Consider the following 288,358-nt stretch of genomic DNA (forward strand, 5'->3'; position numbering starts at 1 on the left):
TTCCAGCTGTCAGGATTGCCATGGTATGACACTAAATCTCCTTTTATGGGTACTTAGGTGGTAGTTTATCGTCCAGAATTCCACAGGTGTCTTCCTAAAGTGGTCTGGATCAGATAAGACTAGTTTCATGTTCCTCCACCCTGGCTTTAGGCCTGTACAGCACATGCAAACCCTACAAGAAAAAAAAAATCAGAAATAAAGGATGCGATGTATTTTTTACCCAGGGCTATTTGAGCAACCTAAGCACTGCTTAATAAAATGAAAATAAAAAAAATCTAAACACATTTATTTAAAAATTGTATGATGGTTTTGGTTTTCTTAAAGCAGCTTAACCTGCAATCTTAAAAATGGTTCTTCAAGGGTTCTTTAGTAAAGACAATGGGTCTATGCATAACCATGAACACTTTTGCATTTGCATGCTTAATTGGTTATTTGCATGGGCAAAGTGTTCTTCAGGTTGATAGAGAACGTGATGTGATGGTGCTGTAAGTGTTCTTTTGTTGTTACAAGCTTGACATCGTAATAATAGCAGAACCATTTTTGGTGATATATAGAACCATTTTCAAATAGGTTCTATATGGAATCATGAACAACACATTCTTTGTGAATCTGAAGAACCCGTTCACCATGCAAAGGTCCCTTTAACCATGCAAATTGCTCTCTGAGTGTTGAAGGTTGAACATGGAACTATTATCTTTACTAAAGAACTTTTGAAGAGCCATGGTTTTAGGTGTGTACTCCTCCTCTCTTAAAACACTGCTTAAGCCATTTGGCTGTTCGATCGAAATAACGATTGGCATGACTCTCAAACAACCACTGCTTAGCAACCATCTTGAGAATGCTACTTCCCCCATCACATCAAGGAAAAACTCTGACAAAACTGAGTACAAATGTGCAGTGAGAACAGTGGTGGCAGTAAATTAAATTAGTCAGATGTACATTAGTCAGATGTATCAGAGTTGTGAAAAGGTGTTACTGCGGAACATATAGTTCAGACACACATGGTCATGGAGGATTGCGCTGTTTTTTTATATTTCTGAATTTGAAAAGGTTTCGGATCGGACTCTCACATGTCAAAATTTAGGGTTAGCTGAAGGTCGTCTGGGATTCTCTGCTCTCCCAAGTGTTACCAAAGGCATATCTGGACTAAGCAATTAAAGATGATAATAACAATGAAGTTTGATTAAACAGTAAGCAATTAAAAAAACATGATGTGCAAACATAAATACTAATGTACTAGTATGCATGTCATTCTTTGAAATCATTGAGATTTGATAAAAGACCTTATGTGTAAAATGTGTCCTCCTCAGCATAATGCTATACCAAATAGCTCTAGTGTTCGCTTTATCATTAGCTCATCTGAAGGAGCAGCCTCTATCACTCAAAGCCTCCTCATCTGACAAGAAAATGTGCTGCTTTGATGCCCAATTGCTAAAAGATTTTCCTGATTTCAGTCTTGTTGAAATTCCCTTTGCTTTAAATAGGCTTACATTCATGCTTTCTCAATTCCCAGACATCAGCATGGAAAATGTTGTAAATCCAGTTTATTTTTTTATTTTAAAGTCTCTGGACTTTAGCCGGTTAGCTGTTGGATGCTTTAAACTAAGCACTTCACATATTTTGTCCCTACTGTATCGCTTGGCACCTAATTTGACCACAAGCCCTCACTGATTTATACATTATTGTGCACCAATCTGAGACATCTGAGAACATAATATCTAAAGCATACTACTAAAACAATCCATTAAAATGATTTTTACTGTTTAAACCAGAATTGCCATGAGCAACTACATTTTCTGTGTTTTATGCAATCAGTGCCAGAAAATTGCTTGGCATGTACATCTCTTTGAAACTGAGCAGCAGGTCCTCACTGCTCATCCACTGTGATGACAAGGCTCTTGAAGCTAGAAGGCCAGTACGCTGACAAATATGACAAAAAAAGTGCTCAAGCGGAAATAACTACAGATATGGACTAAAACTGTCCTATTAGTCACACATTTGAGTTTGTTTAGCACATAACTAAAATACCAGTGGAAATTGCCCCATCATGATCACTGACATGTAGATAATGACTTCAAACGCTGTAATTGGGCAAACAGTCTGTGAGGTTCTAGTTTGAAACAGGTGTTTGGACTACTGATGTTGCAACATTCATAACCGTGTGTGTCACTGTTACTGGCGTCTAGGTTGATAGGTTGTTCCGCACATGAGCCAGCTTACATGTCTGCACTTGGATGCCTTTAACATCATTGCTGTGTTTGGAGAAGCGCAAAGTGTTGATGGTAACATGCTGCTTGTCAGTGCGTTATCTGAACTTAAAGAACAAAAACACACCAAGTGACAAAAGCTGAAATAGCTCAGTAATTGATTATTTGTGGTGTGGAGTCTGTTCCAAGGTAAAGAGAGGGTGTTACAGAAACCCTGACATGGAGTAAAACACAGAATGCTATAAATTTCTTCCACTTCTTTTAAACAACTCCCCAAAAGGGACACAGTGTTGTCTATATTAGTTATTGCACTCAGAGGCTGATGAAGTGATGGAAGAATAATTTGGCAATTTGGAACAATATTTCAAGGTGACTCAGTGATATTGTCTTAGACAGATTGTCAGTCTCATCAAGGCACTTGCACCATCATTTTGCACTGAATCAGAAAATCCCTCAACCATGTTTTCACAGCAAGGACCTGTCCTTGTGTTGAACATTTTGAAGGCTGCCATTTCTGCAAATTGTGCTAGATCAAGTGTCTGTTAACGTGTTTAAATCACGAAATCTCAGAGCCAGATGACTGTTACAGAAATGCTGCCATGGATTTCGGTAAACGAGAAGTGTCTGTGTGCCAGGAGGCGCTGAGTCAACTGCAAGAGCGGTGTAAATACAGTTGTACTGCGAATGCCTCAGGTGCCACGTCGAAATGATCAGACTACCAGTCCAGACTTGCATTATTTACTTTTGCATCAGCAGACAGCAGACTATTTACCGAGTAGTGTTTAAATTAAAAACTCTTCAATGTCAGGTGGTTTAGCATCTGTCAGATTAGTGTCACCTGAAACACAGCTGTCTCCGCTGTTTTGCTGATGGCCTAATCGGTTTCGCCCCAGACTTCTCGGTTTACTTGTCGGCTTAGTTTAAGTAATAATGGGACATGGGGGAACTCTGTGATGTCACTATTTCAAGTTAAAAACTAAATTCAAACCTAATTTCAGAAACTTTAAGCCTTTATTTTTTGCCTGTTGCTATATGTGATGCAGGTTAAAGAGCTGAAGTATTAGATGTAACTTGAAGTGTAAGTTCAGTCATACTGTGCCTTGAGGGACAGCTAGTTTTATGAGGCATCAATGCAAGGAAGAGGGCTGGGCTGCTGTCTTTGAATGGTGTTACTCTGTGTTGGCTGTGTCCCTAATGTTAGGATGTGTCACAATACTTACATATTGCCAATTAAATGCTAAAACAAAGAAATGTGTCTCAGCTCTGATTAGAGAACCTGATCATCCCAACCATATGCAAGTACACAGTGTAACAAAAGTGCTGCAGCAGTGCCACATTTAGGAAAGGGCAAGGGTTAGATCTCACCTTGTGAGTAATCAAGAAACTAACTATATATAGTACAATTACACAAGATGCAGTACAAGGTACAGTACAATACTAAAGTATAACACTATGTACACAGAGTGTTATACTTAAAAAACTAAGCTATATCCAAAACTAGCTCACTGCCCAACAATAACGTGCAATAGATAATCAATAAATGTGCTCATTTCTGCTTTTTTTTCTTTTTAAGCCAACTGAAAGTACCATAACTAATCCCTCTTTACAAAACTGAGACAGTATACACCTAGTTATCTGCCATTGCTGCTGTAAGCCTCACTCGACCTTGGTAACAGACAGCAAAGCCTGGTGGGACATGATGCCTGATAAAGTGTTAATTTGTGGCCAGGCTACAAACAGCAGGCTCATTGAGCGTGGCAGAAGGAGCTCATCCCAAGCAGTCGTGGGCAAACACAGGATGGATTAAGGCATCAAGCATGTGAAAACTGACACTGACATAAATGAAAGCAGCTCTGTCATCTCCCTCTACAAACATGAGCAAAGCTCAGGGAAACCATGTTAATCCCATGGTGACCAATAAGGAGGGAATGTACACAGCCAAGAGCGGCAGGAGTGGAAGAAATGGGATTTTTTCTGTTTTTTTTTTCCTCTTCTTTTTTGTGGAGAACAAAAAAGAGAGAGAGAGCGAAAGAGAGAATGGAGCATATGAATATTGTCAAGTTCCCCACAGGGGAGCGGCGGTGAGCTGAGGCGAAGCTTTCGGCCGTTGGAGGTGAGAAATGTTAATCCCGAATTAAACGATCTGGCACTTTACAAAATACGAGACAATTACACGGATAATTATACCAAGCCTTCACACAGTGCCCGTGGGTCACAATTAGCATACTACACGCTTCACACAAGGAGCACTCGAGCGTCTCCAGGTGTGCCTGTTACAGTGCACAGACCTACTAGGGAGGTGCAGGGTGTATGTGTGCGAGTACGCGTCAATCTGTTGGTGTCAAAGTGAAGTTTGTGTGCAATCTATCAGTCCCATCCACAATCACTTCTGATTTACAGTTCATTTTAATGTGGCAGCAATGTTTTAACACCACAATGAGCATAATTCACTGAATGGAAATAAAAGTAATGAGCATTTATTCACTTCAGTAAAAATGTTCTGGGTCAGTACCTGTTTAACCTGATTCAATTAGAGGCCCTCATCCGCTGGGTTTTCCAAGAAGCTAACAGCGCCTTTGGGACATGTCAGAATGAGTAAACATGTTTAATGATGCAAATATGTTCTGCATTTTATCAAAACATGTCCAGTTTAGCAAACAGCAATTACCCCTGCAGCCTATACACAGCCCACCAGTTTCTATAGTCTACTGATTAGGTTATTACACATTATGGTACTTTATTAGCTGGTGTACAAATGCCACAGTGCTCCACAACATGTAACGGTGGGCCCTTCAAAGGTACTTAATTGTCTGATTAGACTAATGGAGACTGTAAAGGCAGATCTTTTGACATGTCATCTGTCCAACTCTGTGTTACTACTACCTCATGACTACCATCTGCACAGACAGCTTGGCTTTCCTCATTAGGCTGCTATTATCTGATAGAAGAGAATGCCCATAGCCAAAACATCTGTCTTTATGTTGTAGTTTGAAGTGGCACTATATCAAAGGAAAGTTTGCTCCTTATTTATGGAGATTCCAGTTACATGAAGCTCAATAGAATTATAGCAGAATTACATCCTTGCAGAATTTATATGGACTACATCTCAGCTCAGATGGGCTCTTTGTTAAGTATGTTTTTTGAAGCATTTACTTTTTTATGATATAAATTTTTGAGAGAGGGCTTTATGCATGCAAGGCATTTAAATGCTTTCAATCAATTATGTTTAATGCTACCTTTTTTAGAGATTTTTAGCTTGTTATACGTCAGCTGTTGTTTTCAAATCTCTTCTAGTTACAAACAGATAAACAGCATTTTAGAATGAAATTCTTCTTGCATTGAATGAAGTGCTGTGTCTTTGAATTCTATCCACACACTTCAAAATAAAAGTGTCAAAATGATACTTGTGCCAAGAAACAAGCACTTTTGGTACTCTAAAGAACCTTTTACTGATTTATTTAAAAAAAATACTTCTGTACCTGTGATATATGAGCATGAAGAACCTTTTAAAAATAAGGTAAAGGTTCTACGCACTCTGTGGTTCACCTGCAGTGTTTCTTCTATGACGTAACTCAAAGCGCCCTTTTATTATTAAAACTACATGTACATATAAAACAACGTCCCAGCCAGAGACCACTTCAGTACTGTTTGGTCCAACAACAACAAAGCCTTCTAAACAACCCCCCTTAGGACCACACCTACCTTAAGAATCCATAGCGTATATGGGCTGTTGCACTTTGATGTCATTCACCTAACGGCTTCGTTCCAGCTCCCAAAGGTTGCCGTTAGAAGCCTGACTAGCTCTTCCTTTGCTTGAGGCCCTGGCAGCAGGACCCCTGCCATCACCTGAGCCTGGACAGTGGGGAGGGGTAACACCAACGAACGACTCTCAAAAGAAGTCAAATTTGAGCTAATAGGCCCAGGACTGTGCCTGAAGTCATGCAACAAGCCTTGGCCATCACTTTCAAACAAATGAACCTGCCTGCTAGGCAGCATCAACAATCAGTGATTCATGCTCATAAATTGGCCCTACTGTCTGTGCTCAAAAACATAATTTAGACTCTACATCCGTCATATTTCTGATTTATTAGTCCTAATTGCAGCCCAACAACCGGTTTAAGTGCACACTTAAGAAATGGAAAAGAAAATGCCAGAAAGAGAAAACATTGTCCCAAGCACCCTATCACTGATAAACATTTTTTTACGGGGTGGAATAGTAACCAATAGCAGCTAACGTTTGTCTTACCAAACTGCTGGATGCATGGCGAGTCTCCATGCTGGAATTTATGCAGGGCGGCGTGGACTCAGGCCTTATGCTGCCTGCTCTCGTCCTGTTGCCCAGTCTTCCTCTCTTGTTCTCCCAAACAACTGTGACTGTTTTAATTTGTCTCACTGATTAGCCTGAATCAATTAAAACCACCACGCTGGGCTCGACAGCAGCACAGCATGGGGCACTTAGAAACACATTCATCAGGCCTTGCCTCTTAATCACGCTTTAATTACAGCACGGCTCCAGAGGGATGGAGAAGTGCTTTAGTGCCCGGCTCCTGCTCCCTGCTACGGGGAGAACAGGAGAAGTTGGATGAAGAGAGTGGGAGCAGAGGGAGCTTTTTAACTTAAAGCCCACTTTACCTCACTTAAGCAACAAAAAATAAGCCTAATTTTACGGTCTTAATTTGAGGGCCTTAATTTTGGGGCTGGCAATATATTTCTAATTATGTGCAATTAGGCACTAGAACCTGTGATTTCCAGGGGAAAAAAAGACTTGTGCTTAAAATTCTAAAACTACTTTGGTCTGGTCATTGAGACATTGCTATTGCTGCACACACTTGGTCAGTTGAGAGATTTGCTATTGATTTGAGCAGTGAAAACATTGAAAATTGGAGGACAAAATACTTTTTTCCTCTCCTTAACGCCTCATGTTTAATGATATAGAAGTGCCATCCGAGGACATGAGGTATCACTAATCTAGCACAATCCAATTTCAAAGCAGGGGAGGATAACATTATGTTGAGGGGAAATCAATAATGATGCAGTCCGTCAATTAAAGCTGCTTTTACCCCCTAATCCTACACTCGCTGTGGAGCATCTCTGGAATAATGGGGGGAAAAGCGAATCGCTTTAATGCCATCTAATGACGTTACCCCCAGAATAGCCCCATACTGCTGGGAACAAGCTAATCCAGGCCGGGTCTTTTTGGAGCAGCCGTTTTCAAACTAACCGCCACTCCTCCCACTCCTAAAGCCCTCATGGAGAGAGAGCACAATGGACACCTGCAGGCATCCTCGTCAGCCTGGGCTCGCAAAACAACTGCCTCATTATGAGCCACAGCGCTGGGGCTCACTGTATTAGCTGCACTAATTAGTCCAGCACATGCTGATGACTTCCTCTTCACTCTCTGTATGCATTCCTGTGTCAATACAGCTTTTTTTGTAGCCTGACCATCACTGTTAGGGAATACAGTAGCCTGCAATGTCAAAACAGCTCATAGACTGTAACACAGTTACGCTTAGACTAGCTTGATTGAAAGCAGAACAGGCCTGAGCCAATGTAAAATAACCTTTATATCAAAATTAAAAATTCACGTGAAATAGATTATATGCAACAAAATTGACCTTGTCTGCATTAGTGCAGTCATAAATATTAGCTTTTAGAAAATTACGGAACATTTAGAGAGTCAGCAGCCCAAGTCATTTTTTTCATGCCCTGTTGTAAATGGGAACATCAACATCACTGGACCTGAAGCGGCACCTGATGGAAACTTTCATTAACTTGTCATCTCTAGCCAACTACACGTGTCTTTCTCCAATCTTTAGATTTAACTCTGTAGCAGGTGGAGGAGTGGAAACATATCAAAAGAGGTTGTATTAGAACTTTTGCTGCAAAGTTGAAACAGATTGGAAGTTAATTGGTCACAGGAATTATGCCTAAGAAAATATTTACTTTATGTCATATGTTGGCAGTTCACGTTGTGTGACATTTAGCGCGAGATGCGCTCTTCTCCAAGCACTTGTAACAGATTCACACACAAAGAACGTCCAACGATTACACAGCCCATATCTCTCTTCTTTTGGGAGTTGGATGAATGCTTGCCACTGACTTGTCTGGGGAGACACACTTATTTGCGAGTGTCGGCGGAAGAGGTAAGGCATCTCAGCATGCCAAGAAAAGCCCTCGCAAGGGAAAGAGTGGAAGACAGATGGCCCTTCCTTTTAAAAACAGTGTTTGGTGCGCTTGGAGAGACTCTGGAGATAGTTTTCAGTAAGCTAAGAGTCAGGAGAAGCAGATGCCTGTGCATATGGTTTTCTTCAAATGATCCTTCTTCATCAGTGGGTTGAAAGCCTTAAAAGTTTTCACTCTCTCTCTCTCTCTCTCTTTCTCTCTCTCGCTCTCTCTCTCTCGCTCTCTCTCTTTTCTTGCCTTCTTCCCAGCCTCCTACGAGGCTCCCAGCTTGTGATATGGGGGGCTGAGGGGTCAGGTATCTTTGATTTCGAGAGCCAGATAATGTGGAGGACAAAATAGTGCTTAAGCGGATGGGCGATATCAAAAACAGGCAGGCCATTAATAAAGCAATTAGTGAGGGGGAAGTGGGCGTCTCTCATCCCTGCCGAACACTCATTAGGGGCCAGTCTGTGACAGATTTCACAAAGCAACCTTTTGTAGGCTTGGCTTACCGAGACCCAGTCTCCTGCTATTCAGCCTCTCCAGCTCTGCGCCTCTTGAGAAAGGCCGAAAAACTCCTTTTTTCTATTGCGTAACAGACTTCTAAAACACAGAATCCATAAATGAAGGCTGTGCTGGAAAGTCCATTTGCACAGATCCTTCTCAAGCAGATACTTTAGCCCTTAAATCACTTACTATTCAGTTATTTAACCTAAGATTTATTATTGAGTAACTACTATGACTTCTTTGGTAATTACTATAAAATTAATATGTAATATCTACCTGTATTCCTTGATGTTAAAGCAAGTAATTCTGTGTTTTTGAGGAGAGTGTGTACACCATTCTTGGACAAGGTTCAGTTCACAAAGAAGTTTTGCAAGAAGAGCAGGTGAAACTTAATTGGTTTGTTGTTGTTATGTCTTTTGTACTGTTTATGATTAGAAGGGGGGGGACAGGCACATGTTTAATTTTACCTATGTATTTATATTTTTGCACTACATAACAGACTTCAAAAACTGGGAATGTATAAATAAAGTATTCAAAAAGTGCTTGGACAGGGTTCAGCTGAGCATACAGGTGCTGAATGTACAGATGAGCAGGTGCAAGTTAATTGGTTTGTTGTGTGATGCACTCACTGTTTATGATTAGAAAAGGCAACACATTAAAACAAGGAACAAAAACATGTACACATTTTGTCTTTCACTCAGTAGCTGAGTAACAGACTTCTGAACTTAAAGTGTATAGTCTATCATTGTATGTACATGGATATAGATGTATGGTTTTTTGGTGATTTTTCTGCATCATTTGAATAGAGCAGATCCTTTACACTGAGATATGTGTTCTGAAAAGTGGACCAACAGAAATGCCCCAAAATGACTTAGAAAGGCACCTCTTTACATTAACTTACACTAAAACAAGAACAGTTTTGCCTTCTCTTGTAAACTTATCTGGTTGGAGATACATGTTTCTTTGTTCAGCAGTGCTGATCTAAAAGTTGTTGAGTGGTGTTCAGCTTACAAACGGAATGTTTTCTTTTCATAAGTTGCAGGTCAGTGCTGAATGTACTGAAGAACAGGTGAAGTTAATTGGTTTGTTGTCTTATGTGTCTTGTTTACTGTTTATAATTTGAGAAAAGGGAGGAGAGGGAAAAAATGCACACGCACGCATACAAAATAGAGTCAGTCATCAGGCAAAATATTATCATTTGCACTCAACACAGTGCTCAGGGCTGCAGCGTTGATGTATGTGTGCAGGGTAAAAATACCTTCCTCTCCCTGGCAGAGGTGCCAAGCCCTGCGGCAGAAAGCAGAAAGGGGGCGTGGAGCTGCGCGGAGCTCGCCGGCACCTCGGAAAGGCCCAGAGCAAACAATCTGTCGTGACAACAAGATGGTACCTTCATTATCGGCTCTCTCGCCCCACACCTTGGCGTCATCAGCAGGACGGGCTGACAGCTGAGGTGCCAAAGCCGGGCAGGCGCTGCCGCTCAGCACTCTGGGAACGGGCGCTCCTCCCGCAGTCCCTGCTGTCCCAGGTGCTGCTGATCGCACACGCGCGTACACACACAAAGAGTCACACTGCACACATGCTTAATGCCTTTATCCAAACAAAGCCACACACTTCATTATAGTGTAGGCAGCAGCTTCTTGCCATTAAAGACAATAAGCATGTGTTTGTGGCATTAGGCCTCAAACTAAACCAAAAACTTTACTACGTTTGATTAAAGTTTCAAATAATCGTATCAAAGTTTTATTACATGCTTCTATAACCTAAGAGTAGCTCAACCAGTTTGCACAGAAGTCCGTGTAGTTACTGAACAATCAGATTTAGTATGTAATAAGTCTGAGATTTTAACCCCTAAAACCCATGTGTGGGCCAGTTGTTCACTCACATAAGTAGCCTTCTACAGTAGCTGTCTATAGTTTTACATTCATTTTAGAGTGTATTACCTTCTGTAATAAGCTGAACACAGTAATAGCAGTCCAATCCACAGCAATGTAATATGTACACACCATCATGTGCGGTGTTGTTACTGTCACTGATTGTGGCAAATACATTACATATTCTCCTCTAGTAAAATGAATTCAGTTCAAATAGTTGTTTAGTAATAACCAATTCATACTAATTACTGAATAAAAAAATACTTATTACTAGCTATTACTGTTAAAAAGGTTGGTTTGGATGGTCCACTGTAGATACTTTGTAAATGCTCTGTATTTATTTAAGTTACATTCAAATAAATATGCATTAAATGCAACTGAACTTCAAGTTCAGTGTGAAAAAGTTTATTAAATCTGTCCCTAACCCTAAAACTAACTGTAACCTCAAGGCAAAGCATACAGCTACTCCTAACCCTAACCCTAATTATAATGTTGATAATCAACCAAACAACACTAGAAGGCTTGTTAATGATTTCAGTGTCTGCAGAGCATCTATAGGGGACCATCCAAAAAAAGTGTGAATTGAGAATTTTTAATCATTATTATTAATAAGTTGCATGAAACATTATTCCTCCAGGGCCTTGTTGAAACATACACACATGCTTACAGGGCCACAAAAAGAAATCAAAAAGAAAAAAGTAAAAAAAAAGAAGTCAAAAAGAAATGGACTTCATGAGGCCCAGTTACACAGTTTAAGACAGTAATAAGATACCAAATAGAATACACTACAGTGGTCAACTTGGCTCAATTCTCAGAAATAAATATAATGCATTACAATAAATATACAAAAAAGAAGTCAAAAAGAAATGGACTTCATGAGGCCCAGTTACACAGTTTAAGACAGTAATAAGATACCAAATAGAATACACTACAGTGGTCAACTTGGCTCAATTCTCAGAAATAAATATAATGCATTACAATAAATATGCAGAAAAAGACAGTGTGAGGCAGACAGTATGTTGTATAAGTGAATTGTATAAAGAGTGCAGTTCTGTGTAAGTAAACCGTGCATACTGTGTGTGTAACAGCAGCAAGTATTGTGAAATATAGAATTGTGCAAGTTGTATGTTTAATGTAGCATCATAATTATACATAATTGGCCAAGAATTCCTTGAAATTAAAAACAGTAAAATAATTAGATAGAAATTAAGCACATTTTTCTTTCTTCTGTAAGGTTACTATCTCAAAGGTATGAGGTTTTGTTATGACAGCAATACATCTTCTGTGGGAACCACGCAGACAGAGTTTTGTTATTTGGCTAATAGCTTGGCAGTTTGTGACCTTCACTTTAAGCTCTTCAGGTGTAAATGCTGCTCATTTCCTCCTCGTATAGAGAAGAGGGGTGTAGGGGTGTGGGGTCTAGGCCGAGGACTTCTCCCTGGGGCACTGCAGGTGTGTGTGTGAGAGAGAGAGAGAGAGACAGGCCACCAGCACAAAGGAAGAAAAATAAACAAAATGCTAGAGAAGAATGTCACATTAAAACGCTGAGGAAACAGAGGCTGTCTGAGCCTCTCTTGGACATGGGCCCTTTAAGCACTCACTATGCTGATTCAGGAGATTTAGTTGGAGAGAGCGAAGAGGAGTGTTGTGAGTGTGTGAGGTTGTGGATGATATGTGAGACCCTCAGAGAATCCCCTAAAGCATGGCATCCGGTGTGTGTGAGTGTGCGTGTGTGCCTGGGCCTCTCTCACTAATGCTCCCAGTTTTGCAGAGCCCATGCAACACCTTTTCATCCAGCAGCTGAACTGACAGCTGTACCCGAGAGAGAGAGAGAGAGAGAGAGAGAGAGAGAGAGAGAGAGAGAGAGAAAGAGAGAAGAGAGGGAGAGAATTTGAGAGAAGAGAGGGGAAAGAACAAGAGGAACTAGAAGGAAAAATAGAGGAAGAGAGAAAGGAAAGAACGAGAGGTAGAAAAGTAGAGGAAGAGAGAGAGAAGAAAGTACGAGAGAAAAGGAGAGAGGGAAGGATAGAACAAGAGAGAGAGTGTGAGAAAAAGAGAATGAGAGAGACACATATGAATAGATAAATGAATAGACATATGAATAGAAACAGAGAGAGAGAGAGAGGGAGAGAGAGATCTGGTGTATTGAGGACATAAGTGGAGGTTGATGTGGTCGTTTTCAATCATGATACTCTAAATCCTCTCAGCTTTTGCATTTTAATATCTTTACAAGTTCGTGGGTGTGAGAGTGTGTGTATGTGTGTATTCAATGTAATTAAGGTGTGTGTGTGCTCTCATGTTCATAATCCTTAAACACACACACAGGGCCATCACTGAGTGTTTGTCATATGAGGCTCATTTACACACTGCAACTTAGCCTGAAACCACAGCGAGATGTTGATGGGGCTGTCATCAACTTCCCACAATTTTCCTCACGACTCTGTACAGCCTAATTAGAGACTCAAATGTGCCATTGACAAATGCAGAACACATTGCAATATTTGACTACATGAACAATAAATTACCATAAACAATACACTAATAAAACACATTACATTATGACATAGTCCCAAGCTAATTATGTACAGTCAAAACTTGACTATCACATCTCGCACGAATACAGAGGCATGAATTATTTTTCATATATCAGGAAATGTCTCTCCAAATTTGCAAATTAGGATTGCTAGCTCTGTTTGGTATCATCACAGAGGCTACGTTTCATGAAGTGTTAGTGAAAGTATTCACATCATTGACTATTACAGGCCCAAATTTAGCCTAATCCATGATGTGTCACTGAAGATGGTCCACTTAAACTGTACTTTTGTATTTAACTTTGCTCTCTTAGTTTTGTCTGGCCTCCCTCAGCCTCAGAGAAAAAGCATTTCTATGATGCATTAACAATGTTATCAATATCAGATCCTTTGTATTTAAGGCAATAATTCAATCCCATTTAGCCCCCCAAAGTAAACTGTTTTGTAATTAGTGTATCAAAAGTATGATGAGCCGGAATAAAAGCTGTATGTCTTGACATCCATTGAAGGAGTGGGACAATAAGTCTGAAGGCAAAGACTTGTCTTTGCATGCCATCTGTCCTCCTCTCTGACGCTTGGTCTAATTACTGCTTCTCCCTTGGCTAATGCTCCCTCATTAGGCATCGGGAGCATGTGCAATCTACACAAGCGCTGAGAAATTTGCACTAAAAACGCTAGCTGGAGCCATAATGGGATCAGAAAATCTGTCTGGTGCGAAAGGCAATTCACACTCGCAGCTAAACGCTCATTTTGCTTTTCTTTCTGTCTGAAATTTGTGCATCATCCACCACAACAACGTTGTTCTGGTGTCAGGACTTTTCTCCAAGATGGAAGAGTCAAACAAACGTCCAACCAGGCCAACACAGCGCACTGTGAGAAAAGAAAAGCAGATTTAGACCATTTCTTTCGATAGCATTTAGCATTGTGTCATGAGCAATAAATGCAGAAAAATAATCACCTTCCCATCTCCATTTAAGGAAACGTTGCTGCCGCTGCTACTAATAATGTATACCTGCTAAAAATGTACAGTAAGTGCCACGACTCCACAAAGACACACTAAGCATTTCTTTTGTAATCAAATTTGTTTTTATCTGGTAATAATATTCCTTTTGCTTGTGGCAATCTTCAAACTACTTTCTGATCTTCTATCACCCCAACAAGAACATGAAACTGAAAGAATTTTTTTTAAGAACACATACAAGTACTCACCAGTCAAATCTATAATTCACTCAACAGCAGCGTTGAGGGGTTTTGTTTTGGTAAGCTTAAGCTTGTAATTGCTAATTAACTAGAATTTGATAGCACTCTCAGATGCTATCTTGACCACAATCAAACTCAAGTTGAAATGAGTGTTGAGAGATTATTACTGCTGTCTGTAGAACTGAAGAATCAGGTGGGAGTCTGAGTTGGACTGGCTGGGTTTCTTCTTTGGATTTTCGGTAATCAGTAGACAGATCATGTAGACAGGGTCAGGTAAAAGAATTTAAATACAATACTAAAACTATAATATTAGCAGTAGCAGTTGGGAAAAAATGCCTATCCTCAACTTTTTCTGGCACTTTAGTATAAAAATTGCTCCTCAGATCAACCTAAACAAACATTTCATGTATTAACAAGCAATTGAACTAGTTTTATTCAACTCAATAAAAACTCAAAACATTGATTAAAAGAGTCATTAATTCAAAGTGTTTATCAATGATGAATAAAGCTAATTAATTTACTTGTTTCCACATGAAGTAATTTTTCGGTTGATCTAACAAGCCATTTCTTACAATGTAAATGGCTGATTAAAGAAGGAAAACAGCATTCTTAAAGGGGCACTCTGGTCAAAATGAAAATGTCAGCCATGCTTCATCTGTCAAAAACATTCCTGGTCTTCTTCTAAGGTGGTGCTATTGTATTTGCTGGAGTGAGATGTTCCAATTTAAAGAATATTTAGTAAAAAGTGCAATAAGACAAAAGATTCAAAGAGCGATTTAAGTTGATGTGAAATGGTGCTTTTGTTCATTTGAACAAAAATTATTAGTTTTGTTTGTTTGCTTGCTTGTTTGTTTGTTTGTTTGTTTCAAATCAAATGGGACCACAATTCACAACGCAACTGCAGTTTCTTTGAGGTGGATACTTAAGGGGAGGCTGGTTATTTTTTATGGTAGCAGTCAGGATTCCTTTATCAAGATAAGGGTGTTTACAGTAACTCTATGATCCATTTGTGTAATGCATGCTAGGAGATGTAGTGAGAGAACACTGATGAAAACACAAAGGTTGCAAAATGAATTGTATCAAATGGTTGAGGCTTACAACAGAGGGATGCGGTACTACAGAACATTTCAAATAACATATTAAACACTAATTTTATGACTTTTTAACTTAAGATGTGTTGATGACTTATGATGTTTTACTCCAAAAAATGTTTTACTGTTGCAACTTTTCTTTCGGCCTACTCATCATGAAATCCCCACATAAAGCAAAGATCTCAAATAATGTTAAAAGTACGCACATGAGATTCTCTTATGACAGAAAATATGGTACAGATATAATGGTATGTGCATGTTTTAAAGTCATCACTGACATTATTGGTTGACAACAGTGTAGAATGAATAGTGTATTTATACCATGGTAATGCCCATCTCTCTTTCAATTGATTATCACCATCATCTTCAGGGCCACTGACCTGCAGCCTAAAAACATCAACAGGGAATGTAAACCATATATCACCCTGTAGCTGGGCTCACTAACTTATTTCACCCTAGCTAAGTACAATACCCCGTGACTGTCCCTTGCCCACTCCTCTGGACACTGCTACAGTCATGTCCCTGAATATATGCACACAAGCACAGGCTGGCCTCTGCCTGACATGTGTCTAGGCCTTGTGGAGCTCCAGCCTGAGGACATTTACCACAGCACCATCAACAACATGATCAGAGCATTAAAGAAAACAAATGTGAGTGTGGAACTGAACACTCAAGTGAGTTTCAGGGAAAAAAAAACAAATATGGGTTATGGAATTTTTATGGGTCTTATACATTAGGAAGAAGAGTTAATATGATGCATATTGTGCATCTGTGCTCCCTCTACTGGTATGAAATCTTTACATTGTAGCTTAAGTGGGATGTATTGTAGCTTGATTCAAATTCTAGTCCTTTATATGATAAATCCCACTAAGATCCTGCCTTGTTATTATGCACTTTTCTATTAACAATTACCTCTATCATGTCGCTCCTTCAACCTTTTAATGCATGGGTGTTCCCCCAACCATTTAAACATATACGGTATTGCCAAAAGTATTCACTCACCCATCCAAATCATTGAATTGAGGTGTTCCAATCACTTCTATGGCCACAGGTGTATAAAAGCAAGCACCTAGGCATGCCGACTGCTTCTACAAACATTTGTGAAAGAATGGGTCGCTCTCAGGAGCTCTGTGAATTCCAGCATGGTACTGTGATAGGATGCCACCTGTGCAACAAGTTCAGTTGTGAAATTTCCTCGCTACTAAATATTCCACACTCAAATGTCATTGGTATTATAACAAGTGGAATTGGGAACAACAGCAACTCAGCCATGAAGTGGTAGGCCACGTTAAATGACAGATGGTCAGCAGATGCTGAGGCACATAGTCCGCAAAGTTCGCCAACTTTCTGTGTCAATTGCTACAGACCTCCAAACTTCATGTGGCCTTCAGATTACCTCAAGAACAGCATAGAGAGCTTCATGGAATGGGTTTCCATGGCTGAGCTGCTGCATCCAAGCCTTACATCACCAAGTTCAATGCAAAGTTGAATGCAGTGGTGTAAAGTGCTGCCACTGGACTCTAGAGCAGTGAAGATGTGTTCTCTGGAGTGACGAATCATACTTCTTTGTCTGGCAATGCGATGGTTTGGTGGAGTTTGGTGGAGGTGGTATTATGGTGTGGGGCTGTTTTTCAGGAGTTTGGCTCAGCCCCTTAATTCCAATGAAAGGAACTCTTAATGCTTCAGCACCAAGAGATTTTGAACAATTTCATGCTGCCAGCTTTGTGGGAACAAATTGGGGATGGCCCCTTCCTGTTCCAACATGACTGCACACCAGTCCACAAAGACATGGATGAGCGAGCTTAGTGTGGAGGAACTTGATTGGCCTGCACAGAGTCCTGACTTCAACCCAAGAGAACACCTTTGGGATAAATTAGTGTGGAGACTGTGAACCAGACCTTCTTGTCCAACATCAGTGTCTGACCTCACAAATGCACTTTTGAAAGAATGGTCAAAAATTCCTATAAACACACTCCTAAACCTTGTGGAAAGCCTTCACATAAGAGTTGAAGCTGATATAGCTGCAAAGGTTGGGCCAACATCATATTGAACTTTATGGATTAAGAATGGGATGTCACTTAAGTTCATATGTGTGTGAAGGCAGAATAGTTTTGGCAATATAGTGTCTCACGTTGTTGGTGACCCAGCATTTATGTCTAAAACTGGTGTTATAGTACTTGGTTCCAGTGTAAATTAATTAGTTTTGTCTCAGTACTGACACCATTTAGTCTGGGGATTAAAGGACTTATAAATTATTCTTGTGAGCAGCCTAGTGCAGCCCTCATTTCCTTGCTTAGTAACTGACTTGTTGCAACAAATCACTGTCATAACTACAATTAAAGCATAGTGACTGTGTTGTTGTAAGGACTGATATCATAGTTTGCTATGGACCTCAGCCAGCAACCCTTAAATGTAGACCTTTTATACAGTTATTGATCTTATGACTTATTGTTAATAAGAATATTATCTATTCAATGACTAATATGAAACCAATATTTATGTTGTTATGAGTGTCAGAATCTAAATTGTAGATTCTAGTTCTTAAAGCTTTTTGGCTTGGCTGTACAGTCATAGATGAAAACCTTTTACTTTATATAGGTCCTTTAATGCTGGCAAAACTTAACTCTTGCTTACAAAACTGAACTCTTTAGGAAATCAAAGAACCTTTTTTGGTGTGTTTATTTTCTAAGACTGTATGGGTCTGTTGGGATTGAGGAGTTAAATCCCAGCTTTATATTTTTGTTTCATGTTGCACCATTTTTAGAATTGCAGGTGGTTTGTGCTCCATTCTAAGCCTCAGAAGAAAGGAAGACGTGAGGGAGGATTGAAGTGGCCCTCGAGCTCGGTGCGGATCCCAGCTCCTCTCTCTCCCACACGGAGCCCCAGTCCCAGCCCTGGTCCATCTGCACTGGCAGGCACCTCAGCTGGGAGAGCTGTGAGCCCCAGCCTCCTTCTGTTCAGGTCAGAGTCTCTCTCCCACACTGACATCAGCTCTGCCTGTCACTCACAGAATCTGGGCCTCCAATGCTAACATAGGGTTCAACCATGGCTGAGAAAAGAGATGCACCTTCATTTGCTGAAGATGGACGATTCAGCTTCACTGTTAAATTTGAGTTCTGTTTTCAAGTCAGGGAAGGTCTCAGAATGGCTTTGTTAATACAGATCAGGCCTAGTACAGGACTAAAGAAATGATTTTCAATGGAGAATCCTCATCAACAGTGTAATTTAGCACAAAACTAGGCTTAATCTGTACTGGCAAATCTGTTTGCTTGGTAATCTAGTGCCTTTATATTGGTTCCATTTGTTTTTGTGCACATTGTGATGTGCTGAGTGGCTGGCTGTCTTTAATGTGTGCAGACGGTGGTGAGGAGATGTGAGCCAATCCAGCCATCTTGTACTGCGGATCCAGGGCTGAGCGAGTGCCTGCCATCTGTAGCGGCGGCCGCGGACAAGCCCGCAGCCAGCCCACACTGCGTCAGCAGCAGCCCTGGTAGTCAGCCTTGCTGCTTCAGAAAGCTGTGTAGACATTTTTGTGGGTGGTAGTTGGGGGAAGTGAGGTCAGTTCTTGATAACATTTCAATCAGAAGCATATACCTGCAAAATATATATTTTTTATTGCAATAGCCAGACTGGAAATTATATTATTAATTAACGGTCACTAAGATAATCATATAGTTAATATAGTTTATTGCTTTAAAAACAAACACACAGAATCCACCCCCACCCCCTTATCCTTAATGTAGTCACTCTACCTAAATATTTACTAACATTTGCTTCCTCAGTTTTGCACTATAGCTATAGCTTCTTAAATCACATATCTTGCCTCAAACTATACTGAGCTGCTACATGATCTCAAATAGACTTGCTAACACTGTGTGATTTCCTGTTATCTATATAAATGAACAAAAGTACATAGCATGGCTAAAAACAGTTAAAAACTTTTTTTTCTATAGTTTTATTTGTTACAACATTGTTAGCTAGGAACCACAAAAACAATGATGAAATTGACAGTCATGTGCAAATATTTTGGCATCCTTGGTCAAATTACATGGTTTACCAATTTTCAAAAACATGTTGATGTTTTTTTACAATATGTGACACTCACCAAGTAAATAGAAATCATGCACAAAAATCAGCATAACAATGCTTTATGTTTGTTCTCTGAGGAGGATGTGTTCATTCATTTTCACTTAGAAAACAAAGCCGTGTAATTAAACCAGGTGTTTTCACACTTTTGAATATAACTGTATGGTGATAAAACTCATCTTTGTTCTTAGCTCATGGAGGCTCAAGGACATCATCAAGTGAGCCAAAGTGGGATAGCCTGAATGACTCCCTTGACCACTTTCACCTTACCCTGTCTGCTGATGTTACCATAGGAACTCTTTATTTTTCCAGGGGGTGGGGGCAGGAGCGATTTCAAATATTGGCACCTGCAATATAGGTGGGCAGGTGGCTCCTAAGATTGGTAAGAGAAGAAAAACAGACGTTAAAACAGTCTCTCAGTTCCTCTGCCTTTTTCCAGGCTCCTTCTTTCACTCTCACAATCGTACAGTTTGTTCCTGGAGTTCAATAAACCAGCCTAACTGGCCTGTTGAGACAACCCCAGAAGTTCCGAGGCTTGGCTTGGCTCTTGCTTAGGTGGGGAATGATGCTGCGTCTCCATCAAGGCTTAACATTTTTGAAGAAAAACATCAAGCACTTGGATGGTTTCTTTGTCTTTTCAAGTTTTCTTTCAGAGTCTGGTGTAAAACACTTGAATTAAGTCAAAAGGAAAAGTAAAGTGACACAAACAGCACACGCACCCTCACACACGCATACACATGCAAAAGAACGGCAACATCCTCTCCACACCTGAGGTGATAAAGCTCTCACCTCCAGAACACAAGCAGGTGTGAAAGCAAAAACAATAGGCCTTTATTCTGAAAGAATCTTCCAGGTCTGCATCATGTGAAGCCTTGTCAATCCTGCACCCCTCCACAGGTGCTCAGGTTCAGCAAACATCTGTCTGCACATCGGACGCTCCAATAATTCCTTCTATTTATGCCTAAACACTCCTTCAAATGGCGGCAAGAATAACATAACTGTTCAGTTTCAGAAAGAGCCAACGAGGGTACGCATCTGTGATTTGTGTTGTGAACACTTACGATTCCACCAGGGAAATCTGTGCTGTATTTAACCCCATTTTGCCTGTTGGGAGGGCAGCAACACCAGCCTCATGATCAGACAACTCTCCTCTCACTTACCAGGCCTGCGTCTCATTTTATGCAGTGCTCCATCATGGGAGGGAAGCAGGAGAGGGTGATGTTTACCTATTCACACCTCTGATGAGAGCAGGAGAATTGAATTCGTGCTGAGAGTGGAATAATTGATTTGGATGGCTGCCATGTCGGGAACATCTGTGCTCACTGCTTAGACCAGCTCACCTTCTCATGACATAATAAGTGAATGAGGAAGTGAAAGGCCATCGTTTACACCAGTATCCCATGAATACATGCACTTCCAGGACAAATTGGAAAACACTGCCATGTGATAAGATTGTTGCTTTTTGTTCCTCATTTATCAAATCTCATCTTCAGCACAAACTACGTAGCATTTCTAGCCTCTGTTTGTAATAATTTTTATGTTTTCTTTGTTTTAAACCCAGTTTTGTTCACTTTAACTCTTATATTCTTCCCATCTTAAAATCAAACCTCAGCTGTCTCATAAAGGTCTTTCTCATGCACCTCTAAATGACTAAACCAGATTTTTCTGAAGAGATTAGATATAAGATAATGAATGTGCATAAGGAAGGAGAAAGTTAAAGGAATGTAATTAAAAAAACAACAGGGGTTTTCAAAACTGGGGGTTAAAAATGATTAAAAGATACAGAGAAGATGTGACACTTAACAACCATGCAATACCTGACACTATCAGATAAACAGTGCTTAACGCTTTCATCTTTGAGAGAAAATCAAGCTTCACTTTTGCTTCAGATCAGAAAAAAACCCACAGGTATTTCTGTCCATCCATCCACTGTGAGAGTGCAATGGGTCTAAAGGGTGTGTAGCTGTCAGGAAGGAAATAGGATAGAAAAGGACATTTGCACTAGGACATGAAAACGGGACATCTGGGATTTGGAGTTAATAATTAGTGTTAGATGCAATGAGTCTCCTGAAAAGAATGGAAGCTGTAATAAAGGCAAAGTGCAGACACACTGTATACTGAAAAACAATTATATTCATTTGTTGAATTTCTTCATCATTTTCTGCTAAATATAGTTATATCCAAAAGTTTGAACACCGCTGGTCAAACACCATAGGAGTTTGAAAGTTTACACATTCTCCACAGTCAACACATTTAAATATGGCATTTTTTCTGAAACTTCTATTTATTTGCTGAGGTTACCATACTGAGAAAAAATAACACATAAAATATAAAATGTGCCTTAACGTTTTACATTTTATTTTTTCCCAATATGTAAAATTCAACAAATGAACAGTAATTGTGCATTAAACTGTGCGCAGTTGTGTGTTGTCTGTAGAGGGTGTGCTAACTTATTTTTACTTAGTAAATCAGCAAAATATTTGGCCAAGCATGCCCAAACATTTGGCTGTATATATTCTCTGCTTTATTTCTTCTTCTTCTTTCAGCTGCTCCCTTTAGGGGTCGCCACAGCGGATCATCTGCCTATATCTTGCCCTATATGCTTTATTTCCTGATGCTAAAAACATAATAGCTTGTGCTTAAAGGCCATTTTCACTGGAAATGAAATAAATAAAAGTGTGGTCTCTGACTTTTGCACAGTATTGTATATAATATGTTGTATATCTGTTTTGAGGCATGTTTGAAGCATTTTTCGCAGTTCAGTTTTCTCTCACATCTCTCTCTCTTCCCTTTTTGCATGGCTGTTCTACCTTTCTGTAAGACAATTCTTTATTAATTCTTTTATTCGGGCTGTAGGGCGCAAATCTAAATGCATGAACTGTTTTTCTTCCCTTGATTAAAGTTAAATTATCTGATCATGAAACACGATTTAACCTGTACGCCTCCATGAGTCAACATTTGAATTGGATCCATTATCACTAAGTGAAATACACAGATTTTGGAGGTTGATGATGGTGGAGGAGGAGGAGGAGGATTGGGGGGGTACACTCAAGCTTTGCCGCTTTTAACACTGCTCTCTCCTGCAGCCCCCGACTCCTGTTTGTAGAATCTGGTTCACTCAGTAAATTGGCTGCACAGACACCCTTCCTCTCTCTGCACAGCTCTGTGGCGCTCCCATTTAAAAAGTGAGAAATTATAATTATCAGAATTATGCTTTTAATGATGCGTTAATTAGACTCCTACAGTGAGATTAGCAAGTGCTTATGAATTATTAACTGTGAAGTCTTTCCAGAATTTTAACAGGCAGGACAACTAAGTTTGCTTTTCTTGGTGATTAGCTTGCTTCAAAATAACACAACAGACTGTGGTGCATATGCTTATGATTACAACTTTAAATGCATTTATTTAACTCTATCACACTGGCGCTTTTGTGCCAAGGTTCTACGCAAAGCAGCCTATTGGGCAAAGAGCCTCATAGAGTTATTTTTTTCTCATTAGCGAAAAACGTTTAATGAGTCATTCTTTTTTTAACCCCATAAATACTTTGAACTCCACTGTACTGTGTCTAAGTCGATGCCTGTTTGTTTTCTCTTTCTTGATGCAACAACATCAGAATGATGCTGCAGATTTAATTACTTTTTTGTAGTGAAATTCTTCTGCTCCAGTTTCCAGGGTCTGGTAGGTAACACTGCCTAAACCCGTGCATAATGTAGGCATTAAATAAACAAGCCCATCCCCAGTTGAGGTCTCATGAGCCAAACTTAACAGAGCATAGTAAAAAGATTTGGGTAATCCCTGGCTGTAATAACTCAGTCAGCTGTTTTGAATTGGGAGAGGAGCTCTTGGTTTGGCCACAGCCGGCATGGCCGTCCTCTTTAGGCCTCGGTGTTCCGCTCAGCCTGCTGCAGTATAAACTTTTGGATGGAAATTGGCCTGCTAATTTGCAGGATGTGGGCTCCACCTCCTACTTAACATGCATGAGCGCAGATGAGGCCCAGGGGACTTTGCACAAGAGACAATTTAGGGGAAGGAAGAAGCCTGGTCCTTGCCCACAGTCAATTTTAAACAAATAGCCCCTAAATAGCCCATGTCCAAATGGTTAATTTAGACAGTGCTTACCACAAACCAATTGTTTCTGGTTTCAAATTTAAGGGGACAGGGTCCATGAATTAGCAATAACCACTGAACAAGCACCATTACATCATATCACATAATCACAGTCACTAGAGCTGGGGTGGGGGTCGTAGGATCTGTGCTTTCTTGTAGGATCTGTGTATCATGACAATGGCATAATCATCACCATATCTAATACTACTACTACTACTACTAGTAGTAGTAATAATAATAATAATAATAAATAAACCGAAACAGGCTGAATGTGTATTTTATGTCTATCGTTAACAGGGGGTAAGGGAAAACAACTCTAATAAGCCCACATAAATCCATCTATATCTTTTTTTTTCTTTTTTAGTATTGTCCAGTGAAATAAAAGATTCATTTCTCTTTTACAACAAATGCAAGCTTTATGTGATTTATTTAAAAAAAACACACAAAAAAAAATCAGGAAAGGGGTATAAATGAGACCCTTGTAACTTAGGCCAGAAATGTTGTCATTTTAAGTTGACAAGCTTAAATACAACACTTAACTCTTGTAAACTGGATTGATAGCAAATATTTAAATGGGAAAGCATTAATAACACATTCTTTTAAAACATTTCAGACATTTAAGATGTGATCATTTCCTCTGCCAGCAGACTAATTGACTTAATGCAGCATTTCTGTCAGTCTACTAATGGCATTCATTTTGTTATTGTGTTCACTGATTTGTTTATTTTAAGCAAAGCAGTGGATTGCCTGCAAATGGAAGTCTGGATCATGGAGCTGGTGAGTTCATGTAAGTTTAATAATAGTTCTATATACCTACAGTTCAAGCTATCCAGACTGCTATTAGACATCTGACTTTAGCTGCTAGCTCAGAGAAGCTATTTTTTGGAAATGGAAAGAAACATTTCCAAATCTGCTGCAACACCGTCATGAGGGTAATTCGTTCAATGTGCAACTTAACAGGAAGCCAGTAATACAGAGCAAGTAATGTGCTCAGATTTTCCTTTCCTGGTTAACTGTTGCATTCTGAACTAGTTAGAGCTGATTCAGAGAGGCAAGCTAGAAGTTATGAAAGCATGAAGTAATTTCTCAGCATCTTGTTGGATCAATATGCATGTATTTTGAACGTGTTTCTCAGCCTTTTTTGGGTTCTCAGTTTAATTTAGGAGGACTACCCCAAAGAGACCAAGAACAGCTTTACAGTTTCCTCTCAATATAACTTATCTCCACCAATAAGATAGTAGCATGATGATATAATGATCACTCCCATCAAAGATGCGCTGACTGGCTGCTGTTGACTGTAAGTGTTGAAAAGGTATATTCTGTGGTGCTGCCATGATTTATATGTTTCAACATGCCTTCCATCAGGTCTGGCTTACCGGTAGCCTGCTTGATTGCATGAATCACATCATCAGAGAGCTCCCATTAATGAAAGCCTGTAGTTTGTGGTGAGTATATCTCACTCAATAGCATGCAAACTGATTGAAAAGAGAAAAAACACAAGAGTGCTCAAGCTTATCAACTTTATTCTTCAAGCAATTTTAAACTTCTTGCATTGTATGTCATTTATATTGCATTTTAATTAGCTATTGCTTCCTTGATATCTTCTTCTGTAAGCTCCTCGATGGGGTGCCAGTATTGGTGTTAGAGGCCCAGAGGGGAGAAAACAACACAACACAGCCTTCACCACTGAGAGACCTTTCTCAAGCAAGAGACAATGAATACTCATTGGCGTTTAGTGTTTTTGCACAGGTTATGCAAATCAGTCCTCGTTGACTCACCGACTCGTTATAACATTAATTAACACAGCGCTACCTTGCTCAATATTTGGTTACAGAGCCACTGTCTGCGGATGTAAAAATTTACAGGATTCCAATTTTAATGAGACAGCAGAGCACAGGTGTGCTAATGAAGAAAGTGGCTCATTTGAATAAAACAGGCCTGTTTAGGGGGAAAATTAATTAACGACACTGGAATAAATGATGACACCTCTGTACAGGAAAGGCCTGAAATTATGCCATAATGTAAATTTCTCTTCCATTGCAGTTGTTACAAGCTTATGGATACCCCAATTTGAGTCTGTTATTTACGTTTGTTAATCTTCTAATCATTGCGCTATTAAAATATTACACAAATTTTGCCCCTCTTGGGAACAGTAACTGTAGCACTGAAATGGCACAATGCCTAAGTAGGTAGTGCCATTCTGCTTAGGCTAGCACACATCATTTATACTCACTAACACTGGATCATCTTCTTTGGTCGGATGAATTTAGCCTCTATTTGAGGCTAAATTGACTTCAGCCGCACCTCGACTCTGGAATTACCGTGTTTAAGCTTTATTTCCAGCAGACAGGAATTCACTAACAGCAGCTTATTAAAGAACACAATATAAAATTATACAGCAACAATCAAGCTGCGGATAAGAAAAAGGGGAAAACCCAGAATCTGTTCTGCTGAAAGTGGAATGCGCCCTTCACCTGAGGCCTTGTATTATACTGTTCACATGTGCTGCTTTAGAGCAGCAATTAAGGAGCGTTGTGAAACAAGTGTTATCTACTAAAACGTGTCTCATACCATAGCAGAGTTTAAACACTTTGAATATCCACTGCTTCTTATCTTCAAAAATGCTTTTCATATCAAGCGTCATGTCCTTTCCGTCTGGAATGGACCACACATTCACAAGTTCTTCTCACTATTCAGAAGATTACTAGACTGGATCGTCATGCTAAAGCTCTTGCCTAGAGCCAAAAGGCACGGTAGCATCCTGTGTGGTGTGTCTTTGACACAGATTGATGGAGAACCGCCCTTTTTCGCACTGAGACAGTCCAGCAGTCAGTCATCCTCGGGCAAATTAGTGCTTTTTTTTCTCTGAAACAGCTGGGTATAACATCAAATTGAAAGTTTAATTTGACTCTTTGTCAAGCTCTTAAGTGCACCACGCACCACAGTTGGCTGTTACTGCCATTAACTACATGGTATATCTTCAACTTTGGGCATCATTCAAGCATTGCAATGTAAACAAAGACCTTCTGAGTATTTTGATGTAAATGTGCCATTTTATTTGCCAAGTCAGAATTGTTTATATTGGTGGTGATAGGAATCAGATGTCTGAAGTTTATTATGCCTCTAAAAGCTGTATTACATAAAATGGATATGAATATGCTCTCTGATATATCTCTGATAGTTTATGATACTATTGTTGGCCTAAAATGAAATCCACATTAAATATTTCCCAAATTGTGAAACATGAGCTTCTCTCTGGATGTGGTAAAACTTCGCCGCCGTCATAACTAAACTAGTAGAAAGGCAATAAAGTCAATCACGAAAGTATGATCTGGGTTCATAGAAAATACAAACCACTACAAGCTCACTCTCCCTGCTGTAATTGTACTGCCGTCTGGATGTGAGTGTACTGGAGAGAATTTTTTTATTGCAGACACACCCTAGTACACAGATTGCAAGTCTTATTTGTGATGCGGGATCATTTTAAAGAAGTTTATTTTATTTTTATTGTAATTGCTCTTGTATGGAAAACCAGCAACCAATTTGTGGAAGCTAATGGGGATCCAAATAAAGAATAATGAAGAACAGAAATACAGTAACTCAAACTGAAGAGGGCCTTTTTAATTTTATCAGCACTACATAAGCTTTTTAAAAAGTGGGTACTATAAGAGTTCTTAAATAAAAACAATGGTTCTATAGAAAGCAGAAATTCTCAAAGAACCCTATGCAAGATTGAAGGGTTCTTTGCATCATGAAAGGTTCTTCAGACTGCAGATTGAGAATTGCTGTAGATTGCTGTAGCTATGTAGAACCCTATCTAAAGGGTTCTATATTGCACCAAAAGGGTTGTGCTACTGTGACAATATCAAGTCAGTAACAATAACAGAACCCTTTTTGGTGCTGTATAGAATCCTTTTCAAAAGGTTTTTCCAAAAGGTTCTATAGAGAACCAGCTACAGCATATTCTCCTTCAATCTGGAGAACCCTTCCACCCTGCAAAGAACCCTTTAATTATGCAAAGGGTTCTTTAAATGTGGTTCCATATGAACCATTTTTTCCCTAAAAAACCCTTGAAGTACCATCTTTTTTAAAAGTGTAAAACTCGTGTAGGTTCATTGGTCTACACTCTTAAAACAATGGTTCTTCAAGCATTCATTAGTAAAGTCAATGGTTTTATATAGAACCATTAGAGACAATTGCATGCTTAAAGAGTTCTTTGTATGATGAAAGAGTTCTTCAGATTGAGGCAGAACGTGTTGTATATGGTTCTATACAGAACCTTTTTGAAAAGATGTTCTATCTAGCACCAAAAAGAGACAGTGTTGAGCTTATAATAATAAAAGAATGTTTTTTGGTGCTATATAGAACCCTTTTAATAAAATGGCTATATTCACATATTGGTGATCCCTGGTTTCTATCACTGCCACTATAATGAAAATTAGGTATGTTCTCACATCAAACCAGAATGACTTCATATCTCACTGACTGAACTATGCAGAATGGAATTCCACTCATTAGCATTCATTTGAACCATATAGCCTAATGGCTCAGGCCTTTAGCCCAGGACCAAACTAGGCCCCTTTAAATAGTAATGCTCTGGAACACACACAGCGGATGTGTGATCGCATCAGAGAAAAGCTGCTGTCGAGTGTTGATTTGTCTGGCAACTGCCAATGGCGACGCGCGTCAGTTTTGCAGGCGAGCCTGGAGGAGAAGCGTTGGCAGGGAAAAGAAAGCCTCTCATCAGTGTTTATTCATCATCACCGCGATATGATACTGTAATAGCTGTGGTATTTTTACACTCTCCGAACAGGCACGGAGTGGCTTTGGCTACAAGAGGAATTGACTTAATTAGTCACAGGTCTGATTAAAAGCCATGCAGAAGTGTTTCTGGTATAAACAGAAAGGCACAATTATCACTCGATCACTCTGTCAGACTTAGTCATATCTGATGGAGGTCTGCTTTATTTCTCTCTTATTACAGTCCTATCACTGAAAAAATCAGTACATCAAATTTACATGACATAAATGTATATTTCCACAGACATTAAATATATTAACACAATTCTTTGTCTGCTTACTTTTAGCAGCATTTGCATTGATATATACAATATTGCACAAAAAAGGTCAGAGACCACCATTTGTGTTTTTCATAACCAGTCAAATCAGTCAATATGTAGATATAGATAGCATGTAGATACATCGGTCAAGATGTAGATATTTTCTACAATATATAGAAATAAAGTTATTTGTTTTTCAGGGAGATTTCCAAATAGATAAGATAGAAGATAATACACTTGCATAAGGAGTTAGGAGTCAAAGCAAAGTTTCTTAATCTGACTATTAAAAGATACAGAGAAAATGGACTCAACAGCTGAAGAGGACCTGTAGACCACCAAAACCGTCACCTTCAGATAAACAGCACCTAAAGCTTTTATCTTTGAGAGAGCCTTCCACTATGAGAAGACAACTCAGTGCTCTGGGTCTGAAAGGGTATGTAGCTGTCAAGAAACAGTTGAGAAAAAAGAAATCGGCAAAAAAAGAGCACTTCCTAATTAAAGAAGTTGCTGGTGTCAATGGACTGACCACCTCAGAGTCCAGATCTCAACATCATTGTATGTATGGAGAAGATGAAAATTCAACCAACTTCATCTATGAAAAAGAATACTGGCTGCAATAAAGGCAAAGGACACAAAAACAGAAGATGTTTATATTATGTTTAGTTGAGACTTCTGTGTAAAGGCTTTACTTTACTTTATTGTTTTCAAATTTTCACCTTTTTTTTCCTGCCACTGAGAAAATGAGTGATCATTTTTACTGGAAATGAAAAAATGAAGGATGGTCTCTAACTTTTGCACATCAAAATATATGGATTGTTTTGTATTTGTATTGTAGGGTATTCTGAATTTAATGCATCTGCATGAAAAAAATAGGAAAAAACAGAGCAGAGCTACAGCTACACACACGCACACACGCACGCACACAAAGGTTCTTCAGGAACACTTCATTCAAGAGGAAGAGGGTGTGGAAAGCAATGAGCAATGAAAGCCACTCATGTCAGTTATCGGTGATATAAGTTACCACTCATATCAGTCTTACAACATCTGACATTTTAAATGTTGACAAATAGTTTTAGACAGCAAAGTAAAGTGCCTTTATTGCCATAATTTGATTAGCAAACTTCTTTGTGTTTTTCTTTGTTGGGGCAGCAGATACATGTTGGTGTTAACCTGTATGCAAGCACCATGAAAAGGCAGATGTTTTTTCAGGTAAGTGTCATGACGCAGTTGCAAATGACCATTCACTTTGAAATCTCCCTCCATGCCGTATTTTTAGCCACCATACGCTGCTAATTGGTTGTCTTACAGCGGCGTTTATAATCACAGTGTCTGTGTGTTTTACAAACACATCTTCGACTATCGGGAAGCAGATCACGATATTTGAATATTTGTACGCTAAACACAAAAGCGCTCACTGATTATTATGAGTACACAAGTGGTTTTAGCCAGCATCTGATGAGTGACAAGTGATGAGTGCAACAAATGAGAAGCTACTTTGAAGAGGCTGGAATCAAGGAATGTGCTTTTCTTTTCTTTTCTTTTGTTGGGTTTTTTTTTTTTTTTTGGATCTCACAGACATTTCTCTAATTGGTAACTTTCATAGCGCATTAATTAGAACCTCTATGCTGATTCACCAAAACCAATCAATTACACTTCTAGACTTGACTGGCAGCACCCTATAATTGGGCGGCTGCTTTCCTTTTCTCAAGTAGCCCACAGCCAATCCGTACAGACCAAACAGGTGGCAGCAGAGGAAACAAGCTCTTCCAGTCCATAAAACTGGCTAACTAGCTCCTGAAACTTGCCAGGCTGTAATTATCATATCATTTGTGTTGTAAATCACACTGCCTCTTGTCATGGTATCATCAGACGTACGGCAATTTCATGCTGCAAATCCACATAGACAATTCTTCAGAAAAGAAAAAGAAAAAGGAGAGGGAGAGAGAGAGAGAGAGAGAGAGAGAGAGAGAGAGAGAGAGAGAGAGACAGAGTATTTTGTGAGGTCCTCATGCATAAAAAAAAAGGTCCTAATACATGTTGGGATCAGTCACTTTATGCATTTTTCATTATACCTTAACATCGATTACAGCCACACTGTTGTGAATAACATCCATTAAAAAAATGCTATTAAATTTTATACGATAAGATTAAAGCAGCCCGTAAATCAGTGCTGTATGTGAGTTACAAAGAAGCATGCCTTGTCTATGAATGTTACACAAGCAGGTGAAATATAACTAGTCTGGACTTTCCCTTCCTCAAGCCCTGACACCCCCCAATTCCTGTGCACCCACCCACAGCCCTGAGACAGAGAGAGCCACATTCTCCCCTCAGCTATTGCATTCATGTCAGCAACAGCATGCTCAGCTTTTATGATGGAAACTGTCAGTCATAGCCAGACTGGCCTATTTCCAGCTAAAATGCAGCACTTTTTGAAAGAATATTTGATTATTTTTTCTCCATTTATAGTATCAGAAAATAGTCACGTTTTATATGCAAGACAGGTATTTGACTTATGCTCATCATGCATCAGCTAACATGTTACGGCAATTAACTCACATGTACCTGATAAATTATAAATACCAGTGTTCTATTGACTTTTTGTGGGCGCGGGTTACAGGAGTTCATAAAGGATCTGCTGGTAGCGTCTTGTTGCCCCATGACTGGAACAATTATTCGGGTAATTATATCAATTACTCTGTCTCATTAAAACATTTCTTTTCCAGTAAGTATATTTATGGCCTTCCATCGGGATATGCTGGGGTTTTTTTTGAAGTTTTTTACAGAATCAGTTGAGTGCAGTCAACCCAAACATGAAAACTTTCTTGTGTAGCTTGGTTCTTTCTTCTTTGTGGTGCTTATGTATGTAGTCAAAACAGATGTTGTCATTCATTTTTCAGCATCAGCAAAAAAGCAGAAGAAAATGACACAGAACCCTCAGCAGCCACTATAGTGTCAACATTTTCCGTATTTAATGTGCCCGTCCTTTATCTTTATTAAAGATTACAACAGAAACCTGCTGGGAAACCTCCAAAATTCAGTCATAGAAGCTGGTTGCATTTTCTGTTTCTTAACATCTAATAAATCTCATTCAGTGCTGTTCACTGTTCTGAGCTGCTTCTTTGTTTGATTTGCAAATTTTACAGTGGAAGGATGGACAGAAACGTCTGGATTTTCTTCAAATCTGAAGCAAGAGTGGAGCTTGATTTTCTCCTCTCTCTCAAGGATAAAAGCCTCAAGTATTGTTTATCTGATGGGGACAGTTTTGGTGGGCTACCTGGTCTTGCACATTTGTTAGGAGTTCGATTTTCTCTGCGTTTTTTAGTATTTTTTGAGCTCCACTTTTGGAGACTTCTATTTTTTCCACTGATTTTCCTTTGACCTTTCCCTTCCCTATGCAAGTGGATTAAGTCATATTTAATATCCTCAGAAAGATCTACTGAAAAAAATGAGTATGTTGTGTCTAATGGTGCTCTCTGAGCTTTGCGCAGTACTGGAAATACACACCTCAACATTTTTTTTTTTAATTGGAATAAATGCAGACAAATATTTATGCAGTAGTTGATATGTTTGGTTCTAGACTTCTCCATGATGCCTCTAGCCTTCACATGTTTTTTGTTAATTACATCACCAGCACACCTGATTTGACTGGATGATGCACAGGTTATCCAAAGCAGGTATTGAATTAGGCTACAATTAATGCCTGGAGGTTTGAAAATGGTTACATGAACACATTTATGTACATAACATTGTTATTTATTGTATTGATTTTATTTGCATTTATTCCAATATTTTGTTTTCTGTGGAAATAAATGCTTACTGCCCAGAAAATAGCTTTTCAAATCTAATTTTCTCAGGAGCCTAAAACTTTTATACAGTACTACATGTATACCTTAAAAACAAAAAAACCACACCGCACTGTATAAACCCTTGAAGTAAAGTCATTGAAAATATTGACTGACTCTATTGAAATAAATGAAGTTAATGTTTTTGACTCTGCTGTACTGTTTCATGTTTTCATACTTTGGTACGCTTGATAGGAACATAGATTTTATGTTATGCATGACATAAAAATTAACACATTCATGACTGATGTTTTAATGTGCATACCACACAATAAAAACCTGACAGTGGCATATATTGTTTGCCAGTTAAAGTGAGAGGATGAATCCATCCTCCAGCAGCAGATCAAATTAGTGTGATTTAACGGAACTACTTCACTTATCGTAGCCGGGGAAAGAAGACAGGCTGCTCTGTACACCTCCAAGATTTCCTACCATCTGTTCCTTTGTTTACACCTCGACGTTTCCATGGCGACCAAAGGAGGCAGGTAGGAGTGGGAAATTGTTGGCCTACAGTGCTATGGCAAAATGACTGAAACACTGATTTATAATTAATAACTTACTGCAAAATGATTACTCTGGAATAAATTACTATGTAGGCACTGAAAACAGAGACTCTTATCAGGTGAGTGTTCCAGTGTCTGTTATTGCAACAACTGTGAAACTATTTCATTCAGGAATTGTTGTATCCAAAAAGAAGTGTCTCTTTTATCCACATGCCATTTATACATTTATTTATACATTATACATCCCTTTTTTTATGCCATTACCAGGAATTAGCCTTAGATAACATGTTCTTTGCTCACAGATGAGCACCGACTTCATGCAACAGATCGGAAGTGCTATATTAACTCCAATTATGGAGAATATGAATAATTTGTTCTTTCATTTTCCTTCACAGTTTATATGCATATCTGAGGATAATGAGGCTCTCTATTGTGTAAAGGTGATGAAAAAGATGCCGATCTCACACATCTCCATTGCTCCGGGCATGACGAATTATCAGGTGTAAATCACAATGCATAAAGGTGACATGGATTAATCTTTCAGCTGGTTAAATTTGAAGCCTTGAGCCTTTTAACTCCTTAGAGCTGGATCTCATCTGTTTCGAACCTAACAAACACGCCCTGACGTGGAAAAAGATGGACTGGAGGTGAGAATCACAACAGCAAATGAAAAATAATTACTAGGAGAGCTTTAATGAGGACAGCACTAATGACTAGGTGGGGGAATCGCTGTGGTGTCAATATGGATGAATGGTTAGAAGGAAATATGGAGAAAATAAATAAAGGAACATATCCTCATCAGTGAATGGTCAATAGTTTCAAATATAAACTTGAGGGTTTGTTTTGTGAGAATGTACCTCTAGCTTTCATAATGAAGGGCTGCATTTGAACCCATTTAGAAACGAATAAGCTTCTCTTTCAAATGAACGTGAAAGGTTCTCAGAAAATTCACTGGTCTGCATCAGAATTTGAGAATTAATGAAGCAAATAATCAACAGTAGTCATTCTAATGCTGATGCATTGTGATAAAGTTTATAAATCATATACATTCCCAAGTTTGCTCAATGATTTTATTATCTAATGATCTGCAGGAAACAAGAAACAAATAACAAAGAATTTCAAGACAACAGATAAAAAAATGAAGTGTTGGCTACAGTGCAATCTTTTCATCCTCTCCTCTTCATTCAAATTCCCCCCAAAAAAACCTGGTATGAAGTGCTACAAACTGTTTCTGGACCTTAAAGGTTATACTACAAATGCTTTCCCTTTGAGTGTGAAGTGTGTGGGTCTTTTCGGCATTAGTTCTGGAGTCTGCATTGGCCTTTCATTTTTTCCCCCCTTTTTTCAAATTTAGTTAATTTAAATTCAACTCAATGAAAGGCAAAAATATCCCAAAATCATTTCACACATTAAGACATTTAACAACAGGTTTCATTTTTCGAACTTGGCACTCAAATGCATAGAAAGGTTTGCTCATTCTCAACAGATAAAACATTTTAAATGTGGCCTCAATAATGTACTATGAAACTGACCAAAATTCCATGATTTTCTCTTTTTCTGTCTTTTTTCTGAGATCTGGCTGAATCCTGAATGCTGCCGGATATTTATTCAATCCTGCCATTGACTGTACTGAGTATAAATCAATGAAACAATCCAAAACACAAAAAATCCACAAAGTACAGATATTTCAACTTCAGCTGTAGTGAATTGGACTGTGCGGCTGAACGGTGTGACAAATTCAATGGTACAAAACAAACAACCTATCCATTAATGTGTTTTCTTAACCAGAGTGAATGTAATACATTTTGAGAGAAATGTTCAGGTAGATGGCAGAGGAACGAGTGGACACTGAAAAAGACGGTCCTCGGAACTCTGTGATAGGAGTCCCACATTGTAGAGGTCTATGTGTATTGCATACAGAAGTCTTGGCAAGTCTTTCTGGAGCAGATAAGCCTGAGTCGTCCTTGCCGTGCACAACTGCACGTCATTTTCAGACGACTGCACAGATTCTATTCTTTAGTTTTCACAGCCGTTCATGGCCTAGAACAAGAATCAACTTGAACTTCGAATAACTCGAATGTCATTTCTTTTGTTTTTTTCTTTATTATTGTTGTTGTTTATTTAGTTTTCTCTGTGTTTGTTTCTTTATCTGCCATGGCAGAGTTCCCGCATCTGTGCATGGTATCGTGTAGAGTTATTGCTCAAGTTGCTGTCGGCATGTAACGTCAGTCCTCAGAGATGACGTCTATGTCCTCTGAGCTGCCTTGCTGAGTGGCTGCTCTCCAGCGGTTCACATGCTGGCTTCCTTTTCTCTTCTGCTGCGACTCAGGTGACTCTTCTTCCAGCTTCTGCCGCTTATGCTTGGTCCTCCGGTTCTGGAACCATACCTTTACCTTCAAGAGAGGAAGAGAAAGAAAAAAGACTTTAAAACCAAGCCATCAATAAACGAAAGAAAACAACTATAATAGCTGTTTAAATAATCAAGGTAAGCCAGCATGTAATTCTATGTCATGTAATTACCGAATAATAAGCCTTAGGTTGTAATGAGAATTTAAGGGGTTAAAGACATTCTCTAAAATTCACAAAAGACATGTCCCTAAAAATGTATGTTTTTTGTAGGCTTTATTTTTTGTTCTAAATAAGCTCAGATATCTGTGAATCACAGATAATCAAGAAAAATTATCTAAAATAAAGCATCTAAAGGGCCCATATGCTATACTTTTATCTTATATTTTATCTTGCATTTTACACTTTCCACCAACAAAAAAAACCAAAACAAAACAAAAAACAATTATAATACATATTTACAATTATCAATTTAAAGCCTAGAATTAAACAGGCTGTTTTTGTTACTGCACCTTTAAGGCTGATATATATAAGAGTTCTGTTCTGACTGGCTACCCTGAATTGTGCCTTGTTCAAAAAGCAGTCCAAGACTAAAACACACTTTATAACTTTAGCAATGGTTAACGAGGCTACACTGCTGAATAGGTGGACATATTTAAAAGCATTGATTTTTGTTACATCACAAAACAATTAACTTAAAAGAGGCTTATTTCAGCTTTCAATATTCATATAAGGACTGTATGGACTGGGGAGTGAGCAATGTTTTTTGAAACTTTACTGATGTTTACGTAGTACATCAAACTCTTTTTTTAAGTAAGAAACAGTTCTGAGCCCTTTATTAGAACATACTAATACCATGAGTTTGAACTATGCTCCATTCACATTTATCAAATCAAATGGACTGCTTTAGGAAAATATTCATAGAGGCTATTACACTAAAGTAGCTCTAAAACTAAGATGACTCAACTGAATGCTAAACAGCAACCATAGCACATGCGTCAACAAGCATGTGTGTCTTTTACTGATTGTGAAATCCAGCTATAAATGCATGTTGAATACATGTCTTGGCATTTTTCTGGCCCGTCCCAAGGTGGTGAAGGACGACTGACTTCCTTCCTGTGATGAAACTGTGTAGACCTAGAGCGAGCGCAGGGATGAGAAAGTGTGTGTTCACATCCCGCTGGCTCAGCACGCTGGAATGTGGCAGTTTTTATGCTGTGAGTATGTAGCCCTGCTCTCTCACCTGGGTCTCAGTCAGACACAGGCCATTGGCCAGCTGCTTGCGCTCGGCGCCCACCACGTAGTGGTTCTTCTCGAAGGCGCGCTCCAGCCGCAGCAGCTGAGACGGAGAGAAGGCTGTGCGTATGCGCTTGGGCTTGCGGGAGAATGGCCCGTGCAGCAGCAGGTTTTCCGGGCTGCTGTCCTCACCTGTGGGAGAGCAGAGATACATGAGATAAGAGGAGGCGCAAATGTGTCAAATGTGCTCATCTTGCATGTATAAACTCTTTAAATAGCCAGGGCCCACCGGCAGACCCAAAGAAGTTTTATTACACACTTCTATAATCTAAGAATAGCTCAGCCAGTTTGCACTGGTCGCCAGTCCATCACAGGGTAATTTCACAATATTTATTCAATAATTCAAAGTATTTATTTCAAATAATAATTGAAATTATTTACTAAATAATGAAAGCTGGGAGGATCTAGTCGTTCATTATTTACAGCTTCAGCTTAAGATTTATTAACTTTGGATTGTTTTGCATGTAATGACTGAACAATACACCATAGGATGTAATAATCATGGAAATTTAAGTTGGTTAATAACTGTATTATAAGTTAATAATACTTTATGTAATCGACAATATCAAATTACTTCTTGACTTTTTTCAATATTAAAGCTCTTATTTCCTGTAATAAAGCTTATAAAAATCTGTAAAACTAAGATATCTCTGTATGACAATGCAGAATTGTAATAAAACTATTATTATCATGTTATAGTACATTTTATCTGTGTAGCATGAAAGCAGAGTTGCAAAGGTTTTATGGTGGCATTTGCATAATTCCAGCTTGGTACCACAGTAAGTACTAGATGCATTCATCCGGGTGAAGTTCTACTTCACTTCCATGCTCAAGTGATTCAAGTGATGACTGAAAGCAATGTCATTCGCCTTTATTTTTCACCATGCATCATAACCCTGATTTTCATACAAATGCAAGGCCTTTGAACAGTAATGCCTCGATGTGGAATCCTGTGTAAATATCTTAGGCCAAGAAGATGCAAAAACAATTGTGATAAATATATTGAGATAGGCAGTTAAACAAATGTGAAACCCCAGCATTTTGTCTGATTTCATTCAACGTATGTCAGTAGTAAAATGCAGTCATTATCACATCCACAGGGCGCGTGACCTTCGTTCCACCGCAGGCAGCATCTGGTAGGCTGCATCCATGTGCCGTTCAGCAAAAAACACACAGAAGAGGCAAAGCATTTTTCATAAACAAATGGATCTGTAATTCAGAGATGGGATGTGCTGCTCTTGAAAAGATTATTCAGCAAGAACATGACCGCAGTCACGCGCAAACAAAGTTTGTCCCACTTAGGCGGTTAAGGCCTGGACTGGCCATGGAGGTTGGAGGCCAAGATCTATTGTTAAGAGGAAACAGAATATATGAGAGAGCAGGTGTGCAGCAACGAATATCTATCATTAACATACACGCCATCTGACTGCATGTTTTTCAAGAGGACTCCAACCATACCACTGAAAAATTCAATAATACATATACATTTACATTATACAATTTATATATGTATACATATACATTTAATGCATATGCAAAACTTCACCTATTCACTTTCAAAGTTACCATTTACTCATTACACTCATTTGTTCATTTCTGGGAAAGAGTGATAATTTTGAAAAACATAATTCTAGTACAACCCCAGATTCACTCAAGTCTGAAAGCCAGTATTGAATGAGCTCAAAGTAAGTTGAATCTAACTGAATAGGTCATTCCACTGTGTGCATGGCCAGCGTACAGCAGCTCAGTTTAAAGAAGTCTCTTGACCTTTAATCATCAAAGGAAGTCCAAAGATGTACCAATTCTCCACACAAAAGATCACTAATGGCATCAGCAGTGGATGCAAAGAGGATTAACATGAGGCTGTTCAGACCAGGATTTATTTTAAGTCGCAGAAGCCGACCCTTTTTGTGAAGACAATAGAATCGAATGGAGTCTTTTCAGGCACGCATTAAAGCCATCAGAGAGCAACATCTTCATTTCAAAGAGTTTTAAAACTGGCACCTTGGTCACTTCCCTCAACTAACCTCATGCTACATTCTCGGCCCTTGTCGAAAACAGGTTTAAGGGCTGGTTTAAGGATGAACAGTTTTACTAGATCATATAAGGAGTGCCCTTGTAAATGCCTCATAGCAGCTTCTAGAATGCCTGCAAAAACAAACTCTTGCAGTCAGAACTCCTAATGAGGTATGCACTTTACCCACATTTACCGAAGGGGTGCATATTTTCTGTCATAGGACTGTCATTGACGGCTGTTTTCAGCTGGCGTGCTGAAAATCCTTTGAACATCAGAGGCCAAAACAATAGAGGCAGCTCCGAGCTAAAATACAAGTAGCCAAGGCCTGGAAGAGAGGAAGAATGTAAACAGAGGTCTGAAAGTGTTGAAAAGTCATCCTTAAACCTTCCTCAAGGTGCACTGAACACCAAAGAGATGTGACTTATATGTCAAGGTATGAAGCAGAAATAAATGCAAGCTACCGAATTCATAGACTGTCCCCAAACGCAGCTATTAGTTACAAATTGGCTATGGTTGTCCTGTGCAGTACTCTGACTGGCATCGTCATCATGTGTGGCATCACCTCGAGGTCTCCCTTGAGGGTGCTGATGGAACATACTAGCGAGCAGCGACGGAGACTCAGGCCTCCTGAAGAGCCGGCAGCCCCTCCGGGGTTTGGGCTCAAACACTCACTGGCCTATCCATGGAGAGGATGCCCCCGCCATGAGGAAAAGCGAACCAGATGGCATGCAGATCAGCTTTACTAGCATTCCCTTGGCACAAACAAGCTTGGTCTTGTCAGTACTGCTCTCATTAAAAGCTGGGAGAAGGGTGGCATACAGTGGGAAATAAAGAGACACTGGATCATTTGGTCTCCAACCACAGAACGAAAGCTGCCAATTTGGCCGACCCAAATATCTGAACATGATTTTTGATTTCTTAAATTTAAATAAGTCCACGTAACAATGACTAATCTTAAATAGAAAATGTATGTAAAAATGTAGTAAATGTACAAACAATATATATATAATATATGTATAATATATATTTTATATATATATATATATATATATATATATATATATAATTTTCCAAATGTTTTTAGAAAAAGTGTACTTACCATAATTAAATGTTGTAAAGGTTTAAAGCCTTTAATTATTTATTCAGCATAAGGAATTTTGTTTTGAATTAAAAAACATATCTAGAAGAAGAATTGCACAGATTTTTAAATATCTGCATCATTTAATCGTTCAAATGTAAAGAAATTCATTCAGAGTGGTCTGACATGATTAATTGTAAAGAAACTCACAAACTATGATGTCTTCATAGTTGTGGTGATAGGAACCAGGCATCAAAATGTCTACAATGAAAATATTGCCATTTTACTTACTATCCAAATTGACTACAAGTATCCTTTTAGCTTTGATATGCAGTGCTGACAATGGTAAAATAGAGCTATGACAAAACATGTTTTTTTGGATACTATTATGCCTTAGAAGTCACCTTCCACTATGAATACATTGTAAAAATACATTTTAGGCTAAAATCTATCATACATGTCTCAGACATCCGGCTGCATATTTGTAACCATTTTATGTAATAACTTTCTGGATGGGAGCTTTTAGAGGCATTAAACTCTTCAGACGTCCGGTTCCTATCACCACTGCTCGGAACAATTTTGACTCTGCAAATTTCTCTAGAACAAAGCAATGCACCCCAAAGACTCTTAACAACTTTGTTTACATCTACATATATAAATTCTGCAGAAATGTAAAAATAAAAATTATACCCTTTAATCCTCAGCTATACAGGCAATGTATTTCAGTCGAGTGATGCTACTGCAAACTGGACAAATGCTGATTGTGGCTGTGCTGGGATCTTAAGGCGAAATGACACCACAAGAAGTCTCAGTCTCAGAATTGAGAGTTGCTATAATAACAGAGCTGCAATTAGAGAGCACTGTCTGACCTCTCTGCTACCGATAAAAGTGCAACAATCTGCTAAACGCGGCCATAACACAAAATCCCGCACTTGCACTACAGCAAGACAGTCTGGGATCCTGTTTACATCGTCCTGCATGACAGATCTGAACACAGACACATCCTTTTGCTTGTTCAGGAAGAGTTAAAAACCTGTATGCACATTAGCGCAGACAAAAAAAGTGACACTTTGATAGGTAATCCTTTCCCACTCAGTCCCCTTGGCTGTATTTAGTCTTGTCCAAACAGTGGTTTTCTAGGTTATTGGACACCATCAGTGAGTGGATCAGGTCTGTCCGTAAACAAAGGGACTCTATCTGAGCCCCCCGGATCTGAGTAAGAGCGACAACAACCTCTGACTTCCACCAATTACCTGAGTTAGATGCCCCTGAGGGCAGTGGCTAAGCCCAGTGCGTCTGCCAGCACACCTGAGGTGGCTGAGCTTCCTTCCACCAAGTCAACAAGGACAGCCATGTTCACAGTTAGAGAGCCTGTTGCTTTAACAAACTGTCTGATAAACAAGACCACCCACAACTACTTAAGACTTTGGAGATGCTACAGCACAGAAAAATGTATATATGTTATTTCTAGACATATATATATCTCATATATATCATATGTATATATATATATATACAAATTGAAAGGTTATATTAATGTGTTTTGGAATAATATTTGCCTTTAAGGCTTAAACACATGCAAACAATTCAAACTGCTTGTATTCAGCTTGGTTACGAAACTCAACCAGTGAATTAAAATACATATATGTTTATATACATTTTATATCCATAGAATGGGAATCTTGAGAGTGGTCAAAATATATGAAGTTAATAAAGTCGCTGATTGGACTAATAATCATGTTTTAATTACTAAACAATTCTAATGATTGACACTATTATCCTTGAATAGATATTTTTCTGTCTATGGCTTTTTCAGAGTCATTTTTTTTGTAATCTAGATATTTTCTTTGCGTATTTAATTAACTCCATTTATTAATTAATTTATTATTTTATTTTATTTTTTTATAATTGTATTTTTATTGTATTGCTGCGCATATTGAATTTAATGCAAAAATAAAATTTTACCAAATATGGAAATCACACACACACACACACACACACACACACACACACACACACACATATATATATATATATATATATATATATATATATATATATATATATCCGCGTGCGTGAATTTATTGTGTGTTTTATTGTATGTTTCGGAAATGTAAATAATGTAAAAAATGTAAAATAAATCTAAATGCATTCAAAGACCTTCAAATATTCATGTGAAATTTGTGCCTATTATCTATATGTGTGTTTTTATCGTTTTAATAAAAGAAACCGAATTATTCTCATATTCTTTTTCTAAACACGTGCAGGTGAATGTGAACGCTGCTGAATCCTGATCAGATAAATACATATTTATGACTCTTTAGCAGAAAAAGGAATTCATGAAACAGTGACTTTTCACACAGATATTTAGCACTCTGCGATCCTTCACACTCACACACAGTGAACAGCCTCCTTCTTCGCGCGTGTGCGTCTCTGTGTGTGTGTGTGTGTGTGTATGTGTGTGTGTGTGTGTATGTGTGTGTGTGTGTATGCGTGTGTGTCTGCACGTGGTCGAAGCCCCACAAACTTTTACTGCTATTAATTCACGTGTTTTATACAAACGACGCCAAAGAAAAAAGCGCGTTTAAAAATAAGAATCAGGCAAAATGAATTGATAAGGCTGTTGGCGCGAACGGGCTAATGTGTTTCTCAGTCATAAAACACTGAAGGAGGACTGATTCAGAAACAGCGCTTGTTTTCACAGTACACACAGTGCGTGTCTGCAATATGGGTTCTGTTTCAGTCTAAAATAGAAAATAACAGACTGAATTAATTTTCACATTTTGCAGAAAAAAGGCAAAAGTGTTTATAGTACAGAGATGTCAGAGTTACATCATGAGGTCCTCCATATACCTGTTCACAATCATACAGTACCATATTTATTATACATAAGCCTGCTTACATAGAACATAAACAGGCCTACATAGTGGAGTATATACACTGTAAAAAGCGATGTGTTAAACAACAACACACTAGATACACTAAACAGACACAAACTTGTGTCACTCATTTTGACACTTAACACATCTGTCATATTATTTTCTGATTTAACCCAAAATGTGTCGCCTCTAACTGAATAGTCTGACATTATATATATATATATATATATATATATATATATATATATATATATATATATATATATATATAAACTCTTAAAATTATAAAATATATATTCAAAGAAAATATCGAACGGGGCAAACATCTGAGGAGTTTGCGCGATTTGCTGAGAGAAAATAAAAATTGTTTTATTCAAAGTGTGTGTTGTTTGGTTTGAATGAATCCTCTTGTTGCAAAACTGAGCGCACATGACTTGTTTGCTTGGAGGATGGAGGGAAGATTGGTGGTCAGTGCAGTTACTCACCCTGAAATCTGTGTCCCAGATAGCGGTTGCGTAGCACCCAGGGGTAAAAGCTGAAGCTGTCCCTCTGCTGCGGGCTGAAGAAGGGCTGAGAGGGCATGTGGAGGTGGCGCAGTGCCAACGCGGGGTTGGCCGGGTGCGCGCTGTGCTCGGCGAACACCAGCTCGGCTCCGCCGTACAGCGCGCGCCCGGAGCCCTGCGCGCAGCTGAACGGAGAGGCCACCGGCTCCGAGTAGCGCAGCGCCGTGGGCCGGATGGGCTCGTCTCCGGCAGCCGTGGGGCCCGAGTCTTTCCCAACGAGCGATTCGATAGTAAAGCACTTCTTGTGCTGAAACATGGCTGTCAGCCGAGTCTCACACACACACAGTTTCAAAAAACAAGCGAGTTCCCTCCCGGCAGCCCAGCCTGCATGTGCCAGGAAAAAAAATCCGCCTCTCTCTCTTCAAAAATCCACGCGGCGCTTCTTCAAAGTGACCGAACTCTGACGGCAATCCATAACGCGCCGCGCGCCGCTCTGCTTCTTCTCCAAGCGTCCGCTGTACACGAGCGCGTCTCGAGTCGCGTGAACCGAGCGCGCGAGCGCAGGTGCACTTGGTCTTCTCTGAGGGCAGAGGCAGGCTGGGATACAGACGGCCAATATCAGTGGGATGCTAACAGTAAGCAACTAGGATTAAACCGGGTCCAAACTCGGTTTAAGACAGTGAGACCGCCATCACAGCCAGCGGACTTAGCTCTTCTCAGACCTGCTCTCCACCTCTCCTTTCACTCTGAGTATCGGTCATCAATCAGTACTCTCAGCGCGAGCCTCCCTCTCTCTCTCCCTCTCTCCCTCTCTCTCTCTCTCTATCACTACCTGCGCTGACTGAGGTGTGGTGTCAGGCGCATGCGCAGATGCCGCGACGACGCTCCGGCTTCTCACAGCCATTTTGAATCACGTCTCAGCGGCAACACAACAAGTGCGCTCGTTTTCATCTGTTTCCTCTCTGCTCAAAATAAAAGTAGTTAACGCGAGTAAAAGCGCAGGAACGCAGGCGGAGAGTTGAGGGCTGAACTAACTCCGCGCAGCACAGCTCTTCTGGGGCTGCTTCTGACTGGAGGACAGAAACTGAATTCTCACAAATTCATCTGACCGGTCTAATAGGTGGTTAAAGAGTCGTACTCAGGGAAAAAGAAGCTCTTCGTTATTAGTTTTTCATCACAAGCAGTTGAAGCTGCAGAATTCATGTTGGGATCACATTCCACATCTTTTATTTCTGTTGCATAAAAAAGAGAAAATCGTAATAGAAACGATTTACAAAACAGCCCAGCAGTAGTTTGAGTTGAGTCATGGTTGTTCTCTGCTCGGCGGCCGTTCTGTTGTGAGACCGTCTCATCTCAGTTAAATAAATGATCATTAAAACGGACTCAGGGCGTTTATCAATTAACGTGAACGACAAATGTGAAGAAAACTGGATGCGACGCTGCTGCTCTTAAACGGGTCTTTGAGGGTTCTTTATTAGGTGGTGGTAGAACCCTGCCTCGAATGCTTAAGTAGTACTCTGCATTGTCAAATGGTTCGTGATATGGTTCTTAAAAAACATCAGAAAGGGTTCCACCAATATTATTATTATTATTATTATTAGTAGTAGTAGTAGTAGTAGTATTAATAATAATATAAAAACAAATGTCTCTGATATTAGTTCATGTTCTACGAATCTAGATTTAGTGATTATTTTAATGAATTTCGTTTTAACATGGCTGAATCTGATCTGCGAACCTCCTGTTCCTGAACACATTTTGGACCACCCCGGACCCCTAACAGCAGAGGTGGACAAAATATACCTCACAAAATACACTGTGCGTGAGTGGCAGGAGAAACCCTCCAGAAAAAAGTCCTCTATTCTTACTTTATCCTTTCAGAAATGTACGAAAGTATCAAAAGCCACACTGTGAGATATTACAGTTACTCTATTACTGTGACCAGTGATTTGTACTAAGGAGAGCTGTGAGGCTGCATAGCTCTGCATTAAGGTCTTCTTAATAGGACCTTTAATAGAAGACCTTTTACATCAACTATACTAGAAACTAGTTAATTTTTAAAAGCAGAAATGCAGACAAATGACTCTTACTATGAAAAAAAAACTTTCTAGAAAAAGAAAAAGATATTTCTCCTTTTTAAGTGCTAGAATATTGTACTTGGTTGGTTCCTACACTCTCAGAAAAAAAGGCACCAACAGTGACTGCGGTGGTCTTCAGTGCCTTAATTAAAGAACATAATTGGACTGCAATTATATTTTCTATTGGAAAATATATTTATTTTTATTTGATTTTTTTTTTCTTTTTTTAAACCTATGAAAAGGTACCTGCTCTCTTTTTCACCGGGAAGGTGAACGCGCAGCACCTTTAAAGCTCATTTAAAGCGCAGTTGTTGAACCTTAAAGGGGAACATTTGCACAGTTTATGCTCCATGAACTGAATACCTGCACAGCGCGCGTTTCCTCAGACCGGCGGTCCGAGTACAGTCAGCAGTCAGAGGTCAGGTGTGGGAGGGGTTTGTGAAGGTGTTCAGGGTGAGGGAGTCCGAGCTCCTCCTCTGCTCTCATTTCTCACCTACAGCCGTCAGAGCCTCTGAGGGAGATCGCGGGCTAATGGGGAAGATCAGAGTCTCGGAAACCCCGGACAGATGTCACTCCTTTCAGCGCGAACAATCGTGTCTTAGGAAGCACACAAAAGCCTCTCTCTTCAGGCCCTAGTAGCCCCTCTAAAGCCCCCCTCCTCGAGCCTAGGAGTCCCTCTAAAGCCCCCCTCCTCGGGCCACAGACCCCTCAGAGCCCCGACAGCAGCACTGGCTCCAGCCCTCTTGTCCCTGCTCTGCTCACTCCCTCCGCATATAATTAATAGCTTTCTCTGGCCAATTTTGGGCCCTTTGCCTCGGATTCAAATGGTCATTAACATCTATTAATTTTGCCTCTGGCAGTTGATTCCAGATTGGGCTCGGCTGAAAGGCCAGAGCAGTTGGAGTTTTTGTAAGCTCTCTGGGTGTGAAGGCGAGTTAAAATGTGATTATTGTTCCCCGCCTGGAACTAAGTGAAGTTAAGCCTTCTTTGATAAATGTGAAGCTGGGTTGGCTATTTTAGCGCTATAGTCGACCCAAGAGTGAATGAAGCTTCATTTATCCATTAAAACGGGAAAAAAGAGACGCATTTAAAACTCGCAGAAATAGAAGACTTGGATACATCAGCAAGACTCAATTACTCAATCAGAAACGGACCGGACCTTCAAATGAAACAATGAAAACAGTGTTTTGCGCTGAAATACAAAACCAACATCCTGTAATCGCACAGACCCCAATGCCGCTCGTAGCGTTTAATATGTTGTTTTTTTTTTACAATTTAATTTATACTCAATATCAAAATCCAGCGAGTACATTTCACCACAGATATTTGATTTCTTCTAATCCGCACAACAGAAATAAAACATTAATTAAAGGCCTCGTTTCGGAAACCGATTAGAATTACTGTAAGCTAAAAGCCAACGGAGTTAAAACTTTGTGAATATGCCAGATCAGCGCGGGACAAAAGAAGATGCGTGTTACTCTGCAGTCTTAACACGACAGCAGTTCTGCAATGGAGAAGAAAACAGAAACAGATTTGTAAAGTAATTATTAGTCTTCCTGGCATTTTGTTTGTTAATGATATTTCGCCTTGCTTTGAAAATCGCCCACAAAGTGAATAAATAAAACAACAGGCACAATAATACCAACACTAATAACAACAGTAAGACCACAACTAATCCGAGTAATACTAAGCGCATGTCAGAGGTGCGAGCTAATCTGATTTGAACGCGCTGTTTCATGCGCTGTCCCGTGGCTGGTGATTTTACAGAGTGTGGATCTGTCTAAAGACGCCCTGTGATGAGCTCTTAGCGTGTTTTGAGCTCTGAGCTGATTTGGAAAAGCGGCTTTTGGCTGAAAGTTTTCGCTCTCACGACTCGACTTGTCTCTGCCTTAATTACCAGCGCCATCTAGCGTTTCACCGGCAGAAGAGCTACAGGAGCCTCTGCTCCTTCTCCGGTCTGCTCAGTGTTAGGCCTGCGGTCATCACTATCGTATATATGATCTAAATAACACGACAAACCTCGAATAACAGAAATTAGATCTACTCTTTATTATATAATGAAGCCTAACTGGATTTATTAGCTAAACCTCCGCAACGGTTTATGACTATAAGCTACACGTCTTTTAAATAGACGAGCTAGTTACGTATTTCTTTAAAAATGACCCCCTACGGCAGAGACCTGCACTGAATAAAGAAGCAGTTCAACTAGAGTTGAATTATGAGAAGCTTATTCATCGAAACTGCATAAAATCGTTATTTAGCCGATACCTATTAGCTGGTTAGCATTTGGGTAATGTTCTGGCTTTAGCTACCTGTATTCCTGCGCCTGAAGGCGGGAAATGGAGAGTGCTGACGTATAGAAACACATCACTAACCACAACATTCAAACGACTGCGCAGCAGTTAAATAGTCCCCTGTTGATTTATAACGCTAGACTACACGCTCTCTGATCGTTATCAGGTTTTACTGTATGGGGGGAATAATAGAACACCTGTTAGAAAACATGTCACTGCACGAGTATATCATAGCTTCTAAAAGTAATTTGGCTGTCTCATTCTGTGCCCTGGAGATCACATTGTGCATCATACTTGACTTTAGAAGGAAGTAGTTCGCAATATTTTATTTATTTGTAATAAAACGTAAGGCTGTTCAGGTAACTAACCTTCCAGCCCTGCAGTCCTCTCATATCCATATTCGAGTAACATTGAGCTCATTATTCTGTAGTCTACTCACCTAAAAAAGACAGTACTACTACTACTGATAATAATAATAATAATAATAATAATAATAATAATAATAATAATAATAGCTAAACTATAGATTTTAAATGGTCTTTATTTGAAACATTTCATCAGACAGTCCATAAAGGCCTAAACCTCACTCTTGACCTCAGCTGAAACGCATCATTGAGGTCATTACATCATTAGAATGAACTCAAAGTGGCTCATATTTAAAAGCTTATTTGGCTGACATGCCTCAAAACAGATCTGGGCCACTTCTGACAAAGACTGTCAGTGCTGTCTTGAGTTATGTGACAAGCATTTAAGTTTTAAACAGAGATCAACAGGACTGTAGGGGCACATAGTTTAAGTGAAATTCAGAGCTCAGCCATATGTGACACTGTTCACTGCAAAAAAATTAATTTGTTTGTCATTTGAACAAAGAATAATGTTGGGTTAAATCGTTAACTTTAGTTAGTCTAACAGGATCTGGCATGGCTACACTACCACATATCCTAGTTTGCAGTTAAATTCAGATTTAGTTTCAAATGATTTGTGGCTGGTTAAAATGTGTTTATTGAACATTGAATGGTAAGTAAATTGAGCAATAAAACTTAGCTGATATTTAATGAACCTAAACTTTAAGTGAGTCACGTGACTAAATTAAAACAAATATTTACATACATATTAATATACAGTTTGGACATGTAGCCTTCAGGGAAGTCAGGCTCACATACAGAATCTGAGTGGTGCAATAGGCTAAGCATTTGCCCCACCATGAGGAGATCACGAGTTCACATCAGTGCCGCAGTCATCTGCACTGGTGATTTTGAGTGGTGGATCAGTTCTGGGAGTGCTGGTGGCTCAAACACGGCCCTCTAATAGCAGGGTTCTGGCTACAGGCTTGATTCTGGCAACCGTATCTGGCCCTCTCCTGCACCATAATTCCATGCGGAATGTGGGCCACAAGTAAATGCCGGAAGTGGCCCGGGTGTCAGATTTGCTATTTGGATTGTTAACCAACAGACAATAGAGATCACTAATAGGTGGACAGTTGTCCGAGTCCGGACCCAGACGCTGTCCTATGTGGACATGTATCTATTACCTATGGAGAACTACTTAATTTCAACGGGGTGGTCCTATTTTAACAGGCGTAACTTTTCTAGCCTTACTGATAGGACTTCAGTGGCCGGAGACTCAAAGACCAATTGCATGCGTTGTAAAAATGACAGTGATAATGACATGATACTACTCAGCCATCAGACCCGGGCATTACCATGAGCTGTTCACTGTTGTTCTGACCCGCACTCATCCATTTGTCATTTTTTTTCCATCCCTTGTTTCTCCCATAGACTCCTATTCATTTTTGCCACCCCACAAAATCTATTACTTCTTTGCCCGACTGCCACCAAACTACATATCCTCACTCAGGACAGGTCTTAAAACTCTAATACACAGCCATACTGACCCGCATTCCTCTATGTGTCGTTTTTTCATCCCTCATTTTTTCAGCCCAGTTCCATTTATTTTCAGCCAAACAGTAGACCTGTTTGTTCCTTTGCCCAATGGCCACCAAAATGCATATACTCACTCAAGGCAGATCCCCAAGCTCTAACCACACTGGCTCACACTCCTCTATCTGTTATTTTTTCATCCCTCGTTCCTCCCACTGAGTCCCATTCATTTTCACCGAAACAACAGTACTTTAACAGTAACTAACAGTAACTATAAACTGGACAACACTGCTGCATTTTACAGGAAAGGACAGAGCAGACTCTACCTGCTCAGGAGACTGAGGTCATTTGGAGTGCAGGGGCCACTCCTGAGGACCTTTTTTGACACAGTGGTGGCATCAGCCATTCTCTATGGAGCGGTCTGCTGGGGCGGCAGCATCTCCACTGCAGACAGGAAGAAACTAGACAAACTCATCAGGAGGGCTGTCTCGGTCCTAGGGACTCCTCTAGACCCAGTGCAGGCGGTGGGAGAAAGGAGGATGCTGAACAAGCTAGCATCCATGCTGGAGAACTACTCCCACCCCATGCATGAGACTCTGGCAGCACTGGGAAGTTCCTTCAGTGACCGGCTCCTTCACCCCAAGTGTGTGAAGGAGCGCTATCGCAGGTCCTTCCTTCCTGCTGCTGTGAGACTGTACAACCAGCACTGCTCCCAGTAGACCACACACACATACAATATACACACATACAGAATGCGAATATTCTTCATTGTGCAATATGCTAAGTGCAACACAGATTCCTATGCAACTCTTATTTTATTTTATTTTATTATTATCCTTATTTTCCTGTAAATAGTCTAGAGATTTAGCTTTAATTTTTATTATTTATAATGTTGATAAGGTTTATACTGTTTCCCATTTCTATTACTGAGTGCCTTACTCCTGTTACTCTGCTACTGCTGTAATACTGTGAATTTCCCTGCTGTGGGACTAATAAAGGATTATCTTATCTTATCTAATTAATTTTGCCCAATAGCTACAAAAATTCAAATTCTCATATAGGGCACATTCCCAAGCTCCAATCCACAGATGCACTGACCAGCACTCCTTTATGTGTAGTTTTTTTTCATCCCTCATTCCTTGCATAGTGTCCCATTCATTTTCAACAAAACCCCAGCCCTCTTATTTCCTTTGTCCAACAGATTACAAAACGCATGTATTAACTCAGGGCCGATCCCCAAGCTCTAATCCACAACATTGCTGACCCGCACTCCTCTTTTTGTCATTTTTTCATCCCTCTTTCCTCCCATAGAGTCATATTCAATTTCTAACCCAACAAAGCCTCAATCTGTCCTTTTCACGACAGCCACCAAAGTACATGTGCTTACTCAGGGCAAGACCCCATTGCTCTAATGCACAGCCATATTGACCCACACTCCTCTATTTGTTGTTTTTTCACCCCTCATTCCTCCTATAGAGACCCATTAATTTTCTCCCTCAACCAAGCCATAACATTTCCTTTGCCCAGGAGCACCCAAAAGTCCATACTAACCATCACTCCTCCATGTGTCGTTTTTTCATCCCTCATTCCTTGTATAGAGTCCAATACTTTTTTTGCCCAAACCTCAGCCCTGTTTGTCACTTTGACCAACAGGCACCAAAATGACTGTACTCACTCAGGGCAGATCCCTAAACTGTAATCCACAGCCACACTGACTGGCTCTCCTCTATCTGTTGTTTTTTCATCCCTTGTTCCTCCCATAGTGTCCCATTCTTTTTTTGCCAAAACCCCAGCCCTGTTTTTTCCTTTGATCGTCAGACACCAAAATGCATGTACTCACTCAGGGTAGGGCCCCAAGCTCCAATACACAGTCACACTGACCTGCACTCCTCTATGTGTCGTTTTTTCCAATTCATTTTTGCCAAAATTCTGTCGTTCTTCCTGTGATTGACAGACACCAAAACGCATGTACTTACTCCGGGCAGATCCCTAAACCATAATCCGCAGCCACACTGACCTGCACTCATCTGTGTGTCATTTTTTCATCTCTCATTCCTCCCATAGATTCCTATTCATTTTCAACAACACAGCTAAAATTTGGCAACTCTCAATGGACAACCACAAACACATCGCATATACCATTGTAATTGCCAGGAATTTAGTAATCAGGATTTTAGCAATGGCATGAGATACCATAGCAACTGCCTAGAAAATCTTTAGGTCACCTGGGAAATCATAATAACCGCTGCACAACCATTTCCTTCAGGAAATGCACTTTTCTAGTTTTACATGTCCTGCTCTGAAAATAGAACACTGACAATAAATATTGTTGAAATATAACTAAATTGTACTTTATTTGGTGTTTAGTTGTTAACAACTAGTAGTTGTTACATAAGATGTTAATATACCTACTACGTTTCTTAAGTAAAATGTATGTGGCACTGATGCAAGGTGATGAGGCAAGTTAGATGATGCAAGTTAGGCATTATGATGTTACGGGCCTTTGCCTAAGGAAATTTTCTCTGTACTGGGCAAAAGTCAGAGACCAGCCAATTTATTGCATTTCTGGTCAAAATGGCCATTCAGTACGATTATTATTTTTCAGCAGACAGTTTTGAGGAGATTAAATACAAGATCAGCCCTAGCGCAAATAAAGTGAACATCAAAGGATTCATCAAATTCATGGGGGGGAAAAGGTGAAATTTAAAAGATGTATATAAAATGTGACTACTAACAAGCTTGCAAGTCCTGGTAGACCATCCAAACTGTCCCCATCAGTTAAATATCACCTAGCTTTCATCTTTGAGAGAAAGGAGAAAATCAAGCTCCACTGTTACTTCAGATCTGAAAAAAATCCACAGGTATTTCTGTCCATCCTTCCACTGAGAGAAGACAGCTAAAACCTCAGCATGAAGCTGTCAAGAAGCAATTACTGAGAAAAGACAAAAAAAGTTTTTTAAAAAAATTTGAAAATTAAATATAGAGGTTGCTGGTGTCCTCAACATCAGAGAACATCAGAGGAAACAGAGAAGCACATTCAGTGGCTGTTACACCTGCGCCGTGGTAAAGAGCGCTGTGTTCTTACCCACTGCTATAAGGATATACAATGAGTCTCCTTACTGCTTCCTGCTGTCTGAATTGTGCTGAACCACATCACTATATCACCTCTCCTGTTAATACACACTGTACAATACATCATGCTTCTGTAATGACACTTTCACTGTGCACTTTCCACTGTAATAACTCCTAGTTATGTCTATACTCATTTGTGCAAAATAAAAAATACATACTACTGTGTTTTTGCTAGTATCATGTAGGTTCTCTAATGTTTTGACATACTTTCCTAAAGTTAAAAAAAAGCTGCTGCTTCCCACGTTTTTCGCTGCTGTCCAAATATCACCCAAAGTTACCGGACTTTTCTTCTTCACATCTGTTTTTAATGAGTGGAGAAAAGCATATTAATCGAGAGCGATGTTAAATAGACATTTGTATATTACACTTTTGTAAGAGTTGCAAAAGATGTTGAAGAAATATATTCTTTACTTTGTATGGTGCAGTTTTAGCCACTGTAAACCCTTGTGCCCAACTCTTTATACTGGTGGAGCCTGTTAGAAATCTGGTCCACTTAGTTAGTGTCCGTGTGTAAACTTCAGCTTTCATAAGCACGACCAAACCTTGTGTGGGAACACTGTGTACTTAGCTAGTTTGGTGCCAGCATATACTTGCTGTTGTAGCACAAGCTAGCAACACACTATCGTCATCCAGTTTAGATGGTACAGATAAAGTGACATTTTATCTTAGATGAACAGATACTTTCTGATCCAAAAGGTTGACAAGTATAATCACATTGATTTTGCATGCATCAGTCTCTATTTCAACTCAGAGGATGGAGTTTATGCACCAGGTACTCAAGTATTCCAGCCTGTAATGCTCACTCGTAGACGTTAATGCTGCGTACAGATAAACACACCTCTCTCTTTGTTTCTGTGTTTAGTTTTACTTTTTTGTTTACCTATTAAAATTAGACATAGCTTCATTTAGTTCCTTTACGTATTTAGGCTCATTGTAGTGACTTGTATAGAAACCAGCCATTAGGGGTGTATTTTGTGTACTTCTGGTGCCGGTCCCAAGCCCGGATAAATGGTGAGGGTTGCGTCAGGAAGGGCATCCGGCGTAAAACCTGGGGCAAAAACTATCATGCGGATCACAAATATGATTGCCATACCGGATCGGTCGAGGCCCGGGTTAACAACGACCGCCTCCGGTGCTGTTGACCAGCAGGGTGCCGGTGAAAATTGGACTACTATAGGTCGAAGACCATCAAAGAGGAGAGGAGGAAGGCAGGTTAGAAGGCAGCAAGAGAGAAGGAAAGGCAGGAGTGTGGAGGTTAGAGTAGGGTCTCTGAACATAGGGACAATGACTGGTAAAGTCAGAGAGCTTGCAGACATGATGGAGAGAAGGAAGGTAGATATTCTGTGTGTCCAGGAGACCAGATAGAAAGGAAGGAGGAGGATGGTTGCAGGCAGTTCAGGGAAAAATTGCAACAGGCCCTTGGGGGCAGTGAGGAGCTACCTGAGGACTGGGAAACTACAGCTAAGGTGGTGAGAGAAACTGGCAAGAATGTGTTGGGTGTTTCGTCTGGTCAGAGGAAAGAAGACAAGGAAAGTTGGAATGAGGAAGTCCAGGAGAGTATTCAGAAGAAGAAGGCAGCTAAGAAAAAGTGGGATAACCAGATGAAGGAAGTAGGCAGGACTACTGTGAGGCTAGTCGCATACCGAAAAGAATGGTGGCAAAGGCAAAGGCTCAGGCCTATGATGAGCTGTATGAGAGGCTGGACAGTAAAGAAGGAGTAAAGGACTTGTATCGCTTGGCTAAACAGAGAGATAGAGCTGGAAAGGATGTACAGCAGGTTAGGCTGATAAAAGGATAGAGAGGGAAATGTACTAGTGAGTGAACAGAGAGTGTTGAGTAGATGGAAGGAGTACTTTGAAGAACTAATGAATGAGGAAAACGAGAGAGAGAGGAGGGGGGAGAGATAGTGGATCAGGAAGTGCAGAGAATTGGTAAGGTGGAAGTGAGGGCAGCTTTAAAAAGGATGAAGAATGGAAAGGCATTTGGTCCAGATGACATACCTGTTGAGGTATGGAGATGTTTAGGAGAGAAGGCAGTGGACTTTTTAACCAGGTTGTTTAACAAAATCCTGGAGAGTGAGAGGATGCCTGATGAGTGGAGAAGCAGTGTACTGGTCCCCATTTTTAAGAACAAGGGTGATGTGCAGAGCTGCAATAACTACAGAGGTATAAAGTTGATGAGCCACACCATGAAGGTATGGGAAAGAGTTGTTGAAGCAAGGCTAAGGCAAGAGGTTCAGATCAGTGAGCAGCAGTTTGGTTTCATGCCCAGAAAGAGTACCACAGATGCAATTTTTGCGTTGAGAGTGTTGGTAGAGAAGTACAGAGAATGTCAGAAGGAGCTACATTGTGTCTTTGTGGATCTAGAGAAGGCATATGATAGGGTGCCAAGAGAGGAACTGTGGTACTGTATGAGGGAGTCAGGTGTAGCTGAAAAGTATGTTAGGGTGGTGCAGGACATGTATGAGGATAGTGAGACAGTGGTGAGGTGTGCAGTTGGAGTGACAAATGGTTTCAAGGTGAAGGTAGGGTTACATCAGGATCAGCTTTGAGCCCCTTCTTGTTTGCAATGGTGATGGACAGGTTGACAGATGAGGTCAGGCAGGAGGCTCCATGGACCATGATGTTTGCAGATGACATTGTAATCTGTGATGAGAGTAGAGAGCAGGTGGAAGAGAATCTGGAGGTGGAGGTTTGCACTGGAGAGGAGAGGAATGAAGGTCAGTAGAGATAAGACGGAATACATGTGTGTGAATGAGAGGGTGGCAGGTGGAAAGGTGAAGATGCAAGGAGTAGAGGTTGTAAAGGTGGATGACTTCAAATATCTTGGGTCAACCATCCAGAGCAATGGACAGTGTAGAAAAGAGGTGAAGAAGAGGGTGCAGGCAGGATGGAGTGGGTGGACATGGCTGTCAGGGCTGATGTGTAACAGAAGGATAGCAGCAAGTGAAAGGGAAGGTTTACAACACAGTAGTGCGTCCTGCTATGATGTATGGTTTGGAGACTCTGGCTCTGTCTAAAAGACAGGAGGCTGAGCTGGAGGTGGCGGAGATGAAGATGCTGAGATTTTCGTTGGGAGTGACAAGGATGGACAAGATTAGAAATGAGCAGATCAGAGGGACAGTGAAGGTGGAGCAGTTTGGAGATAAAGCCAGAGAGGCCAGGTTGAGATGGTTTGGACATGTGTTGAGGAGGAAAAGTGGATATATTGGTCAAAGAATGTTGGAGATGGAGCTGCCGGGTAGAAGGAGAAGAGGTAGATCTCAGAGAAGGTTTATGGATGTAGTGAAGGTGGACATGGAGATGGTGTAAAAGTAGAGGAGGCAGTGGATAGGGCAAGATGGAGGCAGATGATCCGCTGTAGCGACCCCTAAAGGGAGCAGCCAGAAGAAGAAGTAGGAGTATAGAAATAAGCCCTCCTATTATTGTGAGAGGGTGGTTGTTTTCATGATATCAACATACTCTAAAAAAAGTAAGCTTGCAGAACAGCAGATCACAGCAGAGAGAGCTTTGGTGTTGTGTGTATCGCCAAAAATGCAAGGCCCTTAACCAACTTGCTAAACGTGGCATGCCGATCTCTAGCAACACTATAAAATGCCATGCTACAAGAAATGGTTTAGATGTCAGTAATGACATACACCAAGCCCAAAAAACAAGCAGTGAATAAAAGTAGTATGAAAAAAAAACAAGCAGAGTGGTCTTGAGCATTTTATATAAATATGAATAGTGTGCAAATGTACTCAAAGTACCTTAAACCATCTTACATACAAGACAATGTCCTCACTGACACATTCATTTTGAATTCAGCATAAAGAAACATAAATCAGTCAAGAGTTAGGATAACAAAATGTTCATTACTGCACCACAAGAGACACAGTCCAAAACAAAGGCCATTCTACACCTACACCATTTTGAAACTCACCTTTAAAAAATGTCAATTTAAAACCTCATATTAGTAACATCACTGAAACAATCTCAGTGCAGTACCTGAAACAGGTCAGACAGTTCAGCTCTGTCTTAACAAAGTAATACTGTCCAGTATAAATAAAACCTCAGAGAGGGAGTCAGTTTAGGTCATGCTCAGTTCCTTCTTTATACAGTACTCCCGCCCTTTCTGGTTAGATTCAAGCAAACTGGCTCCAGCAATGTCCCAGAACAGCAAGAGAATTGGCATCACCCAGGCATTACATGCAAAGCTCAGGCATGTTAGCTAAACTGGCACCAGGGAGTCTGGCTGAGGTCACATTCCAGGGAGGTGCTGATGACAGTACAAGGGGCACCACTGATGGTCAGCTCCTGCCTAGACTCCACTTTGTAACGTAGGTTGGTCAGACCACCATCAGGGTCGATCTTGAACTGTTCCTGTCAAAATGACATTAACCATTCATCATTAGAAGGTGCAGTTACAACGCAATAACAAAAGTTATGATAGTAGAGTCAGCCTGAAATCAAAAGAGACCTTTTTTTATTGTTAGCTCAAATCCTTGGTCATTCCTTGCTTCTCTGTAATCATTGTTTGAAGTGTAATGACTTTTGCCCACCTCTACATGCCTTCTGACGTTGGGGTCACCATGTTTCAGCAGCAAGGAAAAGGTTAGACTAGCCAATAATATTTCTACATGTTTTCCCTCCCCCTCCCACCACCCATCACCAAGTGAGACCACACGTTATCACCTCAACTCCCAGCTGCACATACATGCAACTCCAATTGGTTAGTTTGCACACGATCTCGTCTTCTCATCACTTTATTTACTTGCTCATTTTCATTTGGACCAGATGTAAAAACAATCACTTAGTCAATTCAGCTTATGTTCATGTTAACATGAGTAAGGTATGATTTGCACTATGTTCTAAAGTTTTCTGCTGGTCAGGGGTTGATGACCAGCTGATGATTGACATGCACATACATGTACAGTAAAACTGTAAGAAAAGCAAAAGTGTAGTTTCAAATCATGATTCAGAAACTGCAGAAAACACACATAAAAATGCCACCGTGGTAAATGTTTTACATGAGCCCATGAAGGGATGTGGCGTTTTTTTTTTTTATAGATTAAAATCTAGTATGCACCAGATACTATGAGCACAAAATGCTACCAGGTGTGCACCAAATAATACAAGGTGCATCAGGTGCTCACCACATAGGATCTAGTGCACAGATTTATACCTAAAAAAATATATATATAATACACGACAAAAAAAAAATGATTACTGTATCATTTTTACATGTATTTTTTTTAGACAAGGCAAAACAACGATTAGCTGTCTAGTCTTTTAGTGTCTATGTTACTTTTGCTTTTCTTATGTTTTCACCGTATGATGTAACCACGACATGTGTGAGCAGGAGCTGGTCTGTGTTTGTGCATGTCGCTCCATCCTCAGATGACAGAACTTTGACGAAATAAATAAATAAACAAACAAACAAAAAAAGTCAGACTATGAGTCAGACCAACTTTCACTTTTTCATCTTGAAGAAAAAAATCATGTCTCACCCACAATTATGTTCTGCCTGAGTGTTCTGGTTCACTCTGAAGTGTGCCACGTTAAGGAGGCAAAATATGCTCCGATTTCTGATACATGTTGACTTTAATTCATTCATAATTGTAGCTCACAAACAGAAATACTCAGTCAAGAGTGCAAATTCTAAACCTTCAAGAACGTTTGTATCCATAAGTGGAGGAGGACACATTTTATTAGAAGCTGAACTTGATAAAAACGTATTCCATAAAAACATCCTTTACATTGTTGCTGTGTTTTGACGTTTCTTGAAACAGAAACAAGCGGGAAAGGCTGGAAGATCCAAAATCAATGTAAATCATATTAGAACATTTAAACTTTGTACTGTCATCGCAAAATGACAACCATGACTTGACTTCTAAAGCCAGGAGTAAATTAAACTATTTAAAAAATCCTAACAGATCATTAAAAAAATTTTGTAAATAAATTAAGAAATTGAGAACATGTCACACTTCAGTTGTTGACTAATTTTGTTTCTTCTTCCTATAAGGGCACACACACTAGACAATCAGGCAAAGACCGAGTACTGGATAAGCATTTTACTAAAAACTGACGAGCTATTTTGAAATTGTAAAATGAAGGCTCTGAATTTCTCTTACTAAAGCAATGAAGTTATAAAAACAGTTTTCCCAGTACCTAAGCAGCTTGAATCACTCGTTTATTTACATCACTGACTAACTCATACTGAACATTTTGAATCATATAAATTGCGTTTGAAAATATCTCAAGGTCTCTGTACAAAACCTGACTTGTTCACTCATTCACACAACCAGACTATCCACTCCATCAGCTGCTTCTGATCAATATCCTGACCAGAAAAACTGCTTCAGGTTGAAAAACTTTGACAGACAGGCTAAATCAGGGGTAAAATCAGGCTAAAAATCACATCATGTTGCCTAACTTAATATTTAAAATACAAGGCCACCTATCCACCGACATCTACTGGGGTACAGTAATAGTATTAGAAACATGTAACTCATGTAAGTCAGAGGAAATGGAAAGTTACTGAATATTCTTCAATGTTTAAAAAAATGCTGTGCAACATTGTTACTGAAGAAGTCAAATCTAAGTTGAACTTGTTCTGTTGAACAAAACAGCCTACAAGTAAGTTTTTCCCCCAGATTTATAGTTCATTGTTATTGTGTACCTGCTTTTGTGCAGCTATCCTCTTCTGGTCTCTTTTCCTCCAGGCAGGGTCGTGAATGTGCCTGAACGTTTTGTACCCTGTGTTTATTCCCTTTGGCCTAAAAAGCTGCAAAGAGTTCAGAGTACTTTAACACCAAATCACCACCGGCACTATGGAAGTCCATGACAACTTCATCTCTGCCTTTATGTGAAGGTGAGGGCCTGCACTATTTAGCTCTCATGTACCTGCAGTTCAGCTGTTCTCAGTCTTCTGAAGAACTCATCATCTTCTCGTCCCCAACCCCAGAACCGATTGGACATTCCATTGCACTGTAGAGTAGAATTACAACCAAACTAAATTAGAGATGCTGTTCTGTAATGTAAATAATTAGCCAGATATATCGATTTTTCCTACCATTTGATAGTGTTTCTTCGTAAGTAGCAGAATCCCTCCCACATAAGTCTTATAGTGATACAGGGGATGAAGCTCTGGTGAGGCTACATGAAAAGGTCCTTCCTCAGGGAATCCATAGTCCAGAGCTTCATTCTGAGGCAGCAAGTCCACATCATGCATTGCTATGTAGTCTGTATCATTACCGCTCTCCATGTAGCCGACATTAATAAGAGAAGCTCTGTTAAACCTGCAAGGCAGAGAAAATGTGAAATTACAGTTCAACTATATTTAGCAGCAATTTGACACTTTTATGTACCAGGGGTGTGATGATGCATATTTCCAGGTGGAATTAAATTTTATATATTGTTTGTTAAAAACAGCTGAGATAAAAGTTCCCAAATAAAACCTCATCTACAGCACTGAGCTTTAAATAAATCAGCTCCCAAAATTACAATCCCTAGAATTTCTAAGCAACTAAAGAAAAAAAAATCATCAATGTAGGCATATGTATATGATAAGCTTCTCCTTTTCTCCACCCACTTTAGTCTGATAGGATGCATCTACTTGCTTAGTTTTAATAACTGTCAGCGGTTTCCATAAAAGGCAGCAAATGAGAGACCTCCAAAAAGACCAATGAATGTACTGGCAATACTGTCCAAAACTTTTTAAACTGTGGATGTTCATATTTTCAACTTTATTATATTGTATTGAAACTGTTAAAATCTTATTATGTATAGTAATTTCTTAGAGAATTTCCTTCAGTTTTTCATAGCAGCAACAAAGTAATAACAATAGCCTATTTGCTTAAGATATCATGTCACTGTGTTGCTGTGGCGGAAACTGCAGATGGAGGGAACAACGGGACTTTTTACACAGGAAGCACCTCAAAAAAAATACCTACGGTGTGCGTTGTTTGCAGTTGCTCCAATCAATCTAACCAAGAAACCATGAAGAGATTTTGTCAGATACCAAAGGTTGTTGCTCATAAGGGAGAAAAATGCAAGAAATGGCAAGAACCTTCACGTGCGGTCAGGAGAAGTAGAGTCAGTGGTGAACAAAGTGCACAAACCATGTACTTGAGTTAAAGCAGATACCCAAGGTAAAATATTACTCCAGCAAAAGTAGAAGTTCCTCCCTTTAGACCTCCACTTGAGTAAAAGTACAAAAGTATTTGCCTTCAAATGTACTTAAGTATCAAAAATGAATGTACTTAAAGATTAATTATGGCTGTATGTATAGATGTACCAAGACTCTTGCTTTATCAAGTAATTTTAGGTGAAAGTACTGTAGTGTCACTCTTGTAACACCAATATTTTAATAGAATGTAAGCAAAGTTTTGGTTGAAGATTTATTTGCAAATTATTACTGAGTTTAAATTTAAACAAGTTTAAATATAATAAAAACTTTCTTTAAACACAGGTTCACAAATGACTTTTCCTTTACTAAATTGCATCTGTAGGTCTCTGTTCTTAAACATAAACTAGCCAAAATGAATTTACTATATAAAGGAAATGTTTGTAGAAATTCCAAAAAAAGAAACTTGCCAGTCACAACTGCATATGTGCACATATTTCTATATATTTGCAGCCTATTTACACAAAGTTTGGTTAGAGTCAGGAGTTTCTTCCATCATTTATGTAGGAATAGGCTCTCCCAAACTTATATGCTGTTACACTGACATTGAACCGTATGCTTGTAAAGGATAGCTATGTCAAAGAGGTCAAAACAAACATGATGTACCCTGATTGGTGTACTTGCTTCATTCTTTTGTTTTGACATGTTATGTTTTTATGCACACATAAGCCAAAAAGAACAACAGATTTTGCATAATGTAGTGGAGTAAAAAAAGAATGATATTTGACTTTGGAATGTAGTGGTGTCACCAAAAATGGAAATACTTCTGTAAAGTACAGTTACACACACCAAAAAAATAAATAAATTTAAGTAATGAATTACATGTACTTTGTTACTGTCCACCACTGAACACAGTATTTTGCATAGTTAATCTGAGAGTGTGCACTGATGACAGATGTAAAACAATAGTAACACCACTACCACTTGAATTGGGATTAACAGTTACAGCCAAAGACAGCCAAACATTAATAACTTACCCTACCAAGCAGGCTTTTTGTTCAAATTTTCCCGTTCCACCTTAAATGGTGCAGCAGTACCATAACTGCTGCACCTTTTAAGGTGGAATGGGAATATTCTAATAGGAAACTGGCGAATATGAAGCCAACTTCCACCTCATGAAGTTGTATGCCTTCATACTTTTGTATACTTTCATTTGTTTTCATAAGTAGAAGGATGACTGAGGAGCCTCGACAGCAGGCAAGTCTTTCAGTTTGGTTGAAGAATCTCTCCTCTTCATGACATAAGGATCACGTCCAACAGTATATTGTGATTTTTTTGTTTATACCTTTCGTAATATTGTCTTAACTAGCACAGTACGGGCTTGTCTCCGCTTTTCACTTCCTCACTCCATCTGGATTTTGCACAACCAGAATCACGTGATGTGATATAACTGCAACAAAATGTTTTGTGATGATGATCTGCATCGCTAAAAAGGTCTATGGCAAAGTGTATTCAGTGAAGTAAATTGTATTTTCTTCAACCATATGAAAGTTCTTTAATCCATCTGATTCTGAAGAACCAAAGGGGACACTTACCGAAAATGATCCACCTGGTTAATGACAAGGATCTTGTGTCGAATTTTCTTTTTGTTGAGGAAAGCGTGCATGTATGGCACAAAAACGAGAAGTTCTTCAAAACGCTCTCTGAAAGGAATGATGACAGCCATTTTATGTGGTCCCCAAGAGGGGTCGTCGACAGTAAGGGTCTGTCTCTCCCCAGGACAGGGCTGGTGAGGAGGGAGTCCATCATGTACGGTTTGGCTCAAGTCTCCAGGACAGCTCAGCTGCAGCCAAAGAAGTGACCCCAGGACAAGCACCATGCAGAGGCCAAAAAGCTTCAGGACTGTGCATTTCCTTGAGAAAAATCTGAAGCAGAAGACAAAGTCAGTGCGTGAAACAGCGAGTAAGAAACAGCAAAGCAGAAACACAGCTGGCTGGTAATTTCCTGAACAGCTTGCCATGATGCATTTCATTAGGCTTAAATTATCATATACTGCTGTATTTTAAGGGTTCATACCATGGAAAAACACATTTTTGTGCACTTTTTACATGAACATTTCATACAGAAAGACAATATTAAAAGTTTCAAAAGATATCATTTAATTCTCAGTCCATATATGGAAACTGTTGCAAAAACAACCTGTTTTGAATTTGTTGGTTTTGTGAGGTCACAAAAATCTGTACATTTACATATATGCACTTTTTCAGCCTTAAAGTTATAAGGAGTGTTTCAGCCCGGACTGCTTATTTTTCATGAGCCAATCAGGACAGAGTCAATGAGTATATAATTTTTAAAAGGCACAGACACAAAAACACAGTTTAATTACAAGGGATAAAGAGAGGAAGGAAACAGTAAAGTAAAAAATAATTAATTATGACGTTTTGGTTTATAAAATAACAAATGCCACACAAAAAATGTTTGAGTTAAAAAGAATTATCATGTGGGCTCTTCAAACGAATTACTTCTATATCAGCTCTGAAAATACCACAAACGGTTCGTGTGCACGTTAAACGACAGGCCAAAGCTGGTAGAATAACTTTGCATGAACAAAACAGCTTACAGTCTAACTGAATAAATGCCACCACTCCACACAAGGCTGTGCACTGAAAACAGGCGAAACGTCCCATGCAACAAAACAACTCGCTCAACCCACAAGCAAGCAACCACGCAATCTACCAGCAGCTACTCACAGTACATCTCCATGATGGTGAACCTTTCGGTTTTCGCTTCTTGAAGGGGGTTACCCAAAAGTATACAACACACAGAACAGCTGCTTCTTAGCTCACTGTAAGTGAGAGCGTCTCAGGTTTTGTTACGGGGCTGAAGTCAGCTTCCTACTCGCCAGCTTCTTGCTCGAAAGTCCCCGTTCCACCTTAAATGAAGCAGCAGTCACATTTTGATATCTCAGGCTCCAGAATGTCACTGCTGCACCATTTAAGGCGGAACGGGAAAATTCAAGAAGCCGGGGAACAAGAAGCTGACTTTAGCTCGGTGTTTTTTCGACTACGTCAGATCATTTTAAGAGAATAGAGACAAAAAACAAAAGTAAATGAAACAGTAAAGACCGTTGCTAATACAGCACTTACCTTCTGTCCTCTTTGAAATAAAGCACCGGTTTTCTCCGTGAAGAGTACATCATCTTTGTGTTCTGGTGCGTCTATAAAAGTTACCTAACAGACCAACTTAAGGTGAACTAAAACACACAGATACATACACCGGCCTGCTGGGTTAAATAACGTTAATAATCACGGTCTGTCTTCAGCTAACTGGCTCCATTACTAACTGAACGCTAACCTCTCCGTGTTTCTTTCCCTCTGGTGTCCCTGAAGAGGTCTGACGACTCTGCTCTTAGTTACATGATCCGGCTGAGAGAGCGCTGATCGGTTTCGGTGTAAATTCAGTGTAACGTGGTTTATCTAACCTGAAACAGGAGGGTCTGTTTAGTCCTGGCTGCCCGTGAGCGGATGGCGTTACGACACGTAGCGAGCTAAGCTAGCTAATCATAACGGTGCTGCGACCCTGCTGGAGCAGCGCTCCGCGCACGGTCGGCTATCAGAGACAGTGACGCTAACAGTACGGGTTACCTAAGCCAGGACGTTAAAACGATAACAGCGCTGTCAGTTTCATACGTCATTCCTTTACAGTAAAATATTCAAACAGTGCGGCATAAAAAAAATCACACGCTGGCTATTTTCATTCCGTCCGCCCACTGAATCATCCCAACGGAAACAACGCGAGCTGCAACAACGTTCCTAGGTTTTTCCATGGGCTCACAGGCGTTTGTTTTACAGTAATCCGTATTCCAGGTTAAGGAAAAGGTTAAAGAAAAATCAAACACACAGCTTTCTCCTTAAAAAAATATTCAGGCAGCTTAATGTTTTGTGCATGATACCTGATTGTATCCCGTCCATCTGGTAGCTGGCCTCTTTTCCAGCTGTTCCAAACTTAATTGTAAATGAATTCCCATAATTCAAATAAACCTTGTAATCTAGGCTTCAAATGAGAGGCTTGAATTGGTCAACAATCCAATCGTTTTCTCTACTCTCTACTCTACTCTCAAAAGTCTATTAGAGAAGCAAACCTTGGACATAAAACATGTCTTGGGTGCTGGACTATATTTGTGGTAAAGGGATAACTGTCAGATTGATTTTTTAATGCACATTTCCACCTCATCCAGGGGAACTGTATGTAATGTATTTGTATACATTATACAAATATCTGTCACTGCTGTAAATAGAACTGACTACTTGCAGTGGTCTACAGCTACAGCCCTGGGGACATACATGTTCAGTGCTCTAACACACCTGATCAGGTAATGATAGACCTTCAGGCAGGTATATCTGCACAGAGTGAACATAAAACGGCACAGTGCAGTACATAACATGATCATAACATGAACACTGCTGAAAATAAGACTCAGACAAAATAACAAGGATGTGACCAGTCAACTGGAGGGAAGCCAAAACTTTATTTCTGAGTGCAATCAGGAATATATCAGACACAATCTTTCCCTCCTATGTCCTTATTTAAAAAGCTTTAACCCTCAGCCAGCAATATCTGTGTACCCAGATGTCTTCCAATTACCCCTAAAATTATATATTCACATTCTAAAACTCAAAAATGGAGGGGGGGGGGGGGGGCAAAAAGATGGAGAAACCAGAGGAAACAGAGGAAAAAAATAATGTGTGACAATGAAATATACTTTACTCTTTCTTTCAAGTATTAAAAATGGCCATCACCGAAGGAAAACCTAACTCGAATATCAACATTTTAGGCCTCTCAGGATAAGGGTGCACATTTTCAGTGTTAACAGGGCAGATCTTCATGACCCAAAAGTGTATGAATGAAAGTAACAATTTCAAGAAATACCTGAGTATCTAAGCACACAGGAAACAATGGCCATAAAATACAGCTAAATGTAGCATGGAACATTTAGTCCTTTAAGAGTGTAGACTTGCTCCTTACCTAAAATGAACAGAAAATACCCCCAAAAACTAAGCAGTTAATAACACTAAGGGAACGTGTTTAAATTCTTTCCTTAAAAACTAAACAGATTGAATGTCCAAACAATACCAAACTGCGTACTGTTATTGAAGGACGTTTTTCCTTAAAGCAGTCTGTAAATACCTAATGCAGAAAAAAAAAAAATCAGTACAGATCAAGTCTCTGCACTCCTGTCTGTAGAAAGAGTACAAGAGCTGTAAACGACACTGTGACACAAATTTGGCTAGGCATTTATGCTGGAAAATGGTTCATGCGGATTTTAACAAATGGACATTAAATAAACATATGGACATACATTCACTCTGGGAACAAAAACTTTAAATAGTTCACTAATTGCTAAGTTACAAAGAGTGTTTTACACAATAGAATCAATGAGTTGATTTTTTTTGTCTAGGATAAACTTGTGCATACAGTGTAGGAACATTCCACACAAAAGCTCCAGATACAAAGAACTAAATTTTAATAAAACTGAAAATCTGTTATCCTAAATAAAGTTGAGGGGGTCAAATTCTCCTTATAACACACACTTTTATATTTATAGTTATTTTATTTATATATATATATATATATATATATATATATATATATATATATATATATATATATATATAGTGTGTCTGTATTTTCACCTGTGGTGGGAAAAAAGCCATATTAAAAGGAAAGTGGTTTTGCACCTTAATATGAGCAAATTTAAATGCCGAAAACATATATTATCACCAAAAAACATACATTACTGATAGTATGGAGAAAGAACATTCTCCGTTCAGAGCAAACTGTAACACACGTCATGGGGATGTGGCACAGAAATATGAATTGTGAAATAAATCTCAAGACAGGACTGAGAAAATTGAGAGACGGGCTTGAACTGAGAGATTCATTTCAGCAGTCTAGACTTGAAACTTTCGGAGCACATTAGTCTCAAACTCCTGTGTACTGCATAAACTGAAAGAAGAGAACATTGCAACACACACCCTACACTAATTTCTTGGCCTCAAAGAAGCTCTTGAGATGTCTCATCTGCCAGAAACCAATCGCCACGAGAATCAGTGTCTGGACAATGGACCACCAGAGCACTCTTTGATTAGTGCTCTCACTGGTCTGTCTGAAGCGCTCTTCACGGTACTGAAAGAAGAAAAAAAAAAGGAGAGAGAGAGAACAGAACTGTAAAAGCAGTGATGTGATATATATATATATATATATAGAAATGTAAAAAAATTGAACAACCAAGAACAAGTGTCCTTTGCTTTTATATATGGATTATTATCTATATCCTGGTAATAACTAGCATGTAAAGAAAGGGACCCTTACTCTCTGATAGTTTTGCTCCTTCTGAATCTGATCGACCTGCTCCACCAGCTGGCGAACCCTGAGCTGCAGCTCCGTCAGTTTGTCTTTGGCAGCAATCTCTGCATAGTTATTTGTGTGCTCTCCCACTTGGATGTCCAGATGAACTCGCTATGGAGACATTAGGAATGATTTAAAAAAACTGCTTGTAGCAAAATTATGCATACAATGGATCTGAATTCAACTGTCAGGTTTCAAAATGTAGATCATATGCATATGGTTTAACTCACAAGCATTCCACCAGCAAACAGAGAGAACTTGGAGGAGTTGGAGTGCAAACAGATCTGGTGTTCTCCAGGTGTGTGGGAGGTGAAGGTGAACCTGCCTTCTGATCCATACTGACGAGACAGGATCACCTAAAACACATCAAAAAGTTGAGTTTGCTGAACTTGACCATTAACACAGTTTTACATTATTGACAAACAGCCTATTCTTAGACAACTGACCTTCTCATCGGGATCTTTAACTTCCACAAACATTCCAAGTCCTTGTGTGGCAGGCAAGTACTCTTCTTTTTGTTTGTCATAGAGCTGTGTCCGATAGTTTCCTGGTGAAAATACATGTATACATGATGAGTTTTAACACACATTAAAATTCACCATGACTCACCAGCTTCTTTAAAATAGAGAAAGTTTTTATTTAAACATATCAAGCTATGATAGCATTTTGTCTTAATCATTGCAGAGCACATTGTATCGGATCAGCTTCCACTGTTCTGTAATTTGCTCTAGGTAAGAGCATCTGCAAAAGAGAAGATGTAAAGCAACTGAAGGAATGTGGATTACAACTTTATGCTTATAAGACCTGTGATGCACCTTCAAGTTACATAAAGAAATTTGCAACAACAGGATGTGGTTTAACAGTGTGAAGATACAGTAGAGAAACTGTGCAGAGCCAAACAAAGAAAAAGGACAATCACCTGTGACTCATCTCATACCGACATAGGTCAGATATTCAGAAGAAATGCATTTTGCTTTTTTTTTATTATTAATTTTTCTTTTCATCCAAAAAACTATGAAAAGGGATGTAAAATGAAGTTGCATCAATACAGACATAATCATATCAGAGTTATACACTGGGCACAACACAAAAAGACAACACCACCACACAGTACAAGAACATGAGTGATAAGGCTGGCCTGGTTTTCAGAAGAGCTTCAGTCTGATGTATAATGTAATGCACATTCGAAACAATATCTAATGGAAAAACATCATCATATGGGAACAGTCATAAGTTTCTTTGGGTTTCTCCAAGTATAAACTATCTAAATGGAAAAAAAAAAAAACTGAAGTCTAACTAATCTCTAGTTACTGCTAGCCTGACACCTTGTTAAGCTTACTAGCTTTGGTTACAAGCTGCTTTCAAGAGGCAGACCTGCAATAAATTCCAGCATCTAAGAAAAAACAGACAACTTTGGTCAAAACAGGCCCCATCTAGCCCCCCCCCCCCACCACCACCACATTGTGTCAGACTGCTTTTATAGGTGGTTTTAATGTGTTTGTCTGTAGTTGGTGGTGCTAAAAGAACAAAAGTGTGAACAATATCTGCATTTATTTATAAATTTGATATCAGTAATCGGCCCAACTATACCTCATTTATTCCTGAAATAAAAGCAGCGCTAGAACATATTTGATTGTACTCTCTACATCCGGGCTGCCCTTGATCTTGGTGATATATACCACCCTGAGAGTTTGTGCCCAGTCCTCAAAGACACTCCTGCTCAGCTCCACTTTCTGGTCGTTTTCCTTTTCCTAACACACCTGAAACAGGTAGTTAAGCATGTTCCACCCTTTCATTACCTGCTTCAGGTGCGTGAGGCGCCAGCACACAACAGAAAAAGAACATAGTCGTAGGTCCCCGAGGACTGAAACAAAAAAGCCATTTATTATGGTAGCAAAAAGACGAACATCTCGCCAAGGTGCGCTTCTCTCTTAATATCTACTAACTAACTAACTAACTACGCCCAATGAGAAGGTGACTATCGCCTCATAAGGCTAGCCGGCTGTGAGCGGAGTTAGCTAACGCTTGTCACCCATCAGTGTTCTCTCGTTTTAAACGGCTACACTGCACACACGCTGTAGGTAGGAAAACGTACTGATACGTCTTAACGCATGCAAGCCAGTTAGGCTAACTAAATGTCCTAAGCTGACAGACGCAGCTATGCTAGCTAGTTGCTAACTACTTAGCACGTAGCTCTATGGAGGACGGGCTGCTAACAGATCTCAACTTTGGGAAAACTTGCACTTGACCTACTGACCAATTATCATAGTTTCATCCGGGATTTCTTCTATGAAGCATTTCTTTTCCGTCTCGCCGATGTGAAAGTACAGTGCCGAAACGAGACTGTAGCAAAGATTCAAAAACAAAACCGTGAACAACGCAAACTGCATTCTGAGCACCACCATCTTGCCACTGCCGGTGAGCACTGAGTCTGCGTGAGGACAAGGTGCCACGTAACCTATCGCCTCGCGCCATCCAATCAGAGGCGAGCCACTGAAGCTTATCTGGTCCAATCGAGTTTATTTCCTGCACAACGAGCCGCCTGCTCCCACGGTTATTGTAGTTTTTGAATAAAGTGAGTTTAAACGAAATGGCCAACGTTTTTTCCACGTTTCCGACTAACAACCATTATTATTTTATTTTCCCTCGAGGTCCACTTTTATTGTTTATGTGGTTTAATGTACCAACACGGTCACAGGTAATGTTTACTTGGCCTGTGTTGTCATTCAAAAGCCATTGAGGCGAAACGCTCTTTATAACTTCAGTGGGAGTGGGCGGGGCCAAATATGATTATGATAATTAAGCTTATGGTTTGGGTGACTCCTCAAAAATAAGGAATTCAAAACAGCCTGCTTTTGCAGCTTGGTTTTGATAAGTTTGATAAGTGTGGTCTGAGTACATAACAGTATGTTTTCAAACTTTAACAATGTTTCCATGCTACATCAAACTCTTTTATTTCAAAAAGTGAAGAAAATTTGCCAGAGAGTTGAGCGTCCTGACAGCCTGGTGGATGAAGCTGTCCCCCAGTCTGCTGGTCCTGGCCAAGAGACTCCACAGTCTTCTCGGTGATGGCAGCAGGCTATGGCGAGCTATTTTAGCTCCTAATTCAACATCTTTTTGGACTCAAAATTTGGCCAAGTAAATGTTCCTAATTTTAATAGTAAAAATGACATTTTATTTAAAAATAACATGTAAGATCTCCTGATACTGAATTCGTGCTTTGAATTATGTTCGTCAGTATAAAAAATACTATGCAAATGATTTTAAATGTCACAATTCTATTTTTGCTTTTACAATTAATACTTTAATGACTTCATGCTAGAAAAAGCCATGGGAAAAGCCACCAGTTCTTACTCTGAACTGAAATCTTATATGGTAAAATACACCTCCTACTAGTATATTTTAACATATAGACATTTCCCATGTCAAATTTCAAGGTTTTACTAGTATTACAGTTTTTTTACCTGTTAAATGTGAATTTGATAACAAAAAATGCTTATTAAAAACTTCTTTGTATTTTGGATAACTCAGGGCAAAAGAAATGTCCAATATTTCAAAAGAAATGTCTCTCTTTCCTATTGGACAGGGTTGACTTTGGGTTTCTGGTAAAATGGAGAAACCTTGCCACCTCCCCTTCTCTCCAAAAGGTAAAGTAGTAGGACGATTAAGCTCAGTGCTGCTGTGCTTCATTATGTTTGCCAGCTAATGGCAATAAATATTACTTGTTTCTGTATCAACTATGAAGAAATGTTTCTGGTTGATGTGACTTTTTTTTTTTTTTTTTTTTGATGCACCCAATAAAAGTGGGACAGGTCAGTGTGATTGGATAAGAATTCCTGTTATAAAATGACAAGGCTGCAGTTTTGCCAAACATTTTGTAATCATTTGTTCTTTGTATTTAATGAGTTGTTAAATATTCCAAGCATTCCTGAATTAGCTCTACTGTTTACAGAAAAGTACTTTCACACTAAATTTGCAAACATGCATCAGCCTGAACGCTGACTGTAGAGCTGTGGAAAGACAATGTATCTAATTTCAACCATTACTGGAGGAACTGCTTTATTTACAATCCACTCACTGCAGTTTTCCTGTACAACCTTTGCCCATTCTGTGTCACAGAGAGTAAGACTTGGTATGGAACGCCAGCAAAAACATACATCAGTGCATTTTAATCAGTCCGTCATCTACAAAGATCCATTTCAAAGACTGTAGGTGAATGTTTCATTACAGTTGATAGACAACTTTGAAATAAAAAGAATAATTTGTTTGTAAAATGTTTGATCAAAAATAATATATGGTCATCCCAAAGTTTGGGCACCACTGGTCGAGATGTTTTATTGATTTTTTTTTATATGAAAATAAGTCACCAGATTCTCCACAGAACTCACTTCTGCACTATTACTATTTACTAAATTTAACATAATAAACTAAAGTGTGTGCAAAAGTTATGGCACACTTAATATTTTACAATATGTTAAACTCAGTAAATAAATAGAAACTGTGCACCAAAATGAGCAAAAAAGTGTTATACTCAGGTTTTTAAATTTATTTTCAGTTAGAAAACCAACAAAACGTGTAATTTAATAGGGGTGCGCAAGCCTTTGCATTTTTCTGCTGCTTTCTCCAAATGATGTGGGCTCATTACAAGACCCTCATATGCAGCCAATAAAGTTCAAGCAAATACAGACCATCATTTAATAAACAACTGAAAGGATGTGCATTCACCAGAAAATTCTCCATTAACACTGTAAAGCTGGAAAACTGGATCAAAATCTGTAGCGAGAGACTGGATTTAATTTTTAAGATAACAATTTGATCTTATTTCACACTCCTTTAGCTAACACTTATGCTAAAAACAATCTGCAATAACCAGCTGAACCATCATCCTGGAGAAACATGCTGTAAATGTTATGTAAACATGCTGTTTACTCAAAGTCAAAACGGCAGTAGCTTTTAACCGGAATCAATCCTTTATCCACTTGAATTCTCTTTCTCAGACCTCTTTCTCGATCACCATTTTCCTTTCGGAAGAAAAGTTTAATACAGTCCCCCTCACAACCAACAGACATTAATGAAACATAACCTGGAAGAAAAAACAAACAAACAAACAAACAAAAATGTTTTTGCTTTAAATCAAAAATAAAATCAAAATCAACTCATACTACTTAAAACACTTCAGAGTATTCATGGACAGACAGAGCTAATCAGAGAATTCACTTGTCATACAGCAGTTGGGCCTGACTGAACCAAAAAGATCTCCAATATTTTTTTTTTTTTGTATTTTTCTTTTTACTTCAGCTGTTCAAAATGTGTGATCATATGCATTTTGCTGTATACACTGGTGCAACCGGCCAAATAACTTGTACTGAAACCACAAACAAAAAAGAAAAAAAAGAATCCATGTTGAAGTCATTGCAGTCCAGCCCTTCACACACACACCATTTTCCAAGCATACAAAACACACCTTATATGATTCTCTTTCAATTGTTCACTTCAGTAATATGCATTTTTACCACTGCTAAAATTTCACATTTGTCTCCAACCCATATCTCTTAAGAGTCCTTTGAAATTGTCCTGTTCAGGTTTATGTCTAGTAAAATCTCTTGTTCCGCTCTTGTCGTTTCTGAAAGACCACAGCTCCTACAACAGCACAAACAACGATCCCAAGAAGTGCACAGAGCAGGAGCAGGAAGACCTTCCAGCCAGTAAGAGGCGTGCTCCGGAAATTACCGGTAGGATCATCAATGTTGTCTGTATTGTGAGAAAACAAAGCAAAAAAAAAAATGCAGCCGTAAAAAAAAGGCAGAAAAGTGCATGTAGAAATAACCATTACTATATGACTTAATGGTCAACTAATGTTGATACTAAAGTGTTAATAATGTATAGAATGTATATAACTATACCAAGACACAAAACAAAAAACTTTTACAATATCGAACAGTTTTGACTGTAGGCCAAACAGTTTCAGGAATTAAAAACAGATTTTTCAAAATTTCTGCCTAATTTAATTGGTGACTCGGAGTGGTTTGTGTGAAATGCTTTTCCACAAAAATTTGTGGAAAAATCTTCCAGAGAAACTGAATTATTCACAGTGGTGGTGATAGGAACCAGATGTCTGAAGAGTTTAATTCCTCCAAAAGCTCCCTCACTGAGTGATTACAAAGATGTTCCCTGATGTCTGAGAGTTTAGTTTAGATTTATGATAATTTTTGGATGAGGTTTTGCCCTACGGTATTTTTTTGATACACTGGCAAAGTGGTACATGCGGGGTGCTGTACATCGAAACAGTCCGCAAAGAAAACCTTTTTGTATTTACCACTACCATTATAAACATTATATTACACTCAAAACATGTAGATTCACTGGTCATTTTAGATACTAAATAAAATGGCTATATATAAGCTGTAGACAACTGATTCCTTTTACCATTAGTGTTAAAAAAAATCTATGTAAGTTTCTCTACATGCACTCTTTCACATCATACCACTTTTAGAAATCTGTGAAATTTCCCTTTAAATTCATTAATATCAAATGTGCTACCTTTTGGAGACTTGAGCAGGCTGACACTGGGCTCAATCTTAGTCCAGTCCTGGCTGTCCTCCTCAGGAGTGTGTTCTACCATCAGCTGGTACATTTTCATCGAGATGATGTCATGGTTGTCTGCACAAAAAACACCAAAACCAGGCTTTAGTCATCAGGCGCATAAAGAATAATTAAAAGAGGTATCTCAGTATACATAAACAAGGCATACCAGAGAGATCTCCAGTTGCGGCAGAGGCTCCAAAATAGTAGCCTGTAGGAAGACGGACTCCTCCAATATCAATACATTCTTTCCACTCATTTCTGTCATCAACGTCGACCATAATCTACAAACATAAGGAATCCATAAAGCAACAATTATCTAAAGCCTAAAGCATTCCACTGTGTTCAATAACTATCTGAGCATAAACTACACACAGACTAAATCAGGCACTGGTCTAATCTGATGAGGGGAATCTTTCCCAAACAATCATATATCCTTAAACAGGGTTTTTTTCAAGGGTTCTTTTGTAAAGGCAATAGTTATACATGGAGCCTTGACAGCTAAGACCCACTTGAATGCTTAAATGGCTCTTTGCATGGTTAAAGTAAATGGTTCTTTAAAGAACCTTTAAAAAATGCTCTACATAGCACCAAAACCTGAATTTGAAACTTTTTGGTAATGTACAGAAACCTTTTTTTGTATGTTTAATTCAGTATTTAATTTAATTCTGTTCACATTTTTACATTCCTAGGTCACTTTTCACATCTCCGTTTCCTGCACACTAACAGCCTGGTCCTCGTCCAGAACTTCTTCAGAAAATGCAGTTGTTTATCTGTAATTTGGAATATCATATAGAGAATAAAATAATTTTCAATGGCAGTATGTAGCCATGTTCTAGCACTAGGAATGGGGTTTTTAGCTATTTTTGCTCTTTGAATGTCCAAATATTTAGAAAAATGCTATGTGATAACATATTCCCAACAAGGAAAAACGTTAATATTGTTATGAATAAACAGAGATGCATGAGAGCTCTAAATGTGCTCTGATAACACACTAACATAAAATATAGCATGAGATACTCATTGTCTTTTCATTAATGGTTTTACTTTATAGAATTAAAATCATTTCATTCTAAACATGAGACAGCCCATTTAAATTCACTGTTTAGTTCACAAACATTCCCTTTTAAGTCTCTCTTTCACCCATTTTCACACACTAGGTTTAGCATAAAGACATTTGGAGCTTACAATACAGTCAAACAATGTATTCTTTACTTTTTATGCTGCAGTTAACAGTTTTAAACTATGGTCAACTCTTGCTATAGAAAGTTGGTCCTTTTCGTGCAGGAATGTTACGTATGTATGTGTCGCCGTTGGGTGTAGTCACTGAGGTGTGTTTGAGTGCAAATTGTCACAGGAGATGAGAGCTGATGGCGAGCAGATGGAAGGCGATCATCAGTTGGATGCATCTACCACTAGTTCTTAAATGTTGGTTTAGTGTGTGGTGTGTAAAATTTCACTGAAATGAAGTATTAGTCATGTAACTTTGATGAAAGTATGATGAGGTATTTGATGAAATTTGAAACCAACTTTGTAATCTAGCATTCAAACTACTTTCATGAACTTAAAAGTAGCCCTGTCATATAAGCTTCTTCAGTATAACGTAAAGTTGTACTTTGTAGCACTTTGTAATTAAGTATAATGTGTAGCTCAGCATAAAAAACATAAAAAATAATTCTATTGAAAGAAAGAAAGAAAGAAAGAAAGAATTCTTTGTTATACATTCTATATTAGGAATGTATGCCTCTTTCTATACTAGTGTGTTTTTATACTTGTCTTTATTAATTCTAAAAAGAATTGATGAGTGAATAATGTGGTTCTTACTGTGAGTCTGCCTTTGGAGTACCGAATGGCAAGATATGTGTCGTGGTCTTTGTTTCTGATTTCAGCAGAGCATCCCCCCAGCTCTGTAGATCGGCCATCTTTTCCATGATCATATGCAAAAGAACCATTACTCACCATTGCAGAAATGTAGGGAAATGAACGCTAGGAGACCGAAATACAAGGAAAGTGATTAGCACAATCAATCCATGTTATACACATTATGAATGCAAAGCCAGTGTGTGATGCCGCCAAATCCGATGGTACTGCGTGCATATTCAGAAACAGTTCATAATAAAGAATCTGCAGCGTGATTCAGAGCTCATTCACCTCAAACAAAAAGGATCAGCTTTCACAGACTGCTGACTGAGAAGGAAAAGAAGTTGTAAAACATGAAATAGTGGATGTAGAAATTTGACAAAAGACACAATCAAATGAAAATCAGTGAAAGTACCACTGGTGATACATTCAATCTTAAACATTTGTAACATTTGTACAAATGTGTGTTGGCATATTATCACCATACAGCCTACAGAAAAAAAACATGCAAAACATGCTGCCAAAAAATTACATTGCAACTAATCACTGAGACGTGTTTTCATAAACATACACATATAAAGCACATTCAGCGCTTATAGTTATTCAAAAGCACAACTCATAACAAAGCAAGATTAAAGGGACAGTTCAGGATTTAAAGCATGTAAGTATTTCAACAATACAGCTACAAATGGACTTTCTCAGAGTTACTCAAGCTGCTGCATACATGAAATTTTTTTCATATTTCTCACAGCAAATAAAACAACTGTAATGCACAATCTAGTCACGGTTATGTAAAGTGTGATTTGTAAACACCATGTAGCTATAGTATAAGATTGTGTTTCAGCCTATGCAGGGATGTAGTCCAGTTGATATTTAAAAACTGCATGAAATTAAAACTGCTAAATAATACAAGTAATGCAAGTTGTACAAATAAGTAATGCTGCTTGACCTAAATAGAAAAACTATAGACACCCAAACTATCCATTTAATAACTAAACATTCTGCGAGAATGCATACGATTGTTTTTTTTTTTAATGAAATGGAGGTATGTTTTCACTAACAATGAACGTGCAAATGGTCTGGCGAAAAAAAAGAAAACCATTAAGTATTAAGCAACACATATACTGTAGTACTCTTAACTCACATCAGAGGCTTCATCGTTTGGGTATGTGTCTACAAATATGGCCAAGCCATGGAAGTTGCCATTGCTGCCAGGGCCTGCTGGGAAAAAATCACCTGTAAGTAAAGCACACTTACATCCATGCCGTGGAGGTCATTGCGGAAAGTATCCACAAAAATAGCCAGGCCTACAAAATGGTCTTGGTTTCCAAAGACTGGCCCTAAATGAAGGTAGAAGTAGGACAAGAAACAATCAACTGGAGCAAAAATCTTCAAATAAAAAATCATCCGCAGATAATATGTTGCCCTGCATGCTAATCTTACTGTATAATATCAAATAAATACTACAAAATATACATTATTTAACATAAACAAAAAAGAAAAAAAGGATTTATTTGTTTCCTGGCCTGAACTGTACATGGACTTTTTTTTTTTTACTCCCATTAAGTTTTGGAATACAGGTTTTCTTTCACCATCATCACACTATAGTCATGTGCTTTAGTAAATCTCACAGCTGGAATGTGTGCAGACTGACCAGGATGTAATCTTTCTTTTGTGTACCAAATTGCAATTCCATCCCCATGCAGATTCTTCTTTCCTGATCCATGAACTTTAAACTGCACATGCATCTCCCAGTCTTTCAAATAACAGGGCTGCACAGAAAAGAGTAAGCTGTGATATTTAAGACACTGAATGGCAACGAGAAACAGAAACAAGCAATGCATTTCTGGTGACAATATGAAAAATGTCTATATACTTCCTTGGACACTGTAATTACTCACCACTGTATTCCAAATGGAACCCTGCTTGCTACGTTCATCAGGGGTCAAGCGTACATATTGGCTGGTCACCAGAGTACTCCCCCAAAAATCCCATTGACTTGAAGAGCTCGTTCCAACACCTAAATACAAAAATACAGAAAACACAATGTACATAATGAAACTAACATAATCAAACTGAAACTCAACTTAATGATATCACATAGCATAACTATGTCATTAAAGCAGTTGTCTTAAAAAGCCAGCATAACAACTGGCATGGCATGAATGTGGTATTAAAGGAAATGAGACTTTGATAAATATACCACACTGCAACAATGGAGCCTCTGACAGGGCAACAGCCATGCTTACTGGCTCATAGTAAGTGTTTGTTACACACAGAGAATAAACTCATGCCTGGGTTTTGCTTTCTTGGCTTTGTTGTTTCTGTAGTGGTTATGACAATCATTTTCACTACAACCAAGGGTGTAACATTACAATGTATTTTATCATGGCTAGCTTTTATTTAGTGTTGACATATCACCACTGGCACAACCAGAAGGAAAACATATTGCTAATAAGCACTTTGATTTAATGTAACAACTTTATTAACAGTCATTTTAGATATTTCTATTGGCCTATTTTTCATGACATTTTGACACAACATGAATGGCATTTTTAAATTACGGGTTTTTCTTTTTTTTTTCCATAACAGAAATGGACATAGAAGGTTTTGTTCTGACGGTGACAACATGCTGCTAAGAAACCTGTCTGATCAGGAAGAACTCAACATTCACGTCCCAGTAATAGCTTTTAAAAATGCGTTTTAGATCACATCCTTGCCTCAAAACTTTAGAAACTAGCAAAGCAATATCTCAGACATCAGCCAGCATATTCATAACCATATAACCTAAGGCGGTAACCTCCTGTGAAGGAAGTTAGCTATCACTTAGAGGCATTAAACGCTTCAGACATCTGGTTCCAATCACCACCACTGTTAGCAATTCTGACTTGGCAAATTTCCTTAAAACGGAGCATTTCAGATCTAAATCACTCTAAATTACTTTATTTACAGCTTACCCTGTTAAATATGCGCTAATTTTGAAAAAGCAGTCGACCTCCCCTTTAATCTACTCACCAGAATGACAGGCTCAGTTTATAGCTCAGTGCACCAAGAACAGCATAGTGACCTGAAGCACTTTAAATACGATACCAAAACAAACATCTTGCACAACAACACACTTGTATCGTCTTAAAGAAACTGTATATTTGATCAACTGACCAGTGGCTTAACTCGTGGATGAGTTGGATAACGTTAGCTGGCTGGCTCGTAACACTCACAGGAACCTGCCTGCTCGAACAACGAAGTCAGCTAGTTATCTAGCTACCTTTGCTGGTTAACGTGAAACGGCTGACAGCTACAACTCCTTTTTTTCTGCGTATTCATCCATTTCTTAATCTAAACGAGCTTCCCGGTGCAGCGGTGATGAGCTGTGTACAGTAGGAGCTACAGGAGATAGCTCAGCTAGCTAACACACAGAAGTTTGACTAGCCAGCTACTTGCCTTGATATGGTTTAATGAGTGAATGCTCCCGCTTTAAGTGCTCAGCGTTGCCGTCTGTTATATCTGAGTAAACTGAGGAGAAGTGAAGTAACCATAAGAGCAGGAATATGTGACACATTTTGCAAACACCTCCTTGAGAATAACTGAGAAACGCTGAGCGCTTTCTCTCTGGAGCCATTTTCTTCAGTTACTCTCTTGCCGTTTGAAGGAACTTCCTGTTCCGGACGAGAAACACACCCTTGCTCGTTTAGGGACCGCCTCGTCGAGCCAAAGACTGAATGCCAAACAGCCACCTGCTCAATATATATTGCACTATTTAAATATGAAACTACACCCATCAGTCAAAAATTAAAGCCACCGCCATGTATCTACACCCACTGTCTATTTTATCAGCTCCACTTACCATATAGGAGCACTTTATAGGTCTACAATTACAGACTTTAATCCACCTGTTTCACTGCATACTTTATTGGCCCAGTTTGACCCTGTTCTTCAATGATCAGGACCCTCCCAGAACCACCACAGGGCAGGTATTATGTGGGTGGTGGATCATTCTCAGCACTACACTGATGGGGTGGTGCCGTGTTAGTGTGTGTTGCGCTGGTACGAGTGCAGCAGACACAGCAGAGCTGCTAGTCTTTATAGACATTGTTCTCAAGTCTCACGCTTTGAGCATGTGACACACGCACCTCAGCGAGTTCACACGCTCACACGCCACACATGCTATTTCTCACTCTTGATTTTTTTTTCTAAAAAAAATCCAATCAAAAATTAATTCGCCCTGTCTACAAACGAGTCGCAGCCACTGGTCACAGCGCTTCTGTGCTCAGAGAAGTTACCCAGTTACCACACCCTATTCAGCCAATCCATCGGTTGCATATTATAAAGTACTCTCGTTGAGCCAATCAGAATATAGATCGCTCTGTCGTTTGGCAGATCTAGTCAAAGAGGGCGGAGTTTCAGCCAGAGCGTCAGACGCGAAGACCTGTCCGATTCGATTCTGACTAACACCCGTCGGTGAACAACTGAAGGAGAACGGCACCACTGGAGCCTGACGATGTTTAAATGTTCGTTTAGTCAGAGACTTTTTGGGGTATTTATAGGGTCTTTCTGGGTATTATAGGGTAGAATAACTTTGGTTTAGTCACCTTAGAGCTGTCATGAACATGGATACGTTTTTAACCGTTTGTTGTTTATTTAGAATGTCAGGGAAGAAACAGAAGAGCCTTATTTCCTTCTGGGAAAAGGCTCAGAAACCAAAGGCAAGGAAGGCAGATCATGTGACGATGGAAGAGACTGAAATGGCTACTACATCAGGGGAGATAGCAGAGAAGACTTTGCATATAGTGAAAGTGTTTGTACTTTTAATTATATATCATAGAATAAACCGTGAAATTTGATCAAATCAAACTTGTTCTCTTTTAAGTTGAACACACTTGGAGGGTCAATGGGCCGTTGAGCCGATGGGTGACCCCCCCCCCCCAAAAAAAATCTCACTCCCACCAAACTTAAAAACTTGAGAGCCCTGTTTATAGAGCTCAGTGTCACTGCTGGCCTGAGAATAGTGCACCAACCAAAAATATCTAGCCAAGCGTCCTGTGACCACTGAGGGAGGACCAGAGGATGACTAACACAAACTGCAGCAACAGATGATTTAGTGTCTCTGACTTTACATCTACAAGGTGGACCAACAAGATAGAAGTGTCTAATAGAGTGGACAGGGAGTCTGATCTACTCAGACCAGCACAACACACACCAACACGCCACCACACCATGTCACTACAGTGCTGAGAATGACCCACCCAAATACTAACTGCTCTGTGGTAGTCCTGACCACTTAAGAACCAGGTAAAAGGGGGCTAATTAGGCACTGTTCTCTTCTTTTAGGGATTCTTTTTGGCTAAAATAGGAAGACATCTCAGAAGTCAGACCTGCCACCAAGGTAATGAGAATTAAATACAAAAAGGAATTATAAAATCAAGTGGTAATAACTAAAATGTAACAAGAACACCAAGTAGATTCCATCCATCATACATCTACCTGAGTAGAAGTCAAATTTTACTCGACATTTAGATGATGTAACAAATCTGTCCTTCAGTAATTATCTCTGACAATAAAACTTTCCTCCATTAATATCATGTAATATAAAGTTTACCTACTCAAAGAGCAGAAATTTCAAAAATACAAACAGTATTGTGAACAGAGCTGTTCCATCTGAAATGACGACACAGTTCAAAAGTAAGTGAAAACGTTTCATTTATTTAACACCCAGATGCTGTTTTACAGTATTTTAAGGAAAGCCATTTATCCCAACAATTTAGGAAGCCATTCAAAATATTCTGATAATATACATGCTCCAGTCAGCCCATTTTTAGATTAAAGTACAGATGGTTTATTATGCATCCTTCAAGAATTGGTTTGTAAAAAAAAAAAAAAAAAAAAAAAAAAACACACCATAAATACACAAATGAAACATGAAGTCATAAAATGTACAGCAGGCTAAAAATTATATACAATATAGATGCATTACTATTATAGCTGAATGTTGCCCAGAGTAAAGGCCTGTTTGAATATGTTTCGAGGCAATGGCAAGTCAACAAGTCACATGTAAACAATGTATTTAAAAGTCTTCTACACCATGCACATATTGTAAAAGAGTTACAATAAATCATAGCTTTTTCTTCTTACGGCAATATTCTGCATGTTCATCAGTGAGAGCTTGGGAATAGTCTGAATTCCAGTCCCTCTGGAAAATCTTCTGCAGTTGATTCTGTGCAGTTTGCTGCCCCTTTTCCACCACAGAGCCTGTCTGATTCACCACAAGCCCGACTCCAGCAGTCTGGCTGAAATAATTTTCAGACCAATTGGAAGTTCCTATCAACACAATACAATCGTTATCCAAATCTCAGTTCAGGCAAATTAAAGTAGACACATACTTTGCAATGACTGTCAAAAGAACTCCAAGTTTTAAGACAGTCACAACTGCTACAGCAAAATAAGACAACGTACCAATGTAAACAACTCTATCAGTCACCATGTACTTTGCATGGTTGACACGGGCAAAAGGGATAGAAAGCTGCTCAGGTGTAGAAGGTACCTCAAACACTTTCTGTGAAATACACAAAAAAAGGATTAAGTCAGTGAAAGACTACAAGATTATGGTGACTAGTCTGCTAGGAAATCATTAACACAACTAGAAAAATCTTTAACATACAACATGAATGTTGCATTTGAGGGGAGTCTTGTTGAGCACTGATAAAGATTGCAGGAAGACAAACATGGCTCCAGGAGAGTGGCTCCAACAACTGACCAGCAGCTTCACCTCCACTCCTCTGGCACATGCAGCCTCCCTAAGGGCTGAGTCAATGGCAGGCCAGAACCTAGTATATACAATGTAATGAACAGAGTTCACAGAAGATCTTGTTAGGTCAAAAGCAGACCATAACCTTACACTCTTAAACTATCCAGTGTAATAATCCTATTTTTTTTATTTGCTGAAATTAAAGGTACTCAGGGTGAATCACTGAACTCTGGGAGGATTAATGTTACCTTATTGGTTGAGTGAACTGAGACATAGGAAGATAGTCCATGACCGACACATGGACAAACTCCTGGGCATCATCAATGACGGACAGGATAGCCGAGAGATCATCTGAACGTCCGAATGCGGACAGCTGAGGTGGGGCACTCTTTTTATATATTAAAAAAAAAGCGGATCATCAATGCAATTGATCATTTTTAGATAAACATAAAACAATCAGAATATCTTTCTGCAAAGACAATGAAGACACTTCTCTGAAACCAGAGGAAAGATTTACAAGAGTCACATGTTCATGCACTACACTTGCTTCAAAGGTAATTCTTTGAAGCAGCTGGATGCCTTTTTAGGACAAACAACCAACCAGAAAGTTTCTTAAAACACCACATATTGTGAAATTCATATAAAAGCAGTCAGTGCAGACTGGAGGATGGGGAATGAATTTGAGAACAGATGGTGTGGTAATGGTATTCTGAAACAAAGAAGTTGCTCAAGACCTACAACCATGCATGCTAGGACTGCACAATTTATCATTTGTTAATTATTTTATCAATACTAGCCATGGCAAAACAGATACCATAAAAGGATGTATTATGTAAAGAAGCCCCTTATCAAATTAAGCTTTTTTTATTGTCCCAACCAATTTCAGATGGTCTAGATAAGTGTTTCTGTGGGTGTTTTGATAAATCAAGGCACTCACATGATCCATGTCTAACCAAATCTGATCAAATACTACATAATGCAGACCAATCTTTAATCATGACACATCAAGAGTCCTGTTTTTAAAATAGGGCAGGACATACTACAACCGCAAAAACTGTGCAGATCTAGCATACACATCTTCAACCAAAAGACACAAAGACATGTACGTTACTTTGTGTAGAGTGCCTGGCATCCATTTGATGCACTTGTGAAAGCAAGGCAATGGAACTCACAGACAGATAGACACGTGCAGGGACACCGTTGAATTTAACAGCTAATGGGTACTTAGAGCTGGAGAGAGCAGAGAATCTGCCGGGCCAGTAGGGTGGGAGGGAACCATTTTTTTGACCACCAATTTCCCAGTAGACTCCAAATATCCTTGACGCATCCTGTGCCAAACAGCTGCAGTCCTCCACGGAAACCCCAACCTCTTTTACCTGCCAGAGAAATGCATAATGGCTTAACAAGTATATTCATTAATCACCAGCCTGATTTCAGCATTTTGAGCTCTAAACAGAGAAACCACCTGAGAATGCCAGATGCTGATACCTGGGTTAGAGAGCGCCAGTCCATGTTTGCACTTCCTACATACATATGCTTGTTGTCCACAACCCACAGCTTAGTGTGAACAATACCCCCAGTGACATTCTGAAGGTCAACTTCTCTGATCTCTGCACCTAAACAGAGACAACAAATAGGGCAAGGCCTAAACAACTCTGCTGCAGAAATAGCAATGCTCAAGACACAAGAACATGCATCCAAATCTACCTGTTCCTGCCAACTCATCCGTGTCTGCAGTGGAAGTCTGTGGGGCATTAACTGCAATTTTCAGGTTCACTCCTCTAGACTCAAGCTGCTTCAATGTGTCGAACAGTTCTTTGCCCTGGAATACATCACAATTTAAAAAGAATTATGTCAAAATACACAGCTATGAAGAAATAAATATTTATTTATTAATTAATTAGGGCTGCCACAAATCTGCTATAAAATGTGCTGTTAGGGTGACATAAGATCCAGCAACAATGGATGTCCGTGAAGCACATGTTACAGCCTCCCTACACCCGTTTAATTCAGTGATTCAACTCAAAACTTAATTCAGTTTTACAACTTCAGTTTTGGTCTCGTTGTAGAGAGTCAGGGGTCACTGTGTCAGTAAAATATTTTCGAGACTGGATGCTGAATCTCAGGAAAGCCCTGGTTCTCAACGACTGAGATTTAAGACAAACATTTGGAGACAAACAGACATATTCGCATTTATGAGCGGCGCAGTTGGTTTCCTGGTACGTTAAATCTGCAACGATAGACTGTCAAACACTAAAAAGTTGAGAAGATGAAGACGCTCCGAATTTCTGCCTGCAGCATCGAATGTAGCTGCTGCACCATATAAGGTGGAACGGGAAAATTCAAACAAGAAGCTGGAGAATGAGAAGCAATTTCAGGCTCGTAAAACAGCTGAATGTTGAGAGACATTTTACAATAAGCTGCTCTACTTCTGAGGAAAAGTTTCCTGATGGAAAGGGGAGGAAAGCGGCTATAGCTGCTCTGCTTTAAACTCTAGCCCAAAGTAAGTCTCCGTTTTCGTTTATATTTTTTAGCCTATACTAGGACATCAGCACATACTGAGACATACTAGACACTAAATGTTGTGGCTTCCAAGGTGGTTTGATTTTTGTCGAAAATACAAAATGGCTCTTCTTAACATTTGGGGTTGTGACTCCCAACCGAACCTACCTTTGATGCACAGTGTGCCAGTTGGATTTCTCACTCATCTATTTGTGCTTCTGTTATGAATCAAGTTTGTCCTGCACCCCTTTTAAATTAATAATTATTACATCTGCTATTGTTACAAGCAGCTATACAGCTATTAAGAGTGCAACTGCCTTTCTGGGCCCTGAGAAGGTTTTATGTAGCACTGGAGATAAATCTTTATTATCTTTGTATTAACTGTACCTGTATAGCACTGGGCTCAGTGAGGCCCATATCTGAGCCTCTGAGTGTGAAGTAGAAAGCAGCAATCTTGACAGAGCTGTTAGCTTGGTTGAGCAGGTTGGTCCAGGTATGTGAAATGCTCTGCAGGTGTACAGACATATGGGGGAAGTACAGATCCTCGGGGAGACTCTCAACAAGGGTGAGCCTGATGGGTGAGTTTCAAACGATGTTTAATTATCTCAGATTATCTGTTCTTACACAATAAAAAATATTGAGGTGTGACAAAACGGCTTTCTCACCTACAATCAGTGCTGCATTGTTCTTGAGGCAACCAGAAACCTTCAAGCCAATGTAGTTCCAGTTGCACCATTAGATGAGAGACAGACTTAGGGACCCCATAGTGCCAAATGTGTTGACCAAATCCACCCAGAAGCAGCAGAACAGTTGGGAGGAGACAGAAGAGAGCAAAGCTCTTTCTTTTAGACTGCCAAAAGCAAAATAAAGAACACAAGGAAGCCTTTTATTTTCAAGTTTTTCTCCTGATGAAAAGCTCACACATTAAAACAGTCACACATGCAAAACACTGCATACTTCACTTTTGATTTCTTGCTGTTTTGTGTACACCCAGTGAGAGCTCTTGTACTGTTCAGTGTAATGTTATACTATAAAGGGGGATAAAATATAATAATACATAGTAAATGAAGTACAACTTACCCCTGAGGATGTGATTTTACTGCGTTCCACGAGTGAGGGATCTACTTTTTTACTCTTAGCACTGACACCTGGAGCCTTCTGTTTTAGCCGTGTTTCAGAGGACACTGCTGGTGGACATTTCTCAATCTTCTTCAACTTTACTGTGTCTCCTTCAAGACACTCCTTGCCAGCATCATCTGTGACTGATTCTTTACCACAATGTGGTAAGCATGGTGTTTCTTTTACACATGCCTTATCAGAGTCTTCTCCAAGACTCTGCATGTCTTCACAAATGTTTTGTACATCTGATGGGTCAGAGGTATCAGGCAGATGCTCCTCAGGAGAAGTGCTGGAGCTGAGACCTTCTGTAACATTATCCAGAAGATCTGAAACTGATTCATCATCATCACCTTTAGGGGAGTTCTCTATAATAAAAGACTGAGGCTCTGAGAATGAACCTGTCACATGCAACTCCGTCTCAGTCCTGAGACTGGGTCGCTGAAGTAATCCTTCAAGCCCTTCAGAGCCTGCGTATGTATTCGGTTCAGGCGTGTGTTTCTGTTTGAATGCAAGTGGTGTGGCCTCTGAAGCATCAGAGATGGGATCTAAGAAGTCACCAAGAGAGAGATCATCAGTGCTGCATGAGTGTGTGGACAAAATAGGCAAGGTTATTTCTTTGTCCCCTAATACCGGCAGTTTTGTTCTCAAAGGCTCTCCTCTCTCTTTCATTTGGCCTTCTCGACAGGAGCCCTCACCCTTTGCTGGCAGTGATGACTCTGCAGTTGGGGTGGTGGTTCGCTTGCGAGCCAATGAGCTCTGGAAAGTGGGGATGCGAGAGGTAGGTCTCCCAGATTTACGTGATTCATCCCCCTCCATCCTCTTTTCAGTTGCTCCCTTATCTTCATCTTCCCCCATAATCTGATGCACATCATCATTTTCAGTTGCCTAAAAAAAGATCATGTAAAGACTTTATTTATAGCAGATGATGGGACTATTTAGTTGGTGCCAGCAAATGGAAGGGTGGCACAGACAGACTGTAAACCTTAGCTAAGTGATAAAGTGTATCTTAACGTTAACTACTGCTCGTCTGCTCAGTGCCGACACCAACGAGCAAGGTATACAACAGACCACATTTCAACCTGTAATGCTTTACAGCTCACGACTCAAACGTTAAACCAAAGCCCGAGACAATAAAATACGTAGTTGATGTTCAAATAAAGATAACAGATATCTAGTTAGGTAGTTTAGTTAAGTTACCGTTTTTTTCAACCAGAACCACATATCTGGGAAGTGAACGCCCCGTAAGCTAAAACAGCTAATTAGGTTAGCAATCTACATAACTATATTGCAAAACACAAAAATAACGCCAACTTACCATGCCTGTTACTGCTACGGGTACAATCAAAGATGCTGTCTAGCTAACTAAGTAAAATGTTTTCTGTTTCTAACAATATTAACTATTTTTGGTTCGAACTCCTGTTCTATTTCCACTGCAGAACCCTTAGCGAACAGGCTAGCAGACGTCTGGTGATTAGCTGTTGCCGTGTATCTAGCTATGCCCCTCAAAGCTAACGCTGTTAGCTGACTAGCTATATTAGGAGACAAGGTTTGCTCCGAGCGCAAGTTACTCTCGTCTTGCTACGTGGCTGTGGGTCTGTGCAGAGTCAGAAGGAAAACCTCGCCTACTTCACCAGCTCCAGCTAAATACCCACCTCTGCATAACGGCCAATATGTCTTAGTCGTGCTGACCGTCTCAGTGGCGTGTCTGAGCGAGCTGACCGCCTCCGTCCCATCACGAAACTCCGACAAAGAACTAAATTCTGAATTAAAATGAACTGAACTGAAGACCATCGAGAGTGAGACGGTTTAAATTAACTATTACACCGACTCGTAGAATTATTTGCTGTCTAAGGTGATGTGTTTTGATTTGTACGCGTGTTATGAAACACAACATCGGATGACCAAACAAATGTCAACAGTTTATGATTCAAATTGAACTAGCCGCGGTTTCCGGTCCTCAATCACAATTGGCGGTTTGGCAGCACAGCTGCATCTGCAGAGAAAACACGGGGAACAGGGGAAACGGAGAGGCTGATTTTAACACACGCTTTAAAACACGAGCGAACAAATCTCTGACGCGGGCTGGAAAAGAGTAGTGCTCAGAAAATTCAATTTTATTAATTTCGTTTGTTAATTTATTCGCTTCTCCAAGTTATGTATTTTCTCTTTGTTTTACTTTTTAAACGTTTTAAGATCAGATTCACTGCATTAATTATTTAATTATTTTGTTTTAGTCTCCCTTAAAAGGAGAACCTGTGTTAAAAGGTGGCATATTAATACAAGTTATATTACTACTACTACTACTATTATTATTATTATTGTTATTATTATTATTATGTTGTTGTTGTTGTTGTTGTTGTTGTTGTTGTTGCTCTTACAAAAACAAAGATATAAATATTTATATAGTCATGACGTTGCATTCCTACCTATACAATATTTGAATTAGTCTAGAATTCAAAATCCCATTATGCTAAATTATATTTGATCATATAAAAACTACACATAATACTAAAAAAAACATAAACCCGATTGTGCCGCTAGATGGCGTCGTATCATAACTGCTAAGAAACGCGTTAATATTCCGCTTTCGCTCTCAGTTCGCCGCAGACTCATAAAGGAACTGGACAGAGTGACAGCTGGACGTTGTTAAATGTACAGCCTCAAGGAGGTACGATGTCTCTTTTCGTATCACACTTACAGAACCTGCCTAATACTGCAGAAATGTTGAAATGTTATTTTGATTGTATAAGTACAGTTTTACGTTAGCATGTCACTTTGTTAGCCACCAGTTTAGTAGTTTTAGCAAGTTAGCGTTAGCTAGCTTGCTAGGTTAGCTATGTTTACTCTTGTTGTTGTTGTTGTTGTAGCCTCAGTAAGTTACACCACAAATATAACCTAAACCTGAGGTGTTCGTAATATAAAAGCAGTCCCAACGTTGCTTCCTTGTTCCACTAGTGACCGTGACTGAAGTAGTGCACATTTCGCACATATACGCAACTGCAAGAGCCGTTAGCTGAGATTATTTTAATCCGTCTTAATGCTGTTGAATAGTAACGGAAGTCTTCGTGTTTTCATTTTCGTTCCAGGTTTGGGCTGTGAGGGCAAATTGGCGTCGTTCTTGACACTGACAGCTCGACTCTTTATGTTAGCTGTTTGTCGTGGCAGTTTTATATTATGATAATGTGTGTCTGGCTCTGTTTTTACACTCATTAAATCCTAGACCGTAGACGATGACTTATTCGCTGTCAGAAACAGATGAATGGCCAGAAGTTTTGGGGGAACACCAGCGATTTAGTGTTTCATATTTACTAGGGATTCTCCAATCTAGAAATCCTCACCCGATTAGTTCGTATCTTCAGCATTCCCTGATTGTCTAAGGCAAACTTGCATAACTGCACGTCTCTCTCTCTCTCTCTCTCTCTCTCTCTCTCTCTCTCTCTCTCTCTGTCTCTCTCTCTCGGGTTTGCCAAAAGTAGAGATAAGACATTGACAGACAGATGAGCACAATCAGCTAACCCACATATTTAATGTGCTTTGCTGAGCATAGTTTTATGCACTTTTGCTCTCTTCCATTATTCCAGCTTATCTTTGTTATTGTATTTTAACTACCTAACATACAGCACAATATTCTAAAACAATTAGATATAATCTTCTCTGACATATCACAATCATGGAGGTTACATCTTCTCACCCCAACTCTTCCTTGCCACCACCACCTTTCCCAATAAGTCCAGCTATGGCTCCATCTGTACAACTCGGCATCACCATAGTTTATACATGTCTCTATGGAAGTTTGTTCTTGATAGTGTATGTTCAGCTTTGGCTGTTGTTACTGTACCGCCATAAAAGGTGGTCCTACCAGAGTGCTTTTCTGTTCCTGTGCCTGTTCTGGGCGGCCCTTCGTACTACGCTTTTTTCCTTTTACTTTGGTAACGCTCTTGCGGCCAACCATCTTCCCACTCCAATCTACTGGCTCCTCTACTGTTGTCCTGTGTGCCTACAGTTCTTCACTTTAAGTCTCATCAATCTGTACTTTACTCAGGTAAGGTGTTTAAGAGCTATTTTTCATCCAGTACATGGTAAGTTTTCAGTTCTTTCACCTTATGGTCTTTGTTTTGCCTCATTCCAACAGGTTTTGCTCAAAGTTAGGGGGTTATTCAAGATTGAACGCAGTAAAGGACTGTAAGTGGCTTCATTTTGTGCTTATTTTGATAGTGAGTTATGAATGTCGAGACCAAACATTACAGATGTTTAAGGGATTTGTTGAAAATGTTTGTCTTTCTCTCAGGTGGGTGGCTCGTTGTGTCTATGCAGCCATGAGTGCTGTCTTCTTATGCGTCAATGTGGTTTGTGCCAGCCTTGGGGAGCGAGGGGGCACAGGTGGAGTTGGAAACAAAACGTGGAGGTTGGTTCTGATCCGAGTCCTGGTGAATGACTTGCTTTTCATTGCAGAAGCTGTGTGTCTGGCCACTTCTCTCCTTCTTCTGACCCGATTCTCTCCTTCCACCAGCCCTTATTTACACAGCAAGGTATTTTGGAGCTTTGAATTAGTCATTTTCATCATATCATGCATGTAAAATGTTATATATATTTGTATGTATGTATATGTATGTATATCTTAACAGTATAATGCAGCTATTCACTGTGTTATAACTCAATCTAAACCTCAATTATCAGAGAAAGTTGTTAACTGCTGCTGTAAGATGAGTTAACTGGTCGCATTTGATAGGTTTTGTGAGCTAAGTTTCTAATGAATTTAGGAGCCTAGAATGAACTAATGAAAGTGCATGGTGAGAAATGCCCCAGTATTAATTGTGAGTTTAGTAATGTACTGTACGTTTTCTTTTGAAGAACTTTTGTTATTAATTTTCAAAATACCTACTGGAGTACTAAAGTATGAAGTAGTTAAAGATTATCATGAATCTGGAGCATGGTGTTGTTGAAATAGTCAACCCCTTTTGTTCAGTTTCTTCACTGACTGTAAAACAAAATCGTCTATGGTTTGTTTTGCCACATCATTTGCTGTGCCACTAGCTCCCATGCAGTCTCAAAGTGTAATAGATCCACCACCAAGTTTAACAGTCAGTAGATGTTATTTATCCCCTTTTTATCCCCAAATATTGGTGATTGTAGCCAAATAAATCATTTTTTGTTACCACATCAGACCACATAACTTCTAGGGGTTGTTTTGCTTTGATGACCCTCCCATACAGATGATATTTGTCCAACAACACTGCACAGTGCATGGTGTATCGCTATTCTTGTGTGAACCGCATCTTCTTGTAGGCCCTTGGCAGTGATTTGGGAGTTTTGCTTTACATACATGACTAGTTTGTCAGCACTTCAGTTAGAGATTTTTCTTGGCCTTTTAGATTTTGTCTTGAAGAGTTCTCTTTAACTTTCATTTCTCAGTGAAAACTGTAAGCAGGAAATTAGCCATCTTTTTATAGTCTTCTCTTGCTTTGTAAGAGTCAATTATCTTTAGTTTCAGATCCTCAGTGAACTGTTTGACGAGCATGTGAATGATGAGTATAAGCACAATACCTTCAGAACTTTACAACTGTCACATACTTTGATAAACTGTGGGACTGTCTGCACCTTACTTGGATTAATTCCTAATAAGCAAAAAAGCTCTCAAAAATTATGTTAAATAAGACCTTAAAAATCATAGTAGTAGAACAACTGAAAGGATATTCAGACTTATGCAACATTTGATGTTTTCCAGTGTGTTCAATTTAGCAATTGAATAGGAATTGTCCTTTAAAATGTTCAGAAATATGTCATGTTAGTTTAAAATCATCTAATGCAGATGGGGTGTTAACTTATTTTCATTTAGAAAATTAACAGCATGTGTAATTTGACTAAAGATGTCCACATTTTCTCTTCACTATACAATTGTATATACATTATATGTAGACATCTGATTTCTCTTTTGTTACAGGGGACCACTGTATGCCGGACTGCAGTGTTGGGAGCTGGTGTAATTCTGCTCTTCTTCAGTAGAGCATGCTATAACCTTACTGTGCTCATCCTGTCCCAGAATCACAAGGTCGCATCCTTTGGCTTTGACTGGTACAACATTTCAGATCAGGTATGAAACTTGACAGATATCCAAGATATCAGAGATGATGGAGATGTACTCTAATTTCTATATCAGTTTTTAACGTTAATGTGAAATCCTGTTTTTCTGAAGGCTGATCTTCGTAGCGAACTTGGAGACACAGGCTACATCGTGTTTGGGGCGATACTTTTCATATGGGAGCTTCTACCTACCAGCCTCCTCATTCTAATATTCAGAGTACCACGTCCTCCCCAAGACACGGTTAGCTTTTTATCCGTTAAAAGAAACTGGTCTTGGCACATTGCTTTTTGTTTGATGTTTAGTGATGGGGTGTTTTTTCCCCTTATGTTGTTTCAGAGCTGTAGTCCAGCTATTAACACAAGGGGCTCATGTTCTTATTTCTTTGATGACCCACGGGGGATGGATGGCGACACTGGTGCTACATGGTCACACAGCCTGCGTCCTAATAACAGGTATCTCAACAGGTCTTATACTTATTTTCATTAAAAACGCTCAGGCAAAAAACAGCTTCAATGGCTTTTTTTTTGAGTACTTCCTCAAATAGAAGTACTTTGAAGTTTTGTCATGATTATGGCTGAAATGTTTCCACTTGTAAGGACACATGGCAACTTCAAAGGTTTTTTTTTTCTGTTCTCAAAACATTTTGGTTATACTTCAGTGAAGGCAAACATGATTAGAACCACCTCTTTGTTTCTAACAGCTGGTTTGGCTCCACTGAGACAACTCCACTCCTCTTCAATAGGACAGAGCAGATCAACCAGCATCACTCCCTCTACTCGACTCCACAGAACTGACTTCTCCACAAGGGATTTTAGGGATTTGACTCTGATTATTCTCAGGTACTGCGTTAGTACCTCATCCTGTGGAGACCAATAGGTATTATTTGCACTGACGCTATGTACTCAGGCTTGCACATTGTATTTACTTTTTTTCCCTTAACTGTTAACAGAACTAATAGAAATCCTTGTAACTTAATACATATACCATTTAAGGGGATTTGCAGGCTCTACCCTGTGTACATAAGGACCAATAAATTGCTATTTTTTTCCACTTAGACTTATAAAAACTTTTGATATTGGTTAAAATAATGGACCATTAGTGGAATGGACTCCTCCTGTATCAACTAATATATCTTCTCTTGGTTTCAGATAACTGACAAATGTGAATCAATTAATGAATATTTATTCATTTTAAATGTTTTTAAAGGGAAGTATAAGGGACTATGATCCACTTTTTTTCTTTTATTTTTAAAAATATTTTATTAATAATTTAACTGCATTGTTTGCATTTTAATGGATTCCACAAAAGACTTTGGATTGTATTTTTTCCTACAGTGTAGAAAAGTAAACAGCAAAGGGAAAAACACTGACTTGAACAGTTTATTCTGCAGTATGTACAGATTCTCCTATTAAAACACTTTATACAGTATGTACATGTACGTTAATTTACTTTGCCATGTTATGTATGATTTCCCCTCTCTTAGCAAAATTCAGATCTCAAGAAAATTCAAATAGCTAGAAATGATCAAAGCACAAAGAATGAAAAAAAATTCCACCTGTAAGGACACATGGTAAATCCAAAAATCATCCTCCCGTTTCAATACTCATTCTCTGTGATGGGTTTCAAGGGAAAAAAAGACCATATTGAGAGTCTGAAGTGAGGAAAAACAAATGGACTATGTAGTTTAATGAATGAAATGACCTCTGGTATGTCTTATATTACTAATTCTGCTCTGTACTCTGTACTGGAACTGGTCTTCTATCTGTGAATCTCCCATACACTGTATTCAAATTATCCTTGAAACTTCTCAACATGCTGACTCAATATCTTAAATAACACATAAGAGCCCCCTGGGAAACAATCTGATCTCATGCACCCAAAGTGCCAAAAGAAGGGTGTATGAGATGTGTTTCTAGTATAAGAAGTCCTTTCTGACACACCATGCTTGGTTCATTGGATGAATAATCAGTGGTCAAGAGGCGGCGTAGTCTCCAGCTTGCGCAGGCGTCTTCGTCTTAGCTCTGCAGCGTTGGGCTCTCCGTCATCCTCTCCGCCCTCTTCCTCCTTCTTGTCTTCCTTCTCTGCAGCTGGGGTTGAGTTTGGCTGAGAAAAACCTGTTGCTCCATTCACAGGGCCAACTGCAGAGAGAAAAAAAAGACAATTTGATCTTGCCTCCAAAGATTTATACAAATATATATCTCACACACTGATCTTCCCAGGTCACTGGAACCTATCCCAGCTCGGGGGAAGGCAATTCACCCAAATGCATGTCGTTGGACTATGGGAGGAACTACCCACTCTGCCACTGTACCACCCTTATAGATCAGCACTACTGAAATATAAGATCCAACCATTCTGTTGTCACTCACTAGTTTGTGCACCACTCTCCTGGCTAGAGGCCTCAGTGCTGCCTGCTGAGGCAGATGACTCAGTTCTCCCTGGTCCGCTGACCTCGCCAGGACTGCTTTCTGACCGAGGAGGGCTAGGGAGTAAAAGGAGAAATGAAAGAACATGAGGAAATACTTTACTAGTGAGTGAGTTAGTGTGTAGCATTGCAACAATGGATATTTTTAAAATCCAGCAAAAGGTCACTACCAGCAAAAAGTATGAATTCCCCATTGTCAGAGATAGTTTACCTGAGTGTGGCAACAGTGGTGAGGTAGTGGTGGATGTTGAGCATGGCAGCGTCCAGCAGTGTGTGAATATTATGAAGGCACTGTAGCCTAGCCTCCAGACCTCGCCGGCCCTCCTGCTCCAGTTCCCTCAGCTCTTCCTCAGACATTGTGGATAAGGACGCCGGTGGAGGAGGCATGGACGACACTAAGAACCAAGACAAGCGCAGTTCAGCATAAAATCAATAAAAATAAATGTGTAACTTCAGATAATATACACATCTCTCAAGCAGGGACATTTTCCAAGGATCAATGGTCATATGGATTTCCAAATTTGGTGTTTCTTTACGGTTTTGGCTGAGTCACCCATGAGGAAAAAATGCTTGAACGTGTGCCTTGTGTTAAAATGTTAATGTTTGCACAGCCTACATGCACGTGCACAAATATATAAAATGTGCCATAACTTTTTCAGGGGCCACATTATATCCCCTGTATATATACTCTGATAGGATGGATCCACATGCCTCATTGACAGTGGTGTCTATGAAAAATGATGCATGAGAGACCCTGGGAAAACACAGTTGGGCATATAAGCAATTAAAAAATTTTCAAATTCTGTTTCCAATATGTATTACAGTCCTATACTGTTTGGTATTTAAAAATGGCTAACATATGGCATCATATTCCTTATACTTTTTCTTGTTGTGATATTTGAAAACGGTTCATTTGAAAATGTGGATATTCAAACAGCAAATGTGGTCAAAAAGGTTGTTACCACAAGGTAAAGAACAGGTTGTCACAACTGCCAGAATCTGTTTTGTGACCAGAGTGATTTAGGTAATGATGTATTGCTGAAACTGGATGGTGTCATACTCACTAAAGGGTGGAGGTGGAGGCATGGGCAGCCATGGTGCAGAGGGGAAAGGTGGGGGCATGGAGAAGGAGAATCCAGGCACTGTAGCTCCAGGAGCAGCAGTGGCACCATCTGTAATGGGCTGGCTTGAGCTACTAGCTCCTGAATCTGCAGAAATAAATGGAAGTATTCAATTATAGTGAAGTGGGTAAAAGAAGAAGAGGAAGAAAAAAAAAAAACAATATCTCTCTTCCTGCTTTGCACTCAGGGTGAGAACTATGTTCCAGTGAAGTAATAACTTTTAGATAATGTAATAAGATGTAAAGAATTAAAAAAAAAAACTCAAAATACTTATTCTGCACTGGAGCCTTGAATGCCCTGAATGACTGGTCAGATGATAACTACAATTATATAGTTTGGGACTACAATTATTATTGGTCATGCATGACTGCAACATTCAGTTCACTCTAAAGATGCAAGCCCTGTTCCTTACAGCTAATGGAATTAGCTTGATAACTCCAATATAAGCTTAGTCTGACTAACACATGAGCACTCTAACGATAATGTTAAATGTAACGTATTTATCATTTGTTTGCCTGTACAAACTAGCATATTTTAAATATTAGAAAGTTAAACAATAACATAAAATTGCTTATTAAGCAGTGTTTAAACAAGCTGGCAGGTTTCATCAGTAAGCCAGATATGAGAACACAGTCTTGGATTGGATTAAACCTTATTATCAAGAGATAATGCTCACCTGCCCCTTGAGCCTGTGTTGCATCTGCACTGTTCTGCGGAGTGCTGTTAGCAGCTTGAGCACCTGGCGGACCAGCAGGGGGTGCAGCACCAGGGAAGGGACCCCAAAAAGGGAAGAGCCCTGGGGGGAAGTGTGGCATCATGCCTGGCGCAACTGAAGGGAACACACTCAAAAGTCAGAAGAGAATATACTGCTCAAGAGTATTAAATCAAAATGTTATTTCAGTGTCACTTGTATGATTTGCTGTGGATGGTAAGCATTTACCATTAGCAGCTTGGGGTGCAGGAGCATTAGCTGGGGCTGCAGGGGCTGCAGGAGCAGCTGGAGCAGCTGGTGTAGGAGTTGGATTGGGCTGTGATGCTCGCAGAACATCCATACGACAGGTTGGACATGTCTGCTGCCTCTGGAACCAAGAGCGTAGGCAACTGCAACACAGACAAATGAGTCATAGATTATAATAGGTATAACAGTTATGGACTAGTCTCAGGGAGCCAGATGTGACCTCATAATAGAAATAAATACAAGTCTGGGGACAACTTAACAAGAGTACTATTCTGTGATCTTTTGTCATACAGAATACAATCAATAACAAGCAAAACAAGGCAACGTTTATTCTTCAAAATGAATGTTTCAAGAATGCTGATTTAGTTTTGAAACCATTTCAAATACTTTTCAAATAATCAATTCTGGTATCTTCTAAAGCTTCCCCCTCTTCTAAAGTTTCCCCCTCTTGCAACAGATTTTTTTCAGGGACTTTTTTCCAATCATGATATCTTATGTGCACATAAACATTGTCTGACAGTCAGACAGTGTTTACATGTACACTGTCACCCTGTACTTTGGACTGCACTTTTACAAGGCATCGGCTTGTTTTAGAAATTTCACACCATTTATTTATTTATTCCCATTTCAAAATGTTCCCACCCAAATTAGTCCAAAATGGTTATCCATGGATGTTCTTATGATATCATATCTGGCCAGATGTGGTCATGTATGTAAGAACCTGTAAGAATGCTGGAGGTACCCCCCCCCCAAAAAAAAAACCCCAGACGGGAACCTTGAGTGAAAGATGTGATTGCAGGGCAGTTTCTTGGCTCCGGTAACCATCTCCTCTCGACAGATGATGCATACATTGTCAGATGCTTGCAAGTCCTCAGGAGTGGCATCTGGATATCTGCAAGAAGTACAGAGCTATGAGTCATTGATTTCAGACACAAACATATACGTGTGCATGTAACACAGACTCATGAAGCATTTTAAGAGAATCACTCACAGTGTGTTCATGTTGCGAATAGCTCGTCGAGACATTATTGCATCCGTCACAGCCTTCTTAAATTGCCTGATGGAGGGGTAAAAAAAAAAAAAAAAGAATTTTCTGAATGAATCAAGAAAAAGATGTCCATCAGTATATTAACATAACAGTAAACCCTTATTCCCTCACCTCATTGCAAGATACATAGGCCGAATGGCAAACAGGGGGAAGGTGTGCACTTTGATCATTATTGTCATGAATGCCATGTACAACAGCACTTTGATGAAACCTGAAGTTTAGAAATGAGACCAATGTGTGAGAGAAATGCTGTTTTTACATGCAATTATATTCAAGGGGGAATTAGTCCTACCTGTGAAGAGCTCCGTATAGAGCATATAGACAGCTTTATTTTCCCATGGGTTCTCACTCTGTAGGTCGATTGTATGCAAGCTGTACTTAATGAAGGTGGTGAGAACCATGGTCATAAGAATTGCATACTGAAAGAGAAAGGTGAAATATTACTGTTTATGTTCAGATCTACACATTATGCTTATCAAAGACTTAAGTCAAGCCCTTGGTAAACACAAGCAATGATCACCTCGAATCCAAAGACCAGCTGCACTGAGGCTCCTCTTGTAATAATGCTATGGCAGGCGTGATTGACAAATAAGAAATCTAGTACTCCCAGCAAAACCATTAGGGCTGTACAGGAGGAAAAGAAGTAATGTCAGCACAAAAAAAACAGAAAAAACATGATGCAACACCAAGTCATGCTTTCCATATAAGGTCATTAAGCATTGCCTACAACTCTAAGAGCAGGTGCAGCCACACAATTTGCATATGTTGAAAATAGAAATGCATGGCCTCTGCTCATGGGCACAGTTGATTTTTGTTTCATGTTGTGTCAGTACTAAAGTTACGATCATCTGAAACAGTTACAACTGCATCTGATAGATCAATACACCCATCTGTAAGCTACTGTTCAAAGTCATCAGAAAGAGCAAACTATGATTTAAACTGTTACAGACACAATCCATACTCACAGACAACTCTAAAATGGAAGACCCATGAGATATCTGGACTCCTTTCCATCTTAAAAAAAAAATAGAAACACCTTATCAAGATATAAGCTATTTTAAATCAGTGTTTAAAAAAGTGACAATATTGCCTATACTCACAAAGTCCACTCTGTCTTCAGCCAGCCAATGGAAGCACTTAAGGAAGAGCAGCAAAGTGAAGAGAGCCACAAAACGAGGGGAGAAGTCATCTCTGAACACCGTAAAAGCTAAGCAGGTCTCTGTCACTGCGTACCAAGAACGCTCAATCAAGTGCTAAAGGATGTAAGGACATGGAATATAGGAGCAATGTGAAATATAAAGCTAGTCAAATCAAAGTTTATTTATATAGCACACACTTTTTATAACAGGCATCATCACAAAGCAGATTTACAGAAAAAAAATGCCCAGAGCACAGATGTTCAGAACATCATTAAACCTCCAGACCCACTTTATACAGCTGCACACATACCTCCATCTCTGCAGCTCTCAACTGTCCAAAAAAGACCTTTCGCATAAACTTTCCCAGCAGAAAAACCAACACAAATGCCTGGATATATAAAACCTGACAAAAAGAACAAATAGTGTATATTACCAATACATGTAGAGCAATACAGGAGAAAAATTACAGACCAAAATCAGACCAATTTTACACCTTTTTGCTTGTGTCTGGTTTTCTGACATCAATGTGGAGATACATAAATAGCCACCAACAGAAGTCATACATCCTTTTGGTATTTAGGTGTTCTAATTACTGCTCATTTAAAAGTAGATTAAAAAGAAATACAGTATTTTAAGCTATTCTCCAGCTTTCGTTAGATTCTCAAAGTTATTCAGTAATATTCACTAACATATCAGGCTAAAAGTAAAAGTAACATTATACATGCCAATAAGAGGTTGGTCCTTTCATGCTTTCAATTTTGGTGCTGTATCAGTCCTGACATTCCAAGAATGCAAAAATCCCTGCATTTCTACTATAAAGTATGTCTTAAAATGCAGGCTAATGAACACTGAAATGGACTTACTGCCATACTAGGGCTGCTTTTGGTGAGGTATACCACTGTAGGGTAAAACTGGTGCTTAAGGAAATAGGCATGGGCGACCACCGCACCGGTCAGTGCCAGGCTGGTAGCCGTTACCAGAGCTGCTCGCACCATTTCTGCACTGCTTTAAAGAAGAAATACAAGATAAACAGCACACATACAGGTAAGTATTATGACAGTGAATCCATCAAAGCACAAATAGTCACAGGGGCAGTAATGTGTAGAACTATGAAATGGGTTGATTTGCTGACAATTATTATTTATTTATTTATGAATTATTTGCAGGGCTTAGAATAGTATGCATGCTGAACATATAACTCAAGTGGCAAGCTTAGAGCAGCATCCTGTCTTCTTGTTTCAAAAGACATGAACTTGGGCTACTTCTATAACACTGTAAATAGTCAATTTGGTAATCATGATTCAATAAAGATCAAGCTAGGGTTGAACAAATTTGGGGAAAATATTAATTGCAATTTTTCTGACTAATACTGTGATTGCACTCTCAATTATATTTTCTATAAATAAAAGGTTAAGACTTTTTTTTTTTTTTGGTGAGGAAGATTAAAATATCCGCATTTTTCTGGCTTGAGGCTTGAATCCCAAGTGTTGTTTGCCAGACAGCCAGTAAGTTGTGGTTGTGATGTCACACGTGGTTTTGCCTCTGACTGGTCTAACTCCTCTTCAGGCAGTTCATAGGCTCTATTTAATTAGGCTGAACTTGAGACATCAACTTTGTTGACAGTGTGACCTATAACCGTGTTTAGATATAAAAACGATTCATCTTTAGGGACTCAAACACAAAAAAAGCCGTTAGTCATTTACTTAACAGCTGTTCATAGTTTAGAGGCCTGCCTGAAGAACTTTCCACGCCCATTTTGCCCAAGTAAGTGGTCAATCTGTTAATTCATCATTAAAACTGAGCCTAAGGTTACGTGTTATTTTAATCCTTTTTGTACTGACTGCAACAACAACAATAAACAGTTATACCGCCTAAAATGACAGTCCGTTAGCTTCAGACTGCTATGTTCCAGCTGGTGTCTGAATATGTTAGGTTAGCTTGGGCTAACGAGCTGACTGTTGGGAGGCAGGGTTGGTCTGTTAGTGTGCTATTTAGCTAGTTAAACGCTAATAAAGACTCGCAGTGACATTAATTTCACTAATTTCTAAACTCCAAACTGCATGCAGTGGTATTTAAACTTCAGACTAAATTAACCAAGAAGCTAGCCGGCTTGCTACCAACTGAATGCCCTGCAGCGACATTTCTTGCTGGCTTTAGCTCCTGCAGTGCAGACGCAGACTCGAACTCGAACTCGAACTCGGACTCGGACTCGGACTCGGACTCGGACTCGGGCAGCTTACCCGACCGCTTCTCCTCCACAGGGCAGCCGATGTAACGCAGCCGCCGCGGCGCGCTCTGTAACCGATCCGACCGAAGATGAAGGGCGAACAGCGACGAGCTGCACCTGTCACAAGGCAGAATCACACCTGCGTCTGTTCTTCCATCCAACAAAATGATATTTCGACCCCCAAATATGTAAAGCTAAAGGCTCGTCGCAGCTTCTTCTCGATTACGTGTTTATTTTTCGCTTGTTCTACAAAAGGCCACCTCATTTCCGGCGTTGCCACTCCTGGGTGTCGACCGCTGGTGGTCTGACCAATCAACTTCTCCACAGCAGAGACGACGTGTTTCCCTTTCTTTCAAATTAAAAGCCTTTGCAGAGCGAATCTCAAACGGCTCCTCACTTGCTACATAGTGCATACATAGTAATGAAATAGTGACTTCTACAGCCAAATTAAAAGTCCTCTAAAAATCCATCAGGACTCATTTGGGATTCAGCCTCATTTTTTTTGTTATAAATGAATATAAATACATTCGTTTTAACGGCCCACATAAAGCTGCTCATATATTCATTTACATACTGAACTGGTTCTAAATTTGCTTCCACTAAGAGTTCAGTATTATATTTCATTTTGTAACACATATAGTAGGAAACTAGGCTGCTCACAGCCATGTTTGCAAGCCATGGGCCACTTTTTCAGCGGCTGACAGTCCAGTTGGAATTTGGCCTTTGTTTTAATGAACTCATCGCCAAGGCTTGTAAACCTGTGAATAAATACACATAGTTTGCTCTACTATATAAGCCAAAAACTAGATAATCCCGAAAAAGAGTCCATAAGCTGAGTTTGAGTTTCAGGCCATTTAAAGAGAAATTCCACTGTTTTAATGAGTACATAATTAAATGGTTAAGCTGTAAATAAAGTCATTTAGAATGATTTAAAATGCTCAGTTCTAGAGGAGCTTACCAAGTAAGAATAGCACTGTGGTGGTAATAGGAGCCAGACATCTGAAGCATATAGAACATCTAAAAGCTTCCTCAAAAAAAGTTACTGTATTATATGGTTATAAATATGCTGCATGATGTCTGAGACATTTTTTTTACTAAAGTTTTCAGGTAAGGGTTTGGCCTAAAAACATATATTTTTAAAAGCCATTCATGGAGGAGAGGTACATGTAGGGCATTGTAAGGCAAATTAGTCTCCAAAGAATATTTTTACAGTTTTACCACTATTTCACCATAGTCAACATTACGCATAAGAAAATGAGAAGCCTCATGTACGTTAAATGGTCGTTTCGGATATTAAATGAAATACCCATTTTTACACTGTAGACAACACGACCCCTGGCTCCGATCACCACCACTGTAAAGAAATTGTAAAGAAGTTGGCAGTTTTCTCTACAGTGACATTTTTTTTACACTCAAAAACTAAAACATTCATATATTTTTGATTGTTTTTACCCATGATCCATGCACAATTACAAAGTACTCTGCAGTGGTTTAGGCCTTGCTCCCCTCTCACTTGTTGGTCATGGCCTGAACTTTACCCCCATCAGGTCTCAGTCATCACTTGGACATGACCGGTAAGCTTGCACAAGATATTGGACACATTTCATCATTTGTCAAACCTTCACGTGTAAAACTCTGATGTTAAAGTAGTGACGTTTCTCTTCAGTGTAAACACTGTGCTGTTTGGTATTGTGTTCTGTGTTTAAAACAAATAATAAAAAAATCCAAATACCAGTTTTCCATTAGTTGTAATAGGACCTACATATCATTGATTATTGAGCAAGAATTGAATAATATGCGTTATCCAAACTTTGTAAGTTCATCCATAATAATTTATCCATTTCTTTTTGCTTTTTTGGAGAGAAAGAAAATTGTAGTAGTAGTTTTAGGCAGTGTGATGCAGCATGGAAGCATTATAAAAATTTTTTAAATTCTCTATTTCTCCCCAGACAGTGCAAACTAATTTACGATTTGAATTGTTTAAGTGATATCATGAAAAACAACATATTTACATACATCCACTTTATAATTTCCAGCAGTTAAGCACTGCCCATTAATGCTGAAGTTACAGAATGTGAACAGAACTGCTTTTTGAATGAGGCACACTACAGGCAAACCAATCAGTAGAAAGGTTATTTGCATATCTCAGCCTTAAAGTCACAGTAACAAAAACAGCCTGAGGGGCCCTCTGGTAAAAATGTAGGATATTTAGTTACTAATTTACAGATGTGTACTAACACTTTCACTGCAATTATGAATGCCCAGTATCCATCCATCCATCCATCCATTTTCTAAGCCGCTTCTCCCTCAGGGTCACGGGGAACATTTCCATGCGTTTTGCTTAATTGACTAAATAAACTATTATATATATATATTTTTTTTTTCAATTCTCAATGTGTAGCCTGATTGTACAGCTGTGCAGATCTGTGTTGTTTTGTCTCAGTTCTCCAGCATATCACTGCTGTCAGAAGAAAACCTTGTATCTCCATTTTTGAAGTTTTTGATATAATTTGAAACTGGTGGTTGCCCTTTACACTGTGTATAAATTTAATGACGAATGGACCAAAAGAAATGACCCAAAATGACATGGGGAAAAAAGTCTGGTTCCATTGACTTCCATTAAAAGTAAAGTAGGTTTTTTCCTTGACCTGTAAAATGACCAGTTTGGAGATACAAGGTTTTCTTCTGACAACAGCGATATACACTGTTTTAAAAAATAAAGGGAACACTAAAATAACACATCCTAGATCTGAATGAATGAAATATTCTCATTGAATACTTTGTTCTGTACAAAGTTGAATGTGTTGACAACAAAATCACACAAAAATCAATGGAAATCAAATTTATTAACCAATGGATGCCTGGATTTGGAGTCACACACAAAAATAAAGTGGAAAAACTCTACAGGCTGATCCAACTTTGATGTAATGTCCTTAAAACAGGTCAAAATGAGGCTAAGTGTTGTGTGTGGCCTCCACATGCCTGTATGACCTCCGTACAATGCCTGGCATGCTCCTGATGAGGTGGCGGATGGTCTCCTGAGGGATCTCCTCCCAGACCTGGACTAAAGCATCCGCCAACTCCTGGACAATCTGTGGTGCAACGTGGCGTTGGTGGATGGAGCGAGACATGATGTCCCAGATGGGCTCAATCGGATTCAGGTCTGGGGAACGGGTGGGCCAGTCCATAGCTTCAATGCCTTCATCCTGCAGTAACTGCTCACACACTCCAGCCACATAAGGTCTAGCATTGTCCTGCATTAGGAGGAACCCAGGGCCAACTGCACCAGCATATGGTCTCACAAGGGGTCTGAGGATCTCATCTCGGTACCTAATGGAGGTCAGGCTACCTCTGGCAAGCACATGGAGGGCTGTGCGGCCCTCCAAAGAAATGCCACCCCACACCATTACTGACCCACTGCCAAACCGGTCATGCTGAAGGATGTTGCAGGCAGCAGATCGCTCTCCACGGCGACTCCAGACTCCGACTCTATCACGTCTATCACATGTGCTCAGTGTGAACCTGCTTTCATCTGTGAAGAGCACAGGGCGCCAGTGGTGAATTTGCCAATCCTGGTGTTCTCTGGCAAATGCCAAGCGTCCTGCACGGTGTTGGGCTGTGAGCACAACCCCCATCTGTGGACGTCGGGGCCCTCATACCATCCTCATGGAGTCGGTTTCTAACCGTTTGTTCAGACACATGCACATATGTGGCCTGCTGGAGGTCATTTTGCAGGGCTCTGGCAGTGCTCCTCCTGTTCCTCCTTGCACAAAGGCGGAGGTAGCGGTCCTGCTGCTGGGTTGTTGCCCTCCTACGGCCTCCTCCACGTCTCCTGGTGTACTGGCCTTGTCTCCTGGTAGCGCCTCCAGCCTCTGGACACTATGCTGACAGACATAGCAAACCTTCTTGCCACAGCTCACATTGATGTGCCATCCTGGATGAGCTGCACTACCTGAGCCACTTGTGTGGGTTGTAGAGTCCGTCTCATGCTACCACGAGTGTGAAAGCACCACTAACATTCACAAGTGACCAAAACATCAGCCAGAAAGCAGAAAGGTACTGAGAAGTGGTCTGTGGTCCCCACCTGCAGAACCACTCCTTTATTGAGTGTGTCTTGCTAATTGCCAATAATTTCCACCTGTTGTCTATTCCATTCACACAACAGCATGTGAAATTGATTGTCAATCAGTGTTGCTTCCTAAGTGGACAGTTTGATTTCACAGAAGTTTGATTTACTTGGAGTTATATTGTGTTGTTTTCCCTTTTTGGATCGGGGCTTTGTCGTGGCGGAAGGGCTTGTGTGGTCTAAAAAATCGTGTACCCTGCCCGGGAAAGGGTCACTGGGACCTACCCATGGAGCCAGGCCTGGGGGTAGTGTTCCACGGTGAGCGCCTGGTGACCGGGCAGCCCACATAATCCGGCCGGGCTCAGCCCAAAGAGGCAACGTGGGGAGGCCATGTGGGCCCACCACCCGCAAGGTCCAGCATGGGGGAGCGGTGCAGTGCCATTTTGGCAGTGGGAGATTGCGGGGAGGCCCTAGTTGACCTAGGCCCCTGCAGCAGAAACTAGCTCTTGGTACATGGAATGTAACCTCACTGGGGGGGAAGGAGCCAGAACTTGTGCAGAGGTTGAGAGGTACCAACTAGATATAGTTGGGCTCACCTCCACCCACAGTGTCGGCTCTGGAACCAAACTCCTGGATAGGGGTTGGTCTCTCTCCTACTCAGGGGTTGCACAGGGTGAGAGGCTCCGGGCGGGTGTGGGGATACTCACAAGTCCCCGGCTGGTGACCAGGCAGTTGGAGTTTGTCCCGGTGGACGAGAGGGTCGCCTCAATGCGAATTAATGCACCAAACAACAGGTCAGAGTATTTGGCCTTCCTGGAGCGAGTGGGCGGGGTTCTGGAAAGGGTCCCGCCTACAGACTCCATAGTTCTACTGGGAGACTTCAATGCTCACGTTGACAGTGACTGGGAGACCTGGAGAGGCGTGATTGGGAAGAACGGCCTGCCCGATCTAAACCCGAATGGTGAGTTGTTATTGGACTTCTGTGCCAGGCATGGATTGTCCATAACGAACACCAAGTTCGAACACAAGGATGTTCATAAGTGTACATGGTACCAGAGCTCCTTGGGTCAAAGGTCAATGATCGACTTTGTTGTCGTTTCATCTGACATATGTTCTGGACACTAGGGTGAAGAGAGGTGCTGAGCTGTCAACTGATCACCATCTGGTGGTGAGTTGGATCAGATGGCAGGGAAGACTGATGGTCAGACCTGGTAGGCCCAAGCGAATAGTGAGGGTGTGCTGGGAACGACTTTCAGAGGCCCCTGTTCGGAATGATGTCAACTCGAACCTCCGGGAGAGCTTTTCTCACGTCCCGGAGGAGGTAGGGGACATGGACTCTGAATGGACCTTGTTCAAAACCTCCATTGTGGAAGCTGCCAGGCGTAGCTGTGGCCAAAAGCTTGTGGGTGCCTGTCGGGGCGGTAACCCAAGAACCTCCTGGTGGACACCGGTGGTGAGGGTGGCCGTCAAGCTGAAGAAAGAGGCCTTTAGGGACTGGTTGGCCCGAAGGACTCCCGATTCAGCAGATAGGTACCGACAGGCAAAAAAGGTGGCAGCTGCAACGGTGGCAGAAGCAAAATCCAGGCCATGGGAGGAGTTTGGTGAGGCCTTGGAAAAAGACATTCGTTCTGCCTCAAAGAGGTTCTGGACAACTGCCCGGCGACTCAGGAGGGGTCGGGGCGGCTGCGCTCAAGCTGTATTCGGCAAGGGTGGAGAAACTCTGACTTGAGGATAAACTCTGAAATGAGGATATTGTCGGTTGGTGGAAGGAGCACTTTGAGGAACTTCTTAATCCGGGAGACGTGCCTCCCTCACGTCAGGGGCCAGAGGCTTCTGGGGTGTCAAGTTCCATTTCCCTGGTGGAGGTCACTGAGGTAGTTGGTAAGCTCCTCAGTGGTAAGGCACCGGGGGTGGATGAGATTCATCCAGAAATGCTTAAGGCTCTGGATATTGTGGGGCTGTCATGGCTAACATGCCTTTGCAATATTGCATGGACCTCGGGAACAGTACCCTTGGACTGGCAGGTGGTCCCTATTTTTAAAAAGGGGGACCGGAGGATGTGTACCAATTATCGGGGTATCACACTGCTCAGCCTCCCTGGGAAAGTCTATGCAAAGGTGCTGGAAAGGAGACTCTGACCGATAGTTGAACCTCACATTGAGGAGGAACAATGTGGATTCCGTCCCGGCCGTGGAACAATGGATCAGCTTTTCACCCTCTCACAGATTGTTGAGGGGGCATGGGAGTTTGCCAACCCAGTCTACATGTGTTTTGTGGATTGGAGAAGGCTTATGACCGCGTTCCTCGAGATATCTTGTGGGAGGTCCTCCGGGAGTATGGGGTGCTGGGGCTACTACTCCGGGCTATCCAATCTCTGTACTCCCGGAGTGAGAGCTGTGTCCGTATACTTGGCATTAAGTCAGACTCTTTCAGGGTTAGCGTTGGACTTCACCAGGGTTGTGCTCTGTCTCCACTCTTGTTCGTGATATTCATGGACAGAGTGTCAGGGCGTAGCCGGGGTCAGGAAGGCATTATGTGTGGAGGCAGGAGGGTGGCGTCTCTGCTATTTGCAGATGATGTTGTTCTTTTGGCGGAATCACATGGATGCCTCCAACGCTCGCTGGAGCGGTTTGCAGCTGAGTGTGAAGCGGTTGGTATGCGGATCAGCACCTCCAAGTCCATGCTCTTGGCCCGGAAAAGGATGGCATGCCCACTCCAGATAAGGGGAAAGGACCTGCCCCAGATGGAGGAGTTTAAGTATCTTGGGGTCTTGTTCACGAGTGACGGGAAGAGGGATTGTGAGATCGGCCGTAGGCTGGGACAGGCGGCAGCAGTAATGCGGTCACTGTACCGGACTGTAGTGGAGTTGAGCCAAAAGGCGAAGCTCTCTGTTTACCAGTCGATCTACATCCCAACCCTCACCTATGGTTATGAGCTGTGGGTAATGACCGAAAGAACGAGATCGCGAATACAAGCGGCGGAAATGAGCTTTCTTCGTCGGGTGGCGGGCTACACGCTCTGCGATAGAGTGAGGAGCTCGGTCATCCAGAAGGAGCTCAGAGTAGAGCCGCTACTCCTCCGCATTGAGAGGAGCCAGCTGAGGTGGTTCGGGCATCTGATCCGGATGCCCCCTGGACGCCTCCCGGTGGGGGTGTTCCAGGCACGGCCTACCGGGACAAGACCCCGGGGTCGCCCTAGGACCCGCTGGAGGGATTATGTCTCCAAGTTGGGAGCGGCTTGGGGTCCCCGGGAATGAGCTGGAGGAAGTTGCGGGGGACAGGGTCATCTGGGATTCTCTGCTCTCCCAACTGCTACCGCCACCCTGTTTGGACTAGCGGGCAACGATGATGATGATGATGATGATGATGATATTGTGTTGTTTAAGTGTTCCCTTTATTTTTTTGAGCAGTGTAGTATTTACAACGAAACTGGGGCTATGAAGTCAAAAATGCACTTTCAGCAACTATGTTAATGACATTTATGATGGAAATTGTCACATAATTTGTTCTACTTCTTGTTGAAATTTTGTAGACCTTGAATAATCATCTAATTTTATTTATTCATTGATTACATGTAATGTTCTTAATTTTATTTACAAGTAAATTTTGAATTTTTGAAAAAAAAAATGTTTATTACACTTGAAATGTATTACATACTGTATATGTTAGGTACTTTTGACCTACAATTTGTTCTGACATTTATTTAACCGCACAGCATGTATTTTTTGAAATTCTTAACTTTTAATGAAAGTTAATGAGTTCCAAGTCATTTCGGACAGTTTCTATTTACCGATTCATCATGAAATTTCAAAGTAAGACAGTTAATGAAAGAAAAAATACAAAAAAGGAGATGCAAGGTATCTCATTCAATACAGCATACAATGTATTTTGTTACTTGTAAGGACAGTTTTATCTTTTTGGTGGCAGTTTTGGACTGAATACTGCCAACTTGCTGTAGTTAGGGGTAATAGTTTTAACACCTTTCTCTTCAATGAGACGTGTATAATGTGCTAAAAATTGTTAGGAAGGAATATATATATATATATATATATATATATGATATAATATATGATATACATTGCTGGGCATGGGCTTTCAACATGAGACATATCAGTGCTGTATTGTGATTAATGCCACTTTTATTAGGGAAATAAAACTATTTACATTGTACACCAAATGTTATTCGTTATTCTTTCCAAAAACTCCTTAGATCCAAGATTGCTCTACGTGTTCATGCAAACCACTTCAAAAGTCAAGGAGCTTTCTTGCAGCTTTTTCTTTAGTTTTGTCACTACACTGGCACTGGCTAGTAAAGAGTTGTAAAAAATAATCTTGATTTGATATTGTTTTCTGTTTAGCTGGGTGATGCTACAAAATCCAGTATACACGTTTTCTTTCCCCCCAAAAACCAAACAAAAAACACAAGCATCTTCAATAAAAAAAACATTATATACTTAGTTGACATTATTTTAAATAACATTTTAGATGAGAGCAAGTTTGGGCCAATTCTGTTGGTCCATTTATCATATAATTTTGTAAAGGACAGGTGCTGTGTTCAAATGACCTGGAAAAAAAAAACAATTAAAATGGACATTTATTTTAACAGCGATGATCTGTAAGAATTGACAGCAGTCACAAAAGTAGTGTATGAGGTATATTTTCCCTAGACAAAGTGTCGAGTTGAAACAATACGGTCTGCTTCAATGCCACTTAACTTGGGTTTTTGTTTGTATACAAGTACATATACACTCACTGGCCACTTGCATCTGCACTCATTGTCTGTTTTGTGCTCCATGTACCATACAAAAGAACCTTGTAGTTCTACAATTACATATTGTAATCCATGTTTCTCTGCATCATTTTTTTGGTCAAAAGAAAAAAAAAATCTGAATAAAAAGGATACGCAGGACCACAGAGCAGGTATTATTTGGGTGGTGGATCATTCTCAGCACTATAGCGACGCTGACGTGGTGGTGGAGTATTAGCATGTGTTGTGTTGGGATGAATAGATCAGACACAGCAGTGATATTGGAGTTTTTAAACACTGTGCCCACTCACTGTCCACTCTATTAAACACACCTACCTAGTTGGCACACCTTGTAGACGTAGTCAAGGACAACAGCTCACCTGTTGCTGCAAAGTTTGTTAGTCAGCCTCTAGTCCTTCATCAGCAGGCCAGAGGATGCTGCTGGCTGAGCACCAGTGAGCTGTTTAAAACTCCAGCAACAGGGCTGTGTGTGATCCATTACTGTACTGAGAATGACCCACCACCCAAATAATATCTGCTTTGTGGTGGTCAGGGTAAATGCAGAATTAGCAAATGAGAAACAGATGGGCTACAATCCATAATTGTAGAACTACAAAGTGTATAAATGATAAACAGACCTCATAAAATAGACACTGAGCACTGATACAATGCATGTGTACCTAATAAAGTGACTAGTGAGTGCAGACATCAACTTCCAACAGCAGGACCCTATAATGATCACCAACCTCTCCACTGCTGCTTTTGTCCAGTGGAGGGCACCAAATGACAGTCAAGAGTGTCCACTTTGGTGTGAGTCTCCAGGTTTACACTTGTAACAAGCACACAGGAGAGTCATGGCTTCATTTTACGGTTGGTTTAATCTGAACTGAACTCAAATTCAATGAATACAATATTCAGTGAAGTAGAACAAAAATGGTACTATTTATCCTCTACTTACCCATGTAGGTTACAGTATAAAGTGAAAGGTAAATTCTTGTTTCTCAGCTGATTAATACATAAGCTACAAACTCCTCAGCAAAAAAGTAGCAACCCAGCTAAAAAAGGCACCTGAATTTTATCAGATAAAGAGACTTTATTTAAAAGCAGTAACTTTGTGTTTTGCCTAAAGGCAATAAAAGCTATAAAAAGGAAACAACTGTAGTGAGCCGAGTCTAATAGTAAACATAAGAGAGACTGTCTTACTTGAGAATAAATGGGATTAGACAACATAGCAAGTAAAAAGATTCTTATAGAATCAAAGGTTGTCATTTTCACTGATGTAAGGTGAAGTAAAGATACATGAAATTATTTCAGATTCATTCAACTACAAGATTACCTACAGATAGAGAAAAAAAAAAAAAAAAAAAAAAAAAATCACTCATACAAGCATAATTTTAAAACAAACATGAAGGCAATTGCTAAAGCAGTAGTTAGTCCATTGTATGCCACCGCCTAGAATGTTCTTCTGCTAAATGTGCTTGTAGCCTCAGTTTTTTTTTCTCATCGTTCTGACTGCTTCAGGGTTCCACAGCCCTTTTGCAGGTAGTGTAAACAGTTCAGCCCTTAAGACCTCCTTTTCTTTCAAAATTGGAGAAAAAAAAAGCAATTAAAAAAAAATCCACATATGATCCTCCCATCCCACAAAGGGCCCATCATTAGGAAACTGAAGAGATGGGGTTCACAGGAGAGCCCATTTGAGTCAGTACTTTGTCCAGCCATTGGAGTGGACCATGCAGATGAACTTCTATCCAGCAGGGAGTGCTGGTCACATCTTGTCGGTGATACTCCGCCCCCCAACCCTGATGAAAGAGAATACCGAATATAGTTGACACGTTATAAACTTGTACGAGGAAAAAAAAAGGGTGTTTAAAAATGAAGAATTATTTACATTCCGTAAGTGCTATATTAACTGGAAAAATACCTTTACAAAGCTCATGCGAATGGTACACATCTTGGTTAGTTCATAGACAGCCTCAAAGCCATGATTAACAGACTGAGCGAGGAGCTGGGCAAACTCCTGGTTGTTGAAGATCTTGAGGCTGCAGCCACTGGGGATCTTGCAGACAGTGGTGGGGTGGAAACCATGGTGGTAGTTGCAGTTCCTGCTCTGGACGAAAATGCTGGTATCGCTCAAACACTCAGCATACACCTCCCCTCCAACATAATACAGATGGACTCCTGTGAATTGACAAAGGTAAAAAGAAAACATTTTTTTAGAAATCAAATAGGAACCAAGAAAATGTTTTAATTGGCAGTGATTATGAAATGAGTTTTAATTTGCTATTAGTAGCTGAGCTCTTGAATTAATGAAATCGAAAATCACTACATAATTGGATTTGAATGAAAAAAGAAAGGAAAAAAAAAAAGAAGCATAGAACCACTGAGCTTTTCAACTTCGCCTGAGCGCAGAAAAAGAGCAAAACACACTTGCTGGAGAACATCCTTAACTTTGCGCATACCTTTGCCAATATGGCGGCGGGTGTTTTCAATGGTGGAGTTGCGATTGACGTTGGAGAGCAGGCCCAGGCAGAAGCGGTTCTTGTTATTGGATGGGTCAGTGAAGCCATCCACCAGCACGCTGGTTGAGGAGGCATGGTAAGCCTCACCCACACGATTATTCAGCTCATAGTACACAATGGAGCACCAGTGGCTGGGCTCCTCGTACTCGACAGGCTGCACATCTGATGGGAGGACAAAGTACAGTTTAGGGCAGTGAAATTTACAATGCTGGATATATTAATGATTTGCAACATGAACTAGCAAGGGCGCAAAAGATACGGCAAAAATATAAACTATGATCCTTGAAAGAAGTCTTTGTACAATATGCATCATGATATTTAGTTTTTCTGGAGATTGATAAGTTGGAACGAAATAAATAAATAAATAAATAAATAAGCAAGCAAGCAAGCAAGCAAGCAAGCAATAGTGGTTCCACATTTAACAATGCTTGTATTCAAAGTTTCATATCGCTGCTGTCAGAACAAAACCTCAAATCTCCAAAAAGATATTTACATGAGAAAGACATATTTTAAAAGTAAAGTACATCAATGTAACACATTTACCAAGTAATTTTGGGTCATTTCTTCTGGTTTACACATTGTAAGATTTACATACAATCAAGGGCAACAGACATTTTCAAATTGTCAAAAAAACTGAAAAAACGTTTTGTTTCAAAAGCAGTAATATACTGCACTTAATCCAAATAGACTGGAGCAATTATTCTCTCCGTGTAATAAAACAGTGATATGCATCATATGGTCAAAATAGCTCAAAGTGTCTATCATATTAACGATAAATATTTTCTAATTGCCCACCCCCAGTGTACACTCAGCTCCCATGTAGATTTATTTAATGATGCTGATTTACAATTTAATATGCTCACAATATTTTGACCAGAATTTGAAAGCCAAAAATCATTAGTAATTATATACACAAGTTTATGTACACACACACACACACACACACACACACACAAATCGGACTGACAAGACTGGAGCTGGGATGCTGGAGTGACTGTGACGAATGATAAAACACTGCTGGTGCATTGCAACCTTTGATGTTCAAATGAATTTAGATGGCTTAATAGAACGCAGCTGATGGTGCCCAACTCCACAATGCATGTTGCCACTCAATGTTACACTTTTGTACACCGTGATGTGTTCTGCACTATTGTTATTGTCACACCTCTATAAACTAGACAAAGCAAACTATTAAAACAAACAAGCACAACTCTACATCAACTACAAAGCACAGTCATAAAATCACCCAAACAACCATTATAGTGTAACCCATAGCACACAATTTTGTGAGAGGATAGGATGCTAGTTGGTTGATTGCAGCCCATCAAAAATGGAGGTTGTGCCACCCATACCTCCTCTGGGCATGTTCTGAGGCACCATGCTGCTGCCAGTGTCCATGGACTGAGAGCCATCCTGCCCCATCTGCTCTTCCGGAGGCATATAGGCAGGGGGAGGGGTATCAGCTAGAAAAAGGACACCACAAAGAAAGCAGTTAGAAGTAGACACCACTGCCAACAAATGGTTCATCCACATCAATACCCTGGAGTGAATGTTTCAATGGATCTTTACCGGAAACCCTCCCACATATTATGGAAAGCTTTTAGTGTTTGATTTCACAAGTCTCTGACATCAAACAGCCATTCTAAACCACCCCATCACCCATCGCACTTCCCACAAGGAGATCTGGTTCCATCAAAATGAGAAAAAGTAGTTTGATTGAGGAGGGAGGAACAATTTACCATGACAAACAGATGCTATAGCTATAAGCCATATATGGCTCACAAACAGTCATGCATCCTTTCCACTTACCACTGTTTTAATCCACACAGTCATTATACAGACAGGACATGATGAGGTACATGTATGAGCGTATAATAAATTGACAGATGACCTTTATTTAAAAGTAACTCTGTACCATCATGCAGTGCAATCATTTAGCTTAGTGATACAACACAATCAGTATAGTCAAACATAAATAGCCACTAGTTCTACATAATCCCTCAACATACCCCCTGGCATCACTCTCCATGAAGCTCAGGAAACTTGTCTCACATGAGCCAGGGGCTGCAAGGGCAAAGCTGATACAATAATGAACTGAGCAACCGAGATGAATAAAAAGCAGCTTTACTCTCTCTCTCCGACCGTTATAAAACATTAGCGTTCCTTACGCCTGACAGCACCCAGCCTGCGGATGCAGGCATCAGCAAATCCCACAGATCCAGAATGGGGAGCGGACAGGCTTGTGCCCAGCGATGGGCACTCACCAACACCACATTCATCTCATTGGGCTTTACTGTGCTGCTTAGCTAGCATTTCAATTGTTCATGACAGGGCCCTGTACTGTACAGCTGACCATCATAACTCATCAGCTTTTTGTACCACATAAATCAAAATAATTAAACTTACCCATCTGATCAGTTCTGTTCATCTGTGTTATATTTACATACTGAAAACCCTAGTGCACTCTATACATGCCATTTTAGCTTCATTTAATATTTACATACCACTCCAGTGCCTGTAATGCTACTAAAACGAACAACTGATAAATTCCTTGTGAAGATGTTAATTTTTGCTTTAACACAGTTCACATTCTGCTGCAGTGAACTATACTTTGAGCAGACAGAACTGCAAATGTGAATACCTGGGAGCTGGAAGGGGCTGGATGGCCCTGAGCTGGCAGGGGAGTTTGGATATGTGCCGCTACTGGCAGGAGAAGGTGGGTAAGGTGAATTTGGAGAGATAGGGAAGGAGCCCCCTCCACTGTGCTGCTGGAAGGACTCCGGGAAGGTGGCGTTCAGAGGCATATGTGGCTCGTTGTGGCTCAGGTTGCGGAACTGCACCAGAAGGCTGTGCTGGGGGTTGAACTCGCTGTGTCTAGGCACCAACACAGGAGGAAGTACTGATGGTGTAGAGGAAAAAAAAGTGAATAAAATGCATTTCTATATATGTGTGAAGGGTTTCATCTCAAAATGCCACTTTCATTAATTCCTTTTTTCCATGACACACATTGCTGGGAGAGGGCTTTACACATACAAGAAATTTTAATGCTAGATTATAATTCCTTTACAAAATTACAATTTATATTATAACCCTTTTATCAGAGAAATAAAAATGTGCCTTTGTTGAAAAAGTGCATAATATATCATTTCAGGTCTCCTCTTCCTACAAATGAATATATACTACATTTTGGACAAGAATTGGAGAAGAGTTTTTGTAAGAAATGCATTATATACTCATTAATATATTACAGGTTTATTAAATATTAATATTTAAATATATTAAATATTAATACATGTTCTTTTTTATAAACAGTATGTGTGTCCCACTATGTCCAAATACACGCTTTAAAATTTGCTAACAACTACATGTATGCATGACAACTGATACATTGCAACGAGCAAGCTCTGGTTTCATAGTTAGAGTGAAAGCAAAACAGCCTTGTTTCTGTGTTTTCTGTCTCCTACATGTCATGTGATATCTGTCCTTGAAAACTTTAATACAGTACTCCCTATCCACAGCTTTTTCAGAGCAGAGTGCAGCACAGGTTATGCTAATCAGGAGGCCTTTCAGAGGCATGAGGAATTTGATAGTCCCAACTGGAAATTCTTAATGAGAATCAAATTTGCTTTTATTGTGTTGATAAAACCTGTTCATGAAATGCTTTACTCCATGTGATACCAAGTTGTCAGGGCTTACCAGGACTTTCCACCCTCTTGTAGTGGTAGGGGTTGATGCATACTTCTTTCTGTTTAGAGCCGAACGGATATTCACACACCTCCAGGGGCTTGAGTTCATGGTGGGACTGCAGGTCAGGCCAGCGCCACACACGGCAGTAGATGACGTGAGGGAGGCCCTTCCTGTGGGACACCTGCAGGCGACCGTCTAGAGAGCGTGGGATGGTCACACATTTGCTGGGCTGCCCAGGGCTGCTCAAGGCCTTCTCCAGGTCCTCCATGGCACCCTTCTTCTTCTTCAGTTTCTTTACCAGCGCATCCACAGCCTTCTCAGCCCATTTCTCTTCTTCATCACCCTGTTTCCAGCCCAACAGGCGTTTCACCGCTGGGCTGGTGAAGGAGAACAGGCTGGACATAGAGGTCATCACACCAGGAAGAGGGAGTTGAACCGCTAGACAGGCAGTACTGGGCCAGGAGGATGGCTGTGTTTGTGTGTATATGATAGGGGGTATTTAGGGAGTGGAGGGGCTTTAGCCTTGCGCAGCCAAGGACAGGAAACAGAGGCAGGACGCAGCTGCTGGTGCTCAGGAAGGCCTGCGGTGGAGGGGGGGCGGGATGGGGGATGGGGTGTTACCGGGTCACAACCACTCGAGAACTGATGTAAAGGGCAAAGCAGGGAATGAACTGATGCTTGCAACTGCTCTTAAACTGATGGTTAACTGCAGATCACATGGAGAGCAGCTGGACTAATCCATGCTAAACACAGGATATGCACAGGGAAAGGGCAAATTTATGGAACAGCACCTGCAAAACAGTGAAAAGTTGCATTAAAACCACAAATACAATCTTCTGCTTAGAAATTCTCCTTACACCATAAAAGTCTTTGAATTCAACTCGACACACTTGCACAAAACATTGCTCAAGACTACAAGCACAATCATCTACAATTCTCATACAGATGTACTCATGCAAATCACAGGACCGCAGTGAACAAAGAACTCCACCATCATGCTAATACAAGTTGAGGGATACAAAACATTCAGACCTGGATATACAGTCATTTTCAATATGATATTGCATGATGATCATTTAACTGAGTGTCATAAATCACATTTTGATTGAATCAAACGTGGCATTGATTTGAGATCGCTTGCACAAAGGTGGTGCTCGGCTGTGTGCAAGCGCTCAAATCAATACCACATTTGATTCAACAGATCCTACACTAACAGTTAATATTCTTGTTTTTCTATCTTGGGGTCCATTTACTCATACTACAACCACTGACCAGCCATTTTAAGGCTGTTAAGCAAAAATACAGCAACGTATTATGTATAAATTGCTCAAAAAGTACATTCACTCACACAAAAATAGTTTACTAAGAAATTGTGTTTAACAATCTGAGACACAAGAAAGATACTAGAGATCCTGGAGCAATTTAGCTGTCTGTCTAAATTCTCGACGACAGACTACAAAATCTATGCCATTTATAACAATATCTTCACCTGAAAAGTTTGGCAGACCAATATTTGTTATGATATGTACAAGAGAGTCCTATTCAGTCTTTCAAAAGGAAAAAAAAGCACTCATTTTGACAAGTGCTGCCTGGGAAGTACCCGTTTACCATGTGTTGTGGTGCGCTATAACAGAGCACTATTGTGTTGCATCTGTAAGCAAAAGGCTCTCCATGCCCCACCCAGGGAACTCTCAGAGCGAGTCAGCAGGACAGACAGATCCCAGCTGCTGGAAACGTTGTGAGCAAAGCAGGACAAAAAGGATATCAGGCCACTGTGAGCCACTTCCTGTAGCCACATCCCTTCCCCTTGACCTCTTCTTCAGCTGCCAAACATCAGCCCAAACCCATCAGGAGAAACGGTTACTATTCAGAGGACACCCAGGTCCATGAAGACATGGTAGCAGTAGTTAACATTTACAAACAACACTATAACAGCAAACAGCACCATTAATCATTTGGGAACATTTTTGAGTGACTGGACAGAAGACGGCAGAGTCCAGCTCAGCCAGGAATGATACAGCTCCTCTCTGTACTCTAGCTGCCTAAAGTAGGTCATCTCTTCTCACTTCTGCCTCAGCCCCCTCAGAACCCAGGGCTGTCCCTCTGTTGTCCAGCCCCTGCACGGGCACTGGCAAGCAGACCACTGCAGGGGTAGCAGAAGCAATCAGAGAAGTCAGGCATTACAATCATTAAAGCAATGGTTCAGTGAAAATGTGAAATTATGCAATTTTCCTTTTACCTCAAAGACAGTAAACTGGACAAGACGTTTGATATTGAAAGACTATTTTTTTTGTGCAAATTTAACTTTCCAACAGTATAAGTCCAGTCACCTAAGGTTTTTAATGTGTTTTATTCAACACATTTCATATTTAAAGCCCTCCTTATCAGCAGCAACGAACACTTCAACGATCTAGATTTTTGTTCCAACCACAGTGAAGCTTTAATCGTGCGTGTCTGATGACAGTAATACAATAACCTTTACTACAGGAGGCATAGGACATGGCTTCTAGATATACAAATGCAAAAGCTCTACACATAAACCCACTGCCTATAGCCTAGAACAAACACACTAAATACAGCCTACAATAGCTGTCCACCTCTTATGTTCTTTACCCTTACATTTTCTGATTGAAAGCCAGTCAAAGGCATTTACCTCTACTGATTTTTCCAGTCTTCATGGACGACTTCCCACTGTGCTAAAGCTCATCTACCGGAGTAGGCCTTACAGAAACCTTAATGGTGTTGGAAAAAAATAAGGCTCGCAGTTGTAAATGCAGCCCTACCATCATTATGTAAAAAATGAGCATAACTGACTGAGTGCAGGCCAAGCATGGCCCAGACAAAACACATATAAAGCCCTGACACGAGCAAACATCTGTGCTACGCGATCTCTCTCTGAGCACAAGATCTTCATAACTGGCTTCGCAAAAAATAAAAATAATGGGGAGATGTCACACCCATGTACAGCTGAGGTGCAGTGGGGTTTAATGGGCTTTGTTTTATTAGTCTTGACACCATACAGCCCCATGTCCCTGAAGACTTACATCATCCTTACAAATGGGGCAGCCCCTTTTTTCACAATGCAGTAATGATTACTGTTCTACTACCCTTTTGGGACTGAACGCAGAAGAGTATCTTCCAAAAGAGTCTATTTCGGACGATTACCTTATAAGCTTACTCCTGAATTTTCTGCATCAGGAGCCAAACCCTTTAACATATATCTTTCAACATTCTTGCAACAGGGACAAAGAAAGCCTAAAAGAATAACAGAAATGTAAAAAGCACATTCACTAAACATACACAAGAGAGATACTACTTACTTTACTTGAAATCAGATGTTATTTCAGGTACCCAGAGACGTTCACTGGAGACAGAAAAGTCTATTGATAACAAAAGGAAAGCAATAACAGCACATTAACCCACCAATGGCTTGGAGAAAAGTCATTATGTTTCATTTATGCCTTGAATTAAGACATTAACACATTCGTTAAAACGCAAAGTGCCCTGTCTAAATATCATCTAAAAATCATCTAAAACAACATTTCAACAGCAGAAAATGACCACCTGTGTGTAAAACACCTGGTCATTTGCAATGTCTGGTAAAAGTATCAGTTCAGTAGAGTAACAAGAAATGGACAAAAATGAACATACGTTGAAGTAAACAAACAAAAACTCAGAGGTGGAAAATTCAAGTCCAGAAAGTAAAAATCCTTCCCAGGATTTCATTCCAACAGCCTGGCTTCTCTAGTTAGGATCAAACCACCAGCAGAGCTCTCCATGGAGTTGGAACAAAAACCTGGGAAGGATTTTTACAAAAACTATAAAACTAAAACAAAAACTGCAACTGAACATCCGAAACAGTGCACTGAAATTTAAGCTACAATACTGATGTACCCTTCTTCAAGCATCTTTGAAGATTTTGGTAAAATCCATAATACAAATAAAAAAAGTTACTGATGCGATTTAAGTTTAGTATCCAATGCATATTTTAATTGTGCTTTTCTGACATTTATATTTCTGTTTTGTTGAAATTTAATTACAGGGGAGGTGAGAGGGAATTGAAAATAGATGAAACAGTTCAGATTTTGTATCATTTACAGTTCAGTTGCAGAATGACATACTCTGTTTTGTTAGGAAATAAAATTTGAGTAAACCTCTACAGAATATAACAACAACTGACATTGTATTGTATTACACCTCCAAATCAACATGAATTTAACCTCAGAACCCAAAAGAAAGTTAACCCAAAAGCTGTCAATTAGTACAGTCCTAATATACAGGATATATTTCAGCAACTATACCAATCATGATATCCCAGTCCTACTCACAACGTGTGTAACATTGACTTTGACATTGAAATTGTAATTCGTTTGGGTTATTTTATCCTTCAGAGCTAAACTTCAAGTGCATTGCTATATGTTCACATCACCTGAAACCCAGGCTGCTTGTGCCAGGTTAAAGAGAAGGATCTGCTCAAACCAGTAAGTAAATGACCACAGTGTACTTAAATCAATGACAGCACGTTATAAATGAATGTGTTTGGGTTTCTCCCCGATTCCTTACAACAGAACTTTGTCTCGTCTTCTTTAAACCTTAAAGCAGCCAATAAATCGATTTCACACAACCAGTTCAGCACGCTTAAAATAACCCTCATAAATGATTTCTCCAAAAGACCTGCACTAAAGACATGCCACTGAAATGATATTCACAGCAGTGGCTTGGTAGTCAAAGACTATGAGCACAGTGATTGTTATTTGATGTTTCACACATTGTGCTGCACTGAATTCAACTCAACTGCACTCTTTACAAAGAAACATCCAGTTGGACAGTGTTCTTTAAGTAGTGATACCCATGACAACACCCATGAATGTGCTTTTAAAAATCTGTACTGTAAATTACCACAATACTTAGAAAATATTGTTACATAGCCCACTCCCACAATCTGAGGTTTGATAAATTGGACCAGAAAAAAGAAAAAACCCAGAGTACTGCCATTTTTTAAAACTGCACTAGTTACCTGTCCACTAGAGAAAAAGAACAAATCACGCTCTCATTGCAGTTGTAAACTGTTCTTTAAGTAGTGACGGGATCCACAGTGAGCTCATAACTTATCACGATAATAATGAAATTTCCATATTGCCCACTACTACCTATATCTGTCTTTAAATCCTGAATATGTTGACCGTGCCTTGGGATGTACTGAGGTCACCAAAGCCCAACACTTTCCAGCCAAGACCAACAAACCCAAACACTGGCTGGGTGCGCCATAACCAGTCTGATTTTGGATCACTCTCTCATTTGGCCTGTCAGTTTCGCTTCTGAGCCTTTTAATGCAAAACAGCCTGCGTGTGTGTTTGAGAAGCCCGGGTCTGTATGTGTAACACGCATCAGACAGCATGTAGTAAGATTAGGCAATATTTAAACTGATGAACTCCTAGACGGGGCTGTGTGTGTACAGCACAGAGATAAGCTATCTGCACAGCGGTAAGGTTAGGAAAGCAAGCTATTGCCATTAAGAGTGCATCTACACACATTTTATCAGTATCAGAGGACAACCACTGATGTTAGCTACAGATGTAAACCATTTTTAAAACGACGATTACTCTTTTCAAGGTAAAGTCATTGCCAAATATAGAACGACCAACAAAGCTACATAAATAAATCATAGATTATATAGTTTATATAGTTATATAGTATATAGTCACAAAAGAGCACGAATAACACAAACGCTGCTGTAGATGTTATTGTTAAGTTGAGTACTGGTCAGAGGTTGTTGAATAATATCCATATCACCCATTTCAGCAGTGAGGCTGATGTCGCTGTAGTCTGTTGGTATGAAAGGCATATTTCTCTTTCTTATGATGCTCAACTGCATACACGACTGTATGTGTACAGCACAGATATGCCTGCAGCGCTTGGGTTTAAGTTAGACATGCCAAACCGGATTGAGTCGTGATAATATGAGGTAGATATAACTCTTCTAACTTAATAAAACCATCCATGACTAAGTTTACTGGCTATCAAACAGTAGCGGCCAAGAAGACACGCCACGACACGCATCTGCAGCTCAGCTTGTACTCGAGCTGCTGCCTCACATCATCGGCACTGTAACGCTACTTCACACAAACAGCCGCCGCCGACGAGGCTATTAAACGGGGTTCACAGTTTTATCCCCTCCGCTCCAAACTCGCTTTCTAACCGGGCAACAACGGTATGCAATTAGCCAGCCGGGCTAGCTGCGAACAAGCTGGCTAGTAAGCTAACTAACGGAGTTCGTTGTTCCCAAAGTTGGTGCTGGCTAGCTGTTAGCAGGGTTAGCACCTCAGTTAACGTGAAAACTTTGCGGGCCACCGTTTACAGAGTCAAATAAACGACAAGCTGCAGTATGACTAAAAACATCTACACAACATGTTCCGTAAAAAGAGATTTCTGGGTCATATATTTTATTTCAAAGCAGCCCGGCGACACATTAGCACAAAAAGAATTAGCCAGCTAGCCAGGGAAAACTTTTTCAATCACTTCTCGACACCCCGCCACCCGCCCCCTGCGGAAAACAGCCCAACAAACTAGCCATCCCGGGTCAAATAAACTGGTTTAAGAGCCTTCCAAACTTGTTTGTCTGCTGGTGGATTATCAAAAGATTGCATACCTTTGATAAATGTCGTACCGCTCCTCGACCTTTCCTCTGTTTTACTAACACCAACATGAAGGAGGTTTTTTTTTTCCCTTTTTTTCTATCCGTCTTTCCCCCGCTCCTCGTCTCTGCTGCCCTGGCGTCAAAGAGACTGGAGCCGAAGAACCTCAGTCCATATCCATCCGCCCATTTGACAGTCGCTCTCTCTGCTGGGTCTCAGTCTTATTTGCTAGCTGGTGTAGGTAGGGATCAGAGGTGGGTTGAAACTAGCTGCGTTTACTGAGTCGCATGTACTCAAATACAAATTTTTTTTTGAGTATTTTAAAATGCTAACACTTTTGCTTGTGATTAAGTATGTTTATGGAGAAAGGAATCTACTCTTTTACATTGTTGGATTCAGCATCTTTACTCCTTTTCGATTGGTCACACCTCTGATTTTGGAGTTTTACCATTTTCCTTTAGATCACGAGGATCCAAAAGAGAAGAATATCACCTTCAGTTCTCATGCTGAGAGATGAAAGAAGTTCCACTGCAGTTCTAAAGGCTCAGTAGTGTTTTTTGCCTGATCCTGTTGTACGACTACAATGTCTTAGGTTGAAAGCTGAAAGACACAACTATTTCTAATTATCCAGCAAAACCTAGTGTGCATCAAAAAATGCACACAAATGCCTTTCCATCAGTATTAAATAAACCACCAAATAAATGAACCATTTAGCGGAATATCTCTGTGTGTTTATGTGACACAGAAGGTACTAGGAAAAAGTAGTTCCTATCATGTGCATTTATAATTTCAAAAACACATTAAGTTTCATAAAAAAGACAGATTTTTAGTGTTTTATCCCAGCCAGTTTACTGCTTAAAGAATATATTTCCATGTCAGAATCGACCCTCAAAAAGAAACAACAGGATTGCAAGTATCAATCCGCCCATTCCCATCTAGATGCACTTCACAGACAAATATCACGACAGTATTTTGTGCATTTGGTGTTAAAACAAGTCTAACTTGGCTTTGCAGAAAATAACAGTTCAGTCAATTGAACATGAGTCTGAAACTTTAATGCATTCTTCCTCCATACCATGATGTATTTCTGAGGGAAACATGCCATCGTAGAGTGTTTGCTCTCGATGACAGGTGGAGGTGGAGGTGGCGGGAGAGGGAGGCGAAATGTGATATTATTGGTCAATGCTATTTTACTCCACCTGCTGCTGCACAGTGGTGAAAGCAAAACTCAGAAGAGATTTTTGTAATTTAGCTATGTTAACTAACGAATTAACCTGTGCGTTTAAGTCTTCAAAGAGTGAATTACTGAGGGGCCTAATTAAAGGAGTGGAAGAGTACATTGAGTCAAGTAGGTGGTCAAACACGTTTGCTTTAACGCAGATGCTGCTATGGTTTACATTTTTTAAAACGTGTTATTAATTTAATTGGTTACTCTTCCACTGTGACTGTGTGATGTTTTTAAACTAGGTTTGCCCGCAGGCCTGTATGCGCTGGCATTTTTGATTCTTTGAGTCTTAAGTGTAAAATGTCATTCTGTTTCTGAGTAAGTAGTCCACGGATATCAACTGTGGCCTTTAATAAATATTTGAGAAGAAGTGTATTTGACTGATTGCTCGTATTACTCCACCGCGCCGAGTTACAGCAGTCGTGTGTGAATAGCGGCGTGTTGGCGGAAGGACACCTTCAGTCTGCACTTTTTTCCAATGGACCGTCCTGGCTGTTCTGCAGCTGCGTGACGTCACGCACTTTGGCTCCACTCTGTCTGGCTTTGAAAACTCTACAAGACGGGCGACCAATCAGGAGGCGCGAGGCTGCGCAGACGCACGAGGTCATTATTCTGTTTAATTGATTTATTTAACCAATTTGGAGATTGTTTTACGCGTTTTTCTGTCTACGTACCTGTCCGTCTGATTTCCAGTGATTTCCGATGTTTTGATAAGTGGAATTTACCCAGTTTTATTCGCTTAATTTGGGCGTATAATATTGAAACCTGGTGGTTGCACAACATGGACTGACATTTGGTGCAAAATGCCATAGTGGTATCATTAAATCCGTATCTATCTATCTATCTATCTATCTATCTATCTATCTATCTATCTATCTATCTGTCTGTCTGTCTGTCTGTCTGTCTGTCTGTCTGTCTGTCTGTCTGTCTGTCTGTCTGTCTGTCTGTCTGTCTGTCTGTCTGTCTGTCTGTCCATCCATCCATTACATTCTGCACAATTTAATCACTGAGGTGACCACTTTAAAGTGATGCATTATCAAGAAACTTACCGACTTGGATTTCTTCACAGTGGTGATGATAGGAACCAGTGTTCTTGATGTGTACAATAAAATACAGGCCATTTTTTACTACCCAAAACCACCAGTGAACCTAAATATATCTTTTAAGTCTTATAGGTAACGTAAGGTTGATAATGGTAAAATAGTGATAGGACTGTTTTGCCTAAGAACAGCCTGCATGTACGTCTCTGCCATTACGGAATTAAAGTTTTAGGCCAAAACTTTCCGCAAAACTATTGTAAAACAGTGCCTCAGGCACCTGGCAGCATATTCATAGCCATTCTGTGTTACAGCTTTTTGTGATGAAGCTTTTAGAGGCATTTAACACATCAGACGTCTGGTTCTTATCACCACCACTGTGAACAATTCTGACTCTGGAAGTTTCTCTAGAACAGAGAATTCTACTTCAAACCACTCTGAATGACTTAATTTACATTTAACGATTCATTTACGCAGACAGTTTGAAAAAGTGGTGGTATCCCCCTTTTAAGGCCTGTTTGTAAATGAAAAAGCATATGTTGCCATGGCGTTGTAACACAGTGACCTTCACATCAGCCTCATTCAGACTTTTTAAAAATAATTTTTACAGCATCTACATTCAGCTGTAGATCTATAGTGATATACAGTGAGACCAAAGCTGGTGGTTACACAACATGGGCACATATAGCCCATTTGGCACAGAATGTAATTTGTTGAATCAAATCAGTATAAAATTGTAGGCTAGAGCAATTTACAATACAAATTCCAAATCTATGATAATAAAAGGTAATCTGGTATCTTGTAATGTTCCATGAGTGTCCAGCAGGGGACAGTCTTTGTCTAGAAAATTCACTGCCAAAGCAGGACATGGGCCTTAGCGAGCAGTTGAGGGCCTACTTGAACACCGATGCTTCTGAACTCTAAAATTGTATGCTGTGTTGTATTTTTATATTACTAGTATTCTTACCATGAATGATGCTGACTTCAACTGTATCCTATTCAAGTATTATAGTCCAACACACTTATCACATGTGGATCTGACTGTCGGGCCTCTGTAAATGAGCCATTACCTTTGTTCTGCTTTCATGGAAGAGTGGTTTGAGCGTTAAAAAGCACTGAATTCATCTCCATAGGGAGCCACACAGCAAGATAGAGATAGGAAAACCTTACATCTGGTCTGCTTCTCAGTCCTTTGATGTCAATTTGGATAGACTGTGAGAAGATTTACATGCCCATGGATGTTTTACATCCTGCACTGTTTATCCAATATAACCATCCTCTAATGAAAAAAAAAAAAAGAAATAAAAACAAACTTAAAAAAAATATTATAATGTGTTTATGTATTATGTGATCAAACTGGGATCAGCAATCCCATTTTGGTAGTTATTTTTCATTAAAGAAATCTTCATAAGCAGAAATTTCACCTTTTTTCCTGTAACTCACTGTGATTGGTTTATTCACTCAAACAGATGCCACTTAAAAGAAGTCATCACTGTGGTACTGTTATCGTTATAGCAACTTTCTTAATTCTGTAAAAGCATATAGACTGTGATGATAGTCTCATCCTGTGAGTTTTGCAGTCCCTGGTGCTCTGAAACTCCAGACTGCTCTCACTGGGTGTCCAGCCTGCAGTATAAGGGAGCTATTGTGGGTACAGCCCACACAGTAAAAGGCCAGGTCAGAGAGCAGCAGCTGTAGTACAGGTCATGTATGCTGAAGAAAATTTCAGACCTTAACAAAAACATCTGCCTCTGCCTGTTACAGGGGAGCCCCTGTATTGTAATCACAGCAGAGAAGCCTATTCTTTGATGCTCGATGGTTCTCATCAGTTTATCACCTTTTTTATGTAGGTTTCCTAGCAGATAAACCAAACACAGCCTGGTGTTGTTATTGTAAACCGTTTCTTTCTTCAGTGAGGTCACGTCTGGCTAAGAAGAACAGCTCAACAGCATTTGAAAAGTTGAGTAAATAGGAAATCTATGACTTGCATGAAATTCTTATGAAATTCTGCTAATGAGGCATTGGTTGGATTCAATTTGAAGCTTTTTATGGCCTTGCCTCTTACTGTCTTTTATTTAGGCTACATTTCTTACATTTCTTCTGTAACCTTCATTCTGCTGAGACTCTAACTAATGTTTCCTATGGGTTTTTGTTCCTTTAATCTCCTTGAACAGCAGTGTGGAGTTTGGCACATGGTGACTCCAACACCACATTATAGCGAGTGTTAATAACTCTGCATATGTTTCACATTACAGACAGCTTCACACACTGAGCTAGATTCCATAAGTCATCTCTATGTCAACAAGGGCCAAAGGAAGACTCTCCCTCCAACACACACAGCTAACACTGAGTTAGTAGCCCTGTATTTTCTTAGACTTGATGACTAAGGTTACAAACATACAGCACTGAGCAAACATCAGAGATCAAATATTTTTTTGGTATTCAGTGTGTCCACCTTTCGCCTTTATTGTGGCTTCTGTGTAGACATTTGTTTTCAGTTTTTCAAGAAATCCAAAGAGATATTTTCCACCCAAAGTTACCTCCAAAGTTCAGTCTTAGAAGTTGGTTGCTGTGTTCTCACATTGCAACTAATCCCAAACACATTCGATGGTGTTGAGGTCTGGGCTCCGGGGTGGCCAGTCCATTGTTGTAAGAACACCAGCAGTCTTTGCTTGATTTGTAAATTTTCTTTTTTTGTTGTCTATTTCCTTTTCCTAGTAACATCTTCTTGATACATGTCCTTTGAGACCCATAGCATTGAGTAGTCTTCTCACAGTGGAAGGATGGACAGAATTCAGTCTGAAGCAGTAGTGGAGCTTGATTTTCTCTTATGATTTTCTCCACTTATTATTCTGAAAACATTTCATTTTGTATGTCTATATTTTTTACAAATGGCAATTATGGACATTAAATAAAGGACAAATATAATGGTCACCCATTGCTAACAGTTACAATTGATACAATGGATACAATTAAGGACATAGCCATGCAATCTTGATAGGCAAGCACTGCCTCTAGAATGTGTAATACTGAAGAGCTCAGTGACTTCAAACATAGCACTATCATAAGATGCCACAAGACAGTTTGGGAAATTTCTGTGATATTATATCTGCCCTGGTTAACTGTAAGTGCTATTATTGTGAAATGGAAGTGCTTAGGAGAAATACTAGCCACAAAGCAGTAGACCACGCAAACTCACAAAGCGGGGCCACCAAGTACCAAGTGCACAGCTCCTATCCTCTGTTGAATCACTACAAGTTCCAAACTGACTCTTGAAGCCAAATCAGCAGAAGAACTGCACATCAGGTGCTTAAGGGAATGGGTTACCATGGCCAAGCAGCTACAGACAAGCCAGACATGCCAGGAAAACGCTACCTATCAGAATGCATGGTGCCAACAGTAAAGTTTGGTGGAGGAGGGATAATGATCTGGGCCTGATTTTCAGAGTTTGGGCTCAGCCCTTTAGTTCCAATGTAGGGTAATGTTAATGCTACAGCATACAAAGGCATTTTAGATAATTATATGCTTCCAAATTTGTGTCAACAATTTCCAGCATGACTATGTCCCTTTGCACTAAGTACATCCATAAAGACATGGTTTGATAAGTTACAGCCGCAAAGGTTGGGGGGTCAGCTTCAAATGAATCCCCATGGTTTTGAAAGGAAATATCCCACAAGCACATATGGATGCGGTGTGTAGTTGTCCACATGCTTTTGGCCATATAGTATTTCTAACGATTCCAAGTTTGTTAATCAAAATAACTTAAATTCAGATTTTTTGCAAAGCTCCACATGACAGTTAACTAGAGTGTAGTGGATTTTAATAGCAATATGGAAATGACCCAGAAAAATAAAGTTGTCTTTATTAAAACTGCCTAAATTAGAAGTAAGGAAACCACATGAAACAAGCTGTCCCTTGCACTCCTTTCCACATAGTGACATTTGGTTGCTGTGCAATGTATCTTACACTGTTTAGGTTTTCAGTAAGTGTGTCTGGCAGGCTCTCGGCAGCCTGACAGCTGGCTGTGTTAGCCCGCTGGTCTCCTACAGCTTATACAACCTGCCAGTGTCTGGCTCTGAGAGTAAAATCTTGCTGGAGTGTTTCAGTCAGACCTGTGGCTAGGCTGCCAGCTGAGAGCGAGCTACCGTGCACATATGTTTTCTTCCCTGTCTTCATTAGACACACAAACCCTTGGGCTACCATAAGACCCAGACCCAGAATTATGGTGCTAAAGCATATTTAAGTGTAGTACAAAATGTCATGCAGGCTTTATGTAGTTTGTTCTTTAATGTGAGGAAGTGCTCATTAGAGTGAAACTTAGCTCCATGAAAAAAAATGTCTTCAGCACACTTACTAAAAGGCCACTGCTGGGACCACCAATCCATTCCTTTAAAGAATACCTGCTATTAAAAATACATTCTAGGCCAGTTTATTTCATGAACTTCTTAACTTCAAAGGATGCTTTCTATACTATAGCAGCTGATTGTAATCATTGGCTTTAATAAGTAGTGAGCTAAACCATTAGTCTGTGGTTAAAAATCATCATTTTTATTGTGAAATGTGTAAATATTGTTCTTTGGTTCCACGCTAAATATCTTCAGTACAGTGCTCAGTATCTGCTCCTTAAGTTTAGCAGATGTCTTCTAACCACCCAGAGAGCCCCCATTCATCCACCCATTAAAGCAGGAAACTAACCATAATAATGACATTTAGCTGTAACCGTACCTTAAGTTTATAACTTTGAACATGTGCAAAAATACCAGTTTTGTATTACAAAGTATTGTGGACATATTTTCACACAGCCACAAGAAGACTGTATTGAAAATGTCCTTTCTTGTTTTTGTTCAGTGTGACTAACCTTGGTGGAAGTGTCTGCTGGGTGGATGAGCAGGAGCCTCCATGAGGGAAATGAGACTTCCGTCAAACTCAAAGTACAAACGAACATCAGTACAGTAAGTTACAAACAAATTGTGTGTTTTGCATATGTTGAGCTTCTGCACCATGAGAAAATAGAAACTTTGAAGATGTAAACCTGACCTGCACTGGTAGGTGCCCAAATAGCATTTTTGTTCCAGCTTAAACCATGCAAACATGCTACATTTATATCAAACAACAAACCAAACAAAAAAAGTAGAAAATAAACAAAAACAAATAACATTCTGCAAAATCTGACCTGGAGTACTATTCAGACTTAAACTAACAAATATTCAAATGAACAAAAAAGTCAAATTAACAGATATTCAAAACTCATTAAGCTACATGGCTAATTACCGTCTTCAGTTTGCAGTTCTCTAAAAGATTGCTTTTACCCCAGTGAAGGTCTTGGCCATTCGAAAAAGAAAGATATGCTGAAATGTATAACCTCTCCATGTTTACCTGGTTGACTTGGTTTTCCTACAAATCAGTTAGTTACCTCCTCACTGCTTATAAGAAGATGACTTATTGTGCACTTCAGTCTTCCTAAAGAGGTGGAGATTAGAATTAATTCAGTTTTTCACAAAACCCCTGAGTTTACTGAACTGGAGACATTGTTTTGCTGGACCGACTGCTCACGACCTTCTGGAAGAGCTCGTCTGAAATATAATGAGAGAAAGTCATTACCAAAATGCCCTTAATTTCTACTTAGAAATGTCATGTATCAAATATAGATATAAAAAACAAGCAATTAATAAGTGCAGATTTTTAAACAATATTTTATTAATAATGCATGCATCCCACTATAGTCTTAGGACTTTAAAATGAGTTTTTACCGTTTTTCATGACTTGTGGGCCAGCCTATGAAAAAAATAGAACACCAGTTTTTTTATGGATATAAAATAGATTTTAATAATTCAAGTTCACACCTCTGACAATATACTACATTCTCAAAATATTATAATTATTATAAGTAAAATTTACTACTAATAAAACTCACTCTGACAGCAGAGGTACGCCTTGTTGAGGAGCCGACTGCTTGGTCACTCACAGTTTTAGGAGCTAAAGAAAAAAAACACAGGTTGTAAGTAACTGCTGAAATAGGCATTACCTTTTAAGATTTTTAGAGAGGAAGTAAGCTGTAAGAAAGGTGTGAGCTTACGCAGCGGCTTTATGATTGAACCAACAGCATGCACAACTCCATTAGTTGCCATCATGTCACCATCAACAACTGGCACCCTATTGACGTACATAGTGGAGTTCCGCTAGAAAGAGAAAACATGTTACTTGAGTGCATGACCTAAAATAAATAAATATTTTAAAATCCCTTTTATTATAGTAAATATAGTAACATATCAGGCCTGCTCTCGAGAGAGCATGTACAATGATGAACCGATGTGGTGGCAGTGATAACTACAATGTACAGATAACTACAGAATTACACACAACAACCAACTGATTCATTTTACCATTTAAACATTCAAACTTTTACATACACATTAAATCTTCTTTTCATGAAAGCATGCATATGCATATTTTGTTTTAATGTAATTAATATGGGGTGTAGTATAATTATGTTTACAGAAGTATGAAAAAGGACATTTTGGTTCTGTAATGATAGCTGTGAGAACATGTAGTGTGATTAACTGTGGGTTCTCACCATGCCTAGCTCCAGTTTATCTCCTGAGAGGGGCTTCACTCTAGTATGAGATGTCACTGCACCACTAATGAGAAACTCATCGCCTATGTGGTACTTCAGAAGTTTGATCAGTTCCTTGGGGTCTCCTGGATAAAGCATGGCAAGGGCAGGCATTACAACACGTATTACTAAACAAATCTATAGTAGAGCATATCAAATACGTCACAATGTTTACAATACAATATATTTTTTAAATGCAACGCTGAAGGTTGAGGGAAGAATCATACTTGTAAGTTTGTTGAGGTCAGCTGGGGGCATGGTACGGAATGCATCGTTGGTAGGAGCAAAAACGGTGTAGGTCCCTTTTTTGTTCAACAGCTCAGTCAAGCCTGCTTTCTGAATGTTGTCAACTAATGTGCTGTTAGGAAGAAAAACGGTTAAAACATTAAGACTCGTGTCAGACTCCGGTACTTTCAGGCAAAGGCATTTGCAGACTACAGTGTTCCGCCTCATTAAACACACCTGATTCAATGTATGAGCTAATAAGCAAAGCTTTCAGGAACTGAATTCAGAGCATTAGACGAGAGAAAACATGCCTGCATATTAAAGAGTCAGCTACATTGACAGGCCAGTCTCCACCTATTTCATCCCATTTGTGTGGAACTCTTAGCTTCATGTTGGAGCTTGTTAGTGAAGACTATGAAAGTGTTAAGAGGACTCACACTTATGGCTTTGAATGTGGGTGGGAAGGAGAACAGCTGCATATTCTCTTTCAGCCTTACTAAGCTGGTAAAACCATTACACCCTTTTCAGGGAATTTTCCCCCTGTGGGTATTCATGGAGTTTTTAGGCTTCAAAGACAGTTGCTGAATGCAAATTATCAACTCAAAATCTGGCAGCACCTATGAGGTGATGGAGTTCATTTCTAGCGTCATACCTTTAGTATTTAAATGGACACCGTATCTCAGGCCACATTCATGTGTTGGCTGTAAGGATATTCATTAGCAATAGATTATCAGCTCTTCACCTGAAACGACTATCTGCCTTCAGAACATCCATGATGGTGCCCATGGGAGGAGCTAGGACCTTATCCACGATGAACATGGTGGCATAACGGCCGTTTTTGTCGTGGGCAGCGATGCAAGCGTTCTCTATGCAAAGGTTCTGCAAAACACATGGCAGCGGTAAGTTCAGGGTGGTTTGCTATTGCCATCAGGGATGCTGATTCAGAACTGAGTGTTTCTTGGAAGATGGACTGTGAGCAAGTGGGCTGTGGAAAACGTTAGGGTGATCCAAAGGAGAGGTTTCCGGTGGTCTGTGAATTTCATTACGCAGTAGAAATGTGAGAGTTCAAAAGCATTAGATACATCACCACTATCATGAACATGAGTGGAAATTAAAGACAGATAACCAGTACAATAATTATAGGCAGTCTGGGCTGCTTCTCCTCTCATCCTGACCTAGAGCGATAGAGGAAAATTCCCTTACGTACTGTAGACCTGTCATAAAACATAAAAAATGATCAAAAACTACATGTGTCTAAAAATAAGCCAATGCCACAGCCTTTTTTCTAATGCATTCAATGTCTCAATCATTTTTCATTGTGAAATATAGTACTGAGAGGACAAATGTAGGTGGGGACAGTTGTATATAGTTATTCAAGTCTTTCACTTGCTTTTAACTCTTAAAACTACATTTTAACTATAAAATATAAGAAATATCTTAAATACAGACGTCTCTTTTGACCTTTGACCAGTATTGATTGGACTTATCTCTTCCATATAATCCATATACTTTCTCTCTAGGTCAGTAGTAAGAAGATAACTTACGTTTCTGAACACAAACACTCTGAGTTTATTTCCCCCAAGGGTTTCCAGCTCCTGTCCATGGTACAGACTCTTTGAGGAGAACTTGTTCTTCAAAATGTGGTTCCTCATCACTTTTCTTAACTCAGGAGTCATAGTCAAACTGCCTGTGTAGAAGTTTCATAATGAGCAAAATTTATCCCTTTTGTGATTATTATCAATATATTTGAGAAAGGAAAGCAAAGAAAACTCTGTTTCCAACCTTTGAAAGCATCATTTAGTGGTGCTAGCAACGTCATTGCATTTGAACCAGTAAGTTGAGGACCTAGACCAGCATCTAGGAAAAGCTTTGTAGCTGTGGAAACCTGAGGAGCTCCCTCAGCAAGTTCCTTAAGGGTCTTAACTATAAGAAAAAATAAAACATTTTACTTAATACAACATAACTGAGAGCATGAGAATGAAAATGCATCCTTGAAGTGGTGAGTCACCTGAGTCAGGGATGAGAAGTTCATTAATGTAATGGACAACACCATTGGTGCCAAGCTTGTCCTTTTCTGTAACAATGGTTTTGCCATTGAGGGTAATCTCTTGTCCATCACAGCCCACTTCCAGTACTGTGCCCTGGAGAGTTTCCAGAGGTGTTCCTGACACAATAGACTCCGAGCAGTGCAAGTTCTTGAGAATGTGGTAATTCAGCAAATCTGTGGACAGATGTGATGAGGCCACAACCAGATTAGCAAAGAGCACTTTAGCACTGCTTTTTAAAATGGAGATTTTAAAAAGGTTTCCAAATGTTGTGTTAAGTGTTGTACTAAATTACTTTTATTTTTCCCCTTTTATTAATGAGCATTTTTAAATGATATTCAGAGTTACCTTTAAGAGCTACAGGGTCTCCCAAGATTCTGTCTAACATTTCTTGGGGAATCTTCTTAAAGGCCTCATTGGTTGGAGCAAAGATTGTGTAGGAACCCTCGCTCTCCAACATACCAGTAAGACCAGCAGCTGCAATAGCAGTCTAAAAACGAAAGACAAGGAGAAAGAAAGACAATAAACACAAACAAACAAGGAAAATGAATAAATATGGCATATGTTTTATGAATGTTTCGTACTGCAGACTTTTATTCATAAGTTGATGAACTTAATGTTACTTATTTGAACTTATTGCTAGCTCAGTTATTTGTGAAATGAATCTTGCCCTACCTGTAGTGATTCCAACTCTTCATCAGTATCAAGGAAAGAGTTAACATTATTAGTGATAGCTGTGATCACTCTGTCAACAACGTGCACGATTCCATTAGTGGCATGCTGGTCTGTCTTCACTAGTCTTGCACAGTTCACTGTCACAATCTGCAAAAAAGTTTCACAACAAGTGTTAAATGAATATCAGTGATATTACTGATCATTTGCTGAGATTTTTTTTTACTGAGAATTCACTTTTCAAAAGCATTGACACATAAATACCAAAGGAAAAATAGTTTAAGGCTTAATAGCTTGACACAGACAGACCCGGCAGTACAGTGTGAAACATCTCAGGTTAAACAGAGCTAAAATAAACAGCATAGCTCCAGAGAAGCCACTATAAACATGTCTGCTTCTGCTTTCTGTTGTTAGTCATAGCTGTGGGTTGATGTCCAAAACCAGAAATCACTTACTCCATTGGAATAATGTTGGATATGAACATCAAAGTCCTGGTACATGGAGGGGAATGAGGAACCATGCTTGAGGTCTTCTGACGTCAAGCGTTTATTGACCATGTGGTAGTGCAATACATTGAGGAGCTCAATGTTGACGTTGCTCACCAAGGCGTCCAGAATTTCCTAAATGAATGATAGAACAGCATTTTATCATGTTCTTCTAAATTACAGGAACCATTTTAATGGACAATGATAACTGAAACAGAAATATAAAATGTATATAATGTATAAAATCTGAATGGAACTGAATGTGTGTTTATAGTACGGACCATTCATAAACAATATAAAGTGTTTTAGGTGTGTGTAGTGTGTAGTGCTTACAGTTGGAAGGGCAGCCCAGGCTTCATTGCTGGGGGAAAAAAATGTGAAACTGCCAGGACCCTCGATCTCCTTCTGCAGGCTAGCTCTCTCAGAGTACATCTTAGTAGTAGTGGCTCCAACCACACCAAGGGTGTTGTAGATGTTCACTAAAGGAAGAGCTAAAGGAGACCAAGAAACAATGTCATAAGAGTATGGCAAGCAACCTCGAGCAAAACATTGTTGAACGTGTTACTCATACCTGCAGGACAGCCCTTCTCTCCAATCACCTTTTCATAACCTGGACAGCACTCGTAGGTGACCACTCTGCAAAGCAAAACAAATTGGCAAACAACTTTTAATTTGGGACTATGTAAATAGTCATATATTAAGTACAATTGTGACTTTTGGATTCTGCAATGAGATCATTAAGCACATCAACACAACCAAGCATTTAGTTGTAAATGCTCATCAACTGACTGAACAAATGGATACATTTTCACTCTAAGTGCACTGATAAATTTCACCTTTATATAAATTTTATATCCTGATGAATCATACTTTTCTCACAGACTGGAGTGCATCACATGCTGGCTAGTTAATGAATAATTTCAATATCCTTTATAACAAATTGATCAATGCAATGTAGCCCTAGTATTCAATTCCACGTACAGAATGCTGTTTAAACAGGTGAACAAAAAAATAATTAATTAATAACTCTTCTAAGGTTTCTGCTGTGTTTTTTAGACATGCTCAGAAGGAACATCTTTTATTAATAAAGGAAGGGTTCTTTGAACATAGGCCTATCAAAATTGTAACAATCACCTGATACCCACAAACACATATGATTTAGATATGCCTATTTGAAGCCACAGTGCCAGACCAGCTGCAACTCAAGACAAAGCATATCACTCCATTTTGTTTCCTTCTAGATACATGCATTTCCATAATAAATCTGCTCTGGGCTTGAGTTGGCCTTGGAAGGTCATAAAATCTCATTTCCTTAAAAAGAATCCAGAGACACATCACTGGCCAGAGGAAACTCCAGAGAAGGTACTTAGGGACCTATACTGAAATAACAACTCTGGCCAGTACAAACAAAAGAGACATTCTTAGTAAAGGCCAAGCAAAGGTGCAGGCACAGGGCTACTGGATATTGTTATGGACCATTTGGGTTTGCTTATTTTTACAGAAAAATATGATAATAACCCTGCAAAACAGTACATTTATAAGCTTGATAAATATAATTGCATGCCAGTGAAATGAGAAAATAGAAGAATGGCTCTTTGTCATGACATTTCATATGATTAGATCCTTCTATTATGAGCAGCACATCACAGATATGATAAAGACAAGCTATGGATGTGTACACTGTATGAATAAAATCTGAAATATGATGTGATGTCAAAACATAAAGAACATTTTATGATGCTGTAGCATGTACACTGGATGGACCTGCACCACGAATTGAACTTACTGAATTTATTCAGCAGTTTGATTTCTAGAGTCTCATCGCAGAAACTGTCCTGCTGTTCATTAGAAAAGTCTAGTAGTAAAGGATCACAATGTAAAATCATGTGTAAGACTTACATGGTCCAATTTATTGATATTTGTGTGTGATTTCTCAGCTTGGAGTGGCTATTCCAAAAACTAAATGCATTTGGAAGTCTCCACAGCTAAAACAAACCTAAAATCTATTATTTCAATCATAATATTTATGTGAATAATTCTCTTTTAGTGTGTATATTGTTAGACATGTTTTCATTTTTTTTCTTTATTGAATATTTTTTTATTTTCATTCCAATTCTTACATAATGTGACATTTTCAAATAAGAACACCAATATTGATGTAAGCAATCCCCAGTATAGAAAGTGAAAAGAGCCAAGTCAAACAAAGAGGATAATCCTGATATTCAGGAATGGGTTACACTTGTAAAACACAGAGAACTGAAAAGCAGACTGAACTGATTATCAAAACAGATGGTAACTCAACTCTTATTTGTTCTCCGCCAGCATAAACAAAGATGGTAGCCATGGATTTCTGACAAAATAAACAGCAAGGTAACATAATTCAAGCACTGTGTACGTTGAATTTCCAAGTGGTGTGGCAAACTGTCCACCAGAAGTGCACAATTGCAAAAGGTTCCAGAGATGTAGGGGGATGTTGAAATCTTTACTGTATTCAGCACATTGTGTCTAGTTCTTAATAAAAAGTATCAGTTCCTATAATGAAATTGTTGTGAAGACCAGTAGCACAATTCCCATGGCAACATTTTGCAGTGATTCAATAGTTCCTTAAACAAGACTAAATAAAGGACTGTGTTTACTCAGTGTTTGGTTTAAAAGCCTAATGATTAATATTAAGGACTCCCCTAGGAAAGAAAGTATTCAAAGGCTCCAAAGATTTATGCTACCAGGACATATACACAGAGATGCAGTAGATCTGCATCTACAGTGCACAACAATAGCCCTGATGCAGAATAATAGCAATGGTTTTTATTAAGAACAAAGTCCAAAGCCAAAGTCTGGATCAGCAAAGGGTATAAGGAGGCTCCTATGCAGAGAAACCTTATGGTCTCTCCTCAAGTGACCTGGAAACACCCGCCCATACAAAGGCCATGATTGTTCCTGCAAAATGACCACAACCCCCAAAACCTCTAAACCCCAAAAGGGGTTTCTGTAAATCAAGTTGCATTCAAGCTGATAGCCTAAATTCCTGTTTTCACAAGCCAGGTTGTGTCCTTTCACAGCCAGTCTCTACAGACTTCACACAGTCGTGAGACTAGAGGTGGAAAACTCCTCAGTTACTCGTGAATGATTTGTGTGTGTTTGGGGGATATTAGACCCTCGACATAACTTGCTAAAGCAGTCATTTCCTAAGAACATCCAAGCGCCCACAGCAAGTCTCACTTCCTCTCTTGCTTTCATGAGATTTGCTATGAAAGAAACACTGTTCAGATCGGAGAAGATGAATAAAACAAGTCTTGCTCTGCTATCAAATGGTCCTTAACTCCTCATTACAAGAAGTAGACTTGCACTTCAAGAAAGCAAGTCCGTTATAAAACTGCTGTAACACTCTGGACATGTGGTTCCCCTTCTGCCCTGATATACATGTCCATGGAATGTTCAGGCCAGTAACCAATAACACCTTTTCCCCTGTGGGGACATTAAAATGGACGTCAATCAAAGAGAGCTTCTGTAGGGGCACTCTTAGCCTGTCTCTAGGCCTGCGGTGCAGTGTAGACACAGAGGAGCAATCAGATTTGTCAACGATTTAACCCCACTAGGACTGAAAGTCACTATTAGGACACATATGGAAGTCATTACAAGCATAGGTTAAGCTCAGCTTGCCATCAGAAATTCAGTCTATTCCATTAAACTGGTGGCTTTAGAAATAAAAATAAAAACGTTTAAATGAGAATTTAAAATCACTTATATAAGAGTCCAGTGACTGAACAAGTTGGCTAACACTTAAAAAATGAATAAACCTATGCCTACCTCTCACATCCATCACAGATACTGAAGCTGCATAATCAATATTCATTCAACACCTTATCTAGGACGGTTTACATTTACATTTTACTGAATTTTCACAAAAGTGCACCGCATTATGTGTCTAATGGGTTAGTCAAACAAAGTCAGAAGTATGCAAAGCAATTTTTTCACCCACTTTAAGTGTGTGTCAGTCATAGGAGACCTCATGCGACTCCCAAAAGTACTGCAGTGTTAATTAGGCAGGCTTAAAATGATGCTAGCTCAGCCTGAGCTAATTATCAAGCTAATTATCAATTATCATGTGTTAAATCAAGTATGATAAGGTGGCTTAAAAACATTAAAGATGTAGTGCAGATATCTCCAAGGAATATGATTGAGCATCGCCCGAATCTTCCAACAGCGGCCAACGAAATATTACACTGAAGCAAAGACTTATTTACATTTACTTATGGGTCCCTAAAGAAGTCTCAGTCCTCCAGGAACACATAATGCTGGGATTTAAGAATAAGATAGGAACTTTCTCCTCCTGAGGCTATGGCTTTCAAACAGCTCATCTGCTAACTATTTTCACTATTGTTCTGTGGGTGGTAACTAACTGATGTGGGAAATGAGCATTGCATGTGGTGGCCTGTTTCAAACTGCAGCAGGGAATTTCAATAAGATGTGCCGTATTTTGAGATGAAGAGGCATTTTTAAAATAGTTTTTAAAAAGTGTACAAAGGGTCTGCAATTACAGTGCCTGTGTAACAAATTTCACAAGTAAAACGTGAAATTTGTTTGCATCTGTATTTGTTTGCAACCGTTCATGAATTATTAGCAGTCACTTTGCAAATAATGTAAGTAAGCGGGGGCTTCTTTCAAGCGTGTGGCGTTAGTCTATTTAACACTTTTACAGTATATTTGCGCTGTTGTGATCCAGGGTCTATAGCTAAGCACTGATGTGCACGGTGGTCCTGCATGACCAAGGAATGTGTCTCCCATCGTGTAATGATAACTCACTTTAATGACCTTTCCTCCTCAGTAGTTGACCAAACTGCTGATTATGACTGAAGTAAAAAAAAAACCTAAAAGAAAACAGACCTACTGGGACAGACCCCTTTTGTTTTTTTTTCCCCCAAGGTGAGTAATTTTATGTTAAGGCCTCTTCAGCCACTAAGCTACATGGGGCAGATTTTCATAAAAAATAATGCACCTTCTAAACTTCATGTCTTGCAGTTGCTGCCTTTAAGTTTTACCAAAAATATTTTTTCAAGTACAGTAAAATATGTGGCAGAAAGACTTTTTAGATGGCAAAGCCAAAAGAAATTCCAAGTAGAAAAACAGGAGACCTTTTTTTCTTGAACACTACATTTTTCTGAACTACGAAATTCCACACTTATTCCAGTCAATGACATAATATCTCCTATATGAAACACACGTCTGTAGACAACCAGTAAATTGAACAGGCTGACAACTGGTGGGTTCTAATAGAGCGTGTCCTAAGGAGAACTCAAAGCCAGACTTTAGCTGTGATTGCTTAACCCACTCATTATGAAAAAAGACAAACACTACAGAACTTTTCATAATTGATCCAGTTAAAACACCTAACAGTGCCGATTTGAAACTTTCTTACTTTTTTCTACTGTTTTGTTCAGTATAAGCAATCATATGTTACCAAAATATTTCATCTATTGATCTGTTAAATGATAAAACAACTTATTTTGGCCATATGGTTTGATCAATTTAACAAAAAACAAACAAAAAAAAAACTTGTACTCAGACAAGAACCTATGGACCAAAGTAAGTTTTTAACTTCAGCTGTGGACAGCAAGGGGTTAAGAATGCAATCCAAGTTCGTCTTTAACAGTGTAAAATGATGTAGGTCTCTCCAAACGGATTACTGACTTCGCACAAAGTGATGTTTGTGTTGACTCACGTTGGTTTGCCGCAGATTTTGCGGTGGTACCACTGCTTGCAGTTAGTGAAGTACTTCTTATCTGTTCCCTGGATCCTCTGCATAGCACAAACGTTGGGGCTGTAATCGACAAAGCGTTAAAAGTGGTCAGTACACTGGGTTTGCTTTGAACCTGTTCACACCAGCATAAAATGGGAAGTAAAACGTTTAGCAGTGTCCCCGCAGAACCAGACACACGAGCCTCTGAATGACCTCAACATCTGGACAACGTCTGGTAAATCTAAAACTTTGATTCCGCGAGCACAAAATCCCTGCCAGTCCAGTCTGTAACCGCGACGAACAAAGACTTAGGCTGCCGTTATCTGTGCAACAGAGACCCAGAAATAACACAACATAACGACATTTCCAGCTTAACACCGTCCACAGCGTCTTACCCATGTTGTCTTCCTCTTATCCTGCTGTGCTGAAGGACTGACTGATAAGGGGACTTTGCCGCAATCACTGTGGCGATCAGAGTGACCGCCAACGCCTGTAGAGTCAGAGGCTTCATCTCTCCGCTTCTCTTAGCGCTCCTCCACTGCTCCGGGAGCTCGCGCTGCTGGAGCGGCGATAAATACCGCCAAAACCCCTGCGAGGTGGGCGGAGCCTGGATCAACGGTCATTTGAGACGTTATGAGGGTTTCCCGTTTATTTCAGTTTTTTTTAAAGAAGGATTTATTATTGATATATGTATTTTTGTAAAACATACAGAATGAAAACGTGTCTTCTACTGTGCACAGAATAAAAAAGCACTGTATCTTTGCGGTCTGCCGAAAACCCACCGGAAAAGACGTATGTGATGTGAAATTCAAACTTCTGGCTGCAGTTTCTCTTTGGCACCAAATCGTTTACTGACAGCGTCTGACCCTAAAATCTGACATCTTTCCTAATATAAAAATAATGTAATATTTACTGTAGGATTTACTGTATGACTAATAAATATAAAAAGTAATGAGCGTTTTTGGGAGATCTGTCATAAGTAGCATGTGCACCTAGGGAACTGTTAGCTTGATGCTAAAACAGGAGATATTAGCTAATAGCAGATATTAGCAATGTCGTTCTGGTAGTATTTTGGTATTACTAAGAACTACTTATAAGGTGAGGGTTTCTGGGTCGATGACTGTAATATTGTGATATTTTAAACATTATTGAAATTACTGCAACATATAATGGGTGACTGAAGGTTTTTGTCCTAGTTGAGCTGGCATTAGATGCATGACATACTCTTAGATTACTTAGTGGAATAATTGTTTATAGGCGTTATTATTAATTATAAGTTGAATTACTTATGCAAAATTGTGAAACTCTGCTTCATGTGGTGCTCTCAAGAACTCCTCTACTGTCTTATGAAATCATAGTAACACATGATTTATGTTTATGATTACAGATTGTAGATAATCTTTTTTTTTTTGTCTTTTATTTATTTATTTATTTTGCTGCTGTATAGTTATATGTTGAAGTAAGCATCTATATCTACTGCTTTACTGATAATTCTTATAGTTATGTTTCTGTGCCTGCGCAGGTACTGGATTGCAGTGGATAACCTGATTATTGAGCTAAAATCCAGAGGTCTTTATTGAATTTCTTGAAATCCGATAATGGATGCAATCCAACATGACAAACTGTAGAATAGCATTAACATGATCATATATATAATCGGGTAAGTGCTGCAATCAGAGAATGGTCTTATAATTAGTGTACGTGTAAAAGCACACTTTTTTATGAGCACTAATGTATTGCTAATGCAATGCAGTATTCTGCAGTGATTGTGTTATTATTTACATTTATTGCAAGATGTGATAAAGAACAGCATGCATAGTTAGTATGGGACTATTTTTCTGTTCTATTGTGTTCTCATTTGAATGCCAGCTATCCAGCTAATACATTAAGTTCAATTTAAGTATAAATGAGTTAAAAATTAATGAGTTAAATGATTTTTTATTATGAAAAAGTGACACTGAACTAGTGTTTTGAAGCAGACTAGGTTGTTTTCTATGATGAAAGACAGGATGAATGTTTTATTTAGTTGCTGTACCTCACTTAGCTGAAGAATCCAGTGTCAATCTGCTGAAAAACAAGTTTGTTATTTCTGTCCAGTATTGACAAGCAATTTAGGCTTTGAATAATGAAAAGGAGAGAATGATGTAAAATCCTAGTCTTGGCACATCTGTTACTATTACTGGAAGTTTAACTTTACAAAAATGGCTTTATAGAAGTTGTGAAGTTCTGGCAAGTCTGAGTGGGAATAAAGGCCTGCTGTGGAATGCTTTTAAAATGATCTGTGCAGTGGGCAAATAAGACAAGAATGTAACCTCTTGCTGCAGGTCTTGATGCCTCTAATGAGAAAATAGCAGTGAAGAGGCTCAAATGACGTGGGTGACAGGGTCACGCGTCAACTGTGGACACCTATGGTGAAAAACAAGGAGAGGTAAATTGCAATAAGAGGTTTGACTCATTTCATTCGGTCTTGCCTGCCTCAACAGAGCGCAGTAAAATATTAGGTTTCCAGGTGCAATGAGATGTATAGATATGTATAGTTTCACATATTGTATAGTAAAACAATTGCAAACTGCCACTGATTTTTAAAAACTCTTCATAGTGTAAACTTCTATCCACAGTGCCCTAGTCACAGTCCTTCTGTTTTGAAGAGAGGAAGCAAATGTTGGATTACGCATTAAAACAATGACGGGTGTTACCATAGCTCAGCTGTTAATTCTCAGCAGAGAAAGTTGCCCATGATATCTGGTAAATGCTGTCATATGGTAACGTCATAGCTGCCACAGATGTGTTACTTCTCTATTACGTGCAAGCCCTGTAAAGAGGAAACAGTTGCCTTTGAGTAAATCAGGCGAGTACAGTCTACAGAAAACTGTCAGAAGTCAGTCTGTTGTACTTTACACTGGCTTCATTCGTTGTAAGGCAAATAAAAAAGTAGTGTTCTCTGATTAACCTCGGAAAAAAATTTTCTTATTGAGACCTGTCATTGTCTTAGAATACCAGAATCCCTTTAGGCCTCTTTCTGTGAAAATACAGAACACCCACACCCTCACTTTCTCTTACAATAAAATAGTTATCTAGTATCAGGTTTTGTGCAGATATGTGCATACATTTAGACACAGGTATTTGAGAAACATTCGGCCCCATTTTCAAAGCACAGAATGTCTTTTATTATTCTTTTTTATGTTACCAGCTGAGATCTTAGATTACTTGAGCAGATCCATAACTTCTGTAACCTCCGTCTTCTTCACAGCAGTAGCATAAAGGGCTCTTTGTGAGTTGAAAGTGGAAGCTCAGCTTTTAAATTCCAATCAAATTATGTGCCCAAATTCACCATTTACAATTACAGTCTGCAATCAATGAATAAAAAAGAGATCTTCTCAGTATCACTGCGTGATTGGATCATTAAACAACCATTCATTGCTATAGTAATCTATGCATTAAGTTTAGCTTTAGGGTTTTGTAGACATGATTCATGGTTCACATTGGTGTAAATATAAACAGATGATTTTTTCTTCATAGTCTAACACAGGGGTTTTCAAATTCAACCACTAAACAGGTCATATAAAAAAATCTAAACAAATCTGTGGTCTGTGTAGAATGTCTATGTTTTTATTTAAATTTAAGTTAACATTTTGCTATGACTCAAACTGGCCACAGTTTATTCAAAGTATGCCAAAACTGCAACAGCAAAATATACAAAATTTTAGTAGACCATGAAATATTACTCAAAAATTAATATCTACATATATAGGCTACATTATCTACAGATAACTATTAAACTGCTAATTGTCCCCAGGAGGTAGACTTTTTAAACCTGCCTATATGCTTGAACTAGACACCTGGCATCTTTTTGTGGTGTAACCACTTTCCCATAGATTGTTGTTGTTAGGGAAGGGGGATCAGAGTGCACATTATGTAGTAGTGCATGCTGGGGATTGTAGTGCATCACATTGTGAAATTGTGAAAAGATATAAATAATTTTGCAGGCCGGATAGGACTGCACCACAGGGCTGACATGGGCCTTGTTTTTGACATATGAGATCTACCACTTCATGGCTGAGCTGTTGTTGCTGCAGGATGCTTACATTTCACAGTAATAGCACTTACAGTTGACCAGGGCAGATCTAGCATGGCAGAATAGATTATATAGGTTATGCCATGTAAACAAAAAAGAACATTGTAAGTGAAATTAAATTTCGCTTTTCATTTCAATTCCTTTAATGTACTGTAATTTTTTTGAATGATACCTTACTGGGTGCAAAAGTCATCAGTCCAATCACATTGTCATCTCATTACCCAAATAACACTGAGATTAAAATTTATTTAGTCTTCAAAATATTGTAATTCTGTTTGGATTATGGTTCCAGTCAGCCTTTCATTGGACTGTGGCTCTAGTTTCAGACCCAGTTGGATTGCATTAATGGAGCAAGAGGAAATGGAGCAAGAATCATTCCTTGATATTTCTTTCAGACATGGCAGCATTTAAAATGCCACACAGTATACTATTAAAACCTTCAAAATCCACAGGGGGGATTGTGCAGTTTCAATACAACCCACAAATCCACTACTGTAAACCAATACACACACTAAAGAGTCTCGCTGAGAAACTAGAGCTAATAATTAAATTAATGTTGATTCAGTCAACCGCAAAGTATTTGCTTGCAGGGGAGGCACTGCCAAAGCAACCAGAAGATGGTTTGAGAAAAAAGAGGGTTTCAAATTGAACATGAACGACTGAAACCGTACAGTATTTTGGTTCTGGGAAGTTTTTGTTCCTTCAGATAAATTTCCACAGGGCCAACACGGCAGTCGGGTTAGGAGATTTGACCCATAAATCTACAACAGCAGTTGCAAAAGGCCTCTCTTGTTCCCTTCTATACCTTCATAATGGACCATTAGCCATGTGGTATTTTCTTGGGGGCTTCTTCCTCCCCCATAGTAAGTTTTAGTAGATACCTGTTTCCTAAATCTTATGTGCCTGACTATCTGATTCCTCTGACTACTCAGACCTAGAAAAGGGATTATAAGCTTATTAGAGGAACAAGATAAAGCTGGCAAGATCCCAAGATACTGCATGATGATGGACTGCTGTGATGCACATGTCTGCCACGTAAACCGCCATACCATACATAAAACATCAACTTCTTTCTGTATGCACTCCAAGCAACAAAATGAGGAATCCCAATGTACAGATGATATAACTAATACAGTCAGATGTATATATCCAATTAGATGCAGCTTTACCGCTTATTGATATCATAGGTCAGAAGGGAAAGAGAAAATATCATGATAGATCCTTAGAACAATTTTAATGCTTTTATTTTGCCCACAACTGGACCATTCTAAAGTTGTGTAAACATTCCTGTGCAATGATTTAACACATTATCTTACATTATCTCTGCTTCATGTAAGCCTGCAACCACATAAGTAAACAAAGAAAATCTTTTTTAAAGCTCAATCTTTTTTTATGCTCAATTTCAGTCTTATTGTGCCAGGCAGATGTAATTTCAGTGTTAGTAATTAATCAAGTTTCCCTTCAATATTGGATACCAATTTAGTCAAATTTGAATTAACATCCAACAGATGTACTCTTTACTGTACGAAGAAATAGAAAAACATAAAGATAAAACTGATAAATGCTCACTTTTGTATATTTAGTAAATGAGACTGAAAGTAGATTGACGGCCTGATCTATTTAGTCGTTAAGTATTTCTTATTTTTTATGCCAAGGCAGAGATGAAATATGACATTTACCCTGTGGAGATCTGTTTCTCCTATTAGTTTTTTTATGGCCAGGTCCAACAGGCATTGCCATGGGGCCCTATGCTTAATGTTTAACTCAGCTACAGCCAAGGAAGCACACATTCCTTTTCACAAAATACTCAGAGGGGAGCAGTGGTCTGACCATTTTTCCTTTGAATTTTGATACCATTCTACCTGTCAATATCTTGGAGTCCTAAACAATAATGAATATAAGTGAAATTGCTGCATTCCGCATCAAGATATTTGATATTGTTTCATATTTTTTTCAGTTTGCCATTTAAAATATTAAAACATCAAGCCTTTCTTCTGATGCATTGGTTTCAGGGTGAGTCTTACGCTCCCTCTACCACCTTCATCCTTTCTTAATGTCAGTCTTCTTTGATTTATAAGGACTTTTTAGGTATCCCTTTATTGACCTTAAGTCATCAGTCTTATGGCTTAGGAATAGCCCATGCTTTTTTGAATAAGCTGCAGCATCCAGTATCACTTGGAGGCTTTTCCATATCATACCACATGGGTTGAAGAGTGGGTTACCTTAAGGGGAAACAATCAAGTGTGTTTTTCCAAACTCCTTAGAGGCAGAGAAGTTCTCCCTACTGTCTGGCACTATTTCCTGCATTTATGTTTATGTTAACTGGAGGACAATTTAAGTTACCAAGGTGCATCATTCACACTAGACAAAATAAACCATATCCAGTTGAGTTCATGGCAGCAGACAATAGGAGCAGCAAAGGTTAAACCATGTTCACTAACCAGACAAAGGTGGCTAGATCTAGAGGTTCTGCAAAGATGAAACAGGTGGCCTTGTGTATAAGAGTACATTCATGTGGTCATCCCATAAGTCTGGCGGAGTCCCTCAAATAAACAATGGGAGAGCATCCTTCCTGCCCAGTCCATGAATCTTCTGCAGAAGTTGAAGCAGTTGACATAAGATTTCGAACTCAACTGTGGTCAAGGCACTGAAGTCCTCTTAGAGGCCTTCTTTGTTATTTTTCTAGCATTTTTCTTGGAATGGATCACCCCACTTATTGTCTGTGTTTATCTGACTACTTGCATTTGGCAATTGAGAAGTATGCCTTTTAATGTCTCTTAATCCAATCAATTATGAGCTGTAATGCAACCAGTGACATATTTCTGGGTGAGTAAAAGACAAATTCCTACAATACTACAACACATGGTCCTAACCATGACATGATGTTGCTAAGAGAAGCTCACCATTTAAAGAAAGGACTCTGGAGATAGCAGATGATGAAGTGTGGATAGTAGCAGTCACTTGGCAGCGATTTTCAAATTGCTGCCGTGTGAATCCCAGGAGCTGAAGGCTGTGTCATGTCTTAATGAGATGGGCCTGAGAAACAGCGTAAATGGTACCTTGTGGCTGACATAGGATTAGCTTTCTTGTGCAGATACCTTGAGGTGATAAAGGTTAATAAGCATAAAGAAATGGGCTTGGAGGCATAATATTTTAGCATTCCACAAAGCAGTTGCTTTGCCCAGTTGAGACGGTGTCTCAGTATTTTGCCATACAGAAAAGAAGCTCCTCTAACATTTCTACTAAGAAAGAAAAAAAGACATATCTGGAATATAATTTTTAACACATTTGTATCTCTGGTATGCTCTGTCCTGCAGTGTAAGTGGACCACATCAAGGAATAGGAATAGAAAAGTAAAAAAGCCTGTGTACTCACGTACTCCCATCACATGGTGGAGGATACTGAGGTCACTTCAAGACATTCCAGTAGGTTGAGAGGCCAAAGAAAAGCCACAGAGACCTTTCTAGACTGACTGCTGGCTACAATACAACGCGCATGGTCAGAAACTGATGCAAGCAGACTTTCTCATCCAAAAGAAATTTTGTTCTCAGAGGGAAACATTTCACTTTTGCCTTGAATCCATATTCATAATTAGCTAATGCAAAAATGTCAAATGCTAGATCTCACAGCTTTCCTGAGGTACCACAGTAATTTCTTAAGGGAATGGTTCACTGACATGCAACTGCCTCAAGGCATGGAGATTAAGTTGATTATTATGTTGTGCCCAGGTTTAAGATGCTAGAAGTACTTTGTGAATCAGTTGGTTGGAGACCTAGGATAATAACATGTTCCCATAATACAAATGCCATCATGTAAACATCTTAAAACAAGTCTGAATAAAAAAGTGCTGGTGTTCAAATTCTGGTTATTAAGGATTACATTTATTTTGTGGAAAATGTGATGAGTCCTTGGAGTTAAAAATAAGCCAAACTTAAAAAAAATAGAGATTGTAACTAACACTGTAGAGCAGCTGTGTATGAGTCTAAGGTCATTATGTCCAGCTCCAGATGTCAGCAAGAGGAGAATACAACCCCTCAGCACCTGGCTGTGAAGCAGTGACCTCACTAATGCTTAGGTGGCTGAATGCAACCACAGCCCTGCATGGAGGACCTATTCAGCTCCCGCTGCCTCAGCAGGGCAGCCAACATCCTGAAGGACACATTTCACCCGGGACATCATCTGTTTGACCTGCTGCCCTCTGGTAAACGCTTTAGGTCCATCCCATCCCAGACAAACAGACTTAAAAACAGCTTTTACCCCAGAGCCGTACAGGAACTGAACACTTCCAAACCCACACACTGACAAGGACTTTCTATAGAACACTGTGCTCAGTAGAACTGACTGAACACCACTACTGCTCTTTACTGGCACTGATTTCATAGGACACTTTATACTGTTCCAGTGTTCCACTCCACCTCTGTTCTATTTTTTATTCATTTGTTCTCGAGAGTGCAATCTATCATCTGTATTCTTTCTGTGCAATAATTCTTAGATGTGCAATATTATATAACGCTATAAGCTGTCCAAGGAATGTGCAACAACTGCTACCTCACCTGTCTATTGTCTATTGACTGTTTTAGAATATATAGTTTTATAGTCCTTTTTCTTTATATTTAAGATTTTTGATACTTTTTTCCTTAACTCTGCACTTTATATATTTTAGCCTTATGTTTAGATATTTTAGCCTTATGTTTAAATTGTTTTGTATGTAGGAAATGCCGTTGGATTGCTGATCAATTTCGTTGTACACTGTGCAATGACAATAAACCCATCTTATCTTATCCTAAATCCACTGAGCAATGTTCCAACATCTAGAAGCCTTCCCAGACAAGCAGAGGCTGTTACTGCAGCAAAGATATGTTGGATGAACAGGTGTTTTCAAACTTTTAGACATGTTGTAACTGGCAGGACAGTAATAGAATCATGGCTGGTTCAGTCATTCTATATTATCAAATATTCACATAAACTTTTTATACCAAGGACATGAGTTTTACAGCTGCAGAGACAGTGTGTCCCAGTATCTGTTAAATATATAAAACAATACATCTTTAAAAATGTGCTATAATGAAAGCATTTGTACATTCTTTGTACAGTCACTGAAATCTAATTGTTATGGTGTTCATAGTGATTCACTATGCGCGCGATTGAAGTACTAAACCGAATGTACCAGTCCAATAGGTCATTTTAACACGGATCCAAAGGCATCTAGCCTGAAAAAGCAATTTCTCACATATTCCATTTGAATTTACTATTATAAGACATTCCAGCTTTTATGAAAGTGATCCCCTGAGGCCAAATTCAAACAAATATTCTGACATACTCTCCTATTCTATTACCATTTTTCCACATCCACATGGAACAGGTAATTGTTCCCTATGCTTCATTTTTGAACCAGCCTTGTCCTTCAGTTATTCCTAGAGAAGAATGTCCTGTGGTTGGTGCAGTACCAACTTCACAAGACTGCAGCCTTTTCTCTTCTAAAATCATACAAGAATACAAAAATATACAATCTGATAAAATAGAGAAAATCTTATAAAATAGGAAAGTCCGCAAACTCCACCTGTGGACCAATGGGAGTACGATGGGGGGAGCCAGATTTAGTTCAAATCCCACCCCATGGGCTTTTGTTCTGCAGTGAGAACTACTTGGTAGGATAACCTCAGCAAAATGGTGCAGTGATTAGGTTGTTTACCTCTCAGTACATGGATCATAATTAGTCCTGCGCTGGGTGAGTTTACATGGTCTGTACAGGTTTCCTCCAGGGTCAACAAATTAAATAAATCCTCTCAAGTAGCCAATCAGAATGTGGGGTTTAAGTAGCAAATCAGATTTCAGGATTCAAGTATTTAATCAGTATGCAGAAATCAGCAAACCAATCATAAGGCAGGGTTTAAGTGTGGGATTTAATATAGCCAACAAGAATGCAGGGTTAAAGTAGCCAATCAGACTGCAGGATTCAGCTACTTAATCAGAATATTGTTCACAGACCCAATCAAATGCAAGATGCAGCTTACCAATCAGAATATGGAATTAAAATAGCCAGATAGATTACAGGATTCAGTTATCCAAACAGAATGCAGGACACAAGTACCCAGTCAGAGCTGGATTGAGGTAGCTTAACAGAATGCAGGCTTTAAGTAGCCAATTAGGTTGCAGGACACAGCTAACCAGTCAGAAGGCAGCATTCAAGGGGGCGTTCAGAATTCGCTTAGCCAGTCAGAATGTGGGAATTAAAAATACAACTAGATTACATTGTTCAAGTAGCTAATCAGAATTTGGGGTTTGGCTAGCCAATCAGAATGCAGGGTTCAATTATCAAGAATCTGGAAGAGGTTGATGGAAAAATGGTCATGTTCCACTAAGGTGAATGTTAATTAATAATGGCAAGGGCTGTGCTATGACATTTTTACCATTAGACCTAAAAAGATTACCACAGCCTTTTAGAAAAAGAGATAATTGAAGCTGTTTGTTTTCGCAGGTTGTTAAAAGTATGTCAACATTAGCTGCACTTCGTCTGCTAATAAAGCCTGAGAATATTCTCATCTTGACGTCTGCTGGCCAGCAGCCCTAATCAATTCCTTGGTTCGCTTGCCCTCTGCCTTCTCACAGAGAGACAAAGGCTTTTTCTACAAAAGCATATTTTTGCTATTTGTAAAAATATATAGCCATTTAGTGAGTCATAATATTAAGATAGCTTCCCACACTTATGACTTAGCATTCCATAATTATGACAAGGCATCTCATAATTATGATTTGCTGTCTCATATTAAGAAGTTTATGTCTCATAATAACTTCCCATTTAAAAATGATAAATGTTATTGATCACTTCATTTGTCACAATAATAAGATAACTTGTGATTATGACTTGACTTCCATCCATCCATCCATCCATTTTCTAAGCCGCTTCTCCGTCAGGGTCGCGGGGGGTGCTGGAGCCTATCCCAGCAGTCTTCAGGCGGAAGGCAATGACTTGACTTACTGTTTCATAATAACTAGATCCTATCTTATAATAATAAGGCTCTGTCTCAATTTTTTTTTATCTCATATGACTTATCTCATATGACTCATTTCATAATTATGGCTTATTATCTCAAAATTATGACTTAGTATATCATAATTATGACATACTATCTCATCGGGAGATTGTATCTCATAACTGTGATTAGTTTATACGACACTTAGTTCCACCACGCAAGCTGATTGGTTGAGAAGCGCTCTAACCGTGCCGTTACCACTGTATCACTCCGCTAAAACGCAGTTCCCTAAGAGACACTCAGGCCATCTGAACGCTTTTAGTTCTTACTCTGCGCACAAACAGGAAATTGTTCATTTTAATATCACATTTGACCGACAGCCGATTTGGTCAGACTCTGAAAATGAGACTACACTAAATCCTCAAACTGTTATTACCACTCAGCAGCTTTCCAGTCGGCAGCTGTGACAGATGAACCCCTGAACATCCTGGAATGAGCCAGAAATGAACCGAATGCCGTTCGCCAAACGTGTAGTCTCATCTTCAGAGTCTGACCAAATCGGACTGAGCCATAAAACTACAGCAATAAAAAAACAGCTCAGTGGTGATTACACTTTCTGAATTCCGTGTAACTTTAGGAGCTGGAGAACAAACCGCCGACTGTGCAGCAAGTGAGCTCATTACTGTGACTTAGCAAGGAGCTGCTTATTAAGGAACTATAATTTGGCGGAAGGAATTCCAAACATTAAAGCTTTAAATGTCACGTTCACGGCCCAGTTTATTTATTTTATTACTTTGTTTATTTAACTGTTGTACAAAGGTAGTAGAACACTCAAGGGAGTGTGTTATCGCTATAGCACCATGCGATAACACACTCCCTTATCATACTCATGACGCGTCATAGGTATGACGTAGTATATCATAACTCTGACTTAGCAAGTCATAATAATGACTTAGTATCCCATATTTATGACTTGTGTCTCATAATAATAAGAAAGATTACCTGTGACTAAGTGTATCATATTAATGAATTAGCATCTCATAAAAGTAATTTAACATCTCATTATTATGTGACGTTCTTCCTTTTTATGGGACAGTTATGAGAGACTTATTAGATGAGTTAGTAATTAATATGAGAAACCTTCTCATTATTGTGAGACACTAAGTTATTGTTGTGACATGGTCTTTTTCAACGGGGACTGGGAGGATGTAAAGGTGGTAGAACAGAAACAGAGAGACCACCACGCTGAAATAAGAGACCTGCTGACATGTTCCACCCCACCCAAGCTAAACAAGTCCTGCTATTGAATAGACAAACATGACACTTGATCCTGGGATCATCAGTCAGTCTGACTAAATGAGCTCGTGTGGACTGTCCCACCTGAAAAACGGCATGTCGGTAACGTGATGCTGCCCCTTTAAAACGCAGAGCGTCAGCCACGGATGCTAAAGCACACCTGCTCCATGTTAGCCTCTACCTGCCAGAGCGGCTAGTGTGAACTTCAGCCTGTCTGAGTGCTAAAAAGCGAATTCGCCAGCTGAAACAGGTGCCGCTAACTAACTCAGTATAGTTCCCAACTGAAACACAAGCACAGGAACTGGCAGCGGTCTGTTTTCTAGACAGCCCCGAGCAAGACGTCTGAGCGCAGCAGTTTATGAGAGAGGACCCTTCTGCTGCTGTGACCGGGCTTTTCTCACGGCTCTCTGAGGCAGCATGCCGGTCCAGATTCCGGACGACACCGATTTCGCCTCTTTCAAGGAGCAGTGCGAAAGCCAGGACGGATGGATAGCGCGGTACAACAAAGGAGGAGTGACGGTCTGGTGTAGAGACGAGGACACCAACACAGTGCAGAAACTGAAGGCAAGTGAATGAGGCTGGAGTAGGCTAGCATAGCTGCACTGCGGAGGCTACTGGACACGTAGCCTAGCTGGGCTAAAGGGGTTAATGAGGAGAGAATATATTACCCTGTTTCAGAGTTTTTAGACATATCTGTTCTTTACATTCTATAGCTACGACATCAAAGATATAAGATGTTACAAGGTACGAGATGTTGCTGAAGTAAGTGCAGGTAGTGTCACTGGAGGAATAGTTAAGTTGTTTTGCTGTAGAACTGGTTTTAATTCAGACACCACTTTAAGATTAAAGCTCATGCTTAGGGTCACTGTTTGGTTCTATATATGCGAAAACATTAATTAAATGAAATGTTATCATACTGCTTCATATTACATGGCACTGCTCTAAGACACTTAATGAATGATTAAATGAAGAGGGTTTAAATATTTATAAGCTCACAGAGAGAGAGAGAGAGCAATGTGGGCACTGTGACAGTATATGAGTTGTCAATTTCACACTACTATGTGAAGAGGTAGAAATATCTGGAGTGCAGTGAATTCCCACGGCCCTCCCCCTGCAGTTAAGTGCTACTATTACCAGTCCAGCTTGCTGTGCACTTTGTAGCCCTCTGCAAACCTCACACTCCTAGCGCAGTATACGCTAGAACATGCCTCACTCTGAATATGGTACTGAAAAGACTTGCTAATTTAACATGTTCAGATGAGTTAAAATGGACAGTTTCTCATATTCTTATGAAGAAAACCAGGAAGAGTGTTAACAGTCTTCAGGATCCAGGATATATACTTTGGACCAGGGCCAGCTCCTATTACAGCTAAGCATTGCATCTGGTTTTCAGGCCAGCTCCTAACCAGGAATAAAGGGGCCTTATTCAGGTTTAGCTTGATGTATTGTTGCAGAGGGTGATTTGTGGCTGTGGAGGAAATAATAAGAAGAGTTGGATGTCAGTGGTGCGAGAACACGTGATGATTAATGACTGGTCCAAGAGACTTTGGAAAAATAGTAGAGGGCCCAGTTCTGAGCTTTGTGGTACGCCAGTTGTAAAATATTGAGAAGATGAGTTGGATGCTGTACAGGAAACTTGAGAGGAACAGTTTTGTAGGTAAGAGCGTAACCAATTAAGTGCTTTGCCGCAGATACAAAGAGCTACCATAGATGCTAGAGTTGATAATTGCCCAAATCTGGATTTGAGATCAAGAATATAATTCTTTTTTTTTTTTTTTTTTTTTTTTGGAAGTTAAATTGGTTTAATTGAAACCTGTCCAAAGGATTCACTGCAAAAAAAAAAAAGCAAAAAAAAAAAGTTCTACAGCTGTTGTGCATGTGAGAGCAGCCAATTCAACAATCTAATGCAAGCACAAAAAGGCCCTGATTTGACTTTCCAGGACAGAGATCGTGTCCTGTGTCTTGGCAGTATCATTTTAATGAGGCATCTTAATGAGGTTGTCAAGGGCAGTATCATTGGCCTTTTCGAAGGTCCTGTCTTTATACATGTGTTCGATAGTGTATTTGAGACAGAATGTTCCCACACAGCCTTTCTGAAAAACCTTAGAGAAGCAAACATGAATGTGCGTATGGTCCATTAATGACTCGCTGAGGGCTCAGCAAAGCTCACTGTGTACATGGAAGCATGCCTGAGCATAGCTTGATGTGCTACAGTATCAGAGATGAAAGGCTCGTCTCACAGAACCAGGCCATACCCATGAGACGCGCTGAAAAATTAAGAGTGGAAAAGCATGGTAGCGACAGGCTCAAATGCTCAGATGAGGAAACCTGAATCCCTCCTGCTGACTTGCCAGAGTCAGACTTTTTTTTTTTTTTTGACATAGACGGATGCTGACCTCTCTGCTGTTGCCCAAAGGTCACTGCTGTGAGAACCGTCATGGATGAGAGGCCTTTTACTGGGGCTGCGGTTGAGTGGGAAATTTATTTAGACAGTACAGCCAAAAAAAGCAAGAAAATAAAAATTAAAGATGATAGACCTTTGTTAATAATTCATGCAACTTTCTGGGGCGCCGATGCGCTGCTTGCCATGAATAATTGAGTTTTTGCAGGCTTTGACGACATTCCATTCATAGAGACCGAATAGAGCTTGCTCTGGAAGCCACTGGAAATGGGGAAGGCCAGTTCACCCTGGGGTTGGACACAGGGTGTTGAATGAATTATTTACTTTACGTCAGGGGTAGAGTCGATTGGGTTACATGGTTGCTTGCCTTCCAGGCCCATACAATATCTGATCACATATCACTTGATGTTCTCAAGTATTATGTGACCAACACACCTATAGAGGCAGGGTTAAGGAATAAGAGTGGGTAAGTTTAGAGTGGAAAAAAACACAGGTTTCACTTGGCACACTTTTACATGAGAACTTTCAACCCCACTGTGCATTAACATATGCAAAGTCTTGTTCCGTGACATGCCTAGGTCGTACAATAAAAACAAGTGCTTAAAAAGCAGCTGATTATTTCTATGGGAGTTGGACTGGGGTTATATTTAACTCTTTTCAATCTGGCATAACAGACAGAAGAGAGATGCTGGAATTTTCAGTGAAACGTATAAAAAGATTTTCCTCTTATATTTGTAGATGAGAATTGTGTGCAAGGATGTCCGAGCTGAAACGCTGTATGATGTCTTGCATGACACAAGCTACCGGAAGAAATGGGACACCAACATGATTGACACATTTGATATTGGGAGACTGACGGTCAACGCAGATGTTGGATATTACTCCTGTGAGTCACTGCATTATTTACTATTCTCTATATTACTACTCCTTATTTGTCTCTTAAGTAGCTTAGAAATACATGACTAAATCAAATGATCTTGGACTAGAAGAAAGGGGTGGTGTGCATTTGGAACACACAGTGGAGTTTGTAGTCACAAATAATTGTGCAGTTCAGTTGCCATGAGTACAATCAATAAACAGTTTATTGCGAAAGTCTCTCTTATACAAACTCTGCTCTCTGAAACTTTGTTGTGCTTAGTCTAATTTATACCACATAAGCTGTGTACCATCCAAAGGCCACTGAGTTTTGTTACAACTGGAATCAATAATGTGAGAGATGTGTAACAGGTAATTTCAACATTCAAAATAGGTCCATGAAATTAAGTTCTTAAATGGTAATGGATTGTATGTAGCCTGCACTTCAGTTGCTCAATTTCTTAAAGGTGAGTTCCATCATATTTTCAAGAATTCTGTTCATTGAGAACATTCAGCATTCAGGAACCAAGTGATTGCAGTCTCTACAATACTAATATTGACATTTTACATATTGTCCAAATATAGACATTTTATTTGCTATGAAAATGTTGATAAAGGTAAAGCAGTAATAAATCTCAAAACAAAAACGAACAAAAAATTCTTTGGGTACTGTTTTGCCTTATGACTCCCTTGTGTACCTCTCCATTATGGTTGGAATAAAATAAAACAAAAAAAAAAAACATTTTAGGCCAAAACATTATCTCAAAACCATTGGAAGACCTTGTCTCAGGCATCATTTAGTGTAGGTGATTGAACACGTCATACATCTGGTTCCTATTACCACTGCAATGAAGTTTCTTTCGAATGGAGCATTTCACATCGAACCATTCTGAATGACTGTTTACATCTTAACACTTAAATTATGCAGAATTTTTTGTAAAAATCCCCTTTAATTACATAATTGACATGCTGTCACATGCATTTTTGAGTATATAAGATTAATAAGCTTGCATTTTAAGGAGTTAATTATAAAGATAAACTTGTGAATATTCAGTTGTAGGGTAAAATTGGTTAAGCTGCATGGAACTCACAGAATTTTAAAATCAATATTTAAAGGAGACTCAGTTGTACAGCAGTTTGCATACAATATGTTATCACTGAAAAGGTGTAATCAGAATCAAGATGCAGGTTATTGTGTGATAAGTAGTGCAGATCACTAGGTAATCTATTTTGCAGACGAGGGCTGGAGCCACATAAAACAATGCTTTAATGTGATCTCTCATTGTAACTCTAAATCATGTCCTTTGTGTTCAAAGGGAAATGCCCGAGTCCACTGAAGAACAGAGACTTTGTCACCATGCGCTCATGGCTTCCCCTTGGCAATGACTACTTGATAATCAACTACTCGGTCAAACACCCGGTATGTCTGTGCTCAATCTGGGCTGAGAACAGTGCAGATGTTCTAGTTTTATGAGGCACTTTGGCCGAGCCAGAAATACAGTACTGTGTATTGTGTAAGTTGGCATGTAGGACAGCTGTCTTTGCCTTAAGAAGGCTGAAACTGAAGAAGCATGGGTCACTGGGAAAAGTCTGACTGAGCTATCGAGTAAGTGGCCAGGCGATTTGATCCCCTTGTTGTAATGAATAATTACGTCTAGCGTCCTGGGAATGTAGGTTCTGTGGTTTTGACATCTGTGGATTTTGTCAATGGTCAAAATGTTCACAGTAATGAAATCAGTAATCAGTGTAACACAAACAGAAGAATCTGCATCTCTGTTGTAGTAAAACTTGTATTGATGTTGGCTAGTAATGATTACAGCTTAACAGCTGTGTTTCATTATTTTATCTTATGTGGTCTTTGCTTTTAGAATGGACATTTATTAAAAGGAAAACAATTTACTGTCAATTCGTTTCAGCAATACCCTCCGAAGAAAGACTATGTTAGAGCTGTGTCTTTACTCACTGGCTACTTGATCCAGTCCAACGGACCAAATTGCTGCACCCTTTACTACTTAACACAAGTAGATCCAAGAGGTGAGCTTTTTTCATTTACTTCTTCTTTAAACTGTAGGTTTGTTATTTGGTTAAGGGGAATCCCATACATTTTCCAAAATTTCTGCACAATAACACAGTTGATATAAACAAACTCATTCAGAGTGATTTCCTGAGAAATGCTCTATTCTAGAGAAACTAGTCAGAATTGTTCAGTGGTGGTGATAGAAGCCAGACATCTGAATGCCTCTAAAAGCTACCTCACAGAAAGTTGTTCCAAATATGCTGCATGATGTCTGATACAGTGTTTTACAACAAATTTAAGAGAAGGTTTTGGCCTAAAATGCATTTTTAAAATCCACTCATGGTACTGCATTCTGAGGCAAAGTAGTGCAGACTTATCACCATTTTACCATTATCAATATTACATATAAAACTCAGAAGACATGTAGGTTCACTGGCCATTATTTTCCATAACAAATACAATGTCTATAATTGAGTTTTGGCTACAACAGACATTGACAGCTGGTTCCTATCACCACTTTTGTACAGAAATCTGAGTCACTGAGCATTTCTACAGTTTCTACAGTCAGTAACCATTTCACATCAGACCATGCTGCATGACATTTACATCTCAATGAATTTGTTTGGCAGAAAATTCCCCTTTTACATACATGATTCAATAACTAATGTACGGTATTATTTGGTAACTAGTTTGATAACTGTTTGATATTTGATTTTACATATCTGCTGATGGGGATACATAAACATTTATAAAGTATAGAAGTCAGGACTACATCTGCCTGAATTAGCATTATAGAGAAATATAACTTATTTCTGCAGGGTTAGAAATGCTGTAGAATTTGTAAAATGCGTTAACCCAATATTACTTAAACTCTTCTGGAGTACAGTAAAGAAATGCAAACATGTCTGATGCTGATATTCTCTGCTGATATCTATGATTAATAGATATTCCATTATCATCGTGTAGCCCTAATGATAACTAATATAATTGTGTCATTATGTAGAGTGACCAATGACAGTGTGGGCCTACATACAGTCATAAAATTTTGAACATCACTGGTCAGATGACATGTTTTGGTTTTTTTTTTTTTTCTTCTAATTGAAAATAAGTTAACACATCCTCTGCAGAGAACACACTCAAATACGGCATCTTCTGCTAATTTTAGTGCACAATTTCTACTTGCCAGGACAGACTACTTCTTGAATGAGGCACAAGACAGGCTAGCTGTAACTTTTTGACAGGCCACATTTTATGTTTGAGTTTTTCTCAGTATGCTAAATTCAGTAAATAAACGTTTGAATATCCTATACTAAATTGTAAATAAGTGTGTTCTCTATAGAGGATGTGTTAACCGATTTTCAATTAGAAAATCAACCAAACATGCAAAGTGACCAGGGGCACCCAAACCTTTGCATACGTACTTGCGTACTTGCCATTGTAGTTTAAATGGTTAATATATTGTAGTTGCAGCAGCATTTGGATGATGTTGGGCCACTCCTCATTTGTGGGGGGGGGAGTGCATAAATGTTCGTTTAAGTTGAGGGAGTGTACATTTGCCTGTTTACACAAGTCTTGGAGTGTTTAAGGTTCCAGCCATTTGGAAATATTGCCTTGTTTACACTAAAAATACATTGCATACCCTATAAGTCAAAGTGTAGTACCACTTTAGTATAAAGATTCCTTTTAAAACACTTGTCTTTTAGATATATAGTATGCATGGTTACTATGTGACCTTCCTTTTTTTCAAATTTAGTCCTCCTCCTTTTCTTTGGACAGTCGGTGGACAGATACCTAATGATAAACTCCAGCTCATTATGAGTCTGCTGATGTCATCCTTTCTGTGCTGCTCCAAGCTATCCCTTTGATAATTAATGTCTTCCACTGCTGTGTCCTGACAGCTGTTTGTAACTGGTGGGACAATCCCCAGATTTTAGTTTAAGCGCATTTGCACAGTAGGCTCAGGTCTTTTTCAGGCTAACAGAGACAAAATTACTGGTTGCATAATACTCAGAGGAATGATTGTGTCAGTGTTGGTTGAAACCAGACTTTACCTCCTGTACTCTTTGAACTTTCCTGCTTCCATGCTGACCAAGGCCTCAAGCTAAAGTACATAGACATATGTTAACGTCCCATTTGTTGAAATGTCTCTAGAATTCTGTGCTTGTTAAAGCTAGTTCATCTTTTTTTGATTTCTCTAACAGGTTCTTTACCCAAATGGGTAGTGAATAGGGTCTCTCAGTTCGTGGCACCCAAGGTAAGCCTAAACATATTTGGTACACTTGGTATGGTATAAGTGTTATACAATAATCAAAATTATAGCATCACAATACTTCAAGATATTGTCCCAACACACAATTTTTTTCTGTAATTTGATAACTTGGAACAAAAAAATACCAGCAGTGCCACATTTTAAAATTGATGTTTAAAAACTCTATGTAACATTTTACATGCTGCACTACGGGACTAAATCCAAGTATATAGAGCTAATTACACTCTCTTTGTAATAAAACACGTATAACCACTGATGATGTAATATATCATTATAATGATGTAAATCATCATATTGCCCACCCTGACTTCAAAACCAAATAGGCAACTAAAGTGATATGTAATGTGGAATCTATGGAAGCCACTATAGAAACATTTCTTTGTAGTTCAATGAGGTCTCTGTTCAGGCTGCAGTGGTCCTCTGCTGCTATCTGGTGGTCATAGATAGCAAAAACAATGGCTTCCTTGGAAATTCTTATATTTACCTTAACGACACATCATTCTGTACCACACACTTCAGCTCAAGAAAGCATTTTTTATCAGCTGGTTAGTTGGATCAGGTGTGCTTGGAGCAGTGAAAAAACTAAAATGTGAAGGGCCCTCCAGGTCCACTGTTGATGGGCACAAATCTTAATCAATTTGCCTATATCCTTTAAAGTCTAGATGTACTTCTCAGTCATTAATCTCTTATCCAGTAACTAATGTGGATAATTCAGAGATTAGAAGTAGAGATGGCACAAGACCATTGTTTCTTTTTTTGATACTGAAACCTTGATTATTGGCTTGTCTAGTTTTTCTTCTTTAAAGGGCCCATACTTTGGAAAGTATTAAGTACTTTAGTTAAGTACATTAATAAAGTAAATGAAGTATTTTTAATATATAAGTTTTTTTTAATTAAAGTATATATTATAAAGTATTTTTTTTTTAGCTTTTTGAAATTAAAGCAATTTTAGTGCTGTTAAAGTTTCAAAACAAAGTTTTTTTGTCACAAAAATCAGTGTTTATATATATTTCCATAAAGTATGTAAAAATGTATTATAATATAAAATAAATTATGATTGTTTTTGGTTTGTAAAACATGTTATAATTGGACTTCAGGATTAAAAAAAAAAAAGAATCCAAGATTCCATTTTTTAGAATATTTATAAACTAGATATGGTTTGTTATAATGGTAAATTTTTTTTAGTCAAAAAAATAATTGGTATACAAAGGGGAGGACATACCCATAAATACTTAAAGTTTAAAGGGCTAAGGGTCAGTTTCCTGGACATAGATTAAACCTAGCAGTGGGTTCAATTGCTTTGTCAGCAGTGAATCACCACTGCAGATTCGTTTGAGTCTTAGTTGGGCTTAATCTTACTTTGGGAATGTGGCCCCAGTGCTTTTGTTTATTCATTGATTACACTAAAACCACAAAGGCTGAAGTTTTGATCTAGTGCTATTTGAACCAGCTGTACAAATGTATGTCCATTATAGTCTAATTGTTTACTAAATTCAGCTTTGTGGGTTACTAAATCAAAACGAGTTGTACCAGTGATCCAGTCTTTACACTGAGCTTAATATCTTCTAAATGTTTACACCTCCCCATAAGCAATATAGCAATATAAATCACACAGATACCACAAAAAGACCAAAAACATGCTTGAAATTTTGGTTAACTAAGCTAAAACACTATGTGCTATGTGCTGTGATTTTTGCTTTCAACTCTAATAACCCTGATTTTAACATACATGAAGGTATCCATAGCTCCAAGTTGATGCTGCTGCTGTTGTGTTGGTTAATGCACATTTGGTGGTAGCAAAAAATATTAAAGTATAAACAAACAAATAGTTGCTACAGGTATTCTGTTTTATTCAGCGCAACTTTGTTTTCAACACTTTCTTTTCTTCTATACCAGATATTGTTTTCATGGGATGCAAATAGTCATGTTTTCATGGCAGCAAGTTTAATTAGTTGTGAACCTGTTCCTCATGTTAGTGTTATATGCATTGTTTACTTGTTACTTGTTAAGACATGACTTAAAGGGGAGTTCTTCTGATTTTCGAGAATTCAAGAGATCTTATGGAGTCAGAATCGTTAAGTGGTGGTGATCGAAAGCAGATGTCTGCAGCATTTAATTCCTCTGAAAGCCACCTCACATAAAGCTAGTGCACTAAATACTCACCGGCCACTTTATTAGGTAACCTGTTCAATTGCTTGTTAACACAAATAGCTAATCAGCCAACCGCATGGCTGCAACTTAATGCATTTAGGCATGTAAAAGTGGTCAAGACAACTTGCTGAAGTGCAAACCGAGCATCAGAATGGGGAAGAAAGGTGATTTCAGTGACTTTGAACGTGGCATGGTTGTTGGTGCCAGACGGGCTGGTCTGAGTATTTCAGAAACTGCTGATCTACTGGGATTTTCATGCACAGCCCTCTCTAGGGTTTACAGAGAATTGTCCGTCCGTCCATCCATCCATCCATTTTCTAAGCCGCTTCTCCGTCAGGGTCGCGGGGGGATGCTGGAGCCTATCCCAGCAGTCTTCGGGCGGAAGGCAGGATACACCCTGGACAGGTCGCCAGTCCATCGCAGGGCAGACAGACAGACACAGACAGTCACTCACATACTCACACCCAGGGGTAATTTAGCATGTCCAATTGGCCTGACTGCATGTCTTCGGACTGTGGGAGGAAACCGGAGCACCTGGAGGAAACCCACGCAGACACGGGGAGAACATGCAAACTCGAGAATGGTCCATAAAAGAGAAAATATCCAGTGAGTGGCAGTTGTGTGGACAGAAATGCCTTGTTGATGTGAGAGGTCAGATGAGAATGGGCAGACTGGTTTGAGCAATAGAAAGGCAACAGTAACTCAAATAACCAACCAAAATCTCTGAGGAATGTTTCCAACACCTTGTTAAGAGTATGCTATGAAGAATTAAGGCAGTTCTGAAGGCAAAAGGGGGTCCAACCTTTTACTAGCAAGGAGGAGGAGACATTTTTATGTTTTGAGAAGCTAACATTTTTAAAATAAATGTACAGTGGAGGGGAACATATAGTGCTGAAACTTTTTTTTTTTTTCATATTTACTGTTTTAACTTTTTATGTACATTGCATATAAAAAATCTGAAGATATGTGCAAGTTAACTATTTGTTTTGGATGAAACCAGTGCCAGTAATTGCATTGTAGACTTTGGACCCTCTTGTTCTGGTCTCCACCACTGTAAAGATCTAAATTAGTAAGTTTCTCTGCAGGGTACTATTCCAACATAAAGCCTTTCTGAATGACTGCTTACATCTCAACGATTGAGTTTTGTAGAAATATTGGAAAATCATTGGAATTTCCCTTAGTAAAGACTTAAAGCATAAACACTTATGCAACAATATTCTGATCAAAACAGTAACCCTGTGTCTTTGCTTGGATCTGCTATCCTCTGTAGGCCATGAGGAAGATATACAAGGCTTGTCTAAAATACCCAGAGTGGAAGCGGAAACACAACCCTAACCTGAAGCCGTGGATGTTCCCAGAGCAGAACACTCTCCCCTGCATCAACGTAGCCGACCTCACCGTGCAGAGAGCCGACTCGCTGGAGAACATTGACGAGAGTGGCCTGAGTGAAGAGAAGTCCCAACACAACAGCGATGATGAAGAGACCTAAGCCTGCAGACTTTGCATTTACATGAGCATGTCTGAGTGTGTATGTGTGAATGTGAGTGTGGATCGATATACACAGATACTTCTGCTGAATGTGACTCAGTTATTAGTTTTCATTTGCACCTTATGCATTCTTTGCATTTGCATTTGCATTTCTGATGACCATAACAATGCAACATTTCAACGTTTCCATGTATTTTTGACATTAATGATTGTGAAGCCAGATTTAGCAGGATGCTGGACCTTTAACATCACATTACACATCACAACTAGGTTTGGTGGTTGAATTCAGCATTTACACTTACACATTTATACATAAACACTTCAGCACATTATTTTAGGTTAGAGTTATATCTTTGAGTTACCCTTGAAACGCCTCTCAGTTAAAGTGATAGTTTAGCAAAGAATCAAATGTACACAGTTTTCCTCCTACTTTAGATGTGGTCGCTCTTTCAAGGCAGGATTTTGGTATGTGGTTTGCACAGCTGTAAAGGGGTAGGTTATATGCTTTAATTACTTACTATCTACATTAACTTATTTGCCTTTGTTGATTTGACTATATTTGAGGTAATTGTGTGCATTGGATTTTTAGGAAAATTATTGCTTTAAACTGCTGTGACTCTCTAGTGTAATTCATTGCTTGTGCATCAAATGATCTCCATCTTTTTCAGGCATTTTGCTACTTGAAAACTCATTCAAGTGTCATTTTTCAGGTTTTAACCTCTTCTGGGTGACCAGCAGTCTCCATTTCAGGGTACTCTAACAGAGAGAAGTGAGAGTAATACAGAACTCTGTGGCTAGCTGCAGGGATTTCCACTTCATAAGCTTAATATTTGCATCAAACCCATAGCTTACAACAAGATCTCAGGAGATAAAAAATAGTGCTTTTCACTATTTTCCTGTTACAGTATGTGTGCTTTCAGCTCTTTGAGACTGGATCACTTTGTGCTGTAATTTCCCATCATCACATTAAGAATAAACAGTTTTATCTTGTATTTTTGGGAATGTTTTTGTGCACGAACCCTTTTGATTGTATGACGTAATACGAACATGGAGCATGGCTGTTTTCTACAAAAATCTCACATCAGGGAAAATCACTCTCTGCAGAGCTCAGTCAAACATGCTTGGACTAAGTTTGTTCAATTCATTTCTTTTGCACGGGACCGTATTTTGCATGTAGCACGGTCACTTATGATGTGATCCTTTTGTAAAGCTCTTGTGCTGATTTGAGCTCGTCTGATCCGGACACTTTGAGGCTTCTTGATGAAATGAGCATTTTTGATTTGCATGAAAAACAGGTTCTTCATTAAATATAGCTAATTCAAATATTACTATTTTTACTACTTATTTAAAAGAGTGCTGAGGGAATTTTCTTTTCCTTTCTCCATTGGGCATAAAGGGAGGCTTATGCCTGCCCACAGTCTTTTTCATCCAAATCCTACAGCTGGCGGCCACTCCTCAAAATCGCTATTGTCTCAGACATTTCCTGCTTCCCATTTGAAGCAGTTCCTGCCTACATCAGTCAGATTGTTCTGTGAGGAAGGAAACTGCACAAGCACAAGCCCCTCTTGATTTCTCTCACCATACTCCTACTGCTGCAGCATTCATAATTTTCTCCATCAACGCTATGAGTGTAAATAAAATTTACTTCCTGTAGTCTAGAATGTTACTGACTTTTATGCTTGTATATTTGGAATTATTTGCAAGACTACAGAAATGAATACCCTTAAATTTGTATAAGAGATGTGCATGTCCAAGAGGCTGTGTGTTTATACATGAGCAGTACTTTTGCCATAAATGCCTACTTCTTCAGAACAATCTTGCCCTGCATCCAAAACTCCAAACATCTAGCAAACTACATAGTATGTTTGAAGCAGTGCGCCATCATTAGCAGTGCTTTCTTTATTATAGTATGTATGTAAAAGAAGCAACATGGCAAAAATATAGCATTGCAATATTTCAAGGCTTTTATAATACATGAGAAGTGACACTTTTTTTTCTGAGGTTTGACAAGTTGGGACATACAAAACACATAAATAGTGTCTGATCAAAAACCATGTTTGTTCAAAGTGGTCAGTGCTTTTTTAGCACTGTTATCCACAGATGTCTCAGTGTGATATATATCCTTACGTTGCCAGCCCTGTTTTATAACATAGAAGTATGTGGTTTTGGACGCAGCCTTAGACATCTTAAAGGGCAATTCCACAGATTTTTCTGATTTTCTGTATATTTCAATCATTGAGATGTAAGCAAAATCGTTCACAGTAGTCCAATGTGAAATGATGCATTGCAGAGAAACTTGCCATCTTAGTTATTTTTACAGTGGTGATGTTGGGAACCAGGGGCCATGGTGTATACAGCACAAAAAAACATTTTATTCACTATCCAAAACAACAAACAAACCCTGCACAGATCCTTTTTTTATATGTGATGTTGATCACTGAAACATAGTGCTAAACCTGGAAAAAGACATTTTCTTTGGGGACTATTTTGCCTTACAGCGCCCTACATGTACCCCTCCACCATGGACGCCTTTTAAACGTATATATTTTAGGCCAAACCCTTAAATTAAAACTTTAGTAACATGTCAACATATCACTAACTGTGTAATGTAGCAGTTTCCTGTGAGGGACCTTTTGGAGGCATTAAACTGTGCAGACGTCTTGTTCCTATCACCACCACTGTGAACACTTGGTAAACTTCTCTAGAACGAAGCATTTCAACTCAAATCCCCCTGTACGACGTTATTTACGTATTACGCATTTAATTATGCACAAATTTCGAAAAATCGGTGGAATTGCCCTTTTATGTCAAAGCCTATAATTCGTCTTTTATATCAAATCGGGGAGTTAGGTTATAAGGTATACTTGCAGCTACTCACAGAAAGAAAAAACTAAAGTTGACCATCGATTAAAACTATGAAGTTGAGGCTGAGTGTAAGACTGTGATCGTCAGCGAGTGCTGGGACGCATCGGCAGACTCCTACACGCCCTTCCCTTTAAGAGCTCCGCCAGTTTTCAGGGTTGAGCAGCTCTCCGCTCTGAACTCCTCACTCTCTCACACTCACTCCGTCTCTCTGTCTTATCACTCACTGCCTCCGCGCTGTTTTCTCGTGAAACGGTATGCGCTAAACGGATTTCGGTCTCCTCGCAACATCAGCACGGAAAATGTAAATGGTATAACGTACAGAATAAGGTAAGAGAAAGAGCAGCGTCTCATAACCTGTTTGTGTTTTTAAATGACAGCAGTTAAAACTCACATAACGGGAACCTTCATAATGAGCTCTTTTGTTAACGGTCTAACAGCGTTGGAGCTGTTTTAGTACCGTCATTTAGTCTAACAGATCCTGTAGGAGTCTTTCTGGTGAAGTTCGCTGATACAGTCCTGCTCTTCATCTGAACTGTTGTTTCTCACCGTAGCACTGTGGTAATTTCACTGTCTTACAGTCACAGCTTCTCATATTAATGTTTAGAAATAGTTCATTTAATGTAAGTGATTCGAAATGATATATTTGGGGGGTAATTAGACTGTATTGCACGATAGCCGTGATTTATTTTTAGCTAAAGTTAATGAATTAACCTGGTTTAGTGAGAACACAAACAGTACATGTTTAGTGGACTATATGCTAATCCGCACGTTTTCCCACAGTGTTGAATCAGAGTCCATTTGGATGTTCACTTCCAGTTGAATTGTTTTCACTGCACTAGAGTTTATAAACTAGAGGCCAACCTGTCTATTTAATAAACTCGTCCCCTTTGGAATCAGTCTGCTGTCTCCTTTTGTGATGACAATGTGCCTTTTTTGGTTCATGACCTGAGAGCTCACTAAAAAACTAGATTTAGCTGTGTTGACCTGGTAACTCTTGGTACTGAACGTGGGCTGGATTTCTCCCACAGCTCTGAATGGGAGCTGAGGGATGAGGAATGTTTTCAGATCTTGCTGAGATATGACCCCTCACAATGGTCGCTGCAGTATTTCCCGAATGATAAGGGCCCAGAAGAAATGAACTGACATGTTTCTGTCAGAGAGGGATGACAGAGACTTTGCCTCCTGTCATGTTGTTGAATGCCTTGTTGTGGACATGTCACAACATGACATGTTTTGATCACTGTGTTTGTGTGTGTGCATTTATCTGCGTAGGTTATATGTGTTAAACAAACGCTGTAATATTACAGTTGAAGTTACAGAGTGGAAGAATCTTGTTTACGTCCTGTATGTTTAATGTAATTCTCATGAACTGTTTCAGCCTATGGAGCTTTAAAACACCAGAACGGATGGTAGTTGAGCTGCCACCAGATTTGATACAGACTGCCTGGAGGGTTTGTGTGGAGAGTTTCGCAACATGACACTTGTTAGGTTTTGACAGATTCCATGTGACACTTTGAAGTTAGGTGTCAATGTTTTCAGTAAACTCTTTAGAATTGCTTTGGAGACGGCCTTGTTGTGGAGGCAAGTGTTGCAAGCAAAGCTTTCATTTCTCATCCAAGCTGTTTTTGATAAACATATTTTTTTATTGTTTGTGCATTTAGAGTTTCTCACACGATAGGTAATTGGCAAAACCTGATGACTGTGTTGTGAAGTCTTTAAGCTATTCGTCTTCCTGTAAACCCCGGTGGGATGACACTCCTTACTTAGGAAAGCGTGTTTTCTGAAATTATCTCCAGCGTTTCAGGCCACTATTTTTAGAACACCAAAAATGTTTCACAGCGGCTGTTTACCACACTATTTCCTGTCAATACACGGCACTGTTTACTTTCTAAATTGGGTACGATAATTGTATGGGGTGCTACTAGTAGTTTGTTATTGTGTTTTGATTGAGATATCCTACAAACAGCAGTGTAGAAATGACATGTGTGTTTATGTGTTGGCAGGAGTATAGATACAGTCATATACCAAAATCTGAACACTCCTACACAAATGACATTTTTGTTGATTTTGTTGAAAACAAATCAACTCATCTTCCACAGGGAGCATTTTAAATATTCATTTTTGTGTGCAAAAGGTAAAGCATAAGCTGTGCCAAATGTGCCAACTTCTGCACAGCATATGGGGAAGTGTGTTCTCTGTAGATGATATGATAACTTAGAAAATTAACACAACGTGCCATTTCACCAACAGGAGACCAAACAGTGGTGTAGACAAAAGTAGTGTGTAGTTTTTTAGGTTACGTGTTCAAATGCACACTATAGCCTATTGCTGACAGCAGTGCAAGACCAAGACTGCAACACCCTTCACTATAGTGACTTAAGATCGGACAGCGGAGATGAGAAAAACACACAGCAAAACACAGCAAACCGAAAACACCAAGCAACCTAGGCATGAAAAATGTCGATGTGTATCTAGCTTTTCATGACTTCTTGTGTGGAATTAGATGTTACATTTGACATTTTGACACAGCTTTTGTTGTTGTAAAAGAAGAAGTTCTGAAGTTACAGACCATGGATGACAATGACACAGCAAATTTTTAGCACTAGCTGATATTTAATTTTGTTTTTTTTTTTCATTTTGGGTAGAAAACACCCCAATATACAGTGGGAAGGGGATCTCACTTTTACAGATGTCTAGACACGTCTTTTGACCATAAAATGGAGCTTTAAATTCAGAATCAATGGGTAACACTTGTGAGCTGTTAAATAACTAAATACTTGACAAGGCAATGGTGGATAGCCAGTGCTGGATAGCTGCTGAGGCAATGATGGATAGCAGCCGTTGCTAAATGGTGATTGTAAGGCTGAGAAAATGAGGCAGAGCTTTAGACTGGTCAACTGGACTATACCTCACACATTCAGGACTGATACAGAGAATGTAACCATGGCCATAAAGCAATGACTGCACTGGGTCAGGCCTGTGATCAGTCTGCATGGGCCCAGGCTTACCAGTGGATAAGCACCTTACTTATTCTAGGGGTATATTAATGCATTGTGACCATGATATTGCTGTTAAAACATATGATAATGTGCATTGTAGAGAATTGACATTCAGTTATTTATACCATCTAATACCATCACATAATCTAAATGCCAAAGTTCATAAATTACCACCACTGATCAACAATCCACTCCACTGCTTTCATGTTACACACCACACTATTCCCAGCTCTAGTTCCTTTAGTGGGCTGAGCAACAACAATGCAGGCATCATTTTTCTTCATTCGCATTTAAAATGTAATAAAAAATTAAGAATCTTTGACCCAGTATAGTGAATCATTCCTACTTTATACCTTATAATGGCAGCACTTTCTCTTCCTTAAGAGTGAAAGTGTAAATTAACCTAAAACAGAGCGGTTTCAGGCCAATCTGAGGAACAGAGTGACAAATATATGGCAGAGCGAAGGGCCATATTACCACACAAGTGTGTTCTGTCATCTCAGCAGCGCTGCAGCAGTGCTCAGCCAGCCCCAAACAATGACATATTGTGTCACACAATAGTTCTTCACTGTTATTTATACAGCAACCCCCCCGCCGGAGCCTGCATCCCAAACGCCTCCTTGATTTCTCCCTTTCGCAAATTGCTTTTGACTCTACAGCTTCCACTAATTGTTCACACTGGAAGCACTGGGATGTTTGAATAAGATATACAAGTGGAAGATGTTTGTGGATGTTTTGGTACTTTGGTTACATCAGCGCTGACAAGGCAGAGGCATCTCTAGGTTATACAATGTACAGAGCAAAGTCGCGTGGCTTTGAGTTGTTGTTCATGCCGATTATCAAGAAAGAGGGAAGAGAATGCCATGACTTATTTCACCTGTGATTGTCACTGGAGTACGGCGTGCTACAGCTTGTCTAGCTTTTCCAGATATTCAGAGCAGGTGTCACTCAGGATAGTGGTCAGAACATGTCGTTGCTGTCAGAACAAAACCTTGAATTTTAAATAACCTTGAATTTTTATAAAGTAACTTTATAGTAGACAGAAAAAAGTGCTTAACTGTGAATGGAAGTTAATGTAATGACATTTCATTCGAAGTCATTTTGCACTATTTCTGTTCTGACATGTTACATTTATTTTTTTAATTAGCAACTATGTGGTGATACATTCTAGGTTGTCAGCAAATAAACAAAGAAGAGCTAAGAAGTTCTGCAAAGCTGTGCTCAGAGTTTTAGCCCAAGTAGTTTCCACAACTATATGCAAAAATCTGTTCAGTTGAAATATTGGCTTAGGGCTTAATAATTTAGGGCATAATAAGACGTTGACTTAAGGTCTAAGTCAATAGGAAATGATTTAGTTAACTGTGAACTCTCAAAATTCACCACAATTTGGTCAGATTTGGTTTAATTATTTTGTAACAGTTTAGAATTATCTTAACAAATACACTGAATACAGAGTAAGTGGAGGAACCTCTTTCACAGCAGTGAAATATGGATGATGAAAACAATAGCAATCTTTATTTTATTGTTATGGTTGGAAAAAAAGAGTAAATTAAACCAAAAAACAGAATTCACTTTATTAAAATTTTTTTACGATTATAATTGACTTACATTCTAGAGTCAATGCAGTTCAATCACTATCTTCAGGTTAGTGCATCACTCTGCATTGATGCATTTTCACACTTCTGTCTGGTAAGGTGTTATATTTGACAGAAGTCAAGTTTAAAATAAGGAACAAAGCTACAGAGCCAGTACTGCATGCAGATTTCACATTGCCAGAAAGAATATATAAGAGACCAGCTATGACCAAAACTATTCGGACCAACCTAAAAACCCAGTACTTTAAAAGATCACAGGTTTCTACTTAACTATTTAATTAAAAGCAGTAGTTATTTGCTGACATTGTTGTCATAAGCAAAAGATCTTACCATTGTGTTATATACGGATAAGACTCTACATACAAGTATGCATAGCATGAAAAGAAAAGGGAAAGTATCTTCATGTGTAGACTCAGATCTTTCATTAGTGCTACAACCCAGAGTGAGCATTGATGTACCGTCTCAATGAAAGGCCTTTATTGTGTTTGGGACAACTACTTTAATTTGTAGCACTTAGATGCTTATTATGCTTAGACGCTTGGGTTCCTGAGTCTGAATTCACAAAAACCTTTTTAAGAAAACAATTTAGAATGTTCTTATAATAAGTTATAAGCATGTTCATAAATTTATTTTTCAACAAAGCTGGAATATTCATTTACTGTCAGGTTGTGATGCAGGCTAACTGGCTTAATGTTGTTATATTGTAAATTCATTTGTCTGCTAAAACACAAACGGCAGATATTTTCTGTCTGTTGGCTGGATCATAAAGATACTATAGGCTATATTAGGTGTCCCCTCCTCGTTAGTCAAAATAGACGTTTAATAACATAATAACATTTAATTGTAATTGCTAAAAGTTTTACTATTTAACATGTTTAATCTCATTTTGAAATTCAATTTAGGTAATTTTATAAAATAAATGAAAAGGTAAATTTATAAAATAATCATTCTCAAGAACCTTAGTCATAGTTTATTTTTGAGAAACATAAGGAAATATTAAACATTTTGAGGAACAGCAAACATTCTTAGTTAAACCAAAAGAAGAAAACACTCAGAGATAGTAAGATGTACAGTGGTTTAAATATGGGTTAAGTGACATTTCAGAATTACATGCAATAGTTTCTCTCCACAGCTCAGTTCCTGCTCGCAGACTCTATTTTTAGACTGGAGTTGGATGAACTCAGGTGACCAAACTAACTGTTACATACAATTAATTTGGATAAAAAAAAGTAATACGTTTACAAATTGCTATAACTGCAAAATTATAAGATATAATGTTGTAAATTGCTTAATTTCTCAGCTTAAAAGTCTGTGGACTGTGCTACCAGTGAACAATTTAGTTGATGGAGGGTAAAACTGAGAGGTTTTAGAAAAACAAGGTTGTTTATAGCAGTGATTCCCAACCCTGATCCTGGAGGACCCCGTGCCCTGCACATTTTAATGTTTGTTCTGCTCCCAACACACCTGATCACAACTAATGTGCAAATTAACAAGGTGAAGTTTTGGTAGGAAAGCACAAATATGTACTGGTCAAGGGGTTCTCCAGAACCAGGGTGAAAATCTATTCTAAAACTATTAAAGATTTAGTTATTTGGAGTCCTTTCTGGTGAAAATATGTAATTGTACACAGCATGTGGAATAACATTTTGTAACATTGGTTGAGCTTCAGACTCTCTCAAGCAGATAAAAGTGATGATTGTAAGCATATTGAAAGAGTATTCAAAGAGAACTTAGTTAAAACTTAATGAAGTATGTGTCTTCTAATGATGTAATCTACTGTTGTCATAATATCTTCATCAGTACCTTTGATGAGCCAGTAGAAACTTTGAGCTAGACCTTCTTTTTGACCTGTTACATTAACAGGTAAAGACGTATGACGTGGTCCAATAAACTTCTGTAAAGTTCAACCCGATACTCAGAGCTACTATTTTAGACTTTAAAAGGTGACCCGCAGCGGTGCACAGACACCAATGTTTTTTTTTCCTCAAGATTCAATATTGCTACTTTTTTCCGTGGTAACGATAACATCTTACATACAGTGCTTTGAAAAAGTATTTGCCACTTCCCAATTTCTTCTATTTTTTGCATATTTGTCACACTTGAACATTTCATCAGACTACTTATAGTATTAGACAAAGATAGCCCAAGTAAACACAAAATGCTGTTTTTAACTGTTGATTTTATTTATGGAAGAGACTTTATTTGTGGAAGAAATGCCCTATTTGAAAAAGTAATTGCCCCTTTGTTACTAAATCAACCTGTTTACCGAATTCAGTTGACTATTGGGTTCAGTTTCACTAACCACACCCAGGCATGATTAATACCTGGCCTGTTGAATCTAATCATCACTTACATAGAACCTGTCTCGTAATGTGAAGCAGGCTAGAAGATCTCAAAAAGCAGAACATGATGTCACGTTCTAAAGAGATTCAAATAAGAATGTGCCATGGGAGAGGTGCAACATCCATTGCTGACCAAAAAGATCACAAAGGCTCGTCTCACATTTGCCAAAAACATCTAGATCACCCCACTTTTGGAATAATGTTTTGTGACCTAAAAAATATTAATGAACTAAAGCTTACGTGCAGGTGGGTTGTGCAACAGGACAATAATCCAGAGCTGATCTGATTTGATCTGAATGGATCAAAGGAAACATTTAAGTTCTGGAGTGGCTGAGTCAAAGTCCTGAATTGAATCACATTGAAATGCTGTGGCAAGACTTTAAACAGGCAGTTCATGAATGGAAACCCTCCGGTGTAGCTGAATTAGAACAATTCAGCAAAGTGAACCAAAATGTCTCCACAGCAACATGAAATGCTCATCACAAGTTATTACAAACTTTTGATTGCAGTTGTTACTGCCAAGAGTGGCACAACCAGTTATTAGGTTTAGGGGGCAACTACTTTTATATGTGAGTGATGTAAGTTTTAAATAAATGCTTATCTTCAATAAATGATCATGTGATCAAATCAAATGATAAAAGTTGTATTTTGTACTGTATTTTTACTTGTGTTGTCTTTATCTTATATTAAAATGTATAAATATGACAAAACATATAAATGTGACAAATTAGCAAAAATAGACGACATCAAGGGAGGGGCTATGCACTGTAGCAGTTTCAAAGTTGAAAACTTCTATTGCACATAATTGCTTTACCTATTTAAAACCGCTTATTTCATTTCACCGAGTGTTTAAACCATTTAATTATGCACTGATCTGAATAGCTTGCAGAGATAGAGTTGTACTTTAATGTTAGCAATAAAATGCCTGTGAGAAGTTGATAAATAAACTCAAGGTTACTGACAAAGAAATGTCTCTTTGTGTGTCATCTGTGTTCCATGTTTTGGTTTCAGTGCAAGGTCCTCCTTATATCGTTTACTAGACATTTCTCAGCTTCCTATTACAGCTTGCAGTAACACTTTAAGGGTGTTTGCCCTCAATATAACATTAGGAGACTGTGTTGATGTCCAGTTTATCTACACATCAGGGGCATTATCTCTCTTCCTCTGTAGCGGGTGAGAGGAGGGAGTGGGTCTGTGTTTGAGGGACAGCTGTATCCTGTGTTTTCTGTAATACTGAGAAAATCCAGATTGGTCGTTAAGATAAATATGGGTTGGATAAGAGGAGGACGCTTCATCAGGGCCCAACTTAAATGCTTGAATGAAAACATGAAATTATCTTGGTCTGAAAGTGTAAAGCTGATGTGGTGTGAGAATGTAGAGCTCACGTGGTGTGAGAATTATAAAAGCTGTTGTTATTCTCCTGCCCTGCAAGTCTGATTTCAGCCACCATCTTTGTTTTCTCCAGAGTCAGCCTGTAAAGGCTTCTTTTCTCAGAGTTCTTATCTTCACACGCCCTTCCCCCCTCCGTCCCAACATTCGTCTGTAGAGGGAATGTAGTCATCAGACAAACATTGTTCCGTTTAAACTGTTGTCTCTTCTCAACTGCTGCCATCACTAGATGTTAGAGATAGATGCTTCTGACAAAGTCTGACAAACTGCCATTAATGATGAAATGCAATTACAGGCCTGTTTTTGTCTGTTAATGCTTTAAAATAGTGCATGTAACTTTTGCATGGTGCAGATTTGTCCGTCATCACTATTTTTCCTAGTGTTCATTTCCACCACAGAAAAATTCACTTTAGCTACGTCCAGGTGATTCGTATCTAAAAATGATAAACATGAAAGGTTTAACATTTGCTAATTTGTTGCCTAATTTGAAAACTCGAACAAGTAAATAAATGCTGCAGTAAGTTTGGATATACATATACAAATAGTGTTTTGTGTTCAAGTTTACCTGGTCAACCTGTGTTTCTGTCATATATTTAAAAAAATATAGGTGAGTCATTAATAGGGACTCCACTTGGTGCAGCTGTCCAGTGGTTTGCCTTACTATCAGGACACTGTGAGATTGAATCCATGCAGTGCTGTGACCAGGAAAAGTCCGTAATTATCAGTGATATTTTCACAGGTACAGATAAAAGCCCAGGTTGTCGACATCAGCTGATGTATCAGCTGGGCTCTGGTACTATTGCAAAGAACATTTTGCATAATTGCAAACTTGCATGTTTCATATTTCAGACAAATACATATTATTAACGTAGAATTAGGGGTGGACAGTATGGTGATAACTATCATTGTCATGATAAATTACATCATATTATGCCTTTCTTAACATGTTGCTCAGAAGGGTTGCTCTCCATTTTTGTATATTTTCAGTTTTTGACAGTGTCAAAATTTTATGATAAATGGACCAATACAAATGCTTCAAAATTAATTGGAATAAATAAATTCTTCAATAACTTAAAAGTTTAAATTGTTTATTCCTTCTCCTGTAAAATGACATTACTTTGTATTGTGATGTTTTTGCCCTATTGCTCACCCCTGATCTATCGAATAGATCAAGGGTGCACAACCCCCAGTTTCTGAAGAGCCAGTGTCCAGTGCAGTTTTGTTGTTTCCCTGCTCAAACACACCCACTAAACCTGGAAATTAACAGGTGAGTTGAATCCGGTGTGTTTCAGCAGGTAAATCACCAAATTGTGTTGGATGTCGGCTCTGCAGGACTGGAGTTGTGCACCCCTGGAATAGATATTCTTTATATGGGAGCCTTATTTACCAAACTGCCAAACTTATACTTTAAAATAAATTTTATATACACCACATTCACAAACAATATATTCACACAATATTACTAAACAGCACTTAAGCACAACTTTCATTCTAATATATTTCATTAATACAATTAATTACTCAACAGAACATGAACTGCATACAAGGGCTGCCTGCTGCACGTCCACTGTGACTTCCAACTGTAATGTGTTTTTCCCTTGTCTTTAAGTACATAACTGAAACCATGAGCATACTACTGTAATGTTTTGTCTAGGCAGAAGTTGTGGTTTTGGCATTCCCTGGTATGAGTATGCTTCTCCTTATTAAACAGTGGCAGTCTATAGCTCAGGCACATTTTCCTATGTGTTTGTTTCCAATGTGTGAGAGGGCATACAGGTCTGATAAGGCTGCATTTGTAAGGAGGTCTCTTTGTTGTTTATGTGAGCTCTTAGCACTAACAGGCCTAGGCACAGATTCAGACACATGATGTGGTTATGGTTTGATGAACAGACACAAAAAATCCTGTGACTGTCTGGTTCACAATCTGGTTGCTGAATATCATCAGACTTTAGTTCCTGAGACCAAACCACTTTGGATCCAGTTGATCTAACCACAGAAACTGCTTGTAGTGGTTATATACCAAATATGGAGTATCAACTCCATTTTCACTTCAATGTTTTGTCACCTTTCTCGGTGTGTGTTGCACATTACGTAAATCCCAGCAATCAAAGAACATAACATGGATGACTGATTTAGCCCTGCGATGACAGCCTTGCTGTTGAAGGGAGATTTGTGCATTGCTAGTAAGACAGAAAAAGACAACACCCGGCCAGTGGCTTTCCCCAGGTCAGACTTTATCTGCTTGCTTCATGAGCTTCCTGCCTCTCTGCTCTGCCTAGAATCCGGTGTATCAGTGAGCGGGAGCCAAAGGTTAGCGTCCAGAGTGCAGACAAAGGAAATCTAGGATATGACTCATGGCCCTTTTCAACGGCCACCTAGGGTCTGCTTTCTCACTCACCCTCAGCACTAGGCGATGGCACTGACGTTGACTATAAGCTCCTGCACTGACTAGCTAAAATATGTTTGGCATAAAGTTTGTTCTGTTGCTTTATCTTTTGTCCTGAGATAACCGCATTGAAGAAAAACGCAAGAGTGATATCATGTTTTAGACATGGTGCCAAATGTGGAGTCTGGTACCCTTGATCCTATTCTTTATGGATGTGTAATAGTGAAACTCTCCTGCTTGTTGTTCTGGCTTGTGTGGCCTTATTGAAGTCGAACCGCTCATTTGGGATGCACACCGAGCCTTGGAAATCCTTTGTCTGTAGTGTGACACATCAGAGGGGAGGCCTCCACCCTTTGATTAGAGAGAGAGTTTGAGCACTGTTGGAGACTCCACCTCTTGGCTAGGATGGAATATAGCTGCTCTCTGTTCCTCCCCTTGGTCGGGCTTGGCAACGGGCCACTTATACAGCCTTGAGATTCTCCTTAGGGCTGTGTTCTCAAGCACCGTCAACCTTTGGGACACTGAAGCCAGGAAAGTATCTCTCCTATGGCCAAGCACATTCCAAACATTTTGCAGGAAGTGTCTGCACAGGGGGCTCGCAGAGTCATGCCCTCCCCACCAAGTAGAATTTTCCTGCCCATGCAAGCCTCTTCGTGGATAGCCCCCAGTATAGTTAATGTTTCTCTCAAATGCCCCAGTGCCTCATGATCTTCCTTGAATGATTTTCCAACAGCCCTGTTTCTATAAAGGGACTTTCTTAAAAATAGATAAGCAATGAAATTCTGTGATTTCACTTGATATGCATATATGGTCTTTTTGTGATTCACTACTTTTTTAGGTTTGCATTTGTGTTGTGTTCCCACATGTTCTATTTGGAATGGCTGTTTAAATGGAACAAAGATGTGCCTTTGTTTGATCAATGACATCAGTCTTTGTTCTAAAGCAGTGGTTTTAAGTGGTTGGAAGAAGGGTCAGGGCCTCATCTGGAAATGCCAGAGTGATGCACATTTCAGTCTGCTGAAAAAAGCCCTCAGTCATGACAGGCCATTAACTCTCAGACATGCGTATCCGCCACTCATTTGTTAAGAATTCACAGCATATGCTTTTATGCTACAAATAAGCTAAAGCGTATTAGTATTAGGATCTTTATACATTGCTACAAAAATAGTGCTAGGCAATGGGAAAGGCATATAAGCACTGATGCACTGTCTTTGCTTCCCTTCTTAGATGAGGGACTGGCCTCCTCTTCCACTCTTGGTCAGTGTTACAGCTGCAGGCTAATCCCATAGCCCATGTACACTATGGCAACAATTGATCCGGGCTCAGATGCAGAGGACCTGTTGGCTTCCATTCACCTTGAGCGTTATCTGGACGACTTCAGACAGGCAGGCTTTCTGCTGGCCCGGGACTTCTGTCATGTTGACAATACAGCTCTGAACAGGCTTGGCGTGACCGCCACCGGCCACAGGAAGCGGATCCTCAAACTGGTCGAGCACATTCAGCTGATCTGCCAACATCAAAGGAAGGACTCCCTGTTGGACCGCTGTAACTCAGAGTCAGCCATTCATGAGGTGATGCCTGATGAGCTAGCGCCTCTTTCTCCTCAAGGCAATGTAGACACAACCTTTGATGTTATGCGAAACAGCTCAACACCGAATCTGTCTGCCCTTGTGAAACGTTCACATTCAGAGCGTAGCTCTGCCATTGTGAAGCCTGTACCTAAACCTAGAACTGTATTCAACAAACAAAGGGTGCAGCAGCCTTCTCCACCCACACGACAGGCAGCACAGATCTGCCGAAGCTCCTCTCAGGATTCTCAGAGTTCTGTAATACTGGAGGTTTCTCCTGCTGAGGAACCCAGCCCTGGATCTGTAGGCCCAAGACGGAACTTGTGTGGAGACAATTTGACTAGCAGTATTTCAGCCCCAGAGACTAGTGGACCATTACCTCCAGTACCCCCAAGGTTCAACCGAGGGGTTCCCCCTTCTAACTTTAGAAGGATGTCTGACCAGGATCAGCTACGCACCCCTCCCCTGTCCTCCTCACCTGATTCCCCTTCTAATTATCAGTGTTCTCCTTTCACCAGTACACCTGGATCTCCTTCTAGCCCTCCATGCTCAGGCCTGGAAATGATATCCAATGAAATCTACTGTGGCACTTCACCTAGCACTCCACCCACTCTTTGGAGCCGCTCTGTACCCATTCCTCCTCCGAGGCAAGAGCTCAACACATCTACTGAAAGCAATAGGTAAGATTACCACAGAATCAACATTATGGTCAATTATTTGGTATTAAGCCAATGCAGTTATCTTCAGGGTTCAACTTCTAACCTCCAGACTTGTATGTCTACAGCACTTTAAACCACATCTCAACAGAACCACCTAAACGGACATTTGGTAGGTCCATTAAATTTACCCTGGTTAATGTATCATAAACGCTTTCATTTTTCTCTCTGTTCAAGATTCATTAGTATCATTTTTGTCTAAAATAGTGTCTGCAGACGAGCAAGATGAGCTTATCAGTCCATACTGTGAAACTGTTTTCCAAAGCAAGCGACAATATCAACATCCTGAGGTGGGTGTAGGAGACAAGTAGATGATAAATGAAAGGAAATGGTCCTGTTGAAAACCATTTGAAGACGCTAATTTACTTTTTCTGTGTTTTATTTTGCTAAGGTCGAAAGGTCCAAGGGTGGAGAAAAGGTTGGAACCAAAGAGTATAAGCCAGAGGAGGATCATGGGTAAATATTGTTTTGAAGCCAGCATGAAAAACAGATGTATCAAGCCACATTTGAAAGCTAAAAAAAAAAAAACACTTTTTTTTGGCAAGGGTTGATCATTCATCTCATGTAGTGAAGTGTTCCCAGTTGACTTATGCAAGCAAATGTTACAAGAACAAGCTTTATAGAACACTGGCAAAAATCCTATTCAGCATTATAAGTCTGTTTTTAATCAAAATATGTAAATTCAGTATGTCATTAAATTAATAAGATTAAATTAATTTTGTATACAGGTGAGCACTCAGATCAGGTGAAATACAGCTTCTAGGGTTAAACATCTGATTGCTCCACCTGAAAGTTCATTGGTTTCAGCTGTTTTAGAGTTGCTAGCTAACTAAATATGTTATAGTCTACATCACTAGTTCAATAGAAGGACCTCCAGAACACATTGAAATTGCATTGTGTGGCTAATGAGGAAAAAGGTTAAAATACCTTCCGATGTCAAACATAAGTAAGTCAAGCTATTCAGAGAGATATGTTAGATGTGTCTGGGTGGATCTGTAGATTATTCCAACATGATTGGTAAAGCAGTATAACGCTGTGATTGAAGGTGTAATTTAACATCTGCAATATTATGTATGTGAAAAGTGGTGATTAAGTCCCAAGGAAAATGTAATTATTAAATAAAATATTGTAGCCCCTCTTTGCAGGCCCCTTAGTAGCCAAAATCGATTCAAATATTTTCAATTAATATTCTCAAAATATTGGCGTTTTTTCTCTGTAACTCTGTAATCACCTTAGCTAACACTGTTCACTTTCTGAAGGTGGAATATTGTCACTGCATTGAGCTACTAGCAAGCAATGAGGGATGGAAGAGGAGCTGCTGAGATAAAATTGACAGCACCACAGCAGCTTTCTTCATATTAAAACCCTATACATCTTTAATAATAATAAAAAAATTAAACACACACATAGAAAAACACTTTATTGGCTACTGTGAAAAGGGGATAAAATACCATCTGATGTCTAGCAGTGCATTAGTGAGGTATTTATGTTTTATGGTTAGTTCTGGATCATAAATGCCACTCTAACTCACCCCTAAGGTATTAGATGGAGCTCTATCACTTCAGAGCACAAGGTTCCACTGTTCCACAGCTCAGTATTGGTTTGCCGTCGGGCATGGTGACCTTAGGCTCATGCTTTTTGTGTACAATTGAATGCTTGTTTCAGCAGTGGGTGCACCCTAAAACTAACTGCTAAATTCACTAATTAGGACTTTCTGGGTACTTTTGGACAGATAGTGAAAATAACTGTAAATCTATTTGTTTTTCACCAAAATGAGTTTTTCATTTTAATTTCTCATTACGTGGATTTTTGCTCTGTACAGCTTGTCTAACTTTGCAACAGTAGTTACAAAAGGACACGTTTGTTGGTGGGGCATATATAGGTCAGTTGCACTGGAAGCTGACCTACAACCGCCCTATAATGTTGAATCTGTCTGCCTGTTGTTGCTGCGTCTTCAGGTCCAGTCTCAAGCATCATTCCCACACGTCTTCTGGTGACTCTCCAGGCTACTGCACAGTGGGTGATCCCTCATCCGCCTCACGCTCCATCTCACTGCCTCCCCGCACCCTGTTCTCCAGTGAATTGGACGAGGATCAAACCATCTCCCCTTATGCCAGCTACACCTCACTGTCTGAGCGGGCTGCGCCCATCATCAGTGGCTGGCTGGATAAGCTCTCCCCTCAAGGGTATGGCCCATCAGGCCTACTGCTCTCATCCTGTCTCTGCATTTCCTCCCTTCTCAAGGCCTGTCTCTGCCTCCTGTCCGTAATTTCCTGCCGGTGTGTGTCTACATCTCCTTACCTTTTCTGTTTTCTTTTCTTCTTCCCTTGTATATCAATTTTTTTGTATCTCTTACGACATGTTTCACATTTGAAAAAAAAGCACATGTGGTTTTAGCACGTTACTCATATTCAGAATGTGTTAACACATGGAAAAATGTGTGATTACTTGTGAACACATGATTGTTGCTCACTTTACATGTCAAATAAATTTGGCTTTTCTGTAAGAGTCTGTCTTCTAATTTGACCTTGAATTTGTTCTATTTGCCAGGTCACAGCTGATATCTTTGTTTATCTTTTTTAGGAATTATGTGTTCCAGAAGCGCTATATAAAGTTTGATGGAAAAAACCTGATGTACTATGGCAGTGAAAAGGTATGAGGAGATAGCAGTAGCCATAATTGCATTACACTGCAAAACAGGTTTTAGTTTCATTTTAAGTTTACTTTATTTGCACTGTCAGTAAGGATTTTCCTTTGAAAGCTTTTGTAATTTTTAGAAGTAGTTTTAATCTGTGACTTGACGATATCCCTAAATGAGTGAGAAATATTATGTCAATTTGTTGTCAATAAACAAACAAACCACCATAACATAGCACTATGGTTTTAGGATGTTGAAAGGTTTTAATGTTCTAATTCCTCACACACATGGCCTCTCTCACTCTCTCTCTTCTCTTAGGACATGTACCCAAAAGGTGTGATACCTCTGGCTGCTATACAGATGGCTCGGGTAGCTAAAGACAACAAATTTGAAGTTGTAACAAGCCATCGGACATTTATCTTTCGTGCTGACAATGAAGGTAAACACATTCCTTTCAAAGATAAACTCCATTCCAGTAATAAGTAGTGGTAATCTCAGTATATATCATGGGCACCTTTAGTCCTTGAAGGCCTTAGTTCAGCACAGTTTGGTGGTTTCCAATTTTAAGGTTGAGTAGGTGTGGTCAAGCAGGGAAATTGCCAGAATGTGCTTGGATCCTGGACTTCCAGGCCTCGAACTGAGTGGCCATGGTTTATACAAAACTGAAAATTTCTCCTACATGGTCCTGTTGGAGGCCTGTAGCACTAATGTCAGAGATCACCAATTCTGTGTCACGTCTGCAGTGCCATCTTAAAATTAAAATAGTCATTTAATCATTTTTCTGTGCCAATTATTCTGGCCTCAACAGTCAAATCCACTTTACAAACCAATATTGCAGCATAGCAATATCATTCCTGAAAAAGGAACGGAGTGAATTTGCATTCAAGTGTGTGCATAATTTTTCAGCATATATAAAAATATAAAATAAAATATAATTTAGTACATGTATATTAAATAGACTTTACTGAATATCTTTGGGATTACTTCAGTAATGAGAAGCAGAAAATGCAACTTCTGAGACTGAACTGTGGAGGTATGAAAAATATTTGTGCCAATTTCTTTGAAAAACTGAAAGCAAGTCTCTTGAAAAGAATGGAAGCTGTAATAAAGGCAAATGGGTGAACCACTACATATTGGAAAATGTATATGATATTTAGTTGTTAAGGCCTCCTTTTTTATAAATATGTTTCTTAGTTTCTTGATGCTTTTATATTATTAGTGTATATAGTGTAGTGTATATTAGTGTATGTAGTGTATATTTTATGTTATTTAGAAAAAAAGTAAATAATAAATGAAATGGCAGTTCTGTCTGAAAATTAAATAAATGAAGGGTGGTCTTTGACTTTTGCACAGTACAATATTGATTTATTTTATTTATGTGGAAATCTGAAAAATAAATTTAATACATTATATTCTTTGGTGCAGATGGCTTGGATTTTAATTTTTTCTTTTTTTCTGTTTGGTTGAACCCTTTGAATGTGCCTATGTTATTGCCCATCATAGTACAGAGAAGCAAATGGTGCAGTGTGCTACAGGAGCGAGTGAAGGAGCAGATGGTGTTTGGCCGGCCACGCTTTGGTCCAGGCAGCCATTGCCAGAAGAGCGGCTTCTTAGAGCTCAAAGGGACGAAGTCAAAGATCTACACTGCCATTATAACAGAGCAGATTTGGCTGTACAAGAGTGAGCAGGTGATTTGGTGTTCACTACACATGCAGTACAGCAGTAAGGCTTACACAACTGTCCAGGAAATGCACACGGGCACAGCATTCTCTTCTGTTATTGTATACACTCTTCCTTCCTCAATGCAATCTAGACCATTGCAAAATAGATTTCCGTCCCAAGGTCTTGGTAGCCTAATTTCTCAGTAATGTGGCGGGTGAAATACTGATGTAAGAGTACCTGCATTTTAAATGCATTTTAACTGTTCAAAGTGTTCTTCTTACGCTCTATGTGGCTTTTTGTAGTGCTTTAAAACTGGAATTGGAATCAGTGTAATTGAGGCCAGAGGTGCGACAATCCGAGATGGCAAGGGCAAAAGCTTTGACCTCATAACCCCTTACAAGACATTCAGGTAATTGCTTACTGTTATGTGTGCAATTATGAACCCTCATTTATTTTTGCATGTACAGTGATTATCAAGTTTAAAAAATTCTACTTTATACCAATAAACAATGAGAAGTCATGCATTACAGTGATTTTCCTATCATGCAGTACTGGTAGGCAATTTTATTAATAATCAAATAATTAATATGATTTAACAATAATCACAATATATCATTCTTGCACTAAGCCAGAGGTCTTTAAATCCAGACCATGAATCCAGATTACAGTCCTGTATTTTGTAATTACTGGCATTTAACTTTCTTGTTGATGTAACTGGCCTACCTGGAAACTGGATTTAAGTTCTGGATTTAAAGATCTGTGTGCTAGGCAGTATGGTTGCCAAGGAACATAATGGTCAGAGATTGTTCCATGGACAGCACAGTGGTTTTTAATACCGAGTTAACTGATTCATATGGCCAAATATGTATTTATAAAGAGGATTTGACAACAGTGGTCACCAACACTGGTCCTGGAGATCTGCTTTCCTGCAGAGTTTATGTCCAACCTGCATCTAACATGATGTCCCTCTTATTTACCTGAGGCCAGTGCTTCGGGTCTAGCCAATCAAGGACTTCTGAATAACTTAATTAGCGCTTGCAGGTGTGGCAGATTGTGGTTTGAGCTAGACTCTTCAGGAAAGTAGATCCTCAGGACCAGTGCATGGTGACCATTGGCTTAGAAGATGGGTCAGCCAATCAGATTTTAGAACTAGAATCGATCTGTTTAAAGGGCCCATATTGTAGAAACGTTTTTTTGTTTTGTAAATGCAAAAGTTTTAAAACATTGGATTCACTCCCCAGTCACATAAGGAAGCTGCAAAAAAAAAAACACATTGAATCCTTTGATTTTGTCTTAGGCACTTGCAAAAACACACATATATCATATGTGTGCATATATCGACCTACACCACTGTAGTTCCACCTGTTCATGTTGAAGATACAAGAAGCGTTTCAGCCCAAATTTCTTTTTCTTTTCTTTCACAATAGAACATAGATCATTTACATATGCCACTCCTGAAAGTACAGTCACAAAAACACCATGCGTAATTCTAAGAGACAAAAAAAGATTGGAAGTGGTCATGTAAAAATGAATTCAGACTGTGAAAACTGACCTCAGTGGAAAAATCAGAATAGAAGAAAAATGTATCAGTTTTAATAATCTGTTGTGTAATTCTGGAAAATATGATCTTGATAAGGTGGTGTAGCTAATTTATGAAAACCCAGATTGAATAGATATTGTAGTAGACATCATAATTTCCACTATGTATTATTTTACTGAGTCGCAAGGCAAAGAAAAAATTGTGAAACTGTGAAGGAGAGAATTTCAACTAAATGCCTCCTGTAGAAAGAAAAGCTCAGAGAAGTTAACTAGTTTTGTTTTATCTGAGTAGCTGAGTTCCTCTCTCTGCAGCTTCACGGCTGAGTCAGAGCGCGAGAAGCGTGAGTGGATGGAGGCTTTGCAGGAGTCCATTGCAGAGACGCTCTCTGATTACGAAGTGGCTGAGAAGATCTGGTCCAACCGCTCCAACAAGGTCTGTGCTGACTGCAAAGCCATCAATCCCGATTGGGCCTCCATCAATCTCTGCGTGGTCATCTGCAAGAATTGTGCAGGTATGGGGAGCTGGTGGGATACCTCCACAGCTCAAGGATATTACTGGGATGGCTTTCCAGACATGGATAAAGGCCAGTTTTGCAGTGTCAGTGGTGATGCACTATCAAAAATACTATTGATTTAAGCTTAGACTCTCAAAAATAAAAGTGCCACAAGGGTTTATTGGAACATTGCTATAGAAAAACAACCTTGTATCCTGATGAACTTTTCAATAGATGGCAATAGATGGCAATAGATAAGGAATATTATTACCTCAGGCTATAATTTATGTGCTTTTTATGTATGCAGAAAACAGAAAACACACTTGACTCCAAAAGCACTTATAATAGAAGCCAGTGTGCAGTGTTTTCTGTTTGTTATGAGTACAGAGAAAGTAAATTATTGGCTGTGGTAATCAACCGGATGCAACAGATGTGGCAGATATAGATTAGGTTAGGGTGAAACCAGAGATAAAGAAAAAAAGCATAGAAAATTGTTTCCTTAAAGTCGAACTCTATGATAGTTTTAACCATTGCATCTTTTTTGAACTAGCCTACTCTCCTCCTGCAGTGGTGTCATTTTTTTAAAGACTAGGAACCCCCCTTTAGCTTGAAGGTGGGGGAAAACATTTTGAAAGACGACAACCACAAACAAATAAAGATGCTTTTCTGCTGGCTTGCTAATTCAGAAGGAAGCCAGATGGCTAGTGTTACTGCTAAAACTGAATATCCCATCTGTATTGATTGGCTTCTACATTAGTGCATTCCTTTGTCTTTGTAGGAGGGACTCCTAATGGTTGATGATTATTCACAGTACACAACAAGTACTGCGATAACACTGATGGATGAAAATGCAAAATGCACACAAAATTGTGAATTGTGTTAAACTGATGAGGCTGAAGTATGCAGTGTGGTGCTACAGAATAGGACAGTAATAAATGAAATGCTATTTTTGGACCCACTTAAAGAAACATGCATTGAAATGTTCTTTAGAGAACGGATTGTGATACTTCAGAGGCATCACTTCAAAGAATCCAAACTTTTCTTTTACAAGTTTGAGTTTAATCTGCATGTAAGAAACTGGTCTATTGTTTTTATGTTTTTTTTTAAGAAATGCTAAATATAGTTTTTATTCAGTGTTCAGTGGAACTGCTGGGTTATATGCAAGTTGGGTCAGAAATATGGCTGTAGTTAAGAGAGCTTTGAACCCTTCCCCGAGCGACTCCTGTGTGCCCATCACTAAAGATAAGAAGTGGCTTGGAGGCAGCATCTTGGGAAGCCATTCCAGGCCAAACAGAGTGAATGGAGCATGGCAAGTAGTGTGATGGCTCTTTTGTTCTGTCTTCCCGCAGGCCAGCACAGAAGCTTGGGCACAATGGTGTCCAAAGTGCAGAGTCTGAAACTGGACACCAGCGTTTGGAGCAACGAGATTGTTCAGGTGGGGGTTGTGGGGGGCAGAGACGGGTCGTGACATGGCCCTTCGCCTTTGAAGCTCCTTGCATTTTCCCTCTGTAGGAATTTCATACCAATACACATACCAATTTTAATAAATTCATTAATTTTTAGTTAAGTGTAAAAGAAGTGAGCGCTAAACATTTATTCACTACCCCTTAGAAGTTTAGACTAATAATTATCACCTTGCTGTACTTTAAAATTTTTATTATGAATGTCAGTTTCAAAAAGGTGGGACAGGTTATGAAATGCTAACAAAGCAGTGATCAGTAAATTCTGTTTGACCTGTATTTAGTTGAAAACCATACAAAAACATTTCACATGTTACTTTATGAACTTTATGTAAAATCTAGTCACTTTTTGTTACTTTGTGAGCTATAATCTTTTTGGTTGTAAATGTACAACCATCACCATTCAACCAAAGTTACATCACCATTGCATAAAGCAGCTTCAAACTGTGTATATGGATAATGTGACTGTGAAAACACATTTTAGACTTTAATCTGATTGGGACTTCAGACTAAAATCCTTTTGCATGACTCTATACCTTAAAGTGCTTAATTTATTAAAACAAATAACTGAACAATCCATTTTATCAGTAACTAAACAATAATAACGCTACCAAAACTTCACCAAATGTTTAAGTACTAGTGGCTGTTTGGTAATGACAAAGCACAGCTCAAATATGCTAGCCAGTACTTGAGTTTTCAACAGCTGTACACACATAAAATCACAATATTTTTATTAAAGTGCAGAACATACAGAGCTTTCAAAAAGTATTTGCCCCTACCAATTTCTTCTATTTTTGTGCATCTTTTCTTTGTTTCAGATCATCAGACTACTTTTTGTTCTACACAATCATAACCCAAGTAAACCCAGAATACTGTAATACTGTTTAGTGTAAAAAACCTTGTAAACATCTAAGGTCTGTAGACTTAAGTGTTTTTTTCATTTTTTTTTTTGCAGTTTGAACCAATTTGGTAGCTTTTAGCACTAGAAGTGCCTTCACAGATATAAAGTTTGTAATTCGCACTTTTGACACAATTTTCTCTTCTTGTGTCAAAGAGTAAAATTACACTATAATATCATAAAACAGTATAGTAGTATACATTAGATCTCTAGGGGCCTGCAGTGATGTTTGTGTGTTTATACGTTTCAGCTTTTCATAATGCTGGGTAATGATAGATCCAATGAGTTCTGGGCTGCTAGGCTGCCAGCAACTGAGGAACTGGACTGTGATGCTTCCCCAGAACAACGAAGAGAGTTTATCAGCCAGAAGTACAGAGAAGGACGCTACCGCTACCCTCACCCCAGCTTCAGCACACAAGAAGAGTTACTTAAGGTAAATTATGTACACAGAATAAAACAAATGATTCATTTAGACAATGGCACTGAACTTGAAACATGTATATTTGAAGGAAAGATGGTTCAGAGACAGTTCAGTAGACAAAGTCTATCTGTAAGATCTGTCTTCAGCCATTGTTTTGCTTCAGAGTGCGTGTTTTTCTCTGTCAAGTCTTTACTACTAAAGAAAACCTCAGTCCATAGTGGGTTGCTTAAAATAGTATGACCAAGTACCGCTCCAGTGGTCATTGCTTGTCATGCATTATGTTTTTCTCAGTGTATTGCCATAGTTGTTACCGTAGCCTAACAGTCTGACATGTGCCTTTCCAGCATAAGAGGACGGATGCGCTCTGAATTGTGAAATAAGACCACTAATAATAGGACAGTGCTGAATAAAATAATTTTTGGAGGATTGGGCTTTGGATGTCCTGTGGCTGAATGTGCTTTTAGTGATGCATTTGACTGAGTGTGTGTGATCCTGCAGGCACTGTGCACGGCAGTGACTGAACAGAACCTCCTCAAGACAGTCACGCAGATTTTCGCTGAGGCGGAAGCAGCTCGTCTCTCCGACTCTAATGGCCATGAAAAGCACCTGTCCATGCATTACTCCTACATGCAGGCTTCAGGTGCTCAGAGCTTACTTTCTCAAGCATTCACAATGCACCAACCACTCAATCATTTCCACTCCTCACAGTCCAGTCACTGACCACTACACCACAACTGTCATCCACCGCATTGGAAGTGTTGCCTTTCTAGGTTGCACCATAAAAGCCAAGAATGAATCAATTTGTACAACTGAATGTAACTTAAACACAATCTGCAAGCACATGGTTAAGCAAAACACAGGCAGTAGGGCTAAAAGATTAATTGCTTGAAAATCAAAATTGAAGTTTCAAGTGACAGTTTTGTTTATCCAATAGCACAGAGCTTGTGAATTGTTTGTAGAGAAGTTAGAACAATCACAAAACACCCACATGATGTGTAGATGACAACACAACCACAGCTGTCTGGTGCTCGAGGTTGTAAATGTGGACATGCTTGTCACAAAAATCACAATTAAATATTTCCCCCAAATCCCTTTTAGGCAGTTATATGATATTTTCTAGGGCCTTGAATAATATATTGGTTGATATTCCAATATAATAGTTTGTTTTATGTTATAATGAACATGCCTGTATATTTATTACATAATGGATTTTCTGAATTTCTGCTTCTGTTCTTTGAGTTTAATGAATCTGACAGTTGTATTTGAGAGATCGCAGTTGAGACCAGACAATCTTAACAGTCTGCAAAGTGCTGTTTAAGTAGTATTAGAACTATAAAGTACTATTAAGAAGTACGAGAGCTTAATTTTTAAACCTTATAAAATCACATTCACCAGCATTATCAGTTATCCAAATTTTTAGCTCCTTGAATTTATATTGGTAACAGAACCAAAATCTTTATAGCAGTTTTAAGGACTTTGTAAATACATCTGTAAAAAATTCCAAAAAAAAAAACGACAGCAATGGTCCAAGATAAAATACAATAATAGCAGTAAAATTGTGTTTTCTACATTATTATAATTTACAGTTTTAGTAGTTCAAATAATTATTCTGACATGTAGTTTTTTTTAATAACAGTAACACCATTTTAAACAAATAAAGTTGATAATTACTTTTTGTGAATTTACTTTCTATTTTTGTAAATTAATAGCAGTGTTAAAATACAGCACACGTAGGGTTTATTTACATGCCATTATGTTTTTTTTAAATGGGTCTAATTTTACAATACTTTGACAGCAAAAATCCTTTTTCTGCAGTGTATTTAGCAGTGGAAATATGTCTTGCTACATTCTGCTATGTTTTGTTGCAGATTCCAGCGTGTATGATGAGATCATGCAGCCGGTTCTGTATTCAGGCTACCTCTACAAGTCAGGATCCCTTAACAAAGGCACTTTATCCCGGCGAACCAGAGAAGGTAGGCGACAATGTGGCAAACACAGCCCTTGGCAGGAGATTAGGAGCAGAATGTTCTTCAGAAGGCAGTGGAATAAAGGGTCTTTCAAGACCCACTTCACCAATATGTGCAGTAATGGTTAAAAGTTTGAATACAGGTAGTCACAGAAAAGTTTTTTTCTTTTTTTTCAGATTTTCAAAAGTACTGGTGCTCTGTGGAGAAGTCCCTTTTGTTTTATGAGTCTGATAGGTGCCATGAACCCAACATGAAGATTGATGTCAAAGACATCATCTGTTTAGGAGTTAACAGGCCAGACTCATGCAACAATAACAATGGCTTTATTGACAGGTATACCACTTTACACCACAGTTTTATTGTACATTCTTAGAAACTCATATCTAATGTGAATGGATTTTAACATTTTTTTTCCTTTGTTCCTGTTTTTTTTTTTTTCTCAGGTTTCGATACACTTTTGAACTCTACCTAACAAATGAAAAGCTTATTCAGTTTGGCCTAGAGACTCCAGATGCACTGCAAAGTTGGGCAAAAGCTATTGGAAAGGTGAAAATGAGACTCTGTATATGACTTTGTATGATGTAGCCAATGCAATGGGTGATGTAGCCAATGCAATGTAATTTACACAATTTCCTCCTTACTCCAAATGTAGTTGATCATCCTAGATCAATAGCTATGTCTTGACTATATTAGCCATATCATGTATAGCTTGTCTGAGGTTTGCTCTTCACTTTGAGACACAAGCTATGAGACTAATGCAACTAGTTAGTAAAATGCGGTGCAACTAAGCAGTAAAAACTATAGCTACCTGCTGTTGTTGTGCAGACTGCATGGCTAAATCATCACATGTTTACCTTAAACCATGTGGAATTGTTAGGTAATCTCAAATAGACTTACATAGACTAGTTTCTCATACTGTATGACATACTATTTATAAAAATGGACAAAAAAGTGCATATATTTACATATAGTATACATATACACATTGTCACTATCAGAACTAAACATTGTATCCCCATTTTTATTTTTTTACATTTTTTATTATTTGTAGAATTTTTAAAAATCTAGGTACTTAAAATGACATGCTAGGTGATTAATTAAAATATATGATGATTTAGACATGCAGATGGCATGATACTAATTGGCAGGTGAAAGCATCCATTTCTTGTTAGGTACATTAGCCTTGTAGCTCCAGTACAAAACTTGTCTTTGTTGATCAACTACTTTTAAAGTGTTAAGTTGATTTTTCCACGTAGCTGTTGCTTTCTCTCGAGCATGTTTGAAGATCTGGTTGCTGTGCTGCTGTCTCTCAGGCCACAACTCCTCTGAGCTGCCACTGCTTACTGGCGCGAGAGTTTGAGCGGGTGGGCATGCTGCGCTATAAGGCCATGCTGGACCCACAGCAGTGGAAAGAAGGCTTCTTTGTCCTTCAGAAGTCCAACCTCTTCATCTGCCCCGGAAACGATGGGGCCGCTGAGGACATCATCAATCTGAAACGCCTGCAGGAGCTGAGTAAGTCTCAAAACCCCACTGCACTTGAGTTATGAGGGTGTGTCAAATAGCTACAGAGCTACATTTCCAAAAGGCTTTGTTTTTCAGACTCATGTCTTGTAGGTGGGCTGACATTCACTGTTTTATTTGTTAAAGGTATAGCATCTGAGACAGAAAACCATGAAAAGAGGGACATTTTGGTTCTAGTTGAGAAAGGAAGGTGAGCTTTATGTTTGGATGCAGAATGAATATGAATATTTATCCCTCACAGAAAAAACACATGAATTTCACAAATGAATAAACACTTTTGCAAACTTTAGATGTTAAAAACATGTAATCACGTGTGAACAAAACATGTGATCAGTTATAAACATGAGATTTTTGCACACTCCAAATGTGTCTTTTCTGTAAAAGATGGGAGAATTCACTTTTTATGGCTTGCTTAAAAAAGATGCAACACAAACTATCGACCAAAGAAACAGTGTGTTTGTTTGTTTGTGTGCTTAGGACTCTGCACCTGCAGGGCATGGGGCGGATGGATTTCTCTCTTTGGTACACAGACATCCAGAAAGCAGCAGGAGGGATGGCCAACACACTGAAGGATCAGCAGCTCAGTAGGAATGACATCCCCATCATCGTGGACAGCTGCATCGCCTTCATCACCCAGTATGGTGAGAGCACAAAACGAAATGTACACCAAATGTATTTTGGATGATAAAGTACTTATTCAAATGCAGCAAGATTTTCTATCAGGTAAAGTGTTAGTTCAGTAGGAAATGTAATTTATACATTATTATTGAATTATCATTTTCTCACTTTATAGTGTTCAAGATGGCTTTTTTTAACTAGGTGACATATTTTTCCATTGTGTTTTTATGGTAACAAGATGTCATATAGTACAATTAAAGATGAAAAATTTTCTCCCTGTCCCAAATGTCAGTCAGCCAAGATGTGCTTGATATCCGAAGACTGCTTCTGTAGATGTGCACTAAAACTAAGAGGTGTTATTTATAATAATGGATAAACATATGTTGTAAATATAAAATCATATGTAAAAACAGTGGTAGCAGCCAACCTTATTCCTGAATTATTTCTCTGCTTTGTGATTTTAGGCATGCAGTTTTCATGATGCTGCTTTCGGAGGTTAAGGTTTACTCCATTTGTTAGCTAGATTGGGTTTTAGTACATTTCATCTTAAAACTAAAGAACAATCCTTTGGGCACAAAACTGTCTGACTGACTTCTGAAAATTACCCAAATTTGAGTGTTTGCTAAACATTTATTATAAATGCATGACTTTAATGTTTAATTTCAGTTCTTGTATACCACTATATTTTAGAAGATTGCTCTATATCACAAGTTACTACTCCTATTACTTCATCATTACACACCTGTGTGGCAGAAAACCCATCTGTTTTATGTACACAGGCCTGGGCCATGAGGGGATCTACAGAAAAAATGGTGCGAAGACCAGAATCAAGCTTTTGATGGATGAGTTCAGGAAGGATGCCCGCAATGTGAAACTACGTATCGGGGACAACTTCATCGAGGATGTGACGGATGTACTGAAGAGATTCTTTCGTGAGCTAGATGACCCCATATTCATGGCTGACCTGCACCCCTACTGGAAAGAGGCTGCCAGTCAGTGCAGTTTATCATACTTAGACTTCTATTATGGCTTTGCCTCATGCCCGAAATGAAAGAATATTAGATTGCAGTGCTTGCTAAGCTTCGATATTGATTTCTCTTCACCTCTTAACCCTCTGCAGAGACATCTAATAAGACCCAGAGGTTGGATAGATATAAGGAACTCATCCGTGGTTTGCCACGGGTCAACCGGACCACTTTAGCAGCTCTCATTAGTCACCTGTACAGGTATGCTAAGTTGAAATATGCAATTATGATGTCAGAAAAGCTGTGTTCTTTCTGACGGTGATTTATCTCTTTGTCTTTTGGTCTCTCTCAGGGTACAGAAGTGTGCTGACCTTAACCAGATGTGCACTAAGAACCTGTCCCTGCTGTTTGCCCCCAGCCTCTTTCAGACAGATGGGAAAGGGGAGCATGAAGTGAAAATTGTAGAGGATCTTATTGACAACTACCTCTATGTGTTTGATGTAAGTAGAGGACTTCTGACCACTGCATCATTTTCAGTGCTATTTATACAGTTGTATACAACAGTCTAAACACTGAAATGACATGTTTTGCTGATTTTCTAAGTGAAAAGAAGTTAACACATCCTACAGGGAACAGACTTTGGCTTATGCAAAAGTCATGGCGCATTTAAAATTAGTTTTTTTTTCCAATACGTTAAACTCAGCAAATAAATAACAATTCTGCATTAACATGGGGAGATTCTCTGTAGAGCAGGGTTTCAAACTAAACCACTAAAGGGGTCATATTAAAAAATCTAAACAAATCTGTAGGCCAGAGAAAAAAAATGTTGTGCTACAACCCGAACTGGCCATTGTTTAGTGAAAATATGCAATAACATCAGCAGTAAAGTATAGGCACTTGTAGTAGACCTTGAAATATTACATTAATTTTTTAAATATTAAAATGAAAGGTCTTTTAAATTGAACTATTTGCTTGAAGTAGACACCTGGCTTTCTTTGCTTTCTCCTTTCTTTGCTGCAGGTTAATTAACGTTTGGGCTTAATTTCTGAACTGCTGAACTTAGTTGTTAGTTGTTTATATTAGTTGAACTGCAGCTGAAAGCTGGTGTGTTTGGTGATATGACTGGTGTGGAGTTGCATAGAATTTACGTTTAACTACTGTCCCATAGATTGTTATTAGGGTAGGACAGGGGTAGGACACTGTACATTGCAGGGCATTCTGGGGAATATAGTGCAGCATACTGTGAAACAGGCTAATATTAATAGAAAATTAAAATGCTTTTGCAGGTCTGATAGGATTGTGTCATGGGTCTGATCTGGCCTATGGTTCCTGTGTTTGACACATGGGCTATAGAGCATGTGTGCTACTTAAATCAACAACATGGAATTTGACCAGAGGGCCCTACACTTTTGCATTTTTGCAACTGCAACATTGTGATGTTGCTGTTAAAAATGGCATTAAACATGAATATGCAATTATGATGATATTGCTGTCGTAAAAAAAAACCTTGTCCTTGCTCCAAGTTGGAAACTTTAAATCAGAAGGGGACAAAATTCTCACCTTTGTATGTTTTAACAGTGAATGTGGGCCATTTCTTTTGGTCCACTCAGCAAGGAATGTGCACACAGGGTAAAATAAATATGTAGTATAGCAGCAACAATATTCTTATTTACTTTGAAGATTGATGAGGAGCACCAAACCCAGATCGAACTGGAGATAAGTCTCATTACGACCTGGAAAGACACACAGGTACAGTAACATTATGTACTGCTAAAAGCTACTAAAACTAAGTTGATAACATAAGCGGGCTTAGTCTAACAAACCTGTTTCTTTACTGCTTTCAGCTCTCACAGGCAGGAGATCTGATTATTGAGGTGTATTTGGAGGAAAAAACACCAGACTGCTGCATCACTCTGAAGGTAAGTCCAGATTTAGCCTGTGTTTTCTCTCAAATATTTCACTATTCCATTTTTAATAACATAAAGGTGTATTTTAAAATAGCTTTTGTGGATTATTAGATGAAACATGCAGTTTCATGTTACAGCCACCTGGTGGTATATGTGCACTATAACAGTGGTCAACATGATACTGCTCTGACAAAACATGGTACAGGCTTGTGCTAAGTTGGCCTTTCTGCAGGTCTCTCCCACTATGTGCGCTGAGGAGCTGACTAACCAGGTGCTGTACCTGAGGAACGTTCCTGCTGGCGAGAATGTGTGGATGACCTTTGAAGTCATTGAGGATGGAGAACTTGGTAAATAGGTCTTTATCTGCCGGCTCAAGCAAAAGGCACTTTCACATCAAACAGCAAATACAGCTATACTAAACCAAAGCCTTAATGAAGGTAATATAATACCCATGTATTTAATATAGCATATTAATATGATCCTATAGCACAGTGAGTAATTGTATTTAATAAGGTGTTGTGTATTTGCACAAAAACGTACAGTTCACATACTTTAAAGGGCCTATATCCTACATTTTTCCTATATTTTTTTCTGTGAAGTTCACTTGCAATGTTTATCTTGGTTTACATACTAAAATAGTTTCCATATATGGATAATTCTACGGAACTGGTTGAAAACACATTTCAGGCTTTTAGACTGAATTAGTTTAGCCATAAATGCTTTTATTTTGAAATACCCTATACCTTAAATATGTTAATTTTACTAACATCAATGAACATTCCAATTTGTCACTACCAAAACTGTCATAACACTACTAAAACCTCACCAGATGTTTCAGGAGTGACAAGTTTAGCTAATTTTGTGTAGCTAGTCAGTTCATTCAGTTCATTCAGTTATCAAACACAGCTTTGAACACTTGTACACACTTAAAAGCATAAATAACACAAAGACGCCAAAAATATGTGTTGCGGTAGTGATAATTAGATGTTCCACACTGATTTACAGACTTTGTGACACATTTACTTCTAAAGAATGGGATCTAACTGCTCACCATGTGGCGTGAGGGACAGGGATGCAGTCTGACTTCCTGCTCTAAAATGCAGGGGCCTGGCTAAAACATAACTCTGTCTATGGAATAAAACTCTTGCATTTCAGTAGTGACATAAACCTTTTCTTATTTTTTTATGATGACCTTGTATATATTTAGCTTGTTGGTATCTCAGCTAATACACTGGGTAATCTTTGTAAATAATCCTTGTAAATTTACAATGTCTGAATACTTTTTTTTTTGTGGGACTGCAATTTGAACTTATTCAGTAGAACTCTCCATATTGACTGTATGGATTCAGTTTTTCATGATATGGGCTCTTTAATTTAATATGGCGTAGTATAATGCCTTACAGTTCACTACTGTGAACAAGAATGTAAAATATTTTGACAGAGCGGCCTCTTCACCCAAAAGAGAAGGTTCTGGAGCAAGCCCTACAGTGGTGTAAGATGGCAGATCCCAGTTCAGCGCACCTGTTGGTAAAGAAGGTTCCCAGAGGAGAGGCAATAGACATCTTTACAGGTGATTAAATATGATTCCATACACTATTATTAACACTCTGTGTGCTTACAACAAATATAATAATAGAAAATCCAAAACTTTGTACAAAGTGATGATCAGTATAAACCTAAATCTTTACTGAGCACTGACAAAGTATATTTATTCTGTTTTGATCTATATTATATATATTTTTAATTTTATGTCTCAGCCTACAAGAGTGAGATTGTGAAGTTTGGAGTTTTGAAGTGCCGAGAGGAGCCGCCCAAACTCCTGCAAGGGACCAAATTCCAGGAGCGTGCCTTCCAAATCCGAGACCACAAATTGCACTTAATGAAAGACAAGAAAGTGCGTCCGCTGATCATCAACAGCTTCTCCACATTGCAACATATTAGGACTTTGAGACCAGAAAGAGCAAAATGAGAATGTACTGAGCATGTTTTTCCTTCAATTATTACAGAGCAACAAACCAGAAAAAGAGTGGTTACTGAAAACCATGAAGATTTACATCGGTATAAGAAAGAAGTTAAAAGCACCCACAAAGTAAGACAGTACTTTCTTATCCCTTTGACATGTTGGACAGTCTTTGGCATTCTTATTAATTAACCACTTGCCTTATTGCAGATGGGGTTTCACTGTGATGATAGACAAACATCAGATGTGAGTGTTTTCTTTTGACAGACTTGAACTGAACTGGTGATTCACTCATAGCAGATAAATTACAGATTAAATTTGTATGTTTGCGTAATAGGCAGTGATCACTTTCCTCACCTTGGCAGGTACCTCAGTTGCTCCAGTGAAACAGAGCTTTGGGATTGGATGACCAGTCTACTAAAAGCGCAGGCATGAGACATCATCCTTTGTTTGGATATCATTTTCAATATCAAATGCTCATTGGTAATCTGAAGCTCTATTTACTGAGCTCTGATTGTTTGGTTGGTTTCTCAGAACGATGACTTGCGGCCGCCTGTGTTGAGACGCCACTCCTCCTCAGATATCTCCAAGCAGAAGTTTGGCACCATGCCCCTGGTGCCCATTAGAGGAGAGGAAAGCAACACCAACTCCACTATGCTCTCTGCTAACAAGACTCTGGTAATGCAAACTGATTTGTTGACTGAGGTTTGGTGCCCTCTAGTGGCTCTGCATGTGCAGCACACATTGAATCCTGTCTTGGAGATTTGAGATTCATAAGTGGTTTTGTTGTGTGTGTTTGCAGCGGAAGCTTCATGACAGGAGGACACTTTCAATGTACTTTGTGAGTATGCTCATGATTTTGATCTCCTGTTTGCATTCACTTTTACCAGATTTTGAATGCTATTACAATAAGGAGGCTCTGGGGTTCTTTAGAGTGATGCTGTAGAAGAACTGCTTTTGGTGCCCTAAAGAACCTTTCACACGGCAAAAATTTTATCTTGGCAAATAAAAATATCTTAAATCTAGACAGATTATCTAATATTTCTCATTATGGGATTGTTGTAGAAAAATTATAAGATCCTAAGATTCTGTTTCTAGGTGTTTGTTGCTTCTTTGAAGTAATTTTATCTAGAGAACCTGTCTTATTACACTCAACGGCCACTTTATTAGGTAACTGTTTAATTGCTTGTTAACACAAATATCTAATCAACTCAATGCATTTGGGCATGTGGAGGTGGTCAAGACAACTTGCTGAAGTGCAAACCGAGCATCAGAATGGGGAAGAAAGGTGATTTAAGTGACTTTGAACATGGCATGGTTGTTCGTGCCAGACAGGCTGGTCTGAGTATTTCAGAAACTGCTGATCTACTGGGATTTTCACGTGCAACCGTCTCTAGGGTTTACAGAGAATCCAGTGAGCGGCAGTTGTGTGGAGGAAAATGCCTTGATGTGAGAGGTCAGAGGAGAATGGGCAGACTAGTCCGAAATGATAGAAATCAACAGTAACTCAAATAACCACTTGTTGCAACCAAGGAATGCAGAATACCATCTTAGAACACACAACATCGAACCTTGAAGAAGATGGGCTACAACAGCAGAAGACCACACCGGGTGACACTCCTGTCAGCTAAGAACAGATAACTGAGACTACAGTTTGCACGGGCTCAGTGAAATTGGACAATAGAAGATTGGAAAAATGTTGCCTGGTTTGACAAGTCTCGATGTCAGCTGCGACATTCAGATGGTAGGGTCAGAATTTGGAATAAACAACATGAAAGCATGAATCCATCTGGCAATGTATCAATGGTTCAGGCTGGTGGTGGTGGTGTAACGGTGTGGTGGATATTTTTTGACACACTTTGGGCCCCTTAGTACCAATTGGGCATCGTTTAAATGCCGCAGCCTACCTGAGTATTGTCGCTGATCATGTCCATCCCTTTATGACCACAGTGCATCCATGTTCTGATGGCTACTTCCAGCAGGATAATGTACCATATCACAAAGCTCACATCATCTCAGAGTTCACTGCACTCCGATGGCCTCCACAGTCACCAGATCTCAATCCAATAGAGCACTTTTGAGATGTGGTGGAAGGGGAGATTCGCATCATAGATGTGCAGCCGACAACTGCAGAAACTGTGTGATGCTATCATGTCAATGCGGACCCAAATCTCTGAGGAATGTTTCCAACACCTTGTTGAAAGTATGCCACAAAGAATTAAGGCAGTTCTGAAGGCAAAAGGGGGCCCAAGCTTTTACTATTACTGTACCTAATAAAGTGGCCAGTGAGTGTATATGTACGCTAGGTTTAAGATGATTTCACTTTTGCAATGGTTTTATGAAGAACCATTTATATGTGAACAACTTTTGTTTGAAGTTTGAAGAACCTCCACATAACATAGAGGATCTACACCAATTGCAGTTTTCCTGTAATCATATCTTCACAATAACAACTGCTTAGGCATTTTTAATAATGTGTATTACTCTGCCTTAATCAACTTAGTAACATGTATATCTTTTTATGGAATGTAAATACTTCAGGTAAGGATATCTAATATGAAGAACCTTTTTACACATCTTATATTCACAATGTCAGCTCAATCAGAGGCGAACATGCTGAGTCCTTTTTAAGTTGTAGTTGATGCACTTGCAGGACATCTTTGCAAAACAGTTTCCCTTTAATTGTGGAATTCCAACTGCTTTCCTAAACCCTCCCAATCCTGTTGCGAGCTGAGGTTTCCTGATATGACAGGATGTTGAGTTGAATGTCTGAAGTGAAGACAACAGGATGCGCAGGGTGGAAGAATTGCTCCACTCCATTGTTCTGTGGCTTCTGCTCAGCGCTTGTGTTTTGGCGGGGAAAATGGTATAGCCTCTGGTGGGTCCCGAAACTAAAGCATTTGCAAGCAATTTGTTTGCAGGCTTTTTCCTTTTGTCCCCAGTGTATTTGGCAATAATCTTGAGGTTGTAACTGTGATTGTCACTGTGATAATGAAACAATAGATAAAAATGGGAGAAGGAAGTCACTTGAATACCGGTGAAGGGTGAATTTCTTCTGTCAATGTCCAAATAACCACAAACAAAATCCCATAATTGTAGATGATCTCTTAGATGTCCTTACCTGAAGTATCTATTGTTAAAGCAGACAGGGTCTCAATGTCTTTAACACCTTAAATTGCAAGCGCTCCTTCTCATAACTATAACCCTAGTTCCAATGAAGTTGGGATGTTGTGTAAAAAATACATAAAAACAGAATACGATGATTTGCAAATCCTTTTCAACCTATATTCAATTGAATACACTACAAAGACAAGATATTTAATGTTCATATGGATAAACTTTATTGTTTTTTGCAAATACTCACTCATTTTGAATTTGATGCCTGCAACATGTTCCAAAGAAGTTGGGACAAGGGGCATGTTTACCACTGTGTTACATCACCTTTCCTTTTAACAACACTCAATAAGTGTTTGGGAACTAATTGTTGAAACTTTGTAGGTGGAATTCTTTCCCATTCTTGCTTGATGTACAACTTCAGTTGCTCAACAGTCTCCGTTGTCGTATTTTGCGCTTCATAATGCACCACACGTTTCAATGGGAGACAGGTCTGGACTGCAGGCAGGCCAGTCTAGTACCCACACTCTTTTACTACGAAGTCACGCTGTTGTAATGTGCAGAATGTGGCTTGGCATTGTCTTGCTGAAATAAGCAAGGATGTCCCTGAAAAAGACATTGCTTGTATGGCAGCATATGTTGCTCCAAAACCTGTATGTACCTTTCAGCACTAATGGGGCCTTCACAGATGTGAAAGTTACCCATGCCATGGGCACTGATACACCCCCAGACCATCAGAGATGCTGGCTTTTGAACTTTGCGCTGATAACAATCTGGACAGTCCTTTTCCTCTTCAGCCCGGAGGACACGACGTCCATGATTTCCAAAAACAATTTGAAATGTGGACTCGTCAGACCACAGGACACTTTTCCACTTTGCGTCAGTCCATCTCAGACGAGTTCGGGCCCAGAGAAGCCGGCGGCGTTTCTGGGTGTTGTTGATATATGGCTTTTGCTTTGCATGGCGAAGTTCTTAGCAGTTCTTAAAGTTGGACTATTTGCTCACGCAGTTGTTCACAAAGTGGTGAACCTCGCACCATCCTTGCTTGTGAATGACTGAGCCTTTCAGGGATGCTCCCTTTATACCCAATCATGACACCTGTTTCCAATTAACCTGTTCACCTGTGGAATGTTCCAAACAGGTGATTTTGATATCATTGCTCAACTTTCCCAGTCTTTTGTTGCCCCTGTCCCAACTTCTTTGGAACATGTTGTAGGCATCAAATTCAAAATGAGTGAATATTTGCAAAAAACAATAAAGTTTATCTGTTTGAACATTAAATATCTTTTCTTTGCAGTGTATTCAATTTAATATAGGTTGAAAAGGATTTGCAAATCATCGTATTCTGTTTTTATTTATGTTTTACACAACGTCCCTACTTCATTGGAATTGGGGTTGTAAATAGTCATTTTTTTTATGCGTATTATGTCTCATGAAAGTCTCTTGAAGTGTTGTGATATTTGTGCCATGTTGCCTACCCTTACACCCACATTAACATCCTGTTTGCTGGCTGTGCTGTCTGTGTTCAGCCCATGAAGGTGCAGCAGGACTCAGTAGAGGAGCGTGATGAAAGCCCTGAGCCACTGTACGAGGAGGTGGGCGATTTCAGCCTGCAGGTGCTGAAGTCTCTGGAGACAAGTTTCCGGACCAGCGCCCACGCTGAAACCCTGGAAGTTCCGTCCCGGCCCATCAGCCTTGGCCAGAGAAAGACTGGCTCACTGGACCGCATGATCGGTCCAAATCCTGTGCGTTGTCTTGGGGGAGAGGGTCTGCTGACCCCTGGGGGCTCTCTGGACACTCTAGTGCAAGAGGCGTCTCCCACAAGGCACAGCCAGGGCAGATTGCACAGCCCCTCTCAAGAGCTGCTTCTTCAGGAACTCTCTACAGTTTTAAAAAAGCCACCGGCTGAGGAACACCATAGTACTGAGAGCCTGAACTGAATTCACCAAAACATCTTGAGTCAGACTGCATTGTTGTATCCATTCAACTGAATGTACAGTCAAACTCCAGAGCAGTTTTTTCTGCTAGTGAGTTGAGCACAACTGTTAAACGGTTATATAATGAAGTGACTGAAATGTGCCAGTATTATAAACTTCAGAAAACGTACGTAAAAGAAACCTGTAAACTTGTACCAAAGCACTAACAATATTAGTATATATGGTAAGTCTGGGTTATATAACTGAAATATACTACTGCACTGTATATATTTTGCTCTTGCTAACAAAACCTGACTAACTATTTAGAGTTGTAAGTGTTTACCAGAGGGATCAATTTTACAAGATCTTTTTGGACCAAACTGAAAATAGTTGTCATCTCCCTTATGTTAGTTGAAGGGGAATTCTTCTAGTTTTTCACAGTTTCTGCATATTTCAATCTTTGGGATGCAAAGAAAGTCATTCAGAGTGGGTTGATGTGAAATGGTGCATCATAGAGAAGCTTTTTTTGTTTTGGATTTCTTTACAGTGGTGATAGTTACTAGATGTTGTGATGTCTGCAACACAAATATAGCCATTTTATTAACAGGCATATGGGACCAGTGAACCTACATGTGTCTTCTGAGTTTTTATACACAATGTTGGTAATGGTAAGAGTGATAAATGTGAAAAATATGATTTCTTTTGGGACTAGGGACATTTTGACATAAAACACCCTTTATGTACTTTAATGGATCTTAAAAGTAAATTTAAAAAGCATATATTTTAGGCCAAAATCTCAAAACTGTCATAAAATAATGTTTCAGGCATCAGGCAGTGTATTTGTACTCATTTTATTTAATAGTCTTTTATGAGCTTTTAGTGGCATTAAATACTGCAACATCTGGTTTCTGTCACCACCATAGAACAATTCTGTCTTGGTAAGTTTCTCTAGAATGGCGTGTTTCACATCAAGTCCAACAGGCATGACAACAAAAAAAGTTGGCAAAAGCTGACTTGATATTGTTGTAGCAAATTTAAAAATATATATAAAATTCTTTACTAGGCAAATGTATTAATTTTGGGATTTTCACCTATTTGCATGTACAATTTGTTGTATTTATTAATTTATTTTATATATTTGCCAGCTTTCCTCAGCATTCAGACACACTGTGAAGGAGTTGAAGTGGACGATATGCGAGCAGCATGGAATTTTTTCCAGTTTGACTGAACAGTAGAGGGCGCTGTAGATCCAGCACATAATGGCTTGACAATCTTGAAACCGCACTGTTGTATTCCACTTAACCCTTTTCTACAGACATTTACTTTGTACAGTTTGCCATTGCTTATTAGATATCTGTATGCTCCTATGTAATATATAATAGTTAAGCCTTTTGTCAATGCAGCATTCTTGTCTGATTTTTTAAAATATTTTAAGTCATTGTAAGTGCTACCCATTGTTGGTCATCATCCTCAAGTGCAAATTTTTTTGTTTCACTGTTTCATTCACTTTTTACTCTGTGGTATATGCATGCAGGTTAGGTAGTATTGTGATTACTGTTGTATATGGCAGCATTCATTCAGTGTTTTAAAGCTTGTGGTAGGATTAAATGCCATTGTACACTGTAAAGATTGAATATCCTATAGCACTAATTGCAAAATGTTTTGGGTTTGCCAAAAGTGTTTCTGAAACTGGAAGAATATATTGAAATATATGACTACTTTTGAAAATAGACTCCATGGTGGTTATTGTGGAAGTGAACATATTAGTAGACACTTTATAGTAGACACTATATTAGCTTTACACTATGTGGATATCTGACCATCATACCTGTTTGAGCTTACTGGATATCCCATTCCAAAACCATGGGCATTAATGTGGAGTTACCCACAAGATTTTTTTTGTGTTGTGTTGGTTGTGGTAGTCTGTGTCTGTTCTGTCAAAAAAGCATTTGTGAGATCAGGCACTGGCTGATCACAATTGATGTTCCAAATCATCTCAGAAGTGTTCATTAGGGTTGATGTCAGGGCTCTGTTCAGGCTGCTGGACTTCCTCCACACCAAACTCATTTAACATTGTCTTGGGTCTTGCTTGGAATCATATAATTGCATTATCCCTCCTCCACCAAACTTTATTGCTGACGCTATGCGTTCTGGTAGGCAGCGTCCAAACCCAGACTCGTCCATCAGTCTGCCAAGTAGTGAAATGTGGTTCTTCACTCTAGAGGACACATTTTCACTGCTCCAGAGTCCAGTGGTAGCATGCTTTACACCCCTGTAGCCGACATTTGCACGAAGTGATTTAGGCTTGTATGCAGCTGATTGGCTGTGGTAACTCATTTCACAATGCTTCTGATGCTCAGTTGTTGTGCTGTGTTGTTTCCAGAGGCAGCATGGAACTCTGTAGTGGTGATGCAATGGAGAATAGATCATTTTGACATGCTATTCACTTCAGCACACACGACTCCCTCTGCGAGTTTGCACGGTCTACTGCTCCACAGCTGAGCTGTTGTTGCTCCAAGACACTTCCAATTCACAATAAATGCACTTACCTTTGATTGGGAAAGATCTATCATTTCACAAATAGACTTGTTTGTATCCTATGACAGTGCCATGTTTAAAGTCACTAAGCTTTTTTGTACACCTGTTAGTAATGGATGTGACTGAAACACATGGTCTCAATATTTAGGAGGGGTATCCTCGGGAAAAAAGATTGTTTTTGGGACAAGAACTGTTATTCATGAAAAATAGAATGGGTCAGTCAATCAAAAGAGATTTTACTTTAAGAGTAATCTCAGCACCTTAGCTTTTAACTGGACACCTTCAAAATAGCTTCACACGAAACAGTTTCCTATCCTGAATGAACCTCTCCCTTTTGGTTTTTGGTTTTAGTCAACACGTTTCTTTATAGATAGAACACTGCTTTTTTAAAACAAACTACAGGCTCAAAATTACACCAGTATAAATGTTGAAGGGTTCCAGTCTTTTTGAAATTACTCTCAAATTTAGTGCTTTTAGACATTAAGTTTTTTACCTGCACATTTATTGTAAGATCCAAATCATCAAATTAACTACAACCCCATTAAAAAGCCATGCAAAATGTAATTAAAAACAGAAAGCGGTGGGCAAATGATTTAAATCCTATATTTACCTAAAAGTGGTACGAAGACAACATATCAAATGTTGAAGTTTTAATGTTTTGTTCTTTTTTTTTAAATATATGCCCATTTTGATTTTGATGCCAGTGACACATTTCAAAAAAGTTGGGATGGCGGCATGTTTGTCACTGTGTTGCATCACCTCTTCTTTTAACAGCACTCTGTAAGCCTTTGGGAACTGAAGAGACACTGCTGTAGTTTCGAAAGTGAAATGTTCTCCCGTTCTTGCTTGATATAGGTTTTCAGCAGCTTAAGAGTTTAAGATCTCCTTTGCTGTGTCTCCATTTCAAAATGCGCCAGATATTTTCAATGTGTGACAGGTCTGGACTGCAGACTGTTCTACTACAGAGCCATGCTGTTGTAATATGTGCTGAATGTGGTTTGCCATTGTATTACTGAAATAAGCAAGACTCTCCCTGAAAGAGACGTCATCTAGATGGCAGCATATGTTGTTCCAAAATCTGCATATATCGTTCAGGATTAATGATACCTTCACAGATGTGTAAGTAACCCATGCCATGGGCACTAACACCCCCCCCCCAACCCCCCCCATACCATCAGTTGTGTTCTGATAACAAGCTGGATGGCCCCTCTTTTCTTTAACCAAGAGGACGTGACGTAAATGATATCCAAAAAATTTTTAATTTAATTTTGATTTGCCTGACCACTTGATGATTTCCCACTTCGCCTCCGTCCATCGTAAATGAGCTTCGGCCTAGAAAAGGCAGTGGCATTTCTGCAGAAGCCCCTGTCTGGCAATGTGAAACAAGCCAGAAGGTCTCAAAAAGCAAGATATGATGCCACGTTCTAAATACACTCAAATACAGATGTGAAACAAAGTCAGTGAAACCTACCTGTCTGGAAAGGGTTACAAACCACTGCAAAGGCACTGGGACTCTGAACCACATTGAGCTACAGTGAGAGCCATTATCTACAAATGGAGGAACAGTGGTGAACTTTCCCAGGAGTGGCTGGCCTATCAAAATTTCATCAAGAACACATCAATGGAGGTCACAAAAACCCCAGACAAACAACTGAAGAACTGCATGCCTCACTTGCCTCAGTTCAGGTCACTGTATACAATTCCATTATAAAACATATTGGGTAAAAATGTCATCCATAGGAGAGTTGCAAGGCACAAACTACTGACTTGTCATAATTAATGGAGCCATGAATTCTGTTCTCTATCAGAAAATCCTGGAGGAGAATGTCCATCCAGCAGTTTGTGACCTAATGCTCAAGCGCAGTTGAGTTATGCAGCAGGACAATGTTGTGAAGCACAGAAGCAAGGCCAGCTCTGTATGGCTCAAAAGAAAGAAAATTAAGGTTTTGGAGCAGCAAAGTGATTGAATGCAGCAAACTGATTGAATCCCTTTGAGATGCTGTGGCCAAAATGGGCAGTTCATGCACGAAAATCCTTAAATGCAATCAATTCTGCAAAGAAGAGTGGGCCGGAATTGATCCAGAGTGATGGAAAAGACTCAGCGTAGGTTATCGCAAATGTTTAATTGCTGTTTTTACTGCCAATTGTGGCACAATCAGTTATTATGTTTAGAGGGGCTATAATTTTTCACGTGAGTAATATAGGTTTTAACTAAATATCTTCAATAAATGGAATGATTATGGAAATGCTGCATTTTGTGTTTTTTTGTGTTGTCTTTATCTCATATTAAAGTTAGTTGGAGAATCCAAAATATTTAAATGTGACAAATTATCAAAAATAGAAGAAATTGAAATACTTTTGCACACCAACGTACATTGTTTTTTCATGGTAGAAATGTAGCTTGTTATGTGGATGCCGCAATGAACTGTGTTTACTTACAGTGTTTTTTTGGAAGGGTTCCTGAACCCATGCAATGATTTCCATTACAGAATCATGTCTGTTTTCAAAGCAGTGCCACCTCACAGTAGGTCCTGAAGGTCATGAGCTCTGTGTCTCTGACTCTTTTAATGATACTATGTACTGTAGATGATGAAGTAGCCAAGTTTGCTATTTTATATTGTGAAATGTTATTCTTAAATTGTTGCACTATTTGCCTGTTTTTCACAGAGTGGTGAGCCCCTCGTCATCTTTATCAGCCTCTCTGGGATCATATTTTTACACCAAATCATGTTACTGACCCACAGCCAGTGAATCTAATTATTAGTGAGATGTTCCACTAGGTATTTTTTAGCATTACACAATTTTATCACTCTTTTGTTGTCTCTGTTCTAACTTTTTGGAAATGTGTTGCTGGCATCTAATTCATAATGGGCGTATATTTTTCAAGAAACGAGAACATTTGTTGATATAACCCCAATTCCAATGAAGTAGGGATGTTGTGTAAAGCAAATAAAAACAGAATACGATGATTTGCAAATCCTTTTCAACCTGTATTCAATTGAATACACTACAAAGACAAGATATTTAATGTCCAAACGGATAAACTTCATTGAATATTTGCAAAAAAACACTAATTTTGAATTTGATGCCTGCAATACGTTCCAAAGAAGTTGGGACAGGGGCAAAAAAAGACTGGGAAAGTTGAGGAATGCTCAAAAAACACCTGTTAGGAACATTCCACAGGTGAACAGGCATCAAATTCAAAATGAATGAATATTTGCAAAAAACAATAAAGTTTATCCATATGAACATTAAATATCTTGTCTTTGTAGTGTATTCAATTGAATATAGGTTGAAAAGGATTTGCAAATCATCATATTCTGTTTTTATTTGTTTTACACAACGTCCCAACTTCATTGGAATTGGAGTTGTATGTTATCTTTGTACTATTCTTAAATTAATATAGGGTTTAAATGATTAACACATCTGTGCATTCTGTTTTATTTACATTTTGCACAGCATCCCAACTTTTTTTTTTGGAAAAAAAAAATCCTACAGAGACAAACATGTTTGCCTTCTCCTAAAATATACTATTCTGGATATTTGTATAGCAGATTTATGCTTTCTGTTTTTTTTCTGTTGCTGAAATGAATAATTTGAACTCAATGGCCTTTATGGCTAGAAATAAAATGAACAAAGAGTGGTTGTTGATTTTGCACACTACTGTAGTTTTGGCATAGTCAAACTGCTACATGTGAATTGCAAATGAAAATTGCATTAGTATTTTTTACTATAGGTAGTTATGTGGCAATGTATTTCTGTATTCATCAACAAGAACTACAACTCTGCAAATGAGCCTTGGCATATACTTTACACTGATTCCATAACTGTAGTATAGAATCTTTCTCTTTTGTTGCTTGTTTGACTGATTTAGTCAAAAATTACCAATGTAACTGAAAAGACACTGCTTTCCTTTCCAGGTGGCTTGGGAGCATTTTTTTTTCTGGGAGGTTGCAGCAGATTCAAACTGGGGGCTCTTGTTTGAGTCACTTTGTGAGGTTGGGGTCTTTTCTGGGAGAAGGAGGGAGAGCAAAGACAAGCCCCAACAAGAGCTTAGGGGATTAAGTTCATTCTCACTGCCACTTCATCACCTTCTTGCTGCCCTCTGCCAGTGCTCTCAATGTGCTCCAGTGTTTTGTGATGGCTGATTCACGCCAGTGAACAATTATAAGAACCATCAGCCCCTCCAAAGGCAGCAGGAAAAATATCCTCAGGGTGGTACTCGCTCACTGAGAACAAGAGTGAAAAAGCTCTAAATCATGAGCCAGCGTGCAAGCGCTTGGCTGCTGATGAACACAGGGTCCAAGAAAACTCCTGACCGCTTGTCTCCTGCAAGAACTCTGAAACTTCTTTAGTCTGTGCTGAACTTTTAAACTTGCAGTGTCCTTTAGGAAGTACTTCTGTAAAGGCTTATTGTATGGCATGTCAAGATGTTGATCCATTTATAATCCAGCTGTTTTGATACATGGAAACAGTGATGTCTTACCAGTGCAGTCTTCAAGGAATGGTTGACTAAAAAAACACATATCCCAAATGTAGTTATCATTAAACATAGTCCTCATCCCGAGCGTTTGGTATCCCATGTTTGTTTCTTTATTCTTCCACTGGAGCTACAATACTAATGTAACTAAAAAGTGATAGAAAGTCCATGTCATTTAAAATCTTTTTGTGTGACATACACCTGTGCACAGTGGTGAATCGTGACTCTTACCTGCAGGTCTTCAGTTCAGGCAATAAATGTCAAAACTCAGTCAAAACAGTATCTCTAAGTATAAGTATAAGTTTCAGTATCTCTATGATAATGCTACTAGCACTTCTATAGGAGTAGTGGTAGTATTTTAATGCCAAACTCACAGCAATTCACATGAGCATTATTTGGTCATGTTAGATTAAACACAGACATTTCAATTTTGTAAAAGACAGTCCATGTTTTATCTGACATGATTAAGACATATTAACATATTTTTAACTTTTATGCAGCAGCTTTACAGTAACGAGTCCTGGTATGGAGCCACCATCACTCTTTTCCATTACCATTATTCTGCTAGCACTATTTGCAGTCAGCTCATTCTTGCAGGACTTCCAGGCCTAGAGTGATGTACTTTTTTTAATGGTCCCACCCATTGTTAATCAAAATGTCATTGGTTGTTTCCACTGCGGCTTTGCAATTTTGTTAAATCTAGCTTCTGAAAGCCTATCCAATAGGAAAGCTAGCTTGGCTGTATCTACCTAGATACCAAGGATAAAAAAATCCTGATTGGATCATTTTGCATTGGGCATTTTAAGAACTTAACCCTTTTGTTTCCAACCAAAGCATGACAACAAAATAAGAGTATTACTAGAATTACTGAGTTTGATTATAGCAAGCATGATAGTATAGGTTTTGTTTCACAGATATCACAGAACACCTAGTTCTATTATTCTATTAGCTTTGTAGCTCCATTGCAAAGGTAAAGAAAAAACTTTGGACACCAAATATGTCTTATCCAGTCAACTTTTTTAGGGGAAAATGTGTAAATGTGATTTTTCAAGTGAAGCATTTCTTAAAAATTAAATATGTCATAAAGCTTGGAGGGCTACCATTGACTAACCATTTTTGGTTCCAAAAAGAACATTATATTACCCAGTAATGAACCATATGTAATAACATGAAGTGTGAGGAACATTTTCAAAGTTTAAGGAACCCTTACATAAGGCAAATGTTCTACAACAATTAAAGATTTTTCTAGAACTGTACATCCAAGCCAAGAACCATTTAGAAACCTTTGGTTTGAAGAGGGCCCATATGTCTACAACCAAGGTTAAAGAAGATAGAAAAGTCAAAAGCATTTGTATTTCAAGTCTAATTTTTTTCCAAGTGTTGCCTGGTCTTTGATTCCCTTCAGAATCACTTCACAAAGACCCATGTTGAGATGATGGACAGTTGTCAAGTGATGACACACAAGGCTGGGCATTCTCATACTAGGCACCCTCTTGTGAGCAAACACTTGTTAAGTCTGTCTGTGTATGAGAAGCCCTGCTCTGAAAGGCTTCATTGAGTCCATGGTTGAGTAAGCTCGGCACTCTCTGAACTGCCTGCACACCCTTCAAAAGGATCCGCTGGTGTCTCTTTGAAAGGAAACTCCTTCAGTGGGAATTGGAAGAGGACTCCACACCCATTCGACTGTATTTCGGCAGCAAGCCTCACACTTGGGGTGCCTTATCCAATGAGGAGATAGGAGCTACATAAAAGGTGATGAAACCACAGGATTAGCACCAAACAGGATCTTGTTTCAATCTCGAGGAGGCACTGCCTCTTTCCAAGCCCCATGACAATTGTGAGTAATTGGGACTTTTGTCTGAGTAGCATTTCTTCAAAGACAAGGGAACCTCTCAGATAACCTCCATTATAGCTGTCCATTGGCTTGGCAATTAGGAGCCGAATTGGATGGTCACAAACCAAACCCTCTTAATTGAGACTCTGGTGTTTGAGTGGTTTTAGGACAAATGTTAATATGGTAACACAAAGGCAAATTTATTTTAAGATTTTGCCTCATACAAAGAGGCAAACCTTGTTCTAATATCTTCTAATATTGCTTATCTTGGAAGACACCGTGGATAATTCTTTTACACATTCAAATACATGTCGCCTTTGTAGGAAATCTTTGCTACAATTTTTTTGGTTTTAATTTTATTTTTATTTAACAACAATTTTATTTTACATTCTGAGACCATTTCACAAAGATAGAATGATATAGAAATAGAAATGGTCAAAAATGTCTTCCCCTTATGTTAACCGATATTTAAAGCTAAGAACAGGTTTTCCTTCTAAGTTACCATTTCTGAGAAACAAGGTGTTGCCTGTTAGAATATATGGCAAAACTTTACTGAAAGGCAGCATTCATAAGGCTTCATGACAACTGCATAAGCCTTTAATGACAACCGACATAAACTTACATAAACATTTTTAAAGTCTTCTAGGAAATGTCGGATGTCACAAAGGCTGCATTTGTCTATTTTATTTCATCATCACTGGAGCAAGTGTTATGGCAGCTGATGCTTGTTGGAGTAACATGTTAATGTTATTTTTCATGAAAGGCTTATGTAAGTGTCATGATGTAAGTAGTTTTATGAATGCTCCCTCAACAGTATTACTGCATATCACTCACTCATTCGCTCAAGCGAAATACTGACATGATATGAAATGATCAAAAAGTCCATGTTCATGCATGAGCTCATTATAAACCTGGTAAATTTTTAGCTAAACCCACAGGCACATTTGTCTCTATTCTGTCCTATGCACGAGTTAATGAGAGTATGATTTGTCTCTAGTTAGTTGCCCACTTAGGCAACAATTGCATCCTGTTATTTGCCCCAATAATTTAAAACAACTTGGCTCTGTTTAGACAAGATTGAGTTATGCAAATCTGCAATGGACCTGCATTGTTGCACACACATATCCCAAGAGAGCGGGGCCTGTAAATACCATGGAGGCATTCTTCTCCTGTCCCAAATATCCCCCCCATCACCCAGTCCATAAATAAAAGCTATGTTAAAGGGGTCTAATCCTGGCGATGACCTCGCTTTGTCACGTCACCTCACCGGAGCTTAGGGGGGACGGGCAGAACAGAGGACAAAACCAAAAAAAAAGAAAAAAAAAAGAGAGGAGAAACACTCCACATTAAATCCACAACAGTGAGCATCTAAGCTGTCACCTCTGTAAATGACCTCAGGGTTCGAACTGGGAAGATGGGGGAAAAGGACACACTTTATAACTCAGACTTTGGGCCTGACGTGGGGCTCCGAATGCCCCTCCTTGTATTTTGGCTGTGCGGTGTGTGTTATTGCTGGCTTCTTCGTACATTAATCTTCAACCCCCCCAGCCACCGCGCCCCCATCTCCTCTTGGTTGGCTCGCTCTATTGTAGCCAGCCTCATTGTAATGTGAGCCTGACTCCATCTCTATGCACCGGCAGGCAGGACTGTCTTTTCCTCTGTCCTGTGCTTCTCTCCCCTGAACCCCCCACCTCCTCCCACCCATTCCCCTGCCTTAATTGCCTCAGACCACCAGTATGTTGCGGCTGCAGATGTCTCGCTCCTTAATTTGCGTAGAGAGCACAATCAGCCCCATCTGCTGCAGTTTTTACTTTCCACCACTACCCCCTCCACCGAAAAAAAAAAAATTACCTCAGCACTCCCTTAAATCTCTGTGGTAAGCCCCCCGCCCCAACACCAAAAAAAGCCACAACTCCTACTCCTCCCAAAGAAAACCTTGTCAGTGGGGCTGGGATTGAAAGCCTATCAAAAAGCTATAGAAGAGTGCTTTGGTTTGGAAGGGCACAATCGAGGATTGGTGCAAAATGAAGGCCCCCTACCAGTTTACTCTTTTCGTCGCTACTCCCTGTCAGGACTCTGAAAGAGGCTCAGGCCGCAGAATCGAGGGACAGATGGGAGGACTTTAGGGAGGAATAATCAGGACGCAGCACGACCGATAAAGGTAACGCGTAGTGCTGTTGTTTATACAAAACAAAATAAAATACACAAACATGAATCTCCTCAATGGGCTGGGTGACACTTGGCCAAAGGCGGCCTCCCCTCCTGCTGGGCCTGTCTGTTCACACTTTGTAAAAAGAACATATTAAACTATCCATCCACATTACATGCAGCTGAGGCTGCTCACAGACTCATTTTTTAAAAGTCAAACATAAAAATGAATCAACAAAAGAGAAAATGATCAGTTTAAATACATCACACTCGCTTTTAAAAACACCCTGAACTTAAATATCACACACAATAACTATCAGCGACATGGTCCAAAAAAAAATGACTGATGTAGCAATTACTCATAAAGTGACAGATGAACAGGGAGGACATTTTGAGTGATGCCTCAAGCTTTTAAATACCTTTAGATTGCTTTGGTTTGGTGACTGGAGACTGGGGAATGATTGATGGTGCATTGGAAGAGGAGGAACTCCTTCTTTTGGCTCATTTTCATAATTTTGAGGGGCAACTTTTGTTCTTTCATTCACATTTCTTTCTATTTTTAAGCCTTTGTATCCCAGTCCAAAATAAGGCAGTGAGATGAGTAAGGCCACTGACACCCGCTCCAGCCTGCATTGTGGAGGATTCAATGAGCATTCATGCCAATTCATGTGTGTACTTATCCACAACTTTCTCTCTTCTTGGTTTTCACAAGTACCTTGTGAAGCTGAATATTTTGTCCACTGGCAAATTCAGAAACCTTTCTTATTGAAATATTTGTCATGTACAGAAAGGTGATATAAAGGTTATCATCATTGTCTGAGTGAAATGTTGTATCTTAATTTCAGTGTTTTTTTTTTTTTACATGATTTTGAAGTGCTGCATACTGGGGCAGCCTCTCATGTCAGCCAGCATTACAAGGCAGGCCAACAGAAATGATCCAACATGATGTGGCATAAATTCTTGTTACATTACATATTATTACATCTTACAATGAAAGTCAAAAATTTTTTCCCCTTCTAATAAAATATTACTTTTGTTCTGACAGTAATGCTGGAAAAAAGTATACACAGTGGTACAAAATGGAATAGAAGCAAAGCTATTGGAACATAAGCCACTTTTCCACAGCTCCCAAAGTCAAGTTGACTCCTCCAGAGTCTGAATTGGTTAAAATAGATTTCAAAAATACAAAATCACATGCTACAAAAACAGTCCGCTGACACAAAAAAGCTTTAAATTGGCCTCCCTGTCTGCCTCAAACGTAACAGTCCATTGAGTATGAACTGTGCATGCTAAACACAGTGAAAGGGTATTGTGGAGGACTGTTTCGCGTGTTATCTATGGCAGCCTCTCATGTCAGTCAGTGGCCCTGAAGAGCAGAGAGGCTCAGAGAGTCAGGGGCCCAGCGCGCGGCGGCCCGCCTCGTTACCCGGCCCCCCTGCAGCACCCACAGGAACTGGAGGGCAGCCCACTGCGGCCCATCGTCATGCTCCCTTCTAATTCAATGACAGTTTGTTCTCAATTAGATTGCTTTGTAAAAAGGTGAATGCCTTTTTTGCAAAATTCTTCGCTGCCATCTGGGGAGGGCTTTCATGGGTATAAAGGATGGCATCCGCACCATAATACCGATGTTTCGCCTCTTTTCCCCTTGCCTGTCCTTTTAAGATCCCCTTTTGGCTAAACTTACACTGAAATTTCCTTGGGGATCAAGGATAGAGAGGTCTGCTGGCCCAGTGTTCAGTCACTTGGTTAAAGGAATAGTTTGGTGAAAATTCTAGATTACACAGTTTCCCCCTCACCCAAAATGTAGCTGATCAACTAAGGCCTGTTTGATGTTGAAGCTTGCTTTTGCACTGGAGCTGTGAAGATACTGGGGCTAAAAAAGTTAGCATCATAACAAGTAAACATCATGTAAACCGCATGCCTAAATTATTATGTACTAAACTATGCTGAATTGTCAAATACCTGCTTATGTTGTTTCCGACATTGTATGTCATACTATTATCTTAAAAAAATAAACAAAAGTGTGCAGCTTGAAAAACAACTGGTACTGTTTTTAGCTAAGTGACATACTTTTGTCCATTTTATAGATAACAGAATGTCATACTGTTGTCAGAAATCACATAAGTATGCTAAATTGAAATAAATAAACAATTAGATGCAGTCAGAGAGTGTGCAGTGGTTTAGACATGCAGCATACACCGTGCTAACTGGTGCACTGTAACATTCCATTACTTATCATCTACATTAGCCTTGTAGCCCTAGTGCAAAACTAAAGAAGCTCATATTGGACACCAAACCAGAACTGACTGGGGTAATGTGTAAACAGTGTACTTTTTTCATCTAAAAATTTTTTTGATGAAGATCAACTATTATTGTAATTATCAAAACTCTGGATTCCAGGTTCATCCAATTCATAAACCCTGCTTTCTATAGCACTTTTGGAACATGCTAATACTTTCATTGGGCCTTGTTAGTTTCATTTGATGTCTGTCCTGGTGTTGACAATGACATCCAGTAAAAGGTTTAGTACTGGCACACCAGATAACCAATTAATACCAAGCCCACTATATGACTCACTGCAAGAAACGGCACCTCTATAACTGTTTCGATTTCCGCTCCAGTAGTAACATTTCCCTGCTGTGATGATGATGATGATGATGATGATGATGATGATGAATATTGTCATTACCAACATATTCAGCATTATCATTTAGTATTTCTTTTGTAAGGCAATATGTGCATGAACAGGCAGTGCTCTCTATATTCCCTTTACAACTTACTGGGTCACATAGTGCTGTTAGATTTCCATTACACATATGATGTAATGATATAAAGTAATAATTGCACTATAATGTAATTATTGTGCTTGTTAGTCCAGCAAAACATTCTTTACTTCAGCAATAATTGACTTTAAACTTTAATTTACTTTAAAGACATTAACAAATGTAATATTTGATTTATATCATATACTATGTGTAATCACTGTAAGAACTGTAATTTGACAATACAATTATAATAATATTAATAGTGTTATCTTTGGAATTATCTACAGTTATATTGCTATGCTTTATGCTTTGTTTAGTCTTCAAGTTAATCTTATCTGTGTGCATAAGTTGCTGGATTTCTCTGCCTGGATCTATGGTTTATTAAGTATCATTGCTGTCATATCGAAACTTCATAACTTCATTTTTTGCATTTACTTTTGACATTTTTTGAAAATGTGAGCTGCCCTTTCATCACAGATAATGAAAGAGAAATTGCAATGACCCAAAATTACTTCAAATAAAATGGTGTTAAATGAATGCAAATTAAAATGAATGTTTCATTCTTCTATACAGTTATTATTGCAGAGATTTTGTAATAGCAGCAATCAAGTGCTGATTCATCTAAAGACATTTCTGTCATTTTGAGGAGCTATTTATCCTTTGGTGTTCCTCTGGGAATCATTATCGTATGATCAGGGTACTAATTGTGCCAAGCTCTCTGCTGGTGTCCCTGTGAGTTTGTGGCAGTCTGGCAGGTTACTTGGAGGGACATACACACTCTGCGTAGGTGAGACACTGGCACAGTTGTCGTGGGGGTCTGGGAGCCTGGCCTGGTCTCAGGATGTAAACCCCCCATGGAGCCTGCTTTGCTGTGAAGCACCGCCTTTTGTTTGCCATTTGTTTACCTTGCTTGCCCAAGCCATAGTGGTGAGCACAATGAGGTCTAGATCAACAGCTCCTTGAATAGGCTGCGGCTTCTTTATCCTCAGCCTCAGAACACTGGTTACCTCGGAGAGGCAGTGATTAAGAGCCCGACAGGCTATCTCCAGTTCAAAAGCACAAAGGCACTCCACTTATCCAATAAAAAGAGTCCACCACTCTGCACCCGATGCTACTTGCCCTCAGAAAGTGCGGTGTGTGAGTAGTACTGGCTGGAGTTTTGTTTTGGGGATTTCAGTTACATTTGTCTTCTTACTAGCTACATTGCCTATTAACTTCTTACATGATTGCATCTTTAGCCTTTTATCATGTAGACTACATACAGTTACAGTAGTTACTACTACTAGTAGTATACTACATGGCTTCGTTTCAGCATATTAGCATAGAAGCTACTTACTGCGGTTACTAGCAGAATACTAGTACACTAATTGCTAGCAGATACATGACTGCACTTTAACATGTAGACTACATGGAGTTATTGACATTACTAGCAGAATACTAATGCTCTACTAATTACTAGCAAATACATGGCTACATTTTAGCATGCAGACTACATGGCTGCATGACTGTGTGCACAAACATTTTCAGGAAAAATATTGACTGTTGGTGTGTTCAGAATCATCACTGACCCCAAACATGTTAACTTCAAGAAGAGTGCTGTGAGTTGTGCATTGAATTTGGGGGTTGGTGTGGCTGCATGGGGTGGAGGCGAGGTTTGGGAACGGGCGGCCTAAACCAGCTGCATGGCAAAAACACCGCCCATTCCCTGCTCCACAACAAAAGATGAAAGCATGTCCTGCTGGGTGGCATAGACTCCAGGTGACTAGAGCAACCTGATGGGTGAAGCCCACAGCTCCACAGTGCAGGAAAAAAGCATGATCCAGTTGTATGGCAGCTATTGATGCATTCTAGAATAGGAGAGGGGGCTTTTTTAAACACCAACATATAATCTTTTCCTTCGCCAAACAGACAATGGAGTGGTTGGAAGGTGGCACCTCTATGGCTCTTTCCTAACAAGCCTAAGCATTCTGGACCAATGCACACAGATCAGGTTTCACAGGAGAACTCAGCTTTTCTAATGGCTGCCCTGTGCACCAGTGTTGTCCTTCAGTTCCTGGTCACTTGTTCTGCCATTTTATAAACCCAATTCCAAGAAAGTTGGGGCAGTAGGTAAAAGTAAAGAAAAACAGAAAGCAATTATTTCCAAATCTACATTGAAAACAGTATTAATAAAAGATATTTAATGTTTCAACTACTTTAGTGTAGAGTTTTTTTTGTGTATACATGCTTATTCTAAATTTGATGCCTGCAACATTTTCCAAAAAAGTTGGGACAGGGTCATGTTTACCATTGTATTACATCACCTTTCCTTTTAACGACATTCAGTCATTCGTTGGGAACACAAATTGATATAGCTGTGAAAGTCAAGTTTTCCTCATTCTTGCTTGACATAATACTTCAGCTGCTCGACAGTCTGAGAACTCCATTATTGTATACTGCACTTCATAATGAGAAACAGGCCTGGATAGCAGGCAGGCTGATCATCTGTGTGTACATGGGGCAGGTTAACTTTAAGCCTATTAAAGAACAAGGGGTTGTTGGTATAGAAAGATAAAGTGTGATTTTGAGAATAGCTGCCATCTGCTTTTCTTCACATTTCGTAAAATTTTTAAAATAATATGTAGTTACATATGCATATGTAATATGCATTACAGTGAAGTCATCACTGTCCCTCTTACTGTTACACTGTTTATATATTTCAGGTGAGTGTGGAACAGTATGGTTTTGCTGGCATGAACTGACAACATTTTTTCAAAAGATTTTAGATTTATTTTTTATAAAATTAGGAAAAAAAAAAGTATAAATATATATATATAAATATATATGTTTATTTTTTTTGTTTTTTAAATTTTTTTTTTGATGAGTTTGATGATTTTTTGAGTTTTGATGCCAACAACACATTCCAAAAAGTTAGGACTGGGGCAACAAAAGGCTGGTAAATTTGTGTAATGCTAAAACAACACCTGGTGATTAATTGGCAAGTGATCAATAACATGATTAGATATAATAAGCATCGCAGAGAGCCTTTCAGAAGTAAAGATGAGGTGGGGTTCACCACTCTGTGAAAGACTGCATGATCACAAATACATTTCTTAACATTAAATAGCAAAGAACCATTGCTTTTCATCATCTATGGTACAGAATATCATTAAAATATGCAGAAAATCTGGAGAAATCTCTGTATGCAAGAGACAAGGGCAAAAACTAGTATTTACTAGCAATGATCTTTGGGAAATCAGGCAGAACTGCACTAAAAACAGACATGATTCCGTAGTGGAAATCACTGCATGGGCTTGGAAACTCTTCTGAAAACCACTGTCTGTGAAAACAGTTCTTCACTGCACAGTTCTTCAAACACTAAAACTTTAAAATGTAAAGAAGAAACTATATAAACTATATAAACAGGATCCAGAAACCTCCCCCACCTTCTTTGGGCCTGAGCTAATTTAGAATAGACCGACATGAAGTAGAAAAGTGTCCTGGGGTCTGATGAATAAACATTTGAAATTCTTTTTGGAAATTATGGACAGTGTGTCCCCTGGGTTAAAGACCACTCAGTTTGTTATCAAAGAACAGTTCAAAAGCCAGTATTCTTGATGGTATAGAGCAACACTAGTGCACATGGCATGGGTGACATGCACATCTGTGAAGGCACCATACCATTAAAGCTTATATGTTTTGGCAACATACACTGCCATCCAGACGACATCTTTTCCAGGGAAGGCCTTGGTTATTTCAGTAAGACAGTGTCAAACCACATTCTGCAGTAAAAGAGGCCAGGTGCTAAACTGACCTACCTGCAGTCCAGATCTGTCATGCACTGAAAGCATTTGGCACATTATGAAATGAAAAATATGAAAAAAGAGACCCTGAACTATTAAGTAGCTGAAATATATCAAACAAGAATGGGAAACATTTCACTGTCAAAATTATAGCAATTTGTCTCCTCAGTTCACGAACACAGAGTGTTGTTAAAGAAGAGTTGATGAAACACAGTGATAAACATGGTTCTGTCCCAACTTTATTGGAATGTGTTGTTGGCATCAAATACAAAATGGGCATATATTTTTCAAAAAACAATAAAATTTCTCTGTTTCAACATTTCATATGTTGTCTTTATAGTACTTTCTTTTAAAAATATGGCTCACATGATTTGCATATCATTACACTCTATTTTATTTACATTCTGCACAGCGTCCAAACATTTTTGAAAATGGGGTTGCATGCATTGTGCTAATGTGTCATACAACATTGGAAACTTCCTCCGCAGAGACAGAGAAATCTATTCATATACCACTGATGTACAGTCTAATGAATTCAGTTCTGATATTTGGTTTCCCAGTAGTAATGATCCTTCTACATCCCCTAGCTAGCGGAGGAAAAAAGAACATTCCAAGTAGCCCACTCTCACCACAAAAGTGCTTGTATCTTTTCAATATTTTCCCCCATCCAAGATCCTGAGGGGGTTTTCCTAATCTTTAAATAGGAAAATCACAGACTGTTTTGACACCTCTGTATGAATCATACAGGCATATTTACACCAAATGTGACAATAATTACATTTTTCATTTTGGCTGGAGTTCCCCATTAATGTGATGTCAGCACTCATCAGCGTTAAAACCTTCCAGCTGTTTAAAACACTTTTGGGATAAAATAAATGTAGTACCAGTTCTTTACAAAACAAATAAAAAATGTTTTGTTTTGAAAAGTCTGCTCTTCATAGCAAGAAAGACACATGAACATGGAGCTGGTATTAAAACAAAATATACTCAAAATATTAGCAAATATAGCTGCTGTATTTATGTCAACGAAACCTTTCCAGGTTTACAGAGAAACAAATTACAAAAGAATTGGTCAATTTGCACATTTGCAAATAGTCGTGTTTGTGTTCAGATTTCATAAAAGTTATGTAAATTAAATCTAACCAATTCATTTAAAACTTTCACAGCATTAAAATTTTCTGTGGAATTAGAAGCAAGGTTAGCATTACACCACCTTTACCACACTGCATGTCATATAAGACCACTGGAGCTTCAACATATGTAGTGCATCAATCCATTTCAGGCCAAATGAAGAAATTCCTTTTGTTCTGACATTATATAACCGAACTGACCGTGTCCATGGAGTCGGAATTGCGCATAGTTAGTGTTTACACAGTAGTCAAAATAATGGGTTCAAAAGTTCATGCAGTAAATGTTGCCTGCGACGAGAGTTCACGATTGTTTCACTGAGAGAAAAGAGCTCGTTAGTCTGACTCTGTGTCTTTGTTGTCTATGCTCTGTTGTGCCCTCTTAAATAAATGTTTATGGCGTGTTCTTCAACTAAGGGGTTGCATTTGGTGTCTTAGGTAAAGGGGTGTATAATCTGATGATTGATAGAGGGATGCAAGATAATGGACATCATTGCTTATTACTAGAAGAACAAAACAATTGCAGGACTAAATAATTGACATAAAGATTATTAAGTACAGGTATCCTACACCTGGTTTGCTTATTTAATCTTTAGCCTAGGCTCACTCTGCAGGAGCATGTTATAGACACAAAGCACAAAGATTAATAACAACACACTTTAGCCGAGCTACTTACTGTGAGAGATCAGCAATTAAAACTAAAACTATTAAAACAAGAAGCACGCAGGACTATTAACAAATGCACAAAAGAAATAGAAAATGTAAATCAGGTTATAATTAAATTATAGACATCATAGAAAAAAGTGCACAAAAGATACACAAATGAAAAAGGCATGTGTATGAGTTACTGCTGTTATCTCAGAATCATTTTGTGTGCTGTTTGAAAACATCAGTTGTCTTACTTTGTGTTAATTAATAGAAATAATTGCTTGGAAAAAAATCTTATTTACATTCATTTATTTTGAAAGAATTATACCAATTAGTCAAAATGTCTGCATAATTAAACAGTTAAAATGTAAACAAGGTCATTTCGAGTGGTTTAGCTACATCGCATAAGGACATTTTTTTTATTTTTTTTTTACTTTTATTTATTGGTTTTTTCACGATATACAGTATACAGTACACAACCAAACAAACATCCCCCCCACCCTTCCCATACCCTTTGCACTAGCTGGAAGAGACATATTAAGAGAGGATAGAGTATGCAGTCACAATAAGCATTTAAACTTGCATTTTCCCGTGTATGTATGGAGCAACAACAACAAAAAAAAAGGGAATCCAACATATGTAACAGATGGTAAATAATATGGTATTAACATTTCTGTTATCTAGAAGCTACTTTATAGGCCTTAGTATATATCATTCTGTTATGGCTAATAATCAATATGTGGGGAGGTCTGACAGCGATTCAAAATATTCAATAAAAGTTTTCCAATAAAAATAACATTTGTTTGTTGATCCACGCAAGGTAAATTTAATTTTTTCCAACTTCAGAAACATCATCATGTCTGTGAGCCAGGAGCTAAAAGAAGGGGGCTCGTTGGATTTCCATTGTAGTAATATTCTACGCCTGGCTATAAGAGAAGAAAAAGCCATAATCTGAGATTGTTTAGAGGTTAGTTGCAAACTGGAATCCGGAGTCCCGCATAAGGACATTTAATGAAATGGTAAAAATACCTTCATGTCTTGATGCCTGATACATTGCTTTACAATAGTTATGAAATGTGATTTTGGTCTAAACTTTATACATACAGGGCTGAGATGTACACATAGGGTGTTTTATAGTACCCAAAAAACATTTCATATTTACAGCTATTTTAGCCTCATCAAAATTACATTTAAAACCCAGAAGACATGTGTATGACATATTTTGAATAGCAAATAAAATGGCTATACCTGCACCCCGCATCCCCTACTTCCTATCACACCACTGTAAAGAAATCTGTAAGTTTCACTACAATGAACCATTTCATATCAAACCACTGAATGACTTTTCTTACGTCTTAATGATTGAATTTTGCAAAATTCTGGAAAAGTTGGTGGAAGTTGCTTTCAAGAATGTTTTCGCCATCTCCTGTAAAGTTACTTTTTACGAGATATGAGGTTTTGTTGCAATAGCCACAATGTATGTAGGTGTAAGGTCTGAAAATATGCTGTACAGTATATTGCAGTGTAATATGGGCATATAGAGTATACATTCTGCGCAGTGTGTGTTGAACAGTAGAGTTCTGGCCTGCAAATTTCAAGCAAAAATGCAAGGCGTCGACTGTGTTTACAGAGGGCCACCACTGTGGAATAAAAGCTATTCATATGTCTAGTTCTGTCTGGCTTTCAGACAGTCTTCTTCACTGCTTTCATGAATCTGAATCTAATGTTTCAGGTCATTTGCTCACTGGGAACAAAAATTCTTGTATGTCAGAGCTGAGAAGGACTTGCATTACATGTCCAGGGATGGAAAATACAAAGTAATTGTTAATTGTTACTATACTTAAGCATTATTTTTTAAGATTTATACTTTACTTAAGTCAAATATTGAATACTTCTAAATTCATCCATTACATTTCTAAAAAAAAACAAATATTCTTTCACTCATTACATTTAAATTAGACCTCTAAAGTACTCAAAATCCATGAAATGTTTATTTTTGTCTTACAGTTCAGTTGAATTTCCATGCATTTTATTATTCATTTTAAATGAACATCCAATTAAATTCAAAATTTTGTAGACTAATACTTTGATAATGTGCTAATGAATCTTTGTGCAAGGCCACACCATTGCATGCTACACCATATGCTGACATCACACTATGCATATGTATGTACGTATGTATGTATGCAGTGTTTACCCCTGGTGTTTAAGTGTCAGTGAATTTCACATTTAAGAGTTTTTTTGAAACGGTTCATATTAGGTACTCGCTAGTCTGGGGTATGTAGAGAGTGAGAATCTTGTGTTCAGCAGTAACTTAAATTAACAGCATTAACATTAAAGTTATTTTTAATAACAGTTTCTAGTTTTATCTGATAAAACATTTACCTTTTCCGTATACATTTGTGTGGGTTTAAATGTGGATACTTTTTTGACTTTCATTCAAGTACCATTTTGGCTCCTTCCTTTTACTGACTAAGACTTTGTCATAATACACATATTTTCTTTTCACACTGTAAAGCTGAACAAATGACATATTAACATAAAAATTCTGTAATTTTAAAAAAGTACACTATCGAACCTTGAATGGAAGAAGGCATGTTATATTTGGGTCATACTTTTCTAATCATATCACTTATGATACAGTAGACTTTTTTTCTGTTTTATTGGTTCCAATGACATGCTCTGAAACAATGTCTAATGCTTTTGTTTTGTAACACAATTAGAATTCAAGATGATTAAATGATGAATGACAGTGAAAACTCTTGTCCAACATAATATACTGAGTTATACTAAACAAACTTTTGAAATGTTCCTCAGCAAATTTGTAAAAGCTTTATTGAACTGTTGCTGCTGACTTTTTATCCACTACACTTGGTCCATCTAATTATCTAATTGGTCCTTGGAAAGCAGAATCATATGAGCTAGATTTGGGTTGGTGGTGATACGGGGAAAGTTTTTGGTTTGAGACATTAAGAGCATGCCCTGTTATGTCTTTTGTTTGACGTCAGTGTGTGCACCAAAATTGCTAACAAGACTTGTTACATGTACAGTGGTGCAGTTGCTCTTACACTATAGTGAAGAGGCTTTAGAATGTGCTGTGGAGGTCACTGAAAATGAAGTGGTTGCTACGAAAGACTGGACAACAAGAGTCACTGACATCTCTGTTGTCATGTTCTTGACAATGCTTGACAGTGTGTTTTTGTGTTTTCATGTGGATGGGGATTTTTTTTACAAAAAGAAAGGGAAAACCGCCATTTAAAAAAATACCACGTATGTGTGGACTAAGTCGTGGTATTCGAATCCCACTGGTGGGACACTCCTATCTTGGGACCAGCCTTGGCAAACATGCTGGTGGAACCATCCTTCTGAAAGGCTAAGAGGGGGTTGGTGACTATTGTCTTATACTTACCTGGACACAATTTGTTCACTATATCTCTTTGACATCTAAAATAATAATATAATAAAAATATATTTTTTGCTCTATAAACATTACTTTGAAATTTTGCTTAAATGAATGCTCTGGTGTTCTGAGGGACAGTTTGAATTGCCGTTTATTAAAAATAATAAGTATTTACCTGATATCTTAAATACAAAGCTTTTACTGTTAGGTAATGCGGAAAAAATAATGTGTAGTTTGTTTTACACATAATATCTGCAGTATTAAATTTGATGTGCATGTTTTTGGTTGTGATTAAAATATTGTTTTGTGCATTTACCATGCAAAACCATTAGATATTAGCATAGTAAATCTATGCATAAGCACGTATTCCATAGATAGTTTACTAGCAGCATCTAAGACGCATCTGAAGGGTTTTTTTTTTGTACTACATGGTGAAATAGAGGGATCCAAAAATTTTGCTCAATATATGTTACACGCAGCATTTTAAAATCATTAATTTGTCATTTCTATGTTAGACATAGCCTTGATCTAAATTGAACAGGTGCAAATTATTAACTTCATATAAAACGTCATTCTCAAAGGAAAAGTATAATGTACTCCCTTAAGAGATGCTATCTTCATTTATCAAATTCTATAGTAAGCTTGTTGCATTCCCTTCTCTGCCAGCTTTGACAGCCACACTGAATTATGTTCAATCATAATTATTGTGATTCGCCCTGAGAAAACCTCTACATTAGTTCAAAATCTCAGAGACATCTTGCAGATCTTCAGTGGTGATTCAGGACACATTAGCCTGTGAAAGGCAAGTGGCGGGCTTAGTTAGGTTGGGGGGCATCAGTCAGTGTGTTAATGATTCTCCTGACAGAGTCATGGCAAAAGCCAATCTAAAAGCACTCACTGACATCTCCTCAGGACTAATGATGGATGCTCGGCCCACTCCAAACCTCCAGGAGAGTGATCAACGATCTCCTCTGGAAGCAACAATAATGAACACAGGAAGCCCAATCTGCAACAGAAGCGCAACGTGGAGAGTGAAGTGGGCTCCTCAGCCATGAATAAGAAAGAGAGAAGCCAGGATTGATCGACAGAGTTATTGATCACTGCTCCCACTGCTTCACCACACTGGAAATGTCAGAGGGGCAGCTGAGACGCTTCACATGCGTCACTCCCCAGGTACACGCCACTATCTGCATTATCCCCCGACAGCAGCGTTATAGACCCTCTTTATCATGCACTGGCTAATACAACAAATTCTGCTGAATGGCCAAGAGCTGAATGTTTTTTAGGCGCTTATGAGTTGATGCCATTAAAGTGATGGTTTGGTGAAAAATGTTCAATTATTTGTAGCCAAGTAGTAATGGAAGTTAATTTTCACCAATTCTCATTGTGCAAACGTCATACTTCAATCATCACATCCTAATATTGGAGCATGCAGTTTAATGCCATTTGATGCAGGTTTGATATGATAGCTCACATACCTTGTGAATTACATTAACATTGTAGTTCCACAAAATTTGGCCACTGAACATATTTTGGCTGATATTTTGGCTACATTTAAAATGAAAGATTTCTTTTTCTTTTTTTCCCAAACTATTGCTTCAAAGGGCCCACATCACAGAAAACTAAATATAATATATTGAACGTTTGCTCAAATATTAATAAAGTTCCAAAACATACTATTTACTCCACAGTTCATATAGTACATATATGGAACCTAAAATACAAAACCAGCTAATTTTGGACAGTTTTTTGTGATGTCACAAAAATCAGTGTATTTACATATATTCACCTTTTCTGTCTACAGCAGTTTAGCCCTGCCTATTTCAGTTGTTCGTGTTACAAAGATTGTTTCAGCCCAGATTGCTTTTTGAATTAGGCACAATAGAGCCCAGCACAGAACAGAGATCATTTACATATATCAGTCTTACCAGCACAGTAACAAAACTAGCTGAACGAGTTGAAATGTAAGTAAGCAAATAAAGTGAAGTTGTAAAAATGGACATGTTGGTCAATTATGTTGTTGTTTCATAAAATCACACAAATATTATAGTGGCCCTTAGTTTAAAACATAAAAAAAGAAAAATGGAGGATATGGGCCCTTTTATGTTTCAAAATGCACCATTCACAAATTCCAATTAACCAGTCAGAGGTCATTTACATATATAAGTCTTAAAGGTACAGTAACAAAAACAGGTTGTTTAATTCTAAGGCATAAAAAAAAGGTAGAAAATGGTAAAAAACGATTTCTTAGCATATAAACCCACACAAATGTCATGAGCAGATCTAATTGGCATAAGATACAACATATGGGTCCTGTTGGATGGGTTAGATGATGTTGACTTATGTCTTTTTTATTTTTCTATCTAACAAATAAAAAAAATGCACATTTAAAATGGACAAGAATTTTTTAGAGAAGAATGCTGAGATAATAACTTATCTGTTCATCTGCTCATGACAGCTGGTGTAATCTTAGAGCTCTCAACTAAAAATGTAGTTTTCATTAAGGCCAAAACTGAATCTTTGAATGCCATAAAAAAACTCTTGAGTTCTCTTGAGTTCTGTGCTAAGATTGAGACAATGACTCACTCAAAAGTCCGGCATATAAAGTTCTCCACACTGCACAAAGAAAACCCCTCAGTGCAGTTGTATGCAGTCTCAATTCATTTTTTGCTTCTTTTGCAACTGTAGAGAACAGAGATGCCTTTCCAATTTGAGCGTACACCATTAGCCCCCTTCTTCACGTGGCCTTTTGCCCCATTCCCCCTGCCCTGCTCTCTGCACCGCCGGCATCACAGGGCTTGCAATTATTTCAGATTTCCAGCTTTCCCCCAGAACTAATGTGATAAAATTGAAGAAAAAAGACAAGGTGGACAAAGAGAGAGATGTAGCCCTGGGCAGGATGGTCGGCAAAGGTCTAAGCCAAGGCAACAAGTGCCTTTGGGAGCTAATGGGATTTTCAGGGGCTTGCATTGATCTCCTGCATGCCCATTCAGTGGAGTCCTTTTGCAACCGAGCGGCACACTTCGGCCCCCCAGCTTCCCTGGCTACAAACAGAGAGCCTTAGACACACACAGAGAGCAGCTTTCTGAAGTCACCGCTACAGGTGACATTTACAGACAAGAGGTATGTCATTAAAACCATGGTTTGAACTGTTAAGGGAATACAGTGATGGGAGTCGTGCTGCTGAGTGCCGACTCCACTAACAGACTGCAAATGTTGTTCATAAACACCACCATGAGCACTAGCTTCGTTCCAGCCTTTACACATGAATTGTTGTTGTGCAAAGCAATCATTAGTGTTTTCACCAGTGGCCACATAGTTCAGTTTCTGCTCTGCCTGAATTCATAGTTTACAATGTAGTAAGGGAATGTTATCATGTTGTGTCTATGAAACCTGGTTTGAAAATGGCCACATCAAAACTTCCAAAGCTCAAACCACCAGCAATGTTTCTAAAAACAATTTTTTAGAGATGTTAGAGCAGGGCTCACCAATCTTCTCCACAAAGAGTCTCTGTGACTGCAGGTTATCATTCCGACCAAGCAGGAACACACCTCATATAACTAATCAATTGTTCAGAGACTGAGAGCAAATGACTGAGCAGTTGGAATCATGGGCTTCTGCTTCATTTGAATAAATACTTGTGGCCCCATGTGCCATTTATGAATAAGACTGGTGACCCCTGTGTTACAACTATATATTGTGTGTATTGTCACTTTCGTGGCAAAATCTTGCATCTACAAATCTGTTGTTTTTTACTTTTTTTGCATGATTTGAAAACTCTAATTACCCTTTTTATGGTGTACACTTGATGAATAGAACAGAAATGATTAAAAATGACTAACAAAATAATCTTATCTTATTTTAGTTTTTTCTCTAACAGAAACGATTGATAACACTACATATAATATTGTGCAAAAGACCACCATTCTTTTATGTGAACCATAATATGTGAAAAAAAAATAGTTTCCTTAATCCAAAGTTAAAAAAACATTAAAATATGTAGAGAAAACTCCCAACATCCAAGCAAGACCTGGTAGACCACTAAGCCTGTCATCATCAGATAAACTGAAAATTTAAATTCACTCTTACTTCAGATCTGAAAAATCCACAGGTGTCCATCTGTCCACTGTGAGAAGATAACTCAACACTATGGGTTTGAAAGGACATGTAGCTGTCAAGAAATTTACTGCGATGAAAGGAACAATTTGCACTAGAACACTGAAACTGGACATTTTAGATATGCAGTAAGTTTTTAGGAACTGACAAGTGTCAGAAAATGGAATCAACTTTGGAGGTGTGGAAAAAATATCCCTATTCTTTGAAAACTAAAAGTAATGAAGCTAAAATAAAGTTAAAAGATGAACTTACTGAATACTGAAAACATTGACATTGTATTCAGTTGTTGAGTTGTAAATTAAATTTTTCTCTTTTTTCAGGACACAAAAAATGGAATAACTTGTACTTATTCTTTGTTTGGTTGAGGGTTGGTCCCTGACATTTACTCAATACTGCTAATAATCTGCTGCCATCTAGATTTTGAAAGATTTAGGAATAAATCTGACTAGCATTATTGAATCTGATAGAGACAATTGAACTACATGTTTGTTGGACATTTTCGAATGTTAGAATTGCTTATTATAATTTCTAATAATACTCAGTAAAATATACAGTGTTTTTGTAGCCCAAATGATAGTTTTACTGTAAACATTTCTGTGCTGAAATGTAAGATTTCATGCTTCTTTGATTATTTCCCAAAGAACTGTAATGTAATCAAATTGTGGGGTCTGAGATTTACCCTCCTAAGGGCCAGCCTTGTTAGTCATTCCTCCTTACTGTGTCAGGAATGGACACTTGTTCGCTCGGCTTTGCTGCCATCTCTGTTACAATGCATACTGTACACTGACAAATGGGTGTATGCTCTGCAGTAAGGGGCTTCTTTGTGTTCCACAGTTACAACACAGAGAGAAAGAGAAAGAGAAGGAGAAAGAGAAAGAGAAAGAGAGAGCTTCAGGGCTTGATTTGAGGGTGGGCAAATCTGACAGCACACTTTGAGTCTTTGGACTGGGGGGGCAGAGCTCTGTAAGGCCATCTTCAAGTGGCAAAGCTTTTCAAAGCTTTGTTATCCACTTTGGGTTGCCCCTTCTGACCTCCGAGTGGACGTGCTTAGCCCTTCAAGGAAATGGAGAGGGGTCTCAGGCATGCGGTATTGTAGTGCAGGGGAAGCAGGGTTCAAACGCACATGACCAGCGTTCCCCAAGGAGCGGTAAGGGTGAAGACCCAGCGCAAAGGTGAACCAGAGGATTCGTTATTGGACACACAAGAGAAGCAGAGATGTGGAGAGATTTAATGTCCACAGACGACCTCCTTGTTTTGCGAGGCTGTAATACACAGTGCCTATTCTGTCTCTGTCTTTGTCCTGCTTTTCCTTTAGGGCCAAATGTTGCCTTCCATCGTATTCGCTCCAAACAACAAGCTGTGGAGCATGGCACCTGCATTTCTGCACTGAGTGGATATTTGGAGGAAATTAATTGCTTTTTTAGGGTGGGCTCTCCTGTGCATATTATGCAACAGAGAGAATTTTTACTACTGCTATGCCAGAAGTTCAGCTAAATGATTTGTTCTGTACTTTACACTCTTGAAAGTGAAGGTGTCAAAATGGGGTCTTTGGTTCCAGTGGACCTTTCAATGGATGAAAATGTAAGAACCATTTCCAAACAAGATGTGTGAGCACGAAGAAGCTTTTTAAGCATTAAGGAACAGCCAAGTAATATAAAGATCCAACCCCATTTATAGGTTTTTACTAGGAAAGTACATCTAAGAACCATTTTGGGACCTATTTGTAAGAGTGGAACCCCAGAAGATGCCTACACCTTGGTTAGAATTCACTGTATAGAAACATGAATACTTAAAGAACCAGGTGAATGCATAAATGGTTCTCTTTCATGGACGATCTGTTGAATATGGTTCAAGAAGAATTGTTCTACAAAGCAATAAAAAGGGTTCTGCTACTGTTACTAGTCATAGAACCTTTTTGGTCCAAAACTTTAGTTTTTTTTACTAAGAATATAGTAAATACTTTAAAAAACACTGAAGCTCCTTTTAACTTGAGGCAGGTCATAACTTCTCTGTTCTTTATCTTACATATTCACACTTTTAAATGAACATGTAAAGTTCAAAACTCCATAATGTACAAATATAAAAAAATACACTCTTCTTAATCACAGCAATAGCTATACTTTCATATGAGTGTATTTATGCAGTTTTATACAAAAGTTTGGGTGCCCCGTTCAAATTGAATGCTTAATTACTTTTCCAAGTGAAAATAAATTAAAACATCCTCTATAAAGAATACCTTAAATATAGCATTTCCTGCAGTTTATATTTGCTAGGTCTGACATATTGAAAAAATAAACCATTAAATATAAAATGTGTTATAAGTTTTGAACTTTCAGTAAAATTCAGCAATTAATCAGTAATTGTGCATTAAAATGTGCAAAAGTGTGTTGTTTGTGGAGAACATGAATGTGTTAACTTATTTTCCTCAGAAAATCAACTAAACATATAATTTGGCCAGATGTGTCCAGATGATTGTGTATCAGGCATGAATGGTGCATTTATTTATTTTTTTGGTTGGTAACACTGTTGTTCTCCACATGGCATGAACACCAAACTGCCCCAGTCTACAGAGTCTAAAGTCTACTACCTTTGGTAACATGAATAAAAGCAGAAGTTGCTCTGGATAAGAGTATCTCCTAAATGCCACAAATGTGATGTAAATGTACAAGAAGAAAAGTTGGTAGTTGTGCTTCTTAGTACAGCAAACCTTCTTGTCTCATTAGGACCAACTAAATACTTCTTTTAGAATTGACAACAGAATGTCAGTCATTGTGTCTAATTATTTACAGAAATTGACTAAAGAAAGTAAAATGTAGTGGAAATTGACTATAAGAATTTAGTGTTATTGTATTTGCTTCTTTGCTTGTTTGTTTGTTTGTTTATGCAAGCCATTTTACAGTGAAAACAAACAACAAACGCATCCTACCTATACTCTACCACAGGTTGCACTACTCATTTTCCTTTAGCCTGCTTTACCACAATGTAAAATAAGACCCTGCTGTTTGTCAGCCTGGGATCAGTTTGGCCACCTGTGAACAATACACATCATGCAAGATTAACAGCTTTACCTATTAATGTGGAGATCAGAGCATACATTGGAAAAATGATTACAGTTTTAGATGTTAAAGCAAACAGTGCAACATTCTGGAAGATATCTTCGAGTTAGGCTTATGCTAATCCTGCTCTATTTAAAATGTATCAGGACCATGGTTGGCCGTGTAAAGCAGTTTTAAGAGAGGATGGTGGTGAAGGCAGGTGTTACACACTTTCCATTATGCGGCAATGCAAATTACCACTCAGTCTCAGACCCCACTGAGACACAAAGTTGCAAGTGTGCAACAGAAGGAAAATTCTTAATCTGAATGCTGGATCTAAAACCGAATGCTCCTGAGCTCTTTCACGAGCGAGGTGATGAGGAAAAAGGGTTGTGTTCTGTCTCCTCTTGGCTGTGGTTTAACCTTTGCTTTCACATGCTGGCCAGTGTGTGGTTCATCTCTGGCACAGCCACGGGTGAATACAAAATGCAATTAAAAGAGGCTGCCTTCTCTTACGCTGTCCCAGACACTTTCACTTGGGGGCTTAATCCGGACTCTCGGCTCTAAGACCCTTATGTGATCTGGGGCACACGGCTTCCATTCACACCGCTTCATCCCGTTCCTTTGTGTTCTTAATCGTTCCTTGGTATTAAGCAGCCTTCACAGCCCAATCCCCTTACTAACACTCCGCCATGGCGCTTTGTTAGGGGGCAGGCCAGCCTCCCTCCGTCAGCCCCCCAACACTGGAGCTGCACACTGCTCCTCTGTTGTCTTTCTCTTGTGCAAAGAGGCCCTTCTTCAGCCCGCACGGCTCAGCCCATGTTGCTTCACGTGCCTGCCGTGTACCAGCACGCACACAGAAGGGGACCTGACACTGGACCAGATCTGCTAACTGTCCCGCTGTGGTGGTTCTCTCAGAATCAGCAGATGTTAATGGCCAGTATATGACCAAATACAGAGTTTGAACACCCCCTGCCAAATTGCATGTTTTGTTGCATTTCAAAGTGAACATCCTCTACTGAAAATATACACAATATGGCATTTTTCTGCATTTTAGGTAACAATCTTAATTTTTTGCTCAGTTTAACATGGAATGAAAAGCAGCCACGCTGTATGCCATAACTTTTGCACAGGCCATATTTTATGTTTTATTTTTTTGTTCAATTCAGCAAATAAACAGTACAATGTGCAGAAATATGTTCTCTGTAGAGGATGTTCTTACTTGTCTCACTTACCAAAGCAACAAAACCTAATTTGACCATGGTTACCCAAACTTTTAAATATAACTGCATACTCTAAATCTTCATATATCTACTGCAAGATAGTCAAGTTTCAATATTTTATATATCTTGCAGTACTAATATAGCTTACTTGTGAAGTGTTCATTCATTCAACCTCAGAAACACTGTGCCAACTGTTAAACATGGTGGTGGTAGTATCATACTCTGGGGCTGTTTTGTTGCAAATAGAACTGGTACCTTTTGCACCATTGGTACATTGTACTGGTACAAGTAGACAGAATGAAGAAGAAGGAGGATTACCGCATAAGTTTTTAACATAACTTCAAACCATCAGCTAGATGGTTGCAACTTGGACACAGTTGAGTGTTCCAACAGGACAGTGAGCCCAAACACACATCTAAGCTGGTTGAGGAAATGATCAAGCTGGTTAACATTTAACTTTTGGAACGGCCATCCAAGTTGTCATGACCTCAATCATTTTGAAAATATGTGGACTGTGCTTCAAAGTCGAGTCCATGCCAGGAAACCAAAAAGTTTAATGGAACTCTACAAATTCTTCTGAGAAGATTGATCTTCTTCTCTTCTTCTTCCAGAACCTTGTTGATGGCTGCCAAAAACATCTGGTCAAAGCACAAATTGCTGAGGGACATTTGAGCAGATTTTACCCTGTGATGATTTCAGAAAACCTTTTTTCTATTAAACATACATGTTCTATCCTCATTCTGCCTTAGAAAAGGAACAGTTCAAAGAAATCTTTGAATGACCAATGTTGCCAAGATGAATATGTGTAAACATCCAATCACAACTGCACTCGCCACAAAAACAAATATCAGATCATTATAAGCAGATACTAACAATTTTAGTTAGAAAAGTTAGAGTTAGAAAAATATATAAAAAATATAAAATCATGATACTTTGACATTTTCAAGATACATGATATGCATTAGAATATTTAGTTTTTCTGAGGTTTGATGGTAGGAACAAACAATTACTGCCACATTAGAAAAATGCTTTTAATTGCCCCCAGTAGTAATACACCTAGAGTCCCTTTGAATCTAGGTGCATTGTTCATTTAATAACCTCATTTGCATTATTCATTTAATAACCTCATAACTGCTATGAGTGTTTTGATAACTACTTTAAAGTGATTATGTTATTTGGTTTAAAGTGAGGAACTGAATTATATGCCCACCTACAGACCTGTGGGGTTTAAGGGGTTAAAAACCAAGAGCCCAGTGATCTTTATTCAATGTTTGCAGATGCTTTATATGCAGTCAAACAGAACGGTTTACACTCTCTTTGTAATGCAACATGCAGTTGATCAATGTTTAATAATATTCATAATATGCTTACCAACCAAATAAAACATCATCATAATACCCATCCCAAGTTTCAATATTGGTACCTTGGAAAGAAAGAAAAAAGCGGTGCCATTCATTTCTCAATTTTAAACAGTTTTTGCTGTTTTGCAAACTGTGGAAAGCTTTACTGTAACATCACTTGAAAAAGGAGGGACCTTGGCTGTGACATTAAACAATAGTCTTTAAAGTGACCATATGATGGAAAATCCCATCTTTCTCTTTTTTTAAATAGACAAAAGAGTTTGATGTAGTATGTAAACATTGTTAACGTTTCAAAACACACCATTTACTTCACTGTAAAATCAGTCTAGTTCTTATTGTTTTTGTGATGTCACAAAACCTTTTCCATTTATGTATATCCACCTATTCAGACTACAGCAGTTTAGCTCCACCTGCGCATGCTAAGATAATAATTAGCGTTTAAAGCCCAAACTGCTTTTGAATGAGGCACGAAACAGGCGAGCCAATCAAAACCAAGCTCATTCACATATATCAGTCTTAAAGATGCAGTAACAAAAACAGCCTGTCAAACAGGTAAAGGAAGATTGAAAAATGGTCATTTAAAAGTTAATTCAAAATCTTTTACTTACACAAACTACACATACATCATACATGGACTTCAGGGAAAAACATTGGGCCCTTTTAACCTGAACACTGCATCATTATTTTTGAAATAACTATTTAAGTGTTTGTTTGCTTGTTTATGTATGTCAGATGTTGTCGTGAAGCTTTCTCAAATTTGTCCTCATATAAGGAGACCATCTTAACTATACACTGCGATGTGTCTAATGGGTTATAAAAAAACTATAAAACCTAAATATTTGGAATTACAGTGTAGTCTAAGACAAGTTAGGATGCTACACACATTTTATCTTTTTATTTAATCTAATGGCATTGAAATTTAATTAGACTTTTATTATAGTTCTCTGTTAAAAGCACTGCTGCAGACAGAATCACTGTTCTCTAAATCTCTAAATCACTTTTATCACTTATTATGTAATTGATTAATTCCATTTTGTTGCATGCATTACAGCAAAGGTGCTACAAAATCAAAAGGCTTCATCTACATTATAATGAAAAGTAACCAGAAGTTCACTCTAGACATAAATTCCTAAAAAAAACATTTTCAAAGGTTCTCAGCAAAGGTTGAACAGTTGAATGCATAAGTTTTTAATACAGTGAAATTATGGTTTTGTTGATTTGAACATATTTTGCATAGATCACATTTTATGTTTTTCTCCCCAATGTTTAAATAAACAGTAATTATGCATTAAAATGTACAGATGTCTGTCCTCTGTACACTGTTAGAAATAATGGTTCTGTGCAGGTACATTTTTTCATTTATCAAGGTACAAACAATACAAATGTTCCCTCAAAGGTACAACAGTGGTTTTAAGGTGCAATTGTGTGCCTTAAATATCTTTTTCCCAGGTGAAAAGTACAAAAATCCTAAACATTTTCATAACCTAATGTTTTAAAACAGAACAATAAAATAAAAACCTTGAGACGAGACGGGGTGTATGGAGTCACTACAACTTAGAAAATATAATTTTAATGGATTTTGGTACAATTTTGTTCCCTGACTGAAGGTACTGAGATGTATCATTGAGGGTCCCACCCCAATGACAAGAGGGGCACTGCTCCAGTGACAGTTTACTACCTTTTTTTTCTGGGAGTGTAGAGAATGTGTACGTATTGTCAACAAAACATAGAATTGGAACAAAGAACCGAAACTTTTCCATATAACTTTATACAGAACCACAAACATTCATTTAAATGTCTAAGTACATGCATTCTGTAATTGTGCTAATCTACTGTATGTGTGCTGTTCCGATGTTCTTATATCTGTCTGAAACCTGCGTCTGAGACTGAGCTTTGAGTGCATTGCATTGCGATGCTTTTCATTTCCTTCAAAGCATTCAGATTTTTGGAGAGCTGTTAACTTCAATGAGTAAGAAAAACAGAGGAGAACATTGTAAAAGCCATTAAAAGAATATTTTCCCCCCTTCTTTGTTTTTATTTCTCCATGTCTGAGTGCTTCTCAACACTGCCCTCCACCACACAAACAAATGCAAATTACTCTGAAAACTTTACATAATGTAACTCGGACCCCCATTTTAGGACTGGCCTGAATGGCTCTTAAAGGGGGCCTAATTAATCTAAGTATAGAGGCAATGGGCCCACTTGGAATTTTTTCACTTCTTTCTGTGGGTGAAAAGAAAGAAAAGGATCAAGCCTCCCCTTTTTGTCTGGAAAAAGGTCCGCCTCATTCCACTATTTATGTTAACATTGCTCTGCGTTATACCCCACGGGTAAAGGGAATCAATCACATTACTTCAGCCCACAGCCTCTTTTAACTCTTGTAAAATGTGAGATTGAGGTGAGGAGTAAAAAGATATATAGCAATATTCTCCGTTGTTTTGGGCCTGCACTTTTTAAGCAGCTCCCAAAGCCTGGTGCTAGAGTTGTCAGGTGCTGGGCTAACCGGGCAGAACAATGGGGAGAGGAGAAGCAGAAGGCTCTAGATGAATGCTTTTGGTAAATCAGTAATGGAGCTAAAGGGCATACGCCTGTGGGGAATTTGCTGGCTTATAAAAGAGCTTTAAGAGGCCCTCATTCATATGGACCCAAAGAGATTTGAATTGCCCCCTTCACAATCACTTGAAAGGCTGAGCTCAGGGTGTTCCGAAACAAAGTGGAAATCATGCTGCCTTTCAATGGCTCTAATAAGCTTTTAACTATTTTACATTATGGCGTTACCCTCTTCTTCTCCTCTCCACAAGGCATTGTTTGGCCGTGCAGCAGGCCAACTTAAATGTCTGATTTATACTTTTCTTCATGGTGAATTTAGACAAAAAAACTTTCAAAAACTTAAAGAGAAATGAATGGGGGGCATTCAGTGGCATTAGATAAAGCAGAAAACGGCATTCATTATTGTACAGATAGCTGATCGTTGGGCTCTGGCTGGAAAAGAAAATAAAGAGAGATGTATATTTTAATGTTGAAAATAAAAACTTTACATATTTACTTTACCTTTACATATGCACACAATTAAATGCCTGCAGTTGTTTTTGTGTAGTTAATGGGCCGTTGTCCACACATTAGTGCACAGACTTTTATGCAAACTTTTTATGCCGAAACTTTTTTTTTCTTCACAGATCAGCTCCTTTAATTCAAAAAGTGCATCTAACTATGAAATTGTGTTTAACAGATTATGTTCACCGGTTTGTCAAAAATAAGATTTGAACTTCTTGAGATTTTAAAGCCTAAAGAGTGGCTCAGCCAGAGCCACAGGCAGCATCTCTGTTGCCATGGCATTTTTTACTGCCCTGGAAATTGCTCCTGAGCGCTGTAGTCTGCAGGGGTCAGGGGTTCAGCCAATGCATGCACCCTTCACTCTGGACTGAACGTGGTGGGTGGAGGCGTGCGGGGGCGAGAGAGGGTGAGTGAGGGAGAAAGGGAGAGAGAGAGAGAAAGAGACGCACAGCCGGAGCCGTCGCCCTCTGGATGACACCCCGAAATTCGGGGATCCTTCGGCTGTGTGGACATTTAGAATTTCATGGTAATTGTTGAAGACAAGAAGGAGGGCTTGACCTCTACTGCCCTGATTAAGTTCTCATAAAAAAGCCATGGCCTGGCCCCAGTGATGACCCAGACAGTAAAAGAGAGATGGCTCCTCTGAGGATGGTCAGGAGGCAAGCATAGGTTGTAGCAGATCCCCTTTACTTAGAGCAGAAGAGAAGCTTAAACCCACAGTCTGTGAAACGATAGCACAAGTAGAAGTAAAAAATAAGTTTGAGTAAAACATATCATGTTGAAAAAACCCTCTTCCTAACAGAGTTCGAAAATATTAGGTGTCTAGATTTTGCTTCTTAAAGTTAGCTGTAGTGCTACAAGGCTACTGTTGCTATCAAACACTAGAAATCAACAGTCACCAAAATTGTCTCTGCAAATGAATCTTAAAAACAATTTGGGTGACTGCTGAGCTCTAATTAGCAACTTTAACAACATTAGCAGCCTTGACTTCCTAACTCCAGTTTATAACTTGGGCACCAGGCATGTCAAACAAGCTTTCAGCTACATGGTGACTTTTTGTTTATATCATAGCTTGCAGTAAGACATACTGTGTCCTAAATCACACTGACAGGCCAGAGTGACCGTAAAGAAGACCCGGATGAGGACTGAGTGGCCTGAGAGAAGTTTTTGTAGATGTATATATGGATTAGATATATGGAAAGATTTGGGTGACTGTCGATGATTTCCAGTGTTTGTTAGCATCTTTGGCCACTTAACATTAACTTGACTTAAAAATCACTTAAAATGAACACTTAAACTTTTTACTAAGTGATATATAAAATTTTGTTTTTTTATTATAATTTCTTATGGCAAAAAATTGCATTATGCCTACACAAATGACTGCCAGCACTTTTTTGTCTTGTCAGCACAGTTATCAGGTTGCTTACTTAAAAATGCCATCAGACAGGCTGATATAAATCAGAGCAGACCAATAATTATCTGTTAATTATCTTAAAATAAGCAATTAAGTACAATCTTAGAGAATGGCAGCACAAATGTTTCATGCGTTCCTCTAGTCTACTTTGCTAGGGTAGACAAATTATCTAACTGAAAAAGTTTTCTGTCTTTTTTTTTGGCCGTGAAATCAATCAAGTGGATATTTATCTGCCTGTAATTATAGGTCATCAGAGTGCAGTGCAGAGGAAAGCAGTGCCATCAGTCTTGTTGCCAGCGGTGTCGCTACAGGTGCAGAGTCACTAGGATATAGGAAGAGGGGGGAAAAGGTTATCTTGGATGGCATTGAGAGGAGAAAAATCACATCTGTTTATCCGAAGCCTCTGGCTTGGATTGAATTTCCCTGATTTTTATCAGGGGTCTCTGAGGAGCTGCCTTCAGAGTGGGGAGTGGGGTCATCTATTTAGTGAGGAAATCAAAGTCTGCATAGCGTGCTCATAAGCAGCTGCATGGCTACCCTTTTGATTGACACTTTCCTGCCACTGCGATCGCTGGGGCATCTGCTTGTTCCTCTTGGCCCTGGAGAAAGGTAAGAGGGCTTTCTTTCAGGGGGCCAGCTGGGTGGAGGCGACAGTGCGTAGCATTTCAGGTACAGGCTGCTCCACCTCTGTCAGCCACACTGCTCTTCCAGCCACTCAGGCCTAATGAGACGCCACTTAACATGCTCCATAGCACTTGTAACCTGCTGCTAGCCACTTTAAAGCCACTTTCAAGGAGCATTCGTTTGAAGGATGTTGCACACAGAATGCTGGGGTGGCAGAACATTACAATAAGATTAACCTGGGCAATTAAAACAATCAATAGCTGTGCTACAGCCAAGTTTCCACATGTGCTGCTCCAGTTATTTAAGTCTCAGGTTTAGTATTTAGTTAGTAATCTCAAGACTTAATAGTCAGTAACTACTGAATTTATTTTAGTACTCTTAAAAATAAACGTAGCCAGAAGAGTTCTTTGGAGTAGTGTCATACAGGATTTCTCTAAAGAACCTTTTAGTGGATGGGACCACATGTATTGTTATAATTATTAGCCTCTTAAGCTGCAGGCTTGTTCAGTTATTAATACAATACTTATAGTTCAGTATCTATTATGAGTGAGTTGGTGACCATACTCTAGTTGCTTAAAAGGGTTCTTTACAGTGATACTATAGGAGAACAGCTTATTCGATGATTCTTCAAGGAACTGTTTGTGTGAATATGATGCACAAGCACCAAGAGTCTAAAGACCCTCTTCACAATGTAAAGGTTCAGAGTTCGATAATAAAGAGTCAGCTTGAGGAAACTTCTCAAACCATTCAAACTTCTTAGTTTAGCCTAAAGCGTTTAAATTTTTACTTCTGCATTTCAGATTGTTTTTCATTCAGTCTCTGAACTAGCTGTGACTAGCTGTGAACTAGCTTTTCATCACACAGTCCCATCAAATATTGCCGTTCAAGCCTATTATCTCCTAATGTTGTAATGATGAACAATTACAATTACGCTAATTTTTATAAGCTAAGAATGATTAAGAAATGTTTATTTTGAAGAATGTCCCGTGGAAATAACATGTGATGTAGTTAAGGCAGCGAGGAATTGAAATGTGAACCACGTATGGTTGAAGTGGTTTTGCTGATTAAGCTATTGCAGGATCATCGTGCTTAAAAACAAATGGAAAGAACATACGGATCTTTCTCCGCAACCACCCACTCAAAAGATGTAGACAAGAATAGGAAATACAGAGAAAATGGTCAGTCGTACAAAGTAAAGGTTGAACAATTGACTTGTGTAGGGGTGTGTGTGTGTTAGGAGGCGGAGGCTGGCTATAGGTGTGTGTCGGCGGCTTTCCATTACAAATGAAGACAAGGTATCTTTACATACTGCGGGCAGCCACTCGGAACAGGGAGCCCTCGGGCAAGTGCCCTCTGTGTCTTTGTCTGCCTCTCGCTCTAAAGTGGACTTTTTAAGCCTCAAACCGGAGGGCCGGCCTCTTCCTCAGGTTAGGGGCGACATATGCCTGCCTAATCTGCCACACAGGAACATCTGCACTCACTGTCTCTCTTTCAGTACAGGTGTAGGTGCTTCTCAAATGACCCGAACCAGTGATGCGGCCAGCGGAGCGATGCGTTACAGCGTCCCTAAAGCTCCAGAGACACATAATCGAATCACTGTGCTCACTGAAGTGCTACACAAAGGGCTTCTCACTTTTTCAGCTATCTGTATACTTTTACAAATAAAGGTTTCTTTGAATAACCAAATCTGATTCCTTAATGGCTTCACTCTAAAGAACACTTTTTGGGTTGGAGTGATAAGGGTAAAGGGTGGACACACTAAATACTCTATTGCTAGTATGATACGTTTTATTTTTAATATATGCTTTCTGCTTTTTTCCCTGATGATGTAAAATGAATAACTTGTACTGAATGACCGTTTTGCCTGAACACGTGGAAAGGAAAGGTAGTATCTGACTGCTCCACAGTACTATTGCTAAATGAACTTCATATAAATATACAATATAAGTATAAATGCACTTTTTTTATTGTTTTTACCTTAAAAGGAAATTAGAATTTTTGACAGAATGACTGAATGAAAGAATAAATAAAAACATAATTGAATAAACAAATGCATACACACAATGCATACTTCTAATTCTTTGTATGAAAACTATCATGAAAACTCCTGCAAATTTTCTGAGTTTTCAACAGCATTTCTTTTCTTGTCCATTTGCAAATCGCAGTGATGACATGCCCATATTAGCATACCAAACACTCGCAGTGACTTGGAGAGAAGGTGGTGTGCTTTAGGCCAAACTCACAGTCGTGACATATCCATGAGAAAACACCTACAGCTCTAAGCAAGGTGTAAAACACTAATTGACTCATTTCCACCTTCATACATGAAACAAAGCACGCTTCACTGGCCTGTGCTGAAGAAAGCCAGTTGGCAGAGGGTCATGGCACGAGTCAGGTTGTAGAGGAAGAAGCCCTTGACAGCACACTGAAGAGGGTGGGAGAGGGTCTTTTCTACTGAAATTCCTGGCACACTGTGGTTCCACTGCATGGACAAGAGAGCACACAAAAAAGCTTGCTGTATCGTAAAGCTGACTGTAGGAGGGTTGTGCAGGAGGGGCTCGAGATGAGGAGGGCTTTAGTTCCATCAGACAAAGAATTTAAAGTGGGTTTACAAATTGAGAACAATGTTAAGGAATTTACAATGAGATCAGTACCATTCCATTGTACTCTCTGAAAGCACAGATTAAAACCCACTGTAATGTTACAGTTTGTAGCATAAGTGATAAGGAAGATTTCTGGAAATACTCAATGCCACCACAACTCAACGTACAGATCTGAGATTATTTTCATAGCCAAAAGCAAATGAATTTTGTAATGGTTGTGCGAGGAAAATGGATGCAAACAGAATTAAGATGACTTGGTGTGCTTATATTGTGTAAGTCCATCTCTAGCCTTGATGCCCTCTCACACTGCTTTGTCATGTTTTTTGTCATACAACTTTCCCTGTAGAGTTCAACCCCATTATTATTGCAAGGGTCATTATTCAGTAATTGAATGGAAACAATGCAAACTAGCTGAGTAATAGTTACATTACAGATTGAACCTGTTTCCAGGTCCTGGCCATTTATGTGGTTTATCTGGTGATTGAACTGGTTGTGTCATCATCTGACACAATAACACAGCATGCTGTGTTAACCCCAGCCTCTCAGAATGATCAACCATATTCCACACTCCAATGAATTTTTTTACCCAGCCCTTTATTCCTCAGGCACCACTAAATGTGAACATTTCAATGAATGTCATCTTCTGTCTTACTTGCAAAAATTGTATACAATTATTTATTAATTGCGTTTACAGTCTAAACAGTCTTTCTAAACACAGTAGAAGTTACTCTTTGTTCAACCTCAGGACAAACACAGAACCTCCAAAGTTCAGTCTCAAAGTCATGCTTCTCGTGATCCCAGCAATCCCAAATGCACTCAACTGATTTTCACGTCTGGACTCAGGAGTGACCAGCAGCTTCTCCATGACTGTTTGTTCTTTTTTGTCTGTTTTCATTTCTCTGTAATGGCTTCTTGAACGCAACACATCCTTTCAGTGGAAGGATGCGCAGTACCCCCTGTGAGTTATTTCAGATCTGAAGTAAGAGTAGAGCTTGATTTTCTCCTCGCCCTCAAAGATGAAAACTTTAAGTACTGTTTATCTGATGGTGACAGTTTTTGTGTCTACCAGGTCTTGTTAGGTTGTTGGAAAAATAATTTTTCATTTAGTTTTCTTAGAAAGTCTTCCTTATGCAAGTGGATTATCTTATATCCAATTTCCACATAAATATCTCCTGAAAAGTAAATAATCTGTGATTATATTGTATTATATTATCTATCTATCTATCTATCTATCTATCTATCTATCTATCTATCTATCTATCTATCTATCTATCTATCTATCTATCTATCTATCTATCTATGTTTTCCCTAATTAAGTGAACAGAAAGAATATCTTGTCATAAAATCACACATTCCATATATTGTCCAAAACTTTCATGCTCATCTTGCAAAATTAACTCAAACATTTATTTTATATGTGTGAAAAAACCACTAAACAAGCATTATTTTAAGTTTTGTGAGTTGTTAATTGCTGGGGCTGTGCCGGATAGTTTGTGTTACCTCTATACCCAATTACATTCAAAATAAGCCTCTATTTCCCCAACAGGTCATTAGTCACCTTAATCACCCTGCACTGCTGTCAGAAGCTCTTTCAGGTCTCTTGAGGAGTCAAGGTGTGAAGCCTTCTGTTTGGGTGCTAAAGGGAAGGATTGCACTGATCTTAAGGTGGGCTTTTGCGGAGGGCAGAGCCTCCCAGTTGTCAGCACTCATCTGCTAATCCCTGTTTGGGATAAGGCCAGAGAATTAGGCTCACTACTCCAGGGCTCAGGGAAGATGCCTTCAGCCCAAAAGGAGCAATGATGACAGTCTGCTGTTACTGCTATCATTTGAAGCTGAGAAATATCTGTCCAAATAAAGTATGTGTACTAACAAAAATGAGATTATCTATTGTAAAAACATTGTGAAAAGTGAATGAACAATATAACCAAAGTTATTCTTTGGAATTTTATTAATCTAAGATGCTTTAATGTCTTCATATGTTTTACTGTTGATAATTAAATGATCCGATGTCTGTCATGCTAACTAGATCAAGCTTGATATTCAGGTTATGTTTTTTTTATCTAATTAGACCTTTTATCCTATATTCTACCCATTGCATAATTCAGCTTTTATTTCTTTGTCATAGCACTTTACTTGTTACTGCCAATGGAATTCTTACAATAGCAATAGATGCTACTTGGTCCATGTGCTCTTGTGTAAGACCCTCTTGGCCTCCACTCACTCACAGACTTCCCATCACTTTCTCCCCCTACCATTCCACCTTCTGTTGGTCATTAACTTGCAGTAATTGTTTAATTGGTATCTGTTTTGAGCTCTGGGAGTTTCCTTCTGGCTCTCTGTGTGTCTTTACTAAGACAGCTTGTTCATCTTCTGTCCATTCTCTTTCCTCACCCTGCAAGCTGAGACTGCTTCCTCTCCCAGAGTGCCATTCTCTGCATCTCAAGCACTGGAGTGAATGGATGGTGGACACACTGCTGTCCTGGATATCTTGGTCCCATTCATATTTAATGAAATAGTCACAAACACATGCAAATATCAGTGAATGAATTTATTCTTCCCAATTCATAACTAAAATGTTATATCAAAGTTCTTTTTCCACTCAGCTTTGTCCAAATGACTGAAAGACCTGCTTCAAACATCTACATACTGATGATCTGATCTTCTTAGTTCCATTTGCATGGATATTTTATTTACAGCAAGAAAATGACACAACAAAGAAATGATATAAAATTTCCTGGTTTGGGGAAAAACTTTTCATATTCACTGTTTCACTTAAACTTCACTAGCTTTAAGTGTTCTGACCCAGGATAAAACCTATGTACAAAAATGTGTAATATGTGTGCAAAGATTTTATCAATATATTTTTCAGTTTTGTCCTTTTTGGGCTTAAAATGATATTTTGGGTGATTCCACTGCCTTTAAATGCCAAAATGAACCAAATTTGATCCAAACAGTATATAAAGGTTTAAGGAATGGTTTGACAAAAAAAATATATAATTCATACATTTTTTTCACTTACCCCAGATGTCATCAATCAATCAATCAATCAATCAATCAATCAATCAATCAATCAAGACATGTTTGATGTCCAAATGTTGCTTCTTTAGTTTAGCACTGGATCTACAAGGCTAACCTTGCTGACAAACACTAGAAAGTCAATAGTCACCCAAAAATCTATTCTGTAAATACCTCCCCAAAACTTCTCCCAAGCCACTCCAACAGGATTCAGGTCTTCATTAAGGTTGTGCAGACTTAACAATGTGGTGCAGGACACAATGTTTGTTAATAAAACCTCACCATGTTGCTGAACGTCAAGGCAGCCACTTCAGACAACAGGTGTGGCGCTAAATTCTAACTCCTCTTTGTGTACACGCAGGTAAATTGATACCATAGATTACTTTAATAACTTTTCATTTTGAAATTTCAAATTGAAGATATTTGTTTACAAATAGAAAAAAAAAACAACAGAAATCACCAACTTAATCTAGAGTCCATATGACTCAGGTCATGTCTATGATATGTCATATCTACACAATACATGTAAGATTTGGCACACCTGTGGCCCATTGTGCTCAGCTGCGCAGTGAAGTTTTGTTTATTTTTATCGTTCACAGTCCTAATGTTCTAAAATAAATGTTGACAGGCCTGTGTGACCCTAATAAAGAGCAGAATGATGACTTTTAGTGTTTCTTAGCCTTAACAGTAGGCTTGCTACTCCATTGCTAACTTAAATAGGCACAATCTGGACACCAAACACGTCTTGGTTAACTACAATTAGTTATCTAGTACAAGTGGGAAATTGTGTAAATTACATTTTTCTCCCAAGCATTTTTAAAATGTAGCATTATTGTTCAATGTACTTTTAAACTAAAAAATTCATAAAGAAAATGTTTTATGAGAGCTTCTCCCCTATGGTTTGGCCAGCTTTATCTAAATGTCTCAAATACCTACTTCAAACATCTACATATTGTTACTCTGGAGATCTTGCTTCAGTTTGTATTTAATGACTGTGTTAGAATAATCATATAAGAATGTCATATAGCTTTTATATGGATTTCCCAGACAAAACATTTTGCTAAAACATTTTCTTTCATTTCATTTGGCACTTTGGATAGAACGAAATGACTGAAAAAAGACTCCTGCATATCCCATTCTTATTTACTGACCACTTTAACAGCAGCTGCTTAAATGTACTGATATCAGTAAATATACAGTAAATATATCCCCATCATTCATAAGTAAATTGCTTTGCTAAAGCTTCTTCTCTCTCTCAGTTTGGCCATCCTTACCCTAATGACTCAGAGACCCCCCTCAAACATCTACAGTCCTACAATCAATGAGGTTATTTACTGAACACTGGCGATACTTCCAACAGAAGGAGGTCAAGTCTATGTGGCTCCTTTGCCCTAATGCCCACCCAGAGCCACATCTATGAGGGAGTGGGAGGTGTAGCTGTGTGCTCATGGCTGTACAAACATGAAGGGTGTTTTGATGTTTTTATGCCCGTTGACATGGAAGGCCATCTCCTTGGGAGGTGAGGGGTCTCCTGCCCCTGAGTGACCTTTGACCTGAGTGAGTCCTGCTGCACTGATACTGGCTTTCAGCCCTGAGGGGACGCAGGGGGAGGGGGGGGTTTGGGGGGGGTGGCAGGGACACAGTTAGGAGCCTCAACTGCAGGCATTGCATTACTCTGTGAGTGTGCTGAAATTATAAACTGAGAATTGAAATGAACCCATCAAAATGCTGCCTTATGATTCAGCCATTAATCTCAAAAACGTATTGTTCACCAACTGCCAGGAATTATGTGAGAATTACTATGAATCTGATACGTACAGACCACAGTTATGGGTGAAGAATTGAGTTGCAGGACCTCTTATGAGCTCTTGCAGATTGGACTGCATTGATAAGATATAGAATAGGTACTCAGGTGTGCCTCGATGTAACGTGGTGCTCATCTTCATTTGCTTTGTTTATTTTTTTAGCTTATTGACACGAATGCTCTTCAAAGGGTACACAGTGTGATATAGTGGTGACTAGAAGCACTCAGTGTGAACTTGACTTATAGACAAAAGTCATAGTGAAAGCTGACTTTAGCTTTTTTTGACCAAATATTGTCCATTATCAGATGATTATTTGACCCTACATTGTGGTTCCGTAAAGAAGAACAGTATGACACCATGAACATGTTGTTTTAATTATGACTTAACGTCTACGTACACTCAGAACAAGAAAAAATATAAGAAAAATCATATACATATAATGTTAATATATGCTGCTATTTAATAATATATCCATCTACTTGACTTTTTGTTATGGTGTCTGCCTTGAAAAATAATATTTACTTTTTACAATGCCATGAATTCTGGAAATTCACGTTATTATATCATTAAATCTTAATTCTTGATGAGCTTTCAGAGTCGTTTTAGAATATGAGAATGCCAACATTTATTATTTAATGCCAGCCTGGATATGACATCTCAGTGGTAATCAAGCCTCGTTCTATTATTTTAACAAGCTTCATTCAGAATGCTGGCTGCAGGTTTATGAGGGACAGTGTTGACCATCAGGGCTGTGTAGTGGTCTCCTAATGAGCAGAGGCTACTGAACTGGCAGTAATGTGATTGCAGGTGCAGTGGACTCGGCTTGTGCTGCCAACTGCTCATGGCGCTGTGCTGGAGAACAAAGGCACACAGAGCTATTCATGAAGCGCAGAGCCGTATCAGCGCAGAGAAAATCATTATTTAAAAACGGAATAAAACCCACAACAACAGGTGGCGCGACTGCAGCGCTGCAGTGTCCTGCTCTCAGCTGTGTCGGTGGCGTTTTGCTGGCTGCAGACTCAAGAGTTCCTCTTCTACTCTCTCGAGCCGCCCTGGGCCGCTGCCCGAGGCTCTGAGCGCGTGCTGCTGGACCGGGCCGTCCCAGACACGTGCACTTACAAGAGTCCTGGCTGGAGCTCATAGGGGGCTTAACCCGGAGACCCTCACACTACAACCAACAGACCTCCTCATCCAGGGAGGAAACACTCTAACCTGCCCTGCAGCTACACCCAGAGATCACACCACAGACAAGACAACAGCATTATTATTATTATTGTTATTATTATTATTATTATTATTATTATTATTATTATTATTATTATTATTATTATTATTATTATTATCATCATTAGAACGTTATTAGAAACTAAGTTTAACCTGTAAAAGATTTTTAATGTCTTGGTGACATGATTTAATGTGCTGCGGTCATTGTTTTGATTCTTAAATTATCTATTTTATTCATCATTACATTAATAAACACACATACTAACTTTAATTACAACATGTGTAATTTTACACTATATATATATATATATATATATATATATATATATATATATATATATATATATATATATATAGTGTGAGTCAAAAGTAACAGGACGCCGTTTTATTTTATTTTTTATGCTGTCACAAGCCTCCACGATGCGGTGCTGAAGGTGGTGTTTCGTGCGGATTTTCTCAGCATACACAATTTTTTTGAGATGACCCCAGAGATAAAAGTTGATAATAAAACGTGTCCTGTGACTTTTTACTCACCCTGTATAATATATACTATGCAAAGGCTATATATGTGTTTATGCGTTCATATATATGTATATATGTGTGTGTGTATATATACACGTCACACTCAGCAAATAAATAGAAACCCTGCACTAAAACATACTATAAAATCTCATATTTAAGTGCGTTAACGTTTTTACTTTTAATTAGAAAAATCAACGAAACACGTTCAGGAAACATTTGCGGGGGTGTTCAAACCTTTGTACCTACATATCACCTCATGCTTTAATTACATTCTTTTCACATGTTTGTTTATTCAGTGTGTTCAATATTTGTTCATGTATTAATATTGTAGCGTAATAACTATTAGAATATTCCATTAAATATTGAAGACTTTATTACATTTTTCGTTTGCTTTTCACATTTATGTTCATGTTCTTTTTTTTATTATATGCTTCATTTCTATTTAACCTTCTGTCTTTATTAGAGACTCTAAAGTCTCTGACTCTTTCTCCCGTCTTATGCCTTTAAAATCTCCCACTGCTGATTCTCCAAACCTACACCGAGCTCGTTCTGTGTGATGGATGAAGAGACGCTTCTGCTCAAGCTTTTCCATTATTATTATTATTTGTTTGAATGATTATCTGTGGCCCATTATAAACCCATTCACTCTGTGTCCCTCACCCCCCTCCCCTATCTGTGCTGAAACGAGGTGCGGTCACTCTGTTTGATGGATGGATGGAGTGTAAGCCAGTTTAAATCCTCAGAGCTTCACCTGCCTCAGCCTCATTATCATCCTGCACGTCACAACACCACACGGACACGCGCTGCTTTTCTTTTTTTAAAAACATTATATTTATTTGTACAAAAGAGTTTGCAAAAGACTTATACTTTGAGGTAAATACATAATAGAGTAAATCTCTTTATATACAATAAAAATACAATATCATGTCAAAGCCACAAGTTGAATAAATAAAAGAAAAACAATGCAGTAAGAGTAGTAACGGTTCCCTCGGATGCACGGGGCTCGTGGTGGACCAGTTTTGGGGGTACAGAAGGCCACACTGGCCCTGCTTCTCTCGTAGCTCCTCTTTTGCTCCTCGCTCCCTCTTTTCTATTGTCACTGCGATGAAACGGCATTTTCACGCTGGCTGTTCTGCTCCGGCGCGCTGCTAATTGTAAAATTGACTTTTCACCCCGTGCGCGGCTGAAGAGGCTCTGTCTCCTCTCGCGGATGAAAAAGTGAGAGGCTGCAACGCGTAAAAAGCTGGAAAAAAGGGGGAAACAGAAACAAAACAAAAACAAAAAGTGCAAAAAGGTTTCGTGTGGGAACGTAAAAAACGCAGGAAAACAGGCATGAGTCTCTCTCGCGTGAACTGTAAGGCAAACAGTGAATCTCTGCGCTTCTGGATCGCCGCGCACTAGTAGGAGTCGTAGGGGAGGAAGTTGGGGTGGTAGCTGTAAACCACGTCCGCCTGCACGAAGCCATAGTCCTCCGGCGCCTCCGGGCTGCCGGGCTCCGAGACGCTGTAGGGCGGGGAAGACGCGGACGAGCACGCGCTGGAGGACCAGGAGCGCGCGTCGCTGCCCGGGCTGGGCGGTGAGGCGCCGCGCGCTCTGTCGTGGATGCGGATGGTCTCGGACAGCGCCCAGATGTAGTTGTGCGCGAAGCGCAGCGTCTCGATCTTCGTAAGCTTGGTGTCGTCGGGCAGCGCGGGCAGCACGCTCCTCAGCGCGTCCAGCGCGCCGTTCAGGTTGTGCATGCGGTTGCGCTCGCGGTCGTTCGCCTTCAGGCGCCGGTTCTTCTTGGCCACGTGCACAGCGCCGTCGGGGCGCGCGCGAGGGCCGCGCCGCTGTTTCTTCTTCTGGGGCTGCTCGTGCTCCTGTTGTTGGGGCTGCTGCAGGAGCGCGTGTTCATGTGCCGGGGAGCTGGCGCGCGAGTCCTCGTCGTCAGTGCCGGTGAATGAGTAGTCACAGCTCGAGCAGTCGACGTCAGAGAACACGTTGTCCATCGCGGTGCACATGGCTGCAGACCTGAGAGACACAAAGAGGAAAAAACACGGTAAGCGACGGGAGAACGCTGTCTGTGGTGGAGGCACGCGCTCCGGGATATGGTGCGCACGCGCTGCAGCTGAGTGAGCGTATTTACCCGTGAGGGATGTGGACGCGCAGGGGAGGAATCAGAGAAGTTTTGCTTGGAGTCCTGCAGATACCGCTGGCTTTGCGTTTCAAACTCGTTGGCACGCGCCCGTCTCGCTCGCGTTCCTCAATCAGCTCGCGTGAGCCGGTGAGCTTGGCACACGACCGGCCTCACTTACCTTATATACCCCGATAAGACAATGCACGCGCCCCCCCGCGCGCCCCCCACTCCTGTGGCATTTTCGTGGAGGATGAATGAATGGGCTGCAGCAGGTCTGCCCCGTGCCGCGCGACTATCTCATTAGCATAATTTATGCCCGTTGTTTGCTCGCGCTCTGGAGCGTGCCTCTAATCACCGCCAGCCAATCGGAGCGCTCGAGCGTTTGCGGAGCCACGCGCACCGAGCAGAGGGCTTTGAGTTTAAAAAAAAAAGCATAGAAAAAAGAAAGAAAGAAAGAGAAAAAGAGAGAAAGAGAGAAAGAAAAAAACTCTGACGGAGAAAGAAAAGAAGAGCATAGCGCCCCAGGCCAGGCACACTGCCTCAGTCTCTCTCTTTCTCTGTCTCTGTATCTGCACCTCTAACCTTTTCTTTCCTTTGGACACAACGCCAGCAAAGTCTCAAAGTCTCAGCACCACCGCAGCTGCTCATTATTAACTGACTATTACTAGTTCAGAAAGTTTGGATCGTGTTAGTGTTTTATATGCATATATATTTACATATTTGTATATGTATAAAGTATATAATACATATCTTGCAATGACTTTGTAACTGTTTTGTAAGGATGCGGTTCTTTTATACACACCAATACACACACACACACACACACACACATTTTCTGCTTCTCCATCAGGGTCGTGGGGCTCTTTTATATATATATATATATATATATATATATATATATATATATATATATATATATATATATATATATATATATAGCTAGATAGATAGATAGATAGATAGATAGATAGATAGATAGAGAGATATATAGATAGCAAACACCCACGTGTTGGTAAACATGTAATTACGTATAATATAAAAAGTATATAAAACCACATTTAATGAGCCATATCCTTACAACACAGTCACAAAGTAATATATAAATCGTTACTATATATGTATATGTGTACTATACACATTATAATAGGTATATCATACTACACATTACTATTAGAGAATGTAAAATAACACATTGCTTATGTAATTGAAACAGGTTCCCGTGAAACAGGTGCTATTATGCTAAGCTTGTTAGACAAAAACAAACAGAGAAAAGCAACAAAAAAAACAAGCAAACATCTACAACAACAACAAGTGTTTGACACTTTGCTAAGCGGGCTTTTAGCGCGTTGGTCAGTGCAGGATGAAAAAACACATTTTGCCACTTTTTTATTACAGAGTTAAAAAAACCCGCGTGTTGGCACAGCGGTGGTGTCAGTTTCTGGACAGACATTTAGACTGTAAGAACGGCAGAGTTTATCTCGTTAACGCTGGTCTGTATTTGGGCTGTGATGGAGAAGAAGACACGGCTTCACTTCATAACCACTTCACGCTAAACTCGCCCAACTGTTGCTCCGAGCTCATTTCTCATCTCAGACTGGAGCAGATGAAGGACTCCGCTAAATCACGCTGCAGCGTCTCTTCAGGTTTATTTAAAGACATCTTTATGGGACAGCCGTACAATTGACCATTAATTATTCCATTTATTCCGCCGCCAGCATCTCGCAGCCCTTTGGAGAGCGGTGGAAGGGGGCAGTGGCGAGGGCCAGTTTGAGGAGAGACCTGCAGGGCCTTTCTCCTTGCGCCATTATGAGGATAGGGAGACAGTCATTTATAAATAATTACACAATGTTTAGAGTCTTCAGGCATGTATAATATATCAAAGCGATTAGAAGGTGAATTGTTCCATTGTGCTCTTCTCCCCTCTCTCCCTTTCAGCTCTCCATTGCCTTGTCCCCCGTCCAAATTCTGCGCCTCTGCGCCTTTTGTCACTCATTTCAACTCACTCTCTCTCTCTCTCTCTCTCTCTCTCTCTCTCTCTCTCTCTCTCTCTCACTCTCTCTCTCTCTCTCTCTCTCTCTCTCTCTCTCTCACACACTCTCTCTCTCTCTCTCTCTCTCTCTCTCTCTCTCTCTCTCTCTCTCTCTCTCTCTCTCCCTTCTTTCTCGGCCCGCGACACTCCAATAGCATTATTCTCATTCAAATAGTCGCAGCGTGAACAAAAGCGTACGTTTGTGGCCTCAAGTGAACCACATCCAAAGCTAAAACATGAAGATGTGGCCGCAGCCTGGAAGAATGACTGACAATCAGTTTTAAAAACATTTCTACTTTCATCTGACCAAAACCCCTCTGTTTTTTTTTCTAAGGACTGAATAGCTTTCTCTTTCTTCCAGGCTGCGCTTTAGGCTATGCTGCGCTACCAGTGCGCTTTTTTATGGTGAGCGCTTTTTTGTGTGTGTTTTAGTGCGGTAGAGATGGATTTTACTATCACAGCACCAACCTGTCAGCCATAACATCAAAGCAGAGAAACAGCTTGAACGCCCATTTGGGTTTTTAGTCCGGGAATTAGGGAGAGAAACGTGGCCTTATTGCTCATATAAAGTGATAAAAAGTAACGGTTTTACAATATGACTTATTTCCATGGAAATGATGGATGGAAAGAGGGGTTTGGTGTAAAAGTGGGCGGTGGGTGAGGGGGGGGGGGGCAAGGGGTGGAAGGGGTGTTTTTTTTGCCCCACAGTTGAGGAGGGTTGCCAAGGAGATTTTGACAGGATTAGGCCCAAGTGCACGGAATCTTATTGCATTTCAATAGCAGGAGCACGTGAGAAAATGAAACAAGCGCATTAGTGAAAGAGGCTCTGAGCTGCTTCTCCACGAGCAAACTTACACCCAGCTCAGCAAAACGAGACTGAGGACTAAGGACACGTATGAAGACGCGAAGGAATCAGTTGTTTTTGTTTACCAACTTTCCAATGTTTCACAGCAGGTGTTTAGATGGTGGTTCTGAACTCTCTCCCTCTCTCCTCCTCGGTGGAGAAGGTGTCTCCTCGTGGCCGGTCTGTTGTCCCTATTGAAGCCTGTCACTGGGGCGTGTGCATGTGTGGGACGCGCTCTTTCTTCTCCCAGAGAATGCTGCTCAATTTATTTCATATCGACCAAAGCAACCAAGAATTAAAATGCAATTTTGCGTTTTTGGCCCAGCATTAATCCGCGGGTATTAACGCGATTACCTCGTGCAAAAGATCTTTGAGTCAGAAAGTCTGATAGAAGTTTTCACATGGTAATCCCCGGAATAATCCCTTCCCCTGGCAGCTCCGGGGCCAGCAGGCCTTTTCTCCCCTTGCAGGACGCAGGCAGGCCAGAATGGGGGCCATTACTTTTCAATGATAATTAATTCCTTACTCCAGTGCCTCAATTGTGGAGAGATGGCACTCCCCACATCAGAAAAGAACACCACATCACCCCCCCCCCTCCCACACACACACACCCACCCACACACACACACACACACACATACACACACACCATGTTTATAAATGTATTAAAAGTAGAAAGTGAAAACAAAAAGCTTTTGGCAACAGCAGAAACAGAAGGCAGCAACTCTGGCGCCAAGTTATTTGTTCAAGTTTGCTACACATTTATTACAAATCTATTATATGTTTATTGAACAACTGAAATGCCTCATAAACGTTTTGGCTACAGTTAGCCTTATTTATTTGTTTGTTTTCTTGTTTGCTTGTTTGTTTCTATTTTGTTTACTTACTTGTTCAGAGTAATGAATTATTTATTACTTTTCTTGCATTATTTGCTCACCTACAAGAAATCTTAATGTACTGTATGAACTATTAAGCAGAAAAGGTGCCGCAAACGGTCTCTTGAGTGCTGCAGAAGAGCCACTGTTATTGATTTTCTAAGGAAATGCGTGACAATTAAAGTTCTTTACCACTTTGAGGGTTCCTCCAAGAACCTTTACATTTTTTATGTGGTGGTTGTCAAAACTTTACAATGTTCTTCACTCGCGCACGCCACTTACAAAAATGGTTCTACAAAGAATCATTCATTGAAAGGTTCTTTAGGAAATAAAAGTGGTTCTTCTATGGCATCCTGCAAAGAAGCCCTTTAGCCACCTTTATTTTAAGAATGTGTGGTAACTAAGCAGTTTAAAAGTTTGATTCAATTCAAAAATGTACTTTAGCTGAAAAAAGCACAGTAAAATTGTACTTCAGAGGAACAAAAGTGCTATTATTCAGCAATCTAAATCTTACAAACAATTCAAATTTACTTTTTATATTACGTAGTAGACTTGAAAGTATATATTATCAATGTATCTCCAAAATGGTAACTTTTTTATAGACTTTATAGAGTTATAGATTTTTATAGTTAGTGTGAAGATACTTTTTTTTCCCCAAGAAATTTTACAGCTTTACTATCCATTCATTGTGAAATTTTCAGTCATTGTAAAGGACAGCCACCATGTTCAAATGATGAAGAAAACCTAAAATAGACAAAAATGGAGATACATGTTTTTCTTTGGACAGCGATGATATTTTATTTCAAAACATAAAAATTTATGACAGAGATGTCAGTTAAAGTTGCCTTTAAGTTACTCCTGATATTTCAGTCATCTACCCACACCTCATATTTTAATGTTTTTCTCACATTTGTATAGAGCAAATTCAGTGCAACTTCTGCTTGCAGCCACATTAAACTGTTCATCTTAGTTAAATTATGCTGCAGATCTTTTCTCTGCATACAGCATTGTGCACAACTCAAGAGATCACACTTCTTTTATTTAATTTCCATTCAAAACGGTCATTAGATCAGATCACATGTACTATGTATATAATAATCCACTTGGATAAAGTGAAAAGATCTGAAAAAAATCCACAAGTGTTTCTGTCCATCCTGCCATCACAAGAAGACAACTTATTGCTATGGGTCTGCAAGGATGCATAGCTGTCAAGAAGCTACCAACTGAGACAAGGAAATGGACAAAAAAGGAGAACAAATCAAACAAAGAAGCTGCTGCTGTTCTCAGAACAATGGACTGACCGTCCCAGAGTCCAGACCTCAACATCATTGAATGTGGGATTACTTGGATTGTGAGAGGTAGAAAGTGTAGCTTCTAGGACTGAACTTTGATGGTGTGGTCACACTACATACTGATTCATTTGATATAAGATTTAGCTGTTAAGACTTAGTTGTCATTTTCTGTTAACCCCCCTGTTATCTTTGGGTCAGTTTGACTCCATTCAGTGTTTTACTTTTCTGAATAAATGATTGACATTGTTGTTTTTGTTTCATATTTAATGGCTTTTCTGAATATGATGGGGACAACTGGATAAATATGAAATCAACATGATATGTTTTCAATGACATGTACACATTTAGCATGCATTGGTGTTTTTTAGGCTGTTTAAGCTGCATATAACATAATAAGTATCAACATTTTACACACATTTGGTTGTTTTTGATGATATTATGGTCACTATAGCAAGCAGCTTTATAATCTTCAAAAAATCTTCCCTCTGGTTTAAGGCCCTAACATACCTCAACCAAACCTGTAGTTGTGTGAGAACCATTGATAGTTCACATGACATGATTGAGGGAGAAGCATAACTCCCACAAGAACTTTCTATTTCCCAGAGTTTTTAATTGCTGGGGTCAAACTTACCCCAAGGATTAAAGATGTTAGTAAATTTGAGGATGACAAGAGGATTCAATATTTGTTTTGTGTTGTTTTTTTCCTGATGCTGAAAAATGGAAAATTAATGTTTTGCCAATTGAGAATTAAATAAGTGATGAGTGATCTCTAATGGCCTTTCACCCAATGACAGCAGGGATAGACTCCAGCACCCCCCACAACCCTGAGGGAGAAGCGGCTTAGAAGATGTGTGTGTGTGTGTGTGTGTGTGTGTGTGTGTGTGTATGTGTGATCTCTAATGTTTGCATAGTGATTTTGCATAGTACTGTATATGTGAAACATAAGTTCAAATCACCTTTTTAAAAAAGAATTTCATTGGAGTAATAATATTAGTAACCCGTTTATAACCCATTTATAACCAATATATAATATTTGAACCACATTTACAGGATTTTCTGAACAGGTGCTATTATTATAATGTTTTGGAATCTCATTACAGGCTATCTAAATGCAAATTTCAGGCTTGTATTGTGAACTGGACACAAAATGTACCAGTTCGTGAACCTTGCACTATCAATCAGATGCCAAAGTTTAAATACAAACCCTACAGCCAGGCATTCACTTGTCTGTGTGTTTTTGTGCAAGTGCATAATTTACCTCTAGTTTACCCTACATTAGTGCTCACAATGAGACCTGTGTCTCTAAAGACTTTATCATTCAGAGTTACCGGGGCAACTACTTGGCAAAATGTGAAGAAGCTTTGCATACGCTATGCCATCGTTAACAGAGGACACATGCACAGCGGCACCCCTGATTAATGATGACTACACACACCTGACCTTGCAGGACGAGCACATGCATTACAGTTGCCTTTCAGCGGCTTTGTGGACTGTAGATGCAGATCCAGCGGCACGTTCTTTACTTCCTGTTTCACTCTCTTTTATTCTCCTGTTTGCTCTGAGCACTGGACTGTTTGCACACTTATCTCATTATTCTATACCAGTGTTGTTTTTTGAAGGTATACTGTGGCATTAAACACACACACACACACACACATACATATACACAAAAAGAGGTTGTAGATATTCATATTCATTTTCAGTTAGATTAGCTGAATTCAGTAAAAGCTGTTGATATAACAAACATTAACAGTATAATATTTTAAGCAAGTAGAATTATTTAGCGATGTCTTGCTAAAAATAGTTTATTTAAAAAAAAAAGAAATGTAAGTAAAGCTCAGTGATACTGCCCAGAAATATAAATAATACAAATGCTGTGAAAGTTTCACAGTTCTGCTGTTCACTCATCAGCCTGTTCAGTCCATATATGACTGTAAGCCACAAAACAGCTTGTTCCCAGTTCTCTGTGACATCACAATAAACAATGCATTTATTCAGTCTACACTAACTAAGCTCCACTCTATACTAAACTCATACGCAGTGTTTAAATGGTCCATTACCTACATTTTTCTGACATATTACACTTTCCTCTACACTGTTAGAAATAAAGGTACTGTGCAGGTACGTTTTCATTCATCAAGGTATGAACAGTGTAAATGTGCCTTCAAAGGTACAACAGTGGTTTCAAGGTCCAGTTGTGAACCTTAAATAAGTTTTTCCCAGGTGAAAAGTACGTATGTGTACCTTTTCATAACCAATTGTCTTAAAACAGAATAAAATAAAAGCCTGGAGACGAGATGGGTTGGGTGGAGTCAGTACAATTTAGAAAGTATAATTTCAATGGATTATGGTACAATTATGATCCCTGACTAAATGTATCTTTGAGGGTTTCATACCTTTTTGTTTCTAGAGTGTCTAAGGGATAAAGAGAGGTTCAAACATAAATAAAAACCAAATTAAACCATGCAAATGTTATACGTGGACCTTACTCTCTCAGAAAAAAGGGTGTGAAACTGTAACTGGGGCAGTCCCTCTCTTGTCACTGGGGTGGTACCCTCAGGGGCACATCTCAGTACCTTTAGTCAGGGAATATAATTGTTCCATAATTTTTGTTGTGGTATCGACTCCACGCACCCCGTCTTGTCCCCAGGCTTTTAACTTTATTGTTTTGTTTTAAAACATTCGGTTATGAAAAGGTACAAATATTGTCATATGCACAGCAGAAACAGGCAGTTACACTGTATAATGAAATTCTTACTTTGCTGTTCCTCCATTCTCCAAATATAATATTAAAATAATCTTAGAATAAATAAAATATATACATTGAAAAAAATAGAAAGAAAAAAATTGAGAATATAAGAATAACACAAACAATAGTAAAATAATAGTAAAAATTACAGTTTTATGTGCAAAGTTGAAAGAAAATTTGTTGCGTGTGCATATGTGCAAGTATGTAGAGCAGCGGTTCATAAAGTGCATGTTGCAAGTAACAGATGTAATCAGTAGTGTTCTGTGCAAGGAACAGATGTAATCAGTAGTGTTCTGTGCAAGTAACAGATGTAAAGAGTAGTGTTCTGGCAGCAGTAGCACAGTGTGTGTAAGTTGCAGTTGCTGAGTGTAAGGTCGGCCAAAAGTGTGGGAGGGGGGAAGAGTTAATGAGTGAGGTGTTCACAAGCCTGATGGCCTGTGAATAGTAACTGTTGGTCAGTCTTGTAGTCCTGGTCTTCACACTCCTGTATGTGTACTTTTCCACCAGAAAAAAAAAAATTTAAGATAGACAATAAGACCTTAACACCACTGTTGCTACTTGGTACAATTCAATTGGTACAATTTAATTGTCTGTATCTTAATGAATGAAAAATGTACCTGCACAAGACCTTTATTCCTAATAGTGGAGATAAACAGACTGCTACTGCACCTTTAAGACTTATATATGTAAATGACCTCTGCTCTGATGGGCTGCCCCATTGTAGTTTATCCAAAATGCAGTCTGAGCCAAAGCCTTCAGTAGGATGGCAGAGTGAATGGGCAGGGCTAAACTGCTTTAGGCTGACTAGGCGGTTATATGTAAATGAATTGTTTTTTGAGACAACATAACAAACAATTGAAAATAGACTGTTTTTGCAGCTTAGTTTCACTATATGGACTGTGTAACAGTGTGGTGTATGGGCTATTTTAAAACTTACATACTAAATCAAACTCTTTCGTTTAAAAAAGTTTGATTTAGTATGTAAGTTTTAAAACTTACTGCTTTAATGAGGCAGCCAGTCAGATCAGAGCTCATTTACATATATCAGTCTTAACAGCACAGTAGCAAGAATAGTCTGCTTAATTCTAAGGAATGAAGAAAGGTTAGAAAATGGTCATTTCAAAATGAAAATGTTTTAATGTTTTTGGTGCATAATACCACACAGATGGAGTGAGGGAAAAAATAAAAGGCAAGAAAAGTGTATGATTTGGCCTCCTTTTTGTGTGCTGCAATATTTATGAATTAACCTAATTAACCTAAGTTAAAATTCATTTGTAAACATTTTTAAAGTAAACTCATCATGTTACAGCTTGCATTGCAGCATTTACACTGTTGTTTGTTTGCACCAGAACCAAGACATGTTCAATTATTGACCTTCGATGGTTTTCAGAAAGGTTCTTTGCGTTTTGAGGTAATTAAATGATCTTCATGTTGAATGTTTGTGCATACGAAGAAGATTACTAATTTACATAAAGTTTTCAAAACAATGACATACAATTTCCTAAAGAGAATACATTACATACTGGTACATGGTAAATGTCTTAACACCAAGTCTGCAGAGGACACACATACCATCAACTGCAACATTTAAAAGGTAACTGTATTTGACACCCATTGCATCTTTTATGCTGTAGATCATTTTTATTTATGTGTAGTTTATTTTTTGCTATACTTGAAGTCTGTTTTGCACCATAAGAGAGTCCTTGCACATACTGGCAATGTCTAATTATGATAACTATTATCTTTTTACTGCCTTCATGTCTTCATTTGGTGCCCACTTTGAGAGCTACCCGAGGCATGGGCTTGGGCAGTGGCATCACTTGTAGGTGCTCAAACAAGCCATATGGTTTGGAGTGTGATAACTTGAAGCTGTAGCCAACAATGGAATAATTGAGAAGGGGAAGAGGCCTGAGCTTGACTCGGTAAAGCTGCAAAAACTCCCTCTTTCACTCTAATGAAGCTGTTGTCTGGAGATTCTGTGTGGGGTTGGGAGGATGGTGGTGGACGTGATTTGTCATACAATCTGAATCTTTAGGAGGGCCGGAGAAAGACCTCCTCTCCATATGTCTGCTTATTTTGCATCTGAAAGCTACGGGTGGAGATGGGGGTAGAGAAGGGGAAGGAAAGGAGTGAATTGAGGCACTGGACCAGGATCTCTCTTTCTGTTGGTGTTCAGGCAAAACAAACCCACATCAGACAGATTTTAGTCTGAAAGTCAAGAAAATTAGACAGATAATCTTGGTAACTTTATATGTACAGTGTAGGATTACATGTTTTGTGCATTTTGGGTACATTGTGGAGTTTTTAAGTGAATTCTTGAGGTTATAAGTACAAGTAAATACTGCAAATGGCCCTGAGAATAATCAAATTCACATAGACTTGGTTCTGTAATAGTTGGAAAAGTGTGGAAGAGGTGGGTTTTGTTCCAGATTAATAATTGGTCATTGCTAAATTAATAATTAGCATAATTTGCCCACAAGTGAATCACTTAAAAAAGGTTTTGCAGTGCAATACGATGCAATAATAAAGAAAAAAAGAATGAGGAATTGTAGAAAAGGCACATGGACATGATTATGATCAGTGTTGTTGGTAGAGTTGTTTTTATTATTGTTATTGTTATTGTTATTATTATTTTTAAAACAAAAACAACAGCAACAAAACATCACTGGCCTCCTCAACGGATGAAAACACGCATTATCCTTTAAAGAATAACAGCATACACATGCTAGACCAAACCAATCCTTCAGCAAAACAAGAGCCACTTGAAAGAATGCGGCTGGACAATAAGGAGCTCGGAAACAATGGCAGCACTTCTGCATTAGGTGTCGCTAGTAGAGAACTTAGACCACCATGTAATGAAAGAGCACTGGCAAACTATACAAGTGCAATTATGCCAGGACAATAGCTGTAGTGCTTCCCCCGAGTTAGTGGCCATACTACTGCACACTGGAATGGTAATAGTCACCCAGCATAATGCAATGCCTTTCAGAACAGGTGTGAAAGAGAAGAGTGGAGTGGTTACACTCACTGAAGCTGCAGTAGGTGCATGGATGGTCTTGAAGAAATGGCTCTTTTTCATTTTACCTTCATCCTTTTTAAATTTCTGTGGTATTAAAATGTTCTTCACAATGTAAGCAAATGGCTTAAAACACTTATTTTGTAGCAAGTAGATTTATCCTTGTAGAAACACAATATAGTATCGGCATAACACAAATAAACATAAATACACTAAAGGTAACACAGATTTCTTGTTTCCAAAGAGAAGTTATGAGGTGGAAGAACACAGGTTTGGTTCCAGATGTGTCCTCGACGCCTCCAGCTATTGCACAGATTAGGTAAATTCCATCAGCAGCACTCCTGATATCATTTAACGAAGGGTTGTTTACACAAACCAGGCTTTGGAGGATAAGGAAAGATGTGGAAATGGTTTAAAGAACACATATGTAGTACCACTACTTATCATATGAATATCTAAATGATTGACTCTTGAAAAGGTGGTTCTTCAGGGCTTTAGTAAAGGCAATGGTTTTATTTAGAACCAAGAGTGCTATGCAGAATTTTATGCTTAAATGGATCTTTGAATGGTGAAACGGTTCTTCAGATTGATAGAGAATGTGTTGTATACGGTTCTAAAGAGAATCTTTTATAAAAAAAAAAGCTATCTAGCGCCAAAACTGGTTCTTCTCTTGTTACTATGTCAAGCTTTGTAACAACAGCAGAACCATTTTTGGTGCTATATAGAACCACTTTCAAAAAAGTGGTGTGCAGAACCATGCACAACAAGGTCTCCATCAACCTGAAGAACTATTTCAGCACGCAAAGAACCATTTAAGAAGTCATGGCTCTAAACAGAACTCCTGCCTTTACTAAAGAACTCTAAAAGAGCTATCATTTAAAGAATGTAATATTGGTATTTTCTATATCTTTTTTCAGAGTAAACAAAAGTTTACTGCTTTTTAAATATAGCTTTCTTGGGTGCCTAAACTTTTGCACAGTGCTGTATATTCTAAAATATATAAGTACTGTTGGATGATGACTATAACAATTGTGGAGTTGGGGGTAGAAAGAAGCTTTAGATCATTTAAAACTTAGGAAAATTTGAAATATATGCTATAATTGCTCTTGTCAGACTGTTGGTTTAAACTGTGTGCATGATGTAACAGTTGCGATGAACTCTTTATTACACCCATCTACACAGTGTACCATCAGATTAAATATATAAATGATTAAAGACAGCACTGCAGACAAGATGATATCAAAGCAGGTATATTTTGGGGTCCTTCAGCATGAATAAGTTTCACAAACCTGAAATTTCTAAGGATTAGTTTCATTTTTATTTATTTTCTAGACAAATACCCTAAAAGACAAGCACACCTTCTGCTGAGGCTGCAACACAAAACCTAGCAGGGAAATCAGTGGCGAGAGGGTTTGGGTTGGGTTAATTGCGAGGCTGTGTCTGCAGTAAGGGCCGTGAACTTGTGGCTGTGGAGACATCTGCATACATTCTCTCAGCCTGCCTCTTCTGATATCAAGGTTAATGATATGAGCGCCAGCAGCTCCACAAGAATGCACTGCAGAGAGAACGAGGAAGTCCCCAAGGACCTTCATCAGTTAGGACGACTCTTTCTGATGCAAACACCATGCACTGCGCTCTGATATTTGTGGACATCTGCCCAGGCTCATCAGCATGCATGGCCTCGGTTTGGGGGTATCTGACCTGCCCAAGCAACAATGGCCAGGCAGTCTGATCTATGGCACACCGCTGCTTCTGCCTTTATACTGCAGTCAAAGAAGAGCTTTTAAAAACAGGCCTTTAAAGCTACAGAAACTGCTACAGAGCAACTAAGAGGGGCTACAGCAACTAAACACATTTCCTGTTCTTTCTTGGACCCTTTCTTGCATTGCCACATGTAATTTTTCTTTGTCATTGGCTTTCAGCATGTCTTACCACAGAGGAGAGTCTGGGGTGAGGGCGAGAGCAGGCTGCAGAGAGGCCCTGCTTAAACAGAGCTGGGGATACATTTACAACATGAGCTTGCCAAGTTGATGGTTATGGTGACTGGAATTACATGGGCTTAAAATCAGGAATTGCTAAAGCAACATTAAGCTATCCCAGGATTAAGTAAGCAAGACAGTAAGCAGTACACAGGATACAATTTTGTTTCTGGATGAAGAACTGATCTGCAGGTTACAACAATTCCTGATCTGGGCTTTGAAGAGATCCACCTCTTCTTCTTTAGATCTGTACCTTGCTTACTATGAATGTATTAAATTGTCTGTACTCTCCTCTTAGCATTTAAAAAGCAACTGGTGGTATTTTTTAAAGTCATATTAAGTACAACTATGTCTCTCAAATTTTTTACACATCAAGAATCAGCCAAACCATTCATATTATCAAATATAAAATAAAAAAATGAGAACACTAAAGGAAAGATGGTATCCTAAAGCATTTTGGTGGATCAGGCTAAATGATATAAGAGATTTTAATTATGAAACAGTTTACAGAGTAAACGCATTAAAAGAATAAAATGCTTTCTTTTAAGTTGCTAAATAAATGTGCAATTATCTCGCAGCATAAATCAAACATCAAGCTAACAAAATTATTAAAATTTCGAACCAGTTTTATTAACAGTGTTTGTGGATTTAAAGTTGAAACATTTTAGCCTATTTAGCCTATTAGCCTAATTAAAATTTATCTGGAAAATAAACTTTTACTTCTTTATATATATATATACTGACCCCTGGTGGCTATATTAAATTACTAAAGTTCAAACTTTCTATCAATAATAAATCCACAAATCGCATATGTAACACGTAAAATAACTGAATTATTTCCAGAAATCTTATATACAGATAGCACTACAGACACACATTAATATTTTGTTATTAAATAAGAGAATGTGTGCGATTGTAAAGTAAGAGTTGCAGGACTAATGACGCAAATTATTTCAGGTAAGAAAGTAAAACATTTCTACATTGTAAGGAACACGTTTTATTTGAATGTTGAGCTTGTGCATTTTATTTAATGATTTTAAATGATGCGAACGTTATTTTGTGTTAACGGTTAACAACTCTTATTTTGAAAACGCATTTACCCGGATGTAAGTCAGCTTTATTCGGCGCTAACGCTTCTGGCTCAGAAAGCATTTCAGTCACTCAGTCTTTTTGATAATAATATTAATTATACGCGGCTGAAAACCGCACCGCTAGAGATGTTTTATCATGTAAGTTGATCTTTTATACGTTCTGCATGATTAGCTAGGTTAACGTAATTTCAGAGTTAAACTGCTAAGCTAGTGAATGTGGCGGTGTTGCTAGTAGCCAGTTTGATAGGTTAGCTAAGCTAGGATAGCGTTGTGAGGCTTTGATACACAAAGTTGGGTTCGAGGTCTGGTTGTCGAGTGTAATTCAAACATTGGAAATTTTGGAAATTGATATTCCCTTCACCACACTTCTGTAAGGATATACTGATGTTTATAAACATCTAGCTAAGTGCCTAGCTAAACTTAGTGTCTAGCAAATATGAAGTCACCTACCTAGCTGGACAGGAACCTGTTTTAATAGCATGCAGTCAGTTATGTTACATTTTGTAATCGTAATGAAACGTTATAGTCTTCGCAATGATTGGTGTATTAACTTTTAGGTTGTGGGTTTTTAATGTGATTGTTATAATAAAGCTGTGCCATGTGATCTACATAAACATTTGTTTCAGATCTCTCTGGAGCATGAAATTCTTCTCCATCCTCGCTACTTTGGCCCAAACCTTCTGAACACAGTCAAACAGAAGCTGTTCACAGAGGTGGAAGGCACATGCACAGGAAAGTAAGTCCAAGAGCATTGTAACAACTTTAATCACAAACTTTGTCAATAAACGTCCGCATGTCAATGACCTGTGATCTTTTTAATTTCGTTCTAGATATGGCTTTGTCATTGCTGTGACCACTATTGATAATATAGGAGCAGGTGTTATACAGCCTGGCAGGGGTTTTGTGTTGTATCCTGTCAAATACAAGGCCATTGTATTCCGGCCTTTCAAAGGGGAGGTAGTGGATGCAGTTGTCACTCAGGTTAACAAGGTATGAAATCAGCTTGTCTTTCTAATTTGCTCGTTTCATCCTTTGTTTCTCACCAGATATTTTGTGTTTTGAGTTTGTTTGGTTTGTTCTTTCTGTAGGTTCTTAATTGTATGTTTTTGTATGGTTTGCATTTTTGGAAGTGTCTTGCAAAAAGTTTTTCCTAAGACATTTTTTGCTTGGTTTATTACAGGTTGGATTGTTTACAGAAATTGGGCCAATGTCATGTTTTATCTCACGTCATGTAAGTTGATCAATATTATTGTCCCTATCACATGTAAGTTCATATCACTGTCTAAATTAACATGTCCTTTACTTCTATGAATGAAATAGTCATAGCTATGTATACCATGACTGTATACCAGACTCATGACAGATGTAATGGATACTACCATAGCATATGCTGCTTTCAAGTGTTCCTTAGAAGCTGACACACCCCCAACTCTGAAATTCGGGGTCTCATAAAAAATCTTTTCCATTGGTAAATACAACATTGTGGTGGTGCTCATCTCATAAATACAGTATTTCCTTCACAAATTGCTTGTTGAAAACAGGAATAGATAATTGGTGCCATACAAATGACAACAGAACAGTCTAGATCAAAGGTGTCCAATCTTGTCCACAAAGGACCAGTGTGGTTGTAGGTTTTCTTTTCAACAAAGCAGTTATTTGAAGACTGAGCAATTGATTAAACTAACAGAATCAGGTGTTCTTCTGCTCATTTGAAATGAAAACCTGCAGCCATTTGTGGATATGATTGGATACCATTGGTCTAAATGATTGAAAAATGGACCATATTTTACTCAAAGGTTGTGATAAAGTTTTCTACATGGTTCTTGGAAAAAAAACTTTAATTGGTGTACACCTTTTACATTTACATTACAAATGTTGAAAATGTTCTTAACTCACACATTTCACAAACTGTTTCCATTGAAAGGTTCTTTAGAGAACAAAAAGTTGTTGTTCTGTGGAATCACCCCACAAAAACCCTTTTGGGTTCCATTTGGCACCTTTATTTTGAAGCATGTTGAAGGCCAAACACAGTTTCTGTTTGTAAATTTAGTAGAGGATTTTTAAAGGATTTACCATCAGCCACTTTTAAAAGCACCAAATAAGACCTAGTATTCTGTTTTAATAATGTGTCCATTGCACAGCTACGATGAAGTTCAATTTTCAGCTCAACATGGAAATTTCAGCTATTCTGTTGCTACATGCCAGACATGAATTAACCCTAGCCTTAGCCTAAATTGCAGTGCAAATGATGACTCTCCATTTACAAAATTGCTTTTATTTTGCTTTAGGCTTAATCTGGGCCTGGAAAATTGACTCTGCAAATCATATCTTTCAGTCTGCTGGTGGTTTTGAACATTTTATTTTTGTTCCTTCTTTGTCTAGTCTATACCCTCAGAAATGGAATTTGACCCAAACTCCAATCCTCCTTGCTACAAGACAGTGGATGAGGTGAAATGATCTAGTGAACATTCATACTTTTAGAGGTTTTACTAGCAATCAATGATTTTGTTACTTTTGTATATTTGATTTACATATTTATTTCACACCATTTCCTCTACAGGACATTGTTATCCAACAGGACGATGAAATTCGATTGAAGATTGTGGGTACTCGGGTGGACAAGAATGATATTGTAAGTGTGATTAAAAATGGGATTAATAATCTAATATTTTGGTGCATTCCATGACTACATTATTATTGATTAAAATGTTTTGCTTTCATATAGCAGTCTTTTTTCTAATTTGTATGTATTTATATATGTTTCTAGTTTGCTATTGGATCTCTCATGGATGACTACCTGGGTAAGTATTTTTGACAGCGTGTTGTAATGTTACTACTTAAATCCAGTTATGCAGTGGAAGAAAAAATATCTTGGTCTTCTGTTTATTTACTAAATAGCTTTGCATCATAAGCTTCCTGAGAGTGCATTTGCTGGTGAATATTCAGATTTTTTCCCCCAAAAGGGCACTTTTAATTGACATTTTTCTTTTTTTCTTTTCAGGTCTTGTTAGCTGAGAACCAAAGGACTTAAATTTGTGGTCATCTTTAGACATTTTTGTACATAGTATTTTCCCTCTATTACATGTACCAGTGTAATTAAAATATATGTCCCCTACGACTTTTTGTTGTATTTTTCTGTGCAGACAGATTTATTATAATTTTCATTGTGTTGTAACTTCAAGTGAATTGTGGACTAAATATAAGCAAAGTCTTTGGATGGCCTGCTTACGAGAGTAGCAGGTCCATGCATTCAGCTGGTAAGCTATTTATAACTGATCAATATGAAGATGAGTGAAATTTGATCAGAAGTTAAGAACTGTTGTCAATCTATTTGACTGTCATTTGGCCTATTTAGGAAAGCTTACTCATTGAGTTATTAAAGGGAAATTCCACATGAGCTTGCTGTGTAATTCTGTCACGGAGGTATAAACAAAGTCGTTTGGAGAGGTTTGATGTGAAATGGTTCATTGTAGTTAAATTTCAGAAATCTTTAGTTGTAATGGGAACCAGAGGTCATGTCTGCAAATATAACAATTTTATTTACTACCCAGAGGGACGGGTGCACCTAAACTGTACCTCAGAACTGTCATAAAACAATGTTTTAGGTATCCAGTAACACTGATAACCATTCCACGCAATAACTTTCTGTGAATTAGCTTTTAGGCACAATAATAGTTCTTATCACAAATGCTGAGCAATTTCTCTAGAATGATGCTTCTCACATCAAAGTACTTTGAATGATATTGTTTACATATTATTGAGTGAATAATCCAAAAATTTAGAAAAATGGATGAAACTTCACTTTGAATCCCAGAAGGTGGCCATAATTTGTCAGCTTAGTGCTGAGTGGTGTGTTTTTTTTTTTTTTTTTTTTTTTTTATTAAGCATTTTCTGTGTTTTCAAGAAACTAGCCTGGTAGTTGTGTATTCTTAATTTCACTCTCCAGTAGCAAAATCAGAATTTGAAAAGACATTTTGGTATATGTTTTTAAATAAATCTTGTGAAAGCAATGATTACTTATGCTGTATGAATTTCTTGCATGTCAGTTTATTTAAATGGGAATAAACAACAGTGAAGCCAAGTTTACTTAAAGAAGTAAAATACACTGTAACTGGCTAGTAAATGGGATAGAAATACATTCACCTGTGAGAACAGGTTGAAAGTGCAGCAAATGTCACTGGTCTACTTAGTAAAGGCACAACAGCATAAAAGTTCAGTGGTCACCAGCCAGCCCCCTTCCCCCAGCAGCACATCCAGCCAATCACTTTCTTCTACGGCAGGTGTGACAGATTGTGGTTGGAAGTTCTGCAGAATGGTAGACCTCCAGGATGAGGGGCGTATTTCACAAAGCAGAATTTCTCAGTTTAGCCAGATAATTTAAACCTACAGTCAAACCTGTCCACATAAGAAAAGAGCTGAGGGACATTCTTATTGGACAGCCCTCAGCTCTGGACTTCAGTGATAATCCTGCTTTGTGAAATTCTCCCCAGGGGCCACTGCTTTATAATTTAACACAGATTTATAATTATCAGCCACATTTAACATCAAACGACTGCATAAAAATAAACATTATTCTTACAGAAATAATATGTTTGTTCCTTTAAGGAAAACACACTTAAAAATATATGTACATATTACAAACCATGCATATTTTGAAAAAATGCCATGTATTAAAATAACACAATTCCACGTGTGCATATATTTAATATTTTGACATTTAAATACTCCTGTCATATGTGTCAATAATGATTCATGTTAAGTGATACTTTATTAATCCCACAAACGGGGAAATTCCACCTCCGCATTTAACCACATACACACTAGTGAGTACACACACACACACACACACACACACACAAGGGGGCAGTGAGCAGACTTGCCCGGTGGGCAGCCCTATCCACGGCGCCCGGGGAGCAATTGGGTGTTAGGTGTCTTGCTCAAGGACATCTCAGTCATGGGCTGTCAGCACTGGGGATTGAACCGGCGACCTTCTGGTCACAGGGCCAGTTCCCTAACCTCCAGCCCACGACTGCCCCGTATTTATGTAAATGTATTTATCCCGTATCATTTAAAACATTTACATCAGACAATCAGGCATAACATTATGACCACCTCCTTGTTTCTACAGTCATTGTCCATTTTATCAGCTCCACTTACTGTATAGATGCACTCTGTAGTTCTACAGTTACAGACTGCAGTCCATCTGTTTCCCTGCATACTTTGTTAGCCCCATTTTACCCAGTTCTTCAATGCCCGGACCCCCACAGGACCACCACAAACAGGTCTAAATTGGATGGTGGATGATTCTCAGCACTGCAGTGACACGTGGTGCTGGTGCGAGTGGATCAGACACAGCAGTGCTGCTGGAGTTCTTAACCACCTCAGTGTCACCGCCGAACAGAGAGTAGCCCTATGAGAGTCCATGAGACTGAGCCATCATCTCTGACTTCCCATCTACAAGGCGGACCAACAAGACAGGAGTGTCTGGTAGAGTGGACAGTGAGTCGACGGCACTGCTGTGTCTGATCTACTCGCACCAGAGCAACAAACACTAACACACCACCACCACCACCACCATCACGTCAGCATGTTTTCCTCCAAATGGGAACATGTTAGCAACTGTGCCGTCAGGTTTCCACAGTCCAGCGGCCATCAGCTGCGGGCAAAACACGACACTGACGTTGTACAGCATTACTGTTCGCAGTGCAGCACGGTGCTTCATATTTGATCACCACTGAGAGGAGGACAACGCTCCGCTCTGAGACGCGCCGATCCTGCTCCTGCAGCAACGCCATGAACACGCCCTCTGGCGGAGCTGTGTGGCGCAGTATTTCTGCGACGTGCCTCCTCTATACGACAGCAGCGTGCGCCCCCGTTCCTTCTTTCTCTCGTCCTGAAGATGGCGGCAGGGGTGAGTAAGATGGAAGAAGACCTGATCTTTCACCCTAGTCTCACATCTGTCGTTGTAATCCGCCTTTTATCACATCCATCCTCGTTGTCACTGTGTTTATTCCTTAATAATGTGGTTTTGTGATTCGTATTCGAGCCATCGGGCTGTTTATTTGGCTGTAAAGCAAACCGCCAGCCTTTATTTTGAATGAGCAGCTGGGAGAAAGTGGGAGCAGCACTGAGCGCCTCGGTTGTGCCACGTTTTACGTTTCGGAGTAACGGGAGGCTCATGTCTACTCTGATAAGCACTCCGTGTACATTTTCGGAGGCTTTTCAATGTAATAACAGTCTTAATTCGAGATAAAGTGCAATGCCTGTGCTTCATTAACGGCTGGCTAAGCTAAGCTAGCTGGGTTAACCTACCGCTGGCCTGGGTAATGTAAGAAGCCGCTGGCTCTATGTGGTCAGCCAGCTACTAGCTCGTAGCCGGCGTTCACTTTCCCAGATGGCTCCTTTTGTTGTACACCTCCAACTAAATTACTCTGAATAAATGTGAGACCTTTTCAGCTCCTTTCGAGATGCTCTTTGTCCCTGTATAGTTAGTTAGTGTTGGTATGTGTTCGTTTTTAGCTCAGTTTACTCAAGTTTCAGAGTACCTGGGTTCTTTTGCAGCTGTTCGGCTTTATAAAGCAAGATAGAAGCAAGCAATTATCTTGCTTAGCTGTGCGTTTAGGTCTTTTCGGACAAGTCTGTGCTTGTGCTAGTTTATCTGTTGGTGGGAAATTGGTGTCTGTTTCAGGGAAAATGCAGCATCATGATCTGCAAGGGACCCATGATGGACCTCAGCAGTTTCTGCTGCTAGAGTTGGCGCAGTAGCCCTTTTCTGATATGAGATATTGAACCCTTGAGTCTCAGCCAGTATAGAGATATTTTACAGGACTGGATTGGATTCCACAAATATATGATTTTCTGCCACTATTGGACGGATACTATACCCATTGATGTTGATGCACCATCTCTAATTTCTGTATAACCAAGCCTTTCTGTTTCATACTGTAACTGGAATTGTGATCAATATTTCTAATAGTGTGGTATAAAGCTCACATGCTGATCATGTTTTCCACAGACTCTCTACACATACGCAGAGAACTGGAGGGCCTACAAGGCTCAAATTGCAGCCCAGTACAGTGGGGCTCGTCTGAAGGTGGCGAGCTCCCCCCCTGCCTTCACCTTTGGGCAGACAAACCGCTCCCCTGCTTTTCTTAGCAACTTTCCCTTGGGCAAGGTTGGTGGCTAGTTCATCCCTCCTTTTTTCCATTCATTTATCTCTGGATTTGTTTCCTCTTGTAAATGTTGTGTTCACTGCTAGCTTCCCTTCTCTTTAGGTTCCAGCTTACCAGGGTGATGATGGCTTCTGTCTGTTCGAGAGCAATGCCATTGCTCATTATTGTAAGAATCATCTTTGTTTTTGGATGGAAACACATGTTGATTGCTTAATGCTGCATTCATGCCTTTTTATTTAAAACATTTTTATTGGTGTGAGTTACTCTATACTGCAAAAATATTGTAAATGGCAAGTATGTATTCAAATACTTTTTTCTTTTTTTAAATTCTTTTTCGGATAGTGAGCAATGATGCCCTCCGAGGCAGCACTCCTCAAACCAGTGCCCAGGTCCTGCAGTGGGTCAGCTTCGCTGACTCTGAGGTCATCCCTCCAGCCAGTGCCTGGGTCTTCCCAACCTTGGGCATTATGCAGTTCAACAAACAGGTCCGTAGGTTGGCCACAGTGTATTGATGTCTGGGTCAGATAGGTTTTGCTTTGTGAGTCTTGTACTTATTTTATAATCGTGATGCTCTCTCTCCAGGCTACAGAGCAGGCCAAGGAGGAGGTGAAGCGTGTGCTCGCTGTTCTGAACCAGCACTTAAACACCCGCACTTTTTTGGTTGAGGAGAGAGTTAGTCTGGCTGACATCACAGTGGTGTGCTCTCTGCTCTGGCTCTACAAGCAGGTGAGTTACATATAATGCTTTTATTAAAATAATTAAGGTATGTTTGGTAATCACAGATATTATTTGGTCTGTTAATGCTCTTCCTTCAAACGCCCCTTGTGCACCTTTTCTCTGTATTACTTGAAGTCAACCTGAGATCAAAATGGACTCTAGTTTTGTTAGTTCATGTCCTTGGTCACATTACGTACAGTCCGTTGTCATCATTGGAAAGACAATTCTTGTTTTGCCGTAGTCTTTGATCGAAGTGTAGTGACTTCTGCTTGCCTCTAAATGGCCTCAAACGTTTGATTGGGTCAACATGTTGCAGCGGGCAGGTAAAAGAAACATACCAACTGATATCTTGCCATCACTCTCACCAGTAATGGAGCAGAAACACTTCTGCTCCTGGCTGCATGTACATGCATGTTGATAGATGACATCCTTTGTTCTCCTTAATTAATGCTCTGTTTCTGTTTTGAGTTGTAAAATAATCACATTGGTTGATTTGATTAAGCTTGTTTATGCTGAAAATCCATGTTCATGTTAATAGGACTAAAGTAGTTCAAACACCTGGCACTATTTGTGCTGTTTTTCTGAAGTTCTCCGCCACACTGGGCGGAGATGCTATAAGGAGGGTTAGCTGATGATGCAGCAAAAAACACACACAGTCCATCTCTTTCTCAAATGGGTAATTACTCTTGTACACAGATTTATATAACTTCTTTTTGTCTTGAAGTCTTTTTCCCTTGCTTTTGCTGTGAAAGTAAGAACACCAGGCAACTCTGATGTTAATAGGCTAGCCTGATAACCAGCTCTTCACCTCACCTGTGTCGTAAAAAGAATGCAGGTTAATGAAGCTTTCAACAGTTAATGTATCATGTTTCAGAAACTACAGAAAAGACGCACCAAAATCTGATTTTCTTTTGCCTTTTCTGCAAAATGAACATACTGCAAGACTGTCAGAGTCTGACTTTAATCTGAAATGCACACTTCACAATCCATTTCTGAAGAATGTCCCATGCAGTTATTTCCTGATGGAAGTCAAAGTTTTGCTTGGTAAGGCATCGTACATTAAGGAACAAAAATGTGTTCTGATTGCTGATTCATGTTGTTAATCTGTATACAACTCTACAAATGAAAGGACAAAATATAATGTAAAAGTGAAAAATAAGCAACTACTTGACTATGTATTTAGATGAACCATTCTGAGTTTATTAGGTTGAGTCAAGTTTGTCACAGGTCTATAAAGTGTTAAACCTCAGCCGTTGCTATAAAATGTATTTCTGGGTGGAGCATGGATACTTTAATTGGGAGTATGTTTGAACATGTCAGTGTACACTGCTCAAAAAAATAAAGGGAACTCAAACACAATATAACTCCAAGTAAATCAAACTTCTGTGAAATCAAACTGTCCGCTTAGGAATCAACACTGGTTGACAATCAATTTCACAGCTGTTGTGTGAATGGAATAGACAACAGGTGGAAATTATTGGCAACTAGCAAGACACTCAATAAAGGAGAGGTTCTGCAGGTGGGGACCACAGACCACTTCTCAGTACCTTTCTGCTTTCTGGCTGATGTTTTGGTCACTTTTGAATGTTGGTGGTGCTTTCACACTCGTGGTAGCATGAGACGGACTCTACAACCCACACAAGTGGCTCAGGTAGTGCAGCTCATCCAGGATGGCACATCAATGCGAGCTGTGGCAAGAAGGTTTGCTGTGTCTGTCAGCGTAGTGTCCAGAGGCTGGAGGTGCTACCAGGGGACAGGCCAGTACACCAGGAGACGTGGAGGAGGCCGTAGGAGGGCAACAACCCAGCAGCAGGACCGTTACCTCCGCCTTTGTGCAAGGAGGAACAGGAGGAGCGCTGCCAGAGCCCTGCAAAATGACCTCCAGCAGGCCACAAATGTGCATGTGTCTGCACAAACGGTTAGAAACCCGACTCCATGAGGATGGTATGAGGGCCCGACGTCCACAGATGGGGGTTGTGCTCACAGCCCAACACCGTGCAGGATGCTTGGCATTTGCCAGAGAACACCAGGATTGGCAAATTCGCCACTGGCGCCCTGTGCTCTTCACAGATGAAAGCAGGTTCACACTGAGCACATGTGACAGACCTGACAGAGTCTGGAGACACCGTGGAGAGCAATCTGCTGTCTGCAACATCCTTCAGCATGACCGGTTTGGCAGTGGGTCAGTAATGGTGTGGGGTGACATTTCTTTGGAGGTAGCCTGACTGCCATTAGGTACCGAGATGAGCTCCTCAGACCCCTTGTGAGACCATATGCTGGTGCGGTTGGCCCTGGGTTCCTCCTAATGCAGGACCATGCTAGACCTCATGTGGCTGAAGTGTGTCAGCAGTTCCTGCAAGATGAAGGCATTGAAGCTATGGACTGGCCCACCCGTTCCCCAGACCTGAATCCGACTGAGCACATCTGGGACATCATGGCTCGCTCCATCCACCAACGTCACGTTGCACCACAGACTGTCCAGGAGTTGGCAGATGCTTTAGTCCAGGTCTGGGAGGAGATCCCTCAGGAGACCATTCGCCACCTCATCAGGAGCATGCCCAGGCGTTGTAGGGAGGTCATACAGGCATGTGGAGGCCACACACAACACTGAGCCTCATTTTGACTTGTTTTAAGGGCATTACATCAAAGTTGGATCAGCCTGTAGTGTTTTTCCACTTTAATTTTGTGTGTGACTCCAAATCCAGGCCTCCATTGGTTAATAAATTTGGTTTCCATTGATGATTTTTGTGTGATTTTGTCAGCACATTCAACTTTGTACAGAACAAAGTATTCAATGAGAATATTCAGATCTAGGATGTGTTATTTGAGTGTTCCCTTTGTTTTTTTTGAGCAGTGTAATATAGAAACGTCATCCTGAAGGAAGTTGCAGGGTTGCAGCAGCAACAAAAGGGTGTGTGTGTGTGTGGGGGAAAAACATAAAAATTAGCAAGTTACCAAAAAGAAATGAAGATTAACAACTGTGTGCTCAAAGGAAAAGTTGTGAACAGCAGAAATTGCTTACCGACATAGTACAGTGATGAGACTGATGGCATTGAAATTTTACAGTTTTATATTAATGACCTTGAGTAAAGACAATTGTGGTGTTCATGAAGTTACAATAGTGTCTTAATACAGGGTTCTATGACGTTTTTGCTAGTGATTTGTAATAACGGCACAAAATCTGAACACATACTTAATAGGAGCTTTTGTTCCCTTTTGTATTATCAGAAATATGTAACTGATGGCATTACAGTTCTACAATCTCCCCAAGTTCGGGGAAGATAAACATCGAGACCATTCTCTGTACTGGCACCCAAGTGGTGGAACAAACTCCCGCTGGCTGTCTGTACAGCAGAGTTTCTTGCCATCTTCAAACGCAGACTGAAGACGCATCACTTTATACAGCACTTAAATAAGCACTGAATTAAGTATTGATTGTCATGTAATGTACTGCGCTTATGTGTTGTATTTTTATTGTATTGCGCTGTTCTGTGTTCAACTCTGTTCCTTTCTCTCTGGGTATCAACAGTGACTTTTTCTTAGCAGTATCTGAGCTCAGGACTGGCTTTCTCTCTAACCTATTGGGCACTAGGAAAGATAATTTCTCTAGATAGACAAAGCACTTCTTGTAAGTCGCTCTGGATAAGAGCATCTGCTAAATGCTGTAAATGCAATGTAATTAACTGTAGAGCTTGGCAGTGGCCACTGCATTGCAATTAAATTTACAAACGTCTTAGTTCTGATTTGCTTGAGCCTTGTATTTGTTAGGTATAACCAGTGTTTGTGTATATTAGGAGAGACAAATTGTCATTATTTTTTTATCCATTCAATTTGTTGAGATTTATAGACAAAGCAGTACCAAATATCCTCATGCAAAGAGTGCTTAGTTATCCATTTTAGCCCTTTTGAATATTTGTTACCACCTGCATTGACGAGATTAGTGTGAATCACTGCTTCTTAGCCTGTTGCTGCATGCTCATAGGGAGTTGCACAGGTCTGAAAAGCCCCCCAAATGTGTGGAATTCAGAGACGCTCGCTGTACTTGGAAAAGTTTTAGAATAATGTCAATTTGTTGCGAAGATTCAATCGATTTCAGGACACTAAAGTTTTTACTTGTCTTCGATTGCTGTTATAATTGAAGGGTCTGTATATGGTAAAAGAGAATACAATGGCATTTTAGAAAGGTACCTTCACATGGTTTTATTTTATTTTTTATTATTTTTTTTTTAATGCAGATTGGACATGACCTGTTACAACCCCCCCCGGTCAAATTTCACCATTAGTTCAGCTATTCTCTGATGGCACTTTGCTAGAGTGCTTTCTTCACCCTTGTTGTGATTAAAATTATTTACTTGTCAATCTTAGGTTCTTGAGCCTGCTTTCCGTCAACCCTACCCCAATGTCAATCGCTGGTTTGTGACCTGCATCAACCAACCTCAGTTTAAGGCCGTTCTTGGGGAGGTTAAGCTCTGTGAGAAGATGGCACAATTCGATGGTAAGAGATTCTGTATTTTAATACTATTGAACTGCTTTGCCAACACAAGTCTAGGAATGCTGGCCGTTTTAAATGTTAGTGTGATGAGCTGTCTAGCATGCTACTTATTTTTGGTACATCAAGCATTTGTAATTTAACAAAAGTACAAATATTTTTGGGGTCAATTTAATAAGACAAACACCATATTTTGGAGAAATAAATAAGCTTGCTGTGTTGTCTCCAATGTATATACAATGTAGCAACTTCATAGGAAGCATATTAAAGTCGTAAGAATTGAGCTGTCATTTCAGGTACGTGCCTTTGGCTCAAAATGCTCTTAGTGGACAGCTCACCAAATATTTAGACACAGCCATGGTATTCTTGCTGTCATACTCCATTACTTGTGTGAACGTCTGTGTAAACTGTTGTGATAGCAATTCTGATTTAATGCACTCAGCTACATTAGTTTATCGCAATGCATGGTTTGTCTGCGTTGCATTTAATTGATGTTTGTCCTGGTTGACCTTTTCATCCCCCTCCCTCTCGTCTTCCTGATTACAGTGAAGACATGAATCTGTGGATAATAAAAACTAATAGAATAATACTCATTGCATTGCTGTTGGCAGATAATTTCTTTACAATAATGGTATTGTACAGATGTTTAGATTTTGACTGGTATTTCACAAGTTGTTGTTTTTTTTTTTTTGTTTTTTTTTTTCTGGTGGAGCAGAACATTTTAGCTGTGTTTAAAAAATCTGCTCTTTAATCTTACTGCCTTTAACTTATACAAATATTGCATTTCTCTGGAATATCAGTAAAGGATGGGTTTGTTACCCTTTTCTGTTTCAGAAATGTTTATCCATTGGAACTGGCAAATAATACACGCAGAAAAATAGAGCCACTATTTTTCTGTGTATATTATTTGCCTGTTGGTGCTGTGCTGCAATTCCCATATCAGTGCATCCATAACAGCATTTTGTTTATCAGATTGGCATTCTCAACTTTCTTTATTTGCCTTTTTATGATGCCTCACCTCTGGTATTTAGCTTATTTGGATTTGTCTGTTTACTTCTGCAAGCTTTTGTAGATATGCAGGGAAATTGTTCGTAAGTAAGGGAGAGTTTGGCTCACTTTCTGATGTTTTGAAATGAGAGCTTACTCCACTTGTTCTTGCAGCCAAGAAGTTTGCAGAGATTCAGCCCAAGAAGGAGACTCTATCCAAGAAGGAGAAAGGTGGCAAGGATGCTGGTAAGCAGCAGCCACAGCAACAGCAGGAGAAGAAGGAGAAGAAAAAGGAGGAGAAGAAAGCTGCTCCTCCCGCTGAGGAGTTGGATGAGTGTGAAGCTGCACTGGCCTCTGAACCCAAAACCAAGGACCCATTTGCTCACCTTCCAAAGAGGTATTTGTGACTTGAAAGTATTTGTTACTTTGGTACGAGTTTTTCTGTTAAATCTTTTAGCTTTAAAAAAAAAAAAAGTGTAGCCTTAACTACAGTACATTATCAGCAAAGGCCTATATATAAGTGCCCATATATTAAAAATAAATGTTGTGGAAATGTAGAACATTTTTGTCCTGTTTTAATGCTGGAGCAGCCCACCCTAATTGCCTTTGTAAATTCTTCCCTGTTTCATTGTATAGCAGTTTTGTTTTGCTACCGATCCTTTATGCTGTATCTGTGTTCTGATGATTGTAATGCCTTACCCCACTCTGTTTTAATGTACTCCCAGTTCATTTGTTATGGATGAGTTCAAAAGAAAGTACTCTAATGAGGACACACTGACTGTGGCAGTCCCTCACTTCTGGGAAAACTTTGACCGTGAGGGCTATTCTATCTGGTATGGCGAGTACCGCTTTCCAGAAGAGCTGGCCATGACCTTCATGAGCTGCAATCTTATCACAGGTGAGAGCTGGTCATGCTGACACCATTTTAACGTTTTGCAATTCCTCTGAAAGTTGAAAGTTTTTGTCTTTGAGTTGCTAACTGACTACTTGGTATTAGGGATGCAAGATGATATGGGAGTAATGGTTATTATTGATGTTTAGATTTATTGTTGGCATGTTTACATTTGACATTTCAAACTGATATTTGATGACTTCTTGTACTCTTGAAAAGCAGAATGCTTGGGTGATGCCGGACTACTGGGCTATAAATGTCTTGTTTTTACTGCATTTGTAACCCTGCAGTAAATATTCTAATCCAGGTGGATGTAGTCGTGTCCCCTAGATTTTTAGAAATTTCTCCGTTTTGTATCTGCATCGGTAGATCTTGGTGTATCTCTCGGTAGCATAAGTCCTGCTATTTGATACTTGTAAGCTTTCCTTAATTATTAGCTGTAATTTCACTACTAGTTCTGTTTTCTCCTAGTTGATTATGTTCATAGATTTCAAATGAATTCTTATTTCATTATACACTCACATTCATCCTGTTTTGCTTTAGGAATGTTCCAACGACTTGATAAACTGCGTAAGAATGCTTTTGCTAGCGTCATCCTCTTCGGCACAAACAATAACAGTTCCATCTCTGGCATCTGGGTCTTCAGAGGCCAGGATCTAGCCTTCAATGTAAGTTCATTTAAATTTGTGTTTTGTTTTTTTTTTAATATTAGATTCGCCTTTTTTTTGTTGTTTGTTTACTTTATTTGTGGTATGTTTCCTTTTGTCTTCTTAGTTTGCTCTTTAGAAAAGTCCTTTCATTTGTTGTTGACATTGGGGTTAGCTGCAGCCATCCAAAATAAATAATTTTTATCTCTATAAATGAGCACTTATGTGGTCCGTAACAATTCTTTGCTTTTTTTTCCTCTCCCCCAGCTATCTGAGGACTGGCAGATCGACTACGAGTCCTACAGCTGGCGTAAACTGGATGTGGACAGCGAGGAATGCAAGACCATGGTGAAGGAGTACTTTGCATGGGAGGGTGAATTCAAGCATGTAGGCAAACCTTTCAACCAGGGCAAGATCTTCAAGTGAGCATTGGCACTTACCACCGATCAAGGACACGCAACCGCTGTGTGTGAAAAAGGAACTTGTATCCCCAAGTTGGAGAAGGTTGCGTGCCAAGATGCTGTAAAGAGGTTTTGAGTTGAGTTAATAAAATGTTTTTCACAGTTCCATTTGTGTTTGTTTTTGTGATGCTCACCGCTTGCTCTTTTAGTTGTGGTATTTGCTCATGTTTTAAGTAGTTTCATACTTTGTGCCTTCACTCCCTGTTAAATTTGGGTTCTAAGAAAAATTAGATGAGCTCAACAATCTTGGAAATTAAAGTTGAGCAAACAAGTTCATAAACACTTTGATTGAGGCATGCTTGTGATGTCTGGTAACACACAAAAGCTTCTTTACAGTCCCTTCAATAAAATTTGAGAACATCCGACATTGCTAAAGGTTCTGAAGTTGCATTTGCTGCATTCAGAAATAATCCTTTGGGGGGGCTACAAATTGTTTATTCCTCTGATAAACACTGCACTCTGCTAGCACAGGTTGCCATGACAAGTTGTCTTTAACCTGGTTGCTTTTGGGACAAAATGGTAGCTCAGCTTCTTAATGTTGAGGGTTTTTTTTTTATGTAACTCGTCTTACAGAATTATATAAAGTGGAAATGCTGCTCTAATCCACCAGAGGGCAGTCAAGGCCACCAATTTCAACAGTTCAGTGCTGATCCTAAAATGGAGACTAGCTCCTAAAAACTAAAGCTACTAAGGAAATGATGGTCATGAAATGGATTGCATGCCGTGCTGTTCAGAAAACAAAGTATATACTACAGTGTGCCACGTAATCCCACCAAAACTAGAGCATGTGTTCTTGGGCAGGTTTATGAGGAATGGGAGTAGTATAGTTTACAGACCTGTGCCTATGATGAAACCGGTCCTTCAGGCAAATGATCCATCTTAGTAATAATTTATGAACCAGCTGTCACTTTCTTTCTCCCTTTAGTGAAGCTGTTGGAGGTTTAGTTCGGCGATGATGGTTTTAGTAAGTGTTGCATGTGTAAAAGAAGCCATATTACCTTGGTATTTAATAGTGCTTCATATGAAGCTGTGAACGAGCTGTGGTAATAGCGTGTGCTTCAATATGGTGAGAGGTGAAACTAATTTCCAGTGAGGTCACGGACTGTTGCGCACAATCTAATGCAAAATATGAAGTCAAGATACGATCTGGATTTGCCAAAATTAGGCAAACTAGGGCCAGCTGAAACAGGTGTTGACTCAAACTGTGTGTCTGCAGCAAATGCTTTTCATGTTTCCACTTTATCACGTGCTAAAACAGTAAGGCCACTTTATTTTTGACTTCTTGTCCTCGTTCGAAGATTCTAGCTAGTTAACACCTACGTTAAGAAGCTGCAGTCAGCTGGGAACACCTTTCATGTTCCGAGAAAGAATTGAAGTTTTCCCGGAGGAGGATGGCAAATAAAAAGCACTCGGGACACACCGAGTAAACTGAAAAAGGATTAGCATCACATGGAAGTGCCCTGCATGGAAAGAGTGAGGCCAGAAGTTGGAATACAGTATAAATACAATAAAACGCTCACCTGTTTATCCCCAAACAGGTGAAGCACTTGGCCTAAAGCTAAGCTAACGGCTCTGGTCACACACACCCTGCAGCCCGACGAAAGCACAGGTGAGGCTGAACACACAACGTGAACAAGTTGAGAAATCCGAACCACACCTTCGGCAAGACTGCAAATGTGGCTGAGGACAGGTTGCTTTGTGTGCGTTTCCCAGCGCACAGACAATATAACGCCATCAAAATAAGCAGAAGTTAATGTTAGTCAATGTTTACAGTAAAAGAATAAAAGAGCATGCCTGCAAACCTTACCACTCCTTAAAATACTGGTGTAGATATATAATTTTTTATCAAAATTGTCCATATGTTTAAATCCAAATCCAACATAGTGAAATGTATACACCAAAACACTAAACGAGGCGTTCCGGCTAGAAATGATCAGAGTTTAATGCTGTTTGTCGTGTTACGTAGGACTGTTCACTCGCACGGCCTCGGCCTCCTCAGCCTGAATGAACCCAGCATGAATTACACAAATACCGTCACATCTCGGTGGCGTCCTGACTGCTAGCCTAGCCACTCGTTTTAGTGGGTTTATAGACTAGTAATCCAAGCTAGCAGCAGTTTATCTCTTATGTTGGTCTCAGGACAAAATGACGAGGAAGTAGTGATTCTATCTTCAGCACAAAATGGATGCCAGAGATAAGCGAGAAGCTAAACTGAGGAACGGTATTTAGACAGCCAGCTGCTTTCCTAACTTTAGCTTGTAGTTTGTTCTCTTTATTTGACGATTAATTTCTGTCATTTGTGTAATCCGTTTAGTCTTCTGTAATGTTGTTTTGAAAACATACGGCTGGCAAAAATTCACCCCACTTGTAGTTTTTCAAACGTCCTCACAGTTTTAAATTAGGCCTACATCAACGGAAGAGGCTTTCTCCAGTCTTTAAACCTGTAGGATGCAGTGATGTTTAAAAGATGGTCAAATCTTTTCATTTGGCTGGAGTGTCCCTTAAAAAGCTCCCTTAAAATAAAATGTTTTTAATTCATTAAATGTTTGAATGTTTGCCATTCTAATTATGCTACTGCTCTACTGTACACACACACACACACACACACACACATATATATATATATATATATATATATATTTCACACTGTATTGAATCCAGTTTTTATTCCAAACATTTTAAATATATGTTCTAAAGAAAAATTCTAGATGCTGAGATCAAATCTCAAGCATCTGTTGTTATTATTGGTGTTACTGCTACTACTACTGGTCTTTAGTCTCTTAAGGACTCCTTTAAAAATGTTACTGTATAGAACATTGGACCTCATTCAACAAACGTTCTTAAGAAGAAATTTCTTCTCAAAGTGCATTTACGCTGTTTTTATTCTGACATTCACCACTTTTTTGGGATTTTTTGGGAAGGACAGTTCTGCGGTTTAAGAACACATCATGAATCTGATGTCGACTTTTTCTTAGGACATTTCTCAAGAACAAATTTAAGAAATAAGTTGGGAAAAAAAGTTGTATGTTTTGCTAGTACCTTTTGGCTTGTTTAGTGATCCAGCATTAAAAAATCAGGGATTCTACAGAACAGGTTAAAGGTTGCTCCACATGTGATGGCGCTGTTTGATGCTTTAATGTTTAACCTTTACTGTATTAACTTTACCTGATTTTAAATGTATATTAAAAAAATAAACTTCTGATATCAGAGTTCATTCTCTGAGCATAGTCGCTTTTGAGCAAACATTGTAGCTATTCATTTAACAGAGTTATGAAGGTCTCATACTGCACCTATAATCACAAAGGATCACTGTTCTGGTTCTGTGTTTATATAGTTCTCATAAACCCGTGCATTACGCAACCCTACTGAGCGCAGGGAGGAGCCCAGGTTTCATCAGCCGTGGCAAATTCTCTCTCTCTCTCTCTCTGAATGGTATCTACCACTGACCTTGTTGTCCCTCACCACATATTATTTTCACGGTTAGCAGGGCTGGAAGAGTTTATGATGCACTGTGATTGCCATTCTATTTGTGCAGAGAAGAAAGCAGAAAACATAGTCATCAGAAAATTACACATTTTAGCATTTAATGTGCCTTTATTACAGCTTCCACTTTTCTGGAGGCTTGCTTTCTGTTTTAAAAGACATCTGCAGAGATATTTATCCACACAGTCTTTCACAATCCAGGTAATCCCAAACATATTCAATGATCTTGAGGTATGGTCTCTGCAATGGTCAGCTCATTGTTCTGTGAACACCAGCAGCTTCTTGGTTTGATTTTCTTCTTTTTCATCCATTTTCTTTTTCTCTCAGTAATGTCTTCTTGATAGCAGCACATCCTTCCGACCCATAGCACTAAGTTGTCTTCTCACACTGGAAGAACGGACAGAAACGCATTTTTTCTTCATTTTTTTGAAATCTGAAGCATGATGGGAACTTGATTTTCTTCTCTCTTCCAAAAATCAAAGCTTTAAGTGCTGTTTATCTGATGTGGTCAGTTTTGGTTGGTCTACCAGGTTTTTCAGGGTTGTCAGAAGTCCCATTTTCTCTGTGTCTTTTGTAATTTTTTGTTTATTCGTTTGTTTTTTTTTGGAAACTCATGGTTCCCCTTTCTAATGCAAGTAGATTATCAAACATCAAATCTCAGAAATATTTTCTGAAAATGTATGGCCACTCTACTGGTAATCAAATAAATGAAGGTATAATAAATGGAATGTTATGAAATAAATGAAATGGTCTCTGATTTCAGCACGGTAGTGTATTAGATGTTTTATTAAAAGGTTATAACAAGTTAGTTAGAATTATTACAAGATGTTATTACCTCAATTATATTATTACATTATTATAGAAGCATTCTTCCTTGCCTCTTGTCAGATCTGTAAAATAAATAAATAAATAGAAATCTTCCAACTTTTTGTCATTAGAGAAGGTCATTATTTAGGGTGTTTTCATTTTAGAAGATAAGGCCATATCTTACAGCAAAACAATGCCTGATTGTTATTATACTCAGAGTTTACAGAGTCTTATGGGAGGGTGGAAACCTGCTAAGAGTGAGGAAAGACAAGGGGAAGTGAAAGAGTTGGAATATTTACCAAAAACTAGAGCTTAACAAGGCCCAAGGCTCCTCCCTCATACTCGTTCAGTAACTTCAGAGTTAAAGGGTCAAATCAAACCTGCTTTGAGAACAATGCCCTACATAAGGCCAACAGCAAGGCTGCTGTATCCGAAATCCCTCACCTCCACCTCCTCCAAACACACACACGCACATACAAGCCCCGCCAGCACCACCTCCCTTACACTTTCTTGGCTTTGTGCGGTTGTCCCCGCCCCGCCCCGTGTACATATTCTCAGTGTTGTGTTCTCCTGGTTTTGTAGCAGGCTGGTGCAGTGATCTGGTATCATGTTGACTGTGAGGAACCAAAAGTCTCATACATCCACTTTCAGTATGTCCCAAGTGAAGGCACAAGTATGGTATGCATGTGTTAAGCATCTGTTCCACACTTCTGAAAGGAGTGAGGGCCTCCAGTGCACTGTGTAAGAGAGACTGGCTCTTCAGAACTTCCACATGTATTCACTGTGGTTTACTCCAGCTCTTACATGGCAAAGAGAGAGATGCAAAGAGCGCGTCATTGTTCATTTCATTTGGTCAGATGAGATGGCTTGAAAAAAATTCCTCAAATGAAGGAAAACGGGAGTGTGGCTCTTCTAGTGATTTGTTTGTAGGCAAGGCAGGAAAAAAAGAGTGTTCTGTGTGTATCATCTCTGGAAGTATTTTGCGCTGTGTTGTGCTGATATTGGGATTTTCCCCTGGAGTCAGTCAACATGCTGTTCTGCCAGGAAAGAATAACAAGTCTAGTTTGGAAGCAGCTCAACCAAACTGCATCAAAAAACGTCTCCCCAGCGCTAACCTAGCCTGTTTACACAATGAGCTACAGCATTCAACCAACTTACCACATACAGTACAGACCTTCAATGAAATTAGGGGGTAGTTCCTGGGCTGTTTAATGTGAGCTGTGTGGACACGTTTGCGGATGCATTTTAGGAGTAGCCTTTTCTTTCTTTCTGAAGCACAGGAAAGAATTTCTACATTCCAGTGCGGGGGTTGGAGGTCAGGGTGCCGAAGGGGAGAATGTGGACGGTGGTGTCAAACAAAATCGTCCTCAAACAGCTACTAATCAGACAGCTTGAAAACACGTCTGCTTTCATTGCAATATTTTAAGCACGGCTCTGCCAAGTTTTCTTTAGCGCTTGCCCATAAAAAGAAAGTGGCTGATTTTTTTAGTGCAGGCATCAGAGGGATCAGAGAGGGAAAACAGACAGCCCCTGCACTTTTGGATTAGAGACCCCATGCATAACTCTGCAGGCTCAGATTACCAATGGGGGGGAGGTGGAGCACAGGAATGGATGGTCTCATCCAGAACACTACTACAATGCTTAGAAATGTCACGCAAAGTAGGCGTATTTTACAAGACTTTGGAGAACTTTGGAGAACATCGCTGCAGCTGAAGCATTTCCTTTCTTGAACGTTTTGTTGGTTTAGTCAGTAGTTTACTCAAAATGTCATTTAGACCAGTACAACAGCGTAATTTAACATCCACCCCACATCTGAGTCCATTTTATTGCCTACTTGTGTGCGCATACTCCCTAAAGTACTGTTACGATTATGCAACCGTGTAAGTTTGGAATACAATTTAGGCCACGTTAGAAATGTTCCAGCAGAAATAGCATGCAGTGAACTTGTAAACAATGGCATAGATGTCCTCATGCTACCAGCATTGTAAAAACTGAAATACTATAGGATTACATTACATCTCTCTGCATTATGCGCAGCTCCTTGACCTTATCATTCTCACAAAATCTTAACAATGGTGCCAGCAAATCCATAAGAGTTTAACCCAAACGCATTGTCTGCTATGAAAGTATAGCATGGCAGCAGTGGCATTCCTCAGGTTAATCAGCGCAGGCCTTTAAGGGATTTGTGTCATGGTATCGTTGCACCTTTGTTCATTATGGACTGCTGCTCATGCACCTTCTAACCCCTTCACTGCTATGCATATCACAAGTGCATCACTAGTGCATGTTTTACTAGGTTTATTTCAGCCCTGATAATGCTGAAAGTATAAATTTATATAGTATTTATAACTCTTATTATAACTCTGTCATAGTCAGCAAAAAGGCATTATTCATATCATATTCATGTTATTTAATATTTTAATATTATGATGCAGAAATGCTGTATTTTTCATTTATACTGATGCACTTAATTTATACGACTTAATTTATTTATACGTTTATACGACACACAACTAAAAAATAAAGCTGCCAACTTTTGGTTCCCTAAAGAATCATTTTTGTAAATAAGGTGTGTACATGTGAAGAACATTTCTGACGTTTAAAGCATCTTCACATTTATGTAAAGGTTCTATACCAATTAAAGCCTATTCCTTGAACCATATGTGCATATTCAAGCCAAGAACTGAGTACACAAGCCAATTATGGTGATGCCATAGAAGAACCTCCTTAGGTTCCATCAAGTTCCATGTTTGAAAGTTTTTCACACTCACCTTATTTACACATGTGGTTCTTTAAAGAATCAACCACTGAAAACTTTTTCAGGAAACCAAAAATTGGTTCTTCTGTTGC

At 39.2% G+C, this 288,358-nt stretch overlaps 14 protein-coding genes and 1 long non-coding RNA gene across 23 annotated transcripts; 6 read left to right on the top strand and 9 right to left on the bottom strand.

Annotated features, from left to right (window-relative positions):
- Positions 1 to 34,231: 34,231 nt before the first annotated feature.
- emx3 (empty spiracles homeobox 3) lies at positions 34,232 to 44,120 on the bottom strand. The gene is made up of 3 exons (XM_017689501.2): positions 43,269 to 44,120; positions 36,757 to 36,941; positions 34,232 to 35,560 (listed from the first exon to the last, which is right to left on the bottom strand). The coding sequence occupies exons 1-3, from the start codon at positions 43,600 to 43,602 to the stop codon at positions 35,393 to 35,395; spliced, it is 687 nt and encodes a 228-aa protein (XP_017544990.1). The 5' UTR covers positions 43,603 to 44,120; the 3' UTR covers positions 34,232 to 35,392.
- A 12,241-nt stretch (positions 44,121 to 56,361) lies between these two features.
- Positions 56,362 to 64,547, bottom strand: b4galt7 (xylosylprotein beta 1,4-galactosyltransferase, polypeptide 7 (galactosyltransferase I)). The gene is made up of 6 exons (XM_017690034.1): positions 63,920 to 64,547; positions 62,369 to 62,698; positions 59,721 to 59,946; positions 59,552 to 59,635; positions 59,328 to 59,432; positions 56,362 to 57,028 (listed from the first exon to the last, which is right to left on the bottom strand). The coding sequence occupies exons 1-6, from the start codon at positions 63,970 to 63,972 to the stop codon at positions 56,873 to 56,875; spliced, it is 954 nt and encodes a 317-aa protein (XP_017545523.1). The 5' UTR covers positions 63,973 to 64,547; the 3' UTR covers positions 56,362 to 56,872.
- Positions 64,548 to 66,697: 2,150 nt separating this feature from the next.
- tmed9 (transmembrane p24 trafficking protein 9) lies at positions 66,698 to 69,619 on the bottom strand. Its single transcript, XM_017689494.2, has 5 exons — positions 69,439 to 69,619; positions 67,628 to 67,728; positions 67,412 to 67,537; positions 67,146 to 67,292; positions 66,698 to 66,959 (listed from the first exon to the last, which is right to left on the bottom strand). The coding sequence occupies exons 1-5, from the start codon at positions 69,584 to 69,586 to the stop codon at positions 66,810 to 66,812; spliced, it is 672 nt and encodes a 223-aa protein (XP_017544983.1). The 5' UTR covers positions 69,587 to 69,619; the 3' UTR covers positions 66,698 to 66,809.
- A 1,604-nt stretch (positions 69,620 to 71,223) lies between these two features.
- lman2 (lectin, mannose-binding 2) lies at positions 71,224 to 79,274 on the bottom strand. Of its 3 annotated transcripts, none has more exons than XM_017690031.2 (8): positions 79,065 to 79,274; positions 77,525 to 77,643; positions 77,278 to 77,395; positions 76,768 to 76,841; positions 75,588 to 75,749; positions 73,933 to 74,047; positions 73,722 to 73,841; positions 71,224 to 72,932 (listed from the first exon to the last, which is right to left on the bottom strand). In XM_017690031.2, the coding sequence occupies exons 1-8, from the start codon at positions 79,240 to 79,242 to the stop codon at positions 72,772 to 72,774; spliced, it is 1,047 nt and encodes a 348-aa protein (XP_017545520.1). In that variant the 5' UTR covers positions 79,243 to 79,274; the 3' UTR covers positions 71,224 to 72,771. The 3 variants fall into 3 exon arrangements, with proteins under 3 accessions (XP_017545520.1, XP_037396654.1, XP_017545519.1); XM_037540757.1 differs by having other exon boundaries at positions 76,768 to 76,844; XM_017690030.2 differs by lacking the exon at positions 76,768 to 76,841 and adding an exon at positions 76,881 to 76,963.
- Positions 79,275 to 81,303: 2,029 nt separating this feature from the next.
- On the bottom strand, positions 81,304 to 87,966 carry pld7 (phospholipase D family, member 7). Of its 4 annotated transcripts, XM_017690025.2 has the most exons (12): positions 87,639 to 87,924; positions 86,682 to 86,871; positions 85,948 to 86,531; positions 85,533 to 85,717; positions 85,255 to 85,438; positions 84,073 to 84,187; positions 83,854 to 83,981; positions 83,538 to 83,741; positions 82,614 to 82,753; positions 82,279 to 82,444; positions 82,074 to 82,173; positions 81,304 to 81,938 (listed from the first exon to the last, which is right to left on the bottom strand). In XM_017690025.2, exons 1-12 carry the CDS (start codon positions 87,717 to 87,719, stop codon positions 81,733 to 81,735), a joined length of 2,283 nt encoding a protein of 760 aa, XP_017545514.1. In that variant the 5' UTR covers positions 87,720 to 87,924; the 3' UTR covers positions 81,304 to 81,732. The 4 variants fall into 4 exon arrangements, with proteins under 4 accessions (XP_017545514.1, XP_017545509.1, XP_017545512.1 ...); XM_017690020.2 differs by having other exon boundaries at positions 85,948 to 86,871; XM_017690023.2 differs by lacking the exon at positions 87,639 to 87,924 and adding an exon at positions 87,302 to 87,622 and having other exon boundaries at positions 85,948 to 86,871.
- A 544-nt stretch (positions 87,967 to 88,510) lies between these two features.
- On the top strand, positions 88,511 to 93,496 carry gpr137 (G protein-coupled receptor 137). Its single transcript, XM_017690016.2, has 8 exons — positions 88,511 to 88,654; positions 89,073 to 90,028; positions 90,119 to 90,168; positions 90,275 to 90,515; positions 91,928 to 92,077; positions 92,180 to 92,308; positions 92,405 to 92,520; positions 92,769 to 93,496. The coding sequence occupies exons 2-8, from the start codon at positions 89,657 to 89,659 to the stop codon at positions 92,860 to 92,862; spliced, it is 1,152 nt and encodes a 383-aa protein (XP_017545505.1). The 5' UTR covers positions 88,511 to 88,654; positions 89,073 to 89,656; the 3' UTR covers positions 92,863 to 93,496.
- On the bottom strand, positions 93,435 to 101,285 carry syvn1 (synovial apoptosis inhibitor 1, synoviolin). 2 transcript variants are annotated; one of them, XM_017690007.2, is made up of 16 exons: positions 101,000 to 101,285; positions 99,623 to 99,764; positions 99,070 to 99,162; positions 98,721 to 98,873; positions 98,586 to 98,634; positions 98,141 to 98,244; positions 97,913 to 98,039; positions 97,732 to 97,831; positions 97,564 to 97,629; positions 97,348 to 97,464; positions 96,555 to 96,715; positions 96,291 to 96,443; positions 95,558 to 95,701; positions 94,705 to 94,888; positions 94,438 to 94,550; positions 93,435 to 94,206 (listed from the first exon to the last, which is right to left on the bottom strand). In XM_017690007.2, the coding sequence occupies exons 2-16, from the start codon at positions 99,752 to 99,754 to the stop codon at positions 94,034 to 94,036; spliced, it is 1,869 nt and encodes a 622-aa protein (XP_017545496.1). In that variant the 5' UTR covers positions 99,755 to 99,764; positions 101,000 to 101,285; the 3' UTR covers positions 93,435 to 94,033. The 2 variants fall into 2 exon arrangements, with proteins under 2 accessions (XP_017545496.1, XP_017545495.1); XM_017690006.2 differs by having other exon boundaries at positions 99,623 to 99,761; positions 101,000 to 101,284.
- A 7,885-nt stretch (positions 101,286 to 109,170) lies between these two features.
- Positions 109,171 to 122,808, bottom strand: smad5 (SMAD family member 5). Of its 2 annotated transcripts, XM_017690001.2 has the most exons (8): positions 122,654 to 122,808; positions 119,325 to 119,384; positions 116,014 to 116,795; positions 114,959 to 115,216; positions 113,670 to 113,780; positions 112,258 to 112,479; positions 111,720 to 111,976; positions 109,171 to 111,597 (listed from the first exon to the last, which is right to left on the bottom strand). In XM_017690001.2, the coding sequence occupies exons 3-8, from the start codon at positions 116,414 to 116,416 to the stop codon at positions 111,454 to 111,456; spliced, it is 1,395 nt and encodes a 464-aa protein (XP_017545490.1). In that variant the 5' UTR covers positions 116,417 to 116,795; positions 119,325 to 119,384; positions 122,654 to 122,808; the 3' UTR covers positions 109,171 to 111,453. The 2 variants fall into 2 exon arrangements, with proteins under 2 accessions (XP_017545490.1, XP_037396480.1); XM_037540583.1 differs by lacking the exons at positions 119,325 to 119,384; positions 122,654 to 122,808 and having other exon boundaries at positions 116,014 to 119,313.
- Positions 122,809 to 129,426: 6,618 nt separating this feature from the next.
- Positions 129,427 to 141,244, bottom strand: tgfbi (transforming growth factor, beta-induced). Its single transcript, XM_017689995.2, has 17 exons — positions 141,074 to 141,244; positions 140,661 to 140,759; positions 135,513 to 135,577; positions 135,275 to 135,432; positions 134,912 to 135,076; positions 134,460 to 134,606; positions 134,133 to 134,274; positions 133,748 to 133,960; positions 133,522 to 133,662; positions 133,284 to 133,426; positions 132,482 to 132,618; positions 131,742 to 131,872; positions 131,476 to 131,600; positions 130,978 to 131,080; positions 130,816 to 130,877; positions 130,652 to 130,676; positions 129,427 to 130,474 (listed from the first exon to the last, which is right to left on the bottom strand). The coding sequence occupies exons 1-17, from the start codon at positions 141,187 to 141,189 to the stop codon at positions 130,413 to 130,415; spliced, it is 2,034 nt and encodes a 677-aa protein (XP_017545484.1). The 5' UTR covers positions 141,190 to 141,244; the 3' UTR covers positions 129,427 to 130,412.
- A 5,328-nt stretch (positions 141,245 to 146,572) lies between these two features.
- Positions 146,573 to 148,612, top strand: LOC119263800. Its single transcript, XR_005130531.1, has 2 exons — positions 146,573 to 146,766; positions 148,071 to 148,612. It is a non-coding gene; the product is annotated as an uncharacterized LOC119263800 (long non-coding RNA).
- Positions 148,613 to 153,163: 4,551 nt separating this feature from the next.
- Positions 153,164 to 165,196, top strand: stard15 (StAR-related lipid transfer (START) domain containing 15). Its single transcript, XM_017689485.2, has 6 exons — positions 153,164 to 153,587; positions 156,163 to 156,310; positions 157,596 to 157,699; positions 158,196 to 158,313; positions 160,498 to 160,550; positions 163,987 to 165,196. Exons 1-6 carry the CDS (start codon positions 153,441 to 153,443, stop codon positions 164,203 to 164,205), a joined length of 789 nt encoding a protein of 262 aa, XP_017544974.1. The 5' UTR covers positions 153,164 to 153,440; the 3' UTR covers positions 164,206 to 165,196.
- A 1,904-nt stretch (positions 165,197 to 167,100) lies between these two features.
- arap3 (ArfGAP with RhoGAP domain, ankyrin repeat and PH domain 3) lies at positions 167,101 to 204,872 on the top strand. 2 transcript variants are annotated; one of them, XM_037540638.1, is made up of 34 exons: positions 167,101 to 167,396; positions 179,008 to 180,028; positions 180,133 to 180,176; positions 180,272 to 180,354; positions 180,456 to 180,520; positions 182,023 to 182,343; positions 182,648 to 182,717; positions 183,021 to 183,141; positions 184,206 to 184,390; positions 184,667 to 184,773; positions 186,216 to 186,415; positions 187,747 to 187,832; positions 189,006 to 189,188; positions 189,675 to 189,816; positions 191,045 to 191,149; positions 191,320 to 191,476; positions 191,587 to 191,689; positions 192,457 to 192,655; positions 192,791 to 192,854; positions 193,142 to 193,305; positions 194,062 to 194,274; positions 194,403 to 194,508; positions 194,600 to 194,747; positions 195,928 to 195,996; positions 196,092 to 196,166; positions 196,387 to 196,501; positions 197,596 to 197,724; positions 197,912 to 198,048; positions 198,161 to 198,243; positions 198,325 to 198,360; positions 198,480 to 198,543; positions 198,649 to 198,792; positions 198,917 to 198,955; positions 202,758 to 204,872. In XM_037540638.1, exons 2-34 carry the CDS (start codon positions 179,073 to 179,075, stop codon positions 203,166 to 203,168), a joined length of 5,124 nt encoding a protein of 1,707 aa, XP_037396535.1. In that variant the 5' UTR covers positions 167,101 to 167,396; positions 179,008 to 179,072; the 3' UTR covers positions 203,169 to 204,872. The 2 variants fall into 2 exon arrangements, with proteins under 2 accessions (XP_037396535.1, XP_017545482.1); XM_017689993.2 differs by having other exon boundaries at positions 167,102 to 167,396; positions 182,023 to 182,250.
- A 45,925-nt stretch (positions 204,873 to 250,797) lies between these two features.
- neurog1 (neurogenin 1) lies at positions 250,798 to 252,112 on the bottom strand. The gene is made up of 2 exons (XM_017689477.2): positions 251,988 to 252,112; positions 250,798 to 251,872 (listed from the first exon to the last, which is right to left on the bottom strand). The coding sequence occupies exon 2, from the start codon at positions 251,860 to 251,862 to the stop codon at positions 251,260 to 251,262; it is 603 nt and encodes a 200-aa protein (XP_017544966.1). The 5' UTR covers positions 251,863 to 251,872; positions 251,988 to 252,112; the 3' UTR covers positions 250,798 to 251,259.
- Positions 252,113 to 265,867: 13,755 nt separating this feature from the next.
- On the top strand, positions 265,868 to 269,245 carry polr2g (RNA polymerase II subunit G). Its single transcript, XM_017689471.2, has 8 exons — positions 265,868 to 265,991; positions 266,480 to 266,589; positions 266,684 to 266,843; positions 267,034 to 267,084; positions 268,236 to 268,301; positions 268,414 to 268,485; positions 268,621 to 268,654; positions 268,855 to 269,245. Exons 1-8 carry the CDS (start codon positions 265,980 to 265,982, stop codon positions 268,866 to 268,868), a joined length of 519 nt encoding a protein of 172 aa, XP_017544960.1. The 5' UTR covers positions 265,868 to 265,979; the 3' UTR covers positions 268,869 to 269,245.
- A 2,372-nt stretch (positions 269,246 to 271,617) lies between these two features.
- On the top strand, positions 271,618 to 281,326 carry eef1g (eukaryotic translation elongation factor 1 gamma). Its single transcript, XM_017689988.2, has 10 exons — positions 271,618 to 271,764; positions 272,869 to 273,027; positions 273,128 to 273,191; positions 273,368 to 273,510; positions 273,608 to 273,751; positions 278,108 to 278,237; positions 279,393 to 279,615; positions 279,944 to 280,116; positions 280,654 to 280,778; positions 281,025 to 281,326. Exons 1-10 carry the CDS (start codon positions 271,753 to 271,755, stop codon positions 281,181 to 281,183), a joined length of 1,332 nt encoding a protein of 443 aa, XP_017545477.1. The 5' UTR covers positions 271,618 to 271,752; the 3' UTR covers positions 281,184 to 281,326.
- The last annotated feature ends 7,032 nt before the right edge of the window (positions 281,327 to 288,358 follow it).

Source organism: Pygocentrus nattereri, chromosome 8 (assembly GCF_015220715.1).
Source record: "Pygocentrus nattereri isolate fPygNat1 chromosome 8, fPygNat1.pri, whole genome shotgun sequence".
Lineage (NCBI taxonomy): Eukaryota > Metazoa > Chordata > Actinopteri > Characiformes > Serrasalmidae > Pygocentrus > Pygocentrus nattereri.

Bases quoted from the DNA above. Each gene is read 5' to 3' on its own strand.
- stard15 (XM_017689485.2), top strand. From the start codon at position 153,441: ATGCCGGTCCAGATTCCGGACGACACCGATTTCGCCTCTTTCAAGGAG. The intron at 153,588-156,162 runs GCAAGTGAATGA...TTATATTTGTAG, and splicing joins ACACAGTGCAGAAACTGAAG to ATGAGAATTGTGTGCAAGGA. The intron at 156,311-157,595 runs GTGAGTCACTGC...TTGTGTTCAAAG, and splicing joins AGATGTTGGATATTACTCCT to GGAAATGCCCGAGTCCACTG.
- b4galt7 (XM_017690034.1), bottom strand. From the start codon at position 63,972: ATGATGTACTCTTCACGGAGAAAACCGGTGCTTTATTTCAAAGAGGAC. The intron at 59,636-59,720 runs GTAGGAAAAATC...TCTACTCTACAG, and splicing joins CGAAGAAACACTATCAAATG to TGCAATGGAATGTCCAATCG. The intron at 57,029-59,327 runs GTACACAATAAC...TCATTTTGACAG, and splicing joins GGATAGCTGCACAAAAGCAG to GAACAGTTCAAGATCGACCC.
- polr2g (XM_017689471.2), top strand. The intron at 267,085-268,235 runs GTAAGTTGATCA...TTCTTTGTCTAG, and splicing joins CATGTTTTATCTCACGTCAT to TCTATACCCTCAGAAATGGA. The intron at 268,302-268,413 runs GTGAAATGATCT...TTTCCTCTACAG, and splicing joins GCTACAAGACAGTGGATGAG to GACATTGTTATCCAACAGGA.
- lman2 (XM_017690030.2), bottom strand. From the start codon at position 79,242: ATGGCTCCAGAGAGAAAGCGCTCAGCGTTTCTCAGTTATTCTCAAGGA. The intron at 77,396-77,524 runs GTGAGTAATTAC...TTTTCTGTGCAG, and splicing joins GTTCCATTTGGAATACAGTG to CCCTGTTATTTGAAAGACTG. The intron at 76,964-77,277 runs GTCAGTCTGCAC...ACCTTCATTTAG, and splicing joins AAAAGAAAGATTACATCCTG to GGCCAGTCTTTGGAAACCAA.
- tmed9 (XM_017689494.2), bottom strand. From the start codon at position 69,586: ATGGTGGTGCTCAGAATGCAGTTTGCGTTGTTCACGGTTTTGTTTTTG. The intron at 67,538-67,627 runs GTCAGTTGTCTA...GATGTGTTTTAG, and splicing joins TTAAAGATCCCGATGAGAAG to GTGATCCTGTCTCGTCAGTA. The intron at 66,960-67,145 runs GTAAGGGTCCCT...TTCTTCTTTCAG, and splicing joins AGGAGCAAAACTATCAGAGA to TACCGTGAAGAGCGCTTCAG.
- eef1g (XM_017689988.2), top strand. The intron at 273,028-273,127 runs GTTGGTGGCTAG...CCTTCTCTTTAG, and splicing joins GCAACTTTCCCTTGGGCAAG to GTTCCAGCTTACCAGGGTGA. The intron at 278,238-279,392 runs GTAAGAGATTCT...TTGTTCTTGCAG, and splicing joins GAAGATGGCACAATTCGATG to CCAAGAAGTTTGCAGAGATT.
- arap3 (XM_037540638.1), top strand. From the start codon at position 179,073: ATGTACACTATGGCAACAATTGATCCGGGCTCAGATGCAGAGGACCTG. The intron at 189,189-189,674 runs GTAAATTATGTA...GTGATCCTGCAG, and splicing joins CACAAGAAGAGTTACTTAAG to GCACTGTGCACGGCAGTGAC. The intron at 198,244-198,324 runs GTAAGACAGTAC...GCCTTATTGCAG, and splicing joins AAGTTAAAAGCACCCACAAA to ATGGGGTTTCACTGTGATGA.
- emx3 (XM_017689501.2), bottom strand. From the start codon at position 43,602: ATGTTTCAGCACAAGAAGTGCTTTACTATCGAATCGCTCGTTGGGAAA. The intron at 36,942-43,268 runs GTGAGTAACTGC...GCTCTCCCACAG, and splicing joins TCTGGGACACAGATTTCAGG to GTGAGGACAGCAGCCCGGAA. The intron at 35,561-36,756 runs GTGAGAGAGCAG...CCTCTCTTGAAG, and splicing joins TGTGTCTGACTGAGACCCAG to GTAAAGGTATGGTTCCAGAA.
- syvn1 (XM_017690007.2), bottom strand. From the start codon at position 99,754: ATGGTGCGAGCAGCTCTGGTAACGGCTACCAGCCTGGCACTGACCGGT. The intron at 98,635-98,720 runs GTGAGTATAGGC...TTTTTTTTTAAG, and splicing joins CTGAAGACAGAGTGGACTTT to ATGGAAAGGAGTCCAGATAT. The intron at 95,702-96,290 runs GTGAGCATTATC...TTATTTCTGCAG, and splicing joins AACACAGGCTCAAGGGGCAG to ATTCAGGAGCTAGTAGCTCA.
- tgfbi (XM_017689995.2), bottom strand. From the start codon at position 141,189: ATGAAGCCTCTGACTCTACAGGCGTTGGCGGTCACTCTGATCGCCACA. The intron at 140,760-141,073 runs GTAAGACGCTGT...TGTCGATTACAG, and splicing joins ATAAGAGGAAGACAACATGG to CCCCAACGTTTGTGCTATGC. The intron at 135,433-135,512 runs GTATGAGTAACA...GGTCTCCTTTAG, and splicing joins AGAGAAGGGCTGTCCTGCAG to CTCTTCCTTTAGTGAACATC.
- gpr137 (XM_017690016.2), top strand. From the start codon at position 89,657: ATGGAGGTTACATCTTCTCACCCCAACTCTTCCTTGCCACCACCACCT. The intron at 92,309-92,404 runs GTTAGCTTTTTA...ATGTTGTTTCAG, and splicing joins CACGTCCTCCCCAAGACACG to AGCTGTAGTCCAGCTATTAA. The intron at 92,521-92,768 runs GTATCTCAACAG...TGTTTCTAACAG, and splicing joins AGCCTGCGTCCTAATAACAG to CTGGTTTGGCTCCACTGAGA.
- neurog1 (XM_017689477.2), bottom strand. From the start codon at position 251,862: ATGTGCACCGCGATGGACAACGTGTTCTCTGACGTCGACTGCTCGAGC.
- smad5 (XM_017690001.2), bottom strand. From the start codon at position 116,416: ATGACCTCTATGTCCAGCCTGTTCTCCTTCACCAGCCCAGCGGTGAAA. The intron at 112,480-113,669 runs GTATGGGTGGCA...TCCTCCCATCAG, and splicing joins TCAGAACATGCCCAGAGGAG to ATGTGCAGCCTGTCGAGTAC. The intron at 111,977-112,257 runs GTATGCGCAAAG...GTCAATTCACAG, and splicing joins CCGCCGCCATATTGGCAAAG to GAGTCCATCTGTATTATGTT.
- pld7 (XM_017690020.2), bottom strand. From the start codon at position 87,719: ATGGGACGGAGGCGGTCAGCTCGCTCAGACACGCCACTGAGACGGTCA. The intron at 84,188-85,254 runs GTACAGTTAATA...GATGTATTCCAG, and splicing joins CTGAGCCCAGTGCTATACAG to GGCAAAGAACTGTTCGACAC. The intron at 82,445-82,613 runs GTAACATTAATC...TGTATATACTAG, and splicing joins CAGTTCACTCAACCAATAAG to GTTCTGGCCTGCCATTGACT.